The 235,900-nt window shown below is 42.9% G+C and overlaps 4 protein-coding genes and 1 pseudogene across 5 annotated transcripts; 3 read left to right on the plus strand and 2 right to left on the minus strand.

Annotated features, from left to right (window-relative positions):
- Positions 1 to 359: 359 nt before the first annotated feature.
- MLEC (malectin) lies at positions 360 to 15,067 on the plus strand. The gene is made up of 5 exons (XM_046639362.1): positions 360 to 782; positions 7,201 to 7,379; positions 7,966 to 8,142; positions 8,247 to 8,304; positions 9,477 to 15,067. Exons 1-5 carry the CDS (start codon positions 557 to 559, stop codon positions 9,704 to 9,706), a joined length of 870 nt encoding a protein of 289 aa, XP_046495318.1. The 5' UTR covers positions 360 to 556; the 3' UTR covers positions 9,707 to 15,067.
- Positions 15,068 to 21,306: 6,239 nt separating this feature from the next.
- On the plus strand, positions 21,307 to 34,441 carry UNC119B (unc-119 lipid binding chaperone B). Its single transcript, XM_046640087.1, has 5 exons — positions 21,307 to 21,563; positions 25,468 to 25,581; positions 28,390 to 28,501; positions 28,629 to 28,801; positions 30,984 to 34,441. Exons 1-5 carry the CDS (start codon positions 21,323 to 21,325, stop codon positions 31,094 to 31,096), a joined length of 753 nt encoding a protein of 250 aa, XP_046496043.1. The 5' UTR covers positions 21,307 to 21,322; the 3' UTR covers positions 31,097 to 34,441.
- Positions 34,442 to 36,541: 2,100 nt separating this feature from the next.
- On the plus strand, positions 36,542 to 49,169 carry ACADS (acyl-CoA dehydrogenase short chain). The gene is made up of 10 exons (XM_046641307.1): positions 36,542 to 36,694; positions 38,290 to 38,453; positions 45,836 to 45,985; positions 46,239 to 46,350; positions 46,860 to 47,011; positions 47,315 to 47,485; positions 47,556 to 47,693; positions 47,843 to 47,938; positions 48,103 to 48,159; positions 48,315 to 49,169. The coding sequence occupies exons 1-10, from the start codon at positions 36,649 to 36,651 to the stop codon at positions 48,465 to 48,467; spliced, it is 1,239 nt and encodes a 412-aa protein (XP_046497263.1). The 5' UTR covers positions 36,542 to 36,648; the 3' UTR covers positions 48,468 to 49,169.
- Positions 49,170 to 83,775: 34,606 nt separating this feature from the next.
- On the minus strand, positions 83,776 to 205,394 carry SPPL3 (signal peptide peptidase like 3). Of its 2 annotated transcripts, none has more exons than XM_046640028.1 (11): positions 205,271 to 205,394; positions 127,319 to 127,396; positions 107,120 to 107,208; positions 101,024 to 101,143; positions 100,022 to 100,100; positions 99,024 to 99,136; positions 89,289 to 89,395; positions 88,680 to 88,843; positions 87,738 to 87,937; positions 86,538 to 86,647; positions 83,776 to 85,585 (listed from the first exon to the last, which is right to left on the minus strand). In XM_046640028.1, the coding sequence occupies exons 1-11, from the start codon at positions 205,291 to 205,293 to the stop codon at positions 85,514 to 85,516; spliced, it is 1,155 nt and encodes a 384-aa protein (XP_046495984.1). In that variant the 5' UTR covers positions 205,294 to 205,394; the 3' UTR covers positions 83,776 to 85,513. The 2 variants fall into 2 exon arrangements, with proteins under 2 accessions (XP_046495984.1, XP_046495983.1); XM_046640027.1 differs by lacking the exon at positions 205,271 to 205,394 and adding an exon at positions 205,027 to 205,212.
- LOC124227511 (uncharacterized) lies at positions 133,384 to 133,495 on the minus strand (annotated as a pseudogene).
- Positions 205,395 to 235,900: the final 30,506 nt, after the last annotated feature.

Here is a 235,900-nt window from a genome sequence, read left to right on the forward strand (position 1 = left end):
GGGCGGGAAAGTCGGCAACGCCCCCTCTAGAGCCTATTTGGTCCCAAGATCTGGAGCACCGGAAGTGCTGGCGACGTGTCAGTGCGTCCTATCCTAAACCTTCCCCCTATGCCACCTTTCCTATTCAGCTGCGGGATCCCGGGGCCGCCTGGGCGCTGCACCCCGCCACTTCCGTATCGAACCGCCGCTTCAACCGAACTCCCAACCTCTGCGCGCGCTCCCTCTCGTGCTTGATGGTTGGGCCAGCGCCGGGGGGTAGCCACGCCCTTTCCCGCGCCTGGTAGCCAATGGGCCGGCGTCTCCTGGCGGGGTGGTGGGTAATTAATGAGGGCCGGGCGCTGATTGGCTGTAGAGTCGTGGCCGGGGGCTGGGCGGCGGGCTAGGTTGCTCCTGAGGTGGGAGGCGGCACCCGTGGCTGAGAAGGAGGCCTGTGAGCGACATGTCCCCGGCGGCTGAGGCACAGCGGCCCGTGGCGCTGTTTTTCTGAGTCCGGGGCGGCCTGGCGGCCGGCTGAGGACGAGGGTCGGCGGAGGCTGCCCCCGCTGTGGTGGCCGCCATGCTGGGGGCCCGGGCGGTTGAGGGAGCGGCTGTGGCGCTCCTGCGACTGTTACTGCTGCTGCTGCTGCCGGCGCTCCGGGGGCCGGGGCTCGGCGTGGTCGGCTTGGCGGGGGCTGGGCTGCCCGAGAGCGTCATTTGGGCCGTCAACGCGGGCGGCGAGGCGCATGTGGACGTGCACGGGATCCACTTCCGCAAGGACCCTTTGGAAGGCCGGGTGGGCCGAGGTGAGAGCCCCTCAGCCGCGCCGCGGGCTCCCGGGCCTGCCCTGCTGGGCGCAGCCGGCCGAGGGCTGTGGGCCCCGGGGCCACGTCTCTGGAGCGAAGTTTTTCTCTGCAGTCTCCTCTGGGACCTGGTCAGAGCTCAGACCCTGGCGTTGGCTCGAAGCTACCAAGAGCCATCGAGGCAGAGAGTTGGCGAGAAGAGTTGGACCTCGCTCCCTGCATTTTCTTAACCCCTCACCTCCACCCGAGCTGGCAAAGTAAAAACGAGGCGCCCTATTGCCACCTCGAGGCCTCACGGTGGTTCGGTTAGGTTAGGGTGGTTAGGTTAGGGCTGTTAGGTTATCGGTGTCCCTGGCCCGGGTGGTTCTGCTTTCCTATGCAGACAGCTCCTGGTAGATTCCTGCTGACCTAGAAATCGGCCGAGTTCCCTATCCTTTCTGCAGGAGCGGGGCTTGATTGTTAGCCAGAAGAGAAAAGAATCTTCGAAGAGGATGGGCCAGGAAAGTTTGATGGTAGCCTCCTCTCCCGCCCCCTTTCCCTTTGGAGCGAGGAATATGTGAGCTTCAAAGTAGAAGCTGCAGGCCGCCCCTGCGAGGGTGGTTGACATTGAAGCCATCTTGCACGTGAGGCTGCTGGTGTGTCAACTGGGTCAGCCCGAGTCAGCTCTGAATATTCTGAGTGCTTAGAATACCATAAGTGGTTCTGAGAGGGGTGATTCCAGCTTATGGGAGAAATTATTTTGAGTGAGCAACAGTTTTTACAGAGCTGCACGGTTCTCAAAGTAAGTGTAAGAATGGCCTGGGGAGTTGATTAAAAATGCCAATTCCAGACCTCGGAGAGTAAACCCAGGTTTCTGCACCAGGGGCTACTGACGTGGGTCATCCCAAGACCACTCTGGGGAAATATGCTCTAGGCTCTGTTTCTTCTATAAGTAGAGTTGGCGAACGGGTTTGGGAAGGAAGTTGCTTGCTTCATATGTTGGAAGGAGACTTACACTGGATGCTGGGTTCAGAGGCTGCCAAATTGGCAATATGCCATCTCCAGAAAAGTAGGAGACAGACCTTCTCTCACTCGTTTTCCACGATGCCCAGATTTGGCTCTTTCCTTTACCAAAGGGTTTAACTTAGGTCTTCTAAGTTAATTGCAATGTCTTGGAGTTTGTAATGTTAGAGAGTGTATTACTTCCATACACGTGAGGGTGTTGGGACATAACACTGTTTTCTGAAGTTCTGTGTTTGTCTTGGAGTTTATTTAGCCCTGGCATGTAGGTCTTAGTAGCCTGGGTTCAGCTGAGTCAGGGCCCTGGTCTTTAGCAGCTGGAACAGCAGCCAAAGCCAGGCTCAGTAGCAGGAGGTCGTTGCTGTCTCCATCCTGGACCCTTCCTCTTTCTTCATGGATGTGGGCAGGGAGGAAGGAGCCCTTGAGGAAGCTAGAGACGGTTTGTGGACTCTGCCTCTTGAGATAGCTGTGGTGAGGACTGTGCAGATGGTTCCTTTCACTTAGATACTAGGCTTTATATAGGTTACATTATTCTGTTAGGTCCATTGTGCAGAGGAGGAAGCTGACTAAGACCGCACAGGTTTAATCCCCAGCTACTCCCCTTATTCAGAAATCCTGGTTTTAGTTTGCTGGTAGGTGGTGTTTTGTTTTTTTCCTCTCGCCTGGTCAGCAGTCAGCCAGGCTGTGTCCTTGGGTTACGGGCTCATGGTTGTAGTCTGTTTGGAGGAGTTTATCGTAACAGGTAAAATTACATGAGAACACCAAAGCCCGTGTGTACTGGAGTCCTGTCTCAGACCTGGCCTTTGGGGCACTCTATAAACGGAGGTTCCCTGCTGCACTCTGTCAGCTGGGGTGGGAATTGTGGCAGTATTAAGGTGTGGATGGAGAGTGCAGGGCAGTTGTCAGCTTCAGCTTGCAGCAGCCTGTTGCAACACTGCACTTAGCCGAGTTCCTCAGAGTACCATTTTGCTGGCATTAGGTCTGGGGCTGAGATGTGATTAATCTTCCCCTCTCAGGAGGCAGCTTTCTAGTTGCATTCTGTGCTCAGGAGTGGGCACCACCAAGGAAAGTGCAGCTCTTCCCTCTGCCTTCCCTTCTCTGGCACTGTTTGGATAAGGGTGTGCCAGGTGTTTGGAGACCCTTATCTCAGGCAGCTGTTTACCCTCTTTGCAGTAGGAGCTGCATGTCATATTTCTTTTCCCACATGCCTGTGATATTGTTTCCAGCAGGCTGAGGAAAGTTCATTTGCTGTTGAATGAATTCGAGTATTTGTTGCCAAGTTAATTGAGATAAGGGTTTGGCCTGCTTTTGAACTTGCTGTTTCTTTATAGTGTCTTTGTAGTTCAGCATTCTTGTAACTCTGAGTGGCCCAGGGCACCTAGTGGCTTTTGCTGTCAAAGGCACTTCATGATGTTTATTGAATTTCGTTTGTGCCTCGAGGGTAGCTGGTGCTCATAGGAGATATTGACAACCTGGGAAAGGTGTTTTCAACCAATGTGCTTCAACGGAGGGAAGTACCACTACAGAGAGTGCTTCAGAAGCGCTCCACTTGGGAGTTCGGCCTGCCGCACATCCCGGGTCCTTTTTAACTTGAACATTCTGAGTTCCTCTTGACTCTGAGGAGGAAAAGACCTGGTTGTTTGGCCTGAAGAGGCCATTTCCTCTTCATGGAAAGATACCTGCTAATCATTAGTATGACCTTGAAGAACTCGCTTTACCTCTCTGAGCCCTGTTTTCCTTCCTAAGAAAACTTGTCATATTTTAGAAATCAGTGACATGAGTCTGAAAACTCTCCTGTCCAGAGTAGGTTAAAATGTCTCTGTTTTTTTTCTTTGCTCAATGACCTTTTACATGGAATTAAAAGCAGGGCAGAACATGGCTCCAGAGGGGAAAAAGCTGGCTAGAGGCCTGAGCCTATCAGATTACTAATTCTGCAGGCTTAAGGAAGACCCTTTCCTGGGCAGCTTTCCTTTCGGGTGGGAAAGGATTTGGCCTTGGGGAGATACAAGACTGAAAGGTAGGATAAGAGAGTCACTGCTGCCTCTGATTTGCTTAAGTCCGTGGGATTTGTTTAGAATTCTCTCCCTGTACTGTGACCTAGGAGGCAGACTTCATTTGCAGGCCCTCCAGGTAGCAGAAGTTCACAGGTAGAGAATTTAGGTAGGTGATGTTTTTTACATCATTTTACAGGTGAGAAAACACCCAGAGAAAATAACTTCTTCTGCATCACATAGTAGGTGGCAGAGCCAGGATTCAAAGCCAGACCTGCCTTACACTAAAACCTGAGCTGAATTTTTCAAGTAGCCTGGCTACTCCATTGTCTAGAACCAAGAAGCAACAGACATCATGTAGGTCCTTTGGACCCCTTCCTTTTTGGTTACCTGAATCCCCGGGTTCCCTACCTCAGTCGATTCAGAATAATTCTTTACAAACTGGCCTCACCTGAGAAAGAAGGGATTCAGAAGAGTATCTAGTGGACAGGAGGCCTAACGCTGGGCTAGTGATGTTGGAGTGCTGCAGGGAGCTTTACAGTGGTGGTCTCATGTAGAACAGGTTCCTGCTTATTCCAGCTTTCCCACGCCTGTGGTTCCCAGCTTTCCAATTAGTTTTTTTTTTTAAAGATTTTATTTTTTTCCTTTTTCTCCCCAAAGCCCCCCGGTACATAGTTGTATATTCTTCGTTGTGGGTCCTTCTAGTTGTGGCATGTGGGACGCTGCCTCAGCGTGGTTTGATGAGCAGTGCCATGTCCGTGCCCAGGATTCAAACCAACGAAACACGGGGCTGCCTGTAGCGGAGCGCGCGAACTTAACCACTCGGCCACGGGGCCAGCCCCCAATTAGTTTTATTACTTCCATTTCCGCTTGGTCCCTTCCCTGAACTCCCTGGAATGGAGGCGTTATTGAGTGCTTATTGTGTGCATCTGCTTGGCTGGCTGGCATACTTGTGTGTCTCTGTGAGGTACTGTTTTAAGTTTCACTCCTCTCCATGCACAACCCTGTGCGCTAGGTGATATCCCCATTTTAGAGGTGAGAAAACAGTGTGTCCCGTGTCACATAGTAGGTGGCAGAGCCAGGATTCAAATCCAGGCCTGTCTTACTCTAAAACCTGGGCTGAATTTTTCAAGTAGACTGGTTATTCCATTGTGTAAAACTAAGAAGCAGCAGACATAATGGAGGCCCTTTGGCTCCCTTCCGTTTTGGTTAAGTGTCTGAGCTGTATTGTGCCGGCTTCAACAGTGTGCTGACTGTGTACACTTCACTGTTTTTTAGAGAAATTTGTTTAGCTGTGAGTTCGTAAAGGCTAAGGGGGGAAGAAAAAAAATCCTTTTGCTGCTACGTCTCTTAGGATGTGGGCAAATTCAACTTTGAATGTGGCAAATCTCTTAGGAAAGCTACTTGGGCTTTAAAGGGAAATTATTTAAAGGTAATTGCAAGGTTGTTAAGTAGTTTTTGTTCACATGGCTGAGTTGTTTTAGTTGTGGGACTGAGACTGCCACAGATGATGTTACTGTCAGTTTCTCACTTTTTCCACTTAGGAAGGAAAAAAAGATTCCCCACACATGCACAAAATTTCCTGCGTATCTAAAAAGCAAATCTAGTTAATGTTCCAGATTTGTAAGGATCACGGTCCTCATGGAAGAAGGAAATTCTTGGAACTGAGTTGGAAGAGAAATAGCAGTTGTTTAATCTTTATAGGTTTGAGCCCCAGCGTAATGGTTTGAGCCTGGGAAAGAGCTGGGATGTGTTGGGAGTGCACCCTTTGTAGTGCTACTCAGCTACCCTTCTTTGATTTCTTGAAGAGAAATAGGAAGCAGTAGAGTCAGAAGACAAAAGTGCGCTGGGTTTCCTGTTGCATTGTCTCCTCAGTCCCTCTGATCTCGTGGCTCCTGTTCATTTACCGGAATTGTTAACAGTTATGTTTATTTTTTTGAGGGCTTGACCTTAGCCACTGGTGTCTTAGTTATTCTTTTACCTCCCTTGGAGATAAAAGATCCTCTCCTTTGGAGTTTTGGTGATTCAGAAGATAAAGCTCCAGGGATGACTGCTCTTGGACATCTCCCAAAGGATCTAGGTGCCAAATGTCTTCAGAGTCCCTGTGTGAGATTGGAAGGTGGTCTTTAAATCTTAATTCCAGGCTGGAGGAGAAACTAGGCCTGTGTATGAAAATCACTGCTAAGTTTGTAGTTTGGAAAGGAGATGTATGGAGCACTGGGATGCCTCATTGTGTTTACAGGGTAAAAGAGTCAGAGAAGCTACTCTCCTAAGGAGGAAACGTAATTATTCATTCTGGGGCTGGAGTGTGGTATCCAATATTTGAGGAAAACTGATTAGTTTGTTATGTAGGAGAAAGAAAAACATACAGTCTCATCTCCCACCAAATTTGGGGGCGGGGGGGGGGGGGGTTGGCAGCAGTAGTTTTCAGCTCGTCTGATTCTGACGGAAGGTAAGTAACTTTTTACTTTCACCTTGCCTTATTCCTTGCCAGTCTGTAAAATGGGAAAGGTGGCTCCCCCAGCACTTGGGCGTCTTAAGCCAGAGGTGCCAATAGGGCCTTGGTAGATTTTCTTTCTCCTCTAGGATGGCTCTAGCCTCGTGGAGAGAGCAGCATGGCTAAACTGCTTTGCAGGGACCTCCCTTGTTGCCATTTGTTCGGTCTGCAAATCACATTGAGTGCTGACTTACGTGCCAGGACCTGTGTTAGGTGCTGGAGATACAATAGGACCTTTTTTCTTTTGGTTTGACTTGAGGGCATGTTCAAGAGGATAGGTGAGGTTGAGTTTCGTGAGTCTGGGAGAAGTATCACATCCTTCTTTTTACGAGCATGTTTCTCGTTACCAGCTTTAGAACTTTTTGAATGACAATTATAAAAAGCAACTAAAGCTGGTATCTTATTTGTAGTAAAGACAATGAAGAATGACTTTCCTAACAGATATCCTGTTTGTTTAGGCTCTGAGCTTTTCTGAATGAGAAAAAAACATTCTTTGAACTTAATCATCTTGTAGAGTTCCTGACCATCCCCCTTGTTTTATGAGGTTTCTCTGAAGCTCTCCCTCGCAGGGAACCAGGCAGCTGTAGCCTAGTGCTTTGTTCGAATAATGAGTTAGATTTGTTCTCTGCCTTATCACTCTCAATACTGTCAGGGAGTAGTCATTTTAATGTGCTTTCAAAGAGTTTCACTCTGAGGGTTATGGGAGCTGTTGGGGTGATTAGTGTTTGGTTTCTGTCGTTTTACGCTTCTTTGGAATGGCTCCCTGATCCTTGCCTTTGTGTCTGGTCTGTTTGGAGCCAGGTTTAGAGGGGTGGCCCCTTCCACTGGGAGGGTTGTTAGCATTGCCCTGGAAATGCCTCTAGTGGTTCTGGTGTTTCTGCTCTTCTTTTGTGTTTTGCCTCTGATGTAGTTTCTTTTTGTCTTTTGTCACCAGCCTCTGATTATGGCATGAAACTGCCAATCCTGCGTTCCAACCCTGAGGATCAGATCCTGTATCAAACGGAGCGGTACAATGAGGAGACCTTTGGCTACGAAGTGCCCATCAAAGAGGAGGGGGACTATGTGCTGGTGTTAAAATTTGCCGAGGTCTATTTTGCACAGTCCCAACAGAAGGTGAGGACCGGTCAGGCGTCTGCTGGACCAGTGGGACATTGCTACTCTTGGATATTCCTTTACTATGGGCCACAGAATGTAAGAGCTTCCCAAAAGGGAGGAACAGAAAAGCTTTGAGGAAAGGCTGGATTCCTTCTGCCTCCAGAAAAGCTCTGTCCCATTGCTCACAAGGCTGTACTTACCTTGGGAGTTGGTGACAGAAGGCAATGCCAGAATCCTAGTTCTTGGCAACTAACCGATCCTGTTCAGGCCCTCCTGGTTATCTCTCCCTCCTTGGTTGTCAACACCTTCTCGTTGTTAGCCGCCTTCTTTGCCTATCCCTTCCTGTGAATTTCTGTCTTTCCAAGTTGAGCTTTCTGTTTGTATTCTTTGTTCCCTAAGGCCAGTATGAGACCTCCTTGACAGTGAAGGAACAAGGCTTTGATTTGGCTCAGGCAAAGGACTCTAGCCACCCTGGAGTATATCCAACCCTGTCATTTCTTAAATTATTTTTGAACTCGAAGCGCAGGCAGGTACATGATCTCCAACTGCTGAAGGGCTGTGAAGCTGATGGTTTTGACATTGTCTCCTTTTTTCACCCTGGAAGGTATTTGATGTGCGATTGAATGGCCATGTCGTGGTAAAGGACTTGGATATTTTTGATCGTGTTGGGCACAGCACAGCTCATGATGAAATCATCCCTATGAGCATCAGAAAGGGGAAGCTGAGTGTCCAGGGGGAGGTGTCCACCTTCACAGGGAAACTCTACATCGAATTTGTCAAGGTACTGCTCCTGCTCTGCCCTCACAGCTGAGGAGGAGCTCAAAAGAAGGGGTGCAAGGGGAATGTTTGCTTTTGGTAGGTTGACCACTGTTTCCCGTTTCCTAGGGGTACTATGACAATCCCAAAGTCTGTGCTCTCTACATCATGGCTGGGACAGTGGATGGTAAGTTGTGTTTTTGATCTGTTTTTTTGACTTGGGCTGAAGGATATGGTTAAGGAAACCCTTGGGGGCTAATTTAGCTGATCACTATTTTGAAAACACTTAAAGCCAAATTGTGGGGAATCCAGAGTCAGATGGCTAGGATGAAGTATAGCGTGGTGCTAGCCCTAAGGTTTTGAGTAAGATCTGTGTTCAAGTCTGGCTGCTGCCATTTGGTTGCTGCTGTTTGGTTTTGGACAAATTCCTTTAACTTCACTGTAAATTGGGATTGACAGTAGTACCTGTTGGTTTGCCCTGACCCTTGTAGTCATTTGAAATTGCCTAAATTTGTCCTTCCTTTGTTTCTTTGACATCTATTTCCTGGGGGCAAAAAGGGAAAAAGGCAAAGGGAGGAGTCCTTTAGTGTTTGGGTATGCTCTGAGAGATTCCAGCATTGCTGGACTGCACTGAACAAAAGTTCACTTATTAATGTCTCCTTCTCCTTGAGATCTAGCCTCGGGGTATATCTCTTTCTCAGGGTTGAGATTATCCTGGCTGTCAGCTTCCCAGGCTGATTTTTGCAGAGAAAGCTTGTGTCTTAATGACTACTCCCCTATCCCACTTCTGTGCCTTTTCCCAGCTCATCCTGAATGCACCAAGTATCTCATCCTGTTCTCTTGATGTCCTCCCACATGTTGATATTAGGACATCCAGGAGGATGTCTTGCCACCAAACAGATTTGTAGCTCGAATCCCTAAGGAGGAGACAGAGCAGAGGGGTAGTGTGTGCTGAGAACTCAGAACTCTGTGGATCAGCTTTTCTTCAGTTGTTGTGTGCATCAAAAGGGAATGTTGGATTGTGGGAGGGAGGAGGAGGGATTTGAAAAGGTTAAGTTTTGTGTGTTGGGTCATTGTCCCTGTCCAATCTGGTCCTCTCGGGGCTCTGAAGAAGTAGGGCAGGAGGCAGGGGAGATAGTGTCCCTCTGTGCAGGGCTTGTACTGCTTTTTAGTTAAATCTAGAGAAGAGTAGTGTTTGCAGCAATCTACTATTCTCTAGCTGGAGGCTATTTCTGTTACTTTTGCTCCTTCCTGTGGTTAGGTCATAGGGTCTCTTTATTGTGGTTCATTTACTGCTCTTGAAGGTCTCACTTAAATGTTGTGGGTCTTACTTAAAAGGTGTTCTCTTTCTTGTGTCAGATGTACCAAAGCTGCAGCCTCATCCAGGATTGGAGAAGAAAGAAGAGGAAGAAGAAGAAGAAGAATACGATGAAGGATCTAATCTCAAAAGACAGACGAATAAGAACCGGGTGCAGTCGGGCCCCCGCACGCCCAACCCCTATGCCTCGGACAACAGCAGCCTCATGTTTCCCATCCTGGTGGCCTTTGGAGTCTTCATTCCAACCCTCTTCTGTCTCTGCCGGTTGTGAGAACAAATACCATCCTGAACAGGGTGGAGGGTTGTGGGAAAGAAACCAAATTTGTTGGTTTTGGTTTCTGTATTTTTCACAGTGATTAACAGACACACACACACACAAACACACACACACACACACACACACAAATTAAAGGAGGTGAAAAGAGGCAGACTGAATAGAGAGCTGCCTTCAACCACCACCTGGTCCCAGACCTGCTTCAGTCCTAGTCCTCTCTTTGTGGCTGGCCCCCAGCCCTCTCTTTCCTCTCTAGGGTACTTAGGGTAAGCTGGGTCCTACCTGTTCAAGGATCTTCATCTGTATACCTAGTGGAGAGGACTCTGAACTCAGCAGACATGGTTCTATTTTTGAGTTTAGAAATTAACAGCAGGGAAATGTCATCTTATTACTTGAGAAGATCAGCCCTGGGAGTTGGGTATGTTCTGAAGTTGTGTTCAGATAAGTTTTCAGATGTCCTGGGATTGAAAGTGTGTGTGGTGTGTGTGTGTGAAGGTGTATAATTTGTATGATAAAGATGAAAATGGAAGGGGGATTAAAAAAAGAAAGAAAAGTAGATACTTCCTTGCTTGGAAGCCTTTCTGGTTTAAGCCCAATGATGGTTCCACCTTAAGTGTTTGAGCTTTGTCGTTGCTTGTCTTCCTGACATGGGCCAGTTAGAGGACTGTCTGGTATCCAAGACGCTTAGTTTATGTCAGGTCCTCAAGTTGCCTCTGACTTGTTACCACAACAAATCATTTTGATTTCAGTGCCTGTTGGGGACTTGATTTCCTCTCTCTCTCTCTTTTTTTTTTCCCCCTTAATCTGGCTCATTTGAAATCTCTTCTCTCTCTTTCAACCATCCCACTAAGTTATTGCCAAGAAGGGAAGGAGACATGGGGATTTGGGGTTCCCTCTGCTTGAGTGTCTTATCCTCCACCACCTCACCTTGTTGGTACCTCCCTCCCTGGATCTCTGAGCCAGCAGCAAGGAGGGCCTGACCCAGCAGTTCTTATACTGGCCCCTTTGTAGGGTCTTGCTGCCAGGGAACAGGGATGCTTTCCAGCCTGCAGCAACGGAACACTTGACCTTAAAAGTCTCTTCTGGTCTTTGGATTAGAAAAGGCTTGTGTTAGCATAACTTAAGAGCAACCTCAGAGACTTGAGCCCTACTAAGTGACCACTGTTTAGAGTGTCTAGTATCTGGTGTTCATTTATTCCCATGACCTTCTATGTCACAGTTCAACCAGTTTTGGTTTATGCCTAGAATTGCCCCAAGGAACTAGACTGATTGTCCATAACTGGCCCAGTGACACTCCTCAGTGATCTTAATAGTATGTCCCTCTGTCCTTTCATTTCCCCATCCAAGTAGCAGTCAGGTTCTTGGTGTAACAAGGCTGAAAGATTGCCAGTCGGCCATAGTCCTGGCAGCTCTGACGCCAACGGAAACATCTAAGTGTCTGTCTTGAATTCCCTGGAAAAATTTTTGCAGGAATTGAAGCTTCCCTGTTCCCATCCTTTCCGGTCCCTGTCATCTTTTTCCCAGTTAGGGCAGCAGTGAGGGAGGACCCAGGTAAGCTACAAGGAATGTTATGGATGGAAGGCAGCAGGATTAGCTTCTCCTTGGGCTGGAGCAGCACAGAACCTCAGACCAGGCCCATCTTTTTAGGATGTGTTTAATTTTGAGGTGGTCTCTTTGGATCTGTTTTTAAAGAGCTCCATATATTTGAAGTGTTCATTACGTGACAAAGTAAATAGCCCTTGGGCTCGTGTCTTGGGTTTTGGCTCTTAATGAGTTACTCCAGGTCAGTGTTTAGTTCTTTGAGAGTTGTAGCCCTTTATTTTAGCTGTGACTGAGGCCTTGGTATTAGGGTATTGAATCGGGTAGCTGGATGGTGGCAGCCTGAGGCTGCAATCAGAGGAGCACGTACTAGAGTGCTTCACAAAGCTCCGGGCTTTAAAGGAGGATGTCTTGTAGCCTTGGTCCTAGGGACCACCAGCCTGGGGCAGTGGACATCCTGACTATTAATTGGGCTTTTGATAGTGGCTTTGGTTGCCATTCTGTCACAACTCCCCAATGCCATAGGCCAGTGCCAGGGAGTAAACAAGATGAGGAAGGAGGACTTGCTGCCTCTATTTTGCCTTGTTTGTTGGTTTGCCTGGGTCTCTGAGGAAGGAGGGGTCCCCACCTCCTCACCTCAACCCATCCTTTCAGTGACTCAGAGTCTCAGAAGGAAACCCTGGCTCCTGGGGCCATTTCCTAATGGTACTGTAAGCCAAGCATCTTTGCTTCTGCCTCTGTTTCCAAGCCCACTCCTTTCCCCTGAGCTCGGGGATAGGGATGGGCACCTTCCTCTTTGGTTGTGTCTGAAAGGAAGGAACATCTTCCTATAGCTCACAAAAACTAAAGAGGAAATGAGGAAACAAGAAGTAGTGTGGTGGGGGCTAGGATCGTGTGCCCTGGAACCAAGCCTACCCAGCTAACAGAGCTGCCCAGGGCTGGTCACAGCTGGCTAATGATGCTGAACTTGAAAGCTTTTTTTTTTTTTTGGTTCCTCTAGGACGATGTAGGTACGTGAAGTTTAGGTTAAAGGGGTGGGTTGGGGCACTCTTTATTTTTATTTTTGTATTGTGTGTGTTAAGAAGTACTCTGTTCATCTTTTGCTTTTTGCACTGTTGTTCCCATGTCTGTATTTTGAGCTAGTGCCAGGACTGAGAGGCTGCGCTGTAGGGAGTCTGACTGGCGTTGGGGTGTGATGAGTGATACCATTTAGGGGTGGGAAAGGGAAGGCCTGAGCTGTGTCCTAGTTTTTAGATCCCCCTGAGCCCAGCTGACCAAAGCCAGGAGCGGATGGCCAAGGTGAAACTCCTTTTGCCAGCAGTGTGGGCTCAGTTCTGTTTCTGGGGAGACCATGCAGACGTCTGCTGGAGGCAGGCAGAGAGTCTACAGTCTAGCTCCTGTTTGGGTCAGGGGCCAGCCAGCCTCTAATTGGACTTTTTTTGGCTCCACTCATGCTGACTATAACATCGTGCCAGGAAATTATCTGTGGGACCCATGTCCCCTAAACCAAATCCATTTTTCTGAAAAATCTCCACTATTGAGGAGAAGCTGCTCAGTTGAGACCCTGAGTTCTGGTGACTTGAAAGGTGGTTATCTTCAAGTGGTAGTTAGACTCGGTCTAACCAGTTGGTGTTAGACTCCCAGGAGGACCACAGGGCCTGCAGAGTCCCCTGTTAGTTGGAGAGTGTGATCTTGTTTTCTTGTTCCCACTGTTTGCCTGAGAGATACTGGCCTGAAATTGGGGGGATCACATCAGAGGTCACTTAGACTTTAAAGAGGTGGGTGAAGTTCGAGTTAAGTTTACCTCCCCCTTTCTGTGCCTGGGAACTGTTTAATCCAGGTTTAGATTTGTGATTTGACTTCTTTATCTTTGTGGAGAAGCTTCTGTTTTAAGGAATTTCTCTTCTTTCTTATCCTGCCTCTACCCTCTCCTAGGAAGGCCTGGCCATGGCTTCTAGAATCTCAGTTGAACTTTAGAAAACAGCAGGAGTATTTTCCCTTTCCTAGCACTTAATTTTCCTTTCCCTAGAAATCAGCTCACCTTGGGAAATCCAGGGAAAGAATCAGCAGGTTCTCTGCCCTCCCTGGGGATTGGGGAAGGACCCACCCTGGTCAGCACAGTGCCTTTTCCTCTCCTGCTCTGAGCCAGGGTGGGCATTCTCTCTAGATTCAGGTCTGGGCAGGAGTCTTACAGTCCCTGCCATAGGGCTGCTTCCCCATCTCTTCCTCACCCTTCCCTTTGCTAAATGGCTCTTTCCTAATTCAAGTGTCTTCTTGCCTCAAGGAGCCTTAATGGCATCAAGTGGCAGCATGTAATATTGTCCTCCATGCCTCTCCAAAAAAACCTAGGAGAGCAGGTGAGCTTTCCAAAGTGACAGACTAATAGATACTCCTGTTTAAAGACAAAGGGGTGAGGGGATATGCTTTGGGCCTCCTTCTACTCTGGCCCCCGGGAAGGAGCCTGGGGTAAGGCTAAGTGGTAGTGCAGAAACAGAACCAGAAACATCCAGGATCTGTTCAAAAGTCTTAGAAGAAATCTGCTTCTCATCTATGGAAAGATATAATTAGGGATCAAAGAGCTCTAAGAAAATTGCAAAGAAGCCTTAATGTTAAAGCTTCAGAGAGATCAGAGTAATTTTTCCCTTTCAGTCCTAGCTAGGACTCTTTCTGTATTTAGACTTCTCCTGGGGCAGGGGGGCTAGATTTCCTCATTTTGTTACAAGACTAGATTGGCACCAATGGCTCAGCTGCCCAGCGAGGACAGATTTCTTCTTTGTACATGGGTGGCCTGCTGCTGATCTAGTTTGTCCTCCCCCAGCTGCCTTTTGGCTAGCCAGCTTTAGGTTGCCAAATCATTTTGATAAGAGCAGATGATTTGGAGACTGGCTGGGTTGGCAGGAAAAGAGCAGGATGGATCTCTTGGGACGGGTTCCCCCCTCCAGGAGTATAAGAACAAGGAGCCAGGGTTGTGCTGGCAGCCAGGGAAACAGTAATGCCTGTTGGAATTGGCAGAGAGGGCCTTGGCATCTCTCATATCCAGGCAGTCTTGTGAGATGGGGGCACGTAGCACCAGGAAAAGCAGAACTCCATTCTCACCTCTATTTTGAGCTTTAGTGCTTTATTTCAGTATGAGGAAAAACAACAACAAACTGAAGTGCGCTTTCCGTCCTTTCAAAGGATAACTGTCGGGAAAGGAGAGCTGAGTTGCCAGGTGGGAGGGGAGAATTGGCAGGGAGAGATGTTACAGCAAAACCAAGAATGAGACATTCTTGACTCCTCTCTTCCCTGGTATGTCATGATCCAGGGAATGAAAAGAAATTTGACCCTGGATTAGTTCCCTCCTTGGATTTTCCATCCACCAAGTTCTCCCACGCTAGGAGCAGCTGGCCATTCTGAGCTCTGGGCAGTCTCTTCAACCACTGTTGGCCTAACCTGGCTTGTCAGGAAATCAACCTCGCCCCTCCAGATTGGGCCCGGTTGCTCTTTTCTGTACCAAGTACTGGAGGATAGTGTCAAGTTCTTAGTAGCCCTTGTAGCTCCCACTCTAGATTCTCATCCTCTCCCTGCCGAGGCCAAACCAACTCTGTCTGTAGCCACAATGTGCATTTACAGCGGCACAGTGAGATGTGGTTGAGGGGCTTTGAACCTGGCTGGCCCGGGGAAAGCAGTAGGGGTAGATAGAGCTGTCTTTCCTTCTGGGCTATCTCCATCTGTCCCTACCCCTTCCATGCCCCACCCTACTCCCACCAAAAAGTTTAAAAATCAGGATGTTTTTCACTGTCCATTGCTTTGTGTTTTAATAAACAATTTGCAGTGACACTGTGTGTTGCGATTGAGTTTGAACTTAACTGCAAAGACGTGAAGTGATGGGGTTGGAAGAGGGGGACCCAGGGGTTCACTTGGCTGCAAAAGATTCTCCTGTGACGAGGCAAGGAGCTCTTGTCCATTTAGCTGTTTGTCTCTTGCTTCTCTTTTCGCCGGGATGTTTGGTTAAGGGAATGAAGTTCTATAAAACCCTGCCTGGCCATTTCCACCAGCAGCGCATTCAAGGAAAAATAAACAGTTACTTTGTTTTGTTTCCACTTTCACTGGAACGCCAGGCCATGACTCTCACTCCCAAGGCACACTGAGCTTGTGGCCGCCTCTCCTCTCAGCCTTCCCTCAGCCTCCACGATAGCCTCTGGACAGAGTAAGCCACGGGACTGTTTTCTCTGCACTCTCCTTTTCTGCTGTGTTGTCAGTGTGGAGTATGCATTGGGAAGGAGCAGAAAGAGCAGAAAGGATTTAATTTAATTTATCTGCCACATCTTACAGCTGAGGAACATGAAACTCAAAAAACTTCAGTAATTTACTCAAACCTAGTCAGTAAATGGTCAAGCCAGGATTCAAACCCAGTCTATCTGCCTGCAAAGCCCACGTTCTTTTGAAGATTGTAAGAAAAATAATTATAGCCACCATTTATTGAGCCCTTGAATTGGGCTAGGCACAATGCCAAGCACTTTTACTGATGTTATCTCTGTTTAGTCTTCAACAAACCAGTTGGTATTAGCTTTTAAGCGGTGAAATGACTTGTCCAAGGCCACACAGCTAGCACAAGGCAGAGCTGGGATTTTACACCAGGATTCTTGCTCTTCATCATTGCTCTATTGCCTTCCCTTTCCCCATGATGCTGTGTGACGTGGCGTCAGAATCTACCTGCTGTATTTCTCCAAGCAGGAATGGAGGCTTCTGGTTTTGGGAGAGGGAGGGAAGAGTTCGGCCTCCCTCACTCACTTATCGCTTGAAGGGCAGAATTCAGTGCTCAGCTCCAAAAATGAGGTCAGTGTTGATGGAGTCTGTTCTCAGGGCCCAAATAAGCCAGGAGGCCCACATGGCCTCTTTCTTAGCTTGAGCCCACCCGTAACTGGAGTTCTTCTCTAATTTAAACTTAGCTGTTACTATTTCAAGTGGCTTTACATGCACTGCCAAATGGGGAAGAGACCTGAAGAAGCCCTGCTCTAGGGAGTTGCAGGCAGGGAAATTGTCTGACAGAAGATCTGGGGCCAAGTGCTGGGGGGTGGGTTAAAGCACTCCTTGGGTCCAGATCCTAATCTCGCTAAGGAAATCAGGCTCCCGGTTGGCTGGAGCCGGTATGTCGGACCTGGCTCCATTTTTAGTACCCTACCCGCCTCCATCCTCCATAGAGGAAGAGAGATGAGTTTTTCCAACATTTACTGGAAAGCTTGTTGCTGTAGCAGTGGTGAGGGTTCAAGGCAGAAAGGGGTGGAGCCAGGAGTGGCTTGCCTCTGCTTGCTGGCCACCTGAGATGCTAGGCACCTCACTGCGGTACTCTGGCCCAAGGGTCTTAGTTTTGTTTGTTGCCAACTACTTATATTAGTAAAAAAATAACCCCGCCTGCTTTTTGGCTTAGGCCTTATACTGAGCCTTGCTCTCCGGGGGTTTCCTCACTGCCTCCACTTGAATCCATCTGTTGCTTCCTCCAGGCCTGGTCCCCAGCTCGTTTCCTCTCAGCTCTGACTTGAGTGTTCTTTTCAATCACTGTACACTCCCATCTAGCTCCCTGGCTTCTCCTCATCCAGTGTGCCTGCCCTCCTGAAGAAAGAGGCCACTTCAATATGTCACTGTAGTGACCGTTCATGAGACACTCCCTGACACTAGTATAGTGCTATTTTTCTCTGGTTTTTATCTCTTCACAACAACCCTAGGAAAGACGTGTAATTCACCTGACTTAGGAATGAGGAAACAAAGGCCTAGAGGGGATGCGCAGTCTGCCCAAAGTCACGTAGCTAGCAAGTGGCAGAGAGAGGGCTGGCACTGGCCCTGTCTCACCTCAAAGCCTGTGCTCTTAATGCTATGATACGCTATTTTTAAAAAGCAACCTTTGGGGACTGGCCTGGTGCGCAGTGGTTAAGTTCACACGTTCTGCTCCGGCGGCCTGGGGTTCGCCGGTTCGGATCCCGGGTGCAGACATGGCACCGCTTGGCACACCATGCTGTGGCAGGCGTCCCACATATAAAGTAGAGGAAGATGGGCACGGATGTTAGCTCAGGGCCAGTCTTCCTCAGCAAAAAGAGGAGGATTGGCAGCAGATGTCAGCTCAGGGCTAATCTTCCTCAAAAAATAACAGCAACCTTTTGAATGTAAGTAACTGATGAAGCTAGGTGATGGTTACATGGAGGTTTATTACATTATTCTTTCTCTGAAAAAAGAAAGTAACGTTTTAAGACAGTGATATAAGAAATGCAGAAATTTTTTTTTTAAGATTGGCACCTGAGCTAACAACTGTTGCCAATCTTTGTTTTTTTTTTTTTCTTTCTGCTGTTTCTCCCCAAATCCCCCCAGTACATAGTTGTATATGTTTTAGTTGTGGGTCCTTCTAATTGTGGCACGTGGGACGCCGCCTCAATGTGGCCTGATGAGTGGTGCCATGTCCGCGCCCAGGATCCGAACCAGTGAAACCCTGGGCCGCCGTAGCGGAGCGCGAGAACTTAACCACTCAGCCACGGGGCCGGTCCCCAGAAATATTTTTTTTAAAAATTATAGGAGGTGCAAAATGTGAAAACTCATCATTCTTATTCCCACCCCTCTAATCCCTAGAGGACTACAGGTGACAGTTTGGTGTTTTTGTCTTATATGTATTTTTGTATATGTACACATACTCATATTTACATATATTGTGCACGTGTGCAAGTTTTTCTTTAGAATTCCATTATGGATCAAACAGTATATGTGTTTAAAAATTTGAAAGTACTGCCTTCAACAAGGCTACGTAAATTTTCACTCTCCAGTCTTGTGCTACATGAATTTGGAATATGCCAGAAATCTTTATTGGGAACAGGTGGGATATAAATAATGAATTAATTCTTTTTAAAAACAGCCCTCAGCCGGGAAGAGCAGGGACTTGTGTACTAGGGAAATTACTAGCTCTCAGTCCCGGGCTACAAGGCATGCCTACAGTCCCAGCCCCGACTGGCTGATTTGATGCATGCCATCTTTAGGCAGACAGCAGGAAGGCAGACTGAACTTCCCAGTCTGCAGAAAAAAAGCCCTCTGATGTCTTGCTTACCTTGGCTGCACCAGCTCCAGGCCCCACCTGCCTGGCCTGATTTGAGGCAGACTGCCTGGCTACTCTGGGACTGCCCTGGAAAACGGCCACTGTCACACTTCTTACAGGAAGGAAAACAACCAGCTGAAGGAGAGAGACTCGCAGACCACCAAGCTGGGGTGAAAGGGAGGCCAGCCTTTCTACTCTAGTCTTCCCGTGGCTAGCCCAGGGAAACCTTGGGGTTACTGTTTAATGCAGTAAATCTGTTTGCCTTTTTCATTCAAACAGTGTGTTAGTATATGTACTTTCAAAAAATATTTTTAAAAGACCCTTTTGATATACCTTGGGAAGATTTGGTGAGGAGAGGCAGAGGCCGATTAGAGGTTACAGCCCTAATTTTTCCTACTCCTTTTAAAAAAGGAATATCTATCTATCTATCTATATATCTTCTTCTTGTGTGTTTTCTATTCTCCTAAAGATACAGTTTTTCCTTTTAACCACAATTCAATAGGTAGTGACTAGAGAGAGTATAGGCCCCAATTCCCTTATATGACACTATTTATTTATTTATTTAAAAAATTTCTTTGGAGGAAGATTAGCCCTGAGCTAACTGCTGCCAATCCTCCTCTTTTTGCTGAGGAAGCCTGGCCCTGAGCTAACGTCCGTGCCCATCTTCCTCTACTTTATATGTGGGACGCCTACCACAGCATGGTGTGCCAAGCAGTGCCATGTCCGCACCTGGGATCCTAATTGCTGAACCCTGGGCCGCCAAAGTGGAATGTGCGCACTTAACCGCTGCACCACCGGGCCAGCCCTATTTATTTCTTTTGAACTGAAAATAGTGATCAGGTTTGAGGTTGCTTTTAAATTTTAAGAGGACATAAGGCCATTTTGGCTTAGAGTCTGCCTTCCAGACACAGACACTGAGATATTTTCTTTTTGTATACAAACAGCCCATGGTCATATGCTTGTGATAAAATAGTACAGAAGTAGCTCTAAATGGGGTCAAAAGTGAATATATCCCCCTTTAGTCCCTTCCAATACCCTCCTCCCCAGAGGGAACCAAGGTTAACAATTTAGTGTATATCTAGACCTCTTCCTTTGCAGTTACAAGTACCCATCTATATAGTCATATACTTTTTATTTTAAAGAAATGGGATTCTGTGCCTTGTTTTTTCCCCTCACTTAATATATCTTTGAGATCACCCCATACCATTATGCATAGATGGATCTCATTCTTTTTAACAGCTGCATAACATGAGTGGAAAATTTACTGTAAGTTTTCAATGTTAAACAAATGGTCCTCTGGTAAACATCTTTATGCGTTAATGTAGGCTAAATTCCTGGATATGGAATTGCAGGTGAAAGAGTTAATACATTTGTTATCATCCCTAGAGAGACAAAAGCCGGCATCCAGGTAACTCTAGTCCTGGTGCTCTGAGAATAAACGTTCAAAGGGCAAATGAGCGTGGGAAGTGGTTGCATGCTAAGCCCTCCTCTTGGTAATTCACAATCAAGTAGCACATTAAAAGTTCTGGAGGGGGCATCCCCACGGCCGAGTGGTTCATTTTGCGTACTTGGCTTCGGCTGCCCAGGGTTTCACTGGTTCGGCTCCTGGGCCCGGACCTAGCCCCACTCATTAAGCCATGATGAAGCAGCATCCCACATTGCAGAGCCAGAAGGACCTGCAACTAGAATATACAACTATATACTGGGGGGCTTTGGGGAGAAGAAGAAGAAAAAGATTTGCAACAGATGTTAGCTCAGGTGCCAATCTTTAAAAAAAATGTTCTGGAAATTCTTCAGTAACTACTCGCTGCTGAGTGGTTTAAAAAGAGTTGTTTGCAATGGGAAAGACTTCAATTCTTTGTACACATCTGTTAAAATTTCCCTGAACAGTTTGGTAAGTGCCACCCGGTGGCAATCTCTCAAAGACAGGACAGCATTTAGATAAAGCTTGGTCACATACTGTCCCACCAGGCTAGGCAGCTGGGGTGGAGTCGGGTTTGGATTTTGTCCAGGAACCAGGCTAGGCCTATCAGCCCCTCACATCTGGTGAGAAGGACTCACCAAGGCTTGTCATAAATCAAGTCTTGAGGCTGACGGTGGGGAGGTGGGTGGAGTTTCATTCTAGTCCAAGCCTTGCTGAGGGGTGACATCAGACCTAACAGACACACTTTCCATCAGTCAGGCTCAGGCCTCCAGCGCAGAAGAGTGTGGCTCAGAATCCCTAGAGACGGAGCCACTTGGGGTGTAAGAGGGCAGCCTGATCTCCCGGCCTCCCCACTCCAATTGGTGAAATCATGGTTAACTTCCAAGGCTCCGTGCAGATGTCACCCCTGTGAAGCCTCTGCCTGATCCCACAGACCACTCTTGTGTACTCCGGTAGTACTTTTGCTGTACGTGGTAGAGCAGTCAGCAATCTGGTTTGTCTTCTAGTTCATTCACACTGAGCTGGTCAAGAGGAAGGGGCACATAGTGAATTATGTACTTCACAGTCTTCCCCAACAAAGGGGGAGCTCCTCGATAGTGGGACTTTCCTTCACTCATTCATTCAATCATTATTGAGCGCTTACTCTGTGTCAGACATTAGCTGGACCGCCCGAAAACTGTGATGCGTGAGGCAGACCCAATCCCTGCCCTCATTCATATTCTTACGTCCCCTGTAGCCTAGCCCGGTGTCTAGCCCAAAGCCTGGCACAGCAGGGTTTAGAAATGGGAATCTAAGTGGAAAGCTGCCTTTGCATAGCAAGCACTGTTTTACTCCATCTTCTATGCTACAGATTAAAAAACATTTTCTCAAGATGCCCCCTCGACAGTTTATATGACAGGAAGTCATTTGACCATAGGAAATATTTTTAAAACATTTGGGGCGATCTCCGGGCCTGACGGCGAGTCCGGGGCTCACCACCTGGCGGGTCACGGCGCGGCGGCCGCCGCAGGCCCCGCCCCCAGGTGCCGCCCGGCCCCGCCCCCGCTCTCCATAGTTACGGCGCTGCGGAGGCGGCGGCCATCTTGGCGGCGGCGCGATGAGCGGGTCGAACTCGAAGGCTGCGGCCGCGGGCTCGGCGGCGGGGTCCGGGGCGCTGGTGGCTGGCAAGGAGGAGAAGAAGAAGGCGGGCGGCGGCGTCCTGAACCGGCTCAAGGCGCGGCGGCAGGCGCCTCACCACGCCGACGCCGGCCTCGGGGCGGCGGTCACGGAGCAGGAGCTGCTGGCTCTGGACGCCATCCGGCCCGAGCACGTCCTGCGCCTCAGCCGGGTCACCGAGAGTGAGTGCCGGGCCGGCCGCGCCCTCCCCTCGCGCCGGGCCGCGGGCCCCTGGTAGCCTTCGCCGGAGCCGGGCGCTCGACCGGCCCGGGGGTCCACCTGGGCTCCCCTGCCGGCCAGGCCGCGCTGCCCACTGCCCCGCAGGGTCTGGTCTGCGCGCCCCCTCGCCTAGACCTGCCTGGGAAGGGGTCCCCTGAGCTTGACTGCGTTCCCCGCGTCCCGCCGCGCCAGCTGGGCCTCGGGCCCGGCCGCTCCCCTCCTCAGCTGGACCTGCTTAGGTCGGGGCCCCCTGCAGCGTAACCCGATCCTCCTGAGCCGGCCCGGCCGCCGATCCCTAAGCCTGGAAGCCCCCAGCTCTCAGTCAAGTTCCTGCTCGGCCAGGCCCCCTCAACCTGTCTGCTTCCAGCTTCTGCGGCCTCTGCCAGCCCACCCTACCTGTTTTCTCCGCGTGCCCCTCTCCTCCTCCGGGCTCTGTCCAGCCTGCCTTGGCCCTCTACCCCTTTTGGTTTCAAGGGTCCCCCTTTTGTGTACAGGGGCCTCTTCCTTCCTCCAACACATTGCCGTGGCATTTCATGCAAATTTAAAACTGTGCCACATAAAATAAAGTACGTTAATAAAGTTTCAGTTTATGTGCAAAATCCAAAATGTGAATCCTGCTTTTGACACTTGTTCTAGTAAATTAAGAATTGTGTCAGGGTTTCCGAAATGCGTTTCTTGCATAAAATGCAACCATCCTGCACCTTTTCATTGACAGAAGGAAGGGTGGGAAGAAATATATTGCCCACTCCCTGTCCTGGTTCTCCTCGCTTCTTCTGTTCTCTTCCAAGCCAAGCCCTGACCTGATGCACTTTGTCTTGCTGTTTCCCCTCCAGCGTTTACAGTCACCTGGTCAGACCCTGCTTGCCCTGTCCTCCAGGCTTGTAACCCTGCAGCACCAGCGCTGGCTTGATGGATCTCAGGCTACCTCAGTCTTATCTGCTGAAACCATTTAGTAGGCAGCCCGGGGCTGCTCAGGTGTACCTCGGGGCTGGTGGCAGCTGCAGTGATTTGGGGATGGGAGTTTGGGGGGTGGGCCTTGGTCCAGCCTGTACGGAAGGAATTTCCCATCTCCTAAAATAGTTCTTCTTTGATTCTATATATTTTGATGTCTCCATTTTCCATCGCTGTTTGGGTTGGGACTGTCCTTTGCATGCCTGAGTACAGATTTAGAAGGTCTTGCTATTCAGTTTCATTGAAACATTGTGAAAAAGCTCCTTCTGTTCTGACCCACTTTTCATTTGGGGCCTCTGAAGGTACAGAAATGCTCATCACCTGACCTTTCTAACCTCATGCTTTCTCCTGATATCAGAGGGGAATCAGGCCGTTCTAACACCTGAGCCTAAGCAGCATCCTCGGTGGGCACTCGGGTCCTGTGTAGGAGCTTGGGATTGGTGCTATTGCTCAGACCCATCTCAGCAGCTTATTGGAGAAAGTCACAGGTCAGAGCCTGGTGACCTCTGGATTACTTTTCCTAGAGTCTGTCCCATTCAGCAAGTTATTAATTGAGTACCCTCTAAAGATGCAGAACCCATCTCAGCCTTTTGGGGAGTTGCAGAATAATTAGTAGCTCTCAAGTTTGCCATCTTACTGGAGAGACAGCTTGTAAAATATGAAACAGCTGACACAAGCAGGCAAGATAAGATAAAGTGCCAAAATGAGTTGTAGCAGAGATTCTTTCAGGAGTCAGGGTAGAAGAAGTCAGTGAAATTTTCTGTGATCAGTACTCTTTTGATTAGCTGTTCAGATTGTTGTAGGTTATACTTCACTTTGGCGTAATGCCCTCACCAGCAAATCTGTCCTACTGCCTGTGTAGGTATGTCCTGATTTTGTACAGGCCATGAGCTAAGAATGGTTTTTACATTTTTAAATGGTTGGGAAAAAGATCTTGTGACACACGGTTATATACAACTCATATTTCAATGTCCAATAGTTTTATTGGAATACAACCACACTCATTCATTTGTATGTTGTCTGTGGCTGCTTTTGCTGTGACAGAGTGGAGTAGTTGTGACAGAGACTGTGTGGCCACAAAGCCTAAATATGATCTGGCCCTTTACAGAAAAAGTTTGCAGATCTCTACTTTGTGATATGACGAAACAAGCAAGCACTGTATTAGCCATTAGATCAGGATGAATGTTTTATTTCTTATGTTATTTATTTATTTATTTTCTTTGGTGAGGAAGATTGGCCCTGAGCTAACATCTGTGCCAATCTTTATTTTCTATGTGGGTTGCTGCCACAGCATGGCTTGGTGAGCAGTGTGTAGGTCTGTTCCCAGATCCGAACCCGTGAACCCTGGGCCGCTGAAGCAGAGCGCACAAACTTAACCATTATACCACCAGGCTGGCCTCCAGGATAAATGTTTTAAAATGGATTTTTAAGAAAGTTCTGTCCTGTTGTGATATTCAAGTTGATAGATCATGAAAGGTTTATAGGCCATTTTTTAAGTGTTTCCAAAGAAATCACCTTTTACTATCTCTGTTTCTAAAAGTGTTATGATGATCTTTTGTCCAAACTAAGTCCATACTGTTTTTTTCTTTCTTGGATCCCCTAACTCTCTCCATACAACTTTTGCTTATAACATAAGAGGAAGTTTTTGGATGTATTTTAAGTGGATTGTATAAGGAAAAAAACCTGAGTTCACTTCAAAACTTGAGAAATAAAGAAGTGGTAGTTTTGGAGGATTGCTATTTTTTTGGTTCAGTTTTATTGAGATATAATTGGCATACAGCACTGTATAAGTTAATATTCAGTGTGGCATATTTGAAAGCTGCTAAGAGAGTAAATCCTGAAACTTCTCATACCAAGAAAAAAAATTTATTTTTTGGTAATGAGTGTTAACTTATTACGGCAATCCTTATGCAATATATATATATATCAAATTATTGTGCCGTACAGCTTAAAATTACACAGTGCCTGCTGAGCTTCACTTGAGCTAGAGGAGCAGCAAAGACTCATGTAGAGACCTTTCTGGCTGTCCCTCTGCTTCAAACAACTTGCACCTCCTATTACTAGCATTTATCGCCACAATCTGAGTTGGTCAAAAACAGAAGGAAGGGTACAAGATCTTCCCATTTATTCATTCAGCAGTTGTGCACTGAGACCTCACCCTGGGCCAGGTGCCCTGGTGGGCCTAAGTGCAGGGCTGAAAACCACTTCGTGGTCCCTGCCTGCCAAGAGCTCACAGTGTGGAGGGGAGATGGATAAAAGCATGACAGCAAAGACCCAAGAAATGAAAGAGCAAGTGCTGGAGTGAATCACAGCAGGGGGTTGTGAGGGAGAGTTGGGGGGGGTCACTGGGTAGAAAGGTCTGAGAGGCCTCACTTGGGTGACATTTGCTGGAACCAGCATGACAAGAGGGAGCCAGCCGTGGACAAGTCTGGGAGCGATGTGTCAGGGAGAGGTCCCCACTGCTGCAGAGTCTCGCAGGCAGAAGTGAGTTTAGCCAGAGGAGGTCAGACAGGTGGCCAGTGTGCCTGGAGGGAGCCTGGGAAGGGAGAACAGGAGACGGAGGTGGATGCTAGGGCCAGGTCCCGCGGCCTGGTAGGCTGTGTCTGTTAACTTTTCCTCTTTGACTACGTTCCTCAAAAGCTTTGCATTTTAAAATTATAGATACTTAGTATCTCCCAATTTGTGTGAACCAGCAATTGAGTATGGCTCACCTAGGTGCCTCTGCTTCATGGTATGTCACAGCCTGGGACTGTGGCCTCAACTAGTCGCAACGGGGGTTGCGGGGGAGGATTTGCTCCTAAGTTCACTTACTGCTTTCAGGATTCAGCTTGGTCTGAAAGCCTGAGTTTCTTTCTGTCTGTTGGCCTGGGCCCTTGGAGGGTTATTTAATGGCATTGGTCTCTCTCTCATTTTCAGATTATTTATGTAAACCTGAAGACAACGTCTACAGTATTGATTTCACCCGCTTCAAAATTCGAGATTTGGAGACAGGGACAGTGCTTTTTGAGATTGCCAAACCTTGTGTTTCAGGTAGGCCTTAATATTGTAGTGGTCACTTGACAGTTGGAACAAAAAGTCTTTGACACTTGAATTGTTGTGTGCTGTTGCATCCTGTGTCATGGACTCCAGCATGTCCTGCTTCCATGACCTCCTCCCGGAGCCTGGCCTGCAGCCTGATTTGAGGCTGTGTTGCAAGGCTGACGTTTGTTGAGTATCTCCTCTGTGCTGGTCACTGTGTTCTACATCTTTCTGTTTACATAGGCTCATGTAATCCTCACACCTCTGTGAGGAGTCATCCCCATTTTACAGAGAAGGAAACTGAGGCCCAGAATTTCCAAGTAACTTTCCTAAGGTCCTGTGCTCTTTCGTCTTACCATATTGCCTCCAGTTAGGAAAGGAATCCTTGAAACTGAACTCTACTGAAGAAAGCTCACCTGAGCCTTGAGTCCTGGGAACTCTCTGGGAGGATGATACTGAGGATTCCAGTCCAGACTATGAGGCACTTTCACCTGTCGTCTCACTCTCCTTTAAACAGTGTCCCATATTTCCCAGTAAGTCCTAGTTTGGATTTTAATCTGCACCATTTTCTGGATGAACAGAAAGTGCAGACCTCTGAACTCATCTCCTTGGGATTCCTTAAATTAGCCTTGAATAGACATTTCCTGTGCTTGTGATGCAGTTCGAGGGTGATTCATTTCTGGCTAGGGGACCACAGATAAGTCTTTGGAGCACATCATGGAGATTTAGCACCCCCTGGAGTTAGTTATTGGAACACCAGCACAGATAACCCTCGGAGTGTCAGCCGAGGTCTGTATTAATAACACTTTTGGCAAAGTTTTCTTGTCTGATTTGCTACTTAGAAAGAGTATGTAAATTTGATAAGGCAGGTATTAGTATCCCAAGTAAGTTGAAAGACTTTCCTGAGAAAGTCTTAGCTCAGGTTAATTGCCCAGCCAAAGCTAGAGCCCTGGTCTCCTCACCCTACCCAGTATTCTTTGTTTTGGTGAGGAAGATTGTCCCTGAGCTAACATCTGTGCCAGTCTTCCTCTGTATTTTTGTATGTGGGGCACTGCCACAGCTTGGCTTGATGAGCAGTGTGTAAGCCCGTGCCCAGGATCTGGACCTGAGAACCCTGGGCCACCAAAGTAGAGCGCACAAATGTAACCACTACACCACCGGGGTGGACCCCCACCCGGTATTCTTTTGTTTTTGTTTTGTTTTGGGTTTTTTTGAGGAAGATTAGCCCTGCGCTAACATCCGTGCCCATCTTCCTCTACTTTATATGTGGGACGCCTACCACAGCATGGTTGCCAAGTGGTGCCGTATCTGCACCTGGGATCTGAACTGGCAAACCCCAGGCTGCCAAAGTGGAATGTGCACGCTTAACCGCTGCTCCACTGGGCTGGCTCCCCCACCTGGTATTCTTTATGCTACAATAACCTGGTATTGAGCAAGGTGTCTAAAGGCTCAAGCTTGTGGGTACTTAGCTTGTATTGGGAGGGTCAGGGTCAGCTAGCTTCCTGGGTCTGTGGTGTTCTCATCCCTAAGTACATGTCCCAATACTTAGGATGTTTCGAGGACCCCAGGGCTACTTCAGGTGTGTGGATTTGGATTAGACTGGGCCCAGAGTTGTCTTTTCAGTACAAACCTGAACTGTCTCAAGAAGGTCAGCTGCAGATCCTGTAAAAATACCTTGATTTTCAACTTCTCCAGTCTTTACCTTTAAGGATCTTGTTTCACTTAGAATGTGCTCGCACTGAATCGGTCCCCTCCTGTAGCATTTTGATGAGTTCAAATCTGTGAGAAGATTTGCTCAGTCTCTCTGAATCCATTGTTGGAGCCGGTGCTTTAGAGCCTCTGGCTCTGAGCTCCAACTCAATGTGGTTGCCCAGTGTTCTTGGGCTTGTCACAGGCAGAGATGTTTGATGCTGCCAAGGGCTTATGTTGCATCCACATTCAGCCTAGACCTAGAAAAAATATTCCTGTTGAACACTGGATAGCTACTAGAGGAAACTAACTTCTTGTTCACATTAGAATGGTTCTCTGATTCATTTTACAAATCTTTCGTCTCCTGGGTTCAGGAATGGACTAGACCAGAGACCCTCATTAACCTTATAGATGCTCGTTCAGGTCCCACACATTGTTTCATTGCCCATCTGCTTCACCTTTTCCCAGGTGCTCAGAGTGTTGGGCCTGATATTGCCTGGAATAGGTATTAGTCCAAAGCAGTTTAGTACCCCAAAGCTGTAGGTCAGTGACTTCCATTTAAATAACAAAATTATTTCTAGGGGTTTGTATTTGCTGCCTGTCAGAAACTTTTGCATTCTTCGAAGGTGCCTTTTGACTAGTTTCAAGTTTTGTAATCTCATTCTTTTGGTTAGTGGCTAGTATGTCAACTTAGTCAACAGAAGAGCTAGTCTGTATAATATAGACCATGTCAGGGGCCTGGTACCCAGCTTATGTTTCAGGCTTCACCCTTAGGATACAGCCCCCAAGCACCCAAATTATATAAAATGCAAATAGCGTTTAAGAACAGGCTTCAAGTCAGATGGACCTGGATTCAGATCCCTGCTCCCTCTGTTTACTATTTGGGGGACTTTGGACATGTTATTAAACCTCTCTGAACTTGAGCTTCCTGAGCTGTAAAATGGAGACAATTAGAATGCCTCACAGGGTTGTTGTAAGGACTATATGCAGTGTTTAGCACAGGGCCTGGCATAGAGCAAGTGCACAGTCAATATTGGCCATCCTCCTGTTGGTGTTGGTACTGTTAATTGATTGTGCTGTTTGGACTGGTGGTGCAAAGATGGGGCACCAGGATTCTATGTGCTCTTTCAGACCAAGAGGAGGAGGAGGAGGAGGAAGGTGGAGATGTGGATATCAGTGCAGGACGTTTCGTCCGTTATCAGTTCACACCAGCATTTCTCCGCCTCCGGACAGTTGGGGCTACGTGAGTACCAGTATTTCCTGAGGGGAGAACATTCTGCTTGTTCACAGAGAATGTTCTCGGTTGGGTTTTGGGTTGGCTTTAGAGGAGGGAGGAGGCAAAGTCAGGCTCACAGAGATTTATTTTGCAGAGTGGAATTCACAGTGGGAGACAAACCTGTGTCAAACTTCCGGATGATCGAACGGCACTATTTCCGGGAACGCTTGCTGAAAAACTTTGACTTTGATTTCGGCTTCTGCATCCCCAGCAGTAGGAACACTTGTGAACATATCTATGAGTTTCCCCAGCTTTCTGAGGATGTCAGTATGTATCCCTTGACTTTACAGCATTCTAGATTCTTAGGGCTAGAAGGAACAAACCTTGAAATCCATCTGGTCCAACGCCCTTGTTTTGCAGAGGAGGGAAATAGTGACGTGGTACATATCTAGTCATTTGACCCCAGGCTTCTCATTTCCTATTGTTCCTGTCTAAAGTTTCAAACTCTGACTCTGCCTGTCTGGGAGCATCAAAGGTTTTAATAATACAAGCCATCCTTTTTAGATGGCTGCGGTGGGAAAGGGAGTGACCGAGGGAGAGGAGAGGAGGCCCATGACAATCCCTGGGTTTCCAGTTCCATAAAGCACCTCGCTTATCCACTGTCAGTCATGGTTTTCCACTGTGTTCTAGTCATTGGCACTCTTTGTTAGCCCTTCACTTTTCCCTAATCAAAGCTAGGTGTGCAGTTTTGGGCTAAATAGAATCATAGGTCTGAGGACCTCCTCTTTGTCATTCTCTGCAAGCAGAATGTTGATTAGGTAAACCATTAGGATAGATCCAGCAGGAAATATTAGGAGCTGTCACAGGTTTTGGAGCAGAAGGAGTGACATGATGGATGCAGTGTTTTGGGAAGAGTAATCCTGTAGTTGTATGGAGGAAGAACTGGGGAAGGCATCAGAGGGAGAAGGCTAGGCAAGGGAAAAGATGGACTTAATTAGAAAGAACGGGCTTGATCAGTTTCTATGACTTTGGTCTAGCTATCCCAGGTTAGCATCCTCTGTTGGTAATTAGGGAAAATTGCTCAAGAACAATGAGGATGTGAGTGGGATTATGTGACTAGCGATGGAGTTTAGTTGGGTGGTGGGGAACACTGACTAATTTTCTTGGAATCCCAGTTTCTTAAAGTTGTCATGTTCTGAAGACCAGATATTCTTTACTTGTGTGGCAGTGCTGTTCCTGGGTAAAATGAGGATTGCTGAGATGTGGGGCAGGATGTTTATGACAGCATCTGATCCTGGTTTGAACCCCGCTCCACAAGCTGGGCTGGAATACGTAAAGATTATGTATAGCATTTCAAGTTTTTACCCAAGGCAATATAACTTTTATTCATGGAACCAAATAAGCAAAAAGAGCATGGAGGTCGGTATTCTGGCTATAAACCAAATAACTTTGGCCTTGGTGGGTTCAAACAACTGTAAACAATTTCACCTTGTGAGAACTGTGGTGAACAATAGCATTTCCTCCTGAGAACTCAAAATAGCATGTGATCACTCACTCAGAACTGATCAGAGGTAGTGACTTCATTATCCTTTTTTTTTAAAGATTGGCACCCGAGCTAACAACTGTTGCCAATCTTCTTTTTTTTTTTCTTTCTGCTTTTTCTCCCCAAATCCCCCCAGTACGTAGTTGTATATTTTAGTTGTGGGTCCTTTTAGTTGTGGCATGTGGGACACCGTCTCAGCGTGGCCTGATGAGTGGTGCCATGTCCACGCCCAGGATCTGAACCAGCATAACCCTGGGCCGCCAAAGCGGAGCGTGCGAACTTAACCACTTGGCCACCCATGGAGGACTGGCCTGCAGGACTTCATTATCTTGACTCTCGAGTATGGGTAAAGCAGTCTGGGCAGTTCCCTGAACAAACAGAAGGTTTAAATCTGGATCCCAAGATAGGGAGACCTTCTGCTGGATCATTTACAAGTTAATAACCTGAGCCATCTCTAGAGAAGTCTTCTTGCCATTTGTCCCCCTGCACTCCTGCACACCTAGGATTCCTTTGGTTGTCATGCGTGCCCATGGGAAGTGGCAGAGTAAGGCACAGCTTTCTGAATTTGGACCAGAATGTCTAGAGGTGGGGAGCAGACCAGAAGCACAGAGTAAATAAGCCGTTGAGGTCCATGTTGGCAAAAGGTAAGTAAACACATTTCCCTGGGTACTGACTAAGAATCCAGGCTGGAGATGACCGAGGAGGACCATGTCAAGAGAGTCGATTGCATCCTTACGTTGAAGTGGATATCATGTTCAGTTAGGGGGCCTCTGTGGTCTCCAGTTCTCCCCAGCTCTCAAGGGCTGGCTCTCTCTGTTCTGACCTCATTATTCTGGGATAGTGTACTCATGTTCTCTGGCAGAGTTGGCTTATGAATTTTAGAGGGGATACTAAGTTTGTTCCCACCTAGCCCATGTGGCAGGCTCACACATAAATCTTTGCTTTTTTCTGTCCCCTGACTTGCAGTTCGTTTGATGATTGAAAATCCCTATGAGACCCGTTCTGACAGCTTCTACTTTGTTGACAACAAGCTGATAATGCACAACAAGGCTGATTATGCCTATAATGGAGGCCAGTAACTGCTGCAGGAGTGGACAAGGGAGGTGCTTTGCTGCGGCCCAGGGTCCTGGCACACGGAGATGGTTGAAGCTGCAGTTTGTCAACACGCATCTGGAACCTGGCCCCAGGAAGCCAAGGCTGGGGTGGCAGTTTCCTGTGCTCCAAGAGAGGTGCCAAGCAGTACTGTGTTTTCTTCCCTAGTATTTTTTCTTCTCTTTTTTTCCCTGCCCTTTATGTCACAGAGGTACTACAGTAAAGTCAAAGATTAAGATAAGGCTCCTGGAATCAAGATATAAGAGAAAGTTTATTTTCATGTAGTCATAGCTCCCTACTAGTTGTCCTGACAAGTCTGGGTCTCTCCAGGCACTTCTGTGCCCATGTGAGGAGGCTCTGGTGGGCCTCCCTGCAGGTTAGCAGCTCTTCTGTAGGTTCCTGGGTGCTGTGGGAAGCTGAAACGTAGGCCTCTTCCAGGCATCTCCTCTCACTTCTGGGGTGGTGTCAGCACAGTCTGACCTCAGCCTGTGCATAGTCCTGAACCAACTGGAAAGAAACTTGAAAGCAGGGGGAAGGAAGAGGTGGTGCCAAGAGTTGAGGCACTAGGGGTGGGTAAGGCTGCCAAACGGAAAGATTCATTTTATGAGGAGGCCTGCTTATCTGTCTGACTTGCAGGATCCTCAGCCAGCAAGGGTTTCAGCCTGGGGATACAGCAAGGTTTCAGCCTGGGAGTGCCTTCCTGTTCTCATTTTGGAACGAAGATGAGCTTGCTCTGCTTCTCCTGGCTCCTGACTTTTGAGTATCTCCTGAAACAGAATGTGTCTGTTTTGCTCTTGGAACAGTAATATATCTTGAGGCCAGAGCAGGCCTTATTGTGTTTTGTTTTTTATTTCTAGGCTTCTTTCTGGGAGGCTTCATAAAATGTCAGTGGTGCTCCCAGTGTATGTGACGTGCAGTTAGACTTCTGATAGTGTTAATCAGGCTCCCGGGGCTAATCTGGCTCGTGTTGGAGCAGAGTATAGTTACACACCAGCAGCTCATTTAAAGGAGGGATTTGGTTTTCTCTACACAGCAGAGCCTGGAGGATTGGCTTTTGATGGGGATTTGCCTCTGAAACTCTTTGTAGATTTCTTATTTAGGAGGATTTTCAGTAGTATCTGGAACCATCCTGGCAGGTCAGACCTAAGTAACACATAACTCATCCTTCAAACTGCTAGTTGGAATGGTGCCGGCTGTTTGGAAAGGCTGAGATAGGCTGCGATGGCCTGTTGGAGAGATGTGTTCTTAAAAGAGCGTCTTCGCACATCCTGTGGGCTACTTTTGTCCTGGGGCCCTTACTGGATGGACTCTTGCTGCCTTAGCTCCCTGTGGTTGTCTGACTGTGTGGGTGGCTCTAGATGCTCAGCCTAACCTCTCTAAGATGGTTGCTGCGGCCAGGATTTAGCACTGATAGGAAGGAGGCTATAGGAGGAGCCTAGCTATGTGGTAATAGTCACAGTGAGGCATCACAGTAACTGTGACAGGAGAGCTGTCTCCCAAGGTGCTTGGGAGAAAGGCCACGTGGGGCCAGGGAAAGAAGGGCCAGCACTTTGCTGCAGAAGACCCTGTGCATTCACTGACCAGTGTTGCTCCCTGCTGGATTCTAGAGCGTGAGTGGCCTTGAACCTTGGCTTAGTGCTTTGTGCCAGGCCAGGGTCTGGATTGTGTCAGATGCTGGCAGCTTTCTCACTGAGAAAGCCCTAGGTTATCCCTGTCTGCTGGTGCTGGATCCAACCACTGAGGGAGGGAAGAGACCGTGCACCTTGCACAATGGGTTACACGTCACCAGACAGGCTGAATCTCAGAACTGGAGTTGACTACAAATCCAGGTGCCTTAAGTGTGGCTCTGTCCCATATGCTGCTGGGGAAAGCTGCATTGCCCTCATTCCCTCCTCATCTGTGGACAGACATCAGCACTGCCTCCTTACCCTCTGTTTCTCATTGCAGCTCCTCTAACATGTTTGTGTGTTCCTGTCAAGCTTCAGAGTAACCCCTTCTCTGTGACAGAAGCCCAGTCAGGAGAGTTTATATTATTTGATATTGAATTATTATCTAGGATGTGGTTTCTGGAGCCCAGAGCTCTGCTTAATAGAGTGTGTCTTAGAAATGTGCCCTGGGGCAGACCGCCTCTTGAGGACCAGTGGGCTCTCATCTGCAGTGGTAGCTTTTGCTAGGAGGACCAGGAGGCCAGAGGGGGTAGGCACTCTGGCTTGAATAGTGCTGTATTCTGTTCCCCATTAGCTTGCCTTAGTCTCACCGGAGACCATTTTGAGGCCAAGTGCACAATCTGTGCCCAGCAGGACAGGGATTTACCATCTTCTGAAGGTCTGGTGTTCTGTATCTGGGACTCTGGATTCTTGTGTCTAGCTACTCAGGAAATCTTGAGAAGCATTTATGACTCTGGGGTGTTAACCAGGGTGAGTTTGAAATTCAGACTTTTGTACCTGACTTGAGAGAATTGGCAGTCATACTTTCTCTGAAAGTAGCTGAACCACTCAGAAGTTGAATCAGGAGGCCATGTTATTAAGGGGTCTGGACTGTTGGGAGCTCTTATCTTGTGAGTGATATAGTGGGAGGAACGAAACTACCTGCATGGGGAGACCATGCCTCGTTCAGAGCTGGCATCTGAGAGGTAGCTCCTGGAGGAAACACATTCCAGCAGACTGGCAGGCTCATCTGGTGCCCTGGGGCCTGCTGCCTGCACCCCTACCTCTCCTCTTTTGTTCCTTTCCCTCTGCCTTGGAATCTCTTGGGAGAGAGCCTCTCTTTTCCTGTGAAGCCTTTGGGCTAAGATGCCCTTCCACCTTCTCCAAATAAGATCCTGGTTTATTTCATTCTGTGTTCTGAAGAGTAAACAGAGGAAATAAAACTAAAAGTAGTTCTTGGCTAAGTGGGCTGTCCACTCGTTATGTGTTAGCTCAGAGCTATCTGCAGAGAAAGCAGTTTTCAAGGGCCTGTAGGACTTCCTGAAGACACGTACAGTCTTTGGGCCATCTGATTCTCAAATGGGGCAGTGATTGGGGATGTTGGGGCTAACCATAGACTGGAGAGTCTTGAGATGGCAGTGACTGGGGAATCTTCAACTTATTTTTTCAGTTGAAGTGGAACTCATTTCTGGAAGGGATTTAAGAGGCTGTGTCTAATGTACAAATTGGGTGAGTCTTGGCTTAGTGTGTACTGCCAGCCCTGGTCGGCTCCCCGGGTACTCTTTTTTTCTCTGTAAAGTCACTTTCTTCTGGTGGCCGTTGTCACCATGACATCAGTGAGGTTTGGAGAATGGGGACAGTCGTTCTAAAAATCACAGCACAGGCTTCTAGCCAGCGCACGAGGCTTCCTGCCAGCGCACGAGGCTTCCTGATGCAGAGGGTGCTGCTGTCCCCGGGGTAGGAGGCCGTTGTTGGTCATGTTACTCATATTCCAAGTTACAGAACGTCGCAGCCACAAGAAGGCTCTGGTGGAGGTGGATTTACCCCTCGTTTTACAAAGGATCGTGTAAAATCATTGAAGTTGTGAAAGTCTATTTTTTCCTGTAAATCTATTTTTCACAGAGTATAAGAAATATCAATGACCTGATCTTTCCTTCCACTTCTTTCCCCTTCACCTAAGATCCATTCCAGTTTGTATTGTCTTTGTGTCCAAAGTAAACTAGGTGACTTATTTGTATAAAATGTTATTTTGCCACAAGAGACAGTAATAAAAGAAAGATTTTCGCAGTACGTGTACCCTCTCTTGTCTCCTGACTGGGCCCTTTGCATTGGTGGGGGGAACAGGTGTGGGGTGGGGGTGGGCACCGAGTTTCTTTGTGTGGCCTTTCTGTAAGTGGTTAATGAGTACAGCTGGTTTATGGGGTGAGTGGGGACCAGTATTGGGCTTTAGGTTTAATATTTTTGCTTTATGTTGCTGGAGGGCTTTCAGAACTAAACATTTATACACATATTTTAACATTAGGTTTATTGAGGGGTACTTTACAGTAAGATTCACCTTCTTTAAGAGTACAGCTTGATGAGTTTTGACAAATGTATACAGTCTTATAACCCCATCACAGTCCTGGTACAGGGTGTTCACATCACCTCAAAAAGCTCCCTCAAGGTCTTGGTGTTTACGGCCAGTTCCCGCCCTCCCCCCGCCCCTTTCAACCATTGTCTGATTTGTCTCTACTAGAGAACTTACATACCTTTAATATAAAACGTACATCCATGTTTAAGGTGACAAACAGTACAGTTTTAAAATGTCTGGTTTAGATGTTCTGTGGCACCTGAAGCAATGAGTGGCCTCTGCCCACAAACACCACTCACTTATTTCCCCCTCTCTCCTGCTTTTTCCTTTTTTCTTCCACCCAGGGCTGGTGCCCAGGTGAGGTGGTGGAAAGGTGAGGAAGACCTCAGAGCATTTGCCAACAACAGTCATTCCTTTGGCTTTAAAGTACTGTGGATTTAGAGGCTTTCTTTTAAATGTATTTCTTTTTAAATGGAAGGTAACATATTAAGGACTTTGCTGCATCTTTTGATTGATGTCCGGGAGGCAGAGCAAAGTCTTGGAGGAAGCAGAATTTTTGGCATGTGAGTCAGTGCTGGGGACAGATGCCTGGCTGAGTTATGGGGGGAGAAAGGCAGCTGGAGGGATGTGTGGGGGCCTGGGAGGGTGTGGCTGGTGCCCAGGAGCCTGTGGAAGGCTGGCTCACACTTGTGCTAAGGGACGCCCCTTGTCAGGTGGATGAAATCGCCATAGCTGCCTGGGCAGGGTGTAAGTGCCCTGACGAGGACACTGATGACCAAATGCCTCCCTGCTCCCAAGGAAGCTCTGCCCCACTATTGGGAGTGACACACAGGGGACTACAGTGCAACAGGGAAGTAGCAGCGCCACCTCGCCTTCACAACCTCGGGGGAAGGAAATCTTCCCAGGCAGCCCAGTTCCCTGCGCCTAAATACTGAGCACTAGAGCCAGACAAAACCCTTTGCTCCTCCTGGAGCTCGCAGACTAGTGTAGCCTCATTAAGTGCCACGAATAAATAAAACAATGGGATGTAGAGTGTGTCGGGAGAAACACCGGCCTCCCGCGGTCAGGGCAGGCCTCGTGAGACCCGAGTGAAGGGAAGGAGCATTCGGGCCGAGGGAACAGTGATTGAAAGGCCCAGAAGCGGGAACAAGCCAGGGGTAGTAGAGAAAGCGGCCTTGTGCGGCTGGAGTAAAGACAGCAAGGGGGTGGTGGGCGTGAGGCCGGAGAGGTAGGCGGGGAGGGCCACGTAGAGCGTTGAGGCCACGGAACTGGATTTGAAAGATAGACCCACCGTCGAAGGGTCTTAGGCTCGGGGGAGGCCCGACCTCGGAAACCTCGCGAGAGGCCGGCTTCTCTCCTGGGGGAGGCGGGGCTCGGGAGAGCCGCGGCAGGCCCTGCCCCCGCGCGCGAGCGCATGTCGGTCCCGCCCCCGAGGCCTGAGGGGCGGGCTTGTGGGCCGCGCCGGCACCGCCCCCCGCAGTCCGGAGCCCGGGCGTTCGTGCCCCGACACCCCGGTTGAAGCGCAGCGTCGTCTCTGCCCTCCATGGCCGCCGCGATGCTCGCCCGGGCCTGCGGCCCCATCCGCGGAGGTGAGTGCGCTGCGGCCCCGCCCTGCGGAGTAAGTCGCGGCGGCAGGAACTCCCCTGCGGCGGGCGGGCGTGAGGGGCGTCCCCTCTGGCGGCGCCGGCGGCCTTTAACAAGGTTCGGCCGCTCCGCGCGCCTGCGCGGCCCCGGCTCCCGCCCTGACCCCGGCCTGGCCGTGCCCTGACCCCCACTGCCGGCCCGGTTCTCACGGCTGCATCCACACCCGCTGCCCTCATTTCACGCCCCCGGAGATTCAGGGTGCTCCCTTCCTCCGGAGCCAGGCCTGGGATTGAACCCAGACTCTGCATCTGTGACCTTGGGCCAGACGCTCAGCTCCTGTCAGCCTCAGTTGGCCCATGTGTAAGATGGCCACAGTAATGTTACTGTTCTCATCGAGTTGTTGTAAGGATTAAATCACAGGGTATGTAAAACAGTGCAGTGCTTGGCACGTTACGAGTGCCCAGTAAACGTTAGCTCTTGTTGATTATTTCATACAGAACCTTTCCCATCTTATTTCTCTCCAGCTGCAGCAGCAGTGACACCTGTGCCCAGGGCTTCCTTAGCCTGGTCAGGACCCACTCACTCTGAATCATACCAGTAAAGGGGACCCTCACTGAGAGCTGTCTCTGCTATCCCCTGTGCTAAGTGCGACAGTTAGGATCTCTTTAATTCTCCCAGCCCCAGGAGCTGAATGCCCTTGTCTTCCACATTTTATAGAAACGGAAGCTCAGTCAAGTTGAGATCACTGCCTAAGGTCACAGAGCTGTGCTCTTATTATTATTGATGTAATATCAATATTATATAAGTTATATTGATGACTGAGTGGCATGGTTGTATGCAAAGTGTTGAGCGAGCATAGTAAGGGTTGAGTTAGTGTGGGTTTCTCAACAGTGACACTGTTGACATTCTGGGCCGATAATTCTTTGTTGTACGGTCTGTCCTGTACATTGTAGGATGTTTGGCAAGATCCCTGGCCTCTATCCATTCTGTAACCATAGCATTCCACCTGTCAACTTAAAAAGAATATAGGCAGTTACCTTACTGGTACAATGAGTTGGTTCCAGAATAATCAGAAAAGTTGCCATTTGGGAAATGCATGCTATGACTACCATAGGCCAATTCAGAGAAAAAGGAGGAGTAGGGAGGAGCTGTTCTAGACGAAAGTTCATTGGAGTGAGAGTTCAGGGTGGGGACAGCGCCTCACTGGCTGACCTGAGGCCTTTGCCGTTGGCCGTTGGGTGGGTTTGTTGCCCCAAGAAGAAGTTTTTCCTCCTGCTGCGGTGGTAAAGTAGTAGCCAACTCCCCACTGGAGATGCAATTAGGTCTCCTCCTGTTTGGGGTGATTGACCAAGAGTGCTAGGGCCTGAGAGCTCCCTCTGCAGGCCTTCCCGACTCCGATGTCAGTTGAGGTTTCTTTTATTCATTTTCACATACCCTTCAGTTGTGACAACCAGAAATGTCTCCAGACATTGCGAGATATCTCTTGGGGGGTAAACCACTGAGTTAGTGGATCACTATTAGTATTATTATCTTCATCGTTCTCATTATTACGCAAGGCCGCTTGCGTTCTGCTTCCATTGACTGCTGTTCTTGTCGGCAGCTCTCCGTCCTCAGGACTGGCGTCGGTTCCATACTATTTACCAGTCTGTAGACCTGCCCGAGACACACCAGATGCTGCGTCAGACGTGCCGGGACTTTGCCGAGAAGGAGCTGGTTCCCATCGCGGCCCAGGTGGACAGGGAACATCTCTTTCCGGCAGCTCAGGTGAGAGTCTCAACCTCAGCAGCCGGTGATGGTGGTCTGCCCTTGGCTCCTGAGAGTGAGTGGTGACAGTGACAGCCCGAGACGCTGAGACTCCAGTCAAGGAACCCTAAGGCGGGTCCTGGGACCCAGAAATTCTGTGGAGGTTTCCCTTATCCAGCATGAGGCCTATAACCAGGATTTAACTTCTGGAGTAACAGTAAAAATGGTGGGTGGTCAGTATGCTTACTGTGTGCCAGGCCTTGTGCTGTTAATAATAGTCGACACTTATAGAATGCTTACCATGTGCTAGGCACAGTTCTGAGTCCTTGAGACGTGTTATCTTGTCTGTTTCTCACCACAGTCTGATGAGGTGAAGGTATAATTATTGTATACCCTACTTACAGTTGATGAACCTCAGATTGGTGAGAGGGTTAAATAATACGCACAAGGTCTTGGAGCTGATGAACTGCGGGGCTAAGGGCTTGACGCCAAGTCAGTCTTCATCCAGACCTTGAGGTCCCAGTCAGCGTGCTCCCTGCTGTGGCCCTGTGCTCTTGCATTTGCCTTAGCCCATCTGTAATATGTGTTCCTGCTGCACCCCCTGGCCTGGCAAGATATCTCGCACCCGGTATAAATACTCAGTAGATTTTTGTTGAGTAAATAACTTGGGAAAGAGTAAAACTTTCTGGCCTCTTTGCCTGTTTTTTAGGGTGGAATTCACGTGTAGTAGTCACTATTTATGTGTTGTCTTTGTAGTCACCATATGCATGTCTTCTAGGCCCCAAGGCCGCATTTCCAACTTAGTAATTGTTGTGTGTCACAGTGTGTTGGGCACTGTGAATGGACTGTGGGAGTATCCAGGGAGCTCGAAGCGGAGAAGGCGAGTGGCATTCTGGGCACCCAGATTAGTTGGGCAGCTTTTAGGCATTAAGCATTCAACATGTGTCATCTCCTTTAGTCCTGAGGACATCCCCACCTACAAATTTAACCTCCATTTTGCTTCCTAGAATGCTTGCAAGGATTAAGTGAGATAATGTATGTCAAATTCATGGTGCCTAGTACTGGAAAAATGACAGCTATTAATACTGTTTTTGTCATTTTCATTAAAGTTGAGAAAATTGAGGCACAGAGAGATGCCTGATTTTCCAAGGTTTACTGGTCTCTGGAGCTAGAATTCACACTCCAAGGCTGGCTGGCTCCAAAACCCGCCTCTATCCACTATCCCCTTGGTTGTCCTAGCCGCCAAGCTAGCAGGCACGGAATCCCTATTCTAGTTGGGAATATTATTATTCAAGGGCCTAAACTACCCCTCTCCCCTCGGTAGCCACACACACTGCTCTCGGTAACCTCCCCTGCCACATCGTCTCTCAGCACCATTAGTGGAGACATGAAAGGACTCAGGCTCTTTGTGAGTAGAGAACGGGAATGAGCAGACAGGCCAGTGAAAAGCAGGAACAGTTTACAGGCGCTGCCCCCAGAGCACTTGTCCGAGACATGGCTGTGTGTTGGGACTTTTCCTGCCAAACGACAGACGGCTTGATTTATTTTTCCTATATTATTCCTGTATTCCCTCAAGTTATTACTAATATTACAGACGTAGCTTTGCTCTGCGCAAGAAAGCTGGTAGTAGAAGCAGGCTTTTCACCAACCTACTCTTAAAGTCCTCTGGCTTTATAATCTACTTGCTCTCGGGGGCTAGGGAATTTGCAAGGGAATCCTCCTAAATGGTGGCAGAAGTGGCTGCTGGAGGAGGAAGTCATGGCATCAGCCTCCTTCCCTTCTGGCACGTGGGGCCGCTCAGTCAGGATTTGCTGGATGCACGACGGCAGCTCAGAGCGGTGATAGCATCTGTAGTTGGTTTTATCTCGGACAAGGTGTTTTCACCTCTGTCATGTCATTAGATTCTCACGTGTCCCGCTATTACCGTCCCCTCTTATAGGTGAAACAGGAGCAGTTCTATGAATTGCCTGAGGTTGTCGAGCTGGGGAGAAATAGCGCTAAGTCTTCTCATCTTGCCACCGTCACACATGAACTGGACTCTCGTTTTGGTGACTGGTGGCCTACAGAGGTCATTGCTCAAAGTTCGTTTCCCTTCACTAAAGATTGAGGCCTGCTGGCTTTTTACGTTTATCATTCTCTCTCTCACTGTGGATGGTGCTAAGCTCTGAGCTCCGGAAGGGATCGAGGGCTTAGCAGGCAGAAGGATCAAAGAACTGGACGCTGGATAGTATGGCGGGTTGCAGAATTCAAAATAACACCATATAGTGTTTTAAAATAATAGTAATAATAACAGGGATAGCTGACATCTGGGGGTTACTGTATTCCAGGTACTTCTACATTAAATCTTCAACACAACACTCTGAGGTAGTAACTTAAATTATCTCCAGTGTCCAGGTGAGGAAACTGAAGCCAGAGGTTAAGTTTCTTGCTCAGCACTCACACAGCCAGATACAGACTCCTAAGCCACCCTCTGGCCTGTGGTAGGTGCTTGTTAGTGATTTCTGTTATTTTTTCCTGAAGAATTTGCCCCACCAAAAAATGGGTTTTTGAGGGAGGGGACAAGGAGAGAAGAATTGAGAGGAGGGTGGGCCAAGAATCAGGTGGAAGGCTGGCGCCAGTTTCTGTTTATTTGGCTGATTTTGTAACCTCGGTTGGACTTTAGTCTTTCTGGATCCAAACCAAAAAAAACAAAGGGACACATGACTTTACTGTGCTATTTTGTTATAAAAGGCAGCAGGAAATAGAATGATGTTTCCAACCAATTTTGGCCTCCTCAGGCTAGAAGCATACCTGTGTATAATCATATGTCTAAAACTTAACTCAGTTTCTGCTCCTTCACTCAGTGAATATTTATTGAGTGACTTCAGTATACCAGTATACCAATATACCTGAGCTAACATCTGTGCCCATCTTCCTCTGTTTCTTGTGTGTGGGTCGCCACCACAGCGTGACTTGATGAGTGATGTATGTCTGTGCCTGGGATCCGAACCCACAAACCCATGCCACCAAAGTGGAACACGCTGAACTCACTACGCCACAGGGCCGGCCCCTTAAAGCATTGTTTTTATGTGAGGAACCCTTTAAACATTTCCCAGATGTGACAGCAGCAGGAACTGAAGATTTGCTCTTTTGTCGCAGCAGCTAGGAAAGGGGCTTGCTCTTTTTCACATTTTCTCTTGGGAGTTTGGAGACCGCGAGGCTTGGCCTAGTTGGTGGTGCTGCCTCTTCTCAGGATGCCGGTCCAGCTTCCTGGTTCACATACACAAGGGACCGAGAGTCACCACTGTGGGTCTCAGCTCTAAGAAGTCCCCCTTGAGATGGCTCTGAAGGTCAGTTTGCAAAAATATTAGGAGGCCTTGTTGCTGTTCGCCAGTTACTGTCAACATAACTTACCTCAGAAGTGATGTATAGGGGCCGGCCCTGTGGCCTAGTGGTTAAGTTCGCGGGCTCTGCTTCGGCAGCCCAGAGTTTCACCAGTTCAGATCCTGGGCGTGGACCTAGCACCGCTCATCAAGCCATGCTAAGGCGGTGTCCCACATAGCACAACCAGAAGGACCTACAACTAGAATATACAACTATGTACTGAGGCGCTTTGGGGAGAAGAAGGAAAAAAGAAAGAAGATTGGCACAGGTGTTAGCTCAGGTGCCAGTCGTTAAAAAAAAAAAAGTGATTTATACAACTGGACACATACTCTTTTGGGCAGTTTTGCTGCTTTTCATTTCTTTTGGTTTCTTGTTCTTTTTGATTATCTTGTCTCTTCTCTCCACTGCCCCCCCCCCCCTTTTTCTTTCCCTTGCTGCTGGTCACTTTTTCAGGATACACTTGAGTCACTGTACATTGCCACCATTATTGCTTCTGTCTCCAATTTTTTGCTAGAATGTCCCTCCTGCTGGCCCTCTAGAGATATGTTTCAGAGTGAGAAAGGTTGGGAAAAAACAGCTCAAGTCATCACTGATAAAATGGGGCGAGCTTGATGTCTACAGGCATTGGGGATGGGGTGGAGGAGTTCATACTGTGAAGCGTGACGGAGGCAGATGTTTTAAAAGATGACACTGATGGCGAGAAAAAGAGGGAGGAGAGGGACATGGGTCAAAACTGGGGGAGATGACGCCTGCTAGGGTAGTCATTTGGGGGCAGTAACTGTGAACTCCTACAACTCCCGGCACAGTGAGAACTATCAAGACAGCCAGAGGGAAGGGGTGTTACATAGAGAGGAGAGTGCCAAGACTTCTGGCTTCCTGGTGGCCTGACGCCATGTGTCCTGGAAGTGTCACCTCTCCATGTGAGTTCCCCCATGGGTAAAGGGAAGGTGGAGGATCCTTGTTCTGCCTACGCTCTGCCTGGCAGTTTTGGTTCCCTTTTTGTTTCTTGGGATGAAATGGTGTCGTGGGGCGAGTGGTTAAGCTGTCCGTTATTCCAAGATTGTACTGAAGAGCTGTGGGATGAAGAGGAAGGCTGTGTCTTAGTGTCCAGGGAGGTTGGATGGCGTGAGACAAATGGAGCTTTTGCAGCTCAGTCTGTTTTGCTGGGAGGCCAGAGAAAGCCTCCAGCAAGGTTCCTGTTTGGGCCTGAGCATGAATCTTGGAGACCTGTGTCTTTCTAGCGCCTGGTGGGATATGGCCCAGGTTCCTAATCCAGCACCGCCTTCCCTAATAAAACACTGTTTTCACCCTAGAATAGCTTTGTTGGATGCCTTAAGTGTGGGGTCGAAAGGGCTCTGTTCTGAGGCCACGCTTGTGCCGGCACAGGGCTTCGAGAGTCCCCAGGTCCTGTTCTGAGTACACTGTTGCTTAAAGCACTCTCTACTTTCAACTCCCCCACCCCCTGGTTGACTCCCGCCTGCTGAAATGATGCAGCGTTTCTGAGCAGGAGCGCCCCCTCCTCCCCCAGGGGTGTGGTGACCACAAATGTTTGTCTTTTTAGCGACTCTCAAAATGACACATCCCTAGTAGCTCTGAGTCCCATTGATCACTGTGTACTAGTTTCCTATTACCATTGTAACCAATTACCACAGACTCAGTGGCTTAACACAGTACAAATTTATTATCTGACGGTTCCTGGAGGTCCAAAATCCAAAGAGGGTCTCGCTGAGCTAAAATCAAGGTGTCGGTGGGGCTGGTTCCCCTGGAGGCTCTAGGGAAGACCCCACTTTCTTGCCTTTTCCAGCTTCTAGAGGCCGCCTGCATTCCTTGGCTCATGAGCTCCTTCCAGCCAGCATTCACGTCACCCCGACCTCTGCTTCCATGGTCACATCTCCTTCTCTGACCCCCCTGTATCCCTCTTTCCCTTGTGAGGACCTTGTGATGACATTGGGCCCCCCAGTAGTCTGGCATAATCCCCACATCTCAAAGTCCTTAACTTAATTACGTCTCCAGAGTCCCTTTTGCCATGGAAGGTGGCGTAGTCATAGGTCCCAGGGATTAGGACGTGGCCATCTTTGAGGGGCTGTCATTCTGCCTCCCACACACTGGCCGTCCTTCCCCATGTCTCCTCCCCTGTCACTGCAGCCCAGTGTCTGCTTGGGGGGCTGCAGACCCTGATCAGCACTTGCGGGGTCAGTAGCTCAGTGCCACTCAGCAACCAGGTTTCTGCCCCCACTGGTGTCATGCATGGGAGACCCTGAGGGGAGTAAGGCCCACCCCAAGCTTAGAGTCTGTGAGAGAGTTTCCCACGGGAGCAATTCAAGGCAAAATCAAATAAGTGATCTCATAGAGGGACACACAAATTATTATGGAAATGCAGCGGATTCATAGATGTCCCCTTCTCCTGTACATTGTTGTCGAGATGAGATCTTGTCAGCCACTTCCTGACAGTAAGTGCTGTTCACTGATCACTCACCTTGTGCCAGGCACTGGGCTCACATTCCGTGTGTATTGTCTCAGTTAGTCCTTAAAAAATTCGATGAGATAGGTAGTCTTTGGGGAGGGGGTGTAACACTTTTATAATCACAGAAGTAATATTAATTATAGAAAAATGAGAAAATATTGCAAACATTCTTCTGTTTGCTTCTTTTAAGTCAAAATAGTCTAAGAATGTGCTTACAGGAATCAAATGACACAAAGGGGCTGATGAAAAGCAATGGTCCCTCTTCTGCCCCACGTCCCTCCCGCTCCCCAGAGGCAGTTGGTTTTAGCTGTTTCTTCTGGAAGCTGTGTAGCAAAGCAGGCTTCCAGAGGCTAATAGCTGTGTCTTAGGTCAGAAGGGGCAGAGCTGGGCAGGGTGCTGAGCTGGTTAAGATCCTGGAGTCATTGCCCGGGTTCCAGTCCCAGCTGCAGCCCCGAGCAGCTGCATCACTTCTTTGAGCTCCAGGTTCCCGTCCTGTGACGCGAGGTGGACTCACACCATCGTTCTCATCAAGCTTTGGAGAGGCTCAGATGAAAGAGTATCCGTAAAGTACTTATGTGGTGTTTGGCAATCCGTAGGTGCTTGATAATTAATCATTACTATTATTGTTACTCCAAATCAAAAACCCCAAGCTCTTACCATTTATTCATTCTTTCGCTGGCACTGGGAGTATCACAGTGAACAAAAACACAGTCTCTGCCCTCGAGGTCAGGAAGAGAGACCTTAATCAAAACGAGCACAGCAATAGGTGTGAGATTCCAGCTTCCTGAGCACTGTACGGGAGAGGCACAGGTGCTACAAGAGTGTGTGATTAAAGAACTAGACTTAGTGAGGCCTGAAGAAGTGATGCTGGAGCTGAGATCTAAAGGAAAAGAGAAGATAGTAACCTGAGGGGGCTGGCGTGGTGGCGCAGCTGTTAAGTGCGCACATTCCGCTTTGGCGGCCCGGGGTTTGCCGGTTTGGATCCCGAGTGCGGACATGACACTGCTTGGCAAGCCTGCTGTGGTAGGCATCCTACATATAAAGTAGAGGAAGGTGGGCATGGATGTTAGCTCAGGGCCAGTCTTCCTCAGCAAAAAGAGGAGGATTGGCAGCAGATGTTAGCTCAGGGCTAATCTTCCTCAAAAAAAAAAAAGATAATAACTTGATAAAGGGCATTACTGACTGGAAACAGCATGTGCAAAGACCCTGTGGTGAGGAGGGGGATGTGTGTGGTACACTTAAGGGACTGAGAGAAGGTCAGTATGGTGCTATGCTCTCATGTTCCTTACCTCGGAGGCCCCTGAAGCCTTCCTGTGCTTTCCACTTGCTCACTGGTTGTGGCTGTGGACACAGAGGTGAGCCAGTGCAAAGTGTTGGGGCAGGATGGCTTGAATGAATGGTGCTGTCCTGCAGACCTCAGCTGAAGCTAGGTCTTCAGCCTCGGGGATCATGGGGTGGGTGGATGGGGCCTGAGTTTCCGCAGGCACTGGCTCAGGGGCAGGAGGGGTTGGTGTTGGGGAGGGTGGGCCTTGGCCCCCAGCAGCTGCCCTTGCCATGACATCCTTCCCTGGCCCAGGTGAAGAAGATGGGCGAGCTTGGGCTTCTGGCCATGGATGTGCCTGAGGACTTAAGCGGTGCCGGCCTTGATTACCTGGCCTATGCCATCGCCATGGAGGAGATCAGCCGGGGCTGTGCCTCCACCGGAGTCATCATGAGTGTCAACAACGTGAGTGCCCCCTCCTGGGCCCCTGGGACACACAGGTGGAGGGGAGGCTCCTGTGGGCAGGCAGGCACTCTGGCCACGTGTCCCAACATCCCAGGCCCCAAGAGCTAGGCCTTGGTTCCCAGCCCCCGACCTCCTCTGGACTCCATCCTTTCAGGTGGGCCTCTGGAGAGAGCAGGCCTTGGGGTGGGGTCCGCGAGCCTGCAGTTGTGCCTGGGCTCGCAGGCCTCTGACCACCCACCTCTGTCCCCACCAGTCGCTGTACTTGGGGCCTATCCTGAAGTTCGGCTCCAAGGAGCAGAAGCAGCAGTGGATCACTCCTTTCACCAGTGGTGACAAAGTCGGCTGCTTTGCGCTCAGTGAACCAGGTACTGTGGTGGGACAGTGGTCTGCCCCAGTCCCTTCACCTCAGAATCAGGGTGACAGACTGGGACTAGAGCAGGGTGGCCCCCGGGACAGAGGCAGGAGCTCGGGCCTGTGCTGACTTGGGTCAGCTGCTCGTTGCTTCCTGAGGCCGGAGGACAGGCTTTCAATGTGAGCGGCTGGGGCTTGAGCTCTGGCTGCCTGGGATCTGCCAAGGAGCGTATGGTCACCTCACCTGAGCTGGGCCGGCAGGGACGTTTGGCTCTGGGGTCCCTTCGGCCTGAAGATGGCCAGCTGCTACACGCCTCCATTACCCACTTGGATTAGTCTCTAGGAGCGTGGGGAGCTGGTGTGACCCTAGAGCTTTCTCTCAGGAGCCTGATTCTTTGGAGGCCGGGGTGCTGGCTCTTCGTGCTTGCCATCTGGGGCGTGAGGCTGGGCTCCCTGCTGAGCTGTTGGCAGCACCTGTGGGGGGTGGAGGTGCCGCTGGATTTTGAGCCTGTGTGTGGGGCAGGGAATGGCAGCGACGCGGGAGCAGCCTCCACCACTGCCCGGGCAGAGGGTGACTCCTGGGTCCTGAATGGCACCAAAGCCTGGATCACCAATTCCTGGGAGGCCTCAGCCACCGTGGTCTTTGCCAGCACAGACAGATCCTTGCAAAACAAGGTGGGGACCCCAGAGAGAGGGTCAGAGAGACCTCTGGGTTACAGTCATTTCATAGTTTCCAGATCCCAGGCTCCTTGGCTCTATGGAGCTGTTTCTGCTCTGGGGCACCTGGGGCTGTCCCTGTCCCTCCCTCCCTGTTGTTGGCTTGGGGCTGGAGCCTGCACCTTCCGCAGAGGTGCCAGCAGACAGCGTCACAGCCCGAAGTTCTGGGGAGGTGGAAGGGACCGGAGTTTGGTGTGGTTTGCCTAAGGGCGGTGGCCTAGGGTAGCCTCAGAAGGTGACAGGGTTTGTCTGCCGTGTCAGGGCATCAGTGCCTTCCTGGTTCCCATGCCAACACCTGGGCTCACGTTGGGGAAGAAGGAAGACAAGCTGGGCATCCGGGCCTCATCCACGGCCAACCTCATCTTTGAGGACTGTCGCATCCCCAAGGACAACCTGCTGGGGGAGCCGGGGATGGGCTTCAAGATAGCCATGGTGAGCTGGCAGTGGGGGTGGGGCCCCAGGATGAGGCCCTGGCCAGCCACTAACCAGGTGGTCCCCACAGCAAACTCTGGACATGGGCCGCATCGGCATCGCCGCCCAGGCTCTGGGCATTGCACAGGCCGCCCTCGATTGTGCTGTGAACTACGCTGAGAACCGCAGGGCGTTTGGGGCGCCCCTCACCAAGCTTCAGGGCATCCAGGTGAGGAGGTGGAGACTTCAGGAGCCGACACTGGAGGGTGGGACCCTTTCACCTCTTCCTGTATCCTCCTCCCGCTTCCCTCCTGTCCTTGGAGGGAGGGAGGGGCAGCTGACTGACCGGAGGCGGCGGGGTGGGGCTGTTTGTTGCAGTTCAAGCTGGCGGACATGGCCCTGGCCCTGGAGAGTGCCCGGCTGCTGACGTGGCGTGCTGCCATGTTGAAGGATAATAAGAAGCCTTTCACCAAGGTGCCTTTGGGGAAGGGGTCTCCTCAGGCCCAGAGCTCTGATGGACCAAGGGACTGAGGGAGAAGTCGGGGGGGTGGGGGGTTCCTTGGGCCTGTGGGTTTATTGCTCTGAGAGGTGGCTCCCCCCAAAGTACAGTTTCTGACCTCTTTATCCCCTGTGGTTAGGAGGCAGCAATGGCCAAGCTGGCTGCATCAGAAGCTGCAACTGCCATCAGCCACCAGGTGAGTGTCCGTGGTGCTGGTGCCTGGGCCAGGCCCCAAGGGTTGAGTGCCAGCTGCCCCTCCCCCCACCAGTCCTTTTGTGTGGCTGGTCCTGCCCCTGTCTGTCCCCAGAAGTGGGAGTCTTCTCCCTTCTGAGCCCCTGCTTCCCACTGTAGGCCATCCAGATCCTAGGTGGCATGGGCTACGTGACAGAGATGCCGGCCGAGCGGCACTACCGTGATGCCCGCATCACCGAGATTTACGAAGGCACCAGCGAGATCCAGAGGCTAGTGATCGCTGGGCAGCTGCTCAAGAGCTACCGGAGCTGAGCCCCTCCATAGGGGTGACCAGTGGCCCCCCACACACCCCCGGGAGCCAGGCTGGCCTGAGGACCGAGGGAAAGGGGGCGGGAGCCACGTGGCTTTAACCTCAACTCCCAGTTAGAGAGTTTGGGGCGGGCGGGGGCCCTGCCTCCTCTTGCCAGAACCACCCCACGCCAGCCCTTCGGGTGTGGCCTGTCTTGCTGCTGTCACCTCTACCCACCCCAGACCAAACTGCCTGGGGGAAAGTCTCAGGGAGAAAGGAAAGGCGAGGAGGCTGTGACCCACTTCTGAAGACACCTGCCTTCTGCTCAGTTTCTCGGCTTTGCTCCCCCTTCACGTGCCTTATTTTCTTCATCTCAGTGGACCTGGGAGCCATCAGCTCTGTTCCCATGGGCCCTGGTGCTCAGCAGGAGACCCAGGTGGAACAGGCTCTTGGCAGTGTCTGCTCTCTCCCTGAGGCCTGGGGTCAGGAGTGGAGTTGGGTGGGGGCCAGAATGACCAGGCCTCTAAGTAGCAGAGTTGCGTTCTCAGGCCCCAGGGTGGTCTCGGGAAGGCTGTGGGCCGGGGTGATGATGGAAGCCGCCCAGAGCCCCATAACCCATTCTTCTCTTAAAGTGTAAGTGAGTGGGGGGTGGTGATCTGATTCGTGCTTTGGGATAATCAGATCTGGGAATTGGCTGTAAGTAATAAAGCATACCTGTCCCCAGACGGTCGTGTCCTCGCCTGGGTACTCCTGGGAGGGAAGATGGTCCTTTAGTCTGCTCCCTGACATCCCCGCCTTGTGTGAGTGTGAGTGTGTGTGTGCGTGCGCGCATGTGTGAGTGTGTGAGAGTAAGGCCGACTGCGGTGGGAGGGTCCGTCTCTGTCCTGGGGGAGCTCCAGCAGGAGGCAGAGTTGGCCAATACCACAGTTCAGGAAAATAAGGAGCTGGGTCCAGTGGGCCTGGGCGAGTGTCCAGGTGAGTGACCGCTGAGCAGGAGGGCAGGCCATCAGGGCCGCTGAGCCAGGGGGCATGGTCACAGCAGGTGTGTGCTTGGTGGGCCCAGCCTCTAAGCAGGAGCAAGGAGAATGTCAGATGGGCTGGGGCGGGGGGGCGGGGGGGGAGAGCTGTGGAAGGCCTGGGGAGGAAATGGAGACTGTAAAAGCATCCTTTTTTGCTTATTATTTGGATGCTCACAGTGGGCCAGCACTGAGCCTGCTAGTGAGAGGTTCCCAGTGCCACTGGGGCCTAGTGTAGTGAGGGAAGCAGCTGGAAAAGAAAACAAAAAAGAGGGTGGAAAAAAAAGAGCAAAGGCAGATTTCAGGAGAGGAGAGGGGGTGGGGACAGCTCTCTGCAGAGCCACAAGGGCAGGGAAGCTGACCTGTCATTGCTGTGAGGTCTCTGGAGGGGAGGGGGCATGGAGCAATGACCCTGGAGCCACCACTAGGCCTCCAAACAACACCGGCTGTGTGGAGTTTTGTGTTCCACCGTGCTGCACCCCCGAAGGAAGCAGCCTTGAGCCGTAGACTATTCTCACTGGGGTGCCCACTAAAAATGCTCCCATACGGGACACCACCCACTGAGGGCTGCTATTGGGGCGGGGCTCAAGGAGGGGCACCTGGGCTTGGTGGGGGAGTGGACATGGAGGATCCAGGGCCTTAGGAGGAGTGGGCGTCCATGGACAGGGCAGGGCAAACAGGTGAGGTCTTCCTGCTACCAAGACACACCAGCAGCCAGAAACGGCTTCCTTCCTTGCACTTGAGGTCAGGCAGTGGCCAGGGCAGCAGGCCGAAGTTTGGGTGATCTGTGCCTCCTCCTGCTCCAGGTAAGCACCTGGAGGGCCTTGCTCCCAGCTCACACTTTCTGTGGGGCTTCTGGGTCTGCCTCTGTCCCCACCGTGGGCCCGGGCAAGCGGAGGGTGTGAGGAGCAGGGCGGGATTCAGGGCTTCTCCTCAGGAGCAGCCAGGTTTGACCCACCCCACCTGGGAGACACATGAAGGTCTGTCACTCCCTGAGTCACTGACCCCACGAACAGCAGCCAGGGGGGGTTCTGATGGCTCCGTGACCCCTTCAGAGAGGTAGCACTGGCTCCTGGCCCAGATAGGGGGGTGAGGGAACAGGCATGTGGTAGAAGTTGTCTTTGGGCCTTTCCTGTAAGTAGTGTGGAGGGGGAGGGGGCTTTGAGGCTCAGGGGGGAACAGAGGGAACCCAGACTGAGCCTTACTTAGTCCTCGGTGGGAACCCAGCTCACCTCGCTCAGGGCCTGGCCCCTCCTGGCTTGGTGTTCAGGCCCGCCTTCCTTACCTGCTGAAAAGCATGTGGGCCTTGAAGGGCTTATGGGCAGCTGGCTAGAGCCACACTTCTCCTCCTCGGGCAACGAGCTGGGCCAGCAGAGGCAGCCAGGCCGAAAACAGGCCTGTTTTCCAGTGGCAGTCCCACTGGGTTTCTGCTCCTCGGATCTGTCTGGGCCTCTCAGACAGCTGGCCGGGAAGAACCTCACAGCCACAGAGCCAGATTGCCCTCCGTTTCATAGATGAAGGGCCAGAGGCTCTGAGCCAAGGTCCCCTCTGTGCTCCCTAATGCTTCAGGAGCTCTCGGGGTCGGAGGTCTGCCCGGCTTCCCTGGGGCAGAGTCAACTCACAGACCCCTGGCTTTGACAGGGCACAGGCCTGTTAGTTGAAGCTCCTCCCAGCTTGGAACTAAAGGCTGAAGCCTACGCCTGGGTCCGTTTGAACCTGAACTGCAGGAGAGTAGGTTGCAACATCATGTCCCTTGGTGTGTATTTCCTAAGAACGAGGACATTCACTTACACGCAAGGGGACAATCCCGGGAGTTGGGAAGCCTCATGGTGGGGAGCTGGGGTCTGCAGGCCTCATTCACAATTTGCCGGCTGTCTCAACAGCTTTCATAGCGGTTTTTTTCAAGGTCCAGGACCACGCATTGCATTTAGTTGAGAGATCTCCTGTCCCCTTCACTCTAGGACAGTTTCTCAGCCTAAATGTGTTTTTCATGACTGGCATTTTTGAAGTGTCCAGGCTGGTTATTTTGTGCACTGTCCCTCAGTCTAGATGAGTCTGGTAGTTTCTGCATGATTACATTCACAGTATGTATTTTTGGCAGTAATAGTGTAGTGAAATCCCCATTTTATTGCTAATTTTGATTATTAGTATTTTATGTTTTTCTTAGTTAATCTGAAGTTTATCAATTATTTTAGTCTTTCTAAAGAACCAATTTTTGGCTTTATTGACATTCAGCATTGTGTTTTTAAAATTAATTGTATTTGATAGTTTTATTGTTTCCTACCACTTTTTTTGGATTTAATTTGCTGTTCTTTTTCCAGCTTGCTGGGATGAATGTTCATTGATTTTTCAGTCTTTTTTCTAATAAATGAATTTAAAGTCATACATTTCTCTCTAAGCATGGCTTTAGCTTCATTTCCTAAATTTCGATGTATTGGATTTTCGTTTATCACTCAGTTTTCTGAGCTCCATTGTGCTTTCTCCTTTGACCTATCAGTTATTTAGAAGAGTATTATTTTATTAACATGGCGTTTCCTCAGTACTTTTTGTTGTTGATTTTTAAAAAGTTGTGGAAAATACACATAACATAAAATTTATCATTTTAACCATTTTTCTAAGAAAAAGTACAATGGAGACTTTTAGTACATGCACAGTGTTGTGCACCCATCACCTCTATCTAGTTCCAGAATGTTTTCGTCATTCCAAAAGGAAACTGCATATCCATTATTATCAATTTTTACCGTAATTGCATTGTGGTCCCAGAACATTTTCTGCATTATTTAAATTCTTTGAAATTTGTTGAGATTTTCTTCATGTCCCCAAATCACTTTTTGTGAAAACCAAGCATTGTTTTAGAGATTCTTTTTGCCACATTGATACACATAACTCTAGTTCCTTTATTTTGATTGCTGTGTGGTGTCCCATCGTATTAATATACTCTATTTAGGTAGTTTCCAGTTTTTCACTATTATAAACCATGGCACAGTGAACATTCTGGAATGTGTCTCCTTGCTCACGTGTGAGAACTTCTGAGCAATTAAGTAGAAGGGGACCTGCTGGGCCTTCGGCTCTTTGATTCTTCAGCGTTACCAGATATTGCCAGAGTGCCCCCCGACAGCAGTTGGATCCGTCCCCAGCCCTCTCACGGGGTAGGAGAGTGTCCATCCCTTGGCACCATCAACGTCACAGCTTTCCTTCAGCCTGATTGTGACTCTAACTTGCGTTTCCCTGGTTACAGAGGAGCTGCACATCTTGTCTCATGTTTGTTGGCCATTCTGGCTTCTGCTGTGAATGGCCATTCATACCCTTTGTCTGTTTCTTCCATGGTTGTTTATCTTTCCCTTACTGGTTTGTAATTGTCCCATGTGGATATTTTGGATGCTCATCATTTGTCAGCTAATTGCAAAAATGGTTTTACTTTTTAAAATGGTTTTACATTTTAATGTTCACTCTGAAAAAAATGGTTTCAGGGGGCCAGCCTGGTGGCACAGCGAAGTTCACATGTTCTGCTTTGGCGGCCTGGGTTCACCGGTTCGCATCCTCGGTGTGGAATTAACGCACCGCTCATCAAGCCATCCTGTGGCAGGCGTCCCACATATAAAGTAGAGGAAGATGGGCACGGATGTTAGCTCAGGGCCAGTCTTCCTCAGCAAAAAGAGGAGGATTGGCAGCAGATGTTAGCTCAGGGATAATCTTTCTAAAAAAGAAAATTAAAAATTAAATTTAAAAATAAAAACAAAACGCTTTCAGAAGTTTTATCTGTACTCTGCAAATGTTTTAAATATATGTTTCATGGTAAAAAGTAAAGTCCCCTTCTTGGGGGGAGTGGGGTTCAGGTGTATCCTTCCAGACCTTTTCCTCTGCATCTATGAGCATCTTCTTTATGTGTTTTTCCCCCTACAAATGGGATGAATCCTCTCTGTATTATTTGGCTTCCTTTTTCCACTTTACATTTTCCCAGATAGTACATTCGAACAACTCATTCTTTGTAGCCGATGTTGAACATTGAGTTGTATGGTTATAGCTCCAGTCCTGCCAGATTGCTCTCCAATGTCCCCTCCCGCCAGCACACGGAGACACCTGTTTCCCCACATCTTCTCTGACACTAGATGTTGTTAGACATTTAATTTTTGCCAATCTGACAGGTAAAAAATATGACTTGATCTTGTACTTCTCAAGGGAGTTTGAGCATATTTTTAAATGTTTACTGGTCCTTTTCCTGTCGTCTATGAATTTCTTTTTCATATCCTTGATCCGTTTTGTTTCTCCTAAGTGTCTTGTCTTTCTCTTGTTAGCAGAAGATCCTTACGGTTTAGATAGTGATAATCGCTGTTGCTTTAGACATTGCAGGCCTCTTCTGGTCTGTGATCTCTGTTAATTTCACTCCAGGGTAACCCCTCACACACGGAGCACTTTCTCCCCATTCCTTCCTCCCCCCAACTCCTGGCAACCGCCCACCTCTGGATTTGTGTATTCTGGATATTTCATACAAATGGGATCACGTATGTGACCTTTCGTGTGGTTTCTTGCACTTAGCATAATGTTTTGGAGGCTCATGCACATTGTATCCTGTATCACTACCTCATTCCTTTTGTGATGCACGGTGCTCTCTCATTTGTCCATTCTGGGTGGTTTTTTCTTTCTTGGCTCTTATGAATGACGCTGCTGTGAACATTCGTGTGTAAGTTTTCGGGTGGGCTGACTTCTTCACTTCTACATGCCTAGGACTATTGGCTCATATGGTGACTCTATATTTATCTTTTTTTAGGAACCCTTGCTTTTTCTGGTTCATATTTTTCTGATATGTAACATCTCATTCTTTTGTTTTAGTCTTTATCTTTTTGTGATAAGTGTGTCTCTTCGGGAAAACGTGGGTTGGATCTCCTCTTCCCCAAATCGAAGTCTCAGCTTTGATTGGAGTGTTTAACGCCCCCCACCCCCCATTTATATCTATTGTAATTCTTTTCTTTTTCTTGTGATGTTTTTTTAAAGATTGGCACCTGAGCTAACTGTTGCCAATCTTCTTTTTTCTTTCTGCTTTATCTCCCCAAATCCTGCCCGTACATAGTTGCATATCTTAGTTGCAGGTCCTTCTAGTTGTGGCATGTGGGACGCCGCCCCAACGTGGCCTGACGAGCAGTGCCATGTCCGCACCCAGGATCCGAACCAGCGAAACCCTGGGCTGCTGCAGCAGAGCGCACAAACTTAACTACTAGGCCATGGGGCCGACCCCTGTAATTATTTTCTATTTGGACTTATTTCTGCCATCTTGTTTTATATTTTCCACTGTCCATTTTATTTTGCTCTTCTTTTTTTCCCTTTCTGCCTTTGATTGCGTACAGTGAATTTTCTTTTCTTGTTTTTTTGAATTCATGTATTCTAATTTTATTCTTCTGGTGGTTATCTCTAACTTAGACCAGTACTTGTGTTTGATTTTTCGTATCAATTTATTTAACTTATGTCCACATCTTTTCCCAAGATGGGAAAAGAACCTTAGCATTCTCTCCTCTTTTTCTGGTCTCTCCTCCCCTCCTACTCTCCATCTCCCCGTCTCCAGCCATGTTCATATCCAGAGTTTGGTTCAGGGTTATGGATGTGTCCTCCCCCTCCCGTCTTCACTTCGTCTCTCTCAGTCACAGCCAAGTACCAAGGTATCTTCTCATTCTTATTTCCCATGTAGCTCCTGGTTTATTTATATTCTTACTGACGTGCTTTATCCAAGCTTGCTTCATTGAGGTCCTTCGTATGGTAAATGTTCTGAGAGCTCGGAATATCTTTGTCTTCTTGCTTCTCGTGTCACTGTCCAGAAGTCCTGTGTTGATCCTGCTGTTTTCTTTTCCATCGTAGATGATCTCCCCTTCATCTCTAGAAAGCTTCAGATTGTTTTTCTCTCTATCTTTGACATTTTTGAATTTTTCCATAATGTGCCAGAGGTGGGATTTTCATCATTTAGCCTGTTTAGCTCCCAGTGGGCCTTTGTCTTTATCTTTCTTTAATTTTGCAGTGCTCTTGGATGTTATTTCTTGAAATTTTTTTCTCCTTTTCGTTTGTGTATTTTTTCCTTCTGGACACTATTGTATGCATGTTGGCATTCAACTTCCTCCTTCCATGTGTCTTACTTTTTTCTTCTATATTTCCTGTCTCTTTGTTTCCCAGTGCCTTCTGGGAGACTTTCTCAGTCTGAATCTTCTGTTTTACTATTTTTTCCTTCAGTTGTCCTATTGTACTATCTATTCCACCTATTGTGTTCTTTATTTCAGCTATTGTATTTTTCCAAATTAGGTATTTTCACTGAGTTCTTCACTCTGCCTGTCCCAGCTTCACGTGGCCGCTATCCTTTCTTAGCTCTTTGTGGACATTTATGATGCGTATTTTGAGATCTTGATTTGTCTCGTTAATTCCGGGTCATCTTGTGTAGGTCATTCAGCTTGTTGTCTTTCTGTTTGTGGTCACGCTCACACGTCTGGTGATTTTTGCCTGTGACGCCATCTTTCCCAGGGGGCATCAGCGATTGTGACAGACACAGTGTATTGCTCCTGCTGGCTTTAAAGAGGGAGAGAGGTTTGCCTCAAGGGGGAGAAACAAGCTTGGAGGTGACATAACCAGACTTGAGGAGCCTCAGCCACAGTAGGAGGCTGGCCTCAGAGCACGACCTCGGTTTCTGCCTTCTCACCCGGGGACCCTCTGTGTGCTTCTGTTTAGCAGAAAGGTTCCCACTGCACACACATCCCCAAGAGTTGCCCAGCACCAGACAAAGGAGAGATTGCCTGGGACCCTGTCTACACAATTGTGGTAAAATATGCAGAACATAAAATCTACCCTTTTAACCATTTTTAAGTGTACAGTTCAGTGGCAATAGGTACATGTGCAAGAACTTTCTCTTCTTCCCAAACTGAAACTCTGTCCCTATTAAACACTGGCTCCCCATTCCTTGCTCTCCCCAGCCCCTGGCAACACCATTCTACTTTCTGTCTCTGAATTTGACTACTCTGGGAACCTCATATAAATGGATTCAACACTATTTGTCCTTTTGTGACTGGCTTATTTCACTTAGCAATAATGTCCTCATGGTTCATTCATGTTGTAGCAGGTTTCAGAATTGCTATCCTTTTTAGGGCTGAATAATATTCCATTGTATGGATAGACCACATTTTTTTTTTTTTTGAGCTAACTACTGCCAGTCCTCCTCTTTTTGCTGAGGAAGACTGGCCCTGAGCTAACATCCATGCCCATCTTCCTCTGCTTTATATGTGGGACGCCTACCACAGCATGGTTTGCCAAGCGGTGCCATGTCTACACCCAGGATCTGAACTGGCAAACCCTGGGCCACCGAGAAGCAGAACGTGTAAACTTAACTGCTGCGCCACTGGGCCGGCCCCAAGATAGACCACATTTTGTTTATTCATTCATCCATCAGTGGATTTTTGGATTGTCTCTACCTTTTGGCTATTGGGAATAATGCTGCCATGAACATGGGTGTGCAAATATATCTGTTTGAACCCCTGCTTTCAGTTCTTTGGGTGTACACGCAGAAGTGGAATTGCTGGATCATATAGTAGTTCTATTTTTAATTTTTTGAGGAATCACCATACTGTTTTCCATGGTAACTGCACCATTTTACATTCCTACCAACAATGCATAAGGGTTCCAATTTCTCTACATCCTTGCCAACACTTGTTATTTTCTGTTGTTGTTGTTTTGTTTTATGAGAGCCGTCCTAATGGGCGTGAAGTGGTGTCTCATTGTGGTTTTGATTTGCACTTCCTTAATGGCTAAGGATGTTGATCATCTTCTCATGTACTTATTGGTCATTTGTATGTCTCCTTTGGAGAAAGGTCCTTTACTTTTTTTCCCAGTTGGGTTGTTTAGTTTTTTATTCTTAAGTTGAAGGAGTTCTTTATATATTCTGGATATTAATTTCTTACGGAATATGTGATTTGCAAATATTCACTCCCTTTCTGTGGGTTCCATTTTTACTCTGTTAATAGTGTCCTTTGGTGTACAAAAGTTTTTGATTTTGATGGAGTCCAATTCATTTACATTTTTCTTTTGTTGTCTGTGGTTTTGGTGTCATATCCATGAAGTTGGTGCTAAATCCAATGTCTTGAAGCTTTCCCCCATTTTCTTCTAAGAGTTTTATAGTTTTGACTCTTAAGCTGAGGACTTGAGTCCATTTTGAGTTTATTTTTGTATCTAGTGCAAGGTAAGGGTCCAACTTCATTCGTTGGCATGTGGATATTTAGTTTTCCCAGCACCATTGTTGAAAAGTCTGTCTTTTCCCCCCTTGCATGGCCTTGGCACCTTGTTCTACACCTGTTCTTGTCTACTCATCACACAGATGTACCTTAGCTGTGCTGGCTCGGTGCTGGGCTGCCCCTGCCGTTGCTCTGCCCTTCAGTGGTGAAGAGGCTGGAGCAGTGTGGCGGAGAGAGAAGAGCAAAGCCCAAGGTTACCCCGCTCCGTGGTTCTGCTGCGAGCAAAGAGTTCGTGCAGCAGGCCTGGTGTCCTCAGTCTCTGCTGACCCGTAGTAGGACCTGGGCCCGTGGTGCTGACGCTTGGACAAGCTCTGAGAACTTGACTCTAGGAATGTTCTCGTAGTTATTGACTAATGGTGTTACTCTGTAGGCCTGGGGCACTGGGAATGATGTAGCAGATGAGCAGATGTCAGAATGTTTAACGTGAACGTTAGGATTTATGACGTGCGTCTGCTTTTTGTTTTGGAGTCCTGTTTTAGTTACCATGGCTGGTCACACAGCAGGAATGTGCCTATGTGACCGTTAATCTCATAAGAGCTCTGGGTCCCAAGACCTGAGTGGCTTTTCCTGGGCAGAGACATCTCACATCTCTGTGGTTAGAAGGCCCTTGGAAAACTCCGTTCTCCAAGCTGTGGTGAGCAGCGTGGATGACTCTCCTCTCAGTCACAGCCATCTTCCTGTTCCCTCCGCCTAATTGGATCCAGCTTTCCCTCGAGGCGGCCTCGTAGGGAGCTGGCGTGTCGGAGGGGCCTGCTGTGCTTGGTCTCAGTGTCGGCATCAGCTGCCCTCTGCTCTGGCTGTTTGGATCTGCTCTCTGCGGAGACCTCATGCCCTCGGAGCCCACAGAGCGCCTGCGGACAAGGGAAGCAGCAGGGACCCCTAGAACCTTCCCTCCCCCGCCACGCTCCCCACTGTGCCCCATCCCCTTGCTGCTACGTGGATGCTGTTGTGATTATAGTTTGTATATTAAAGGGTTTTTATATTCAATGTGTTTGGCTGGTCTAAAAATAAAAAACACTTCATCTAAAAGAAAAATCCGTGCAACCCTTGCTGAGGGTCTGCTCTTGACCTCTCTGGCCTTTGCCTATGCTTCTCGTCTTCCTGCTGGTCCCGTGTTGTATTCTCTGCTTAATAAACCTTAGCTGTGATGTAACTTGCTGTCAGATTGACTGAGTCTTTCTAGTGAATCACCAAAAATAGAGATGTGTTATCTAGGGAAGATCTGTGGCTGAGCCTCTTCTCTGCTGGCGTGAATCCTTGTGACATACATGGGCGACCCACAAAGTTCTTGAGAATTTTCTACCACTGCCAGTTTGGACTGAAAAGGACAAAGAGAGTACAAAATGAGAGAAGCCTGTCCGACCCCTTTCAAAATTCTACAGGCACGAAACAGACCGATAAAACCCCTCGGCTGCAAACGTGTGACATCTCGTGAACAAGGAAGGATGGCCCAGAGAGCAGAGCCGTTGGCACAGAGGGTGGCACTTCGGGCCACAGGGGGTTAGTCCCAGGCCTCGAAACCTGACGGGGTTCGTCCAAATGGATTGCAGAGTTGCTTGGGACCCTGACTCCTTTTTCCTTCCACTTTCTTCTCTTTTGAGTGTCTATCCTTCTCCCCTGGAGCTTCCAGAAAGGAACACAGCCCTACTGACACCATGATCTTAGCCCAGTGAGACTAGTGTTGCACTTCTGAAGCAGAACTGTAAGATAATACATTTTGTATTGTCTTAAGCCACTAAGTTTGTGGTAATTTGTTGCAGCAGAAACAGAAAAATGATAGAGGCATCCTGTTCTCTTAACTACCTCACAACTCCAAGCTCTCGGGACCGCCTCTCCCACTGGCTGCGCTTACAGGAATGCTGCTCTCCTGGCTTCTTGTAATTAGGTGCCTCCGCTGGACTACGTGACACATGACAAGTCCAGCTCTGTAACCCCTGCTCCTACTGTCAGCCCTGGCCTGCAGAGGAGAACCACCACTGAACTTCTTAGCAACACTCGTCCCTCCCTCCAGTAGGTTCCTGATGGCCTTGGAGCATGGGGTGTCCTCTGGGTCCCCCCAAAGAACATAATCCTCTGGGGGTCTTCTGGCCCCATGTAAAATATCCATTCCAGCATGCCCACTTCACTTAGCCTCTTACTCTTCTACTCAGTCATTTCTAGTTTTTCCAGGATTCTAAGAACTACCCAAGCAGTAAGTTTGCCCCATCTCCTGGGTCCTTCTTACACGTTAAATCCCATGTCCCAAGAAAGTGTCCCCAAGACAATGAATTATTGCATATCCAACCTTATATTCCAGTCTCCTTGATCAAGCACCAGCAAAGTCCACCCCAGGACCACTCCTCTGGCTTCTTCTCGTACATGCCAGCTGATTCTTTACTTGTTGCTGTAGGCATAATTCTAAAATGGTCCCCAAGATTTCTGCCCCCAATGTACATACTCTATATAGCCCTGAGGTCGGGCGGGACATGTGAATACGATAGGATAGCCCTCCACAGTTAGATTATATTACATGTCAAAGGTGAAAGGATTCTGCAGATGCAATTATGGTCCCAAATCAATTTATTTGCGTTAAAAGGGAGTTTATCCTAGGTGGGCCTTACCTAATCAGGCGAGCCCTTTAAAAGAAGCTCAAGTTTACAGATGCTTTCTTGCTGGCTTTGAAGAAGTGAGCAGCCATGTGTGAGAGGAGGGCCTGTGAAAGGGCAAAACATCCAGGAAAAGAGGGGCCCCAGCTGTCAGCCAGGAGGGACCTCAGTTGGATAACCGCAAGGAACTGAATTCTGCCAACAACCACGTGATCTTGGAAGAGAACCCTGAGTCTCAGATGAGACTGCAGCCCTGGCCTATATCTTGACTGCAGCTTTATGAGGCCCTGAGCAGAGGAGCCAGTTAAGACTCCTGACCATGGAAACTGAGATAATAAATGGGGACTTTTTAAAGCCACTAAGTCTGTGGGAATTTGTTACACAGCAATAGAAAACTACTACAAGTGTATAGTCTTTCTCCTTCCAGCCGGTCCAGCCTGACCCCAGTTGGGTTATGCTGGGATTTAACTGTAGTTAGTGGCCTGGCAGCCGGAAGGGGAGGCGAGGGCAGCTCCTGAGGGGCGCCTGTTGCCTGGTTGGGGAAAGGCTCCTGTAGTGTGTTCCAACACAGCAGCAGAGCCCGCTCTCCTGTGGAGGGCAAGCCGCCGCTGCGCCAGGGAGTCTGGGGGTGGAGGCTGTGGAACCCACATCCTTGAGGCATCCGTCCTGCCCTGGGTTTCCTCCCCTTTCCTTCACCTTTGCGTGACAGACCTGCCTTGGCTGAGCATTTGGTCTCTGGAGCTCTGGCTCCCTCAGTTACGTCTTTAGCTTGTTTTAGCTTGTCATTCAACTGTGTGCAGGTGATAAGAGCCTCTTTAGAAATGATGATTATGAAATGAGATAGAGGTGTTAGCTGACGGGTGGTAATCATATTGCAATGTATAAATGGATCAAACAACACAGTGTACACCTTAAACTAACCCAATGTTATATGCCAGTTATATCTCAGTTAAAAAAAAAAGAGCCTCTTTCTACACCAGTCTGTACCAGGGCCCCCTGGTGCTCATACTTAGCCATTACCTGCTCGTTAACAGTGCTCAGTTTCTCACTATCTTTCTGCAGGGCGTCAGTGTAATTATACAATTAATAATATTATTAATGGCCAACTCTGCTGTTTTGTAGACACTGTCCCCCACACTTCCCCTCCTGTATCTTCAAATGCCTGTCTCATCATGCCCACCACAGCATTCCCCTCCCTCGCAGCCTTCCCCAGGTCACCACTGGGGAGATCTTTAGCAGGTGACCCACCACTTGTGCTAGGATCTATCCGTGCCACCTGCCAGACAGGATGGCTCTTCTTCCGCGGCTGCCGGTGGGTGAGACGGTTCCAAATCCTCATCTCACCACCTTGTTTTCTTAGGCCATTCCTGGTCCGTTTGTGTGCCCCCAGGTCCTCTGAGAAGCCAAGGTGGGGTTAAACATGGGAGATTGTATTAAGAGAAACGCCCGGGTGATGGAAAATAGGGAGGGAGCTGCAGAAGGCTGGGCGAGCCATGGGACCCCAAGTGAAGGAGCGAAGTTGGAATGGAAGCATCCTAGACTTCTGTGCAGTCTAAGGAAGGTTCAGCAAAGCCTCAGGGAGTCTTCCAGCCAAACTTGGCCATCAGAGGAGTCCCCTGCCTCCCAGGAATGGGCCAGCCTTAGTGTCCCTGTTGCACTCGGTCACTGATGGGAGTAACTTGTGGGAGATGTGGCCTTGGTGCAAACTCCACCATGGATTTTAAAGGAGAGCAGCTGAGGCCCTTGGTCACTTGTGTTTCCTGTACTTGGAAGTCTGAGAGGTGCATTTTCATGGCTCCACATCTCTGTCTTCATGTCAGTCTGGACCCATTACCCACAGTGTCATTCTGGAACTTTCCTTTATATCTTTCCTGTGTTAGATTTCTTGTTTCTTGGATCCTGGGTCTCTTTCTTTATTTTTTTGAGGAAGATTAGCCCTGAGCTAACTACTGCCAATCCTCCTCTTTTTGCTGAGGAAGACTGGCCCTGAGCTGGCATCATGCCCATCTTCCTCTACTTTATATGTGGGACGCCTACCACAGCATGGCGTGCCAAGTGGTGCCATGTCTGCACCCGGGATCAGAACCGGTGAATCCCGGGCCGTTGAAGCGGAACGTGTGAACTTAACCGTTGCGCCGCTGGGCTGGCCCTCTCTTTTGTTTTATTACCCAGTTTTAGTAGAGTTTTTCCTCCAGTAGCTTCCTTAGAAAAGATGGCAATGTGTAGAATTCTAGTTTGGAATTATATTTCTTCAGAATCTTGAAGGCACTGATTGTCCTTTAGCTTCCAGTGTCACCATGCAGAAGTCCAGAGCCAATCGGATTCTTGAATTCTGTAGGTGATCCATATTTTCTCTCTGAAAGCTGATAGCATCCTCTCCTGTTCTCTACTGCTCTGAGATTTCGAGGCCATATGCCTGGTGTGGGTCATTTTTCACCCGTTTAGCTGGGCATTTGGTACTCTCTTATAATCTGGAGATTCATCTTCTTCACTTTCTGGAAATATTACATTATTTCTTTCATCATTTTATTCTTTTGTTTTCTTTCTAAAATTTCCATGAGTCTGATGTTGGAGCTTCTTGACTGAACCTCTAATTCTCTTCTCTCCTCTTTTCCTGCTTCGTCTCTCTGTCCTACTTTCGGGGAGTCGTCAGTTTCACCTTTCTGTTCTCATTTGTCTATTTGACAAATGCGTATTGAGCACCTGTTCTGGGTGCTGGAGATACAGCAGTGAGCAAGGAAAATTCCTTGCTAGTTGTGGTTTCTAGTTTTCACATTTATTTCTCATCACATTGTACAGTAGGCAGAGAAGGTGGTCAGTTGTTTCTGCTTTTCAGAATGTGAGGTTTTGTGAGGATCACAATCGGCATCACTATTCCATGAGAAATAAAAAGGTTATATTTTGCTGTAACGGTACATGGAGATTAATAAGATTGGTCTGATGACTACTGATAACTTGACTCAGAGTCATTCATATTACTGGTGTTTATTACAGCATCAACTACATTTGAGATACTGTGTACACTGTTGAGGGAAATAGTGGGTGAGAAAAAACAGAATTCTTTTCGCACCATCCTTATAGGCTAGTGTGGGGGGGGGGGGGACAGATATTAATCAAATAATACCCTAAATGGGATAAGTATATGCAGGCAAAGAATAGAATTCTCTGAGAGCATAGAATAGAGGAGTGTGAGCTAGAATGGCGGGTCACAGAAGCTTCCCTGACAAGCTGCCAGTTGAGCTGAGATCTGAGGATGAGTCGGCATTACTGAGACCCGGAGCCTGGAGGTGAACACCAGGTGTAGGAAGTGGCTTGTGCAGATGCCCTGTGGTGGAGAGGAGCGTGGGCTTTGAGGACTGGAAGGACGTCTAGAGGACAGAGCGAGGGAGCATGGCGGGAGGGGAGCTGGAGAGGCAGGGAGGACCATGCGGGCATGGCCCTGTGGGTCCCATTATGGATTTCTGCCTTTTCTTGAGACCAACAGAAAGCCCTTGGCCCACTTGACTCAGAGGGGTGGTATGAGAGTATTTCCATTCTGAAAAGATCTGGCTGTGGTGTGCGAAGCAGGCAATGAGAGCTGGAAGGCACGGCGGGTTAGAGTGAGTGAGGGGCTCCTGTAAGAATTGAGGGGCGAGATGGTGGTATCCTGGATCAGGGTGGGGACAGGGGAGATGGAGAGAAATGCATGGATCCCAGGGGTATTTAGGAGGTTAAATGTACAGGAATCAGTGAGGGATCGACTGGTCGTGGCAGTAGAGGGACTTGTCCAGCCGGACGGATGGTGGTTCCTTCACACAGAAGAGGGACCCCATTGTTAGAGGTGGTGTCGGGAGAGCACGGGATCTGTCTTAGGCATCATGAGCCTCCTCCTTCTATACACATTCTTTTTTGTTTTCTTGTATTCTCAAAGACAGAAAGAGATTGTGTAATTCTCCAACTGTATTTTTATTTCTATCAATTTCTTATGCTGCATTTTTGCTTATGTAGTTTGATGTGTTTGGCAGTGAAAGTTCATAACAAAGTCAGATTTTTAAATTATTTTTAATTATTGAAGCAATAACTGAAAACATTGTCATTTAGCATTCAAAGTCATGGACAGTCCCTACTTATGACCCCCAATCACATTCCCCTCTCCAAAAGTAACCCGGCTTCACAGCTTGGGTTGAATAATGAAATATTCAGTGTGATTATGGTCCTCCTCTTCATGAAACTTTTCTTGTGCTTAGTGTTTTTTACCAAAAGTCCTCCTCGCTGGATGTGAGTATCAATCATATCCTTGCTTTCTTTTCATACGTGTTTGCTTGCTACATCTTGGCTTGAACTTTTACTTTAGAACTTTCCAAGTCATTTATCAGTGGTTGGATTCATCCTTTTGACCAAATTTGAATTGTTTCTTCTAATAAGTGACTTTATCCCACTTACCTTAGTACCAGGTTCTTGATCTCAACTTTCACCTGTTTCATATTACCCCTTTTTTTTCACTTCCTTTTTGTTTTCTTTGCTCTTCATCTTTTGCTGTAACATCTTCCCCTGGGTAATTAGGAAAATTAAGACATTTTTAGTTCTTCTGATGGCTATCTTTAACTTTAAAAATAATATACTTATGTCTGTATTTCTAGATTCTCATCTTTGGAAATGGAACAGGATATTGACTTCTCCCAGAAGAACAAATAACCATGCATTTCTGGTTGCTTCTCTGCCTTTCCCCTCACACTTTTGTTGGTGCAGCTCTGTGTTTTGGTTGATTATTACTGTGTCATGTATCATCTGCTTCAGGAACGACAAGTGACATCTTTTGATGACCTTAATTCCTTCTGTGGGAAAGAGGAGGAGGTGGATGTATCTTGCTCCTCTGCACTGGGAGTGGGACTGGCCTGAGGCACCTTCGCCCCGGAGGAAGGTGTCTGGGACGGGGATGGCGTGGGCAGCCTGGTCCAGCCCCCGGGAAGCACAGGACAAGAGCCTGGCCTGTGCCTGGAGTCTGTGGTCAACGGCCGGGTTCTCTTGGGGAGACGGACCCCACCTGGTGTATACTTGGTGACCCGATGGCTCTTTCCTACCTCCAGGTCTTGCACGGCTGTTCCCGCTGCCTGGCAAAAACTTCTTTTTTTGAAGTTTTTTTTTTCTTAGTTAATACAGGCACACATTTAAAAACTCAAACAGTACAAAAGTGTCTAGGGTGCAGTCAGTCTCCTTCCTATCCCGCTGCCCTGCAGAGCAGTGACTGTTACCCCATCCTGGTAATTTCCTAGGGCCGTTTGGCGTGGACGATGCTATCTGTCCGTATTGCTTTCTTATGAACAGGTGCACACGACGTGCTGCTCTGCACCGTGCTTTTTCCGGTTGACGACGTCCCTTGATGACCCCCTGATGTTGGTACTTGTAGATCTGCCTAGTGCTTTTCCATAGCTGCATGGTATTCGCTTTTATGGATGTGCCCTGATTTCCGTCTACTGATTCGAGCACATTTTGGTCAGTTCTTTACTACAGTGATCACGTCCTTGTCACGTAGTAAACATTAGATGCATTAGCTTTTATCATCATCTTTCTCTTCTAATTCTCAGAACAAACCTTGGTGGCAGACACTGTTATTTCCATCTGGAATTCCCAGTCGATGCCATTCAGACCTTCTCACTCTGTCTTCTATATTTCTTAACCTCTTTTTCATATTTCCGTCTCTGTCTCTCTGTTACATGCTGGATAATTTCCTCAGCTGTCTTCAGGTTTTGTAATTCAGTCTCCATTTACTCAGCCCATCGATTAAATTCTTCTTTTGTTGTTGTTTTAGAATTTGTAAGTTTATTTTCATATCTGAAGGATTTTAAGGATTATTACAAGCACAAGCTTGTCATTAGGTAAAACTTCCAACAGTATCTGTTACACAATTGATTAAAGCAATGCTTTGGGGAATTTTAGCAAAATTTGTCGCTGCACACCCCAAAACATGGATTTCTGAATAACCTTTCTTCTCAGACTCCTATTTTCTGCTGATTTCTTTCAATATTAACTATGATGTTTGTTTCATTTTTCGTAGGTGCTCTTTACCCAATTGAGGAAGTTCTTTTCTATTGCTAGTTTGCTGGAAGTTTTGTGATGAATGAAACTTTGTTAAATGCTTTTTCTGCATCGGTTTGTTTCTTTTTCAGTCTGTTTATATGAATTACATTGATTGATCTTTGAATGTTAAGCTAAATTTGCATTCATGGTATAAACCCCCCTTGGTCATGACATGTTATCCTTTTTATTTGTTGTTGGATTCAGTTTGCTGAAATTTTGGTAAGAAGCTTTTTTTTTTTTTTTAAGATTTTATTTTTCCTTTTTCTCCCCAAAGCCCCCCAGTACATAGTTGTGTATTTTTAGTTGTGGGTCCTTCCAGTTGTGGCATGTGGGATGCCACCTCAGCATGGCTTGATGAGCAGTGCTGTGTCCACACCGAGGATTCGAACCGGCAAAACCCTGGGCCTCCAAAGCAGAGTGCGCAGACTTAACCACTCGGCCACGGGGCCGGCCCCTGGTAAGGACTTTTGTTGTTGGGTTCACAGGGCCTATGGGTCTGCAGTTTTCTTATCTTGTAATGTCTTTCTGGTTTTGCTATCAGGCTATTGCTGCCCCTGTAGAGAAGTATTTCCTTCTCTTAAATTTTCTGGAAGAATTGGTGTAGAATTAGTAATATTTCTTTCTTAAATATTTGGTAGAATTCACCACTGGAGACATCTGGACCTGGGGCTTTCTTAGTGGGAAGGTCTTAAATTCAATTTAATAGGTGGAGGGCTATTCAGGTTGCTATGCCAAATTGATTGGCATAAAGTTGTTAGTAATATTCTACTAATATCCTTTCAATATCTATAGACTCTGGAGGCTGTTCTCCTTCCTGATATTGGTCATTTGTATCCCCCACCCCAAATCAGTTTGGTAAAATGTTTATGAGTTTTATTGATCTCAAAGAATCAGCTTTGGTTTAATTGATTTTTCGCTATTATTTTTCTGTATTTGATTTCATTGATATTTCTGCTTTTATCTCTTGTGCTTATTCTAGGTTTAATTTGGTCTTCCTATTCTAGTTTATTAAGGTGGGAGTGTAGGTAATTTATTTGAGACTTTTCTTCATTTCAAATATGAGCAATTAATGCTATAAGCCCCCTCTAAGCACTGCTGTGGCAGTACCCCACAAGGCTGGCACACATGTTCTCATTTCTTTCGGTTCAAAATGTTTTTTCTAGTTTTTCCTATAATTTTTCCTCCCTTTGATCTATGGATCATTTAGAAGTCGGTTATTTAGTTTCCAAATATTTGATGATTTTCTGGATCTTTGTTATTGATTTGTAATTAATTTTGTTGTGGTAGAAGACATACTTTGTATTATTTCAGTCCTTTTTCATTTATTGACTTATTTTATGGCTCAGAATATGGTCTGTCACAGTAAATGTTACTTGTGCGTTTGAAAGCACTCTGTGTTCTGGTGGTGAGGTGTCCTATAAGTGTTAACTAGGTCAGCGTGGTTCATTGTGTTCTTTACGTCTTCCACACTCTTAGTCATTTTCCATCTACTTGATCTATGAATTAGTGAGAGGGATATTGAAATCTCCAACTATAGTTGTGGATTTGACTATTTCTCCTCTTATTTCTATCAGTTTTTGCTTCATGTATTTTGAAGTTCTATTATTAGCTGCAATAAACATTTAGGATTCGGGCTGGCCCCGTGGCCTAGTGGTTAACTTCAGTGCGCTCCACTTTGGTGGCCTGGGTTTGGTCCCCAGGAGCAGACCTACACCACTCGTTGGTGGCCACGCTGTGGCAGTGATCCACATACAAAATAGAGGAAGATTGGCACAGATGTTAGCTCAAGGCCCATCTTCCTCAGCAGAAAAAAACCCATTTAGGATTGTTATATACTTTTGGTAAATTAACTACTTTATTATTATGGAATGACTTGTTTTATTCTTTGTAATATTCTTTGTTCTGAAATCTATTTTGATATTAATATAGCCACTCCAGCTTTCTTATGATTGGTGTTAGTATGATATATATTTTTCCATCTTACTTTTAGTCTATATATGTCTTTATAGTTAAACTTGGTTTCTGATAGGTTCATATAATTGGGCCTTGCTTTTAAAATCCCATCTGAGAATTTCTGCTTCATAATTGAGGTGTTTAAATCATTTACATTTAATGTGCTTATTGACATGTTTGGTTTCAAATCTAGCATCTTGTAGTTTGTTTTCTATTTGCTTCATCTCTTCTGTTTCCTTTTCTCCTTTCCCTCCTTCTTTTGGATTATTTTTATGACTCCATTTTATCTCCTTTGTTGGCTCATTTTCTTAATTTAGTGATTATTCTAGGATTTATAGTATACTTCTTTAACTTATCACAGTTTACCTTCAAATAATATTATACCACTTCACATATAAGAAGGTTAAAACAGTATATTTCCATTTCCCATCTTTCAACCTTTGTGTGATTGCTGTCATACATTTTACTTATATATTATGAACCTCACAACATATCTTATTACCTTTGCTTGAAATAGTCAATTATTTTTTTTAAAGATTTAAAATAGAGAAATCTTTTCTTTTGTTTTTGTTTTTTTTTTAAAAGATATGCTTTTGTTGTGCGTGTGTGTGAGACTGGCCCTGAGCTAATATCTGTTGCCAATCTTCCCCTTTTTCTTTCCTCCCCAAAGCCCCGGTAGGTAGTTGTACATCCTAGTTCTAAGCCCTTCTAGTTCTTCTATGTGGGGCGCCGCCACAGCATGGCTTGATGAGAAGTGTGTAGGTCTGCGCCCAGGATCTGAACTGGCGAACCCCAGGCCACCAAAGCAGAGCACACAAACTTAACCACTATGCCACTGGGCCAGCCCCCAAAAATACAAAAATCTTTTATATTTGTCCACATGTTTACTATTTCCAGTGCTCCTCATTCCTTGGTGTAGATACAGTTTCCATCTGGTATCACCGTCCTTCTGCCTGAAGAAATTCCTTTAACATTTTTGTAGTATTGGTTTAATAATGATGACTTTCCTTTGTTTTTGCATGTCTGAAAAAGTACTTGACCTCCAATATTTTGTTTTTTTAAAAATTTATTTTCATTGTGGTAAAATGTACATAGCATAAGATTTATCATCTTAATTATTTTTAAGTGTACAATCCAATGGTATTAAATGCGTTCACAATGTTGTGTAGCCATCGCCACTAGCTATGTCCCCAAATTTTCCCAACAAAAACTTTGTGCTCATTAAACAATAACTCCGCCCCTGCCCTTCCTCCAGCCTCTGGTAATGTCTATTCCACTTTCTGTCTTTAGGGATCTGCCTGTTCTAGGTACCTTGTATAAGAGGAATCATACGCTATTTGTCATTTGTGCCCGGCTTATTTCACTTAGCATGTTTTCAAGGTCTATCCACGTTGTAGCATGTATCAGAATTTTGTCCCTTTTTGGGCTGAATAATATTCCATTGATGTATATACCTCATTTGTTTATCCATTCCTCTGTTGATAGACACCTGGGTTGCTTCCACCTTTTGGCTGTTGTGAATAATGCTGCTGTGAGCGTGGGTGTACAAATATCTGTTTGAGTCCAGGCCTTCATTTCTTTTGGATACATACCCAGGAGTGGATTGCTGGATCATATGGCAGTTCTATGTTTAACCTTCTGAGAAACTTCCAAACTGTTTTCCACAGTGGCTTTCCCATTTTACCTTCCTATCTGCAGTGCACAAGGATTCCAGCTCTCCACAACCTCACCAACGCTTGTTATTTTCTGTGTGTGTTTGTGTGTCTTAAGATAATAGCTGTGCTAATGAGGGTGTGTGTACGTGAAGTGATATCTCATTGTAGTATTGATTTATGTTTCTCTAATGACGAGTGATGTTGGGCATCATTTCAAGTGCTTATTGGCCACTTGTACATCTTTTTGTGAGAAATGTCTGTTCAAATCCTTTACCAATTTTTAAAATTGAGTTGTTTGTTGTTGAGTTGTAGGAGTGCCTTATATATTCTGAATATTAATCCCTTATCAGATACATGATTTCAAAATATTTTCTCTCATTCAGTAGGTTTTCTTTTTGCTTTTTTGACAGTATCCTTTGATACACAAAAGTTGTTAACTTTGATGAAGCCCAATTTATCTATTTTTTTCTATTGTTGCCTGAGATTTTGGTGTCGTATCCATGAAGTCGTTCCCAAATCCAGTGTCATGAAGATGTTCTCCAGGGTTTTCTTCTAAAAGTTTTATAGTTTTGGTTTTTAGGTTTAGGACTTTGATCCACTTTCAGTTAATTTCTGTAAATGCTGTAGGGTAAGGGCCCAATTTCATTCTTTTGCATGTGAATATTTAGTTTTCCTGGCATGATTTGTTGAAAAGACTGTCCTTTCCTCATTGACTGGCCTTGGCACCCTTGTTGAAAATCAATTGACCATATATATGAGGGTTTATTTCTGGATTCTCTATGCCATTCCATTGGTCTATATGTTTGTCCTGATGCCAGTATCATACTGTTTTAATTACTGTAGCTTTATAGTAAATTTCGAAGTTGGGAAGTGTGAGTCCTCCAACTTTATTCTTCCTTTTCCAGATTGTTTTGGCTATTTGGGTCCCCCTTGAAATTCCATAGGAATTTGAGGATTGGCTTTTCCATTTCTGCAAAAAAGACTACTGGAATCTTGACAGGGATTGCATTGAATCTGTAGATTGCTTTGGGTAATACTGACGTTTAACAATATTGAGTGTTCTTATCCATGAACTTAAGATGTCTTTCCATTTATTTATGGTTTTAATTTCTCTCAGCAATGTTTCATAGTTTTCAGTGTAAAGTCTTTCATCCCCTTGGTTAAATGAATTCCTAAGTATTTTATTCTTTTTAATGCTATTGTAAATGGAATTGATTTTCTAATTTCCTTTTCAGATTGTTCATTGCTGGTGTATAGAAATACAATGGATTTTTATGTGTTGCTCTTATACCCTGCAACTTTGCTGAATTTGTTTATTAGCTGTAGTGGATTTCTTGTGGATTCTTGGGCATTGTCTATATAGGATCATGTCATCCATGGGTAGAGAGAGTTTTACCTGTTCCTTTCCAATATGGATGCTTTTTTATTTCTTTTTCTTGTCTCATAGCTTTGACAAGAACTTCCAGTACAATGCTGAATAGCAGCAGTGAAAGTGGACATCCTCATCTCATTCCTGATCATAAAGCTTTCAGGTGTTAATTATTGAATATGAGGGTAGCTGTGGGTTTTTCATAAATACCATTTATCATGTTTAGAAATTTCCTCCCTATTCCTAGTTTTCTGAGAGTTTTTATCATGAAAAAGTATTGAAGTCTGTCAGATGCCTTTTCTGGATCAAGGGAGATGATCATGTGGATTTTTTCTTTGGTTCTGTTAATGTGATACATTATGCTGATTTTCTTGTATCGAACCACTCGTGCATTCCTTGGCTGAGTCCCATTTGGTCATGTGAATAATTCTTTTAATATGCCACTGGGCTTGATGTGTTAATATTTTGTTGAGAATGTTTGCATCTATATTCATAAGGGATATTGGTCTGTAATTTTCTTTTCTTGTGATGTCTTTATCTGGCTTTGGTATCAGAGTAATGTTGGCCTCAAAGAAGGAGCTAGGAAGTGTTCCCTCCTCTTCAGTTCTTGGAAGAGTTTGAGAAGGATTGGTGTTAATTCTTTAATCGTTTGGTAGAATTCACTAGTAAAGCCATCTGATCCAGGACTTTTCTTTGTTGGGAGTTTTTTGGATTACTGATTCAATCTCTTTACTTATTATAGGTCTGTTGAGATTTTCTTTCTTTTTTTTTTCAGGTGTACATCACCATATTTTGATTTCTGTGTAGATTACATCATGTTGAACTTTTCTGTTTCTTCTAGAGTCAGTTTAGGTAATTTGTGTGTTTTAAGGAATGTGACCTTTTCTTCTAGGTTATTTAATTTGTTGGCATATAGTTCTTCATGGTATTCTCTTGTAATCCTTTTTATTTCTTTACGGTCATTAGTAATGTCCCTACTTTCATTTTCAATTTTAATTATTTGTGTCTTCTTTTTTTCTTTGTCAGTCTAGCTAAAGGTTTGTCAATTTTGCCGACCTTTCTGAAGAACCAACTTTTGGTTCCATTGATTTTCTGTTTTTTGATTTCCTATTTTGTTTCTCTCTTCTCTAATCTTTATTATTTCCTTCCTTATGCTAGCTTTGGGTTTATCTTGCTCTTCTTTTTCTAGTTTCTTAAGGCATAAAGTTTTGTTATTGATTTGAGATCTGTCTTCTTTTTTAATGTAAGCATTTACAATGATAAATTTCCCCTGAGTACTGCTTTTGTTGCTTCCCATAAGCTTTGTGTATGTGTATTTCATCTTCCTTTTTGAAATATATTCTCTTAGAAGTCTTAGAAAATTTAGAATTCCTTGGAATTCTGGTCCAGGACTTTTCTTTGTTTCTCTCAATACTCTGAAGATCTTGCTCCCCCATCTCCTGGCTTGCATTGTTTCTGATGAGCAGTTTGCTGTCATTCTCATCATTGTTCTGTATTTCCCCCCACCCTCCTACCCCCTGCCTGGCTACTTGTAATTTTTTATCATTTATCAGGAATTTGATTATGATGTACCTTGGTGTGGTTTTCCTCATGTTTATTCCACTTGGAGTTAATTGAACTTCTTGGATTTTGGGGTTTATAGTTTTCTCCAAAATTGAAAAAAAATTTAGACAAAAATTTAGGCGTTATTTCTTTAAATACTTTCTATTTTCTCCTTCCTTCTCCTTCTGACGCTCTAATTACACATACGTTAAGCTACTTAATGTTGTCTGATATCTCACTGATGCTCTATTTTTTCCCTAGTCTTCTTTTCTCTGTGTTTCATTTTGGATAGTTTCTATTCTGTATCTTCAGGTTTACTAATCTTTTCTTCTGCAGTGTCCAATGTGCTCTTCATCCCACCCAGTGTATTTTTCACCTCAGATACAGTATTTTTCATACCTATAATTTTGACTTAGGTCTCCTTTTTGCTTCCATTTTTTTTTCTCTCTTCAACATGCACATGGTTTCCTTTACTTTTTTGAATATCTGGGATATATTTATAATCACTCTTTAAACATCCTTGTCTACTAGTTCTATCATCTAAATCGTCTTTGGGTCTGTTCCTATTGATGGATTTTTCTCTCCTTTATGGGTCATATTTTCTGGCTTCTTTCTATTTATTTTTTTTAAAGATTTTATTTTTTTCCTTTTTCTCCCCAAAGCCCCCGGTACATAGTTGTATATTCTTGGTTGTGGGTCCTTCTAGTTGTGGCATGTGGGACGCTGCCTCAGCGTGGTCTGATGCGCAGTGCCATGTCCGCACCCAGGATTCGAACCAACGAAACACTGGGCTGCCTGCAGCGGAGCACGCGAACTTAACCACTCGGCCACGGGGCCAGCCCCCTGGCTTCTTTATATGCCTGTTAAGTTTTTATTGGATGCCAGACATTGTGAATTTTACATTGTTGGATGTTTTGCATTCCTTTAAATGTTTTTGTACTTTGTTCTGTGACAGTTACTTGGAAATAGTTGGATCTTTCCAGGGATTGCCTTTAAGCTTTATTGGACGGATCCAGAACATCCTTTCATCTATGGCTAATTTGCAACCACTAGTGAAGTAATACCTTTTTGAGAACTTGATGCCTCATGTGTTAGGAGGTGTTTTCATTCTGGTGTTGGGAGTATGGAATATTCCTGACCATGGGTGAGCTCTGTGGACTGTTCTGCCTGCTCCTTTGTGCTGGTTCTTTCCTTGGCTGTGGTAGTTTCTCATATACCACTGCCAAAGTGCAGATGAACCTTTGCAGATCTCCAGTGATCACCTTCACTCTCTGAAATTTTCTTCTTTTACTCTGTCCCACAGTTATAGGCATCTTGGCCTCACTGAACTGTCTTCTCTCCTCAATCCAAGGAAACTTCTGGGTTGTGTTTTAGTTTGTCCTCTCTGCTCCATGATCTGGAGACTCTCTACCCTTAGTAAGTTGGGGCAACTGTATGGCTCACTTCATTACTGTCCCTTCTCTTAAAGATCGCTGTCCTGTGCTGAATATTATGAAATTATTATGAAATTATCTGCTGAATATTATGAAATTATTGCTGAAACCTGTTGTTTCATGTATTTAATTGTTTAACATGGGAGGGTAAATCAGATCCCTTTTACTCCATTTTGGTCATAAATAGGCTATCAATCCATTAATATTTAATGTAATCATTTATGTGGTTAGATTTAGGATTTTGCCAGTTGTCTCCTATTTGTCCATCTGTGTTTTGTTTCTCTGTTTCTCTTTTCCTGCCTTCTTTTAGTTAATCAAATATGTTTTTAGTATTCTCTTTTAATCCCTCTATTGGCTTTTTTAGCTAGACTTTTTACATTTCATTATTTTTAAAGTATTTAGGAATTACAATATAAATCCTTAACTTTTCACAACCTACCTAGAGTTAATGTTTTACCACTTCACAAAAATATAAAAACATTGCAACCGCATAGGTCCATTTACCACCCACCCCCATATCTTATGCACTGGTTTTTATAGGTATTACATCTTCCTACATTACAAATGCCACTATACAATGTTAAACTTTTTGCTCAGTTATACGCATATTAAAGAAACTGTCTTTTATATTTTAATCCACATATTTACCATTGCTAGTTGTGTTATCTATTGCTGTGTAATGAATTACCCCATAACTTGTGACTTAAAACAATAAACATTTATTATCTTCCATCGTTTCTGTGAGTCAGGAATCAGAATTGGCTGAGCTGGGTGATCCTGGGCTGTGGTTTCTTATGAGATTACAGTCAACACATTGTCCAGGACTACAGTCATCTGAAGGCTTGACTCGGGCTGGGGGGGTTGCTTCCAAGATCTCACTCACGTTGCAGCACATTGATACTGGCTGTTGACGAGACACCTCCGTCTCTTACCATGTGGACCCCTCCATAAGCAGCTTGACTGTCTTCATGACGTGGCATCTGACTTCCCCCAGTGTGTGTGATCCAAAAAAATGAGATGGAAGTGGCATTTTTTTTTTTTTTGTAAATTGAGGTATAATTCACATATCATAAAATTCACCCTTTTAAAGTATATAGTTTAGTGGTTTGTAAGAATATTCACAAAGTTGTGGAATCATCACTGTGATCTAATACCAGAATACTTTCATCATCCCCAAAAGAAACCGTGTATTTTAGTTGTCCCTCCCATTGCACCCTTCTCATTGTCCCTGGCAACCACTCATCTCCTTTGTGTCTCTATGGATTTGCCTATCGTTGACCTTTCATATAAATGAACTTGTATTTTATGTGACCCTTCATGTCTGGCTTCTCTTACTTAGCATATTTTCAAGGTTCATCCATGTTGTAGCATGTGTCAGTACTGCATTCCTTTTTATGGCTGAATAATATTCCATTAATGGACACTCACTTTGTTTATCCATTTGTTAGCTGATGGACATCTGGGTCGTTTCCACTTCGGGGCTATTACGGATAATGCTACTATGAACATTTGTGTACAAGTTTTTTGTGGACATATATTTTCAATTCTCTCGTGTATATAACTATGAGGGGAATTGTTGGACCACTCTGCTTTACTTTTTGTGGACTGCCAAACTGTTTTCCAAAGCAGCTGCACCATTTTATAATTCCACTAGAAATGTATGTGTTCCAATTTCTCCACATTCTCACTAGCTCCTCTTACTGTCTGTTTTTTGGTTTTTTTAAAATTAGCCATCCTAGTGGTGTGAAGTGGTATCTCATTGTGGTTTTGTTTTGCGTTTCACTGATAACTAATGGTGTTGAACATCTTTTCATGTGCTTACTGGCCATTTATATATCTTCTTTGGAGAAATGTCTATTCAAATCTTTCACCTATTTAAAGAATTGGATTATTGTTGAGTTGTAAGAGTTCTTTATCTATTCTAGATACGAAGTCCTTATCAGGTATATGATTTACAAATAATTTCTCCCATTCTTTGGGCTCTCTTTTTACTTTCTTGATTGTGTCCTTTAAAGCACAAATGTTTTCAATTGTGATAAAGTCTAATTATTTTTTTCTTTGGTTGCTTGTGCTTTAGGTATGATATCTAAGAAACTTTTGCCTAATTCAAACTTATGAAGATTTACACCTATGACAATGTCTTTTATGACCTAGCATTGGAAATCACACACTATCACTTTATATTCTGGTGGTCACACAGACAGTTCTGATACATTGGGGGAGGGGACCATATATAGAACATAAATACCAAGAGGAAAGGATCACTGAGGGCCATTTTGAAACTACTGTTATTACTTCTTGTATACCTGAATTCCCATCTGGTGTCATTTCCCTTGAGCCTGAAGAACTTCTTTTAGTAATTCTTGTCATGCAGATCTGCTGGTGATACATTCTTTTAATTATAGTTTATCTGGAAATATCAAAATGTCAAAATTTGAAGACTATTTTCACTAAAGAATTCTGGGTTGATTTATGTTACTCATACCTTTAAAGATGTCATTCTGTTGTCTTCTAGTCTCTATAATTTCTGATGAGAAGTTCACAGTGTTTCATATAATTGTATTGTTGTTCTCCTATGTAATGTGTCATTTTTATCTTACTGCTCGCAAGATTTTCTCTTTTTAGTCTCCAGCCGTTTGACTATGGAGTCCCTGGGTGTGGTTTTCTTTGTATTTATTCTGCTTGGGCTTTGCTATGATTCTTGAACTTTTCCCAAATTTGGAAAAATTTGGTTATTATTTTCAAAAAAATTTTTTCTGCCTAATTCTTTGTCTCCCCTCATTCTGGTACTATGATCACGTATATGTTAGACTGTTTGATGTTCTCCACAAATCAATGAGACTCGGATAGTTTTTTCAATCATTTTTTCCTCTTTGTTCTTCAGATTGGATGTTTATTGCTCTCTTTCAGGGCTTGAGAAACTATAGAGTGCCCCAGGCCGAGTCTGTTTATCCCCATTCATTTACTATAGCTGCTTTCACACTACAACGGCAGAGACAGGAGTTGTAATGGAGACCTTTGACTCACAAAGCCAAAAGTATTTACTTTCTGATTACTTTACAGAAAAGGTTCCCTAATCCTCTCCAAGCTTAATCATTCTTTAATCTGTCATCTTCAATATGCTATTAATCCCATCTATTGAGTTTACTTCAGGTATCATATTTTTCAGTTCTAGAATTTTTAGTTGGTTCTTTTTGTTACTGTTTCTTTACTGACAATTCCTATTTGTGCATTCATTATAAGCATATTTTCCTTTACATTCTTGGGCATGATTATAAGTTGCTTTAAAAATCTTGAGTGTTAATTCTAACATCTGGGTCATCTCAAAATCAGTTTCCATTAATTGCCTTTTCTCTTGAGCATGGATCACATTTTCTTGCTTTTCCCTATGTGTAGTAGTGAATAGGAATTCCTCCACCATTAGCAGAAGTAGAACCTTCTCTACTGCTTTTCAAAAGATATTTTCTATGTTTCATCTATATTTTAAAAGTTATGTTTAGCAGGAGGATTGGTTTGAATTACAGCTCACCGTTACTGAAGACCAGAACAGCAGTTGACAACTGTTTTCATGGTTCATTGTTTTAATGCCAGCGATGGGGGATTCATAATTTTCACATTGAAATCTGGTTGCTTCAAATGCCTCAGAAAGATCGTTTGCTTGCTCCTGGCTTGCTAGGAGGCATGTGTCCTGACCTCTCCTTCCTAGGGACTCCTGATTTGTGTGAGGCAGTACTCTCTAGTAGTCAGTTGCAGTCCACATTGCTACAGCATTACTGGGAGGAGGGTCTCCGCATGGCCCCCTGGGCAGCAGCTGAGTCAGCACAGGGCCCAGGCAGCCAAAACTCCAGCTCCTCCCTGCCTTCTAATAGGGCTGTTGGTTCCTCACCTCCAACAGGATGCTGTTTGCATAGTCCTCCTGTGTTTACAGACACTCCCTGGCTTTTGTTTAAGCAAAGAAACGATGTTTACAAAACCTGGGTGTGGTTACCTTCTGATAACCTGAGCAGTGAGGCTCTGGAGCGGGAAGACGACCTGGGGCAAATTAACTGAGCTTGAAACTCCTATTTTCTGGTCTATAAAATACATAATAAAATCTGCCCTGCCTATATCCTATCATGAGGTTTATTAAAAATCTGAGATGACTGACCACCATTTTGGCCCACAATGTGGACTATACACTGGATTTGGGAGGACCAGGGCAGAGGCTGTTGTAACAATCTTTATCTGCCACAGGTGGGGGATGGTTATGTTCTTTTCTCCTTGTCATATCCTTCTCAGATTTGCTAAGCCTGGCAGTTATGTCCTCAAATTATCAAGAGAAAAGTTGAACAGGGCAGGGCTGAGGACAAAGGCCAGGGCCATCCCTCTCTGTTACATTAGGCCATTTCTCTGCTCATTTGGGATAGGGTTGTTCAACCAGTTATTTATCCACTTCGTCAATGATACCTCAGCGCTGATCTCCCCACTTGGTCCCAGAGGATAGGACTCTTCCAAACGCCTTGTTGAGTCTACTCTTACCCTCTACCTAGTGTGGCTACTGTCCCTTTCCTGTCTTGTGGACTGACTTGAGCCATGTGGCTTAGAATGACACTGCTGTTTATTTTAAACTAGGCTGAGGGCTTGCCCCACTGAGTCTTCGAGCACTAACACAGGTCCTCCTGGGACAGACGGGCCAGCAGTTAGTGCCTCTTCCCTCCAAACAAGCAGCAGGGCTCTGAGTACATGAACGTCAGAGGGCACAGGGAGCATTATAACAGAAAAGAAAGAAGTACGGGAAAATTAGAATGTCCACATTGGTTTGTTTGCAGAATCTGGCTAGAGGTTGATACTCTTGGCCTTGAGCAGCCAAAATGTTAAGGATCCGTTAGGCAGAACCTATGAAAATCGAGTTAGGGCAAGAGCAAGTTCAGGGCCTCTTGCAGGCCCCTCTCCGTTCTGTACTGGGGACACCTCATGCTTCTGCTGTGAGCATTTGCTCAGATTGGGCTGCAACAGTTAAGCCTAAGCTGACCTCTTAAGGAATGGCCCAAGGAAGGGTTCCAGGGCGAGGCACACCGGCTGGGTCATTCTCCAGAGGAGCTGTGGCAGTGGAGGGGCTGCCCTGACATCCCAGGACACTCAGACATGGGAAACCTGTACAAGGGCTCACCCATCATCCCCGCATTGTGCCAAGTCCTTCAGCGTGTAGAGGAAAATGTCAAGACCCTGGACTGGCCTAGGCTTATGGTAAAGTTCCCATTATCCACAGGAGCAGAATCTGCTCACTTTGGAAGCCTGGACTAGGATTCAAGTGGCAGCCCTCCCTTCAGCCCTCAGCAGTGGAAAGATAACTAGTTTCTTCAGTGATGCACTGGAAATATTACAGAAGCGTGCTCATTTGAATAATGAAGCTGTATGTATCTGTTTAAGGCTGATTTTAATTGTATTCTAACTGCACGAAGACTGGTAAATTGTGCAGGGAGTACATGAAAACTCAGTGAGCCTGAATAGTGCCTAATACTCACTTAATACTTTAAAAAGGCACCTTTACCCCCATTCCAGATTAAGCAACTAATGCTCAGAGGGGCTGTCACTAACCCAAGGTCAGACGTGGCTGTATGGGGGATAAATGCTGACAGCTGCCTCAACACACAGAGCATCGGGGGAGCAATTCTCCTCCCTCTCACTGTTGAGATCATCCTGTATATTCCCCAAGGCTTTAAACACCATTTCTATGCTTCAGACATAACAAATTTTTCAGCTTTAGCTGCTCTACTGGCTAAAATAGAACTCTCCTCCTCCTCAATTTTTTATCTCAGTTTTGCCAATTAATTGTTCAGGTCAAAAGCCATGGCCTCATCTTTGAGTCCCCACCCTCTGCATCCAATGTGGCAGCAGGTTCTGTCAGTTCTTCCCATCCCCCTAGCCCAGGGCGTCACTCACCAGGCCCCCATTAGCAACGGAGGGTCTCTTGGCTAAACAACTCAGAGAAGACCATGGTGACAGTTGGATGGCAGCAGGGAGACCACTAGGTAGTGTCCAATGGCGCAGGCCCTGACTGCACCGGGGCAGCTGAAAGGGCCAAGGCAGTGGAAGGTGGGGTGAGGGTGTTTCTCTATTCGCAGAGCTTCTGCGTGGGGCCAGGGCTCCTGGCCACATGGAGTGGCCCCATCAGCTCTGGCCCGACCTGCTGACAGCCTGGGGGAGCGCAGTACTACTTCCACACCGTCAAGCTGGCAAGACTGTGACTCATCTGTAGAATGCTTCATTATCTTAGAGGCCAGGGTGGCTCCTTCCTGTACCAGCAAGTCCTCACCTCCTTTTGAAACAGGTTTCTGTCCTCTCCAGGAAGCCCGCACAGTTGGGCACAGCTGCCACAGGATGTGCCACTATATACCTGGGGAAACAACCCCAATCAATCAAGCCACACCACCAACTGGAAGGGAGGAACTCCACTGTCTCCAACGGGAAAGGTTCAACTACAAAGGCTGGAAGTTAGACGCATGAGCTCGCTGCACCCCAGAGGCAGGCGGAGGGAACTCTCTCGTTACAAGGCTGATGGGCGGCCTGCCTGGAACACGTCTGTCGGCAAGGCTGAGCAACTGGCACTCAGAATGCAGAGGCCAGAATGCTGGCAAGTGGCGACCTTGCTGTCCTCTCTACATCTTTGTCCTCTGGCCACCCACTTCCTGTCTTTCATTCCTCACAAGGCAAAAGTCGATGGCCCACTGCTTGGCAGATGTCCCAATTCTCAGCCTCAAGTCTTGTTTCCTCTCCCTAACTGGTTCCTATTGCTCTGTCTTCTTGGGAGCTAGTGAGAACTCAAGACTCAGGGGGCTGGAGCAAGCCTACAAACTCCTCTATTTTGGGACCCTCAGGGCCTCTGCTCCCCTGTGAACCAGTGGCAAGTTTTACATGTTCTACTCAACAGCGGACAGACTTCTTGGAACTGAAGTAATTGACCAGGCAGAATTCAAATTAAAGGAACCATAAACCAAGCCTGAATTGGCCACACAAATTTTTGATAACTCAAATATCTAAGAGCTCTATAGCACACTGAAGTGCACATTGCTAAAAAGTACTGCACGAAGTTAGCATTTCCACAGCCAACCTGCAGGACGCTGAGAGAAAGAGCCTGCTAACTGCTGGCTCGAAGTACTAAGACTTCCAAACTGTGCTGTGTAGAGACCAGTGTGCTTGGTGCTGTTCTCACTGTCACTTGTACACGTGGTCAGATGCTGGCCTGGCTCCATCAGGAGCACCGGTGTGTCCTGCACCAAAGGCACAGGACAAAGGAGCGTTGCTAACCCTGCTTTCACCGTTCCCTTGTCAGGTGGATCCAGTCCTGCGGGCAGTGTTCCCAGCTACGCCTGTGCTTTACAGCGCGGCCGAGTCACAGACAGAAAGCTCTGGACTGCGCTCTCGAGCTCAATGCTGCATGGTGGAGTCACCTCGTGTGGGGATGACTGCCAGCCCACTTTCCCGACACGTCAACGTGCTAAAGCAGCCTCTGCATTAGCACACGACGGGAGGGAGCAGGGAGCAGGGTGCCTGGTTTGTTCACTGCAGCACCCAGGGCCTGACGCAGCCTAAGGTGACAGGTGACGGAGGTGGATCAAGTGGATGGCAGTGGGCTTTGAGTTCCAAGGGAAAGGGTGAGGAGGAAACAAATTAGCTGACAGTCAAGAGGAGGAGTGGGGAAAGTATTGTTCTGGGAGAGGCTCCACACACACGCGAAGTTGGAATCTGAACCTGAACAAGAGTTGAGAGTCTTGCAAATAGAAAGCAGCCTATAAATTGCCTAAGAATAGAAATAATTTATGGATTAAAAAAATTCTTACCTGGCTTATCCCTCCCAGAAGAGGGAAGAGGCCCAAGTTTATTACTAGATTTGCAGCACTTCAGTACAAACTCCTGTAACAAGGCTGATACCTGTGTTAGGAGCCATTGTTCTTGAAGTGATTTCACTGTTAGAAAATGCCGAAGAAATGTGACTTCATGAAGGGCAGAGGTTCTGTCAGGCCAGTATGCACTGGAAGACCAGATGTAGAACGGGCTGGTTCCCTCCCGAGCCTGTCCTGTCTGGCCGGCTTCTATGGAGAGCTGCACAGCTGACATTCTCGATGAGCGCACTTCATGTATATACAAAACTGCCACATTCCGAGGCTCTGATGTAAATGTTTGGCTGTACAAAACACAAACGTTTATGTACAACACTGGATCTGGTTAGCAGTAATGTGAGAGCTGCTATGCACACGTGGCAGAGTCTATTTTTAACACTTTATTGGCAAAACAGAACTCCCTTCCCTCCACCCTTACAGAGAACTAGTCCTTTCGTTTTTCTTGTGGGTGACATAACTTACCTGTTAAACAAGGCCTGTGCTGGCATGCTACAAAGGTAACTCAGACACCAGCTACCCTGGCCCCCCCGCAAAGTCTCCCCAGTTCCTGTTTGAACTGTTCCTACATAGGGAACTGTGTCTTATTCAGAAAAGGCATAAGCTATAACAGTAATGGAACATGCTAGGCTTTGGATAAACTTTGTTCATATCTTCATTTGCTCACTTAGAAGAAAGTTACTATGAATAAGTGACAGTTCCAACATGCAGTCTCTCTGGAGGAAGAACCTCAGACCAGCGAGGAAGGAAGCGGATTGTGCTGGAAATTTGTAAACATGCCTTGCCTAATGCAAAAGCCTTCTTAGAAAAACCCAAAACTCGGAGTATCTGAGAAACCAGAAAAAATAAGATGAGGACATCAGTACATGAGCAGCGGGGAGAGGTGGGGAGACTGTAAGGAGAAATTGAAAGCACTGTGCCTTGGCTGCAATCCTCTCTCCTCCACCGTCAAGAGGGCACCACACTCCTGGAGCCTGGGAAATTCCAGTGTGCCTGCTGTGGTTAATTTAAACCAAAAGGGGTATTTGCAGTTCCTTTGCCAAAGTTTTAAGGGCTTTGAAGACTCGCAACTGGAATTGAAATTACATTCAGGAGTCTCGTGTGGGTATTTTTCCCCCTTAACCTTACACAGAAGTGAGGATGACAAAAAATTACATTCCATCTGTCTGGAATTTAGATTTTTTATGAAAAGAAAGCTAGGAAAATTAAACTGACCAACTGCCAGGATAACATTTCTAACCATTACTGGCACTTGCCCTTAACTGGAGTCATTTTGGAAGATTCCAACCCCCCGCCCCATCCCCTAATTAGCCATCAGCATCCTCGAGGGCTAAGAAAGCTGGACAGCTGATGAGCAGTGGGTACATGAGTGTGCTTTTGGTTTGTGCCCAATGCAGAGGCTGTCTGGAGTTCTGTGGACAACAGAAGCTTCAGGTCCCTGATGTCCACAGGACGGAACCAGAGCTGCCGCTGCCCTGGCTGCAGACAGACGGTCTTCCCACCATCCTCTGGACAGGCAGAGCAGGAGCGAGGTGACAGGAGCTCTGTTTGGTACCAACAACCAAAAGTGAAGATGAGGTAACAAGGGCTAGAAAGGAGTCATTTATTTAAAAAAACCCAACAAAACAACAAGAAACAAAACAGCCCTCAGCAAGATTTGAAGACACAACAGAGGAACGTACCACCCTGATCGCTTCACGCTCCCTGGACAACGCGCTGCACACCGCCTGTGAGCTTTATCCGCCGTGGCTCCAAGCAGCGGGACCACAGCACACCAGTTTGTTACACAGGTCAGGACAGAGGCAGGTCACCTGCTTCAGGGAGAAACCAGACGCGTGGGCCCGTCTCCACCCTCTGGTGTCAGGCACGCAGGCCACTTCCAGGCTCTTGTCGGCCTCTGAACAATGGGCAACTTCTTATCAGGCTGGGGCTGCTTAGACAAAGGCAAGCGGACATTACTCACACTAGTTACCACCAGATGCTGGCTCTCCAGCAGAGCCTACAGCACGCAGTCAGATCCTAAGGGGATGGAGCAGCCTGTTCCATCTGCAATTCCTGGAATGTAGGGCCCGCCTCAGAGGGACATTTGACATTTGTCCCCAATACCCAGTTATCACCACAGGTAAACCAAGACTATAATCACAACAGCAAGGACAGGATTGTGTTGCTTTTTTCCTTTTTTTTTTCTTAAAGGAGTGAGGGCATGGAAAATACAGCACACCAATGAAACAAAATGCCAAAAAAAAAAAAAATACAAAAAAATAGAAAATAGAAAAATGTATTTACAAGTAGTACATTACTATGATCAGAAAGCACAAAGACACCTGCTGCTATAATACATGCATTGGTTCAAGAAGAAACTACTAAAAGTCCTGCAAGGGAGAAGCCTGTGAGAACAAAAAAGGGGCAAAAGTGTTAACTTTTCATCCCTAATTTGCTACACGGATCAAAACCAAACGAGAGTCCCCTAAAGTCCATGAGTATATCAGTACAAATACTATACTGGTTTTTAACTGCACGTTCAGTTGTGGGGGAAAGACAGCAGCTTATCCACATACAAGAAGCCAGAGTAGACTGCTCTACATGCTAAATTACAGCAAGCCCCTGTCTGCTACACAGCAGGACCTTAGCAGGTTTTAATTTTTGTTTATTCTTATATATCTATGTGCGTGTGTGCGCGTGTGTGTGTATGTATAAAAACCGTGCCCTCGTTCACTGCCAACACAACATCTGGGTGGACATGAACTCATTACAACAAATTCTGATGTGTATGTTGTAAGAAGTCACTCAATGTCTGTGGATTTAATAAGTCACTTCACACCACAGAAAATATTTAATAAATCCAAAAAAAGGAAAGAAGAATATAACGACAGAAGAGCTTCTGTCTCAGTTCTCTGAAACTGAGTCCCCCACAGGAAACTGGTCCCAAAGTTCTTGAGGGTTCGTTGAAGAAACTTCGGTTTGCTAATGTTTTTTATCCTTTTAGTGTTCAAAAGGTATAGAACAACTCCTTGCCGTTGTCAGTTTTAGACAGTCACATCTCCATCCCCCAGTCTGTGCAGATCCATACAACGGGAGGAAGGAGTGCTGGGGAGGGCCTGTCGCTTCGGGAGGGCTCCACCTCTACAACGGCAGGAAGAGACGGAACCAAGCAGGCTCCAGCACCTCGCTCCTGCAAACACACTTGCCGCAAATGTAAAATCCAGTCACACGTCAGTTCCTTAAACAGGTACGTCTCCGAGTACCAGGCCAGCTCTAAGAGGAAACAAAACCACGCGTTGACAGAAAAGGACTAAGATGGCCATTCTGGTCACTCTCTGTGATCCATCATACTTCCAGGAATCGGGAGCTGCTGGACTTGGAGTGGAATGGCTCAGACCACATCCGCCGCAGGTCACCCTGGGAAAGAGGGAACTATACTCAGTTACAGACTTAAACAAGAGGCACACGGGTCTATAAATCCTCTTTGATTCTTGATCTCAGATCAGATTGCTTCTGTGGAGAATCAAAGAACATTAAAATTTTACTCACTGAAAAGTAACCCATCATTCTTCACGGAACTCACTAGAAGAACTCTTAGGCTCCTTGAGCAGCAAAGGACTTTTACCACCTCTATCCTGGTGTAAATTCTATCACTTAGGAGTCAGATGATCTAGGCAAGTGAAATAACCTCTCTGTGCTTTCCTCATCCATAAAATGGGGATGATAATATAAGTCTTGTAAGGAAGATAATGCTCTAAGTCTAGTTTCTATCATAGATTTTTTTTAAAAAAAGATTTTATTTTTTTCCTTTTTCTCTCCAAAGCCCCCCTGTACATAGTTGTATATTCTTCGTTGTGGGTCCTTCTAGTTGTGGCATGTGGGACGCTGCCTCAGCGTGGTTTGATGAGCAGTGCCATGTCCGTGCCCAGGATTCAAACCAACGAAACACTGGGCCGCCTGCAGCGGAGCGCGTGAACTTAACCACTCGGCCACGGGGCCAGCCCCTCTATCATTTCTCAATTATTCACAAACTTTAATGCAAAGTATTAAAGGAGCTGTTAGGTGGCAACAGAGTGCCGCTTTTAAGAGAAACAGAAGTCTCTGCAGCTGGGCTCTAGGGATTTCAATTACCCACGACCAGGCGGTGTAGTAGTCTACTGCATGAGCATTTTCTGCCAGTGGCTGCAAGAATCTGGAAGACGTTGCTAGTATCAGGTTAGCAAAAACAAAAACCAACAAAAAAACCCCACTGTCAAGACGAGGCGCTCCAGTGCTTAAGCAGAACCACCTCCAGCAAGGAGAATACATACCCAAGTCCAGGGTCAATGCCAAGTTATTGCTTTCACAGCTTTATAACTGCTTCTCTCACCTTTAAATAGGCCATCGTGAGGAGTGGCAATAAGGTAAATGGCACCAAATAGAGAAGGGCGGGCTGGGCTGCTCGGTGAATGCGAGATGCCACAGTAGCAGTGAGCAGACCTATGAGGAGAGGGACATTCGTGAATAACCGAGGGCCAGCTCCGAGAGAGGAAGACCTCTGTTACCTGCTGCTGCTTGGCAGAGTGCTGAGATGGTCTAGGTCTAATGTGATCTAGACCATCCAGTGGTTAGGGTGTGAAATGCCCAGCTTGAGCAGTTAAAGAAACGCGAAACAGCACAGCTTTAAAAAACCTAGCATTCCAAGGACGCATGACTGGCCCACGTGCCACTGCGTGCTCAGGTTCCTGGTTCAAGCCCACACTCCAGCCTGGAGCATGCCTGGTGTCTGTCTCCCGTGGTATGCGATACTAGACTTGGAGGCAAAGACCTGGGTCCACGTTCCAACTCTGCTACTTACAAGAGCTGCATAACCTTGGTTCAGGCATTCACCTCCTGAGCCTTGGCCTCCTCTTCTGTCTAATGGGAATAAGGCCAATTGCCCTGCCCGTCTCAGAGTTTCTGGACTGAAATGAACTGGGTCCATGAGAGAGCTATGGAATCAGGTGCTGAGGTTCAGCAGGTGGCGCGGCCATGAGAGGTGCTCCTCCCACTCCCTGTGCAGCAGCGTCACAGGAGCAGACGGGTTACCACTGTTCCTAGCCCAGCCATAGCGGTCTTTCCCTGTCTGCCTGCCAGGGGGCCGGCTAGAAAAAAAACAGCCCAGGGAGTCCGAGGGCAGAGGGGATGGAAATGTCAGAACAAAGGAAGGGAAATATCGGTTTAATAAAGTAGAAAATAAACATGACATTCATTAAAGTCAAGCTGCAGATTTAATTAAGCACACACACTGATTCATGATCATTGTGTGGTAGGTGTGCTTGACTTTGAGGTGACCATACTCTCCTACAATGTTCTTCAGACATACTCTTGGACTGGGAACTGGACTGGCTAGTATCTATCTAGATGGATGGAGAGCATCTGTCATCTCACAGGCCAGTGGGCTTTCCTCCGTTGTGGTTGTCTGTAACAGCAACCAGAGCTCCTGCTCTCCTTCCATCCAGCATCTGCAGCTGGAAGACCTGATTTAATTGCATGGGTTGGGGGACAGCCAGAGAGGGGATCACACACAGCCTCTCTGGTTCTCTCTTACCTACAAAGTATCCAATGAGGGTGCAGTGAAAGTAGGAGACCTTCTGCATGCGTCCAGAGATGTTGGCGGGTCCAGAGGCACTGCAGGAGTCACCGCTGGCTTGTTTTTTGTAGTTGTCATAACGAAGGACAAAGCACAACAGGAGCCCAGGCATCACAATGTCTCCAATACCCAACATAGAGAAGTGACTGCCGGTGGAGCTGCAAGGGAGTGTCCCAGGTCAGGGAAGCCACACTCTGCAGTCCCATTTCTCCTCCTCCTGGCAAAGTCTGTCAGCTTTTTAAGAAGTTAAAGAACTCATCTGAATGGTAGATGGAAATCTCTACTGGCCGAATGATGCTAGTTTTTTAAGAGTGTACAGAGCCGCAAGAGTAGTGGCAACAGGGGTCTTCAACCAGGCCCCTCAGCGCTTCAGGAGAGCACCTCGTGAGCAACTGCTGAGGAGATCTGCTTAAGCACTGCCTCCCCTAGAAATGTCACTATTTGTCACACATTCACTGCTGAGACTGCAAAGAAGCACCTGACTATTACCAGACACAGGGAGATTAAAGCAGCATATTAATTTTTCCAAAATTATATTACTAGGAACTGTATAATTTTAAGCATTAGGACATATTTTTTTGCAAATGTCTTAGAAGTAAAAAAAGATCCAGATTCTCCAGTTAATTCTCTCCGGCCAACTTTAAAATATGGTAACAGTAGTAACATATGGTTGCTTGATAACATTAATCAACAATAAAAAGCAGCACCTGTATCACTTAGTGATAAATCTTCACAAGTCAATATTCCCTTCCTCATTTGTAAGATGGAGATGAAGACTCCAACTCTTTTCCAGTCTAGGATTAGATGCTGATGACCAAGACAGACTAATCAAGGAACAGAGAGGCACAGGAAGGCAGTCTGTTCGCTGTCACAGGATGAGGCCCAACACGCCAGTCCTACCTGGGGAAGACGAGTTTTCCAGGTAGAGACAGGCGAGGAACATCACGCCCGACACTGGGCCCCAGGTGGAGCTTCCGGGACAGAACATCAAGGGGATTGTCAGCCGGCTGCGTGGCCACCTTCACCATGACGTTGCTGTTGAAGATGTAGGCGGAAAAAAACACCTGCCGAGTGGAGAGTCACATTTAACAGAAGGAGCTGGAAGCAACCCGATCTTAGCATCAGTCCTCTTTGCTCCTAAGAGCAGTCTCAGAATACTGCAATATCGAGCTTTTCTGACTGCATGCTTTGAGGATAAAGAAAACCTTTGCTCTTGGTGTGTACTTGCAGATTTCTTCTCTCCACACCCAGAGATTAATCCCTCACAGTGTGGCTGGCAGTGCTCCCAGGGCAGAGAGCCTTGCCTGCCTGCTCCCTCTTCCACTCTAAGAGGCACCTGTGTGCTACCTACTGGAACACATCTCAACAGACAGAGGCTCAGACAGTGGCCGAGGACAGGAGGTCCTCAGGCCAGCCAGACTTTAGATACTTACAGTTAACAATTTTCAGGAGTGAACGCTCCAATTAAACACAAAGGAGAGCAGTGGCTTTGGGGAAAGAGACACTTACCCAAAAGACGTCGTAGATTAGAAGCCCTGAGAGAAGCAGGCAGGAGACCTTGAGGCTGGGCAGGCGGACGAAGGCGATCATGGCAACACAGAGACCCATGGCCAGGGCTGGGGAGGAGACAGCAGTCAGTGCAGGGTAAAGACTCATCCTCTTTCCACAAGCTATTCAGCTTATAAACTTAACAGAGTTTGTTAAGTCACTAAAAAAAATCAGGCTGCCCTAAGCTCCAGTCTGAGACATTTACACCCCACGTGCAAAATGCCCACAATTAGCCCTTTTTTTGACCTGCCAGTATTTGGGGAAATCCCTTTTCTCAAGCTAGATAGTGCTCAACTGTGTAAAACCCAGGAGATTCTCTATTTTGAATGACAAAACTCTAAGGCAGGCTCAGTGCGGGACCTGTTCTTGTTTCCTGCCTCCCCACATTACTGCAAGGACATCATCCTTGCTCCTTGCTTTGAAGTCAACTCACATCCTAGACTGCAGCCCTTTCATTTACTCAAGGACACTGTTCCAGCATCCATTCTTCTCTATCCTTGTATTTCCTCCCTCCTTATCCTTGCCTTTTCCCCTCTGCACCTCTCAAAATCTGACATACCACACATCCTTTTCTTAAATTCTCTCTCCTCTCAACTAAAACGTAAGGTCCTTGAGGGCGTGGTGCCCTGCCACATCCCTGGAGTCTAGAGAAGGCTTAGCAGATGAATGGTCTCTCCCTGTCTTCAGCCCTCCGTTCTTCTGAAAACACAGGTCTGATTAGGCCACACAGCTCCTTACGAACTTTCCGTGGGTTCTTGTCCTAGTGGGATGCACAGGAGGGTACTCTCCACGGTGCAGCCCCTCACCCTCAGCAGGCACTTGCTGCTGCTCTCTTCTCTAGCCACTCAAATACGATCACAGGTCTTAACACATACTATGTTCTTTCATGCTTTACACAGAAGGCCCTGTCCTGGGCTTCCTTACCTGGGAAATTCATCCTCATTCTCCAAGAGCCACGGCAGAAGGCCCTTCCTTAGGGAGGCCTTCCTGACCTGACCAGATAAAGTTGTTTTTTCTTTGTGATGCTACAGAACTTTGAATCTCTCTCAACTAATGCATCTATTCTATAATAGTGTCATTATTTATATAGAAGTGACTTTATTCCCTCTGGGCAGACAGAAACACAGCTTATTCTTTCTGTGATATGCAGCACTTGACAGAGTAGACATTCAATAAACATTTGCTGAATGAATTAAAAGTTATGTTCTATTAACTTTAAATTTCAAATTAATCTAAGGAAAGTAAGAAAAGTAAAATCCTATTACAGATGTGTATCATTTTAATAGAATTTGTGGTAAATTGTCAATATATGTAACAAAGTGGGCAAATACAGCAGTTTGGCAGACCCTGGACACATCAAGACAACCAATATTTAATGAGTTCCTACTGTGGGTATGGTGTTGCATAAACAAAGGTGGGGAAAAATCATGCCATTCCCTACAACAGAGAAGGGTAGGAAAGACAGTAGTAAAATGAGAAGAACAACAAACTACCTCTATCCCCCATCATTACTGCCATCGGGCACTCACTGAGCTCCACACTGTGTGCTGCAGTGTGCATTTTGGAGGTGTGGTCAAGACATAATTCCTGACTTTATAACAATCTAGGATGCTCATTTTACTATGGTCTCCTTTAATTTTTTATAAATGTCTAAAAACAGAATCAAATTAGTAAAATGTATGCAAATTCGTGTCATTTGAAATAAACATAATGAACATAGTTAGGGTCAATCAGGCTTTGGAAAGGGCTGAAGCATTCAAAGGTGCAAAGGGACAACTGAGGTACCAGGTTAAAGCATTCAGAGATGTCCCTAAGGCCTGTGATGTCATCAACCCACGCCCATTGTTCAATAACAAGATTTCCCATTATAATTATCTCAGGAAACAAATGTTTTGCTGTGCTGTGAATCAATAAACAGGCAACAGACAGGACATTGAAAGAGAGAAGCTCAGCGGGCTGGAGGAACAGCAGTGGTCAGCGGTGGGTGGGAAGCCCCTGGGGTAGAGGCGGAGAAGTGATGACCAGAGAACAGATCACACACATTTGGGACGAAATGCTGGTGGGGGTGATGGTGGTAGGGTAACAAGAGGTGGTCTGTTCAGGAGCTTACAAGTGAATACGTGCAGTGTAAAGCATCAAGGGAGCAAAGGAAGAAAAGAAGGCCTATGAAGGACAGACAAGAGACAGGATCGTGTGGGCAGCGATGGTCAGAGGACTGACTGATGATAACCCAAAGATGGGGACAGAAACCAACTGGACAGACAAGCAGGAGGGCCGGCTCCTGAGGTTAAATGCATACGCCTCTGTAACGCACGCAGGTGACTGGTCTGTTCTAGAACTTTTCTATTCGATTGACCATACAATCACTTAATCCTAAACTGGCAGGAGCCTTTACAGGTCATCTGGTCTAAGCATCCACTTGTTGCTTTGTCACTCATCTTATCCTAATCCTACCCAACCGGGGTGGAAACCAAATATGGACAAGACAGAATTGCTCCGTTTCAGAATTTTCCATGACTCTAGACAATGTCATTCTACCCCTAATCTTCCAAACAAGAAACTCGGGGTTCATTTTCAATTTATCAGTCTTTCATCCTGTACACTCAATCTGCAGCCATTAGTGTTACTTGTTACTGTTAATGCATACCTGTGTCATGCTTCCCCACACTTCCTAATTTGATGTGTGTCCTTTCCCACTTTCTCTCTCTCTGTCTCTTTCCACTTACTCTTCACTGCCATTGTCAAAAAATCAGTTCAATCATTTTCTGCCTTAAGGTTGCTAGGTTCCCTACTCTGATGGATCCAGTCCAATTATAAAGTCGCACAGCCTGGGGCACAACTCACACACAATGGCCCTGTGCCACATGGGCTCGGCCTTAGACTCTGTCTTCCTTTGTTCCTAATCCTCAACCTACTCCTTCTTTCCATCTAAGCTGAGCAAGTCTCCCCACTGTACTCTAAGTTCCATGTTTGAAGAGGCAGAATGCATCCCTTTCAACTATTTCCGAGAGGTTCTTAATAATGTTTGTTGAATGAGTATCACTCCCACCCCCAAATGAGTACTGCCATAAGCTATTCATATCCCTGAAACACATTCTCAACTGTTCATCTAGTTTGTCTCTTTTTCTTCATTCTTTCATTCAAGTAACCCTTAAATATCTTACCTCCTCCTTAGGGCGTTTCCAAGTGAAAATGCAGAGAGGTGAAACCTTCCCTCGCTGCAAGCTGCCTGAGAAACTCCCAGGCCTCCCCTAATAGCTTTACCAATACACTTAACTTTGGGTTAAATGTAAACTAACCAAAAGTGTTAGGGAAGTAAATTATAAACCTTAGCCATTCAGCTATAATCTCCTTCAATCTATTATTGATAGAATCTCTGTATCACCTCGTCTTCCACAACCAGCAGAGCCAGGGATAAAGCCATGACACCACACTGAGCTAAAATCTTCCTGAAAAAGATTCTGTAACCTGTAAGGTCTTAAGCAGGCTCATGTCTAAGATAAAAGGATCTCTAGATACCTAAGCCCTATGTGGACTAAGCACCAGAGTCTAGCACTTTAAAACAAGAAAAAAAAATCCATCGCTGGATTTCTGGCACTGAACATTTTCTCATCACTGGCAGTAGCAAGTGCTGTAAGATGAGGGGCTGGAGCCGAGCGGGGACCCAGACTGTAAGCCTGACTCAACAAGCCTGGAACGCGGGGTACGCACAGGACTCACCAGCTCTTAGCCAACATCGCCACACCACTCATGGCCCACAGTCTTTCAAGCCTTCCCAAATTTAAAAGCTTAATTTGCCAGATCAAACAGAGTAGATAAAAGATCTCTAGATTTAAGAAAACTCTGAAGTCTCCTCTTAATATTAATGCTTCTTAGCATAACCCTGAAAATATATTCCATGACTTGCCCTAAAACAACCACATTTATCATCTGTTTCACTCTAAATTAACTTCAAAGAACAGGCTTTAATTAAGAAACACTCACTTAAAAACTCTACTACCAAATTATCACTGCCGACAAGATGATTTCTGATTCTGCAGAGAAGTGTGGAAAGACAATTTCCATGCCAGAGAAGAACATATTTCAGAACCACGGCTAGAAAGCGACATTTTCTCTAATAACAGAAAACAAATTAAACACACATCAAACACTAATCTGAAAAACCAACTAAAAAGCTCAAAAGTTCTCCTTTTTTTTTTTTTAAAGAAAAACTCTATACTTGGTCACAAGGGCAGTTCAACCAGCACAAACTGGTAGGAAGAAGAGATTCTTGGGCAAGTAGATATTGAGAAATAGCAATAATGAGAAAATGGTGTAAAAGTCTACTAGTTAGGGCCAGTTATGGTTTAGGGGTGTCTCACTGAACACTCAGAAAAAAATATCAACTATTAGGTGAATTTCACAACAAAAATGTATTTCTTTCATTCTTTTTTTTGTATACTTTTTGGTGAGGAAGATTGGCCCAGAGCTAACATCTGTTGCCAATCTACCTCTCCTTTTGTTTCTCCCCAAAGCCCCAGTACATAGTTGTATATCCTAGTTGTATGTCATTCCAGTTCTTCTATGTGGGACGCTGCCTCAGCATGGCTTGATGAGCAGTGCGTAGGTCCACACCCAGGATCTGACCTGGCAAAACCTGGGCCTCCAAAGCAGAGCACATGAACTTCACCACTGGGTCAAGGGGCTGGCTCCCAGAAATGTATTTGTGAATTGTGGTCTCTGGGAAAATAAAGTTTGTCCTTTATGGCCAATGTTCTCCTGACTCTATAGTCTAGAAATAATTCTGAGGTAAACAGAAGAGCTGCTTACCTCATTCTTCTGGCTTCAGGGAGTCTAGTAAGCCTGTCGCTGCCCCTGCTGCAGAAGTACAACGAAGAACATTCAGCTGACTTGCTCTAAAACATGTGTTTCACAGGGCTGTGCAACTCAGTTTATCTCGAAAAGAATGTCACCTTCCATCATGCCAATTTTTGCTTTTTTAGTGACGTACTACTGGTAAATAGGTATTTTTCTGTTCTATGCAGCGCTCGGGTAGGGTAGAGATGAGAGTATAAAGAACACATTGCTTGCTGTTTTGAGAGACATCTAATCTTTTTTGGGTCAGCAGCTTGTAAGCTTAAAAACTTTAGCAAAACCTGTAAATAGTGTCATGTGTGTCTGGACACATGAATAAAGAGTTCCATGAAAGGAGAGCCACCAAAGTTAGCAGTGGGATTACAGAGAACCTCAGACCACCCAGCGGGCTGAGAGACTTCAAGGCAGCTTCAATACTATTTGTCATCACATGGACTTTGAGTCTGCTAGTGCCGAGACTAATCGGTCCTGGTTAGGTGCTTATTGCTTTATACTACTCTAGTTCAAACAGCAGCACCTGGAGCTTTCATTGTCTCCTTTCGCGTAACACATACCACAGGTGGAGTTACACGTTTCATTTACGGGAGTGGCCTGTCATTTAAGGACATCATGATCAGAGTTTCTCTTAAGACTACATAGCTGACAGTCGTCCACACAGTCAATGCATAGGGACTGAAACAATCTGCCTTAGATATTAACCAACTAACCAGCATTTCTAAAGAGTTTCTGTTCAGAAGAAGCGGAGGAGAAATGTCTGTGCTGCTTGCTTCCTCATCAGAAAGCTCCGGACTAGACGAGATGGGATGGACGTACTCATAAAAGCAGCTACGGGAACGATGTGGACTAATATTTACTCTCTCTGCTCCAGTCATTATTATCAAGACTCCTTAACTTTTCTGTAATACATATTTTTAAAAACGATTAGGCTCTATTAAAGTCTTTCAAAGTCACCTACATGCTCAATTTATACAGTACTTTTAGCAGGTAACAAACGATTCTTCTGCAGACACCAAGAGTTAATCCCAGGAAAGGTCAAATCCACATACCTGCACTTCATCACTCTTCATACCTAGTATATATAAAATACGCATTTACCCTTCTACTCTACGCAAGTCAAGAAACTCGTGTGACTTTGGATGTAATTTCTTTTCCTCCACTTATTCTTTATCAACCTCCAGAAGCAGTGAGGTACCAAGCACGAATCCATAAGAACACTGAAAGTACTGATATCGATTTGGGGAATTTAGCAGTTCTGATAAACACTTGAAAATTCTAAACATTGCACTTCAGAACGTTTATATGCACAGTGGACACTCGAGTACTGAAGCAGATCATCACAGTAAATGTCTCCTATGAGGTAATGTATGGTGCTAAAACAAGATGCCAAATCTGTCAGAAATCAGCAAAGGGGAATTATCGCACAGACCAGGCACTAGTGATTTTGACCCCTGGCTTCCCACTCTGAGTCTGTATGAAAGTCTAAAGGGCAACTTGACCTCCAGCCTCAAGGAAGTGCTTTTGAGTTTCAATGCCTGGTATATTGCAGGCACTCAAAAAAGGCACTGAACAACAACTGTGATAAATTATATTCACAAAGTTATGAATATATATGTTTAATATTTTTAAGATTATCAAACAGTAAAATTGAGTTTTTCTTTAGAGGTAGTTTTATGACTTTTAACACACGCATAGATCTGGAGAGCCGCCACCACCCCACTCGGTGTAGAGAGCAGCTGTGATGCCCCAATAAAGCCCCTGTGCTGCTCCTTTGCGGTCACGCCTCCATCCCACATAACCGCCGGCAACACCACTGATCCATCCTGTAATGTTGTCTTAAGCAAAAAATATACTTTTAAAATAAGTATATTGTATGTTTCACAAGTTAAAAGTGCTTTTTCTGTAGTTATCACCTTTGATTAAAATAACATGTCATTTATACATAATTTCACAGAGCTTGCAATCCACTCCATAGTTTGTTCCCTCATAACATTCAGTTTCTCAGAGTTTTTCGCTAATTAACTCGGCACAAATTTTAAATCCTTGTACTGGTCAAAGTAACTTATGAGGGAAAAAAAAATCCCAGAAACAGAAGGATAAGTTTTCCTTAAGGTTTAAAAAATTTCCTATTAAGATTATATCACTAATTCTGGATCACAGAAGACAATACAGTTTAAAATCCTTTTTGTCAAATTCTATCCTATTTGACCATGAGCAGAACATCCTTTGTTTTGAGGTAGTTCACATTTTTGATGCAAATGTTTTAGAAAAATTGTAAACATAAAAATACCACTAAAAAAACTCCAAACTGTGTACCAAATACTACTGAGCAACCTTAACATGAGTCTTAGAAAGCATATATACCCTACTGCCATGCTACTTAAAAATTGCGTGAATAAGTCAGCTACTCCTGACTTGAGGCATGGACATAAGCATCCCTCTGGGTGGCTCTGTGCTTAGACAACACTGAATGACAGCTCCACCGTAGCCGAGCCAGCCTCTGACCTGCAGGGACGCAGTGCCTGGCAGAATGGAGTGGAGACCTGGCAGTTGCTTCTAAAAAGCTGTTTCCAAGTCTTGATTAACCTCGTGGTTGCTTGGAATGGATAACAGGAATAAGTGCAATCCATACCTATCATCTCCAATTTTCAAATTCCTCCCTTAAAAATTCTTTAGATAGTATTACAAATAGTATGAAATAGACTCTTTTTTGGGGGGGGGGGGGAGATTAGCCCTGAGCTAACATCTGGGGCCAATCCTCCTCTTTTTGCTGAGGAAGACTGGCCCTGAGCTAACATCGTGCCCATCTTCCTCTACTTTATATGTGGGATGCCTACCATAGCATGGCTTGCCAAGTGGTGCCATGTCTGCACCCGGGATCCGAACCGGCGAACCCCAGGCCGCCAAAGTGGAATGTGCGCACTTAGCCGCTGTGCCACCAGGCTGGCCCCTAAAATTGACTTTTGTATTTTAACTTCCCTCCCTTCTGAAACACCAAAAGAAAGGAAAAGCTGAATAGACTTTCTGGGGCAGAGCAGTTAGATGAAGTAAACTACGAAAATGAGAGTAAGGACTGAATGAAAAAGGAGGTAGAGATGGTTATGGGTCTTAAATAAAGAAAAGTTAAAAAAAATGTCTTAAGGGAGAGAACAGAAGAATAATGGGGGACTTTTGGAAATGTCCCTCTAAGGTGTTCTGATAATCAGTATGAAATATACAGGAGTTCTGACTTTGAGTCAGTTACTTCTCTGAACCTGTTTCCTCTTCTGTAAAATGGGAACAATAATAGTACCTACTTCAAAGAGTTGTTTTCAGGATTAAATGAGATAATCTATGTAAAACACCCAGCACAGTACCCAATGCATAAAAAGCACCCAATAAATGTTAGCTATTATTGTTATTATTTCATCATTATCATCATCAATGAAGGGAAGTTCTCATATGGTGTAAGTAGGAGCATAAACTGCTATAACCTCTCTGAAAGGCAGTACAGTAATAGATATAAAATTTTTTAAATACAAAACTCTTTGTTCCAGGAATTTCATATGTAGGAATTCATCTTAGAAATACTCTTAGTAAATAATCTGACATGCATACCAAGAAATGAAACAAGAGGTGAGGTAGTATGGCCGAGCAGTCCAAGAGATGGAACAAGAATGTTTACCTCAGGGTTACTTATAATAGAAAAAGATTAAAAACAATCTAAGGATCCAGCAGCAGTTAAATAACATACACATAATGGAATACTCTGGAACTATTAAAAAAGGCTATGATACACTTTTATGTAATGATATACACATGTATTTATATCATTACATAAAAGGAGTCTGTTGCATATCATATAACACATATTATACATGACATATTATAATATATTCCACATATATTTATATATAACGTGTATTGTATTACAGTATTATCCAATTTATGCAAGAAAGTACAGTCTACATAAGAACTTGCACACAAATGTTCATGGCAGCATTATTCATAATAGCAAAAAAAGTGGAAAATGATGAATGGATAAAGTTGATATACCTATACAAGTGAACAGGATTTGGCCATAAAAAGAAACGAAGTACTGATACAGGTTACAACACAGATGAACCTTGAAAACATTACACTAAGTGAAAGAATGCAGACCCAAAAGGTCATATATAGTTTTATTTATGTGAAATGTCCAGAAGAGGAAAATCCATAGAAACAGAAAGTAAATTAGTGGATGTCTGAGGCTGGGGTTGGGGGGAATGGGGAAGCGACTGCTAATGGGTGTAGGTTTTGGAGGGGGGCTAATGAAAATACTCTAAAATTGATTGTAACGATGGTTGCACAGCTCTGTGACTATACTAAAAACCACTGAATTGTAAACTTAAATAGGTAAATCATATGGTATGTGAATTATATCTCAAAAAAGCTTTTATTGAAAAATCTTGAGGGGCTTGGCCCCGTGGCCGAGTGGTTAAGTTTGCGCGCTCCGCTGCAGGTGGCCCAGTGTTTCGTTGGTTCGAATCCTGAGTGCGGACATGGCACTGCTCATCAAACCACGCTGAGGCAGCGTCCCACATGCCACAACTAGAAGGACCCACAACGAAGAATAGACAACTATGTAGTGGGGGGCTTTGGGGAGAAAAAGGAGAAAAATAAATAAATAAATAAATAAAATAAAAAAATCTTGAGAATGTGGATAAAAATAATAAAAAACTCAGTGATACATAACACCATCTTTGGATACCTAATATTCATGGTAATCAGAAGTCATATTACTAAAACAGAGAAGCAGAGGAAAGGAAGACAAATTTAACTATAAACTATATTAAAATTTCAACTTGCCACATATTAGTTACTCACCATCCATGAGAAGCCAATGGCCAGTGAGAACCCAGATGAGGACGAGCATGACAGACAGAGAGAACGATAGTAACTCAGCAGCAGTGAAACGCCCACAGCAACCAAAGGAAATCCTAGAAAACACACAACATTCATTGGACTAATGGGCAGTCAATTATATTCAATAACCAAACTTGCCTTTGGTTCTTCATGATCAGAGCTCATGGTGGCTAGCTGAGAATAGTAGGCAACACTCAGATACCTAGAATTCCAAAATATCCAAACCTCTTTGGAGTAAGCTGTAGAAAGCTCAGAGGAAGTATACTTCTGCATCCATTTGATAATGTACTTTTTATCCCAAATTATCAACATGGGTGTTTGTAAGTTTAAAGTGACAATATCAATCTTCGGAGAATCTAAGTATAGGGGAAATTTTATTCTTATGAGGAAAACAAAATGAAGAAAGTCAACAATTCAATTCATTTAGCAAAGATGAGTAAATATTTGTACAATGGTAAATCTATTTGGTTTATCACTAGTTCCTGGGAAAATCAGCTGCCCCAAGTGACCGGCTTCCTAAGTGCACACAGCATCTCCACTAACAAAGCATTTTGTTTCTATGGAGCAATGGCTTGGGGGGTTACGGTGTGAACAGTGGGATTAAATCTAAGTGGCTAATACATATTCTAGGTCACCAAAGATGAAAGGCAAAGAATGTTTGAGTCAACCATTATTGTAAAGAAATGAAAACGATGCTTCAAAATAAAACTGGTCATCTTTTAATAACCTAAGCAGTCAATGACTCTGACTGCCTAAGATTTGTTTATATCTCCTCTGCTATGAAAAGATACAAAAGGAAGTACTACCTCCCAGTATTAAAGATCAAACATCTCACTTGCCAGTCTTCTGGCATTTGTGTGCTCCAGTCAATATCAGAAATTCAGACTCCTAATAATACTATTAAGTATAAGAAAAACATACACAAGTTTATGATTTAGAGGAAAATCCTCAGTCCTTACTTGTTCTGAGGTGAACAGGGTCTTGTTAAATACTGGCACATCGGGAGAAGAAGAAAAGCAAAAGCTATCGTTGCAAGAACTAGAGAAAGAAAACGTATGGTTAAATTTTGTTGTTTATTTTTCACCAGTTATAAGAAAAATGGCATGACTTACAGAAACAATCATTGCCTAGAATGCTTTTCTAGACAAAGTGAGTACAATTAATTTAACTAGGGAAGAAAGTATCTCCCTTTAGCATTGTACAGATAACCTCTTTAAAAAAAGGGACCTGGGGCCGGCCCCGTGGCCAAGTGGTTAAGTTCGTGTGCTCCGCTGCAGTGGCCCAGGGTTTGGATCCTGGGCATGGACATGGCACTGCTCGTCAGGCCACGTTGAGGCGGTGTCCCATATGCCACAACTAGAAGGACCTGCAACTAAGATATACAACTATGTACCAGGGGGGATTTGGGGAGATAAAGCAGAAAAAAAAAAAAGAAAGAAAGAAAGGGACCTGATTTGAAATAGGAGGAAACATAGGTAGGTTTTCTCATTCTCTTCTGTCTCAACAAGAAAAGATAAACAGTGGACCAGGGCGTGATGTCCTAACAAGTCTAGCATTTCGCTGATATTTTATACACTTCCATCATCATTTAGCTTGAAAACTGAGCAGAGAGCTGACCGTTAAATTACTTTGATCAGCTATCAATGTTTCTATCTACAGAAACATTGGTAGGGGTGCCATTGACCACTCTGGCAAACTGGACCTTCTGGTAACCTACCAGACAAGGAGTCACAGCCAAAGAGATCTTGCTTTAGTGTCATAAAGCTCAGGAGTTTTCAAACCCCTGGCTCTTCGTTCAGAATGTGTTGGCAGGTCTGAACTGATGATATATGTTATCAAGCGGTTCAAAGAGGAGTAGGGGGGAGAAAAAGCCAGACTCAAATTTTGAATAATGATTAAAAAAAAGGTGAAGAAACTTCCTTTTAGGTTACTGTTAAGTATAGACAGAGAAACTCATTTACCTGCTGTACATATTGTAAAAACTACTTGAACTGAGTCAAAGAAGAAGAACATTACTAGGAGAGAGACAGATGCTCCAATTGGGAGGAACAGGGCCTGGGTAGAGTCAATGGTTTGGATACCTGAAAGAGAGACAATGGGACAGATTAACAATTTATGTAACAGGCACTGTGCCCATGTGCTTTAGATATATTAACTCATTAAATGCAGACAGTTCCAGGAATTAGCATGTAAGATACAGATTATGCAGGCCCTCTGATTCCTTCCCAATGAAATTATGAGCTCCTTGCTCTCTTCACAGTGCCTTCACTATAGTAGTTGCTCAAGAAATATTTGTTGATTTGACCTCTACTACCTCCTGGTGCTAACCATCTGGATGACAGGGTGTGCCCCACCACCCCCAACCACCACCTACTAAAAAAAATCAAGAACATTAAAAGGTAGTACAAATTCAGATCAGTCAATTTGAATACATTTGTAGTGTTATGTATAGGTTTGGTAAAAGGTGGTATAAACTCACTGACTAAAATAATTTCTCATCATCTGTGGATTTAATGTACTCAGTTCACTCTTCCCCATTGTTGCTAACAGCTGAGGAGAGACTGGGCGGGCAGGGGAGAAAACAAGACATATCTGAAAACAGTAAATCAGAAAAATTATTTTATGGGAACACTTTTAAGGCACAAATAGGAAATATATGGAGGAAAACACTCTCTTGGAATAGAACAGGTTTTAGCACAGTGGTTCTCAATTCTTGGCTACTCAGTAGAATCACCTGGAGAACTTAAAAAAATTGCAATGCCTAAGCCCAACTCCAGATCAATTAAACTGAAACCTCTGGGGGTTACAGCAGGCTCAGCTAAAAACTCCCCACAAAATTTTATTTTGCATCCAGGGTTGGGAAACATTAATAGATTATTTAGTAGAGAAGGAAAACATGTCAAAATCTGATAACCACTGAATGAAAGGAAAAAATTACTAATTTTATCTTGTGTGCTACCTACTTTCAAATTAACCCTGCTGAGATATCATAAGGTGTGTGAGAGGAACCAAAGAAGAAATTTTCATACAACCTATCATAAAGAAATATTAGAAGTAAGTCTCTCTTCATTAAATTAAGGCTATGAATAAAATATATTCATGACCGTGACCAAGACGAACATAACTAGACACAAAGGGTTGCAATCATCAACCAACATGTAAAATTGCTGCTCGGTATTGAAATTCTCTCCCCAAGAGAATTACTTAGGGATTTTGGTGAAATAAACTATTAAACATTTCTACAAAACAATTTGCTTCTTATTGGCTGGGCAGATGAGTCAAATAATTCACTTAGGAATAGGGTAATTCAGTTTAGGAAGAGTGATCTATTTGTCAAGATAAACAGAAATGATCTGGTGAAGAGCTCGGTCTGAACTACAGTCAGACCCATCAGCCTGGCCCATGGACCATTTTAGGGGGAGGTAAATGTTAAAGCGTCTTATGAACATTTTTAAGACAAAACTCTATGGAATCTTTTATTTCACCTAAATAATCTGTGTGCTCTACAATAGTTCAAATAGAGGAAACTTCACTTCAGGTGTTTTTCACAACAGAAAATGATGGTTTCTCAAATAAATGATTGTTATACGGTAAGAAACAAATCTTTAAAAAAGTCTATAAATCTTAAAACACACACCCACGCTCCCCCTCTGTAAAACAAAGTATCATATAGTCTACAGATTAATTACACCGGTTTAAAAAATGGACAGAAAAATTTAATAGCTGGCTAGAATGACAACTGTTTATAGCAAGTTGGGTATATGAGAAGTATTTATAATAAATCTAAATTTTAGAAGGAGAGCCTGCAATTAAAATGCAAAACTGAATACAAAGAATCTTTCTAGAATATTAGATAGAATGTCTGGATTTTCGGTTTTTGAAAGCACAGGTTTTAAGCCAGAAGGTATGCTCCCATCAGTTCTACAGGAGGCCCCAGAGAGCTCACCCAACAGCAGTGGCACAGGGCAAGTGAAGCTCCTTTAGCTGATGACACTATGCTTCCTAAAATAACACGCACGACTTCAATACTGCACTTCCTAAAGGTCTGGAGATAATGGTCCCAAAGGGGAAGGGGCCAACTAATTAGAAATTTTAGCCAGACTCCAGTGACTTAAAAACAAAACAAAACAGAGCAGCCAAAATTGGGGGGACTTAAGTGCAGTTGCATTATCTTTAAAGCCAAAATCAACATAAGAAATAGGCATGGTGATGGAATTAAAAATTATGTACAGAGATGATATTTTTAGCATTCAGTGAACAAAGCTGCAGGCTAAAAATATGTCTGGCCATGAAAGAGACATTGAGCAATACACCATTGTATTACTGGTAACTGTTAAGAAAGTTACTGATTTTGCACCTCCTTGAGAGAAGCATGTTTTTGACTAACTATTACCGAACACCTGTTATACACACACTAGTTAACCTGGAGGGCTTACAAAAAAGTCATTTCCAGATTTGTGGAGTTTACAGTCTAGGTGGGGAGATTAAGATGTCTATCTCTTTTAATGAAGAGAATTCCAAGAGTACACCTCCAGTAATCTTCAGAGTTCAAATAAATTACATGGGCAGGCTAGTAAAGGACTTGAAGATGTCAGATACTGGGCGTGGGGTGGCTTTTTTTTTTTCAAAACCCACTTAATACTAATTAAAAGAAGGACTGATGTGCTAGGGGGAAAAACACCCCTATGTAGGTTTCTTGGGGCAGATGTAGGGGTAAGACAGGAGCTAGAACAAGGTTAGAGAAAACTGAGAGGACTTGGAGGGAACTCCCTCCCATCCACTTTCTTTCTGACTCTTTTTATTGAAAAACATAACACACATACAGAAAAGTATATGAAACAAAAATGTCAAGTTCAATGAATCATCATGTGGCTAATACCATCCAGGTCAAGAAACAGAATCGTGCCCAGCCCGGAAGTCTTCTTGTGCTCCTCCCAATCACTCTTTCTCTTTCCCCCAAAGGGAACTACTATGCTGGCTTTTACGATACTTTCATCTTTGTTTTACTTTCTATTTTTCTACCCAAGCATGCATCCCAAAATACTAATATTTATTTTTCCTGGTTTTTGAACTTATATACACTGAATTATATAGTATGTATTTCTTTGTGTCTGGCTTCTTTTGCTCAACACTGTGAGAAACATCCGTGCTGTTAATGTAGCTGTACTTCACCCATTCTTCAATCTTTTTCACAAGTCCCTTGATTGTTATTTATTTTGGGAGTAGGCAACTGCATCCTTTAAAAATTCTCTCTCTACTCGCTTTCTCCTTCAATCAGTTTAGAACACTCTTGTCAAAACCTTAACACTAAATTCACACCTTCCTTTTCTTAGAACTTTCCCCCTAATTATTCTACACTGTTGATAGTTCAGGACTTCAATCTCTTCAGCACCTACACAATCTCTTGTGTTTCTCTGTTCACCTTTCTGGCTATTACTATTTCTTTGATTTTTGATAAACGTATCCCATTTTCCATGCCATCCCTTTTCTCTGGAATGGTGTCATACTCCATAATCAGCTACTGGCCTTCTCTGCAACGACTATTTCTTTCATTATGTTGTTCCTAATTATGTGGACGTGGGCTGCATTCTATCCAATCTGTGCTATCCCTTTTGGTATCCATGGTCCAGATGAGGCACCGCGAAATATATTTGCTGAGGTTAATTTAGCACAACACAGGAGGTGGATTTAAGAAAATGATCATTTAAACAACCATCTATCACTCTTTAGATGCTAGTTAGAAATGAGAAGCAAAAAACTGATGTTACCAGGTAACTTCCTTCCACTGTATGGACTGACCTAACCATTTACTTATTTGAGGATAAAATGGTACTTAGACACAAAGTATCAATTTCTCTTAGTTTTCTGTGATGTGCAATGTATATCAGATTTGTAATCTGGTTTAAGTACATCATTCATATATATGCTGTATAACACAGGACTTCTAAAGAGTTTCAAGAGTATAAAATGATTTGGACGAAAACGCTGACAGAAGGTAAGCTGCTATGTAATAATTTAACTTGAAAATCGGATATTGACACTAGGTTTTACCTAGTTCCTGGTAAGTTACTGGTATGGTATTTTACCTCATACAAGGATCTGTGACATAAGTTTAAGAAAAGACTCATTATACTTAAACGATTCTACCTACTGTATTTACTATACCCACGTTACTCTGCTGGGGACAATAAAACACAATAAACTGGGCAAGCATAATTTAGTTGAAGGGGGATTATAATAACTAGAGAAACTGAAATAGATACTAAGTGATCTCTTTTTAATTTAACTTCTCAGACCCTCCCTCCATCAGTATTCTCTCTAACTCTGTATTAGACTCCCAGCACTTCCTCCCTATTAGGTGGTGACGTTAACCTGTCCTATAAGTCGTGCTCATTCTCTCCTCTGTGCCTGCTCTTACATGCTCCTCCCACCTGGAATGACTTCTCCACCAATCCAAGTTCACTGTTTCAAGCTTCAAGTCAAACTCTCCTTCTCTAGCAAAGAGTCTCCTACTAACTTGACTCACTGTTGCTCACCCCAACTTGCCTTTCTCTTCACTCTCTTGGTACACATGTCAAAATGATTTCATCTCTAGTGCTTACTGTATCTACTGATAGCAGATGCTTGTTCAGGACTCTGAGGCTGTGGTAAGGGTCTGTGAGAAAAGCTACCTGCTCTAGGTTTAGGATGGGAAGTGGTATTTGCTGTCTCTGTCTCAGCACTTTATTAACACCTTGGAAAGTATTTTGGCCACACTGCCTACATGACAGCTTCAGTACCAGCTCTCGTACCTTTGCATCTTTCAAAATACCTAATAGAATGTGGAATGCATGGAAGATACCCAACATCAATCTCTTAATATTATCAAATTAAGTCTCCTTTATTCTATTCAATCCTCTTTTTACACTAAGCATTACCAATTTTCTAACTCTACTGAGATACAATTTGCATACCATAAAGTTCACTCGTCTTAAGGGTATAATTCAGTAACTTTTTTGGGGGGTCATAAATTTACCCAGTGTGAAACCATCATCATACTCTAGTTTTAGAACATCTTCAACACCTCAAGGAGATCCCTTGTGGCGGTTTACAGTTAATTTCTCCTTCCCATCCCTTGCCCCAGGCAACCACTCATCTGCTTTCTGTCTCTATATATTTGCCTTTTTGAAAATTTCATATAAATGGACTCATACAACATGGAGTCTTCCCTGTCTGGCTTCTTTTATTTAACATAATGTTTTGAGGTTCATCCACATTGTAGCATGTATCAGTATTTTATTTTTTTGCTGAGGAAGATTAGCCCTGAGCTAACACCTGTTGCCAATGTTCCTCCACTTTATATGTGGACTGCCACTACAGCATGGCTGACGAGTGGTATAGGTCCACGCCTGGGATCTGAACCCATGAACCCGGGCTGCCAAAGTGGAGCATGCCGAAAAACCACTACACCAGGGGGCTGGCCCCAGTACTTTATTCTTTATAATGCTGAATAGTATCCCATTGTATGGATATACCATATTTTGTTTAGCCATTAACTAGCAGTTTATGTATCTTTGAGTTGTTTCTACTTTTTAGCTATTATCAATAATGCTGCTGAACACTGGCCATGCAGCACACTTCTATTTTTTTTAAAGCAAATATTTTTATAAAATCTTAAATATCAGAGGAGATACAATATTCAGTTTTACAAGTACTTCAAGTAGCTATCTTTAAGAGTCACTGAATGAATTTATGATCAACACCTACAAAATTTATCAACCTCACCAAGGGATTTACATGAAGTTACAAGCAGGCAGATACTTATCTATCCTGCTTATCTTTAAGAAAATAGAGAGTCTCAGCAGCAAGCTTCCAGGCATGAGTTAAAAGCAGTATACAAGAAATCAGTAGCTCAGTTTCAGAACATAAGAATTTAACAAATTATATCATACAAATTAAATTTTATTATTATATCAAACACAAATCCTTAAACCCAGTAAATTATTAACTGGTGTTACAGAAAGACTCAAATTAAGAAAACGACATGTATGAATGTTAACTGACATAAAAAGCCTTACTATTATTGGTGCTGTTGCCATTGAAAGACCCAGAAGAACTGTTATTGTCTTTCTCCTTATCTTGATTTTCAAAGTCCATATTAAGGGACCTGTGGAAAAAATTGTACAGGTAAGTTTTAGTTTCACTTAAGAAAGAAGTAGGTCAGAAAAGTAACGACACGATATTTTAAAATGCTAGGCATTAGGAAAGAAAGGAAGATCTCTTTTAAATAATTTTGCAAAAGAGTTCTCTTTGACACATTCTAAAAAACAATTTACATTCCTTCCAACATGTCAGTTAAAGAGTTTTCCTGACTGCAGGTAAAAGCATTCCATTGTGACTGACTCTTCCAGCAGTATCCCTGTGCACGTCCTTACTCCCTTCCTTATGACAAATACCTACAAGGACAAATGCTGGGTCAGAGGGCAAGCACAATCTTGAGACTTTCACATACCACACAACCGCTTCCAAAAAGGGCAAAAAATTTACCCTCCAATAGCAGTTTATGAGAGCACCTGTTTCTCCACATCTCGTCAGCCTCCATTCAGCAATGACAAATACCTGAGTTTCTGCTAATTTGCAACTGTTCTAGGTACCGGACGGACAATAAACAGTGAGTAAAACAGGCTCTCGTGGGTTTTACAGTCAAAGAGGGGGGAGGCCGAAAATAAACAATAAAAATAAGTTAAATATATAGCATACTAATGGTCAGAGTTAAGGAGAAAAAGTAGGAAACGAAGAGGTTAGGTCTGAAATTTTAAGCAGGCCCCCCGGGCATGACTTCCCAGTCAAGATCTGAAGGGTGTGGTCATTGTCAATCTGGGGGACCAAAACGTTCTCTCTGTCCTAATTTAGAATTCTTTAACTATTAAACAACTTTGTGCATGTGACCTTGCCCATTTCTTTCTTTCTTTGTGAACTACCTGTTCAAGTCCTTAACTCATTTTCTACTACTGTGTTCTTTTAAAGAAGGGGTTTATGTGTCCAAAAGAACTTCCTGCGATGAAGGAAATGTTCTGTATCTGTACCGAACAACATGGTAGACATTAGCTACACGAATGCTTGAAGTGTGCAAGTGTGACTGAGGAAGTGAATTCGGTATTTTAATTAATTTACATTTAAATAATTTGAGAGCTTAAACTTTAAAACTCTTAGACGAAAACACAGGGGTAAATCTTCGTGACCTTGGATTTGTTGGTGGACTCATGGAGAAAATAAGTGCTAATCATACATCTGAAGGGCCTTGTATTTAGAATATATAAAGGAATCTTACAATTCAATAATAAAAAGACAACCCAATTAAAAAATGGGCAAAGCATCTGATCAGTCTGGCAATTTTCAATTTCTTTAATAAATACAGGGCTATTCAGGTTATCTACTTCTTCTTGAGTGAGCTCTGGCAGATTGTGTTTTTCAAAGAATTTGTCCATTTCATCCTAGTCATCAAATTTATTGGCATAAAGTTGTTCATAGTAGCCCCTTATTATCCCTGTAGTAAAATCACCTCTCTTATTCCAGATACTAATTTTGTCTTTTTTTGCTGATTAGTCTGGCTAGAGGTTTACCAATTTTATTGATCTTAAAAAATCAGCTTTTGGTTTCACAGATTTTTCTCTAACAACAGAGAAAATCTATTTCATTTATTTTGGCTCTGACTTTTATGCTTACCTTTTGTCTGCTTACTTTGGGTTTAATTTGCTCTTTTTTCTAGTTTAAGGTAGAAGCTTAGATAGATCACTGACACCTTTTAATTCTATTTTAATATAGGTATTTAGAACTGTAATTTCACTCCTAAGTACTACATTTGCAGCATCCTATAAATTTGGGGTGTTGTTTTTTCATTTTCTTTTAATTCCAAATATTTTCCAATTTTCTTCTTGATTTCTTTTTTGACCCATGGAAGTGTGTTAGTTTTGTTTCAAATATCTGGGGATTTTCCAGAGATCTTTCTGCTGTTGATTTTTTATTTGATTCAATTGTGATCTGTTATGGACTGAAGGTATGTATCCCTTAGAAAGTTCATCTGTTGAAGCACTAACTCCCCAATGTGATGGTATTTGGTGATGCGACCCTTGGGAGGTAATTAGAGTTAGGAGGTCATGAGGGTAGGATCCTCATGGTGGGATTAGTACCTGTCTAAGAAGAGGTATCGGAGAGTTTGCTTTTTCTCTCCATGTGTATGTACTGAGGAAAGAGCACATAAAGACACAAAAAATCAGCTATCTAAGAGCCAGGAAGAGTCCTTACTAGAACCCAACCATGCTGGCACCCTGACTTTGGAATTCTAGCCTCCAGAACTGTGAGAAAATAAATTTCTGCATTTAAGCCATTCAGTTTGTGGTATTTTGTTATGGCATTTCAAGCTAACTAATAAAGATTAGAGATCATACTTTGTATGCCTTGAATTCTTTTATTGAGACTTGTTTTATGTCCCAAAACATGTTCTATCTTGGTAAACGTTGCATGTTCACATGAGATGAATGAGTTTTCTGTTGTTGGATAGAGTATTCTATAAATGTTGGTCAGGTGGTTGAGAATACCGTTCAAGCCACTATATCCTTGATTTTCTAACTACTTGTTCTATCAATTACTGAGAGAGGGGTACTGAAATCTTCAGTTATGCTTGTGGATTTATTTTATTTCTCTTTGAAGTTCTCTATCCGTTTTTGCTTCATGTATTTTGAAGATCTTTTATTAGATGCATAAACCTTTAGGACTACAGTCATGCATTGCTTAACGATGGGGACACGTTCTGAGAAACGTGTTGTTGGGTGATTTCGTCATTGTGTGAACATGATAGAATGTACTTACACAAACCTAGATGGTATAGCCTACTAGAGACCTAGGCTATATACTACTAATCTTATGGGACCACCATCGTATATGTGGTCTGTTGTTGATCGAAATGTCATTATGCAGCGCATGACTGTACTGTATCTTGTTGCTTAACTGACACCTTTATCATTATGCAATGTTTGTCTTCTTTGTGGTAATATTCCTTGCTCTGAAAGCTGCTCCGTCTGATATTAATTTAGCCACTCCAGCTCTCTTTTGATGAGTGTAAGCAAGGTGTATCTTTTCCCTTTTATTTTAAATCTTTTTTCTGGCTTTATATCTATAGTGTGCTTCTTTGTCAGCAGCATGTAACTGGATCGTGCTTTTTAATTCAATCCAACAAATGCTACCTTTTAATTGGGGCATTTAGCCCAATTTTATTTAATGTGATTATTGCTGTGATTATATTTGAGACTATCATGTTGCTACTTGTTTTCTATTTGTCCTATCTTTTTTTTTGGTGCCCCTTTACTTTCCTTCTTTTGGATAATACAGTATTTTTTATGGTCTGTTTTATCTTTGTTTTCTTATTAGCTGTAACTCTTTGTTCTTTTATTTTAGTGGTTGCTGTAAAGTTTATATATTTTTAACCAATATAATCTACCTTCAAGTTATATTATATTTCCTCCTGTATAGTATAAAAACCTTACACCAGATTACATTTACTTTTTCCACCCTCAATCTCTGTACTATTATTGCCATGCATTTTACTTTTACATGTTATGCTATAAACTCCACAATATACTGTTACTATTTTTGTTTGTACAGTGAATTATCTTTTAAACAGTTTTAAATAGTAAGAAAAAAACCTTTTTATATTTAAGTTGTTACCATTTCTGGTGATATTCATTCCTTTGTGTAGATCCAGACTGTACCATTTTTAATCTGCTTGAAGTATTTCCTTTAACATTTTTTGTACTGCAAGTTGGTTGGTAACGAATTCTTCCAGGTTTTCGGGGTCTGAAAACGTCTTTATTTTGCTGCCTCCTTCTTCTTCCTTTTTTTTTGGTGAGGAAGACTGGCCCTGAGCTAACATCTGTTGCCAATCTTCCTCTTTTTCTTCCCCCTCCCCAAAGCCCCAGTATATAGTTGTATATCATAGTTATAAGTCCTAGTTCTTCTATGTGGGATGCCACCACAGCATGGCTTGATGAGTGGTGTGTAGGTCCATGCCCAGGATCTGAACCAGCAAACCCTCGGCCGCCAAAGTGGAGTGAACTTAACCAATATGCCACCAGGCCAGCCCCATCTTCATTTTTGAAAGATATTTTTGCTATAGAGTTCTTATGTTGACAGTTTTTTCCTTTCATATTTTAAAGCTGTTGTTCCACTGTCTTCTCACTTGTACTGTTTTCAATGAGAAATCAGATGTCCATCCTTACCTTTGTTCCTCTGTATGTAACATTTCTGCCCCAACCGGTGGCTTTTTGGATTTTTTCCTTTATCAATGGCTTTGAGCAATTTGATTATGATGTGTCTTGGTGTAGTTTTCTTCATGTTTCTTGTGATTGGGGTATATTGAGCTTCTTGGATCTGTGGGTTATAGTTTTCTTCAAGTTTGGAAAAATTTTGGCCATTATTTCTTCAAGGGTTTTTCTGTGCCTCCCTTTCTTCTCTCTTTCAGAGACTCCAATTACTCAAGTCTTAGGCCGTTGGAGGTTGCTCTTTGATACCCAATGATAGCTCAACGATACTCTTTTCATCAAAAATTCTTTTTTTTCTTTTCTCTCCTTCATTTTGCATAGTTTCCATTGCTTGCCTTCAAGTTCACTAATCTTTTCTTTTGCAATGTCTAATTGCTATCAATCCTATCCAGTGTGTTTTTGGTTTCAGACATTGTTCTCATCTCTAGAAGTTTGATTTGGGTACTTTAAAATATCTTCCATGTATCTACCTAACTTTTTGTACATATAAAATACAGTTATAATTATATCTGTTTTGATGTACTTCTCTGCTAATTCTAACATCTGTGTCAGTTCTGGGTTGGTTTTGATGATTATTGTCATCACTGCTCCTGTTTTCCTGCCTCTTTGCTACCCGGTAACCTCTGCTTGTATCCCAGACGTTGTGAATTTTACCTTGTCTCAATATTTTTATATTCCTATCAGCTGCTTGATATTTTTATATTCCTCTACATCTTCTTGAACTTTGTTCTGGGATGCTGTTAGTTACTTGGAAACAGTTTAATTTGTTCAGGTCTTGCTTTTACGATTTATTAGGCAGGTCCAAAGAAGTGCTCAGTCTAGAGTAATTATTCTTTACTACTGATGTAAGGCCTTTCTAAGTACTCTACTCAATGCCACAGGAATCATAAATTTTTCCAATATGGCTGGTGGGAACAGGTACTCTGCCCTCTAATCCTTCTACATTATTCTTTCTTCAGCCTTATGTAATTTCCTCATATGCATGCACTGACCAATCTTCTGATGAATGCTCAAAGGGTCCATCTGCGCATCTCTGGGGTTTTCTCTCTGTAGCTCTCTTCTCTTTTGTACTCTGTCCTATTAATTCTAGCTGCCTCAGTGTCTCTGGACACACAGCTCTGTCTCTTTGACTTATAGAATCTTTCTTCCTGTACCACCACCTGCAAATTGTTTTCAATGGTTTTTTTATTTGTTTTTGACAAATAAAAATTGTATATATTTGAGGTATACTACAAGATGTTTTGATATATATATATACCTTGTGAAATGACTACCACTATCAAACTAATTAACATATCCACCACCTCCCATAGTTACCTTTTTTTGTGTATGGTCAGAACACCTGAGATCTACTGTCTTAGCAAATTTCAAGCATACAATAAATTATTATTAATTATAGTCACCATGATGTACATTAGGTCTCCAGAACTTATTCATCTTGTAACTGAAAATTTGTACCCTTTGATCTATAGCTCTCCTTTTCCCCCACCCACCAGCTTCTGTAACTACCATTCTACTGTCTGTTAGTGGGAATTTGGCTTTTTTGGGTGGTGGTCAGGGGAACGGTGCTATATTAAGACAGCTGGAAAAATGATCATCTCTCAGAATCACTGTCCTTTGTTGTCTGATAAACAGTGTCCTGAAAGTCACTGTTTCAGGTGGGATGGTAAATCCAGTTCCTGTTACTCTATCTTGGAAGTAGAAGTTGCTCCAGGTAGTTCTTTTAAATATTCAGGTCCCGAAGTGAGCAGATTTTGAAGTGAAGGAGAGGCCTCTTTTCATGTCTTGTTCACGTTATTAAGTACCTAGGGGTACTAGAACATTATTGAGTTTTATTCCTCTCTTTAGGAGAGTAGAGGATGCTATCCTGGAGAGGTCAGAATTCTTCCTGGAAGAGACTCTTAACCAAACTACTATGCTCAGGTCCTACTGATAATGCTTTTCTTCACTTCATGGTTTCCTATCCATATGACTCAAAATCTCTTGCCAGATTCAAGAAACTTGCCCCTCTACTATAATAGCTTGACTCCATCTGCCATTTAGTTTCATGCGCTTTCAGTTACTGTCTGAAACTCCCTTATCTGTTACTGGTGCTGGAGATGCTTCAATTGGTTATGTCTTCAGTTAGAATGGGTGACCTGACTAGGAAAGCCTGTGGAGTAAACACTGGTTAGGTACACTTCACCCTGGGGTCCCCTTTAAATTTGGCTAAGTAGTTCTTTAGCAAACTGCTCCATTAGAAGGGCAGCCCTAATACATGACAAATTCCCCAATAAGACCAAAGGGATGGATATTTTTACATGTGGCAGAGTTCCCAAAACACGGTTAAGACTCCTCTTCTGAATATGGTTAGGATTCTGATGTGTTGGCTTTCCTGGGAGTTTTTAATTTAAAATATCCTGGATTTTAGAATACGCATCTTCTCATATCTAATATTTGGGGCCTTAAATTTTCCAGCCATTAGAGGAAGACACTTAAACAGAGATTAAAAAGTACACTAGCTGCTCCTACCTCAAGTCAACACTAGAGAAACTGTTAGGAAGTCTGGCTCCCAAGATAAACTTTTCCGTCAATTTTGATTAGTTCCACAACCAAGTAGATACAATGTTTTGCATATATTTCCCTTCCCAAGATACCTGTCCTAGTTTCCAGTACATTGTTTCACTTCTATGGTCTTTTAAACTTTAATTCATGTTTCTCATGGAAGAGCTTATCATTTGTAGAGAGCTAAACTCCACAACTGTGATGTAATTCACAGGAACCTGTCTGGAGTCACCGGAACATGACTGCTTCTTCCCTGTGGGCATGCTTTGGAAAAGACATGTACTCATTTGAATTTTTCAAAGTCACTTATGAACGGACTATAATAATAATAATAACGCCACTTGTTATGCCTACTCTTCTTCTCAGAGTCTGGAGACAGCAGACTTTACAGGAACTGTTAGCTACATCTCTACCCTGGGGGCTGGCTATTACAGATGGTTAGCTTCTCTTATGCTTTCTGTTGGCATTATACTGACAACCTGGGCTGGAAAGTTGCCAGTCACTTCCTAGGCACAGGTGTTATCGAGCATCTCTCCTCAGATTGGGTACACGAGACTGGGTGCTGAGAGTAGAATAGGGTAGGCTTAAGGGTTATCGAACTCCATTTCAATTTGTTGTTAGCTGAGGACTATTTAAAACTCTATCCTGGCTGTTTCAAGGCAAGAATTCTCCCTGTTTTCAAATACCAGTAGGTTGTGGTTAACTTAAACCAGTTTAGCTGTTCCTTCTTCTTTGAACCTAGTCTGGTAAGAAGTGCTGCAGGGACGTGAAAGCTTCAGGAGGCTAATGACGTACTATGGGGGGCGGGGAGAACAAGCAAGCACTGTATATAACTTAAAGCTTGCTTTGAATTTCTCATTGCCTCAAATAAGCCTAGCTAAAATCAAGCCTGATCATTAGAGGCTGACCATGGGTCACTAGTGCATAAAATAGAAATCTGGTTAAATGAGGTTGTGGGGCCCCACATATTTGCTCAAACAGAGAAGATTCCTATATTCCAGCTTTACAAAACGAAACGAATGGACCTAGGGTTAGCAAACCCCAGGCCATTGTGACTGGGGTCCTGCAACAGTTTCCACACTGCACAGCTGCAGCAAACTTAAGTTATTTAAATAAAGTCTTTGCAGAAGACTCTGTTTCCTCAGCTATCCAGGGGCCATTCTGAATTACGGGGCTTTTGTCCTGACTTACATGGCAATGTTTATTAACTCTACAGACATGAAATTGCTTGGCTGGACCTCGAATAGTTTGTTCCATCACCACAGAAAACTACCCTTTACTCCTCTCTACTCCCCCCTGCCATCACAATCTTACTACTATACAATAACATACAATATGATATTAATACATCATAATGTTGCTACTAGACATTCCATCCAAATTCTACCCTGGCTATTTGCTTAATAAACACCAAGTTTGGGTTTAAACTTGAAATCAGTGTTTAAATACTATCAGAAAGACTTGAGCTACAGTTGTTTCATCATAGACAATGATTTACCATTGCAGAAAAATCCATCTAAATTATAGCATATTATTTGCTATTTTTGTCTTTTCATCAACTATAACTGAATAGGAAGTAGTTATGGGTCAAGTTGTAGAGGGGAGACAAAATTCCAATTATTGATGCTCACACAGAACCTACATCAAGAACCTACTACTAAGAACCCAGGCAGGAGAGGCGGTCTTCTGACTAAGCAGCTGAAAACGTCCTGAGGGGGAAAATAATGATAACAGCTAACCCTTATTAAGCTCATACTGTCAGGCACTAGGCTGGGTGCTTTGCAGCCAAGATTTCTTTTGATTCACAGAATAACTTCATGAGTAGGGTGACCACAAATCAAACTCAACACTGTCTTGGTTTGGACATTAAGTTATATGATCACCCTACCTTCTGGAGATTTTTTTTTTCTCCTGAGGAAGATTAGCCCTGAGCTAACATTCGCCTCCAATCCTCCTCTTTTTGCTGAGGAAGAGTGGCCCTCAGCTAACATCTGTGCCCATCTTCCTCTATTTTATACCTGGGACACCTGCAACAGCATGGCTTGATAAGCAGTGCACAGGTCCGCACCTGGGATCCAAACTGGCAAACCAGGGGCTGCCAAAGCAGGGTGCGCAAACTTGACTGCTGGGCCACTGGGCGGGCCCCCTTTTAGAAATTTTTTTATGGACTGAATTATACTCTCCCAAATTCTTATGTTGAAGTCCTAATCCCACCAGTACCTGAGAATGTGTATTTGGAGACAGAGCCTTTAGAGAGGTAAATAAACCAAAATGAGGTCATTAGGATGATGCGTGTTTTTTATAAGAGATTAGGACAGAGAGAAAGAGACAGACAGACACACACACCACACACATGCGCACACAGAGAGCAGACCACGTGAAGGGCACTATCCACACGTGAAGATGGCCATCTATAAGCCACTTCAGAATGAAACCAACTCTGCCAAGATCTTGATCGTGGACTTCTAGTTTCCAGAGCTGTGAGGAAATAAATTTCTGTTGTTTAAGTCACTCAGTCTGTGGTACTTTGTTATGGCCGCCCCAGCAAACTAATACAGATGCTCTATCATTATCCATATATGGCAAGGAAATCAAAGTTCCTATTATACTACCCTGCCTTGGTTCTATCATCTCCCCTTCCAAAACGAACAAACTTCTATTTTTTTTCTGCAAAGAGTAATATATGTGATTATTAAAAAACTCAAATAATAGAGAATGGTACAAAAACAACAGACTCCCATAGTCCTCCTCTCCAAAGATATATACATTTGGTATATATTTGCCTTTCTTTCTTTGTTTTTGGTGAGGAAGATTGGCCCCAATCTAATATCTGTTACCAATCTTCCTCTTTTTGCTAGAGGAAGATTGTCACTAAGCTAACATGTGTGCAAATCTTCCTCCATTTCTTGTATGTGGGATTGCCACCACAGCATGGCTTGATGAGCAGTGTGTAGGTCCGTGCCCAGGATCCGAACCTGCGAACCCCAGGCCACTGAAATGGAGCACGTGAACTCAACCACTATGCCACCAGGCTAGTCCCTATATTTGCCTTTTTTAAAATGAGGATTAATACACATCACTTCACAAATTAATTTTTTATTCGACAGTTTGCCAAGGACATCTTCCCACATCAGTACATACTGCTTTTTCTCATTAAAAAAAAAAAAAAGCTGCACAGTATTTCTCCTTGAGTTAACTTGATCTGATAACATTTGTGAATGAGTTGCATATATCCTGCCTCATTACAGAGAAATATTAAGACAAGCAACCTTTTACAAGCAGATGATATAGTTTTATCTTGAATTGGGTGGGGTCCAAGTGACAACTAAGCTTGCTAGCTAATTACTGTCAGAAAGAATGACAACTGATTGACATTCTTCAAACTCAAATTGGTATATAGGTATAAATCCCGTGTGCCTTTTTTGGTGACTTTGATGTACACTTCACAAGCAGTTTATCACAGACACTCCATCAGGAAGTAGTTTAACATTCTTTCAGCGCTTTAATAAGATTTCATTTTGGCTGAGGTGGAGATCTGGTCGTATTCGCTCTGAATTTTTTCAGGATAAAACTAATTCAGCTGTAAGGAACAGAACTTTGGGAAATCAACTACTCACGTCTTTATACACTAGACTGCATTATAAACGATTCTCTGAGGAAAGCCCCAGGCCTGGGAGAACTTCCACTGCTTGCCCAGGACAAGGGGAAATGTGGGCTTACAGTCAGGCCTTTTTAGATTCCTTGGTTCTGATAAAAATACAAATGTGCTGTGAGTACTGTTAAGACAAAGAGGTCTGTATTCAGGTGGCAAAAGAGTACATGTCTGGCTGCCAACATTTATCAAGAGATCAATATTCAGGAATAATCAGTTGCAGAACTAACAACCCATTCATTTCTCCAGGTATTCTAACATATAACCTTTAGACCACAGTAGGCTAGTAATCTGAACCACAACTTTCTGCTGCTGACTTGTGCACTCCCAATTTTGGCAAAATTGCTTTTGCTGTAATGTATTTTCATGAAATGCCACCAGCTTATATTGAAGAGTATTAATTCATTCAACAAACATTTGAATGCCCGTAATTAAATGCTATGAAACTCAATGTTGTATCCTCTTTACGAGGGTTTTTGGGATAAATGTCTGTCTGCTGTTAAGACCAAGAACAGTGGGCAAGTCACCTGAACAACTGGGTTCTTTTTATCCAAAGGCACTGTAAAGTTTTTAATTTCTTTCTTTCTTTTTAAAGTTGGCTGCTAGAAAGCTTACTCTCGTGTTTGTGGACCACCAGCAGTGAGGGGGTTGGCCATTACGGTATGCACTTTTAAAAAAGACTTATTTTTGGCTTTACTTTCTCTCCACCCATACTTTTTCTTTTCTTTGGCCCCATTTTAATTTACCTTATCTCATCACAACTTGCAAAACTTAGTGAATGGCCTGAAATCCTTTTGAACAGGGCAGAGCAAAAGTAAACAACTGCAGGAAGCAAAATGGAGCTGAGAACATGTTTACTGAAAGTTATTCATCCATTTAAATTCTGATAGACTACACTGTGAATACTGGAGGAGAAAAGCAAATTGGGATTTTTTATCTAAATATTTTAAGTACCATGTTTTTTGATCATCCTAATATTGGAAGCAGGCACAATGAAGGAGAATTCACTTGGTCAAGGAAACGCTATATAGTTGAACTTGGCTTTAAGCTAAACATGTGTTCCTAGGAAACTTACAGTGATTTTAAAAAATGGAACATTTAAAAATGAACTGTTGAAACCGTTAAATATATCAAGGAACTTGTCTATACACATTACAATGTACATAAGCATTCCCTATGTTATCTAGTAAGTTCAGATTTCTGTATATGATGTTTTCTCAAAGTAAGACAGATTATGAGACAGCAAAAGAGCAGCTCAAAAGATAAACACCTCATATGCCGTTGGAACATCATAACATCTGTAAGACTGGTCTAACTTTACAATTACATGCATTTAGTATGAAGAGGAACACAGTCATATAAGTGCACTGATTATTATCTCTGCAGTCTTATTAACCCATTGTCTTCCTGGAGTAGGTTTGGGTATAAGCAAACAAATTGCCCTCACCATTGAAGAAAGCACAGGCAGGTGCTTGCTTTGCCTTAAAAAAGGTAGTAGTTACTCTACAGTTACGAAAGTTCCATTATTCCTTTATACAGCAGTTTTACATTTATAGTATTATATAAATATAATGTATGTGTTCTTATCTATAAGAGAGAGAGAAAATAAAGTGTAGCTTCCTTTTGGTTTCCTTTCAGATCTATGTCAAACCAGTTATTTTCTGACTATGACTCCTTATGGGACAGAAATCAAGTGTCATGTCAGTACAGGCATGAGTTGCTTAACGACGGGGGGAAGTTTTGAGAAAGGCATTGTTAGGCGATTTTGCTGTTGTGCGAACATCACAGAGTGCACTTACACAAACCTAGGTGGTTTAGCCCACTACACACCTAGGCTATATGGTACTAACCTTACGGGACCACCGCCATACGTGCAGTCTGTTGTTGACCAAAATGTCGTTACACAGCACATGACTATAATAAGACGCCTAAGAAATGTTAAGTCAACTTCACGTTGTAATTCCTGGGTCTATCTGTTCATCAGAATAGTTCCTTTCTATTGCTTTCATTTTTCCCTCCAGTTAGTTTTTTGTTTCTCTCTCTCTCTCTCATTCTCTCTGTTAAATGCTCTCCTCTAGGTCTGTCAAACTCTTTGGGGACATACTGATTAGATGAGTAACTATGTTCTTTTTTTCTGAGCAGCTGGAAAGATTAAGGAGAGACAGGTGTTAGCTTTAAGTAATATAGGAAATCTAGCAAGGCTCAGCCAAGGGATGGCAAACACAAGAGTTCCTTAACTGAAGATTTGTTTTGGCCTTCAGAATCTAGTTTTATTTGGTATAGTTTTTCCCTCTGTACTTAGAAATGTGAAAGCCCGGTGGGAAATAACCAGTACAATCCACAAATCTTTTATCCTATATTTTATAATCCTTCTCATGTCTTTGCAGCTGTAAATAAATAAAATGTGATAATTTAAATGAGTAAATAATATATTTTTATGGTCCCAAATCAGAGGAGATAAGAACATACTTGGGTGGGGAGCTGGGGGGCAGGAGCAATAAGGATAATGCTATTCAAATTCAAGAAACATTTTTTGTGCATGTCCTTCACGGAAAGAAGCATGACAGTCAATCAGGGAAGGCAGAAGAGAAAATTTCAATGGTAAGTGGCAGTGACCCATCAAGGACAGATCAAGGATGAAGACTGAGGGGAACTTTGTTTGAGTCAGCACAAGGGAAAACTCTGGGAGTATCAGAGGAGAGTCAACAGAACTGTGAAGGGTAACTAACATATTAGTAAATGTCCTTAGAATGCTACCAGAAATTAAGAATGAACAACTCAGAAAGTCAAGAAAAGAGTTATCGAAGTGGGTGTGTAGGTCACTTGAATGAGGCTAGGGGTGCTGGGCGCCCATCCCGAGCTTACTGAGTCAATCTTCCCCAGATGATTTTTACACACAGTAAGGTCTGAGAACCACTCCTGAAGAAAATAAAATTCCCCAAAAAGACATTTTTAAGAAAGCTCCTCAATCCTTCCGACTTTACTGCCAGGTCAATTTAGTTTCTTCAGATTTAAAAGTTTATTATTGTTCTCAATAGCCAGCAGCAGTAAAGTTCTACTGGAGTTTGAATCCCAGCTCTGTCACTTGGATAAGCTACTTAAGACATATCTGGGCCCCAGTTTCCTCATTTGTAAAATGGGAATAACAATATCTATCTTGTATAATTGATGTGAGGATTAAATGAGACCTTATGTAAGGCACTTTGCACTGTACCTAGCACATAAATGCTCAGTAAAATATTAGCTATTTTCATTATCATCATCATCATCATCATCTTGGTTTCTTTAATACAGTTAATGTCTAAGTAAAAAAAATTTATAATAGCTAACAAAAATCATACATCTCCATCAACCCCCTCACAGCAGGCAACGGAAGTCACTTACAACATTTAAGAAGCCTCTAAACCGTAGAAAGCCCAAATGGTAGAAGTCAGGCTGGGAAGCATCATTCAGCACTTGCAGGGCACCCACCTGGCTGTGCTTTAACGAAGAATTCCCTGTAAGTCACAGGTCGGTTCTTCATCCAGCTATCTGCTGTTTATGTCAAAGCAAGAATCAAGGAAATTACTTTGCTACTAGTTTTATCTCACTGACTATTGCAATTTTCGTTTCTGCTACGGCAAAGAGGTATTTTTGAGAAGAGGCATACATAAAATCCCTCATGGCCCTAGGTCAATGAGTAAAAAGAATCTGTCAGGTTGAACTACGTGAAACTGCCAATATTTGACAAGTTGTGACCTACTAAAGCAGTAATTTCGGTATGGTTTGTTTGTTAAATACCTAGAAAGTGAAGTGAAAATTTGTTGTAAAAATATGTTTGATTAGCGCCATTAAAACAATACATTTACAACTCACTCTGGAAAGCTTAAAGAGAGATAACATTACAAGTCAGAATATAATTAATACTATACCACTATTGTTATAAATTATAGTGATATTTGTAATTAATGAAACAACTTTCAAGATAAGGGTCTACAGAGGTTGCTACTTGCCCAAAATTTAACAGTGGGAAGAGCCAGATCAGAACCACTATGTGTCTCCCGACAAGCTGTATCTGCTTTGTACCCATGAAAAATCTACTTCTCTTACAGAGCTTCCCATTTCAAAAACGGCACCACCACTGGATCCCGTCGTTCAGACCATAAACCTTGACTCCTCTCTCTCACACACACTATATTCACTCCATCAGTAATCTTGTCCTAAATCCGCCCAATATTAGCCTAGTTAAAGCCAGCATCATTTCCTGCCTGTACTAGGTCTCCCAGGTTTCCCTTACTCCATTTTGCCCTCTTACCCAACAATCTATTTCCTATACAGAACCCAGAACAACCCGTCTGAAACACAAACCAGATTATGTGACTCTCTGCTCTCAACCCTCTGTTAAAGGTTGATTTCTCCAACTGCACATGGAACATTCTCCACGATAGATCATTTTTGTTAGGCCATAAAACAAGTCTCAATATATTTAAAAGGACTGAAATCATAAAAAAGTATGTCTCTGCGCATAATGGAATTTAATTATGCTGCTGAAATTCCTTTCAACAACAGAGAATTCTGAAATATCTCCGAGTATTAGGAAAGTAAGCAACACCTTAAAAGAACCCATGGGTCAAAGAAAAACATCACCAGGGAAGGTAGGAAATATCTTGAATTGAGTGAGATGAAAATGAAAACATAACAAAATTTATGGGATGCAGTTAAAGCAGTGCTCAGAGGGAAATCTGCAGCTTTAAATGCCTGTGTTAAAAAGGAAGAAAGGTTTCAAGTCAATAATTTGAGCTTCCACCTTAAGAAATTAGAAAAAGAGGCACAAACTAAACCTGAAGCAAGCAGAAGGAAGGAAATAATAAATATTAGAGAGGAGGGGCCGGCCCAGTGGCGCAGCAGTTAAGTTTGCAAGTTCCACTTCTCGGTGGCCCGGGGTTCGCCGGTTCAGATCCCGGGTGCGGACATGGCACCGCTTGGTAAGCCATGCTGTGGTAGGCGTCCCACATATAAAGTAGAGGAAGATGGGCACGGATGTTAGCTCAGGGCCAGGCTTCCTCAGCAAAAAGAGGAGGACTGGCAGTAGTTAGCTCAGGGCTAATCTTTTTTAAAAAAAATTAGAGTGGAAATCAATGAAAACAGAAATCAAAAATTAAAAAAAATTGGGGCCAGCGTGGTGGCACAGTGGTTAAGTTTGCACATTCTGCTTCGGTGGCCCAGGGTTGCTGGTTAAGATCCCAGGTGTGGACCTATGCACTGTGTATCAAGCCATGCTGTGGAAGGCATCCCACATATAAAATAGAGGAAGATGGGCACAGATGTTAGCTCAGGGCCAATCTTCCTCAGCTAAAAAGAGGAGGAGGAGGACTGGTGGTGGATGTTAGCTCAGTGCTAATCTTCCTCAAAAAAAAAAAAAGTTGTTTCTTTGGAAAGATCAACAAAATTGATAAACTTTTGGCTAGACCAACCAGAAAAAAAAGAAAGAAGAGACAAATGACTAAAAACTTAGAGAGAGAACACTACTGACCAACAGAAATTAAAGAGGTTAGAAAGGAACAGTATGAACAAACTGATGCCATGAAATGAGGCAATGTAAAGGAAAGGGACAAATCTTAGAAAGACATAAATTACCAAAAGTGACTGACGAAGAAAGAGAAAATCCAAGTAGACTTACAAGAAGTAAAGAAAGAGAATTAGTAACTAAAAATCTTCCCACATGCAACCATAAGAGAGCTGGAATAGCTATACTATCATCAGACAAAATAAGACTTTTAAGACAAAAGTTGTTACTAAAGATAAAGAGGGACGCTTTATCTCAGTCAGTGCATCTGGAAAACATAACAGTTATAAACACACATAAAGTGAAAAGACAAACCAACAGGTGAGGAGAAACGCTTTGCAAGCATTTATCTGGTAAAGGACTTGTATCCACAATATATAAAGAATCCTCAAAACTCAACAATAAGAAGACAACCTAATTTTAAAATGAGCAAAAGATCTGAACAGACACTTTACGAAAGAAGACACACAGATGGTAAATAAACACACAAAAAGATGTTCAAGATTATTAGTCATTAAGGAAATGCAAACCAAAACCACAATGAGATACCACTTCATATCCACCAGAACAGAACATCTACAATCAAAAAGACAGATAATGAGAGAAATAGGAGCCCTCATACACTGCTGGTAGGAATGTAAAACAATGCAACTGTTCTGAAAACACTGGCAGTTCTTCAAAATGTTAAACATAGAGTTACCATATTATCCAGCAATTCCATCATCCTAGGTATCTACCCAAGAGAAACGAAAATATACCTCCACACAAAAACTTGTACATTAATGTTAACAGCAGCCAAAATGTGGAAACAACTTAAATGTCTACCAAGTGATTCATGGATAAACAAAAAGGAGTAATATTTGGAGTATTATTATAAAAAGGAACAAAATACTGATCCATGCTACAACATAGATGAATTTTAAAAATAGTATGCTCAGTGAAAGAAGCCAGTCACAAAAGGCCACATATTGTATGATTACACCATATGAGATGTCCAGAATAGGTCAATCTACAGAAACAGAAAGTCGATTAGCGGTTGCCCAGGACAGGGGAGAGAAGGAGGGGAATGACAGCTAAGGGGTATAAGATTTCTTTCAGGATGATGAAACTGCTATAAAATTGGATTATGGTGATGGTTGCACAACTTTGTGAATATACTAAAGCCACTGAATTATACACTTCACATTGGAGAATTTTATGGTATGTACATTATATCTCAATAAAGCTATTTTAAAAAAAAGGAAAGGAATAAAATGGTGAACCAAGCAGGAAAAGGCAAAACCCAAAAAATCATCCCACAAAGAAAAGCCTGGCTTAGGCAGTCCCACTGGTGAATTCTAACAAATATTTAAAGATAGATCCGCAATATAGATGCACAATACCTATCAAAATTCCAGCAGAATTTTTTTTGGTAGAAACTGATCAGCTGAACCTAAATTTGTGGAAATGCAAAGGATCCAAAGTAGTCAGATAATTTTGAAAAAGAACAAAGTTGTAGTACTTTCACTACTGGATTTCAACACTTACTATAAAAGCTACAGCAATCAAGACACAGTGGTACTGGCATAAGAAGAGACATATGGACCAACAGAACCGAAATGGGAGTCCAATGACAAATCCTTATATTTATGGTCAACTGATTTTTGACAACAGTGCCAACGCAATTCAATGGGCTGAAGGATAATCTTTTCAACAAATGGTGTTGGGACAATTGGATAGCTACGTTCATAAAGATGAGTTTAAGATTTGTACTTCATACCATACACAAAAAATAACTCAAAATGAATTACAGACTTAAATCTAAGAAGTTAAACTGTAAAACTTCTTAAAGAAAACAGGGAGAAAATCTCTGTGCCCATAGATTAGGCAAAGAGTTCTTTGGGACAACACCAAAAGCATGATCCACAAAACAAAAAATTGGTAAGTTGGACTTTATCAAAATTCAAGGTGTTTATACTTCGAAAGACCCTACTAAGAAGAAAATGAAAAGGCAAGCCAGAGACTGTGAGAAAATATGTGCAAATCATACGACTGAGACAGAACTTGTATCTAGAATATTAAAACAACTGTTACAACTCAGTATAAGACAAACAACCCAATTTAAAAATGGGCAAAGATTTTAATAGACGTTTCACCAAAAAAGAAATACAAATGGGCAATAAGCACATGAAAAGATGCTCAATATCCTTTCAACATCCTAATCTCAGTTATTAGGGAACTGTGACCAAAGCCACAATGAGATATCATTTCACATTCTTGTACTAGAATGGCTATAATAAAAAGACAGACAATAACAACGTGTGCTTAAAAAAGCCCTTACTTGCTACTGAACTGTATACTTAAAAATGGTTAAAATGGTGAATTGTATGTGTATTTTACCACAATTTAAAAAATTATTTTTAAAAAGCCCTCACCAATGCTTAAAAAAAAAAAAGGAAGTGAACAAAGCAGGAAAAAAACGAAAACAAAACCATCTTCCCACAAAGAAAAGCCCAACTTGAGATGGCTTCACTGGTGAGTTCTATCAAATATTTAAAGAAGAAATAATATAATTTTACATAATCTTTTCCTGAAAATAGAAGAAGAGGAAAAACTTCCAAACGTACTCAATGAGGTCAATTTAAATGTATAATTAAAGGCCATCATGATTTACTTTTTGTAGAAAATGCATTATTAAAGTATAAAAGACATAAAGAATTGGCCCAGAAGTCTTGAGAACTGGGTTACATTCCAGACTTTGCTACCAGCTAGCTGTGTATCTTTATCAAGTTACCTCATCCTGCTGGGCTTCGGTTTCCTCATATGTAAAATAAGAAGGTTCACCAGAGAAACCCTCCCCTCTATATGATCTAATCCTATGGTACATTTATTACATAAGATTTTGTTTAAAACATGCCTAATCCTAAATTGGTATAACTCTCCTGGAAAACAATACAGCAATATGTAGTAAGAGCTGGTTCACACTCTCTGGTGAAGTATTTCAACTTTTGGACATGCATTTTAAGAATACAATTCAACCAAAGCAAACGAACACATAAAAAGATGGTCACCTTAACAATCCACCTGTCCAACAAGAGTGGAATAAGACAGTAACACAAGCAAATATCAAATTACTAAAAATGAGTATGAAGATGATTGTGGAAAATATTTTTGTTAGGTAAAAATAATCAGAAGATAAATGACGTAAACTATGAAAACATACACAGTAGTTTAGTACAATTGACCTTTTGTTTGGCATATACTTATGACTAAGGCTGCTGGTCTAGAGATTTTTTTTTTTTAATTACAAAGTCTTTTGAAATGTTGATACATTATAATACTCAAAGAGAAAAAATAAGAAACTTGTCCAAAAGATAGAGACAAAAATTATCAAGATTATGCTGATAAGGTTCTAAGCTGCTCTGGCTTGATTAACGCCCCCTAAGAATGGTTATGAATCTAGGGAGAACCAGGAGAAGTCTCAATGATTAAAACTTTTATCAGCTGATATTGGAATTATCAACAGTATTTTACTTCTTGTGTTCAGTGTTGAGGTAAAGCCTGGAAGTCTATGATTTTACCAAGTACTCATTAAAATCCAAATATAATATTGGCTAGTTCAAAATTCCTATGCCTGATTATTACATTTATCACCATCACTTCCTTTCAAGTTCTCAATTTAAAATCTCTCAGGCAGCCTTCATTTGTAAGTGTATCAGCCACACAGTTATTTGAGTTACATAACCACTAGAATTCCTCTTAAGTAAAGATAGTAGAAAGAAGATGGGAGTGTCTATCTTCCTGATTTTCCTTTGTATTCCTATGGCTGCCTGCCAGGACAGGTATTTCAAGGGGATCCAGGCACAGCATTCCCAAAGCCAGCAGAGAGAATACTTGGTAAATGCTACTGTGCACAATCCTAATAACAGTAGATTGAACCATATGAAATCATTTCTGTAGGTCAAAAAAAGTTGACTATTGGCAACCTCCTAAGGCTCAACCTATGTTTGAGCAATTAGTTTTTGCATGTTTGCATTAAAATGCCAAAGTCATAAGCAAAACCAGGAAGTATTTTAACAGCTGCCAACCAAGAATCAATATTAGAATTATCCCTTTCTAACTTAATTCCTGTTAAAGTCATGTTTCTCCTCACAGAGCAGTAAGTTTTGGTGCCAACACTTTCAGAGAAATGCTTCTTCCACTTCCAATTGAAATCAATCCCATTTTGAGAGCATCTTACCTGAAACTACCGTAGACTATAAGTAGAATGGAAATCAGAAATGTAGACACTTGACTGGAATCCACCAAGGAATAGGCCCTAGAGAAATAAGAGGAAAATAAATTTAAGTCACATGGCAGCAAGTCCTCACGGAGTTCACAATCTAACGCAATTCCACAAACCCCACTAAGTTTTATTTTTGTCTTTAAGACAAAAAAAAGATGTAAATTAGCATTAACAAAATAACATAATTAAAACAAGATCTGCTCATTTAACATAAAGAATAAATGCTTAGGTTCACAGCTATTATTAGTTAACATTCACAGGATGTCAAATGATAATGTAAAAATCCCATTTCTTTATAATACACAATATATGTTTATAACATCCATCCCCAATTTAAAAAGTACCAAAATATCTACCAACTCTGTACCAATGATAAAAAGTCTCAGTGATTAAACCGTTCTCAGTTCACACTTGAATTATCAATGGGTACTGTACTGGCTCTACTCAGCGATGAGGTAAAGCCTGTATCTCTCTCCTGAATCCCATTTCCATTTTTATAACTGCCTATTGGTTCTCTCTCTCTGGGTGTCCTACAGGAGGTTCTTCAAAGTCAACAGGTCCAAAACTAAAGTCATTATTCTTCCTTTCATCCCTGATACTTTCAGGGAATGGTAGCATGAGTCTCTCAGTGGTCCAAGCTAGAAACCCGCTGCAGACCTGACACCCCCTTCTCTCACTTCCCACGTATAGTCAGAGTCAGTTGAGTCCTGCAACTTCCACATCCCCAACCACCCTACTTCTCCCACTCGTGTGCCAATTCCTCAGCTCCTTTCTATGGCTTGACTATCAGAAATCTTGACTGCAACTCTGTCTCCAGGAGTTCACCCTTCACGCTACTTATTCTTGTTAGAGATTTTCCTAAAACAAATTTCATTTTTTCATTCAGCAAATATTTAGTGACACCTCTGCGCCAGGCACTCTGCTAGCCGCTAGGGATGTAATAACAAACAAGACTGTCTTGGTCCCTCCTTGAATGTCTTTTCTAAAGGAATAAAAAGTTAAATTTCATCCTAAAGGAATGAAAGCAAAAAGGTAACATAAGCAAGTGAATATTATTACAAAAAATGTTATAAAGGGGAGGAAGACAAGTACAGGGTACTCGGAATTTATAATAGGTGGATCCTGTCTAAGAATGGGGTGGGGGAGGGTGCTTTCCTTAGGGAGATAGATGAATGAGCGAGATAACAAGAGACAATAAATAGGACTTGGTGATTATTTATAGGAGCTAAGAGAAGATTCCCAGGTTTTTGCTGAGCAGCTGGTGGATGGCTGTACCAATTTAGCAAAAAAGGCAACACAGAAGGTGCAGACTCAAAGCTAGGTTTTGGATGTTCGAGGAGACAGTGGGATATCTGGGTCTACAGCTCAGAAGCTGCTCTAAGCTAAAGATATATACTGGGAGCTCATCACCTTCCACATGGTAATTGAAGCCATAGGTGTGGGTGAGACTGCCTAGCGGCAGTGAGAAGAGGACCCAGGATGAAAGCCTGAGAGACTTCCAAAATGTAAAGATCAGGAAGAAGGAGAAGCTGCAAAGAAAACCTAAATGGAACAGAGAAAGAGGAAGAAAACCCAGGATAGCAGGGTAAGCGATGAGAGTGTTTCAAAGGCAGCAGGATCAGATGGTGCCTGAATTTAAACCCTTGCTCTACCCCTTACTAGCGGTTGGACTAGTTACTTAACCTAAGCTTTAGCTTCTTCATCTATAAAATGGAGATAAAGACAACACCTACCTCAAAGAACTGCTAAAGAATTAAATAACTCATGTAAAGAGCTGAGGACAGTGAGTACTCAATTAACATTCATTGTTAGCATTAGGGGCTGAGAGGTCTAGCAAGATGAAAACTAAGTGTCCACTGGATTTATTCAACGTCTAAGTCACTGGTGACATCAACAAGAACAGTGTTAGTGGAATGGTGGGGATGGGAGTCAGAGTGGACTTGACTGAGAAGTTAAACTTAAGCAAATGAAGAGAGATTTTTGAAAAGTACAGGAAAGAGAATAGCAATTGGAGGGGAATGAAAGGTAAGGGAGGCCTTAATTTTTTTTTTTTTAAGACAGGAGATAGCCTTTTTTTGTATGCTGACTGGAAACTACCCCAGTGAAGACGGAAAGACTGATGAATACAGAGGAGGAGAAGTTTCCTTTAATCTTTCTAAAAAACAGGATACATAATGAAATTTCAGGATAAGAAGTTGTAGTCTGTAATGTCATTTTTTGACCTTCAGTTATTAGAGATACATACTGAAGTATTTATGGGTGAAATGATAAGATTTAAGGTTTGCTTTAAAATATTTCAGGAAAAAAAGGGGGACAGACTTTTTTAAAAAGGCAAAATTGTTTTAATTATTGAAGCTGGAATGATAGGTTCATGGGAATTCATTACACTCTTCTCTCTGCTTTTGTATATTCTGAAAACTTCCACAATAAAAACTAAAAAAAAAAAAACAAACAAAACCTTTTTGCACACCAAAGTCTCTGAGATGGTGAGAGAATTAAAAGCATGAGAGGCAGATAAATAGAAGAATGTATGTTGTGGGTCATGAGTTCTGTTCCACAGCACCCCAGGGTGGGCAGCCACCTTTTCCTAAAATTTTAGTCAGCAAAGGGAATGGGAATGCAGGAGATGGGATGGTCTCTCTAGCTTCTCTGCTAGCCTCTGTCCAGTAATGCAGCTGTGGCTGGCCAGTGTGCCTCTTTCAGACAAGCAGATGATGTAGACAGGGCTTACCCACCAGAGATGCCTGAGACAGTACATCTCATATATTAGGAACACTGACTCAATCATTTCTCTTTATTCTAAAATTATGTTTCTTGCTCTGACATAATCTTTGCACGTATCTTTCAAAATTCTGAAAACAAATGACCTCTGTTTAGAAGGAACATTTTCTTCCCCCGCCTCACCATTCATTCATTCATTCATTCATTTATTTGCTGAGGAAGATTCTCCCTGAGCTAACATCTGTGCTAATCTTCCTCCATTTTGTATGTGGGATGCCTCCACAGCATGGTTGATGAGTGGAGTAGGTCCATGCCTTGGATCCGAACCCAGCCTGCTGAAGTGCTGAAGTGGAGTGTGTGGAATTTTAACCACTCATCCACAGGGACGGCCCCCTGAAGGAACATTTTCTTAAAATTAAAAAAAAAAAATTACTTTTTGGAATAGGTCACATATTCACATGGTAAAAAATCAAAATTATGTATATATAAAAAAGTACACACTGAGAAGTCGCACTCCCATCTAGTTCCCCCCTGGGTCCTCTTTAGATAACCATTTTTATTAGGAACAAATATATTATATAAACATATATTATTTGTCATCATTTCTTATATAAAAGGTAGATTATTAAATACATTGCTCTGTACTCCTCTACCCTCACCCCGCTTTTTACAATATAGCCTAGAGATCTTCTTATATGAGTACGTGAAGATCTTTCTCTTTATTTTCTTTAAACAGCTGCATAGTATTTCATTTGTGTGGATACACCACGGTTTTTGTTTTTAAAAAACAAATCCTTTTTAGACGAATACTGTGGTTGTTCCTAAAAATTCTGTTGCAAACACTTCTGTAATAAAGAGCCTTGTAAATTATAACTGCATTGCACACACATGAAATGACATATCTGTGTAGAACAAAGTTCTTAAAAGTGAGATTACTGGATTGAAGAGGAAATGCACTTGCAATTTGATAGCTGCTGCCAAGCTGCCCTCCAGAGAGGTTATGTCATTTTGCACTCTCACCAGTAATGGATTAGGGCACCTGTTTTCCAAAGCCTTGTCAACAGTGAGTTTTGTCTAATTTTTACCAAACCGACAGATGAAAATTGGTATCTCAATGTGGTTTTCACTTGCACTAATTAGTTTTCTGATATAATTAAAAACTTAAAATTAATAAAAAGTGAGGTTGTGCAGTTTTTCATATGATTAAGGGCTAGCAGGCATTTTAAAAAACAATTTAAATTTTTTCCAGACTCCAGAGCTATAAAAAACAAAGGCAGCTTTTTTTTGAGGAATTTTTCTTTTTGACAGTGTTTACTTGGATGACTTGGCCTTTCTGTACCCTTTATATTCTGAAGCATACTGTCACTACCTAAAAGGTAGATTAAATGCCTAAACTTCCCAACTCCGTGTCTTAAGGTCTGATACTATTGTTTATTCTTTTTGCTGCATCTCTCAAATCAGTGGAGACTCCAGAGACTCATCACTTAAGACTTCTGGAAGTCTAGGTTGAATTGTCCTTAAACCCGTTCCTCCTCCTCCACAGATCCTCTGTGCTGTGCTCTAGTCTGCGTGGTCAACCATCCTGTAAGTCACTGACTTTCTTCATAGTCTTTTTCAAGTGAGGGCCTGACCATGTGTAAAATATCTTATGAAGAGGATGATTAGGGCTACCAGTTCTCATCTCCACATCCTGGCAATAAGCACGTTAACCACTGCAGAACTAAATGTATGGTTTCAGAAAAAATGTTCCGATGTTTAATGGTTTCTTCTAGACTGAACAGTTTTATTCTTCAAATAAGTCTATATAATAAAATCTGCTTAAAGCTGACTCCTAATATAGTTCATGGTATTTTATAATTTATAATAAAACTTTTAATAGAAGTTATAACATTGCAAACTGTAACAAATATCACCTAATTAGAAGTTATAAGTTATTTCATGGTGTTATTTGAAATTTCATATATTTTCAATTCAAACTATCATTATGAAGGTTTTACAAAAAGTCTTTTAACAAAAATAATTCATTATAAAATACAGAACATGGATTAAAATTAATTTTAGCCAACTTGCATTTTTGAAACACTATGAATTTTCTTTTTTTTTTTTTAAGATTTTATTTTATTTTTTTCCTTTTTTCTCCCCAAAGCCCCCCAGTACATAGTTGGTTTGATGAGCAGTGCCATGTCTGCGCCCAGGATTTGAACCAACGAAACACTGGGCCGCCTGCAGCGGAGTGCACGAATTTAACCACTCGGCCATGGGGCCAGCCCCTGAATTTTCTTTTTTAATAATTACAAAAATAATTCATGTTCACTGTAAAAATTCAAGTAATAGCTAAGTATATAAAGCAAAAAGTACAAGTGCCTCCTCCCTCCTGCTCACTCTCCATTCCCTAGGAGTGCACACCATTTACAATTTAGTGTATGTATTCTTCCACATAAACTGTGTGTACAGAATGTATGCACACCATAAATAGGGAAACACATATGTTCTTCTGTTATTTCCTCTTTTTTAAAACTCAACTATGTATCGGGAGCTATTCTTTCTATTGCCTTGCCTTACTGGCCTTTTGCTATAAAATTAAGACCTGGAAAACTTGACAATATAGAAAGCGCTCTTCTTTTTCTTTTTTATGAGGAGAAATCTTCTAGGTTCAATGAACTCAACTTGTAATCACATGAACACTGTCTAGAAATTCTCACGTCTGAGATATTAACAACAAGAGTATCTCCCAATGTTTCAACTTTTTCATCTTACTTAACTTTCTGAATTAGGAGGGTAGACTGTTGAAAGAAAAACAAACGAACAACAGAAACAAATGGATGCCTCTGCCTGTGCCTGTCTTTTTAGTCAATTTAAGATTTAGTGAAGACAGACACATTTCAATTGCCCCTTTACCATGGAATCCCACATCATGGTACTGCACACTCAAATCTCGCGTGAAAACAGCATTAAGAAGAAGAACTGTGTCTTGTACTTTGGCAGTTGTACTTTAACACCTCCTATACAGCCTACAGGAATTATAAACACATTGGTATCACACATTATATTACATTTAAAATGTGTATAGAAATCATTTTTGGAAAATAACATCTGCTTAACAAATGTGAACATATTAGCACATTTTATTACTAACATTGAGCATGTTAGAACATTTTGCTCTCCTAAAACAACTTTACCATGAAGTTTTTCTTTCAGAAAATTTACCAGGGAACTTTTTGCCACTTAAATTCTCTAAGTTTAGGGACTCCTTGGCATAGACGCATTATATTTTATGACTCATTTAAGCTGATTTCATTAACGATTGCCTGTGTCAAGTTCAAGCAGAAATATGTACATGTTACTATTAAGTCTTTAAACTGATAAAAACAGATACTATACTTGATCTTAGTCAAAAGGCCCAGAAGCGATTATTAAGTCTTTAAAAACCCTGGAGACAGAAGGAACTACTAGCTGATGATAAGCCTAGGATGTACTTTGAAACACAAGTTCTCCCTCTCACACTAGCTGTCTTAGCCAATACACAATTTGCTGGGGCATGCTGTATCTTAATCAATACAAAGACATAATTACAAAAAAGGGAAAAGTAAAGCTTGAATGGAACATGAATTCAAATGAATTATACAGAGCTGTGCTGTCCAGCCACTAGCCACATCTGGCCATTTTAATTAAATCGAAAATTCAGTTCCTCGGTTGCACTTGTTGAATTTCAAGTGTTCAATAGCTGGTGGCTACTGTATTGGATGGCCGGATAAAGACTATTTCCATCACTGCAGGAAGTTTTCGTGACCGCACTGACATATGCCTGTATAGAAAGATACCCATGTTATATTTCGAAACTGGGGTTCTCCGGTTTTACTGGTGCTAAGAGCAACAACACCAACATTTTACTGAGCATTTAATTCTCACAACCATTCCATGAGGTAAGTCCTACATGTTCACAACCCTTTATCGAAAAAAGTACCTTAAGAAGAGATCTGTTTCAGAATTCAGAATTTTTTGGAGTTTACAAAGAAAACACCCTCACTGGAATCTGAAGCAATACTCTATAATCAAATATTACTATTTCTGTAGCAAAACATATGAATAGTCACACTACTTAAGCAGGATAAAGAAAGATTGCAAATAGCCTCACATCAGTTTAGATCAAGTTCTTCTTCCAGATGAATTGCAGAAAAACCCTGGGTTTTCCGAGTTTGGGGTTTGGGGAATTGTAGACCTGTGTGATTATCACCATTTTTCAGATGAAGAGTCAGGTGCCGTTCTGAACATAAACAGCCTAACAGCTTAACTCCAGTCTCCCAAATTGACTTCATCATCTACCCCAAATTGATGACAACTTTGGAGTCAGGAGGTTCCAGTTGCTATCTTTAATTATACCATAACTAGCCATTTGATCTTCCCTGGGCAAGCCTTTACCTCTTTCTGGTCTCTATAAAATCCTCTGTTGGCCCACACGAACTTGAAGGCCCAACTAATTTTTATTTTCAAGATTCTAGGTTTCACATTGTTTTTCCTCAAAGATACAGACATATTACCAGAAATATCTTCCCATAGACAACTGTCTTTCATTTGGCTGGTCACTGACATATTATAGGTAAACTGGCACAAAGACAACACTGTTTCCAGGCTGCTATAAACTGGAAATATTAATTTTCTTCCTTATCATCCAACATTTATAGATTTAAAAGGGGTTTATGTTAAGTCCTACATTATACCAGTAGAGACAGATGAAGGTAAGCCATTATGAGGATAGAATCTCTGGCTGGTTTAATCAACCCAGTGGAAACTCTTCTCTTGGGTCACTTTTTAAAATGTTTAGCCAGCTCTAGGATCTAACTCACAAGCTCTTTTTTTTTCTTTGCCAAATAGATTGCTTTGTCCAATGTTTGTAACATGCCCTTGGTCTCCTGAAGTAGGCTCACTTTTTACCGACTCTACAAGCTAATAAAAATAAGCATACAGCTGTTTCAAAAATGTCTGAAGGTTTCCACTGCTGATAACGCTGGGCAGGAAGAAGGCCTTGCCCACAGCTCTCTCTATCCTCTTTGCCCACAACAAGAACTGGAATAAGATTCATCAGCATTTCAGAAGTACACAGAGATCCTAAGATTTTACTACAGGAATTGAGATTGGGATTGGGGCTCTGGGGTAAGACTAGGATCGGGGAGGCAAGGAGGGAAAGGTGTTCCAAGGAAAAGGGTGGGTAGTCTGGCCACGTCTATGAAATCAAAGCCCAGAGATCTTATTTCAGACTCTCCCAAAAAATCAATAGAAATGTGTCGGCCCTCAGACTCTCCTACTGAAGTGTCTGTTTCCAGAGACTCTGGACGCACACGAAAGACAAGAACTACTCTACACTCCGAAATAAAGGAATTCTTACTGAAATGCAAAAAGAAACTAAATACATGCATTTGAGACATGCCAAAATCACGTTAGTCAAATGTACAGAAAACTTGAAGACTTTGCCAAGTGATACATTAGTATAGATCAGCTGTTGAGTTGAAATATTTTATATGGTCATTACGAAAACCACTGATTCTTTAACTACACTCCCTCAAGCCTTAACAGATGAAGACAGAGAGCTACCAGAAAGTTCTCTCATATATAAGACTATATCTATCCCCTAAGATTTTTAGAATCATGCAGGATTTTAGTAACTGCTCTATAGTCAAACATCTATTTCTAGCTGCTTTACCAGCAAGTGCTTATAACACATATCCTGCTAAAAATCATGCCAAACAGAGACACAGAGAGTACTGTTCTATAACGTGTTCTATGTGTCAGCCTTCCAGCTATACAATGAAAGCATTCTTGTCCACCCAACAAACCAAGCAACTACTATTCCAACCCTGCACAGAAATCGCTCTATACCAGCACTTCGCAAACTTTTTGGTCTTGAGATCATTTATACTCTTAAAATTGAGGACCCCCTAAGAGCTTTTGTTCCTGTGGGTTATAGCTATTGATCCTTACCACATTAGAAATTAAAACTGAGAAAAGTTACCATTCTTTTACATTTTTGCAAAACTCTTTAACATCTGGCTTAAATAAAAAAATTCTCCTATCTGCTTCTGCACTCAATCTGTTGCCATACATTGCTCTGCTTGAACTCTATGGGGAAAAAAATCTGGCCTTACACAGATACGTAGTTGGAAAAGGGTGAGATATTTTAATAATCTTTTCAGATTTTTGAAGATATTCTTCTTTGATACTACCCTAAAATTCAACAAGTGGTAATTTCTTAAAGGTTAGTTGCAGGGTGGAATCTGAAAGCATATCAATAATCTTTTTAAAAATTATTTACATTAAAATCCAATGGACTATGTTGTACTTTGAAGGGATTTTTTTACCCGTGAAAGATTCTGTAACATCATGCTTTGGTCATGTGGAAGGTAGTGGTTCACTGAGTTATTCAGCTCTTCTAGAAGTTGGCACATTTAATTATATAATTTCTGAAAACATTTGTTAATATCAGTTCTGAGGCTAATGATAATGGATACAAATTTTCCAAAATTCTAATTTTCACTTAAAGGGTTAAATTTTATCACTGGCAAAAACTCTTTTTTTCCCTTCAAGTGACAGGCTCACTTTATTCATTTTTGAGAATCTATCTGTCTGCCAAATACCCAAATGCGAATAACTCTAGTTTGTCCACTAGTCATTCTTCAAGCAAAGCTGGTGTTTCAAGAAAAAACTAGCTAGTTCAACTAGCATCTCAAATGACTGCACAAGTGTTTTTCTCAAGAAAACCAATGGTACTTTAAACTTAATCTTTATATGCAAGATACAAAAAGTGAATTAAGTCAGTGACTTAAGAAGGTTACAATCTACCATGCAAGGAGGCAGAACATAATATTTTAATAGAGAAAGTGCTTTGGGAAGTGCTATGGGTTGCCACACACCAGGAGTAGGCAACCTATGGCCTACTGCTATTGCAATAAACTCAGCCGAACTCATTCATTCAGGTATTGCTTATGTCTGTTCTAGCAGTTCACTGGCAGAGCTGAGTAGTTGTGACAGAGACCGTATGGTTCACAAAGCCCAAACTATTTACTATCTGGCCCTCTACAGAAAAAGCTGGCTGACCTTTGCTGTATACTGTTGTAAGTGCACAAGGGCACCTGGCCCAGAGGGTCATCGAGTGTTAAAACACAGTCCAGCCTTTCCTCCTGGGGGATGCATCTCCACACTGTGGGCAACAGGTTGGTAAACAGAACCTTGAGTCCTAGTGGGTTGATGCAGCCATCTGATGGGAGAGGCATCTTTTCCTTTCACAAATGTGATATTTATGAGCCCGAGCCTATCTGGCTAGGGAGACACTATTTTCTATCTTGCACAAAAGGGAGCGTGTGTGTGTGTACAGGCTAGCAATAATCATGAATATCTCCGAGTCACACCATGAAGATAGGGTGGATTTCCATTATTAAAATATCTTTGAATTAGAAACAAAGAATCTTCATTCTTCATATCCCTTCATTAGCACCAAACAGTTTACGGAAAGAACATATATGAGAAGTACTATTAATATTTTACATTTTACCAAGCTAGTACAGTGAAAAAGTAATTACTTCCATCAGAAATACAAAATCTCATGACTGAGCAAATTCCTATGAAAGAAAGGCAGTGAAGATGATCTGGAGTCATTTTGTGTTTTCAGACACATTTTATTTCCTGGAGGATAAGAAAGGATTTGCAGGGATTTCAGTCAAACAGAAAGAAGACTCCACATTGAAGACTTCCATGGCAATACGCTTCAATTCTCTCTTGAGTTACTCTCTTAGGTCCTCATACTACAATTTCAAAACATGTGCATTTTTTTTTTTGTGATGTGAGCATACATCCAGCAACATAATTGCGATTCCTGAGTTAAAACACCAGCAGCCAAAAATAGCTCTAGATTGGCTGTAACAGACATATTTATAAGGCAAGGGAAAAACTAGGCAATTAGTTTCCTCAAAGTACAAAGGTACAGCTGGAATAAAGTGTTTTATGCATTTTCATTTGACCGAGGGACTCATTTTCAGAAAAGAAAATTATAATGAAGTTTTTGAAGACATTTTTGTATCACTATCCAAGACTGTTTTAGAACTTAAACTAAATAAATTTCCTTAAAAATGTGCAAAAATTTATGTTAACATGCTGGTCAGGATTAATATTTCATAAAGGAACTGTTCCTGAATACTAAATACTCTCTCAGGATATGTGGCCAGAAAACTTAGTGAGGCCTAGGTATACACTCAAAACAAGAGAAAGCAGTTAACTGGAACAGACACTTGTATACTCATGTTCATAGCAGCATTATTCACAACAGCCTAAAGATGGAAGCAACCAAAGTGTCCATCAATGGATGATGGGATAAACAAAAAGTGGTACATATACAAGGAAATATTATGCAGCCTTAAAAAGGAAGGAAATGGTAATATATGCTACCACATGGACGAACTCTGAAAACATCACTGCTAAGTGAAATAAGCTACACACAAAAGAACAAATAGTGAATGAATCCACTTATATATGAGTGACTTAGAATAGGACAACTCATAGAGACAGAAAGTAGAATAGAGGCTGCCAGGGGCTGGGAGGGGGTGGAATGGAGAATTATTATTTAATGGGTACAGAGTTTCTGTTTGGGATGATGAAAAAGGTCTGGAAATGGATAGTAGTGATGGTATGGTTGCCTAACAACATAAGTGGATGTGCTTTATGGCACCAAATTGTATACTTACAAATGGTTAAACTGGTATATTTTATGCTATGTTTATTTTACCACAATAAATTTTTTTTTTTAAAAAAGGGATTTTTTTAACATTGCTCTTCAAAACCTGATTGTTATAGCAAACTGATTTTCACCATATCAGTCTCATTAAAAGATTATTCTCTGCCATTTAGTGCTGATAATAGCTTTAGAAATAATTCTAGAAACAAAGTCTTGAAAGCATCCATAAGACTCCCGAATCTGAACTTTAAGAAGAAAATTTCCAATGACTTATAAAAATGGAAGCGACGGGCTGACATTTAGTTATTTCCTAGTAGCTGACCTCTCCCAGTGACACATCTATTTTTGTGGACAAGCAAAAAGGAACCTAACAATTTAAGTCACAGTGCTTCCATTACTTTTATCAAGATAAACCAGAGAAGTTCAAAAGGGATGTTCCAGAACAAGGGGAGTTTCTAAGACTGACCGAATTTCAGTAACAAATCTCCAATGCCTGTGGGGTACTTCTACCGGCATATACTACGGTCACCTCAAACTCAACACATCTAAAACCAAACAGATCTCCCCATCATCTTGCAATGACTCTATTTAAATTAGCACTCTGCTAGGTCCTGGCACTCCAAGATAAAGATCTACCCCTACCACCCACCAAGAATTGTCTAACAGGGAGACAGAGAAGTAAACAGGCTATCACACGCCATGATTGGAGAAGGTGTAGCGCAGGTGTAGGTGTTCAGCTTGGAGGCCTATGTAAAAGTATGGCCTACTGAGAGATTACACATAGTCAAGTAGTTCACTTGGGCTAGATACAAGAGAGCAAGAGCTAGAATATATTCCCACAAAAGCATCTAGGTGTGTGTTGGGGGATGAGGGGTAGTGAAAAGAAGAAAGGCCAGAAAGGTTAATAAGGCCAGTTCCTAAAAGGCTGTCCAAACTTCCAGGGATTCAGGCTGTATTTGCCGTCTCCCCTGGTGTCCTCGTGACACAATCTGGCTTCTGCCCGCAATACTCTATGGAATGTGCTCTCCCCAAGATCAGCAACAATCTTGGTCCTTCATCTAATCAACACTTCAGTCAATATTTTACTTGACACACCCCCTCTGACCCTTTGCAGGATCTGACAACAGTGACCACTTAAATTTTCTTGAAACAATTTTATCCCAACTTCCAAGATATTCTCCTGGATTTCTTCCTATCCCTCTGGCTCCAAACTTTCTTAGTCTCCTTTTCCTCTGCCCATCAGGGCTGTGTCACCAGTTCTCCTCACTTTTTACTCCACACATTTTCTCTAGGTGATACCGTCCACTGTCAAGTCTTCAGTTACCATCCAGATAGGCTGATGATTCCCTCCTCAAGTAATAACAACAATCTTTTATTGAGTAGTGTGGTAAGTGCTGTTTTAAATGCTTTACATTATTATCCCTCTTTTACAGATGAAGTTACTGAAACATAGTGAGGTGAATCAACCTTTTTCTTTTTACTACAGTCATTGTGTTTGGTATAATTCACTCTACCATGAGGAAATTTAAAAGAATAGCATGGAAAACTGTTATAAGAAGCAGCAGGCTGAAGTCCAATATATATGTAATCCCACTTCTATTAAAAATGGGACTCACTATTTCACATTTCTGCATTATTTGCATTTTCAAATAACATAAAAAATTTTTTAAATTGTGTTTAGGATCATCATGGACATGTTAAGAAAAAGATAAAGAATTGTTTGTGATTTCTCATTTGGCTATGTTTTTCATTTATTTTTAACTAAATGCTACAAGCTTATGTTCTACAGTTAAATGTAACATCCCATCTAGTAGAATTTATTTTCAAAGAGCCAAATTTAAAGATTTTCTTAAACTTTTAAAAGCACCAACATTACAATTACACATATATTTCAAGATTTATTTAGTCACATAATCAGGTCAATTGAGATCTTGATTCAGCACTAAATGCTACTTGCAAGTAAATGTTAGTTATCTCGTTACTGACACTGCTTTTCACATAGGAAACAGGAGCAAACTTCCACACCTTAACTCATTTGAAAAGACAGCTTAAAAAAACTTAAGCGGCTACTGTAATGCATTTTTAGAAAGTTTAGTTTATTCAATCCAAAATAATCAAGTTTTATTAAAGTAACAAGTGAAAAGTTATATATCAAGCCAGTTAATTATTTAGGTTGAAAAAAACAATTGTAATACACTGAAAAAAAAGTTGTAACAAAAGCAGTCCCCAATTCAGCGAACTGAATTTGCAGATGAAATATTCAGGAGTAATATTTTCTGTGGGTTATAAAATATTAAATAGCATCTATTTATTGAGCACCTTAAAGAATTTGGTTTGGGAGAGGGAAAAGAGAATAGAGGAGGAGAGAGAAATCGAAAAGGAGTAAAAGTCACTATAATCCTCTGGGAAGAGGGTATATAGGGAGAATAATATCAATAAGAGCAAGTTTCTCTGGTCTCACAGGAGAGTGAAATTCCAGAGAGACTAAGTGAAAGATGAGCTCTGTTTAGTGAATAGGCTAAAATATGGTGTACTAGGATTCTAAGTTTGTCAGTAGGATTTTTTTTTTTTTGAGGAAGATTAGCCCTGAGCTAACATCTGCCGCCAATCCTCCTTTTTTTGCCGAGGAAGACTGGCCCTGAGCTAACATCTGTGCCTATCTTCCTCTACTTTAAATGCAGGCCACCAGCCACAGCATGGCTTGACAAGTGATGCGTAGGTCCACACCCGGGATCAGAACCAGCAAGCTCTGGGCCACTGAAACAGAATGTGCCAACTTAACCGCTGTACCACCGGCCAGCCCCTGTCAGTAGGATTTCATCTGCTGGAGTTTTTTTTTTTTTTCTTTTGAGGAAGATTAGCCCTGAGCTAACATCTGCTGCCAATCCTCTTTTCTGCTGAGCAAGACTGGCCCTGAGCTAACATCTGTGCCTATCTTCCTCTATTTTTTTATATGTGGGACGCCTACCACAGCATGGCTTGCCAAGTGGTGCCATGTCCACACCCGGGATCTGAACCAGCGAACCCTGGGCTGCGGAAGCGGAACATGCACACTTAACTGCTGCACCACTGGGCTGGTCCCCTAAGTGGACTAAAATCATAAAAATGATACAGTAATATTTTTGGAAAATCAATCAAGTAGAAATCTTCAATGTAGATGGAGGTACAGAAGAGACTGCAATCAAGGAGATCAAGTAGGACTCTAACAATAATCTAGGCATGAGGTGATAAAGCCTAGATTAGTAAGAAGTGGAAAAAGAGGACGAATACAGTTACAAACTATATTTTGAACGAAGAACCAATGAGATCTGGTGACACACCAGGCAAAGGGAATGAAAGAAGGACAAGAGTCAAAATTTCTCTAAGTACGACAAACACTGACCTGAGTACCTAGCCTGCTGACAGTGGTGGACACCTGACTGGGCACCAAAATCCTGTCGGGCACCTCTTATATGTAGCAGAGGCGGTTGCCAAGTCACAACCCAAGGTAGAACCCTCTGGACACAGACCATCTCCACCTGGCCCAATGCTTACCTAATCAACAAGCCCCAACAGCACCAGCACCAGCCAGCAGAATACCCACCCACTTGACCTTCCTAATAAGGAGTTGAGATGTTCTGCTGTCTTTTGACTTTAAAAGCCCCATCCCATTTCCCCTCCTTCAACCTCATCTCTCAGAGCCTAGACTCCATGCTGGACTGGGTTCACTCTTTGACAGTAAGACCACTCCACTCAGCATTTAATCTTTGGTTTCATTTGTCCTAAATAGCTAGCAAAATGGAAATTAGGAGTTACTACAGGGAGAGCTTAGAGCTGAGAAAAATGATCATTTTGCGACGTAACAAAGAAGAGTTAAATGCTGAGTACACGTGCTGAGCAAACTGGGGCAGTAAGATGCTAAGAAATTTGCCCGAAGTTATACAGATAGAAACAGAATGCTAACATGGTCAGTATGGCTCCAAAGGTCCACAATTCTAACCATCACACCATATTACCTCTCAATATATGCAGAAGAGCATGAAGGTTGAGATTAGCCATTTGGTTTGATTAAGAGATAGAGCAGTTTCAATAGAATGGCGGGCAGAGAGACAACAGAAGAAGTGGGTCCCCCTCATTGCCTGAGGAAATCTAGGAGTAGAAGACAGAAATGAAACTGAATAGTAATGTGGAAGATAAACAGGGGGACTTGGTTTATTCTTTTTTTTAAGATAGGGGAGGTCTATGCCACTCAGAATACAGGAAAAATAGAAGTTCATAAGAGAAGGTAAGATTAAGGATAATCAGAGGAGGGAAATGATTATGTGGGCAAGATTCTAGAGAAGACATGAAAGAAGGGGTAGCTTTAGGGAGGAGAAACAACACCTTCTCTACTGAGACCAGAAAGGTCAGAGAAACAATAATGGGCTGAAATAGAGATGAGGTTTTGTCAAAGCACTTACACCAGAAGGTCTCAGTCTTCTCCATATGATAGGATGTAGGCTTAGTTATTCAGTATGAAGTGAAGAAGGTATGATGGGTTCAAAGACAAGAGCGGGTTTGGAAGTATCTCAAGCTGAAAGTTCCTTAAATTCAAAGCTTGGTTTTGTAAGATAAATTAATCACCTACTTTTATAAAACTCATGTTAGAAATTCTTTATGTTAAGTGAATATATAAAAAGGGACACTTGAATTCTCTTCAAAGAATAATGAATATCTAAGTACTGTGGAAGTCAGCAAGGTAAAGATGCCAAAGAAAGACATCAAGAGTTGAGTGAGGTGAACTGTGGAAGGTTTCCCAGAAGCCTGGTTGAAAAAAGGGAGGTATTTTAAGCAGAAGAGATGGCATATATAATGGTAAGAAGATGGCAATGCACCAAATTAGCTGGACTTGAGGAGGATAAAGACCTAATAAAATAATGGGAACTGGGTTAATGAAAACGTGGAGTGGAGAGACAAGTGCCTTGTGAGGTGGTACAGAGCATTTAAGAGGACAGGCTCTGCAGTCAGACATCCGGGGTTCAAGTCTCGACTCTGTCCTTCACCAACTGTGTGACCTTGGGCAAGTTAGTTAATCTTCCCAGTCTTCAATGTTGTCATTTGGAAAATGAGGGTGATGATACTATCATTCATCTCACAGAGTTAAGCGCCCAATGAAGTTATCTGGTAGATGGAGTGTTAACATAAGTTACTGCTCAGGAGAATCACTACAAATTCTTCAGCTAAGGGATGATGAAACGAGAAGAGTCAGGAAAATTATTTTACTAATTCTACAGGAGGTAAGAGCTAACATTTCCTAAAGGTCTAGCTTATTCTGAATAACTTTGTTCTCTAACCCTCTTTACCAACCTAAGAAATAGTTAACTTTTATTATCTCTAATTTACCTATGAGTAAACTAAGGAATAGAGAAGTGAAATATCTTGCTCAAGGTTACAAAGTCAGTAAGTGATAGAGTTGGATTCAAATCCAGACAGTTTGAGTCCAGAAGCTCTAAAGTACTCTGTTTATTCTGAATACCTGTCACTTTGGATTTCCCAAATAAAGGCTTCCCTCTATTAGTGCAAATAATCAAGGACTGACTGCAGATACAATTATTTGTCATCTTCTAGCAGACAAATCAAGGTCAGCCCCAGGGCCCTGTTCTTTCCCCAGAGACCCCAAGCTATGCAGAGTCACTGTAGTGACTTAGGGATGCTTACATTAGAGAGGTGGGGGAAGAAATGTGAACTCCCATTGAGGTTAAACTCTTCTTATCTCGCACTGGGATATGTGCTCCCATTTGCCTACTCAGTCCTCCACCCTCCTTCACTTCTACCTGTACTACTACACTTTCAAGTGCTAACGTTTTTGTTTCAATTTGATTACCCCAATTTATTTAACTGGATTTTATCTGAATTCAACATTACTACAGAGAATGAGGAAAAGGCATACCTACACTTAGTGTAAGTCCACAATGGAAAAACACAGACAGTTTGTCTTAAAACTAAATTGGAGTTAATTCATTAATTTGCCTCCAAATTATTAGTAAAGTGCAAGGTTTCCAAATAATATATTCAAAAGCAAAAGCTTACAGCGTTCTGAAAGTTTTGACATTACCTTTTATTCTATTTCCAATCTATTTTTATAGTGAATCTAAGACTAGGGGTGCTGAGACTGACTTCAGAATTTGAGTAAGGTTCTAGTAACAGCATGTTAAAAATGGCCAACATTTATCAACTCATTGTAAAAGGCAATTTATGGTGTAGCATTCACTCGATAAAAGTCAAGTCCCCCAACTCCCATAAAAAGCTTTGTTGCTGTTCTCCTGATATTATAAACACATGTTTACTCTAAGGTGATATTTGACTTGGACTTTCCTAACCCCTTCCCACCCTCATCTGGAAAGCAGCCCAACTTCTACTCCTGAGCTCGCATAGCACAACCCCTTGTAGAGAAAAATGCAGTGTCTACTTCACAACTGCCTTGATTACACTGAGGATTTAGTGACTCAGAGGGAACAGAAATGGTAAGACAGAACTTTAATAAAATCAGTCACAGCTGGGCTAATGTCTGAAGACAAAAATCAGGGTAATAACAGGAAAATATTTGGCAAACTTCAATATCTTTCCAAAAAAACCCCTTTTAAATAGTGTTTTCCAAATCAGATTCTATACGACAAAAGTTTCCTACGTAATTTAATTGATCTGAATGACTAAAAGCAGTGATGGACAAGAAGGTTTTGACTACTGGGTTTTTTTTGTTTTTGTTTTTGTTTTAAGAACTTCCTAAAGCTCATAACACAAAACTTATCCTCTGCTCCTTTTTTCCTTAAAGCACCCAACGGGTTTTATGTTCCATAGCACGCTCTTTGGGAAGCTCTGCTCTAAAAGAAGGAATCTTTTTTCCAACACAAAGCCAGGTAAAAACCTGGTCACTAACTCTTGATTCAGAAACTAAACACAAATAATAACTACGATAATAACAGCAAATAACATTTGTTAAGCATTTATTATGTGCTAAGTATCATTATATGATACTTTGATTTCATTATTTAATTCTCATTACCACTCTGAGATAGGTAACTTTTATTATCCCTAATTTAAAATGATGAAACTGATAAGCAGACAGGTGTTCAATAATTTGTTCAATGTTATAAAGCTAGTAGGTGACAGAGTCTGGATTCATATCCAGACAGCATGAGCTCAGAGCTCTAAAGTACTCTGTGCTAAATATCTCCAAAAAGCAGACACTCGGCTGTCTGGAGAGGACTCTGCCATCCTTAGCAATAACAAGAATATTTAATATCTTGTTTTCTCAGAGATGTACACAAAGAATCAAGGACTGAGGTCTTCAGCTGGAATTAATCTACTTTCACTCCTCTAAAAAAGACTCAGATCAAACAACTACTGCCCAGGACTCCAGGAGTGGGGAAAAAAACCCCAATATAAAAGATACTATTAGAAACTGAAACAAGAATGAGAAGCCTTGGTTGATTTTACTTATGAATTTTCTAATGAATTTTTTAATATTGACAAAAAGTAAGACATTCATAAGATGAATGTCAAAATTTGAAAGTCACACTAAGAAAAGACTATTTTTAGTTGGTAGCTATAAAGGGTGCTGGACTCTATTCTATAGTTGGAGACTTCTGCCACTTGTGAGAATATTTTCAAAGGAAACTTGGTTTAGTAAGAGTCAAATTCTTCTTTAGAGTTTAAATTACAGTGTTTTAAAAGCTTGAGTTACGCAGCTTTTTCCAAACTTTCAGTTTTCCTCTACACACGGGTGCCACAAACACTCAAACAAATGTTACCTGGCTGCCCATAAATAATAAACATGACAAAAACCTATAAAAGGGGGGTAATTCTTTAAAAAGTATCTAAACAAAACCCTATCCGAAAGGCCTGCGAGACCAAGAAATAAAGCTGCTGTTATAATAACAATAACAATAGCTAATACTTTTGGGGCTCTTACTATGGTTAGACACTGTTCTAGCTGTTTACATCTAACTCATTTCACTTTCACAACACCCCTATGAGGAAGGCACTATTATTATCAGCTCTAGAGATGAAGATACGGAAGCTCAGAGAGATGAACTAATTTGCCCAAGGAAGAAGCAGAGCTAGCATGCCAATCCAGGCAGTCTGGCTCCAGATCCAGAAGTCATACTCTAAACCATTCCACTGTACTCCTCCTCAACTTTGCTTGTTCCCCCAACCTCAGACCAGATCATTAAGTTGCATCACGGATCAAAATGTGCCTTCTAAGAGCTAAGAGTAAATGAAGTACACATGGATCATTTTCTAGGATAGGCCATATCCTAGACCATAAAAACAACTTAAAAGGACTGAAATCATACAAAATATGTTCTCGAACTACAATGGAATTCAATTAGAAATCACCTACAGAAAGAAATCTGTGAAATCCCCAAATATTTGGAACTTAACATACTTTTAAATAATCCATGGATCAAAATAAGAGATCACATGGGATATTAAAAAATATCATGAACTGAATGAAGATGAAAACATAACATATTAGAATATGTGAAATTCAGCTAAAACAGCATTTGGAAGGGAATCTACAGCATTAAATTATTAATGGGAAAAGAAAAAAAAATTTAAATCAATGATATAAGCTTCCACCTTAAGAAACTAGAAAAAGAAGGGAAATTAAACTCAAAGCAGGTAGAAGGAAATAATATAGAACAGAAATCAATAAAACTGAAAACTACAAAATTTCTTTCTGTAGAAATCAACAAGCTAATCCTAAATTTTTTTTTTTTAAAGACTTTATTTTTTTCTTGTTTTCTCCCCAAAGACCCCCGGTACATTGCTGTATATTCTTCATTGTGGGTCCTTCTAGCTGTGGCATGTGGGACGCTGCCCCAGCGTGGCCTGATGAGCAGTGTCATGTCCGCGCCCAGGACTCGAACCAACAAAACACTGGGCCGCCTGCAGCGGAGCGCGTGAACTTAACCACTCGGCCACGGGGCCAGCCCCTAATCCTAAAATTTTTATGGGAGCAAAGGAACTAGAATGGCCAAAACAATTTTGGGAAAAAAGTTGGAGAATTTTATGAATAGATATCACTATTTACTATAAAAGTACAGTATTCACAGTGTGGTACTGGTGAAGAATATACATACTATTCTATGGAACAGAACAAAGATTCCAGAAATCCATGAGTTCGTGATCAATTGATTTTTGGCAGATGCCAAGTGGAAAGGAACACTCTTTTTAATTAATAGTGTTTGAACAACTGGACATCCATATGCATAACAAAGAAAAACTTCATACCATATACAAAAATTAACTCAAAATAGACCATAGACTTAAATGGAAAACTGAAGTCCATAAAGCTTCTGGAAGAGAAAAGAGGAGAAAAAACTTTATGAAAATGGGTTATATGAAACTGCCAAACTGTGGCTAAAGTGACCGTACCATTTTGCATTCCCACTGGCACTGTTTGAAATTTCCAGCAGCTCAACTTCTTTATCAGCACTTGTTACAGTCATTTTTAAAAAAAATTTGAACCATTATAATAGGTATGTAGTTGTATCTCAATGTAAGTTTCAGTTTTCTTTTCCTTAATGACTAATGATGGTTGAGCATCTCTTTGTGTATTTATTTGCCATCTGTATCTCTTCTTTGGTGAAGTGTCTGTTCACATATTTTGCAATTTTTTATATTGGGTTGTCTGTTTTCTTACTGAGTTGGGAAGAGTCATTTATATATTCTGGTTAGCAGTCCTTTATATGATACATATTTTGCAGAATTTTCTCCTAGTCCATGGCTTGTCTTTTCATTTTCTTGACAATGTCTTTTAAAGAGCAGAGGTTTTTATTTTTTTAATTATTATTTTTTAAGATTTTATTTTTTCCTTTTTCTCCCCAAAGCCCCCTGGTACATAGTTGTATATTCTTGGTTGTGGGTCCTTCTAGTTGTGGCATGTGGGACGCTGCCTCAGCGTGGTTTGATGAGCAGTGCCATGTCCGCGCCCAGGATTCGAACCAACGAAACAATGGGCCGCCTGCAGCGGAGCACGCGAACTTAACTGCTCGGCCACAGGGCCAGCCCCCTGGAGGTTTTTATTTTGATGAAGTTTGATTTACCAATTTTTCTTTTATGATTTGTGTTTTGTATCTTAACCCATTTTTATAAAGATTTTTCTCCTCTTTTCTCTACTGGCTCTCACCCCCAAGGTAAGCATGCTCCTCTTTTACAAAACGGAATAATGTGGCCACTGTCTATGGCTCCTTTAATCAGGTCCCACTTACACCCCTCTAGAAGAAATTCCTCCATGATACTATTTCTATATTTCACTCATTATGTCCACTGTTTACCACATTCTTTATGTGAGGGAGAGGTTAGATACTTTGGGAATTCATGTCTCAGCCACCTGTATCTCTGATATAGCTTTCCTTTCCTATTAAGAAGTTTATCACTTTCACTAATAAGCATGTACTTAATACACAAAAACAAAACAAAAACTGCTTTTCATTCCTCCCATCTCCTCACACAGTCAGTTCCTCTAACGTTCTGCAGCTCCTGATCCTTTGTGCAGAGGCTCTCTATTCTCTCCTTCACATTGGCTATCATTTTAATCTGAGAGTTCGGAAGAAGGAATCTGATAACAAAACAAAAAAGCTACTATGGATTCCCACTGAAAGCTTTTTCTCTGAAGGGAGAGCCAGTCCTGTTTCCTACTGCAGCACTGTCACCTAGAAACCAAAATTCTCAGCTGACATAACATTTCAGGGCTAATCTAATTCCTAGGAAACTACTTGGCACAGTTCAAAACAGAAAAACCAGCAGCAGTATTTGCCTTTATACCACCAAGAATCTGAAATCTCAAACTGTAATTCCTAATAATAAGTACAGCTACTTAGTTTTACTGACCATTTAATATGCATGGGGTGCTGTGCTAAATGCTTTGAATGAATTAGCCTATTTAATACTCAAAATAACCCTGTGACAAAGTTACCATCATTATTCCTATTTTATACACGTAAAGTTAGCATTTAACATTTCTAAAAACAGAAGATATGTCAAACACCAAGTACCTAAAATTTGGTTTGAATGACCAAAATTTAGGCAGTATACTAAGGAATATGACAATTAATCCCCAGAGGATTATGAAAGATTGGTTTTTGCCTTATACTATTATTTTCTGGCTCTAACATTAAAAAAAAAAAATACAGGTGTGTGTCCCCTCTTGAAGAAAACAGGTTATTTGAAAAAGTCACATTTACGTAAATAAAAATGAAAATTATTTTACTTGGAAATCCTCACAATCAAGGAGAGAACTCAAGCTTACCCTCACAATAGTTCAGAGTTCACTTATAATACAGGGAGCTTGTTTCCACACTGTGGTTTCATATCAGAGATCTGAACTTCACAGGAAGCCTCTTTAAAAACGGTGTATTAGAGAGATGTTTTACTGAGCCCTTCCAAAGCATGAGAGCCTACTTTAGATACTACATCAGCACTATGGGGATAGGGTGATAACTCACGGCTCCTAACCTCAAGATTATAATCTAAGCAAGGAGACAAAATGCACATAAATAACTTTGAATGAACCAGAGAGATCTAAATTTCAAAAAAAAGGAACAGACAGCTACAGGAGAGGAGGAAGAGACTACTTCCAATCACACAGGTCAAAATGGCCTCTTCTGAGGAGGTGATATTTGAATTATTCTCGAAGGATAAGCAGGATCTGAATACGTGGAATCCAGTAAGAAGACAACCTTTCAGAAACAAAGGGTAGAATAAGAATGATGGCAATAATGACAGGGAAGTGTGGGGTGTGTTAAGTACTTGGAGCTTACTTGGAGCATGGGACCAGAAAGAAAATAGAGGAAAACAAAGTTGGCCAGATGGCTGGGCAGTGACAGGCCTTAAAAAAGGGAGAGAGACCAGGAGAAAGCCTAGATGGAAAGCTACTGTAATACTCTAGGAAGAATACCTGAATCAAGGCTGATACCAGAAACATTTTAAGAGGGAGAACAAGAGCATTTGGCAGCCGACCTGGTATAGGGAAGCAAGAGAGAAACAGGAATGAAGCTGAGTAAATGAGAGGATGGTATTACAGAACAAAAATATGGAGCAGAGGAGGAGAAACAGATAGACGCATGAGAGTAGGGACAGGGAAAGGAGGGGTTTTTTTCAATGTTGAGTTTCAAGTGACAGAGGACTATTTAAGTGAGATTCACTTTTTTATGTAACTAAACTGGGCTGCAAATGTGGGGCCAGAGCTCAGGACTGAGAGTTCATCTTAACACATACATATGGAAAATGACAGTAAATCTGCATAGCACTGATCTGTGAAGATTCAATAAACATGTGTCAAGGATTAGAAACTTGCATATACATTCTCCTTTAATCCCAATGAGATAAACAGTATTTATCTCACAAGATTACTTATCACCACTTCCTGAAATTATAGTATTTGGCCTATAAATTCTTCTTAGCTAATGAGTTCAGTTAGAACCAGTTTTACGTTAACCACAATCTGGAATGCAGAAACAAAGGAGATCTCACCAAAGATGGAGTTTTAAAAGTCTTGGGTTCATAACAGGCAGCCGAGCTAATTAATATGAGAATCTTTCAGTTCATTTTTACTCCTCGTAGCTCCCTGATCTCTTCAGCACAATTATGTGTGCCAACCAGTTTCAAGCCAACTGTGCTGCGGTTAACAAGAGGGCAGTGGAGTGGTGAGAGGGGCTGAATGGTCTATGAAGTCAGCTCCGTTGTCTCCAACAGGGGTTGAGGGGGGCTGTGAGTGGGGGTGGTCGGAGGGGATTTTGCCCTGTGAAGTACTCTTTGAGAGACTGCCAAGATGACAGATGGGCCACAAACAGCTTCCACATGAACACCTAACATTCAAGAGGTGGGAAGTAAAGAGGAGCATGGACGCTGCCAAAGAAGTTAGAAATGTCTACTAAAACAGAGGGAGATATTTCTTCCCCACTGTCTAGGTAGCAACTTCTTTCTGTAATTTTAAATTCATTCTCCTTTTCTATCAGTGAACAGGGACCAGCTGTATTATTCTTAGTATTAATAGGAAAAGCACTAAATGAAGGTCTTGAACTACTTTGGTTTAACCAAAGACAAAAACCGCTTGTTTTTCCCTTTCTGTAATTCTGTTTCATTAATGAATAATAAAACAAGTGTCCACAACTGTGTACACGCAGTGGGTAAAACGTGTTAAAAATACACAGTAATAAATCTTTCCGATCTTCATATGGAATATGATACATCTTATAAAGTAAGTATAAGCCTCTAACTAATAAGTGAAACATACATTTCGGAATTACAGTATTTTAGAGATGGAAGAGAAACAGTCCACATTTTACAGGGGGGGAAATGAGGTTCAGGTAGCTTAGCTTGTTGTCTGTAATGTTCTCTCCTTGTTTTGAACTTCGAGGTTATCACCTTGGTATTATATATCAGCTATCTGTGTACATCTTATTTGCCCCGTTAGATCACAATCTCCTGGAAAACAGGGACCCTATTCTTTCTTTTAATGATGTCTAACAAATTGTGTCACACAGAGTGAACAGTAAAAGTCTGAAATCGGTTATCACTCAGAAAGGAAGGAAACTCTCAGCCAAATAACATATTGTTCTAAAACAGTGAAAAAGTTCATTTCTATATTAGAAACCACAACTATACTTAATCATCCTCATGATTTACTAAAGGCTCTTTAAGCACACAGCCCTCAGTAGCAATAGCTCTTTAGCTCTCTCTCATTCCAAAAATTCTAAGAAAGCTTATTCCTTACAGTGTAACAGATGATCAAGAATTCTTCCAACCAGGGGCCGGCCGGATGGCGTAGCAGTTAAGTTCGCACGTTCTGCTTCTTGGCGGCGCGGGGTTCGCCGGTTTGGATCCCGGGTGTGGACATGGCACCGCTTGGCAAAAGCCATGCTGTGGTAGGTGTCCCACATATAAAGTAGAGGAAGATGGGCATGGATGTTAGCTCAGAGCCAGTCTTCGTTGGCAAAAAGAGGAGGATTGGCAGTAGTTAGCTCAGGGCTAATCTTCCTCAAAAAAAAAAAAAAAAAAAAAGAATTCTTCCAACCAAGTCCAAGAACTAACCTTTGACCCACCCTACTACCACTCTCACAACAAAATGAAGGAAATGTAACATATCATAGTCAAAAAAAAATCTTGAGAGAATTGTTTAGTGGTTACCAGGGGGCAAGGGGTGAGGGGTGGGCACAAAGGGTGAATGGGCGCACCTATATGGTAACTGACAAATAATAACATACAACTGAAATTTCACAATGTCGTAAACTATCATAACCTCAGTTTTTAAAAAATAAATAAAAATACCATTATATTACAAAATTAAAAGATGGGAATTGGTTCATCCCTCAAAAATAAATAAATAAATAATGAATCTTAAGAGAAAAGGCTCTTTTGGTTTCAAATTCTTGGCTGAAACGAGTCTCTTTCCTTCTACAACCTTATTTCCTCTTAAAAGAGCTTTTTTATGAAGTTAAAAATATCTTGAAAAACAATATCCTACCTAAAAGGCTTAATGAAAAGAGGAAAATCTGTACAGTCTCTCAAAGTTAGCATTATAGAAATCTGGAACTACGTATACAAGCCCCTGCTGTTTTAAGATCACAAGAAAACAGCTGGCCTGGGAAGCTAAAAGAGAGGTGAACCATTCCCAACATCTTTTAACAGCCACTTCAAGCAACCACTTGTTCTGCAAATACCACAGACCCCTTGGGAATCCTCAGTTCTGGTCGATAACTTCAACTCTGGCAACTTGCCTTGCAAAGGAACTGTTCTACCTGAAAGAGGCATTAATAGGAGAAAACTATATAATCTTATCATATTCTTTGTAGTTTTTATGGAATTCAAACTAATTCACATTTCAAAATGAAGTATGGTAATACTTACAACACACACTAGATCCAAGCACACACATGAGCCATCATTCCTATATCCCAACTATCTAATCTGGAGCATGCACACTGTCCACAAAGCTGGCCACCAACAATGCCTCCTATCTCTGCACGCACCTGCTGCTCCTCCCAACAAGAGGCAGAGTCTATTTCCCCTCCCCTTGAATCTGGGCTACCTTGGGATTGCTCCAGCCAACAGACTGCTACAGAAGTCAGGCTGTGCCGGTTTTGGGCCTAGGTCTCAAGAGACCTAGCACTTTCCATTTTTGCGTTCTTGGAGCCCTGAGCTGGCATGCAAGCAAGTCCAGGCTCCACTGCTGGAAACTAGAAGCCACGTGGAGAGACAGACCCTGTAGAAGAGACCACATGAGAGAGGCCACGGAAAACAAGCACTCAGACATCCTAATCAAAAGCCAGCATCAAGGCTCCAAACATGTAACAGATCATCTTGGAATTTCCAGTCTAAACAGAGTCCAGCAGCTAACAAGTGGAGCAAAGACAAACCATCCCAGCTGAGCCCCGCCTCAACTGCAGATGCACACAAATCGTGAGCAAATATAGTATTTCTGAAAGGATAAAATTTGGAAATAGCAAACAGTAGTTGCCAGAGGTTAGGGAATGGAGTGAGGATGGCAGGGCAGCACCAAGAGGGAGGTGGGCATGTAGTATCCTTATGAAAGGGCAATATGAGGGTACTTTTGTTGTTAGTCCTGTTTGCTACCTTGTCTATGGTGGTGGATATACAGACAGACATAAGTGATAAAACCATATAGACCTTAACACACACACACGAGTACAAGTTAAAACTGGTATCAACGCCAATATCCTGGCTGTGATATGACACTACAGATTTGCAAAACTTACCATTGGGAGAAACTGGGCAAAGGGTACATGGGATCTCTCTGTATTTTTTTTTACAACTGAATGTGACTCTACAACATCAATCAAAAATGCCTACTTTAAGCTACTAGGTTTTGAAGTAGGCTGTTATACGGCAAAAAATAACTGATACAGAGTAGTAATATTTTAAAACTTGCTAGCTCAGCTTTATAACAAAATATTAACTGGGTATATAATGGATGTTAACAAGTGCTACTGTTAATAGTATGGTGCATTATTTTTGCCTAGTTTATTTGCATTTCACCAAACAGTTCTCAATTACATGCAATAATTATCCCTTCAACTGGCTAGATAGAAATGGGAGGAGACAAAAGCTAGACATGAAAAAGGTTAACACTGTCAAACACGCTTTTCCCATATTTTAACATCTTTGAAATTGGAGAGTATTTTACAATTGGCAGCAATTTCTTTCTTTCTTAGTGGCACAAAAATAATGGTCCATTTTAAATCAATAGTCTTAGATTTGCTGAAATATATTAAAATCTGAGCTCTTTTTAATTCCAAATATGTATTTAGGTGCATTTCAAAACACAAGAGGTTTTTGTTTTCTATAGTTCTTTCCTGTATAAGCCACTATTATCTCGCATTTTTCTTATTACATATAGTTAAACCTAATCTTAACTAATAAATATGGCCTACAACAATGTTATCCAAAATGTACCCCATGGAATCTTAGTTTTTCAAAATATTCTTTTCTTGTGGAAAAGAGTTCCATAGTTAAATTAGTAGGGAAAATACTGTCCTATCCATTAAAACCTAGATTCCTCAAATTCTACAAAATCACTTCTCTACCAGCATTGGAAACTCAAAAAGACAAAACAAACTTACAATTCTTTCTATGGAACTGCATACATTATTTCTGAAATGTTCCTCAGATGACCTAGAAGTTTTTAAATGTAATTTTAAATGCCCTATGTTTTTGCTAATTCTATATTCTAGCTGTTATGAAATTCTTTTAACAGCTAAGTTGACTAATTAGTAGTTCGCTAAATTTTAGAACAAGAAGAGTTGGTTAATAATTTAAGACTGACCACACGCAAGGTTTTCAGCCCTTTTTACAATTTACACAAGAGGCAAGTGTTAAAAATCACTAAGCAATTTAGCAAATGTCTTCAGACACTGAGATGAGGAGTTGAACATAGCACCACCATGGCTGTTTTCTCAGCAGTAGTAGTAAATAAAATACCATTTATTAATTTAACTTGAACATTATTAGTGGTTTTAATCAGATTATTAAAATGTACCTGATTATACTCTTATGTAATCCTAATTTACTCACTCTAAGGAGAAATCTGCCTTTGTCAACACACAGTTTTATGCACCTTTATTCCTGGGGTAACACCTATGGCTAAGTAGATTATCATTCCCAGTTCTTCACTCCATCCTTTATTGGAATTATACACCCCACAGGAAGGGAGGGAGGAGGGAAGAATTATATACTCATGTTCACTGCTGTATGACTTTGCAATGCCTCCCACTGTGGGAGCTGTGTATTCCCCAGCACCACTGATACTGTGCTTGGCCATATAATTTACCTAACTGGTAGGAAGAATCAGTGTGCCAGTTCCCAGATGAAGCCTTAAGAGACACTGCATGTTTCTACTCACCCTTCTCATACTTCTGTGATCCTATATGAGAAGAACATGGAGCCACATGCCCAGGTGGCCAGTGCTTCTCAGCCTAGGCATGAGAATAAAAATGTACGAAATAGACCTGAACCTGGCCAGAAGTTTAAAGCCCAGCCTGGCCTAGATGATGAGCAAAGCTTAGATCAGCGGACCTGCACCAACCTGAACACACATAAGAACAAAAGTATATGTTGTTGGTTGTAATTCACTGAGGTTTTGAAGTTGTTATGCAGCAGCAGCAGCAAAAAAAAAACCAAACCAAAACAAAACAACTAACAATAGCTATACAAGGAAAGCTACTAAACTGGATAAAATTCATATGATAGGTAGAAACTCACTTAATGCTTATCTGCATTCTTCTCTTTGATGCCCAGAGGAGGATGTTTAGGCTATCCTATTTACTCCTTTGCCTTGTTACTTATTAGAATTAGCTGCAAGAATGATATAGAGATGCTGCTTCAGCCAAAATACTCAAATTGTACTGGTCACTAGAAATCCAACCCTTGTATCAAGCAAGACTACTACCGAGCAAAAACAAAATATTCTTCACTGTGACAGGTGTCTCTTTAGCATTAAAACTTAGACACAGTGATTATGAATATAGCTCACACTTACCACTTAAAACAAAGGAATCATTTTTGTTTAACAAAGCTATAAAATACTCTACCAAAACAAATACTTAAGAATAAAAGGCACAGATTTATAGAGGATATGCATGAAAGGCTGGAAAAAGAAAAGGGTTGGTCTCTTGAGGAAAGATGGACTTTGTGAATTTATCAGGTTATCAGGCGCAGACTCAAGTGCTGTGAATACGCATTTATTTTTTCCTTATCAGCTCTACAGAAAGGTGTTACTCTATAGTAGACCCTTGTTGGATCTCTCTCCAGCATACATTCTGCCTTCCTCTCCTAACAGAAGCTGATTTGGATTGTACCTATTCCCAGCTCTAGCTTATCCCAAATCCTGACCAAAGATAAGCACATAACACAAGGCAGATCAATCAGGGCCAATAAGATTCGATTGGGACTTCTGTTTAAGCCATCAGGAAACTCCTTCTTAGAACAGAGGAACAAGTCTTGCCTGAAGTCAGTGCTACCTGGACTTCTCAGTTACTGTACTAGAAAATCCTCATTTATTGCTTAAGCCATTGGGCTTTTCAGTTCTATTATTTGCATCCAAACATTCAACAGATACAATTTTTAGAGTAATCAAGGAGCAAATGTGAAATTAGAATCAGAGGTATTACCAACGTACACAGCCATGATTCCATGAAAGTGGGCAGACTCAAAAAATCTGATGAGCCTTCCTCAATTCATCTTAAATCCAAGAGTCTTTCTCTTTAAATAACCAAAGGTGGAAAACAGCATAATAATATCCCTAGCTCTGTGGCTAAATTATTTTTTCAGTAGGTAGATACATCTGACACATTCCATTCACTGGAATAGTCAACAACTATATTATTTAAGAAACAATATGACAGACTGTAAAATGGAGCAATTCTATTCCTACATATATACTCAAGAGAATTGAAAACACATGTTTACACACACAAAAGACATATACATAGATGTTTATAGCAGGATTATCCATAATAACCCAAAAGTGAAACAATCCAATGCCCACCACAGGAATGGATACACCAATTGTGGTATATCCGTGTAACGGATTATTTTGGGCCATAGAAAGGAATGAAGTACTATGTATGCTACAACATGGAAGAACCCTGAAAACATCAGGCTAAACGAAAGAAATCAGACACATAAGGCCACATATTGTATGATTCAATTTATATGACATATCAGAAGAGGCAAATCAATAGAAACAAAGTAGATGAGCGGTTGCTTAGGGCTGGGTACGGAGTGACGGACAGGGAATGGAGAGTGACTGCTAGTACATCCAGGTTTCTTTTGAGAGGAATGAAAGACACTGATGCTGGTTGCACAACTAAAACCCATGGAACTGTATACTATGAAAGGATGAATTTTATGGTATGTAAATTATATCTCAATAAAGCTGTTATTTAAAAATATAAAAGCACTGAATTGCTCAAATGTTTATTATTCACTGGTTTTTTCTGCTATGCACTTTTAAGTGAAAAGAATAGATTACTTATATGCAAAACATTTGGGTTGTCTCCTCCCCTCAACTCAGTTTTTCATATAGATTCCTGAAACCTTCATGTTGTTAAGAGGATAAGAAATAAAGGGCCAAGTTACATATCGTCCTTAAAAGAATAAAAAGAGAAATTGCCTCAGTATGTTCATTCTTAAATTACTTGACTGTATAATTAGGTTAAATTACTTGACTGTTTAAGTCAAAAGTTCTGGAATATGCAACAAAATGTGTTAATTGGGCAAGTCCAGTCTGTGCTTTATACAATTAGCCCAATGTTACAAAAACAAGCATCCCTTGTTATCCAAAGCTATTCAGTTTCTGAGTCTGGAAAGTGAAAGGTCAGTCACAGAATGATAACTCAATTTTCCTTTGGTCAGAGTCTCAGTATCTGGCTACCTAGCAATATAACTCCTTTCTTCACAGCAAAATAACCATCAACATAATACACATTTTTGCTTTCACTACTGGATCACAGAACTATTGACTTGCACATTTAAACACACACCAGTGCTATTAGGCATTTAAGGCAAAATATGACAATAACTATTATAAGCTTTTATCATGCCCCAGTACTATCTTACTATCTGGAATAGTAAATTCAAGGATCTGCAGGTTGAATTAATTCTGATCACCCACAAAGACTGTTTGCATCTCTTCTGCTGGACTATCAGTACTGACAGAAAATAAAGTACAGCTACAAACAGTGATGGCAAAAAGAAAAGAAAGGCTTAATTTTTGAAATGATGGGTCAGAAGCACACACAGGAAGTTGATATGTTTTAGACAGAGTAAGAAGAGAAAAAATAGTCATGAAAGTTCCCTGATGGTCTACTTGATTGATAAAAGTAATAATGCCAACAGGTTCCATAAAGTTAAAGACATCTGCAAACAAATACCAGAAACTCTTGTTCCTCAACCTAAGACAGTAGCAGAACATTATACTCCATACCAAGAAGCTACAGGGGGTGAGAAGGACGGACACCTTACACATAGCTTATAAAATGTTCCTATAAAAAATGTCCCTGGGGCTGACCCCGTGGCCAAGTGGTTAAATTTGCGCGCTCCGCTTCAGCAGCCCAGGGTTTCGCTGGTTCAGATCCTCGGGCGGACATGGCACCGCTCATCAGGCCATGCTGAGGCGGCGTCCCACATGCCACAACTAGAAGGATCCACAACTAAAAATATACAACTATGTACGGGGGGCTTTGGGGAGAAAAAGGAAAAAAATAAATTCTTTAAAATCCTCCGATGACATCCAACTATACTGATAAAATCCAAGCTCTGACCTCAATCTTACCCTTATTCCCTGACTCACCCCCTCCTCAGCACCTCCCACCCCATGCCACACCAACACAAACTATGATTCAGCCTCACTGGCTACCTTTCTGTTTCTGAAAACCCAACTCATTCCCACTTTAGAACTATTCCCTCTGCTTAGAATATGCTTCCTTCAATCTTTGCATGGCTGGATTTTGTTATTCAGACACTAGCTTAAAATGCTACCTTCTCAGACAGGAATTTCCTGCCTAGCCAATTTCAGAGTCATCCCAATTACTGTATCAATCTATATTAATTTCTGGCTTAGAATTCATTACTGGTATTTTCCTTTATTTATTTATTGCTCCTCATGAGAAGGTAAGCTCCATGAGAGCAGGGGCCTTGACAACTTGTTCACTGCTGTATCCCCAGCACCTAGAACAGCGCCTGGCACCTAACCAGAGCTCAGTAAATATTTTGAATGACTGAATAACTGAAAAGTAGGGACACTCTAAGGGGATTGATAAAATAATTTTCTAATTTCATAAATTCATTTCAAATGCATGCACAGGATGGCACAATTGTTTAGTGTGTCAATTTTGTCAAAGATATACACTGAGCTCTTCAAATAGATTTTTAATTCTATTAAAAGCAATGGAATTTTACTGTTTTAAATTGATGAAATAACCTACAGTCTCTGGTTTACTTACACAGCTGCTATTTCCATTTAAAATAGTTGTCTTGGAATTCTAAAGCCTGAACATGTTTTATCCTCTAAAGGCTTTGCAGAATAAAATACTGAGCCAGGGATGTTTTGTTTATTTAGTGTATATTACTTAAGAATAGAAAGAGAAACAAGTCTTAAAATTGGAGTTTTAAAAACTTGCAACAAATTAGGTAAAATGTGTTAAGAATATAATAACAGTTATTAAAAATAACTAATTTTTGTTTCTAAAAAAATGGCTTGGAGAAAGCTGGCAAAACAGAATGGAAGTAGAAGAGTTTTGAGCACTTAGTTGAAGCATTTATAAAGTTTCTAAACCAGTTCCACAGAGGCTCTTGGAACAGATTCCGTATTTTTGTTTGCCAGATGAAGGGCAGGAATAGAAAACCCAAGAGAGTTAGTTCATGTGAGTGTTAAGTGCGGAGGTTTCTTTCAGGCCCTCATCTGAGTATTTATATTGTGACAGCAAACTCTGTGGTTAAGCTTGTGCAGTAATTAAGTAGTGTGTTTACAATCTAAATCTCAATAGACTTTCTATGATTTCCCTTCAGGCTCAGGAAGAAGTGAAATAGGATTCTGACTTATAAACACAAATAAATGAAGTTTTATGTAACTGAATACCTGCACCAATAGCCTCAAGCTTCACTACGCACAGAACCAACGAAAGGAAAATGGAGAAAAGGAGATTCAAGCAAACAAAATTAACCTAAAGAAAAGAAGATATAGCCTTGATTTCAACATTAACTAGAGAGAAAGAAAAAAACCAATTTTGTTAGTCCCTCTCGGGAGGCTGCAAATACGGATTAGGTTTATTTTTAAGGTATTTAGCCATTTGGACTGGCTTTTAATCTAATAAAAAAAATAGTGCCAATATTCATAATTAATGTTGCACAGCAGAGCACTGGTCTTCCTGTTCTCCTGTACTTACATATGATAATCACCTTGAGTGTGTACCCTTACTTTTAAAATGCCACAATGAATATGAACTGTGTTCATCTTAACTGCCGAGATAAAGGGGATAATTTCTAGTTTGGGTAGAGAGTGAGTTTTTTGTTTGTTTCTTTTGTTTTTGCTGAGGAAGATGCGCCCTGAGCTAAATCTGTTGCCAATCTTCTTCTTTTTGCCTGAGGAAGATTTGGCCCATAGCTAACATCTGTGCCAAACTTCCTCTATTTGGTATGTGGATCACTGTCCCAGCATGGCTGCTGCTGAGTGGTGTAGGTCCGTACCAGGGAACCAAATCCAGGCAGCAGAAGTGGAGTGCACTGAATTTAACTACTAGGCCACGGGGCTGGCCCCATAGAGAGCGATTTTTATAAGCAGTTGAATGTCTGGTGACAGCAAAGGAGAAGAAAGGCATTATGCAAACCATACCAACTCAACCCAAACCAAACCAGTCTTGTTCCTGTTCATCAACACTGGAATGGCATTAGGTGGTGCATGTGTACAAGAGTAGATTCTGACATAGCTTACTGAGCATCTCCTGATGAACAGTGCAGCCAGAATCTATTAAAGGGAAAGAACATTACTAGCACTGCCTTGACAGAGAATCTCAAGGCTGCTCCAGTTGGCACTGTAAGCAATGTTCTACTTGCAGTGTCTAACCTCATTTTCTCCAGTGGCCACTTTCAAATACACCAGGATCTGGATATATAAATCTCAAGGAGAGAGTCAGAGAAAACAGGCCAAATCACAGCCACTGGACCCTAAAGCCCTGGAGTGGGCTGAGGACTACAGGGAGGCATGAATCCACAACTATTCTCATACTCACAGAACTAAGGCCTCATATTAAAGTCTTTCAACACGGGAGAGTGGGATCAGAGAGGTGGAGTGGGACATGAACACTATTTTTTGTACAGTCTGAATGACTGAGAATTGTGGTACCATTAAGAGAATGGCAAGAGTTTATTTTAAATAATTTACTTGCCCCCTACCAAAGTGAGGTAGCTTATAAACAAGTATTATTTTAGAATTGCTATACTACTTTAATCATCTACATATTTTACACAGACTTGTGGAATTAGTCTATATATCTGATTAAAGGAAGCCAAATTTATAATTTTCATAACTAATTTTTGATTGTCTCATTTTCAAAGGTCACAATTAAACCCAGAAGGTTACCAAAGGAAAGGCGCTAAGTTTCTCACAAGTGCTTTAAATTACTGCTCTTTTAGTGCATCTCATTATATCTGAAGTTTTTATAAAAGGAAATAGTAAAGAAAGTAAGCTAATAGTAAGAAAAAAATCTTTAAAAAATTGTGCACAAACTACTCTGTATCACTTCTATGTGTAATAATACTGATGTCCAAAAAAACGAGCAAGCTAGGGACGATTTATATAACACTCAATTTTTCTCTCTCTTTTTTTAACCATCTTTCAGGGCCCAGGATGCAATACAAACTTGATTACTATGTAAATGTCCTTACATTAGTAAAAGTAAAACTAAAGCTAAACTTACAATATACTCCTGATCCTCTCCTCTTCCCTCTAACAATGTTGGCAGAGATGGGATCATCAACTCTAAAAAGCTGGATTGTTCATCAAACCATCTAAATCAGTCTTCTAAAGGCAAAAAATGATTTCATGCAATTTGTACCAACTTCTACAAAGTTGTAGCCAACTGGCAGGAGAGTTTCCTCAGCTACTGTTTAAGTAGCTACTAATGGATTAACGAGCCACCAGAGAGGCAGTTGAAATGGGTGATCGCTTACCCGAGTAACTGCTGAAAAGATCTGGGGCAGTTAGGTTACCAATTTATAGCAAACACAGGTAAAATGATGAATTTGACTTAGCAAATCCAAATTGCTCTAAAAGACAGAGACCAACATATGCCATATGATTTTTGCATGTGGCATGTGAGAATATGGCCAAAAAAATGTCTGGCTTATACACTCTAGTCAGCTGTGAACTGGTTTAACTAGTGAATAATACATGTGGTCTATATCTTTTGGGACTAGGAAAATCCTATTTAGGTGAGACTCCTCAAAACAATTCTGGGTTACAGGCTCTAAAACTCACACATACTCTCCTCCTAAAGTTTTCATGTCCTCAAGCCTTACCACTTCTTTGTGACAGCTGCTGCTTTATCAATCCATACTTCTAATGTGAAATATTTTTATTTGAAAATCTAGGACTGAAAGGATGTTGATAAGGTCTCAATAAAAACAGCATTCCTAACAGTATAACAGATACATACAGGTAGACACTGGTCAGATGCTTCCCTCAGCTGGATCACCTGGCCACAGAAAACTTGAAGATTGCAGTTCAGAGTGCTTCTGAAATACTACCCTTTGGCGTGCAAATTTAAAATATATTAGGCTTGGAGAAACTGTTCTAAAGTAACTTGCTGGACTAAGTTAGCTTCAGAAATATGATGGATGATTGGTAAAGGACAACTCCAGGAGCTGCCAAGGGAACTCAGTTCCTGGAACCCTTTCCATTAAATTAAGCCCTCTGGAGACACTCTTATCTTATAGGTTTCAGAGGTTTATGAGTCCTCCCCACTGACCCTTTCAAATCTAATTACTTACTCAGTCTCTAGAGCAACCTGAGTGGTAAGGCCAAAGGAAATCTCAACACATCCACACATGAAAGTGTATGCCACAGTGCAGGGAAGTCTAAAAAGCCAACTCCTACTATTCCAGACTTCACATTATGAAAAAGAACTTCGAGTCTTTTCACAAAGGATTAATGGTTTCTTAAAGAAACGTCCCCCTTTTCAACTTGAGCTAACACACTATATTAGTTTTCTATTGCTACTGTAACAAATTACCACTAACTTAGTGATTTAAAACAAGACACATTTACTCTCTTGTCAGTCTGGAGGTCATAAATCTACAGTCTCACGGGGCTAAAAATCAAGGTGTTGGCAGGGCTGGTTCCTTCCAGAGGCTCTGAGGGGAAAATTAGTTTTCTTGCCTTTTTTGGCTTCTAGAGGCCTGCCTGTACTCTTTGGCTCATGTTCCCTTCATCACGTCACTCCAACCTCTTGCTTCCATCATGAAATCTCCTACTATTATTCATTCTGATCTCTTGCCTCCCTCTTCTAAGGACCTTTGTGATTATATTAGGTCCAGATGGATAAATAATTCAGGGTAATTTCCCCATCTCAAGTTCTTTAATCAAACCTGCAAAGTCTCTTCTACCATATTCATGGTAACAGGAAGTAGGATATGAACATATTTGAGGAGCCACTATTCAGCCCAACCACACCTAGACAGAGATTTTAAATTCTATAAAGCACATTTACCTATAATATCTCATTTAATCCTTATGAGGTCTTATCATTCCTATTTTATGAATGATAAAGTAGGTCTAGAAAAGTTAATTTCCTGGCCACAATCATAGTTAGCCAAAGAACTAGGACTCGAAACCAAAGCCTATGGCCCTAGAGACTTTATACCATAACCACACACTGCCTTCTCCTCCACTGTGATGTTTATAATTCCCTGGCCTTTTTCCTTTCCATTTCTGGTACAACTTTTTACCATTCCTAAAGTCCAAACTGCAAGTTACCAAAAAAATTTAGCCTACCCCAGAGGTTCCTAACTTTCTCAGGTCATGACTCCCTTATAACCTCGGTCATTTTTTCACGGTATGCGCTAGGCCAAAAGAAATGCCTGACAGTTCTGTTAGATCCAAACTCAGTATTTATGTCTTAACAACTTAACTGAGCACCCTTTGGGTACTCTACAACTTCTCAACTTCTGATTCTTAGAATCAAATTGGATACCGCCACCCTTAATTTCTGTTTCACATTGATTTTCATACAGTGCTTGCTTTATTCATGACAATGGCCAAAATTCTAGCTTTACAAAAATATGACATCATATCAAAAGGAATGTAGTGATTTAATGCTGACTTGTGAACTACCTTGAGCTAACAGTGTGCGTGAAGTCTGACAGATGTCACTATATTTCCCTGGAAAATTAAAAATATCCTGTGTGGGGCTGGCCCAGTGGCGCAGCGGTTAAGTTCACACATTCCACTTCGGGGCCCCAGGGTTCACCGGTTCGGATCCCGGGTGCAGACATGGTACCGCTTTGGCAAGCCAGGCTGTGGTAGGCGTCCCACATATAAAGTAGAGGAGGATGGGCATGGATGTTAGCTCAGGGCTGATCTTCCTCAAAAAAAAAAAAATCCTGTGATGTCCATGTGAGTTTGTTGGGGTACCCCACAGTGCCTGGGCAAACTGTTTGGACCTGTGGTCCTATGCACTCTGGTATGCAAAGTGCATAGCTGTATTTCTGGATAAAGAGCTAAGACAAACAACACAGGGAACTCCCAGTTTATCACAAATATTTGCATGCCAATTTGACATTTTCTATTAAAGACATATTCTTTATCACTACCAGATTTGCTCATCCAGTGTTCTCCTGAGAGAGAATGAGGAGATGAAGGAAAGTGTCTGTGTATAGTAAGGATTTTTTATTCATAAGTCTCCAGGAGTATATCACATCTAAAGGCAGAGAACTCCTGTGTCGGAAATAAAATTCTTTTTTTTTTTTTTGAGGAAGATTAGCCCTGAGCTAACATCTGCCGCCAATCCTCCTCTTTTTGCTGAGGAAGCCTGGCCCTGAGCTAACATTCGTGCCCATCTTCCTCTACTTTCTATGTGGGACGCCTGCCACAGCATGGCTTGACAAGCAGTGTGAAGGTCCACACCCGGGATCTGAAGCAGCGAACCCCAGGCCACCAAAGCAGAATGTGCGAACTTAACCACTATGCCACCGGGCTGGCCCCTACAATGACATTTTTATCTGCCCAAAGGAATTGCATTTACTCATTAAAATATCACAGGAACAGGTTCTTGCCCCATGGCCTAGTGGTTAAGTTCAGTGTGCTCCACTTCAGCAGCCTAGGTTTGGTTCCTAGGCCATGCTGTGGTGGTGACTCACATACAAAATAGAGGAAGACTGGCACAGATGTTAGCTCAGGGCGAATCTTCCTCAGCAAAAAAGAAAGAAACAAAGAAATCATAAGAACAAATACCTGACACCAAACATTAAAAAATATTTTAACTTTAAAAATGTACACAATAGTAGCAAAGTAAAAAACTGTAATACAAATTGTCATATTTCCTGATGCTTTTGATATCATTTTAAGACTAATGTAGGAAAGAAGATGCAAATCAAAGCACATGGAAAGAAAGTTTCAGAGTTTGTCCTAAGTGATGAAATTCACGGATCTTCCAGATCCGTCAAAGTTGAGGGTGCATCCCAATCACCTGGAGGATTTGTTAAAACACAGACTGCTGGGCTTCACCCCAGAGTTTCTGGTTGAGTAGATCTGGGGCACAGCCAAGAGTCTGCATTTCTAAAAAGTTCCCAAGCAATGTAGATGCTGATAGTACAGGGACTACACTTCAAAAACCACTGTTTTAGATGAAAATCACATTTACACGGCTTTTCAGAAAAACTACTGAAGGCATTATGAAAGCTGGTGAGGAGATGAATTTGTATCTGAAAGAACAGAACAATAACAACAACAAAAAACCCCGCCACCACCGCCAACAAAAAACACCCAGAAAAAAATAAAACACAATGACAGTTTTCCTCAAACAGATGAAAACTGAGCTACCCAAATGAGCTCCTCATGGTTTGTGCAAGCTACCAATTTACCCTTCATTGACAGCTCTGTGAGGATTAAAGGTGATAATACGTGTAAGAGCCTCCTGTGAGGGGAGCAGAGGAAACCAAAGCTCAGATAAAGCCAATGTTTCACCATCTAGCGCCAGAATAATTCTCAGCATTCAGTGGGAGGGTATTAATTTTGTAAACATGGTCCATCCACCCCTAAACTGCTTTAGAATGCTGAAGAAACTAGTAAGTTTTGGTGGTGCTTGTAAAATTACACTCCAATAGTCAGATTTAAGTAAATCTAGTCCTGCTAACATAAACTGGAGAAGTATGCAAGCAGACAGCACAGATTTTTTTTTTAACCAGGGGTGGTGTGCTGTGTGGTCACCTCTCTTACAGCCTCTACACCTGTCAATCAGTAAAACAGTAACTGATGGGCAAGAGTCAGAGGTGCTACCAAAGCCTTAACAGTCAAATAAATGTTAAATTGCATTCAGTAGGTTTTATCAAGGCAAGAAAGTACCCTACTAATACTAAAACGATTTTCTAAAAGACTCAAACAAAAATGGCTGTTAATTAAGTCAATCTAAAATTCAGTCAGCCTGAATGCCCCAAAGTCTAAGCATCATTAAACTATAGAACTCTGCAAAGGTTACTGACAATGAAAAGCTAAACTTTCTGTTATTCCTATTCCTTTTAAATAATAGCGATTGTCAAACTGTTTCCAAAATATGGCATTTTGTTTTCAGTATAAGCAAAACCTGCTCAACTGAGAGAAACAGAGCGATAATAAGAACACTGTCACACTTATGATATTCAAGCTGCTTATTTGGATGAAATGTCAAGTCAGGATTATCAGTATACATGCATGTTAACTGTTTGGTGATGACCCTCCACAAGGGGAGAGAAAGGGAGAGAGAAGCATGCAGGGCTTCCCTGACCCTACCTCTAGCATGTAGGAAAGAGGAGAGGGAATCAGTATCCTTCCAGCCACTGTTCCTCCTCTTTGTGTAAAATGATCACAAGACCCCAGAAAGTGCAAGAGCAACTAGGAAAGTAAAGGAGACCATCAATGATTATATCCTTTCTGCCACCATGATGAGCAACAGCAGAGTAAAAAATGATATTTATGTGATGGAAAGCACGAAAACACCTCAACCCACATCCACATTCACAGCTCTAATAACTTATGAAGTAGATCTCCATTATAAGAGCTCCTGGATAGCACATAAATTAACAGAAATAACGTGGTTTACTGGCATTTTTCAACTACCCAATTAGAAAGTGACAAATGTATATAAACCAATTTTTGTTAGGTAAGTCAAAGGCTTCTGCCATTTCTTAATTTTAAGCTTCATCTTCAAATAAAATTATCGGTCTCAAGTAAAACAGTATTTGCTCCAGAAACGTGTTCAGTCCTCTTTCAAGCAGCAAAACAACCTTACTCTTTTTCATACATGAAGGAAATATGTCACTCATGCCAAGGAGTGTAGGTGTGCCTGAAGCCCAAGACCCACACCAGAGTGGAGCCACTTCAGAGATTGTGCCTATTCACCACGTAGATGTCCTGGGAGAGCTGGAAGGCAGCCAAGAGAAGTCCAGGCTTAATACTGAGTGTAATTCTGAAAGGCCCAGAGGGTGAATCATGATCAATGTACGCCAACGCTATCCAACAGAACTTTCTGTGATGATGAAAACATTCTGTATCTGCACTGGCCAATAAGGTAGCACTTGAAATGCTGTGCGACTGAGGAACTGAATCTGTAATTTTATTTAATTTTAATGAATTTAAATTTAAACAGCCACATGGGGTTAGTGACTATCCAACTGGACAGCACATATCTAAGCAAATCCTGGAGATTCCAGTCCCCTTGGTAGCGATCTGGCTTAGGTTTATGATGCAATTCTGGGCAATGAGACGGGAGGAAAAAGTTTCCCTTGATCTTAAAAAAAAAAAAAAAAAGACATATATAGGAAGAGAAGGTTCTTTTTTCTGTCTCTGGATGTGGTCTCGAGGATGTGATGTCTAGAAAATGTTGCAGCCATCTTGCAAAGAATAGAGCAGCAAGCCTACAGATGAGTCAGATATGCTGAAGAGAGTAGAGCAGAATGGAAGGAACATGGGCCCTTGATCCTATCACTGAGCTGCCCAATCACTGCTGCGGAGATAACCTTTTCATCTATTTACTTACTGAAATATTTCAGATATTTTCATTTATTCAAATGTTTCCTAAGTATGGACTAGAGATACAGCAATGAACACAACAGATAAAAATCCCTGTCCTGGGGCCAGCAGGTGGCGCAGCAGTTAAGTTCGCATGTTCCGCTTCTCGGCAGCCTGGGGTTCACCGGTTCGGATCCCAGGTGCGGCCATGGCACCACCTGGCACGCCATGCTGTGGTAGGCGTCCCACATATAAAGTAGAGGAAGATGGGCACGATGTTAGCTCAGGGCCAGGCTTCCTCAGCAAAAAGAGGAGGACTGGCAGTAGTTAGCTCAGGGCTAATCTTACTCAAAAAAAAAATCCCTGTCCTTATGAATTAATCCAGTCAATTCAGGATTTTTTTTTTTGTTAACTGTAGCTGAAGATATACTAATTAAGTAAAAGTGGATGAAGTAAACTGTTTTCCTTGGAACAGTACTGAGATAAACCTAGGTATTTAAAGATCAGATATTGACGTCAATTCCAAAGGAAGTCCTTCTAGAACAAATGTATCCTAAATAATGGATCAAAAGTACTTTGCTAAAAATCATTTTGTTAGGATGTATTAAGACCAGACTACTAAGAAACATAAATAAATATGGTTAATAGTAAACTAATCACTTGTATTCTACCATCCAAGGACTCATTTGAAGTTATCATTATTAAGGTGTAGCTACAAAGAGAAAATTTTTCTAACTTAATTTCTCTTCCATTTACCTCCCTTTCTACCGTTATAAATAATTACAAAATACATATTTAAATTATCTAATTGTTCTCAAACTAGAATAGTCCAGGAGCATATTATGAAGTTTGCTGATCATATAAACACAGACTAAACATGTTTTCAAAGTGAAATAATGACTGTTTGGTACTTCTAATGGATCAAGACAGTATATCACAGCAGAGCTTTTCCACTATATTGTGTTAGACTACATGCGCATTTGAAATTAAAAAACAAAAACATTATCATTCTCAATTTTTGCCACTTTGCTCCTCAAAAAGAAATATTTAAGAAAATAATTATGGGACAGAACTCTAGAATGATGGCAACAGTCAAGGCACAGTTGGTTTTGAATTCTCCCACAAAAACAGATTGAGCAATCTGCATAGCAAAACCAAAAATCTGCACCTGCAACAAAACTAACTGATAAAGTATCCCCAAGAAATTCAAATACAGGCAAGTGGGGACAAAGTAGTGACTGCTAAAGACTCAGGTGGAATTACTATTTGTGTGAGAAGAAGCAGAGGGAAGCAACAGGGTATTTAACAAATCTGAAACTAGGAAAACCCCAAAAGAGACAACAGGTACTCACTGGAAAGTGCAGTAGGCCAAACTGAGAACAGCTGTTGAAACTACAAGGCGTTCTGCACATTCCAACTTGTGGATGAGTGCAAGGGGACTTTAGCCGTTGGCAGGAGAGTACTCTGGGCCCTACGAACTCGAAGCTAACCATCTGAAGCTCCCTTCCAGGACAAAGCCTTGTACTGAGGAGAAAATACTGGGAACAGAATCCAAATTAAGCAGAACAGAGACAAGAGAGGTAAAGGAAGAAGGCGGCCCAGATACAGAACTGGGAGGAGTAAGGGCCAGATGTGTCAAAGTACAAGGCTTCTCTCTGCTCCTTCTGACCAGAAAATTCAGAAGAGGGAGCTCTAGAACCATGAAGCAAGAAGAGCTTTTATGACTCACCCTTTTTTTCTAACAGTTCAGGAAAATTAATTTCACTTAAAAATAAGCAAGGAAAAGCATTCTGGTAACATCTCAAAGTCATTATAAGAAAAAGGGGGAGAAGGCAGATAGCATCTCTAAAGACAGCTAAAGCCTACCAGAAAAACGTGCCTCTAAAACAGATGAAAACTACATTTCAAAATCAGCTTAAAATTTTTAAGAAAATGACAATACCACAAAGAAGAAAATCAAAGCAATGGAATACATAAGAAAAACCATAATTTATGAAAACTCTGATGAAATTTTTAAAAAACTGAAACTCTAGGAAGTGACATCAGTGACATGGCAGGGTGAGCTCACCTGGGACTCTCTCCCCTCCAAACTACAACCAAAACGGAACAACTGAATTTCAACTAATACAGAGATTGTCAGAGACCCACAGCAGCCAAATGACGATGGAGGGCGGAGGCTGGAGCCCCCCTGGGAGGAGCTGGAACGGGGTAAGAGAGAACTTTGCTCCCTCCCCTAGAGACTCGGATCGCTGTCGCAGGTGGGGGAAGGAACGAAGGAGGGGCTGTGTGTCTGTGGGATCATCCAGGACTCCCACCACCCGTGCAGTGGAAATCTGCTAACAGAGGAAAGCTTTTGTATGCAGGGACCCCATTAAGCCAGGGCCCCGGGGAAACCAGAGAGAGAGAGCTGATTGGAATCCAGTTTGGCACAGGAGAGAAAGTGCCCCTCCTCTCCCAACCCACGCTGTGCGGTGCCATTGTGGCTGAAGGTGGAGGGCTCAGAATGCATGGCTCTTGACCCCCATGTAGTGGCAACAGGCTGTAATTGCAACCAAATAATACCATCATGTGCAAAAACCGCTCCTCTATCATTCAGCAATTTATAAAAGCTCCAGACCAGAAGGAAAACAATAAAAACACAGAATTAAGTCCTGAGGACTTGGAAATAGGTAAACTAAGTGAAAATGAGTTCAGAGTAGATATCATCAAAAAACTCAATGAGGTAAAGAGAAATATAGAGAAACAAGTCAACGAGTTCTGGAGTTACTTCACAAAAGAGATTGAAAGTATAAAGAAGAATCAATCAGAAATACTAGAGATGAAAAATACAATGGATCAGATAAAACAGAATACGGATTCCCTGAATGCATGTATAGACACCACAGAGGAGCAAATTGGCATAATCGTAGACAGGCTGAATGGCTCCACACAAAGGAAGAAAGAGAACTAAGAATTTAAAAGAATGAAGAATATCTCAGACAAATAGCGGATTCAATGAGGAAATCCAATTTAAGAATTATCAGAATCCCTGAGGGCATGAAAAAGGAACATGGAGCAGAAAGTGTGCTTAATGAAATTATAGAAGAGAACTTCCCAAATCTAGGGATTGAGGGAGAAATGTGTGTGGAGGAAGTTTTTGGATCTCCTAGATCTGTCAATGTAAAAAGACCTACTGCAAGGCATATAGTAGTAAAAATGGCAAAAATGAATGACAAAGAAAGAATACTCAGGGCAGCAAGAGAGAAGAAAATAACCTACAAAGGAACTCCTATCAGACTTTCAGTGGATTTATCTACAGAAACCTTACAAGCTAGGAGAGAATGAAATGACATATTCAAAACTTTAAGAGATAAAAATCTTCAGCCAAGAATACTCTATCCAGCAAAAATATCCTTCACATATGAGGAAGAACTTAAATCTTTTCCAGAAAAACAAAAGTTAAGGGAATTTGTAACCAAAAGACCTCCACTACAAGAAATCCTCAAGAAGGCTCAAAGGGAGAAAGGGGTCACAAACCACAGAGTAGGGAGACAAATAGGGAGAATCAGAATAGGATAGCAAATACTCAACTATAGCATTAGGATAAAGGGAAGCAAAGACGATCATATCACTCTAACCACAAACTCATAACACGAGTTGGAATAAGAGATGAAAATAATAATTTAGGAGGGGAAGAGGAAAGGGACTAAATCAGTTTAGGCCAAGTAAGTAAGAGACCACCAGAAAATGGACTATATTATACACGAGATTCTAAATACAAACTTCAGTGTAGGCACTAAACTAAAAAACAGAACAGAGACACAAAACATAAATAAGGAAAAATCGAAGAAACCCAGCATAAGAAATTCAGCAGAAGTCAATGGGTAGGCTAAAACACACAGGACGAGAAACAAAGGTAACACAGGAAAATCGGATAACGAGCGACAGAATGACAGCATTAAGCCCTCATGCATCAATAATCACCTTCAATGTAAACGGATTGAACTCTCCAATAAAAAGACACAGAGTGGCAAGATGGATTAGAGAACAAGATCCAACAATCTGTTGCCTCCAGGAAACACACCTCAGCCCCAAGGACAAACACAGGCTCAGAGTGAAGGGGTAGAAGACAATAGATCAAGCTAATAGCAAGCAAAAGAAAGCAGGTGTCACAATACTTATATCAGACAAAACGGATTTCAAGATAAGGCAGGTAAAGAGAGACATAGAGGGCCAATATATAATGATCAAAGGGACACTTCATCAAGGAGAAATAACGCTTATAAATAGCTATGCACCCAACACAGGAGCACCAAAGTTCATAAAGCAACTATTAACAGACCTAAAGGAAGATGTTAAAAATAATACAATAATAGTAGGGGACCTCAACACCCCACTCACATCAATGGACAGATCATCCAGATAGAAAATCAACAAGGAAATAGAGGAGCTAAATGAAAAGCTAAAACAATTGGACTTAACAGACACATACAGAACACTTCATCCAAAAACAGCAGAATATACATTCTTCTCAAGTGCGCATGGAACATTCTCAAGGATAGACCATATGCTGGGAAACAAGACAGGCCTCTACAAATTTAAAAGAATTGAAATAATAACAAGCATCTTCTCTGATCATGATGCTATAAAGCTAGAAATTAATTACAAGAAAAAATCTGAGAAAGGCACAAGGATGTGGATACTAAATATGCTATTGAACAAGCAATGGATCATTGAAGAAATTAAAGAAGAAATAAAAAAATACCTGGAGACAAATGAAAATGATAACATGCCCTACCAACTCATATAGTATACAGCAAAAGCTGTATTAAGAGGAAAATTCATTGCAATACAGACACATCTTAACAAACAAGAAAAATCCCAAACAAGCAATCTTAAACTACACCTAACTGAATTAGAGAAAGAAGAACAAACAAAGCCCAAAGTCAGCAGAAGGAGAGAATAAAAATCAGAGCAGAAATAGATGCTACTGAAATGAAAAAGGCAGTAGAAAGGATCAATGAAACAAAGAGCTGGTTCTTTGAGAAGATAAATAAAATTGACAAACCCCTAGCCAGACTTACAAAGAAAAAAAGGGAGAAAGCTCAAATAAACAAAATCAGAAATGAAAGAGGAGAAATAACAGACTCTGCAGAAGTACAACGGATTATAAGAGAATACTATGAAAAACCATATGCCAGCAAAATGGATAACCTAGAGGAAATGGATAAATTCTTGGACTCCTACAATCTCCCAAAGCTCACTCAAGAAGAAGCAGACAATTTAAACAGACCAATCACAAGGAAAGAGATTGAAACAGCAATCAAAAACATCCCAAAGAATAAAACCCCAGGACCAGATGGCTTTCCTGGGGAATTCTACCAAACTTTCAGAGAGGATTTAATACCTATCCTTTTCAAGCTATTCCAAAAAATTAGGGAAGATGGAACACTTCCTAACACATTCTGCGAGGCCAACATCATGCTGATACCAAAGCCTGACGAGGACAGCAAGAAAAAAGAGAACTACAGGCCAATATCACTGATGAACATAGATGCAAAAATTCTAAACAAAATTTTGGCAACCAGAATTCAGCAATTCATCAAAAGGATCATACATACATCATGATCAGGTGGGATTCATACCAGGGACACAGGGATGGTTCAACATCTGCAAATCAATCAACGTGATACACCACATCAATAAACTGAGGAATAAAAACCACACGATCATCTCAATAGATGCAGAGAAGGCATTTGACAAGATCCAACAGCCATTTATGATAAAAACTCTGAACAAAATGGGCATAGAAGGGAACTACCTCAACATAATAAAGGCCATATATGACAAATCCACAGGCAACATCATACTCAATGGGCAAAAACTGAGCACCATCCCCCTGAGAACAGGAACGAGACAAGGATGGCCTCTATCACCACTCTTATTTAACATAGTACTAGAGGTCCTGGCCAGAGCAATCAGGCAAGAAAAAGGAATAAAAGGAATCCAAAGGGAAGGAAGAAGTGAAACTCCCGTTGTTTGCAGACGACATGATCTTATATATAGAAACCCCCAAAGAATCCATTGGAAAACTTTTAGAAGTAATCAACAACTACAGCAAAGTTCCAGGGTATAAAATCAATTTACATAAATCAGTAGCATGTCTATACTCTAATAACGAACTAACAGAAAAAGAACTCAAGAACACAATACCATTCACAATTGCTACAAAAAGAGTAAAATACCTCGGGGTGACTTTAACTAAGGAAGTGAAAGACCTATACAATGAAAATCACAAGGCCTTTCTGAAAGAAATGGATGATGACATAAAAAGATGGAAAGACATTCCATGTACATGGATTGGAAGAATAAACATAGTTAAAATGTCCATTCTACTTAAAGCAATCTACAGATTCAACGCCATCCCAATCAGAATCCCAATGACATTCTTTACAGAATTAGAACAAAGAATCCTAAAATTCATATGGGGCAACAAAAGATCCCGAATTGCTAAAGCAATCCTGAGAAAAAAGAACAAAACGGGAGGCATCACAATCCCTGACTTCAAAACATACTACAAAGCGACAGTAATCAAAAACAGCATGGTACTGGTACAAAAACAGGTGCACAGATCAATGGAATGGAACTGAAAGCCCAGAAATAAAACCACACATCTATGGACAGCTAATCTTTGACAAAGGAGCTGCGGGCATACAATGGAGAAAACAAAGTCTTTTCAACAAATGGTGCTGGGAAAACTGGAAAGCCACTGTAAAAGAATGAAAATTGACCATTCTTTCTCACCATTCACCAAACTAAACTCAAAATGGATCAAAGACCTAAAGGTGAGACCTGAAACCATAAGGCTTCTAGAAGAAAATGTAGGCAGTACACTCTTTGACATCAGTATTGAAAAGATCTTTTCAGGCCTTGTCTTCTCAGAGAAGGGAAACAATAGAAAGAATAAACAAATGGGACTTCATCAGACTAAAGAGCTTCTTCAAGGCAAATGAAAACAGGATTGAAACAAAAAAACAACCCACTAACTGGGAAAAAATATTTGCAAGTCATATATCTGACAAAGGCTTAATATCCATAATATATAAAGAATTCACACAACTCAACAACAAAAAATCAAACAACCTGATCAAAAAATGGGCAGGACACATGAACAGACATTTCTCCACAGAAGATATACGGATGGCCAATAGGCACATGAAAAGATGTTCATCATCGCTGATCACCAGGGAAACGCAAATCAAAACTACACTAAGACATCACCTTACACCCATTAGAATGATAAAAATATCTAAAACTAATAGTAACAAATGTTGGAGAGGTTGTGGAGAAAAAGGAACCCTCATACACTGCTGGTGGGAATGCAAACTGGTGCAGCCACCATGGAAAACAGTATGGAGATTCTTCAAAAAATTAAAAATAGAACTACCATACGACCCAGCTATCCCACTACTGGGTATCTATCCAAAGAGCTTGAAGTCAGCAATTCCAAAAGTCCTGTGCACCCCAATGTTTACTGCAGCATTATTTACAATAGCCAAGATGTGGAAGCAACCTAAGTGCCCATCAATAGATGATTGGATAAAGAAGATGTGGTATACATATACAATGGAATACTACTCAGCCGTACAACAGAACAAAATCGTCCCATTTGCAACAACATGGATGGACCTTGAGGGAATTTTAATTATGTTAAGTGAAATAAGCCAGACAGAGAAGGACAATCTCTGTATGACTCCACTCATATGAGGAATTTAAACATGTGGACAAAGAGAACAGATTAGTGGCTACCAGGGGAAAGGTGGGGTGGGGGGTGGGCACAAAGGGTGAAGGAGTGCACCTACAACACAACTGACAGACAGTAATGTACAACTGAAATTTCACAAGATTGTAACCTATCATTAACTCAATAAAAATTTTTTTAAAAAAACCTCTATATTGAATCAATCAACCCCTACGGACCAACTCTGACCAACACATCCTAGCAAAATTACTGGATTTTTAAAAAAGCAAAAGTCCTGGCATCCAGGCAAAAAGATCACATCACTTGTAATGGAAAGACTATCAGAATATCATCAGACATTGACAGCAACGCTACACAGCAGAAGACAATAGAGGAAACCAAATGTGAGCCAAGAATTTACAGGCAGCCAAACAAGAAGGAGTGAAACTGAAGGATCATATAGTAAATTTAACTTTTTAAGAACGAGTTTCTTTTTATAATCTATTAGTGTTTCCTTTAAAACTGACAGTGTGCTATAAGCAAAATATGAAAATAAGTGCTAACATATCTTCCTAAATAAGATAAAGATTACGGAATCTAAATGCTTTTTTCAAGCAATAACTGAGACTAAAATTATGATATATACTATATATACACAGAGAGAGAGAGTAGTGTGTGTCTACAGTGTATTTTGACCAAAAGGAAAAACCAAAAAAACCCCAACAGTACCCGAAACAGAAATCCTATAGGAACCACTGATTTAAACGAATTCTTTCTGAACACATATCCACAGCCATATTGTCCCAATTAATAAGGAAGCTAAGTTAAGTCTAAACACAATGGAAAACAGAGTCAAAAAGTCTGCTCAGTCATTGAGCAGGGTCTTTAAGGTGATAAAGAACCCATCAAACTATCCATGAAGGACGCGGCTCACCAGTGGAAGATACACATCACTTTCAGGATATCTCTTCAGAATATTCTGGCATACTCAACAAGATATATACAAATATATAGTATATTTGGGCTACAAAAATACTCGAGGAAAGGGATCAATAAATTGTATAAATGCATTTTCTAGTCACAGACAGACTACTAGAACAGGGCTATTTCAAATATGGTTCAGCACTGACGCTGTTTCACAAACTATCGGTAACTGATCCACTTCAGGGTAAGTAAAAACAGAATAAATGTTTCAAAACCTTTACAGCAATTTGGTAATTTTGTGTCTGCTGACTCTAACCATGAAAATTTGGGGCATGCGTTTTGTACGGTTTTATTTCATTTTTTTTCCTTGTAATTTATTTTTAGTACATTTTACCAAAAAATCTGTTCAGGACAAACTGAGGGGAGGAAGGAAGGAGGAACTGGTACTTTACCACAAATAGTTTGAGGAGCAGAAGCCAGTAAACTTTTGTAAAGGGCCAGACAGCAAATATTTTAGGCTTTGCAAGCCATATGGTCTCTGTCGCAACTACTCAACTCTGCCATTATAGCATGAAAGCAACGATAGATGACATGTAAACAAATGGGCATGGCTGTGTAAATATGTTACAATAAAACTATATTTACAGAAACAAATCTGCAGGATTTCGCCTGCAGGCCATAGTTTGCTGATTCCTGTACAATAACATTCAAGAAAAAGGAAGGAGACAAAGCACAAAATTTTTCAAAAGGGAGAACTTTGGGAAGGGTTTTGGCAATAAAAGGAAGGAGAAAAGAGTAATATTTTTGGAGTCCAATCCTGAAGAGACTGTTACCTATGTAGGCTAGATTTCATTTAGCTGTGTCAGCAGCCACATTTCTGGTCATATTAACCAGGCTGTGGTGGATCCTTGCCTTCTTATAGTAAACTACAGTGCCCTATGGTGATACTACACAGGTAAGATGTCTTCATTTATATGCATCATAGCAAAGAACTGATTCCTGGTTTATCCAGCAGAGGAAGACACTAATATTACACTTAATACATAATCAAATCTCTGGTAGATTAAAAAAAAAGCACATCATTGAAATCATAACATAAAAAATCATCCAATCTCCTAACAAGTTAGTCCTGTCCCTCATTATCTGTTAAGAAATAGTTCCTCTGCCTAACAGATGCAAAGCTCTGCCGATAGTATGCATTATTAAGCGTATAAAAATAACATTTTGCCTTAAAGTTAAATTCTAATGATTAAAATAAGATATATCCATAAATAACCAAAACACAAGACAAAAATGACACTACTTCTCCTACTAGACCCTAAGTTATTTGAGAGCAGGAATCACGCCCGACTCCTCTTTGCATGTCCTCTACCAAGCACATGAAAAAAAAAAAATTAACTATTTGCTGAATGAGTAAGGTGTGAGTAGGGGTGGGTAATTATTACCTGCCTTTCAAAGGTGAGGAAACCAAGGGAACAAAAAACGTCACAGCCGGTTAAAAGTAGATTCAAGACTACAATCCAGAGTTCCTTATCCCTAATATTCAGGCTTTCCCACCAGACCATGGATTGCCTCGATATAAATAATGAATAAAATCTCACCAGCAGTCAGACTTCCAACCATCTGAAATAAACTATGAAACTTAAAAGATACCTAAAACATCTGTGAAGAACAATCTCTCAATTTTAAACTGAGGGCCAATAACTACACTACAGGAGCAGCAAGGATAACAGACATGGTAGAGAAGAGGGAAGAGCAGAAAGCACCCTCCAAAATATGCTCTGGATCCCTAATACCTGAGAGTTCTGAGCTACAAAAAAGAAGAACAGAAGGGCTGTACAACAGTTACGGGTAAGAGGGAACTCCAAGGACTGGGAACACGGCTTTGGGTGGTGGTTCCCAACATTTTCATGTTTTCCAAATGGTTTCAATTCTAGAATTGTGGGCAAGAGACCTGAAGGGATAAGGACTCAAAACAGTAAATAAGTCAAGAATAATTACAATGCAACCAGTACTACTGTAAAATAATGTACATAGTGTTTATAGAAGCTGTTCTCAAACTTTTTGGTTTCAGGACTCCTATTTAGAACCCCAAAAAGCTTTTGTTTATGTACATTCTATCTACTGATATTTATCATATTAGAATTAAAACTGAGAACATTAAAATATTTATTTTAAAATAATAAGTTCATACATACATCATGTTTTAATGAAACATAACCTTCTCAAAACAAACAAAAAAAAACAGTGAGAAGAGCGGCACCATTTTAACACTTTTGCAAATATCTTTAATATCTGGTTTAACAGAAGTCAGCTGCATTCTCACATCTAATATGATAATTTGTTCTGGTTGACGTATACAAAGAAAATCCAGCCTCACACAAATCTGTAGTTTAAAAAGGGAGTTATATAGCCTTTCAGATAATTGTGGATATTCTTCTTCAGCACTGCAACAAAACTCAACACGTGGTAGCTTCTTAAAGGTTACATGCAATATGGGATCTGAAACCATATCCATGAGCTTTTTATACTCTGTTACATTAAAATCTATTGGTCTATCTTAAACTTTGAATAGATTTTTTACTCAGCAAACATTAGTTCACTGAGTTATGCAGCTCTTCAAAATGCTGATACATTTCATTATTCAATATCAAAAATTCATATTTGTTAACATTACCACTGATCTTATCAGAGAGGTCTTTAAATAGTGGGAAGGTGCAAAGCTTAAATTTTATCACTGGCAACAAATACTATCAGCTCTTTCATTTTTGAGAAAATGTCTGCCAAACCCAAATCAGAAAAACCATAGTTTTTCTGTCAATTATTCTTTCGAGTAAAAATGGTGTCCCAGGAGAAAGGCTGCCAGGTCAGCATGCAACTCAAAACAATCCTCCAAGTGCTTCTCCTTGAAACAACCACGGTACTTCAGTATGCAGACGTGCCTTATACGTACTTCCCATTACATCACAGGGACTATTTTAAAAAGATGTGTGCTTGAGTATCAAGATTTAATAAAAGGAAAACTTTTTATTATTTCAACAAGGGCATTCTTAAGTAAAACTGCCTTTTTTTGTTTTTTAACTGTGGTGTGTGTGGCAGTGAAGAACACAATGGCTATCTTTGGTGCCACCGCCTTGTTTCATGCTTAGGCACCAGTACTTTACCCACAGTTGTACCTGCAGTACGAATGTTCACATACAGAAGGTACAACTTCTCAGTAATGTTATAAAAATAGCTTGAGCTTGATGACCCCATAAAAGGGTTTCAGGGTTCCCAGTAAAGTATAGGGACTGGCTCATTAGAGATTAGAGAACTGCTAATCTAGAGAAGCATCAATAGTTATCTAAGTGATCACTTTGTGGCCCTTCAGGATTGGTTACTGTTGGAAAAGAGCTGTTTTCTGCTCTGACTCTAACTCTCCCTCGTACTTAGGAGGCAATATTCTGTTAGGTATTCAACCTTTTACTGTGCCTATTTCATGTTTTACCATGTTTCTTACTTCACACACACAGTGAACCGTACATGGCTCTACAACGTACTGCACAACCAGCTCAGCTCTCAGCCTTTGACCTGCGACAGCGAGTTAAGTGTGATGCCTGGGTTCCAATCCTGGGTCCACCACTTCCTAGCTTCAAGACCTTACACAAATTATTTATCCTCATTTACCAAATGAGGATAACAGTACCCACACCTCCAAGAGTTGTGAGAATTCAACTCATTTAATGTTTGGCATGGGGACTACAGGCCAAACTGCTGTCCTGTCCTTCTATCTTGTACACAGGAAGTACTTACAAGATGTCAGCAATATTCTAAATAGTACTGTAAGTAGGACAGTAGATGTATCCTAAATTGTAGCAAAGAAATTGTGTACAGTTGTCAAAATTAGGCAGCACCCCAGGAACAGGCCCCGCTCTACAGCAGTATTTCCCAAGCTAGCCTGGAAGAATCACTAGGTGCCTACAAATCTAGATTCCTGGGCTCCGCTCTAGACTTAGTAGATCAGAAACTCCCGGGAAGGAGCCTAGGAACCCTGTGTAACAACACATGAGGGAATTCCTATTATTCCCATGGGTGGGAAACATACCTCTAGGGGGAACAGTGTAACTGAGAAACTCAGATCACGTCTATCACCACGAAATCTATACATTTTATTTTATTCTGTGAATAATATGAAGCTCATTACAAACATAACTATTAAAAGGTTGATACGTAAAGTCATTTTCTGAATAAACCAAAATGGTAAGGCATAATCTACCTTGAAAAAGGCATATTTGAAAAGAAGAAAGAATTTAAAAGGCAGAAATAACTCATTTCTTCCATTTTAAGATGCCATCCATTGTAAAATGATGGTATAGTATACACTTCTCAAAACAATTACATACTATTTTCCTCTTCAAAATCTGATCAAAGTTTGAATTGAAACTTTCTTCAAATTCAGAGTTTAACAATTTTCCTGAACTTGTGGCAGTCAGCAGTTGTGCATATCAGGGTAACATGTCACTTTTCAAAAACCATAAATTTTGTTCTCTTTAGAACTAAACAGCATAATTCTGAGGCAAACAGAGGCATACCTGGGAATCCTCTGAATTTTGTATGGTTTTACTCGTTTCATTTTTTCTTAACTAGATAGCACCAAAAGTTAAGCAATTTCTTTTAAAAATCAGAAAGAATTTTTTTTTTAAATTCTTCTCCCCAAAGTCCCCGAGTACACAGCTGTACATTCTAGTTGTGACTGCCTCTGGTTGTGCTATGTGGGACGCCGCCTCAGCATGGCCTGATGAGTGGTGCCATGTCCACGCCCAGGATCCGAACCGGCGAAACTCTGGGCCGCCGAAGCAGAGCAGGAGAACTCAACCACTCGGCCACGGGGCCGGTCCCCACGAAGAATTTTTTTTAAGGTGTTACCAATTGAGTGATAATCCATCACAAGTCACGAATCAGTTACACTCAACTCTCTTCTCTCTCAAACACTACGATGTGTTCCAAGGATTTAGCTATTTCTATTGCTTTTAATTATATTACCCGTCTTAGTACAGGCTATTTCCTACACATAAAATAATCCTTGTATCATATTCCTTCTGAAGAAGTATAACACAAATTATATATCTACATTTAACTTAAAATTCAGCCACACGTAGAGGGCTGGCCCCGTGGCCGAGTGGTTAAGTTCGTGCGCTCCACTGCAGGGGGCCCACTGTTTTGTCAGTTCGAGTCCTGGCACGGACCTGGCACAGCTCATCGAGCCACACTGAGGCAGCGTCCCACGTGCCACAGCTGGAAGGACCCACAGCTGAGAATGTACAGCTATGTACCGGGGGGCTTTGGGGAGAAAAAGGAAAAAAATTAAATCTTTAAAAAAAAAAAAATCAGCCACATGTAATGTTGTCAGTGCGAATAAATTTATAGAGGTGACAAATGGGTGAAAAGACGCCTCTACACATGGCTAAATGTATAGCTACGCAGGCAATGACATCTGCAGTACAAAGTAATCCTCCAGTACGTGGCGAATTTCTTTTGCCATTAAGGACTGCAAAGGCACATCAACAATGTTTAAAAGTATTGAAAAAAGTTCATCCTACAGTTGAGAAATTATGATATTAGATAATTCACATGTAAAAAATTATAGTAATACATGCAAATGATCAGATATCCTTATAAAAAGTCATTTCAGAACGAATTAAAATCTAAATTTAACAACACACTGTTTGCAAAAGGTAAACTAAAGGTGAGGGCAGACTTTAGCAGTGAACTAAAATAGAGTGTCTCGGAGTACACCTGAAACTAACACAATGTTGTATGTCAATTATATCCCTTAATAATTTTTTTTTTAATTTTAAAACAAAAAACAGTCTTGGGAGTGAAAATTATATCTGACAAAGCAGAGGACAGAGCAAAAACAGTAATAAGGTCAATATATAAAAGCAAAATAAGAAATATAGCATTGTTTCTCAAAGTGTAGTCCATGGACCATTAGGATTGCCCAATCATTCATCAAGTGGCCAAGAGACAGATGGTGTGGTTAATTTTCAAGCAAAATTTATAAAATAATATTTTCACACATATCTGAAAGGTAATATTATATGAATACTGAAGCGATATTTAAGGCTGCGTGTGTGCCACAGGGACTGTGCAGCTCAGTTCCCTCTGCTGTAATTCAACCAACTCAGTGGCTCCAAGCTTATCAGACTCAAAACCTCCTGATTAGAATAAACTCTTTTAACAGTCCCTTTTATTACCTTGAAATTATATTAATTGACAACTTACCTATCCACATAATGTTAACGCCCTAACTATAATATGAAGGAGAAAGAAAAGGAAATTAATTCATAATAAAACACTATTCAATACGTAACACTTGAGCATGAATACACTAGAAGATATCATGATACAGTAAGATGCCTGCACCAATATACAGAATCACCCTGAACGTGACAGACCAAATCAGGTATGTGAAATGGTGACTAAAATGCTATGAGGGGTAGAGCTGTGACGCATTTTTCAAAAATGGTAAACAACTCTTGGTAAAGCTCTAAATGAAAGGACATTACTCACCCCTTGACATACAGGGCAGCTGCATTCACAGAATGAAATGTATATTAACATCACGTAAAAATGCTTTGTGTTTATATTAAAATATTTTAGACTTAGGTAATTACAGGAGCTTCAAATATCATACAAGACAGAACAGTTATTCATTTTACAGCATGGTCCTGCATAACGTAAGACATCTAGCAAACCTAGCCCCTGCCCACAAAATGCCTGCAATAAGCTCCAGTATGGTGACAATCAAAAATGCCCCCCTACCCCCACCCCAGAGAAGATAGCACTATCCTAGCTGAGAACTGCTGAGCTAAGGAACCAGGCTAGGATATTTAAAAATTATTTGCATGTTACTATTTACTTCTTAAATTAGCATTTTTGCTACTACACAGTATTATTTTGTAGCTACAATTCACTATAACGGATCAACTTAAAAGTAGTTATAAAAATAGAAACAAATACTACATCTAAGCATATCACAAACATATATAATTAAATGTGGTTTGCGTACAAACCAGAATGGGTATATATGTTCTGGAACAAAAGAATTTTGAATGTGATTTCAGATATACAGCTCAGAATCCAAAAACAGAATTATCTGAAAATTGGATTTTATTGGAGCAGCAAACTACTCACTATGAGCACATTGTCCAAAGTGAAAATTTGTCAAATAGTCAGATAAAGCCATTGAAGGTTTCATACTGTTTTCAAACAAATGTAACCAAAAATGTTTAGCTGGTTTACTCTGAAAATCTTTAAAAACTCTAAAAAGTAGGCAATAAATGAAAATGTTTTACAACTTTAAAAGAACTATACCTCTCAACTTTTAGGACATACATTGTAAAAGAAATGTTTTGTTTTATTATATTGGCAAAGAAGAAGGAAAGAATATATCTGCAGATTCAAAATAAAAGCAAAATAACAATATAAAGAAAAACAGAAGCAAAAACAAACAAAAATAAGGCTGGGAAAAATCAAAAACAGAAACTCAAGCAGATATTTGTACAGCCATGTTCACAGCCATATTTGCAATAGCCAAAATGGGGAAACCCATGTCCATTAATGGACAAATGAATAAACAAAACGTGGTACATCCATACAATGGAATATTATTCAGCCTTAAAAAGAAAGGGAGGGGCCAACCCAGTGGTGTAGTGGTTAAGTTTGCATGCTCTGCTTTGGCAGCCCAGGGTTCACAGGTTCAGACCCTGGGCGTGGAGCTACACACTGCTCATCAAGCCAAGCTGTGGCAGCATCCCATATACAAAGTAGAGGAAGACTGGCATGGATGTTAGCTCAGGGACCATCTATCTCAAGCAAAAAGAGGAAGATAGGCAAGAGATGTTAGCTCAGGGCCAATTTCCTCACCCAAAAGAAAGAAAGAAAGAAAGAAAGAAAGGGAATTCTGACGCATGCTACAACATGGACGAATCTTGAAAACACTATACTAAACGAAATAAGCCAGTCACAAAAGGACAAATATTGTATGATTTCATTTATATGAGGTACTTAGAGTAGTTAAATTCATAGAGACAGAAAGTAGAATGGTGGTTTTCAAGGCCTAAGGAGAGGGTGGATGGAACATGAGTTAGGTGTTTAATGGGTATGTAGTTCCTGTTTGAGAAGATGAAAAGTTCAGGAGAGGGATGGTGGTGATGGTTGCACAACAATGTGAATGTACTTAATGCCACAGAACTGTACACTTACAAATGGCTAAAATGGTAAATCTCCACAATTTTAAAAGAAGATTAGATATGGGAAAAAATAAAGCTGGAAAATTAGAAAGTAAAATTGACAGAACTGATGGCAAACAAAATTGATAAATCATTGAAAGTATTAATAGAATGTAAACAGGAAAACTTCCAATTCTGAACATGAAGTTGTAATTTCTACAGGAATTGCCCTCCTATTGTAAACAACTAGGAAACCAAACAAAATACATAAAATAGCAGTTTTTAGACATTGAGATGAGAGAGAGCGAGACAGAGCGAGAGAGAGCGAGAGAGAGAGAGAGAGAGAGAGAGAGAGAGAGAGAAAGGAAACAGAGGGTAAATTCTATGAAATTTACTGCCTGGAGGCAACGTCCAGGCCTCACTGCAGGGACAGACCAGTGAATCAGAAGGCAGGGGTCTGACTGCACTGAGGAGACTACAGGGTTGGGGGAAGGTGATGCAGCTAGAATTTGCAGGACAAAGTCCTGCAAGGAGCTGCAAGCACAGAGAGCTCTGGAGATCTGCAAGGTGGTTCCCTAGAATCTCAAATTTGCAAGTGAAACCTTCTCCCCAAGGGCAGGGAACAAACTACCAAAAAGTCACAGCCCAACAATTCCCAGAGCTCACACACAGCCAAGAACAGCCATAAAAACCTTAAAAGCAAGCTTCACAAGGATCAAACCTATCCAAAAGTTACTTAGCTGTATGACAATGTGTAAAGGAATATAGCAAACTTCAGTGTCCAAAAACATAAAATGTAAAATTCGCAATGTCCAGTCATACAAAGAAGCAGGAAAAGATGACCCATATCCAGAAGAAAAGTTAATTCATCAAAACAGAACCATAAAAAATACACATAATGGAATTAGAAGACAAAGATGCTGCAACAGACATTATAAATACAGTTCATAGGAACACGATGCGGAAAGAAGAGAAATACACTTTTTTTAAAAGACCAATGGAACTTACAGAGATTAAAAACTATACTACCTGAAATGAGAAATATACTGAATGGGAATAATAGATAAGACATCATAGAAGAAAATATCAGTGAACTTGAGGATACAGGAATAGAAACTATCCACACAGAGAAAGACTGAAAGAAAACAAAAAAAACAAGAACAGAGCCTCAGTAACCTGGGGGACACTATCCAGTGATCTAACACGGATGAACTAGAGTCCAGAAAGGGTGAAAGAAGAGCAGGAAAAAATATTTGAAGAAATAATGGCTGAAAATTTGACATACTTGATGAAAACTATAAACCCAAGATCCAAGAAACTCAACAAGCCCCACACAAAGAAACTTAAAGGAGAAAACACCAAAGCACATCATAATCAAATTGCTAAAAACCAGTGGTAAAAACAGAAACTTGAAGCATCCAGTGGGAAAAGGCCACACTACTCAAAAGGGAACAAAGATAAAAATGAAAGCAGACTTCTCATTAGAAATTGTGCAGGGAAGAAAAAATGGAGGATCCTAAAATCCTGAAGAAAAAAAAATCAACATAAAATCTATACTATTAAAAAAGAGACAACAGGCCCAAAATGGAGTCACTTGTGCTAAGCCTCACGTCAGCAAACCAAGACTTAATACCTAAACTAAAACTGCAGTTTCAGCCGCTCTCAGGAATGCAAACTTTAACCAGTCAATCTGGAATTATCCGGTCAGCACTAGTGAGGTAATCCGGCTGACAGACCCCTGCCTTCCCCCAAAGGAAGGTGGCCTTGCCGGAAACAATCCACTCTTTGCTAGAATAACTTCCTTGCTCTCCTTTCTTCTGCTTATAAAAGCCTTTCGTTTTGTACAGCTCCTTAGAGATTCTATTTGCTGGATAAGATGCTGCCTGATTCATGAATTGTTGAGTAAAGCCAACTAGATCTTCAAATTTACTAAAATCAATTTTGTTTTTTAACGATATGCAGTGAAATCATTTTCAAATATGAAGACAAAGACTTTTTTGGACAAATAAAAGCTGAGAGAATTCACCATGAGCAGACTCCTACTACAAGAAATGTTAATGGAAGTTCTTCACACAAAAGAAAAATAATACCAGATGGAAATGTGGATCTACAAAAAGAAACAGAGTGTGGAAAAAATGGTAACTATAAGACATATGCTTAAAACAAAATAATATACTGTCATGTTTACAACATACAAAGAATTAAAACATCTTATAAACATAACACAGACATGCAAAAGCATGGTAGACTATATTTTCCAAAGGCTGCCTCCCAACTCAACCCACATGCTACACTTTCAATGTACCACTGATATTCCTCCACCAAGATGTGTGGGTGGGGGAGTGGGGGTCCCACTGTCCCTCTCCTTGAATCTGGGCAGACCCTTGTAACTGTATCCACCTAGAGGATATAGCAGAAGTAACAGTGCATAACTCAAGATCAAGGCTAAATCATAAAATGCAAAATATTTCTACTTGGCTCTTTTCTGTTAGGATACTTGCCTTTGGAACCCAGCTACCAGACTGTAAGAAAACTTAGGCCATATAAAGAGGTCATGTGTATGAGTTCTGGCCAATAGGCTAAGCTAAGGAATCAGCCAGCATCAACTGCTTGACATGTGAGTGAGCAAAGCTTCAGATAATCCCAGTCTGCAGCTTTGTGCTGCCTCAGCAGAGGCCACAGACACAGGGAACAGAGGCAAACTGTCCCTACTGTGCCCCATTCAAACGCCTGACCCACAGAATAGGTTAGCAAAATGAATAGTTTTAAGGCACTAAGTTACTAGTGGCTTCTTATGCCATGAAAGTAACTGGAGTGGGAAAAATTAGAGTACACCATTATAAATTCCTTAAGTTATAGGTGAAGTAGTATAACACTTTCAACATAGATGGTGATAAATTAAAGATATATACAGTAAACCCTATATCAACCACAAAAAATATAAAACAACATAAAGCTAGTAAACCAAAAAAGAAGATAAAATGGAATCATAAAAACACTCACCAAATGTAAAAAAAAGACAAGAAAAATGGGAAAGGGGGAAGAAACAACGGCACGAATAGCAAGAAAGAAAATACATTTAATACCAGCATATCAATAATTATAGTAAATGTAAATGGCCTAACTACTTCAATTAAAAGGCAAAGGTTGCCAAATTGGATAAAAAAGTAAGCCCTAACCACAGGCTATCAACAAGAAACACAGTTTAAATATAAAGACACAAATAGATCAACAGTAAAAGGATGGAAAAATATACATATACCATGCAGACAATAAGTTGGAATGGTATAAATACCAGGAGAGTAGACTTTGGAATATGGAATATTAGTAGGGATATTACACAGTGATAGAGGAGTTGATTCATCAAAAGGATGTAACAGTCCTAAATATGTACACAATTAATAATAGAGCTTCAATACTCACAGAACTGAAGGGAGAAATAGAAAAAGTAATTAAAGTTGGAAACTTCAACACACCTTTCTCAGTAACTGACAGAATAAAAACATAACCAGCAGGGCTGGCCCCGTGGCCAAGTGGTTAAGTTCGTTTGCTCTGCTTCGGCAGCCCAGAGTTTGCCGCTTCAGATCCTGGGCGCAGACCTAGTGCTACTCATCAAGCCATGCTGAGGTGGCGTTCCACACAGCAGAACTGGAAGGACCTACAACTAGAGTATACAACTATGTACTGAGGGGCTTTGGGGAGAAGGAGGAGGAAAAAAAAAAAAAAAAGAAGAAGATTGGCAACAGATGTTAGCTCAGGTGCCAACCTTTCAAAAAAAGAAAACAACACACACCCAGCAAGGATTTGAACATTACTAAGCAACTTGACCTAACAGATATTATATAGTATTTCACTCAACAACAGCAAAATACACGTTATTTTCAAGTGTACCTAAAACATTCACCAACATGGACCATACTCTGGACCACTGAAAAAAAAACCACCAAAACCAATCAAACAAAAACTCCTTCAAATTTAAAAGGACTGAAATAATACAAAGCATGTTCTGTAACTATAAGAGAGTTAAACTAGTTAATAGAAAGATACACTTCTAAATATATAAGCCATGAATCAAAGGAGACTATAAGAGAAATTTTAAAATATTTTGACTTGAATGAAAATTAAAAAGATCAAAATTTATGGGATGAATAAATTCAGCTATAAGAAGTGCTTAGGAGTAAATTTATAGCTTTAACTGCTTATCTTGGAAAAAGAAGAAAGGTTTCAAATCAATGATCTAAGCTTCCACCTTGAGAAACTGAAAAAAGAAAAGCAAATAAAATGCAAGAAGGAAGGAAATAATGTAAGAGCAGACATCAATACGACAGAAAGAAAAACACAAGAGAAAAAGCAATAAAAACCAAAAGTGATTCTTTGAAAACAGATAAAATTAATAAACCTCAGTATCTGGTAACAAAATTTAATTAATAGCTAACAATCTTTCTATAAAGAAAATTCCAGGCCCAGATCCTTCACTGGTGATCTATCAACCATTTAAAGGAAGAAATATTACCAATTCTACACAAACTCTTCTAGAAGAGGAGGAAACACTTCCCAACTCATTTAACGAGACCAGCATTACCCTGATATCAAAGCCAAAGACATTACAAGAGAATCACAGGTCAATATACCTCGTGAAAATAGATGCAAAAATCTGGAACAAAACTTGAGCAAAGCACATCTTGCCACACAGAAAGAGCATATTACATCATGCTCCCAGGAATGCTGGATTGGTTTAACATTCAAAAATCAATCAGTGTATTTTACCATATCAAGATAAAAAACCATATGATCATCTCAATGGATGCAAAAAAGCTATGAGTAAAGACACTCAAATATTAAGACACTTTTGACCAAATTCAGTCCCTCTAGTAATCAAACGATTAATTGGGACACACAGTCTTTACTATGGCCTACTCTGAAATTTCTCTCCAAGATGTCTTAATTACATTTGCCGGCATTTGACCCAGCAAATACCAGCAGTCTCTAACACAAGTGTAAACTCAGGGAAGAGAGAGGAGCATGTTTGTTCTGCTTTAGTCACCGTAGTGGGGCCCCAGCAGGCACAAAGTCATTCATTAATTACAGAGATAAAATCTACAACCTTAGTCTGTCTAACCAAGTGAGCTATGTGGTCAAACAGTACAAGCAGTATATAACTGATAAAGAACAGGCCAGGGGCTGGCCCCGTGGCCAAGTGGTTAAGTTCGCGCGCTCCGCTACAGGCAGCCCCGTGTTTCGTTGGTTTGAATCCTGGGCACGGACATGGCACTGCTCATCAAACCACGCTGAGGCAGCATCCCACATGCCACAACTAGAAGGACCCACAACAAAGAATATACAACTATGTACAGGGGGGCTTTGGGGAGAAAAAGCAAAAAATTAAATCTTTAAAAAAAAAAAAAACAGGCCAAAGCAGACCCTGAACACAGAGAACAATTAGAATAATGACCAAACAGTAGCAGTTACAACAGATTTCTTTCATTTGTTAAGAACTATAGAACCTAGTACCATCCTTAATGATAAGAGAAACCAATTTTTTCCTTCCTCCTGCTAACTAATCTCTACTCACAACCAAAAATGGACTTGTAAGGAGCTTACCTCTCTACATCCCTCTAAAGACCCTCTTCCATGCAGTAACAACATAAAATCAAAGAACCAGAAATATGGGCCGATCAAGTCCTCATTTGGTTTTCCTAAAGATACACAGATCATCGTATATGCAACCAGAAATCTAGATCATAAGCTCTTAAACCTCCAGGATTGTGTTGTTCGATACAATAGCTGCTAGCCACATGTAGCCACTGAGCTCTTGAAATGTGGCTAGTCTGAATTGAGAAGACTTTGTACCAAAAGAAATGTAAAATATCTTGTTAATTTTTGTAATGATTACATACAATGATAGGATAAATATTTTTAACATACTGGGTTAAACTACATTATTAAAATTAATTTCACTTGTTCCTTTTTACTTTTTAATGTGGCTACTAGAAAACTTTAAATTACAGATGTGCCTCACATATTTTATTGAACAGTACTTCCCCAGAAAATGTCCTATTTTACAACTAATTCCTCTGGTGATTACCTTCCCGACAAAGAAGAGATAAGGAGAACTTCCCTCCTCCCGCCCCCGTGCTGCCCCCCAAAAAACAACCCTTCAGTCATGAAACCAGGACTCGGATGCTGCAGCAGGTTGCCAGAGTAATTTGGTCATTCACTTACCCAAAGGGAAGAAACTAGTTTAACAATCATCTGACGCTAATTTCTTCCTAAATGATTCTAGCATGTAAAAGAAATAAGGAGTAACCTGAAGAAAAATCTGTGAGCCAAAAGATTCTATTTTTTTTCTCAATGCTAGATTTTTAAGTGACTAAAACTGAGGTTCAACTTTGGTTCTACACTGTTAAGAACAAACAGATCTAACATTTTAAACCACTGGTTTTTCCCTCTATAAACCCTTAAGTATAGACATTACACAAATAAAAAACACTTCACACCCACTAGGATGGCTATAATAAAAAAGATGAACAAGGACAAATGCTGCTGAGGATGTAGAGCAATCAGAACCCTGACACACTGCTGGTGCGAAGGAAAAATGGTGCAGCCGTTTTGGAAAACAGTTTGGCAGTTCCTTAAAATGTTAAACATAGAGAAATCCTATGAGCCAGCAATTCCACTCTTAGGTATTTACCCAAGAAAAATGTAAACATTCATCTGCACAAGACCTTCTACAAGAATGTTCATAGCAGCATTATTCATAATAGACAAAAAGTTGAAAGCAACCCAAACAACCATCAAATGATGAATGGATAAGTAGAATGTGGTACATACATACAGTAGAATATTACTCAGCAATAAAAAGGAACGAAACACTAATACATGCTACAAGGATGAACCTTGAAGACATTATGCTAAATGAAAGAATTCAAAAGACACTGTATTGTATTATTCCACTTACATGAAATAGGCAAATCCACAGAAACCAAAAGGACATTAGTGGCTGCCAGGGGCTGGGACAGGAAGAGAGTAATTGCTAATGAGTACACAGTTTCTTTTGAGATTAAAAAACATGTTCTAAAATTGATTGTGGTGATAGCTGCACAACTCTGTGAACGTACCAACAACCACTGGATTGTATACTTTAAATGAGTGAATTGTATGGTACGTGAATTCTATCTCACAAAAGCTCTTTAAAAAATTTACAACATTAGAATGAAAACCACAGTGCTATAGAAAGAGACCTATATGAACTCTGATGATATAAAATGCTTCATTTTAGAATAGAATGAAAAAGTGATAACTAGCCATACGAAAGGGGAGAGGGAACCTCAACTGTGGCTGATGACATTACGGGCCCTGATTCTTCACCCCTCCCTGAATCTACTACTTAGCCATGTGATTTTGCAGCAGCTCTCACAAAAGGGGCGGGATACAGTTTTGTGGCTCCTTGTCTTTGGTTTCCACCATATGACTTGCTTTGGCCAAAAGAATGAAGCAGAGATGGTAGTGTGCCAGTTCTGAGCCTGAGCCTCAAGGTGTCTTGCAGGTTTCCACTTGCCCTCTTGTGCTTCTCCCACTGTCATGAGAACTTCCCTGGGTAGCTGCTGCCCATTCAGTCTGGGCCCCAAAACGAACATAAATGAAGCAGAGCCACTAGATGACTCACAGATACGAGGCAAGAAGCAAAGCTGCCTCTAGCCAATCTGGAGACTGATTGCTATTTTAAGCCACTGAGTTTTGGGGTAACTTGTTATGTAGTATTATCATGGCAATAGCTAACCAATACAGTAACCAATTCTCCCACTGCATTTTGAAGAGGTTTCATAGATTAAACAGTGATTATCAAGGTAGGTCCAGCCTAACACCTTGAATAATATAGTTTCATTTACTCAGCATAAGGGAGTCATCTACATACCTCACACCATATTTGACGCATGTCCCTTCAAGCTCTTTAAGTGAGGGTTCAGAGCAATTTAAGACATCACATACTCTTCTAGCTTCCTAATATTACTTTTTTAGGGTTATTATTATTTTTAATCCAATACAGAATAAGACATTTAAATAAACTATGTGCCAAAAAACTGACAATAAAGACATGAACAAAATATAATTCATGTCCTCAAAACTTTACAAGCAGGGGCCAGCCCCGTGGCCGAGTGGTTAAGTTCCTGTGCTCCGCTTCGGTGGCCCAGGGTTTCACTGGTTCGGGTCCTGGGCACGGACATGGCACCACTTGTCAGGCCAGGGTGAGGCGGCATCCCATATGCCACAACTACAAGGACTCACAACTAAAATATACAACTATGAACTGAGGGGATTTGGGGAGAAGCAGCAGAAAAACAAAAAAAGATTGGCAACAGTTGTTAGCTCAGGTGCCAATCTTAAAAACAAAACAAAACAAAAAACTTGACAAGCAGATGAAAAAGGAAATCAACAACTGAAAGAAGCAAGTGCAGTGTACTAAGTGCACACAAAGAAGGTCATCCAGGAACAAAGATGGGAATGAAGAGGCGGCAAATCTTTTAAAAATTTGTTATTGGTCTCACTCCCTGAAGCTTCCTGATGTCTGAGTCTCTAACCGTCGCCTTTGCTTCACATCTGCTGTTACACTGTTCTCTCCTACTTCTACTAAGTCCCTTTTTTTCTAAGTTGGTTGATAACCTTTAGTCTCGGCTTTTAGAACCTTTGCTATCCATGAATACCAGCTTACTACATCATCCTTAGATTTAGGTTATTTTCTCCATGCACAGCATGCAAAGGTTCAAAAACAAAAATAAACTCCTAAGCCCCCAAACTTCTGGTTAATGCCTATTTCAGATGACTAGGTTATTTAATTCTGACCTTAGACCGAGGCACTGCTGTATCTACAAAATTTAAAATATGCACACGCCAGGCCAAGAGATTTTTTAAAATAGCCCTTTCTGATTAATAATTATTAAACAAGAGACAAGAAGTGAGTTAAAAGAGAAAACAGTCTTTTAGAAACAGAAAAGATGAAGGCAAGCTTAAGTTACTATTTTAAAAAACATTTTCAGCTTTTTAAACAAAAGCTTAAATACAAAAAATATGAATTTCTGATATAATAACAACAGAGAGAGAAAACATTAAACTGCTCAGAAACTAGCTTCCATATAGCCTATAGCTCCTCATACCTCAAGGGACGTTTCCTGCAAAGTATTTTAATCTGAGCATGTTACTGATTTTTTTCCCCTAAACTGTTGCTATTTGCAAAACAAAAACAAAAAACAAAGCAAAGCTTCTCCACTTTAAAAAAATAATATATGTCACGTATTTAACAAGTGTCTGCTTGGGAGATAAAAGTATAAATTAATTGGTAGCAGTCAGTCTGTGGTCAAGTTGAAGACGACGACTGGGGATAAATGATAAATACCCTGCTGGTATCTGAAATACCACTGGTATAGTTTTCAGCACCACAGCAACACATAGCCATCACAGTATGACAACCAACAGACGAGTGACATGGTTCCCTGACTGGGAAATAAACCCAGCTGTGGTGGTGAGAGTACCGAATCTTAATCAATAGACCACCAGGGCTGGCTGAAAGATGGGTAGGAATTATACATTTAGAGACTTGGGAGAAAGGGTAACCAGGTATAACCAGGTATTCGAGTCAATTTAAATAAAAGGGGAAACAGTGAGTAATCCAGTTTGGCTGAAATAACAAGTATTTTAGAGAAAATATAGGCAAGTAGGGTTACAAAGCCAGACTGTTTTGAAAGTCAGACTGAAGAGGTTGGATTTTACACTGTAGCCAATTAAAAAAAAACAAACCCTAGGACATCCAATGCAATACAATGTGAACTACAGACAGTGTAAAGACAAAAGAAACAGACTAAATGTGCACACCAAGCATTCATTCCCCATTACGTTCTCTGTGCAACTTCTAACTGAACTCCAAGATTAAAAAAAAAAAAAAAAAAGTAGAAAGCTCTAAACTTAAACTACAGTAAAAAACCATCTCTTTCCAAGATCAATTTCTCCTTCTCCCTGGCTTCAAATCCACAATTCTCTCCCTTATTTAAAAAATAAAACAAAAACAAAAGACCTTTATGACCCTGCCGTCTGTATCAGCCATCCTTCCTTAGGTCTTTTACATCTTATCTCTCAACAAACGGCTAGCCCCCAAAGGATGCCTGTATTTCTTCACTGCCCATCGCCAAGTTGGCTTTCACCCTCACTACTCTGATCTTTATTTATTAGTGCACTTTCAGTAATGACTTCCTTTTGCAAATTCAATGGCCTGTTTTCTTCTTCATTCTCTTTGAAGCCTGTAGATTTTTACACTCCTGCCCCTAAACATCCTCTGGGCCCTCTCTTTCATCCCCATTGCACTTTCCTAATTATCCGACCTTTGATAAAGCTTCTTTTGACTCCTCTTCCTCTCACTTCTCAATTCTGAGTTTCCCAAGCCTCAGCTTCTGGTCTTCCATTCTGTTCTCTCTACACTCTCCCTCTTGCTTAACTGACCTTATCTCCAATCTTTAAGTAAATCTAGCTAGCCCAGCTGTGGTCCCAGGAGGCATTTCCATAATAAGACTAGACTGGGCCCCTATGAACGCTATGTTTGAAGACATTTTTAAGGTAGTAGACCTTAATATCTTTAAGGTATTAGTGCTTACACTAATCAATGGCATAAGTAAGAGAATTCATCCTCTAAAACTAACTTTTACTTCTAACAGCAGTATGTCTGCAAGCATTTTTGAGAAACGAATGTAAATTTCTGAGCGGTTACTGAGTCAGAGCATACAGTCAAAGGTTTTAAAGTTAAACCTTGTCAGGCAAGGCCTGAAGATTTAGTCCAGTTTGCAAGGTCAAGCAAGACTCGGGGCAAAAATTAAGATATAAGACCAAGAAACAAGAAAACAAAGTCAAGCAAGGTACTTAGGTCAAAACGTCTGTATAACCAGGTAGAAGAAACAACTGACAAAACTTTGCTACACATGTCCTATTTAGGTGAACAGTGAAGCCCATCTGAGGCCTTCAGATGAAGGGAAATGGGCGTGCCTGGCTGATTTGGTGTGGAGTAAGGAAGTAGATAAGAAACTGCTAACAGCCCCTCCTCAGGCGTTTTAGAGTAGAAAAGTTTCCTGTGCATTCCAAAGAAAACCAGAGAAAGACTAGGATTATCCACACCACGGCTCTTCCCTCCTTTGAGCAGACTGTGAGGGAAACTGCCTTCAAAAGACCAAAATAAAACCACCTTACGAAAAAAACTTAGCCTTTATTCAATTCATGATTTTTCTTCCTTGTTTTGTGTAATGTAGCAATGGACTATGAGACTTGTGACTAAGGAGGTGACCTTATAACACACTTCAAAGGCAACAATATAAACCAATGACATTTTGCAAACTATTATTTCTATTTCTTTTTATATGGTACTATTTGGACATCTCAAGAGAATTCTCACTAGAATGGACATCTTAAAGCTTAAATGACAGTTAAATTGTGAAACGAGAAAAGTCATTTCTGTAGTAAGGAACTCTATCTGGAACCTATCTGGGTCTAACAATGCAGAAAACAAATAACTTGCTTTTATATTGCACTGAGCAATCTACAAAGCATTTTCACATACATTATCTCACTGAATCCTCACAACAAGCCTGTGGAGTAGGATAAGCATAACCATTATACAAAATACAACACTGGGTCTAAGACAAGACTAGGTCACAGCTAATCAGAGATGAAAATCACCCTCAAACTAAAGATCTCCTGATTCAAAGAAACCAGAACAGAATTAAATCTTCATCTTAGGATTTCAAATGAAAATTTAATGAGTGGCAATGACAGAATTGAATATTTTTTGAGTGACCATTTATACTCAATATAATTCACAAACAGGTAAAAAAAACAACTGGGGGGGGGGGGGCTGGCCCCGTGGCCGAGTGGTTAAGTTCGCGCGCTCCGCTGCAGGCGGCCCAGTGTTTCGTTGGTTCGAATCCTGGGCGCAGACATGGCACTGCTCATCAGACCACGCTGAGGCAGCGTCCCACATGCCACAACTAGATGGACCCACAACGAAGAATATACAACTATGTACCGGGGGGTTTTGGGGAGAAAAAGGAAAAAAATAAAATCTTAAAAAAAAAAAAAAAACAACTAGGGGGCCGGTCCAGTGGCATAGCGGTTAAGTTCACGCACTCTGGTTTAGCAGCCTAGAGTTCGCTGGTTCAGATCCTGGTTACGGATCTACACACCAGTTATCAAGCCATGCTATGCCTGGCATCCCACACAGAATAGAGGAAGACTGGCAAAGATGTTAGCTCAGGAACAATCTTGCTCAGCAAAAAGAGGAGCATTGGTGGTGGATGTTAGCTCAGGGCTAATCTTCCTCAAAAAAAAAAAACCAAACCAGGGCATACCTCTACTTTCATGCACTTTTTAAAAATTCTTTAGTGTGGTTCTTCATTATCAATACTGGAACTCCAAAGTAGAGATCAAGTTATCAAGTTTACCTACCGGGTTAGGGTGAACCCTATAAACCAAGAAATAGGATTGCCTATTAGGTCTCTATTAGGTTTAGGCATATACATTGGTCTAATATCTTAAAAATATTTTCAAATCTAACTTTTTCTTAGGGGCTCAATCTGGTCTTATCACAGTAAATGAGTGGGTCTGTTTTATTTTAAGCTGTGGCTCTTGTGACATCCATCAGCAAAATGTGAAAGCTAACGATTCACTGTGAGGACCATGGAGATTAACTGTAGATTTTTCCCTGAAAAATTGAATTTGATCACCTGGAGCCCCTCTAGACACCCTCTAACTCTTAGCGATGATTAGAAAATACGCAATAGAAACTCAAAGTTGCAAATGTTTCTTGACTTATACACACAACTAAAACCAATATTTTCCTTTAACTCCTAAGAAGGAACCATTAAATCCAGAAATTATAGAATTTTAAAAATCCAATTATACTTATGGATCTACTGCCAGGGACAGCAATCACATAAAGCTTCCAATGTCAAATATAGTGAACTAAAACAGCCCTTGGTTAGATTCTCTCTTCTCAGGACGCCCCTTGATTTTTCATGAGCTGGTTTGATGAAACAGAGTAAGAATGATGAAAACTAAATAAATTATTAATGTTGAAATAAAATACCATTTTATAGAACTATATAACACCTCAATTCAACGGCATTTGTCATCCCTAAAATAAATGATCACACAGAAATCTATTTTGAGAAATGCATGAATATTAGGCATTTTAATTCATAGTACTACTTGATGAATTACAAGCTGATAAGGTTATAAACTCCCCAGCTTTTTTTTTTTTACCCTCAAAGGCTTTATAAGAAACATTGAGAAAAACGATCTTAGCTTTGGTTAATTTGGTTTGAATCACATATCACCAAAACATTATTATAGCACTTTACAGGCAAAACCTATTTCAAAAATGAGCAAATCTAAAGTCTATAATGCTAGACGCAGATTTTCAACTAAACAGTTTCTCTGAAAAACTTTCAGCAGATGCAATGATTACAAAATACAACCAGATATGATCACAACAGATACAAGGATAGACAACAGTAATCCAAAAGTAGAAGTGCCTTCCTTTAGTTCCAGAGATCTGCATTTTCATTCTCAGGTTTAGTACTATTTACAAATACCTGACAGGATAATGTCCATTATCACAACAATGTATCACCTCAGTATAATGCAGGCCTTACATTACATCTTAAGATAGGTAGCCCAGGAGGAAGCATTCTCATCCATTTGTTCAGTAAGTATTTACCAACAACTTATTATACGCCAGGCAGTGGACACAGTACCAAAATATAAAGACTCTTACCCCTGTGTAATTTTTAGTTTGTTTATTGTATGTTATCCCTAAGAAACACAATGAGACCACGAAGAGCCATACTAAAGAATTTGGATTTTATTCTAAGTGTGGCCAAAAGCCACTGAAGAGTTCAAAGCAGAGGACTGACATGATCTGAGTTAAGATTGTTAGAAGGTCACTCAGGGGACCAGCCCTGTGGCCGAATGGTTAAGTTCGGGTGCTTGGCTTCAGCGGCCCAGGGTTTCACCGGTTCAGATCCTGAGCCCAGACCTAGCACCACTCACTAAGCCATGCTAAGGCAGCGTCCCACATAGCAAAACTATAAGGACCTACAACTAGAATACACAGCTATGTACTGGGGGGCTTTGGGGAGAAGAAGAAAAAGAGATGATGATGACTGGCAAGCAATGTTAGCTCAGGTTCCAATCTTTCAAAAAAAAAAAGGTCACTCAGAAGAATAGCCATTCTGTGGAGAATGGAGGGAACCCACTGAGGAGGCTAATAGGGAACTCATGCAAAACAGGGTTGGCTTGTAGTAGTGACTGTGAAAATGGAAATAGACAGATTCAACGTCAGAATCTTGGTGTCCAACAGTCTTGATTTTGAACCCTTTACCACTTATATCTTTGGGCAAGTTACATAAACTTTTCGAGCTTCAGTTTCCTTACTCAGCAGTGCTTATAAAGCCCTAGCACACAGAAAACACACAATAAATTATGATGATACTACTTTGGTAACAAAATTCATCTGAATGAGGTTCACACAGACTGACTTTCTTTTCCCTCTACACCAACATCAACCCTAACACACAGGTAATTTTTACCAAGATTCACGTTCAGTTATATACAATTACTCACTGACTCCATTAAAAGACAAGTTCCTGTTGCTCAAAGAACTTACACTAAATCTGCTCATAAATATACAGTGAACGGGTGTTTTTCTCAAATAAATAAAAGTCTAGCACCTTCAATTTGTGTTGTCACATGCGTTCTTTTACCTCCTCAGTGTTTATGAATAAAAAGGATACAAGCAGAAACTTGTGGTTAAATTGTGATAAAGTTTATGGTGTTACTACCAATTATTTTAATTTCTTCTGTCAAGAGCTTTTATTTAAAACTTTATCAAGGGATAGCATTCCTCATTCTTCCAGGCACTGAGACACCAGAAAACTAAGTTACCCAAAGATCTCTTTTATAAGTATATGGATTACAAACACTCATCTATCTGTAGTTTCCCCTTACATTTAATGTTCTTTCAACAAAGGATGAACCACCCTGCAAATGTGTCATATTCAATCACTCAGTATTTACTAAGCAGGAGCTATGGGCAAGACAACGAGCTAGGCACTATGAGAGGACACAGGGCAGTGTAATAGCATCCTTAACCTCAAGGAGCTTACAATAATCTAGTGAGATGAGGTATTCACACATGAAAAGTGAAGGAGAGGGACGCAAACAGAACTACAAGTATCAGAAATAAAGAGATCACTTTCAACTGGGGTGGTCAGAAAACGCTTCACAGCTAGGTGGAATGTGAGCTGGACCCTTGGGTAACAGGATTTTGACATACTTTGCTAGGAAGAAAGCAAGCACAAGAAACCAGAGAAGAGCATGAACTTACGTATAAGGGTTTTTTATTAGGAAAAAATTAAAGATGTAGAAGTATACAGAGGGGCCAGCCTGGTGGCGCAGCAGTTGGGTTCACATGTTCCGCTTTGGCGGCCCGGGGTTCACCAGTTCAGATCCCAGGTGCAGACATGGCACCACTTGGCAAGCCGTGCTGTGGCAGGCGTCCCACATATAAAGAAGAGGAAGATGGGCACAGACGTTAGCTCAGGGCCAGTCTTCCTCAGAAAAGAGAGGAGGATTGGCGGAAGATGTTAGCTCAGGGCTAATCTTCCTCAAAAAAAAAAAAAAGTTCGAAAAGATAAAAGTATACAGAATAAAATAATAAACCTCCATGTACTCATCAGAGCTTCCATAATTATCAACTCATAGCCAATCTTGTTTTATAATTTACACATATTCTATGAAAATCCTAAAGGGACCTATTTTCATATGCTTCTACATTCTTCACTGACTCCATCCTCAGACAAATCTATACTGCCACAGTAGTCTCTACAACGTTGATGTTCCTAAAGGCCACATACAAATAAAGCGCAAGTCTATTTAAAAAAAAACAAATCAAATCTTGATTGTTTGCACAAACCAAGGGAACGGTGACAAAGACACTGCAAAATGATAGATAACCCAAAACTCAGTTGACATGTACTTTTGGAACACCTCTTCCATATTTATACTTCAATGAGAGTGAATAAAATGATAGGAGAATTCAGGTCAAACAAAATAAAGCATCACCACAGATGAAGTATCTTGGACAAATCACTTGGCCGCCTGAGCCAGTTTCCTCCTCCATAAAACAGGGGAAGATAACCTACCTCAGACACTTGTGAGGATTAAATGAGCGTATATGATATGCCACACGGATAGTTCTTTATGTTATTATCCAGTTGACTCAGGAAGAACTAGAAAGCTGCCTGGTTTCTCAATCCTCTCCCCTCATATGTCACTCTCTCAAGATGATGTAAAAGCTTTCTCTATCTCAAAACATGCTAAACTGAGGGGCTAAGCAGTCGACTTCAAGAAGCTTCTTTGCCTGTAAAGCAAATACAGTCGTCCCTCATTATCTGTGGGGGACTGGTTCCCGCCCTCCCCTCCAAAATTCATACCAAAATTCACGGACGCTCAAATCCCTTACATATACTGGTGTAGTACTTGCACATAACCTGGGCATGTCTTCCCATAGACTTTAAATCACCTCTAGATTACTTATAATACCTGATACGATGTAAACGCTACGTAAGTAGTTGTTTACTGTATTGTTCAGGGAATAATGACCCAAAAAAGTCGGTACATGTTCAGTATAGATGCAACCACCGTAGGCCTTTCAATCCATGGGTGAATCCATGGATGAAGAACCTGCGGATACAGAGGGCAGCCTGAAAATGGAGCTGAGACCGAAGGAGGTATTTTAGTAGAGTAAATCTTGTAAACTGTTGGAACTTGACAAAATGATCCCCCCTTAACTAGTAGAGCCATCCAGTATCACACAGCTGTGTGGCCAACCTACCTGGTAAAACACTCTCATTTACCCCATTTCTTGGCCACTGTGTTTACTCTTTCAATCATCCATGGCCTCTATACAGGACAGTAAAAACAGCAGAGCAGCTATCAGGCCTCTCAGCTGGGCCAGCGTTAAGATGAGTTAGCACAAGGTAGGACAACAGCGCCTCTACCTTCACTTCTTACTCTGTCCATGAGAAACCTCTGTCAGCTTTGTTCCATATCACCTGCCAGTAAGAGGCAGTTCACTGTTGCTCAGAACTATCAAACGAGTTTTAACCTTTTTAAAAATACACATATATGGGCCAGCCCCACGGCCAAGTGGTTAAGGTCACGTGCTCCGCTCAGGCGGCCCAGGGTTTTGCCGGTTCGGATCCTGGGTGCAGACACAGCACTGCTCATCAGGCCACACTGAGGCGGCATCCCACATGCCACAACTAGAAGGACCCACAACTATGTACCGGGCGGCTCTGGGGAGAAAAAGGAAAAATAAAATCTTTAAAAAAAAAAAAAAAGAACACATGCAGTCACAACTGTTCACCAAGATTTTAATTCTTCCTTTAGCATTACTTTCCTTTAATCTCTCGCTTTTCTTTTTGAGATTGTATATACATCACTGAAGCTCCCTTCTGAATTATCATCTTCAATCACCAATCCTCTATCCCTATGAGAAGACACAGTGAATTCCTGACTTATCATAACCCCAACCACCACCAATCATCCACTCAGTGAAAGCTTTCTACTTAAAATCATTCATTTTCAGGGGCCGGCCCGGTGGCGCATCGGTTAAGTTCGCACATTCTGCTTCGGTGGCCTGGGGTTCACCAGCCGGATCCCAGGTGCGGACATGGCATCGCTTGACAAGCCATGCTGTGGTAGGTGTCCCGCACAGAAAGTAGAGGAAGATGGGCATGGATGTTAGCTCAGGGCCAGTCTTCCTCAGCAAAAAGAGAAGGATTGGCAGCAGATGTTAGCTCAGGACTAATCTTCCTCAAAAAATAAATAAATAAAATTATTCATTTTCAGATATTACCCACTGCTTTGCTGGGTCCCTAAGATAATTATAATATAACAAAATACAGCTCTTTAGTGTTTGCCACAGGCTTTGTGAAGTTATTCATTTAATCATTATAGCCTATGAAAAAGGTTAATTCCCCTATTTCCTAGGTAAGGAAAAAAGAATGGAGAACTTACTATCTTGTCTAGTTATAAAGCAAGTTAGTGGTGAACCAGACCTCCGAACTAAGTCCTCCAACTCCAAATGCCATGCTTTTCCCACTCCATTACGCTCTTTTCTTAGAGAAAGCCTACAGTTCTGTCCCAAACCACATCTGCTTCAACGAGTAAACCATCTTCGAACAATTGTCTAGATTGCAACCAGACTTCCCATGCCCACACCTACAATCCATTTCTTGCTTCCTCACCCTCCAGCTCTTACTTCCTCCCCACAATCCCATTTCCACTCTTCGCGGATATTATCATCACGCTTTCAACTCCTCCTGCAAATACTCCACCTATGCACGCACGCTAAAGGGAGGCCTCTCATCCCCCTTTCCCCAAACCTCGGCCCTCCTTCTCAGGATAGCTATGCTCTCACTCCATAAACTACACAGTACGCTTTTCAGTCCTTAACAAGCTATTTAATAACTTTAAAAGTCCTATAAAAGTGGATCTAACTTGCAGATCCCACATCTCCATATTTGCCCCAAGGCACCACGCCACTTAAAATTCTGAAGAACAGAGCATCACCCCTTACAAAGATTCTGCCCATGCCCCACTGTCACCAACGACTTCCTTTCCGGAATTTGGTTCTCCAAACAGGCTCCCCCTCCAACCTCTTCACCAGGGACTCCCCGCCGTGGTTCCCCAGACCCTCTCCTTCCGCGGTTCTCCTCCCCTCCCAGCTGGGCCTCTGCTCACCTTAACAACTCTCCCTCACTCCCCATGCCAGTGCTATGCAGCAGCCCCAGTGGAGACGGCTCCTCCTCTCAAACAACTTGCAAGTTCGGCCTCTTATCACCTGTTCTCACCACCTTCCTCTCGGCCCAGTGGCCCACCTTTGCCCCGGCCCGCCTCTCTCCACCCTTTCAATTCCTCCTGCCCAGGAGCCACCCTCTCAAGTCAGTTCCGGGGTGCCCGTGGGATTCAACTTCCCATCGGCGGGCTTCCCACCGCCGGGGTCATGCTCCCCTTCTCCATCACCTGCTCCGCCCAAGACCAGATGACATCCGCCGCGGCCGCCGCCGCCTCCGCCAGCCCCCTTCTCGGACGCCGGGTCCCCGCCGTCCACCGCCTTCCCCGAGCGCCAGCCGCCCCCTCTGGCGGGGACCAGGGGGGCGTGCACCCCCAACCCGCCGCCCCCCCGCCGCGCACCTGTTCCTCCTCCTCCTCTGCTCCCCCGGCCCCCACCCTCGCCGCGCCCCGGCCTCCGGAGCCCCGCACTCACCACGAGTAGGTCTGCTCCGCCATGGCGCTGGCTCCGCGGGCTCCGCTGCAGGCTCCGGCCGGGCCCGGCGGCGGCGGCGGCGGGGAACGCACGGGCGGCGGGCTCGCTCGGGCCGGGAGCGGAAGGCGCGGCCGGGGCCCGGCGCTCGCTCGCTGGCTCGCTCGCTCGCACGCACGGCGGGCGGGCGGCCGGGGAGGGGGCTGGCGGGGAGAGGCCGGGCTCCGAGGCGGCCCCGCTCCCTGGGCCCCGGGGCGGGGCGGGCTCCGCTCTCGGCCTCCCTCACCGGCGGCGGCGGCGGCGGCTCCGCTGCGGCTCTAAACCCAACATGGCGGCGGCGGCGGCGGCGCGGAGAACAAGGGGGCCCCGGGGCGGGCGAACGGCGAGAGGGCCCCGCGCTCACTGCGCGCTGGGCCGCGGGAGCGCGGCGCTCGGGCGGCGGCGGCGGCGGCCGGGGGACATGGCTGGCGGGTGGAGGCGGCGGCGGCGGCGGCAGCGGCGGTAGCTGAGGGGGGCGCTAGGCGGTGAGGTGAGGCCGCTCGGCTCACACCCGCCGAGGGGAGGCAGGAGGGGGCGGGGGCGAGCCTTGGCCCGGTGCGGGTCACGTGCACAAAACACGCTCACGTGACGCGCGCGCCCCGCCCCTCGCGCCGGGCACATGCGCGGAGCTGTGGGTTCGTCGGTTCGAGGCGGCTGTTGCTCGCTGGGCTTCTGGCGGTTGGGCCGCCTCCCGCCGCCTGGGGCCGCCCCCTTCCCACGCGGAGCGGTCGCCTCGGGTTCCCTCCCCTACCTCTTTTGCAAGGGCTGCTGCAGCCAGCCAATCGGGAACCCCGATGAGCGTCTGTTGGCTGCCACTCACCTGTCAACCGTCAATCAACAGCGTGTGGCCACGGGTCCCCAACTGTCAGTCATCCTGTGGGTCCGTAGGCAGAGCGCTGCATCCCTGCATTCGTACGTTCCTTGGTTCATTCATTCATTCATTTAGCACGTAGTCCACGCAACTAACATTTATTGCGCCCAGGCTCGCTGCCAAGTCCAGGGGTGCAAAGTCAAACATCCCATACTTGCCTGCCTTTGGTCAATCAACAGATATCTATGGGGTGCCAACTATGTATCAACTCATCAGCTGCATCTCTGCCCTCCGAGAGCTTACATTCCAGTGGAAGAGACGTGGTCCAAACCGACAAATAAGATAATTTCAGATGCTGCTAAGTTTTAGGAAGATGATAACACAAGGTAAATGGGACAGAGGGTGTGTAGGAGTGTGGGCTACTTTAGATAGGGTGGTCAAGGAAGGCCGCGCTGAGGAGGATGAGGAAGAGCTGGCAATGCAAGAGCAGAAGGCTCAGGGAACAGCTCATCTGGAATACTGGAGGCGCCAAAGTAACGATGATAGAATTAGACCAGAGGCCAACAGAGTGAATCTGGAGCTTAGGGGAGAGAAGAGGGGGAGATGAATTGAACCCCAGGGCTTTGGGGAATGCTTCTCCACGAGTGGATGAGGTGGTCTGAAACAGTGAGGGGCTTACCAGGACAAAAGGTGTTCTAGCAAGAGAGAATGACAGGGAGTGAGGCCCAAAGAGGTGACGGTTCGGAGTGAGCTTGGATCCAGGGGTGGGATGGATGGTTTGTGCTGAATGTTGAAAGAAGAGACGGAAAAGGTGCACTGAGGCCAGACTTCCAAGGGCCTAGCTAAACCTCCTTGCCTGGTACTATGTTTATGAATGAAAGTGATCAGTGCAGTTCCAAGTTTTAGAAACATGCCTGGGCAGCTGACATACTACCCCTTGGATCCCCAAACTCCTCAGGGAGCAGAGCTCACACACCTGAAACCAGCATACTCAAGCTCTTCTGCAGGTTGCCCAATTTCAGGCCGGGATCTAGCTCTGCTCCAGTTTCCCAGGGCCTGCCCAGGCTTACCGGAAACACCACACCCTGAATCTATCTCCAAATGCATCAGTTGGCCATTGCCCATACATCTGCCACTTGCCTGTTCCCCAAGGGGAACCCTTTAATGAGAAAGCCAAGTACATTTTTCCGTCAGAAGCAAGCTCGCCTTCTTCCTCCTTCCCTCACTGCCAGGTGCCAGGACCAGTCAGGTTCAACGTGTTTCCTGAAGCTTCACCAGAGAGCCCTGGGAAAGGGCCAGGTGATAAGATCAAGGTCCAAGAGAGGATTTGAGGCAGGGCCCCTAGAAATAAATTACCAAAGCACTGGGGACCCTCATCTGACCATTCAGAGAGAGATACCAGCCTGCGAATATCTGCCCAGTCATAAATTGCACTGGATGTGGGGATATCATGGGGAGATGGGAAGGCAAAGAGCCTTAACATCCATCTCTTACAACTTTGCCAGGTGCTTTTACAGAATACCAACAGTGCCCTTGAACATGACACAAAGTCATTCTGAGTCTCGAAAGGGCATGAGTGAGGTTTCAGGCCCCATGGGAAAGGCCAGAAGCCATTGGCAACAAGTGGCTTTGGGAAATGCAGAAGCTCCCTCTCTGGAAAGCTAAGAACAAAACAGACCAGACATGTCGCTAGTGAAACAAAAAGACACACTGAGCCCCTGGGCAAGTCACTTGGGCTTTAGTTCCCAGTGAATCATAGAAGGCAAAGCCACGTGAAAAGTGGTGTTGGGTGGATGAAACAGGCCAAGGCCTTCCCAGAAGGAAGAGGACCATTCTTTGCACCAAGAAAAATCTGGCGGACAAAAGGAGAGAGAAGGGGTCTGGTTGAAAGTATGGGGTCAGAAATGAGAAGACAGGTTTTCTTTTCTCCATCTAAACCGGAGGCCCTCAAAGTGTCTCTTGAGAAAACATGTGAATGCAGACTATGGAAGAAGCCAAAGAGCCTCTGACAGGGCTGGGAGGGTGTGCAGGCCAGGGAAACCCTGTGTACGTGGTCCCAGGAAGATAAAGCGTGACCCAGGGACTGGTGGCTTGAGCATCTCAGGTTAAGATTGCCCAAAAGTAGAAGGCACCTCCAGGTCCTGGTCAGGAGTTCTGCAGGCTTGAGGTCCCCTGAGAAGGCTGGACTGAAATAAATCTGAAGCCTGTGAGTTGGCTGGAGGCTGCCCAGCCTGGGTCACTCAGGGAGTGACTTTCAGTCCCTCTGCCAGCAGTACTCAGCTCCAAGCTGGAGCAGTCCCAGGTGTATCTATGGCACCTCTGGGCCTCAGCCGGGGAGTCAGGTGTGCTTGGCAGGAGATGCAGGCATTGGCTCCCCCCAGGAGCGGTGCCTGGCTCCCCTCCACCCCCACAGGTGAGACGGCCGCAGCTTGTGCAATGTTTGTTGAAAGAGGCAATGGAAGTTCCTCTAATTATCACCATGGTAATTATAGGATCACTCCTTCTACCAAGTGTGTTCAAAGGGGACTTGGTGAGTCTCCCCAGGACGCGTCATCTGCCTTAGGCACAGACTCCGGAGAGCAAGCATTGCCAGGTCTGGCTGGGTTGCGTAGGCACTGCTGCTGAGAGGGTCAAAGGCTCAGGTCTGACCAGTCCTCGCCTGCCTCTCCAGCCCATTTCTCACCTCTATCCTCCACTCCCCCAATACACACACACACACACACACACACACACACACACGCATTTTATTTACATTCCACAGTGAACTACTTGCAGCTTCCTAATGGGCTATGTTCTCTTTTGCTTCCAGATCTCTGACCTAGCCCAGGAGGCATTCCCATTGCTTCTTAACTGCTGGTTCTTAATTTTGAGACTTGGCTTCTATGTCACCTCTTCCAGGAAGTCTGCACCAAACCTAGGCTGGGTTAAATACTCCTCCCCCATACTCCCACAGACCCTTGAATTTACCCGTGTCTTTAATGCTTAGCACAGTGAACTGTCACTGCCTGTACTCTTGTCATTCTGCACGGTGAACGCCTTGTGGGAAGGGACTGTGGCTTGTTGCCAGTTACCTCTTCAGCGCCCAGTGCAGCCCTTAGCTCAGAGTAGAAGCTCAAAGGTTGTGGAATGAATGGTTGAGTGAGTGAGAAGGCGAAACAGGTTTCAGAACAACTGGTTTCGCCTGCTATTCCCATGATCCTTTCTATGATCATATTCAGCATCCCCTCCATCCCCCACAACCCTCTCCCCACCAAGAAAGAGAATCATTAAGGGCAGAGAAATCTCTGTTAGAGACATTAAGGGAAGACAGAGGTCAGAAGTAAGGTATATGCTGAGCTTGTTAGGCATCAGGTCACTTACAGTGTTTGATCATGGATTTTTAAAAACATATCTTTTTTTTTAGAGCAGTTTTAGGTTTACAGAAAAATTGATGGGAAAGTACAGAGGAGAGGTCCCATATACTTCCTCTCCCCCAGACAGTTTCCCTTGTTATTCACATTTCGCATGAGTGTGGTACATTTTTTACAATTGGTGAGCCAATGGTACCTTTATTAACTGAAGTCCATAGTTTATGTTAGGTTTCACTCTTTGTGTTTTACAGTTCTATGGGTTTTGACAAGTGTATGCTATGTACGCACCATTACAGTGTCATACAGAATAGTTTCTCTGCTCTAAAAATCCCCAGTGCTCGCACCTACTCATCCCTCCTTCCCTGAAAACCCCTGGCAACCACTGATCCTTTTGCTGTCTCCATAGGTTTGCCTTTTCCAGAATATCATATAGTTGGAATCATACAGTATGTAGCCTTTTCAGATTGGCCTTTTTCACTTCACAATGTGCTTGTAAGATTTCTCCATGTCTTTTCGTAGCTTGATAGCTCATTTCTTTGTATCACTGAATAATATTCCATTGTATGAATGTACTAGAGTTTGTTTGTCCATTCACCTATTGAAGAATGTCTTGGATGCTTCCAGGCTTTGGCAAGCATGAATAAAGCAACTATTAACATTCGTTTGCAGGTTTTTGTGTGGACATAAGTTTTCAACTTATTTACGTCTCCTATGTTTTTTTTAGAAGTGTGTTATTTAATTTCCAAGCATTTGGGGCTTTCCAAGATGTCTTACTGTTTTTGATTTCTAATTTAATTCTGCTGTGGTTGGAGAATATATTCTGTAAGAGTTCAATCTTCTGAAAATTTTTAAAGCCTGCTTATGGCACAGCATATGGCTTATTTTGGTGAATACGCTATGTGCATTTGAAAAGAATTTGCATTCTATTACTTTGGAGTATCATTTTCTGTAAATGTCACTTTAGTCAAGGTGGTTGATAATGTTGTTCAAATATTCTATGTCCTTACTGATTTTTTTGTCTAGTAGTTGATTTTTTGTGTTAACTATTGAGAGAGGTGTTAAAATCTCTGGTTATGATTGTGGGTTTGTCTACTTCTCCCTTTAATGCTATCCGTTTTTGCTTCACGTATTTGAAGCTCTGTGATTAGGTTAACACAGACTTAAAATTGTTATATCTTCACGATGAATTGCCCTTCTATCATTGTGAAATATCTCTGTTAGGGTCTTTGTTTTGAAGTCTACTTTATCTGCTATTAATATAGTCACTCCAGCTTTCTTATGATTTCTGTTCTTGTTTTATATCTTTTTCCATGCTTTTTCTTTCAACCTATATGTGGCATTGCATCTAAGGTATGTGTCTTGTAGAGAGCATGCATGTAGATCTTGTTTCTCTACCCTGTCTGACAATTTCTGTTTTAATTAGAGTGTTTAGTCCATTTACATTTGATATAATTATTGGTGTATTTAGGATTAGTTCTACCATTTTGCTATTTGTTTTCTACTTTTTCTATCTTTTTGTTTGATATAATTATTGGCGTATTTAGGATTAGTTCTACCATTTTGCTATTTGTTTCTACTTTTTCCATCTTTTTGTTGCTGTTCCTCTGTTTCTCCTTTCCTGCCTTCTTTTGGGTTAATTGAATAATTTTTTGTATTGCATTTTAATTCCTGTATTGTCTTTTTTAGCTATACCGCTTTGAGTTGTATTTGTGGTAGTTGCTTTAGTGATTACAACACAAAACTTTAACTTATCACAATCTACTTAAAATAAATATTTTACTACTTTACGTAAAATATAGGAATTTCACAGAAATACACCTTCACTTATCTCTACTCTCACCATGTGCTATTGTTATTATATAAATTACATCTGTTATAAATTCCACAAAAATTCATAATTTTAGCTTTTAAACAGTCATATGTCTCTTAAAGAAATCAAGAGAAGAAAAGAAAAAATAGGAAGTTTTTATATTTGCTCACATGTTTACCATTTCAAGTGCTTTTCATTCCTTCCTCTAGATCTGAGATCTGGTGTAATTTCCCTTCAGCCAGATGAACTTCCTTTGGCATTTCTTAGAATACAGGTTTGTTGGTGACAAATTCAGTTTTTGTTTATCCGAAAATGTGTCTATTTTGCCTTCACCTTTGAAGCATGTCTTCATTGGATGTAGAAATCTTCTTTGAGAGGTTTTTCTGACTTTCAGCCCTTTAAAGATAGTGATCTGTTTGGTTCTAGCCTCCATTTTTTGCAATGAGAAGTCGGCTGCCATTTGTATCATGGTTCTCCTGTTTATAATGTGTCATTTTTCTCTGGCTGTTTTCAAGATTTTTCTCTTTATCTTTGAATTTCAGCAGTTTGACTAGGCTGTGCCAGGCATAGTTTTATTTGTATGTATCTTGCTTGGGCTTCACTCAGCTATTTGAACCTGTAAATTTATCTTTGATTAAATTTGAGAAGTCATCAGCAAATATTGCTTCAAATATTTTTATGCCCCATTCTTCTTCTTCTCTTTTTCTAAAATTTGAATTACGTGCGTCATATAAATCTTTTAGTGTTGTCCCACATTAAAAACTCTTTAACTTTTTTTTTCCTGCTTTATCTCCCCAAATCCCCCTGGCACATAGTTGTATATCTTAGTTGCAAGTCCTTCTAGTCGTGCTATGTGGGATGCTGCCTCAATGTGGCCTGATGAGCGGTGCCATGTCCGCACCCAGGATCCGAACTGGCAAAACCCTAGGCCGCTGCAGCGGAGTGTGCGAACTTAACCACTTGGCCATGGGGCCAGCCCCTAATTTGGGGGGTTATTTTTTTCCTCTCTGGTCTTCAGAATGGGTAATGTCTATTGATCTGTCTTCAAATTGACTGACTCCTTGGTCATCTTCATTCTGCTATTAAACCTATCAAGCTAATTTTTCATTTCAGTTATTATAGTTTTTAATTCTTGAATTTTCATTTGGTTCTTTTTTATACTTTCAATTTCTCTGCTAGGTTCCCCATCTATTATTTCATTATGCCTATATTTTCCTTTAAGGCCTTGAGAATATTTATAAGAGTTGCTTTCAAACCCTTGAGGCTAATTCCAATATCTGGGTCATCACTTTTTCTCTTTAAGAATGAGTTTGGAGTGTGAGTCAGTTTTCTGTGTCTTCATATGTCTAGCACTTGGTTTTTATGTGCTGGACTTTGTCAGTGATACATTGTAGAGACCCTGGATTCCATTATGTTCCTCACAAGAGTGTTAATTTTGTTCTAGCTGGCAATTAACTTGGCTGGACTCAAACTCCAAACTGTCTGACTCTAGAGGGCAGCACCTGAAATTTCCACTCAGTTCTTTCAGCTTCCAGCTGATGACTTCAGCAGGACCCCTGGGGCCTCCTCTGCATGTGCATAGTTCAGTGGACAGCCAAGGATTTGGACAGAGTTTATACATAGATTTTAGGACTCATTTTCTTTACAGCTCATTTTTTCCTGGGATTTCTCCCCTTGATTTTCTAGCAATTTGCATAGAGTTCCACACTCTTGATACCTCAAACCAGTAAGATCACAGCTTTCTACACATCTCCACTCCCACACAGATTAGGTAATGCCTCAGACCAAAGGTCACAAAAATGCAAATCTCATACAGTGCAGCTCCTTCCTTCCTTCCTTCCTTCCTTCCTTCCTTCCTTTCTTTCTTTTTTTCTTTTGGTGAAGATTAGCCCTGAGCTAAAATCTGTTGCCAATCTTCCTCTTTTTGCTGAGGAAGATTGGCCCTGAGCTAACATCTGTGCTTATCTTCTTCTGTTTTGTATACGCCACAGCATGGCTTGAATAGTGGTGGGTAGGTCTGCACCTGGGATCCGCAGCCTACAAACCTCAGGCTGCCAAAGCAGAGCGCATAAACTCAACGCTATGCCACTGGGCCGGCCCCCAGCTTCTGTCTTTCGAATGTTGACTTCGCTCACATTTCTGCCTGCTGTTAGATGCTTTCCAGTGCCTCCAAATAATTGGGTGTTTTTAGGTATATATTTTGTTCAGATTTTATAATCATTATCTGAGAGAAAGTTATTCTGACCAAACTAGTCTGCTATTACGCCCCTTATATTCCTTAATCCTTTTATTTCTCAGAGCACCTCCTTAAGGTCAGTATAATTAGCCCCCATTTTTAAGCTGAGGAAACAGAGGCTTTGAAAAGTAAAGCCATTAACCCAAGGTCACACAGCTAGTTCATGGCTAAGCCAAGATTTGAAACCGGCTTGATGACGTAACTCTATCCTTGCTCTACTTCATAACCATACCCAAACATCTTCAAGGTGGTTTGGATTCCAGCCTAGAGCCCACTGGTAAATATTCGAGGATGGAAAGGGGTGAGATCCCTCAAAACCCCTATTCAGAGTAGGGCAGTAGTTTTCAACCCACATCATCAGAAATCATTTGAGAAACTATGAAAAATAGATGTACCAGGTCTACCAAATTAGTATCCTAGCGATAGGGACGAGGAGTCTACATTTTATACTGTTTCTTCAGGATTCTAATGCCCAGTCAGGGTTAAAAACCCCTCTGATGAAGGCAAAGTACCTCCCACCGGTATTCCTCTGTCTGTTATAGCTCAGGATTCTCACTTTTCTATCATGCTTCACCTGGTTAGTGACACTGGCGCTGAGGTTAAGGCTGTGGGCTCTGGAGTCACTCCACATAGATTCACATGCTGGCTGTGTCATTTGTTAGCTGTGTGACCTTGGGCAGGTTGCCCCACCTCTCTGAGCCTCCTGTTTTCTCCTTTCTTAAATGGAGATAATAATCTAATCGCACCAACCTCACAGGGCTGTCGGAAGAATTTTATGAGATAGTGCATGTGACATCTTTAACACAGTGCCTAACACCTGGTAAGCCCTCGATAGATAGTAGCTATTATTATGAACACATCCTCCATCAGCTTTTCTGCTTTCATAAACTTTGTTATATCTCTTATCTAAATCCAGCTTCTAGAGTTAAACTATACCTATGTCTTCTCAGGTGTTTCAACACCCCCTTCTCCCAAAAGTTAACACAACCTCGATCTTTGCGACTGATCCAGCCCCACCTGAGTCCCTCTGTCCTAGTGCAGGAAGCATTTTAAGTTGAGCCCAAAGCCTGGAAGAACTTCCTAGAAGTGACTAAGAAGCCCTCAGCATCAGGTTGTGCCCCTTCATGCCTGAGTTGGACCTTTTAGGCCACACTTTCAGTAAAGCCTTGAGTGGCAACTTTGAATACCAGAATGGGGTGTGAAAATTGCAAAACCAGACTTAAATCGTTGAAACTAATCACCTTTGTTCCTGAGAGTTAGGCGTGAGGCACAGTGTCCTTAGGGGAACCCGGGCCTGACCAAGAGGACCCAGGAAAGGCAAGCTCATTTCTAGAGGCCAGCTGGGCAGCCTGGGGGAGATGAGAGAAGCCACCCTGGAAGCTTGTCCCCTGTGTGGCAGACTACTCTTCAGGACTCTTCCCCAGGAAGCCTTTCCTAGGTGGCCCATAGCACACCCCAAGGTGACTAGTGCTGGCACACTCCTGGGCTCTTCTCCAAGCCAGAGGATTCACTCAGCCTCCATCCTGTGTCAGGTCTGTAGGTCTCCATGAAAACTGAGGACCAGAGGAGTTCTCAGAGCTGGGACATGCTCCATGTGTTGGGGACCCTCTCTGTGCCAGGTGCACATCCTTTATCTTACCTCATCCACTGTAATGTGTCTGTTTTCCTCACCACCGAATCCCCAGTGCCTGGCAGAATAGACTCTTGGTAAATATTTAATCATGATAATAGTAAAATAGCTACCATTTATTGAGCGCTTATTACGTGCCAGGCACTGTTCAAAGTGCTTTATATCTCTTAACTCATGCAATATTTGCTGGATGAAAAATTTGATGACAACCCTATGAGGCTAGCCTCTTTATTTCTGTTTTACATAAGAGGAAACTGAAAAGCACAGAAGGGAAGGAAGGGGTCGAAGGGCAGACAGGTACTAAATAAACAGCAGGGCCAGGCTTTGAATCCAAGGAAATACGGGGCCCCAGGAAGTGGAAGGGAAGGTCTGGGTTTGAGTGAATGCGATGGGGGTTCAAAGGGAGGAACAGAGTGGACTTTGAAGGAGGCATTTCTGAGGGAGAAGGAACAAAGGCTAGTGACGGTTTGGTGCTGGCCGCTGCTGGCTGGCCGGCTCTTAGAGCAAGCGTTTCAGATGCTGCAAGACAGCCCCAGGCCACTCCCCTAAGAAATGCTGACATCATGTCCTCAAGGACCACACCCACTGCCCACAGGAAGAAGCAAAATGAACCTTAAATTTCACCAGGGCCACTGTGGGGTATGCAGGGAGGAGGGGATGGCAGCTTGCGCCAGTGACTATAAGCTCCTGTTTCCATGAGTGTCTCTGGTCACATCCTCTCTGGGAGGCCTACAGCTGAGACAGGTTGGGGATGGCAGGTGGCTCCCCAGCAATGAGTCACAGGTGACACCCCCACCCAGGAGCCTGGGCCTACCTGGGCAGATAGGAGCACATTGCAATCCCCGCCAGTGGTTCAGAGGACACCCACATGCTTGGCCTTCTTCCTAGGGCAAGGCCGCTGGGGTTGGCTTGCTGACGGGGCTACAGAGCTGATCTGCCCTCCTGGGCAAGCCATTCGGTGGACCTGATTTCTCAGATGGGACAGGGGCCCCAGTGAGGCAAGGCCTGGGGGCGGTGTGCAAGAAAAGGAAACCTTCGTGACCCCTCTGCCTCACTCATCCCATGGTGACTCAAATGATCAGGTCAGCCCTGCTCCCTGACATCACCTGTTTTCTTCACGATACATGTCACTATTGAATTCACTTTGAGTCATCTGATCACTTGCTTGTCCTTATCTCCCCTGTTGCCTGGAAGCTCTTGGTTGTTGCTTCTCACTTACGCCCAGAACAGAGCTGGTCACAGAACAGGCGTTGGATAGGTGCGAATGAGCCACGCCTGCAGTCTTCGAGCTCCAAACCCACCCCTCAAGCCCCCACCAACGGGGCCAGCAGGAAGTCCTATCTTGTACCTGGGTCCCCTTCACCAAGTATTTCAGTGCTACTCTGGGTTCTGAAGGGGGCTGTGATTTTCTCTGAGGTTCGGGGCGGGAGGAGGTGCCTCAGATGTGGCTGGTGCTGCTACTTGCAGGCTGGAGGCCTCCGCCACTGTCTGTGGGTCTCGGGCACTGCCCCACTGCCGGCCTCCCTCCGGGGCCTGCCTACCTGGGAGGCTTTTTCTTGCCCCCTCTCTCTGGCCAGCCCCCTGCAGTGTTTCCTGTTGAGCTCCTTCAGAGAGGGGGGTCCCTTGGCAGAGCTGTTTGAGCCCCACATGAGCCCCTTCTTGCCTTCCCACCCCAGCCTTCTCCATCCCAGAGCAAAGGAGGACTATGTGGGGATGAAGAAGGGCCCACACAGCCTCAGACTGTTCCTCAAGCCCTTTTTCTCTCCAATCCAAAGGCCCAGCCCGCTGTCAGGCCCTCTCTGCCTGGTGTCTTCCTCCTGCGATTTTCTCTCAGGCGCCTTTCCTCCCTTCACCCAGCTTCTGTCTGCCCCCACTAAGCCTGTTGGGCTGGTTTGAACCTGTTGGAATCCCAGGATCAGATGCCTGGACAGTGTGTCAGTTCTTTTCCGAGAGGCCCATGAGTACCCTGCAAATCAAGGGGTGTGGCTGGCCTCGTTTCATGAGGTGTCATGCCCACCCTCTCATACCTAATGCTCCATAGCTATTCGGGGACCAGTGTATTTCTAGCCTGCTCTGGAGGACAACGTGGCCTGATTGCTCAGCCCGGTTCAGCCACAACATCCTTGCCCAGGAGTTTGGCCCAGCAGTCAAGAAGCTGGGGGAAGAGAGAACACATTTTCTAAGTACCCACTATGAGCCGAGCATCCTGCTGGGCACTTCCAAATTGAAGACCTCAGGAGCCCCTAACTCTTTAGTAAACTTTTAGCGAACACCTACTCTGTCTTTCGCTTTATCAACCTTATCTTTTTTACAATATTCTTGTGAACTGTTATTTCCATTTCAGAGTCGAGGAGACTGAGGGTCAGAGAGGTTAAGGGACTTTCCCAGGGTTATACAGCTAGTAAATAACTCCAAAGTCACTCTGCCACATCCTATCCCCAGTTGTGGCCTTATAAGACACGTTCAAGGAAAACAAGGCATGAACTACAAGACTCTACTCACCCAAACAAGGGGTGCAAACTCAAGTGCCTCCTGGACACAAATAGATCATTTAAATGAGTGAACCAGTCCAGGTGTAAAACAGTAGGGATGAGTGGAGACTGTGGATAATTGGAGAAGTCACATCCCATCTAAAGCGGGTAGGTGCTACTCAGCTCTAACTAAATGTTGCCAAGTGGAACTCTGGGTCAGTGTGACCAGATCTTCCAATTTTTCAGGAAAAGCTGGAAATCTGAGACTTTTATGTGAAGTTTACAAATAGAGCACATCCACATGCAGATTATATCAGGCTGACAATTGGGCCCCCTGAACCAGAAGATGCTCCAGGATCTTTGGAAGGACTCCACGTCTGGGAACCAGCTGTTTTTGAGTTTTGCACTCTGTTTAGGCCCTCAGGATAGGCCCCTATCTGGGAAGGGGAGTTTGGGGGTGAAGAGACACAGGACATACATGTCCAAAAGCAAAGGAAAAGCCACATGGTTATATCACAGGGCCACTTGGAGGTCCGAGCCCGTCAGTTGCCAACAACAGAATCTAATTCTAGGTAACTTACGCAGAAAGGAATTTGTGCAAAGGAGTTCTAGAAGCTTAGAGAATTGGCAAGAGAAATAGGATCAGAAAATTGGCAGAAGACCAGGGGAACTGGATGGCTGGAACCACAGCTAAGGATTTTGCCGCAAACAGCCTGCTGCCACCACTGGACACTGGAAGCCACAGGAAGCCTGGACCATTTCTCCCCCTAGGTAGCCCTCAGCCTACCCATCAAGAGGTTCCATCCAAATGAGACAGCGTGGTGAGCACAAGTATTTGATATTTTTGTTCCCCACAAAATCTGGTATTTGATCCGCAAGGTAGATCCTCCCAACACAGGAATGGGGTTTAGATGCTGAGAAGAGAAACACACGCTCAACACGCACACACAGTCCAATTCATAGTCTAAGCTGGAAGGGTCTGAAGAACCTCTTGTCTTTCATTTTCAGAATGGAGAAACTGAGGCACAGAGCAGGCCAATGACTTGCTGAAGGCTGCAGAGAGAGCTTGCGGTCAAGCTAGACGTCGAACGCAGACCTCCTGACTCAGGTTTCCTAACTGAGCTACAAAGTGCTTCAGAACTCACGAGAAAGGAGGGAAATGTGAGGCTGGCAGGCAAGAAGGCATCTTGACAGAGGTGGAGAGAAGAAGGAGGAATATCTTAAGATGGCTACAGCTGGGGTGGGCCATGAGAGAGACATGAAAACCATCGTATGAAAGCCATAGCTTTGTTGTCGGAAATGCAGAACCTCAGGCCTGGTCTGCATTTTAACCAGATCCCCAGATGATGCCAGTGCACAGTTTGAGGAGTTTGAGAAGCAACACTCTATTCAGTGGGGAGAAAGCAGTGCAAAACCTTTTTTCAAAAATCATGGCTTTAGGAGGGATAATGTTCTAGCTCATAAATTAGGTGCTGGGTTCATGGATGATGTTTATTTTGTGATTAAGCTTTATAACCTATTTCAGGGTTTTGAGCAAAAGTCAGCTCCTCAATGAAGCTTTTTATGGTCCCATTATTTAAAATTATACCCCCATCACCCGCTCTGTCCTCCTTTCCTGCTTTATATTTTTCTGGAATGCTTGTTACCATCTGAGAGATGAAAAACTGTCAGTTTTTATTTGTATATTGTCTATCTCTCTCTCCCTATAAGGTGAGCTCTACAAAAGCAGCAATTAGTTCTGGTTTAGTCCTTGCGCTATCCCCAGCATCTACAACAGGGCCTGGTACCCAGTAGGTCTTCAATAAATGCTTTTGGAATGAATGTGTTCTATGGTACATATTAAATATTACATAATAAAATGGCTTTTAAAGTTAAAAAACCATACCCAACAATTATTGGGAGCTGCTATGTGCCAAGTCCTGGGTTGAACACTTTATGTGCCATAAGATCTCATTAAATCCTTACAGATCCTCAACATGCAGATGACAAAACTGAGGTTAGGAGAGCACATCACTTGCCCAAGGTCATAGGTAGGACACAGCAGAAGCACGATTTGAACTTAGCAAAGACAAGAGACTGGGGTTATCCTGAAGATGGACCGGGGACAATGCTGGGCTCCGGAAGCAGTGGAACTGAGGTCCTGGAGCGGAAAACGCTCTCCCGAGGCAGGGCCGTGTTGCTTAAGAGCTGGGGCTGGCCAGGCAGGTCGGGTTTTTACCTGGGGACTCTGAAGCCACACGGAGAAGGCAGCAGCCTGGGGCTTGTCCTGATGTGCTCAGATTACAACAATGTGCTGAGAAGGCAGCTCAGCGCCTCACAGACTCACCTCCATCCAGAGGCCCAGAGAGGGCAAGCTACTTGCAGAAGGACAACAGCCAGCAAGCCGCTGAATGGAGGTCTCAAAATCTGAGCCTTTTTGAAGCCTAGTGCTGCGTGTTCTCTCCATTCTCTGAGCACCTCAGACTGGGGAGCTGGCAACTCTCTGATAGGGGCTCCACAGCTGCTGCTGCTTCTGCTTTTCTCCCAGTAAAATGTCTGAGGGAAGGAGAGACTCCTACTGGGCCATTCCCTGCCCCTCTCTCTCCCTCTAAGTCACCCACCTTCAAAAATACCTCCCAAAGTCAGCCATTTCCCTCCATTGGGTGCGTCACCCTTCTCCTCCCCCCACCCTCCTTCTGTTGACTGAGATCTAATTCATATACATGTTAATCAAGGTCCTCCAGAGAAACAGAACCTGCAGGATACAGATATATAGATAAGAGGAGACAGTGTAGTAAGTGACTCACGTGTTTACAGAGGCCGAGAAGCCCCACAATCTGCCGTCTGCAAGCTGGAGGCCCAGGAAAGCCTAGGGTGTGCTTCAGTCTGACTCTGAAGACCTGATCAAGGGTGCTGATGGTGTAAACGCCGATGTGAGCGCAAAAGTCCAAGAACCAGGAGCGCCGACGTCCGAGGGCAGAAGATTGCTGTCCCAGCTCAAGCAGAGACAGAAAACATGCCCTTTCTCCGCCTTTCTGCTCCTTTTGGACCTCAAGGAATTGGATGAGGCCCACCCACATTGGGGAGGGCCATCTGCCTCACTCAGTCTACTGATTCAAATGCTAACCTCTTCTGGAAACGCCTTCACAGACACACCCAGAAGCGATGTTTTACCAGCTATCTGGACATCCCGCAGCCCAGTCAATTTTTTTTTTTTTTTTTGAGGAAGATTAGCCCTGAGCTAACATCTGCTGCCAATCCTCCTCTTTTTGCTGAGGAAGACTGGCCCTGAGCTAACATCCGTGCCCATTTTCCTCTACTTTCTATGTGGGACGCCTTCCACAGCATGGCTTGCCAAGCCGTGCTATGTCTGCACCTGGGATCCAAACCAGTGAACCCCAGGCCGCTGAAGTGGAACGTGCGCATGTAACCGCTGCGCCACCGGGCCGGCCCCTATATGGTCTTTCTGTGTCTGGCTTCCTTCACTGAGCATAATGTTTTCAAGGTTCATCCACGTTGTAGCGTATATCATTACTTCATTGTTTTTTATGGCTGAATAATATTCCATTGTATGGTTAGACCACATTTTGTTTATCCACTCCTCAGTGGATGGACATTTGGGTTGTTTCCAGTTTTAGGCCATTATGAGCAATGCTGCTGTGAATATTCATATGGTTTTTGTGTAAATACCATTATTTCCTGCCTGGACCAGACCACTAAGCCCCTCACTGGAGTCCAAGCTTTTGCCCTTGGCCCCCAGGCGTCCGTTCTTCTCACGGCAGCCAGAGGGGTCCTTTGAAAATGGAAGTCAGCTCACGTCATGCGGCTGTTCTAAACCTCCAGTGGCTCCCCTTTACCCTGAGGATGAAGTTAAAGAGCCAGCACAATCTCCACCCGGCCTCCAGCCCTGCGGTTGCCCACAGTTATCTGCACTTCCGCCTCACTGGCTGTCTCTCAGTTCCTCAAACGAGCTACGCTCCTCCCTACCCCCATGCCTTTGCAAGTGCTGGCCCTTTGCTTGGAAGGCTCTCCCCACTCCTTCCTCCATTTTGTCTGCTAGCTCGTCTTCATCCCCCCAGGTCTTGGGGGAATCACTTTCTGTTGGAGAAGGGAAGCCTTCTTTAACCTTCCCAGTAGGGAAGCTGTGGAAGATGCTAGGTGCCCCGCTCAGATCCCTTTTTCCAGCAGGGACATCCATTGTCTATCCGCTAGGAGTGTCAGCTGCTCCCTTCAGCAGAAAATTGCCCTCCCCCAAGGGGCCCTGCCTCACCTAGGAGGTTATGACACCGGCTTCTATCTCCCCTGCCCAGCAGCTTCAGTCCATGACTGGCATAGGGACACAAAAGGCTGGCCCTCTTGCCTCAAGGTGGGACGCATCTATGGTGCAATTTAGACTCCAGAGCTCCTCGCCCTCTGCCCCTGCCATGGTAGATCGGGTCAGACTGGACTTTATCTAGCCTCCCCTGTCCTGTCCTGCTTCCCTCGCTCCTTCAGTGAATCTCGGCACCTGTGTCAGACTCAGCCTAAGATAATATTTTACATGAGATTGAAATATCATCCACGTCAATATCTAATTTGTCCTCTCTCGACTTCTGCTGATGGAAATGATGGGGAGGAAGGCTAGGCACTCCCCCAAGTCCCCTTTGGCACTGCGCATGTGTCTGGGCACCCCGTTAGTGCCCCCAAGGCACAATGCCCTTTGTGGCTCCGCATACTTCACCTGTTTGTTGACTGTCTATTTCCCACTTGATCTTAAGTTCTCTAAGGTCATGGACCACATCTGTCTCTGCTAGCTTATCTTCGTTATCCACCCAGGTCTTGGGGGAATCACTTTCTGTTGGAGAAGGGAGTCTAATAAATATTCGGTGAAGGATGTTCCTTGCTACTGTATTTACAACACCAAAAGACTGGAAACAACCTAAATGTCCAAGAACGGGAAATCATAAAAAAATAATGAAATGTCTCTACAATGGAATACTATAGATCCATTTAATAAGAACCACGTAGAATTATGTGGACTGATATAGAACAATCCTAAGTGTATAGTTAAGAGAAAAAAAAAATCCATTTGCCAAACTATGTATATAGTATGCTGTTTTTTTCTGTTAAAAAATGTATGTACTTTCAAAGAACGAAGCTCACGAATACTGATAAGAATACAAAATACTGATAAGAATACAAAAATATCAGCACCCAACAAGCTAAAATTCACAATTCCCACATCCAATCAAGTAATGTATACGTACCTTTTAGCTTGCTTATCCACAGAACAGGGGGGACCTGGATGCATATAAGATGGGGTGGGAAGGAAACTTTCTGCTCTATACCCTTTGTCTTTCAAATTTTGTGCCATGTTCACACCTTATCTATTCAAGAAATACATAAAATTTAATAAATTTTGGGGCTTGAAAAATAAGCCCTATTCATGGCACGTGTATGGGGACCACTGGTAGGCTGGGCCCCCTTACCCAGCGGGCTTCTTCCTTGCCTGATGCCCTAGATTCGTATGGAGCCAGCAGCGCTGGGCCCTGCGTTCCCGACGCCTTACACTGAAGCCAGAGAAGTCAGAGAAACCTGGAGGCACCGCCCCATCCTCAGCCAACCACCTGGGAGCCAGCACGGGGCAGAAGGAAGAGTGTGAGATTTGTTTGGCTATCTGTATTTCCGAAGCCTAATAAAACTTGCAAACACTTTGACCTAGAAATTCCATCGCTAAGAATTTACCCTAAAGGAACCATCAAGGATTATGCATAAAGGTTTAGCTATAAGGATATTCACTGAAGGATTATGACGTCAAGGACTTATGACAGTAGGGGAAAAAAATGGAAACAGCCCTCAGTAATGGACTGACTAAATGAATTAGGCTGCATTCACACAAAACACTGTATGCATTCCTCATGCAGTTTTAAAAAAGTTGTTTGAAGAAAGAAAGAGAAGAGCAAACGAAAGGGATGTCTAGTGTCAGGTGGAGCTTGGTTCAAATTCTTGCTGTACTCCTTATGAGCGGTGTGACCATCATCTACTTAACTAACTTCTCTGGGCCACTTGTTTCCTGGTCTGTAAAATGGTCATACTATAGGGGCCGGCCTCATGGCTGAGTGGTTAAGTTTGCGTGCTCCGCTTCGGCGGGCTGGTGTTTCGTGGGTTTGGATCCTGGGCGCAGACATGGCACGGCTCATCAGGCCATGCTGAGGCGGCACCCCACATCCACAACTAGAAGGACTCACAACTAAAAATACACAACTATGTACCAGGGGACTTTGGGGAGAAAAAGGAAAAATAAAATCTTAAAAAAAAATGGGTATACTATCAAATATGTTGTGTTAATCAGGATGGCTTACTGCTGTGACAAATAACCACAAAATCTCACTGGCTTAATGCAACAAAGGTGTATTTCTCTCTCATGCCATGTCTGATGCAGATGTTCCTGGGCAGGTGTCTTCCAACTGATGGACTCGAGGATTGGGTCCCTTTTCATCACAAGCCTCCATCCTCTTAAACTTCTTTGCTCCCTTCCACGAGGACAGGAGAGAGAGCATAATAGATTGGACAGGATGCTTTATGGCCAGGCCTGGTAGAGGGGGTACGTCACTTCTGCTCATGGCCTATTGCTCACGTCCTAGCTGCAAGGGGTCTGGGAAATGTAGTGCCAGCACTCAGGAAGAGGAAATGGGTTCCGTGAGCCCCTGGCTTTGTCTCTGACACACACCTCATGGGGCTCCCCTGAATGAATGAATGAATGAATGGAATAAATGAAGTAGCACATGGTAGGTACTCAGATGTCCCTGCTGCCTTTTCCTCCTTCCCTTCTGTCTATGATTGCCTCTAGAGGCGACTGCCCTAACTCTTCGAAAATTGATGTCCTCCTGAAAAGTTTTGTGTGAATTGAGCCAAGATGTTTATGCGTCGTGGGGGAAGAGGGTGGGGCAGACTGGAGGGCAGGGTGCCCACTGAAAGGAGCCCTGGAGAAGAGATCTTCCCTCCCACCACTCCGCCCTCATCTCACCCAGATTCCCCTCCAAAGAGGTGTAAGTCTGACCATGGTATCCTCCCCTTAAAGCCTTCAGTGGCTCCCCATTGCCTTAGGGACCAAGTCGAACCTCTCACTCCTGTGGGGTCTGGGGTCTGACTCCAGCTCGTCTCCCCAGCCCCCTCTGTCACCATCCCCTTGTGGCTTGCTGCATGATATCCACACTTCTTCAGTTTCTAGAATGTACCTTGCTTCTGTCTGCCTCCGGGTTTTCCACTCTACACCCCTCTCTGCTCGCCCCGCGCTTCCTGAGGAAAGTCCCTCTCTCTGACTCCTTAATCTAGACTGGATTCCACTGCTCTACCCTTGCTGAACTCTCTCTGCTTTTTCTCCACGGTGATGATCAAATTTTGTAATTTAATATCAGTCTCTCCTGCCAGACTGTAAGCTCAGAAGGGTGGAGGTGGCTTCTATTTTGTTTGCCAATGTGTGTGTCCAGGGCTCTATTTTCCTCGTCTGTAAGACGGAGACGATAACTGCGATGGACTGAACGTTTGTGGTCCCCCCCTCCACCCCCAATCCATAGGTGAAGCTCTAACCCCCATTGTATGGTATTTGGAGATAGGGCCTTTACAGAAGTAATTAAGGTTAAATGAGGCTGTGAAGGTAAGAATCTGACCTGATAGCATTAGCGTCCTTATGAGAAGAGATCCCAGAGAGCTTGCTCTCTCTCTTCCAGAGCACAGAGAGGTCATGTGAGCACACAGCGAGAAGGTGGTCACCTAAAAGGTGAGAAAAGAGGTCTGAGAATGAAATCGACCTTGCTGGCACCTTGATCCTGGACTTCTAGCCTCCAGGACCATGAGAAATAAAATTTCTGTGGTTTAAGCCACTCAGCCTTTGGTATTTTGTTATGGCAGCTGGAACGGACTAAAATGTAACAGAACCCACCTCAATAATTGTTTTTTCAGGACTAACTGTTAATACCTGTAAAGCACTGAAAAGTGGGCCTGGCGTGGAGTTAGCCCTGTTAACTGTTAAGATTGTCACACACCAGATGTAAGCATTTGTGGAATGAATAAACAAGGCCATTTTGCAAGTTTAAGTTCTTACATAATGGTTTGCTTAAAGTGAACTTACCCGCTTTACTATCCCAGGATATCCAGACACGGATGAACTCCTTAAAAAGGGAATTTATAAAAATAAAAATAGGGAGTTGTAACAGCCAGTTCGTGTCTCCAACTCTTTTTTTCCTAGAATGTCCACCAGAGGGCTCCTTGAGCGCTTTCTTCCAAAACATCCCTGTCCCCTGGAAGTGACTGCTGCGGGAAGGAAGAGAAAATTGCATGGAAAAACGTGGTTTATTCCATGGAAGTAAACAAAGGCAATACAATCATAGGCATAGCTGGGTGGGGAAAAAACTCAGGCCAGAGTGAGAAGAAGCAAGTTGGAATCTTAACTTCACTGACCCTGGACTGGGGTCTTGGTGACATCTCCGAACCTCGGTTTCCTCATCTAGAAAATGGAGATAATCCTGTCAAGCATAGAGAGTTGTTGGGAGGACCGAATAAAAGTATTTTGTAAAACGTTAGCTGTTGTCATCCAATGACCGAGTTGCATGGACCTACTTTACACGCAGGATCCAACCATGAGGCTAGGCAGCGACTCCCCACCCCCAGACTTACCGGATTCAGCCCACCAACGTCTGTTGTTCAGCACCCAGAATTTGCATGCATTTAGAGTGGACATCAATTATTTTTGCCATAGTCTCTGCCATTACCTATTCTATATGCTCGTCTCTCTTTGCTCGCTTTATTTCGCCTGCCTGGCCCCTAAAGTTTGCAACTTCTGGTCTAAATAGAGAGTTCTGTGCCAGTCAGATGAGATCTGGGATGCTGCATTAATAATCCCAATCAGAGCTATTTATGAAGCCAGGCATGAACTGTATGCCTAATGTATGCAAGCCAAATATAACCAGCACTTCTGGTTGCCTAGTCTCCGTGCAGTGACTTATCTGGTGGAAAAATGTAATTGGAAGTAATTAAAATCTCTTCCCAATCTCTCAAAAAATGCAAAGGAGTGAGTACATTTTTAAAAAGAGCTTTGTTGAAGTATAATTGACATATAATCAACTACACATATTTAAAGCGTAATTTGATAAGTTTTGACATAAGTATACACCTGTAATAGCAACACGATGCTCAAGCTAAAGAATATACCTGTAACGAGGCTAGCCTGGTGGTGTAATGGGTAAGTTCGCTTGCTCCACTTCAGTGATCTGGGGTTCACGGTTCAGATCCCAGCCGGGCGTGGACCTCTGCACTGCTCATCAAGCCATGCTGCAGAGGCGTCCCACATACAAAATAGAGGAAGACTGGCACAGATGTTATCTCAGGGCCAATCTTCCTCACCAAAAATAAAAGAAGATACCTGTAACTCCTAAAAGTTTACTCGTGCACTTTGCAATCCTATCCTCCCACCTACCCTGCCCTCCTCGCATTCCCAAATAACCACTCGTTTGTTTTCTCTCACTGCAGATTTGTTTGCATTTTCTAGAATTTTATATAAGTGAAATCATACAGTATGTTTTCCTTTTTGTCTGGCTTCTTTCACTCAGCATAATTATTTTGAGATTCACGCACGTTGTTGTGTGCATGAATAATTCATCCCTTTTTTTTCGGCTGGCTAGTATTCAATTGTATGGATAGACCACATTTTGTTTATCCATTCACTGGCTGATAGTCATTTGGTTTGCTTCCAACTTTTGGTTATTACAAATAAAGCTGCTACGAACGTTTGTGGTCCAAGCCTACTTGGAGACATATGTTTTCATTTCTCATAGGTAAATACCTACAAGTGGAACAGCCAGATCATATGATTATTATATATTTAACTTTTTAAGACACGGCAAACTATTTTCCAAAGTAGCTGTGCCACTTTTCCTTTCCTTTCTAACAGCAGTGGACGAGAGTTCCAGTTGCTCCATATCCTTGCCAGCACTTGCTAAGGTCAGTCTTTTTAATTTTAGCCATTCTAATAAGTGTGGTTTTGGAGTAAATACATGTCCATTGTAGCGTAAGACTTCTTTAAAACATTCCCTCTTCCATCACAGAGGTCTCCTTACAGGAAGCAGTTCCTTAGAAGTATGCTCGGGTCTCAAACTCTCTGACCACTTTTCTCCCAAGATGTAACCCACCGCTGGGACCCTGCGTAATCAAGCAGTATGAGCTGAGTCAGTGAGAATCCTCTTCCCTTGGAAGGTGGAGAGGGAAAGAGTGTGACTAATCACACCTAAATAGTTATAAATTAGCTCATCTCATCCTCATATTAACCCCAGGAGATTACAAAGATTCTTAACCAAATTGTAGACATGAGGAAAGAGGCTTAGAGAGAAAATTACTTGTCCAAGGTCACACAGTCAGCTCCAGGATTTGAATCCAGATCCACTTGGTTCTAAAACTTGTGCTTGCTCTTCTCTCGTACAGAATCCATCGTTCTGGGTGCCACAACCTTAGAAGGTCTCCATCAGGCTCCAGAGGTAACAGAAGTGGCAAGTGGACTGTCTGAAATGTGTCAGCTGAGGAGCGGACGAAGGAATTAGGGCCATCTAGCCAGAAGAGAGAGCTCACAGCTGTGGTGTGAAAATGGTCTTCAGACACTTGAAGGCCCGTGTCTGACCCAGAACATATCATTCTTTAACGCTCCCTCTAGATGATAAAAACATTTTCAGTATTAATCACGTAATGATCAATAAGGATCATCATTGTCTTGATTGATTGTTCCATTTTAAAACAATTAACAATTAGGAAGTAGGAACACATTTCAATTTTACATATATTGTTGAAATTCAGTAAAATAGTTCATGCATGAACTAAAATTAGCCCTGAGCACACAGAAGTATTACACCTTGTTGCTCACACACTGTTGCCCTGTTTTAAATTTTAAACACAAAAACTCCAAGTGGCCACATAGAGTGACACAATCGAAGTAGGTTAAGTTCTGTTTCTTGATCTTTACAATCACTGTACTATTTTCTTTTTAATCTACTGTTTAAATGACGAATCTGTTACACCGTAGACTCTGGAGTCATAAACTATGCCCAATGATTTCATATCTTTATAAACTTACATTGAAACCAAGATAGCTGAGACCAGCCGTGTCAGGGACCAGCTGAGCAACTGGAATTCTCTGAATCAACATCCTACAGGCAGACCGCAGTGTTTATTAAAAGGTGAGTTATTAGGGGCTGGCCCCGTGGCCGAGTGGTTAAGTCCGCGCGCTCCGCTGCAGGTGGCTCAGTGTTTCGTTGGTTCGAATCCTGGGCGCGGACATGGCACTGCTCATCAAATCATACTGAGGCAGCGTCCCACATGCCACAACTAGAAGGACCCACAACAAAGAATATAATACAACTATGCACTGGGGGGCTTTGGGGAGAAAAAGGAAAAAAATAAAATCTTTAAAAAAAAAAGGTGAGTTATTAAAAAGTGCTAGTTTTAAATTTATGCTTTGGGTTCTATTTGAATTCATATTATATATTTATAATATATAACCATTTATATTTATTGAAACTCAACAGGAACTGTAGCAATTGTTCAGAACCTAAACCAACTCCGGGGAGAATATTTTGTCACAGACATTGTTTAGAATTGCTATTGTATTTTGATAATAAAAATCGCTGTTGTACTTTGATAATGACTGACTGTTAGCCTGTTTGATTATTGTTTTAAAGTTCTCTACTCAAAACGTTCCCCCTTGCTGCTGACCGCTCCGCTCCCACTGCCCCGCCATCGGTACCTCTCTGGTCACGTAGACGAGAGATTGGACAGCTCACATGGCAGTGAGTGCGGGACCCAGACAGGTGGCTGTGTATAGCTGGGTAGCAGCGACTTCTCTGAACCCCAGTTTCTTCGTCGCTAACCTGGGAATTTATTAACATCTATTCTAAAGGACCGCTGTGAGATCAAATGGCACAGTGTCTGGGGAGGCGCTTTCTCTTTCTGTCCTTTTATCCCTTTCCTCTGGGGGTCCTCTAGGGGTGGAAACTCCAATCTTATTGTCTCCTTACTGCAGATGGGGACGCCTGGATACACATCGTCCCTGTCATCTCATTGTCCACAGTGTGAGCTGCAGGGCCCCCTCCCCGCCCACACGCTGCCTCACCTACCTTCCTCCAAAGTCATCCTCACCCTGGGCCTTGATGGTGGTTTAAGAAGGTCTTTCCATCAGGCAGTGGTCCTCCAATTTAAGCGTGCGCCAGCATCCCCTGCAGGGCTTGTGAAACTCCAGCCCACCAGGCCCCCCGCCCTCAGAGTGTATGATTCGGCAGATATGAGACGACGCTCGAGGATGTGCATTTCTAACAAGTTCCAAGGTGAGGCTGATGCTGCTGGTCCTGGGACCACACCTTGAGAAGCTCTGGCCGACATCAATTATGGCAACTCCATCCCCCTTTGCCAGTGATTGATTCAGAGTTGAGACTGAGCCAGTGAACCAAGGAGATGCAAGAAGGGGCTTGCTCTGGGCTGATGGGTGTGAGAAGCTCCTCCCTCTCCTTCTTCCATGAGAAGGCGGAGATGCCTCAGCGAGTGGTGGCAGCCACTTTGGAACCATGAGGGGAATCGGTCTTCAGTGAAGCTGATGCTGTGGACTGCTGAGAGGGAAGAGCAAGAGAACCTGGGATCCTAATGATATCATCAAGCCCACTCAACTTTGGGATTTTTTTTGGATTTGGGAGAAATTTTAATTTTGATTTCCAGACCACTTGACTATGGTATATGAGAGAAAGCGAGTAGTCAAGAATAAGGCCAAAGTGTTTGGCCCAATCAACTTGGAGGATGGAGTTGTCGTCAGCTGCCCTGGGGAAGGCTGTGGGGGGTCGAAGATGGAGAATTCTGATCAAGGCTTAAAATCTCCCCTTCTTTGCAAATTTAACTGTTCCAGTTGTTTCAAGAGCTACCACTTTTGATGACAGTCAGCCTTTTCATTTTTCCATTTCCCACTTGTTTCTATACTATAAAAGGGCAAAAGCGAGGGGGGCCTGGGGACCTCCAAACTTGCAGCTGGAGTCTGAAGTGACGGCAGCCTTGTGGAAGACCATGCCCTTCACCTTGGGTTTGGCAGGCTCTTTGCAGAAGGCTCTGGTCACCTGCCTCTTACATAACATCCATTTCCTTGCAATTTGGGACAGGTATGAATTTCCACCGCAGGAGCCAGGGACATCACTTAATTTTTTCTGAAATCCAATTATTCCTGACCCAAGACCCCGACCTGTTCAGGTAGTTGGAATGCAAACTCGGCCATAACTCAGGGCTTCCTAGTTCCGGTCTTGGACGAAGGATGTGGGATTCCTCTATAGGCAAATATGTTTGAGGGGGGCCGTCTGGCTTTTGATCTACTCTGGTTGCCCCGATATGCCATCTGTTCAAGCCCGCAGAACCCCTGAGGTTGGCAAGACCACTATTTCCGTGCCGGGGTCTCTGTTCAGACTGGCTACTCCAGACCCAGGAGCCAGTCTCCCAGGTTGTACCTGGGCCTCCGATCCTCAGGAGCCCCAAACCGTGTCTCCAGTCTTGGGGCATCTCCCACTTCTCAGAGGAGGAGCCCTGCTTCAGCCTCCACCCCTCCGAGCTCCCCGCTCCCCCTCCGGCAGGATCTCCTTCCAATGGGTCTATGGAACAGGGCTGGCCTCTCTGTGGGTGGACGTGACCCTGGAGTTGTGCAAAACGGCAGCCCCGGGATTCTCCCTTCCTCTCTGAACCGCCTACTTCTCTCTTGCCTTTTCACAGCTCGGGTCCTCTCTTCCTGCCGCCTCCCAGCCCTCGTGTGCAGCATCACTCATCTCCGTAAAAATGCCAAAGTTCCCGCCGAAGCCCCTTTTCGTAAATTGCAAAGTACACAGTTCCCGGAGTCTGCTGACCGTCAAAAGTCTTTCTTCTCCGAGTTTCTGCTGACTCGCAGAGGGGAACAGAGGGACTTTGGTCTCATCATTTGTTGACTCCTCTGGGTCAGGAAGGGGGAGGAGAGGGTTGGCTGGAGCAGTGGGGGTTTCCATGCCAGGTAGTGGCTGTTTTTCTCTCAATGTATTTAAAATCAAACAGGTCTCAAACCACAAAGATTCATTTCCTTCTGAAAACGTTGCCCCCTATCTTCTGCATGGGAAATTCATATTCCTCCTAGTTAGAGCATTTCGATTTAATTTCATGAGAACCAGGAATCCTGACCTTATTATGCTGAGGGACACTACCCCTCCCTGCTGGGGGTCACATTACAAAGACTTCACACATCTGCGGCTCACAGGGAAGGGGCCAGGCCCCAAAGGCCCCACTGTCTTTGTGCGTGTGTGTGTGTGTGTGTGTGCGCGCGCACGCCTGCAGGCCTGTGTTTCCCTGGCTACAGAAGGGGCAGAGCAGCCTTGTCTGACCAGGCCACACTAAGTGCTTGGCACTGTGTCTGGCCCATAGTAGGTGCTCAATAAATGGAGATGTTAGCGTCATTAGTTGTAGCTGGTTCCATACCTAACATACATCCTTCCCATTTTTTCCTTCCTAACAGAATCCCGATCTTCTTGCCTAGAATAAAGACCTTCCCCAGCCTGTCTTGCCCCTTGCTGTGGCCATGTGACTGCACTTTATTCGGTGAATTGTAGGTAGGATTCTAGGAGACTTCCAGGAGTCTCAGCCTTCAATTCAATTCTCTTCTGACACCAGCGACCCAGGATTAGCACAGACCCCATAGGTTAAGGGCTTAGTCCCACAAGACTGCCCCCACCTCAGATGCCAGTCACAGGTATTGGGTTCCCAGGGTCCCCACACTTCTGTCTGACTTGACTGCAAATCAGGGGCTCCCACAACCCCCTCCTCAGAATCAATAATCTACTATAACAGCTCACAGAACTCAGAGAGACACGTCACTTACCATCACTGGTTTATTATAAAGGATGTGACAGAGGATACAAATGACCAGCCAGAGGAAGAGGTAGATAGGGCGAGATCCAGAAGGGTCCCTGAGTGCACGAGCTTTTGTCCCTGTGGAGTTGGGGTGCACCACCCTCCTGGCACATGGATGTGTTCCCCAGACCACAAGCTCTCTGAACCCTTTCATTTCCGGTTTTTATGGAGGTTTCATGATGTAGGCACGATTGATTAAATCATTGGCCACTGGGGATGAACTCAATCTCCAGCCCCTCTCCCCTCCCCAGGAGTCAGGGGTGTGGAGGGGTGGGTGCGACTGAAATTTCTAACTCTGTACAGTGATCACACCTTCGACATCCTGGTGAGGAGCCCCCAGAGCTCCCAGCCATCAGTCATCTCCTTAATATACAAAAAGACACGCTTATCACGCTGGAGATTCCAAAGGTCTCAGAAGCTCTTCCTGTCAGGAACTGGGGACCCAGAGCAAATAGTCTAACAAAAGCGGCTCCTATCACCCCTAACATCCAACTTTACAGCGGTTTAGGAGCCCTGTGCCCGGAACTGGGAAAAGACCAAATATCTCTCTGATCGCCACATCACTCAGCCTGTCGACTGTGTGGTGGGCTGGTCTGCCCTGCGGAGGCACTGCGGGCTGCCTGTCTCCACCCTGCTCTGTGATCCGGGGTCTTCCTGTCTCTGCCCTGAGGCTGGATTTGTCAAGTGGAGGGGCCAGCAGGAGACGGGGGGCCGGGGGTGGGGAGGGGTGGGAGGGTGGGGTGTGGGGGGTGTGGGGGGTGTGGGGAGTGGGGCAGGCCAGCAGCAGGGGGAGGCAGGGGATTTACTGTCCCCCCTCCTGGGTTTGAGTCATCTGGCTCCGTCCTCTCAGGACAGCCCCTTCCAAGGCACTGGTGGCCACTCCCACCTCTCGTCCATCCAGGCCCAGGCCTGCCAACAGCTCCCCGCCGTTACCAGCCCCAGCCCCCCACTCCCCTGGGACTTCATCCCTCGTGTCTCCCTCCATCTGCCCTCACTTTGGGAAAGAGCCCCTTTATGAAAGCCTTGTGCATCATCTGATTTGAGAGTGCCGGCTGGACCCTGCCAGGACCCTGACCAAGCCGCTCAGGGTGTAAAAAACGAAGTCTCACAGAAGGGAAGCTGCCGTCCCACCCTGTCCTCCAGTCTCCCGGTTCCCGTCCCCAGAAACGACCAGTGTGCCCAGGATCCTTTGTATCAGTCCATCCAGAAACACGATAGCAAGGTTTTTGTTTGTTTGTTTTGGGTTGGCAATAACTTGGAATTCCAGGGGCCGGCCTGGCGGCATAGCAGTTAGGATCGCACGTTCACTTTGGCGGCCCAAGGTTCGTGGGTTGGGATCCAGGGTGCAGACATGGCACTGCATGGCATGCCATGCTGTGGTAGGCATCCCACAGAGAAAGTAGAGGAAGATGGGCACGGATGTTAGCTCAGGGCCAGTCTTCCTCAGCAAAAAGATGAGGATCAGCAGCAGATGTTAACTCAGGGCCAATCTTCCTCAAAAAAAAATAAATAAATAAATAAAATAACTTGGGAGTCGAGAGGCTCCGAGTCAGGCATGAGAATGGACATGACCTGAACGCCAGGACTCAAGGAGGCTCAGTTCATCTTGAGCTCCCTCTTGCCCCTTTGTATCCTCACAAAGGCCTTGTTTCCAGCGGGCAGAGTCCAGAAACCGGGGCTTTCTGGAATTGCTGATGTTTTATGTTGAGGCTGTGACTCACTGACACCTGTCCACCAGAGGGACGTCTGAACTGATAACCGCCTTCTGCCAGACCAACGCATCGGCACTTCCTGGTCCCACGAATTCAGGTGTATAAGCCGACCCGGGAAAACCCGCAGGGCTGGGAGCCCCGCTGGCGGCCTGTGCCTACATCTGGCCCCTTGGCTACTTTGTGGACTCGCTCAGCTTGGGGTGGGTGGGGTCTACTTTTCCCTAAAGAAGCCGAGGAGCAATGTTCATGATTCCTAAATGATGCTGTAATTTTGTTCCCCTGGGGCTACTTCATCCTGGGGCTTGGAGCCAGACTCCCTGGGTTCAAATCCCAATTCTGCCATCTCCTAGCTGGGAGACCTTGGGCAAGTTGCTTAACCTCTCTGTGCATCAGTTTCCTCATCTGTGAAATGGGGAGAGTAGTAGAACCTACCTCATAGTGTTGTGAAGGTTAAAGGAGCAAATAAATGTAAAGCTCTGAGCATGGGGTTTGGCACATATTAAGTCTCAAAAACATTAGCTTTTTTTGTTGTTTTTTTGCTGAGGAAGATTCCCCCTGAGCTAACATCTGCACCAATCTTCCTCTATTTTGTGTGTGGGTAGCTGTCATAGCATGGCCCCCAACCAGTGGTGTAGGTCTGTGCCGGGGAACCGAATCTTGGCTGCCAAAGTAGAGTGTGCTGAACTTAACCACTAGGCAATGGGGCCAGTACCCCAGTAACTGTTTTTATTAGGATGAAAACTAACATTTAATCAAATGCCTGCTTGCTGTACAGATACAACTGTGGTTTATCTCATTGAATTCTCACAACAACCCTATTAGGCCCACATTGTGCCTACTTTACAGATGAGGAAACAGCTTCAGAGTGGTTGTGGGACTTGTTCAGAGTCACACAGCAGGGACACGGCAGTTTGTAACAGTCTGCTCCTTGGGCAGCGCCCTCAACTCGCCCCAGGGTCTGAAGTCCCCACTAACGTATCTGTGGCTCACTTTGATTCACATGCTTGTGTTACAGGACGTCCCTCCGGCCTTTTCCTGGTTGGAACCAGGTTACTTGTCTTGTAAACACCCTGACCGGAGAAGCCACGTCTGAGAAACCCAAGGGCCTGAGACAGAATTTCTGCAACTTGCTGGATCCTGAGAAAACTGCCTGAGGTGTTTGTTTAAAGAAGAGATTCTGTGGCATTTCTGCCAGAAAGTGATTCAGGAGCAATGGGGGCGGGGCCTCGGAATCGGATTTTTTTCCTGCTCCTCGGCGGCTGGGAATTCTTAGGAAGAGGCGGGTTTGGGAACTTTGGCTGCGTGGACTTAGGGCGCCCTCTGCCGTCGACGAGGAGGGTGACAATAAAACAGACGCAGGCGCCCCGGGCGCGGGCGCCTTCCTCTTAGAGGTGTTTTCCTGCCTCCAGTTTTTGCTCTTGTCTTGAGGGCTACGATGTGCCCAGATCAGAGCTGGGCTGTCCCAGAGTTTACACTCTAATTGGATTAACAAGGTACCTTCAGGATATCATGAGAAACGCGTTCAAATGAGCGGCTTGGGCTCCCCCCTCGCAGGTATTTCCTGGGCATGCGCAGTGTACGGAGCTCCAGGAGCGCAGGTGTCCGCCCTTAATGATCCCTGGGCGCCCCGGGAGAGACAGAGCGTGGTTCTCGCCGTCTGTGGCCCATAGCCAGGT

The sequence above is a fragment of the Equus quagga genome, chromosome 15, assembly GCF_021613505.1.
Source record: "Equus quagga isolate Etosha38 chromosome 15, UCLA_HA_Equagga_1.0, whole genome shotgun sequence".
Classification (NCBI taxonomy): domain Eukaryota; kingdom Metazoa; phylum Chordata; class Mammalia; order Perissodactyla; family Equidae; genus Equus; species Equus quagga.

What these genes read in the sequence shown, in the direction of transcription:
- MLEC (XM_046639362.1), top strand. Translation starts at nt 557, where the DNA reads ATGCTGGGGGCCCGGGCGGTTGAGGGAGCGGCTGTGGCGCTCCTGCGA. An exon ending in TTGCACAGTCCCAACAGAAG is followed by an intron (nt 7,380 to 7,965) that starts GTGAGGACCGGT and finishes TCACCCTGGAAG; the next exon opens with GTATTTGATGTGCGATTGAA. An exon ending in TCTACATCGAATTTGTCAAG is followed by an intron (nt 8,143 to 8,246) that starts GTACTGCTCCTG and finishes CCCGTTTCCTAG; the next exon opens with GGGTACTATGACAATCCCAA.
- UNC119B (XM_046640087.1), top strand. Translation starts at nt 21,323, where the DNA reads ATGAGCGGGTCGAACTCGAAGGCTGCGGCCGCGGGCTCGGCGGCGGGG. An exon ending in TGCCAAACCTTGTGTTTCAG is followed by an intron (nt 25,582 to 28,389) that starts GTAGGCCTTAAT and finishes GTGCTCTTTCAG; the next exon opens with ACCAAGAGGAGGAGGAGGAG. An exon ending in CTCCGGACAGTTGGGGCTAC is followed by an intron (nt 28,502 to 28,628) that starts GTGAGTACCAGT and finishes TTTATTTTGCAG; the next exon opens with AGTGGAATTCACAGTGGGAG.
- ACADS (XM_046641307.1), top strand. Translation starts at nt 36,649, where the DNA reads ATGGCCGCCGCGATGCTCGCCCGGGCCTGCGGCCCCATCCGCGGAG. An exon ending in ACAGATCCTTGCAAAACAAG is followed by an intron (nt 47,012 to 47,314) that starts GTGGGGACCCCA and finishes CTGCCGTGTCAG; the next exon opens with GGCATCAGTGCCTTCCTGGT. An exon ending in CAACTGCCATCAGCCACCAG is followed by an intron (nt 48,160 to 48,314) that starts GTGAGTGTCCGT and finishes TTCCCACTGTAG; the next exon opens with GCCATCCAGATCCTAGGTGG.
- SPPL3 (XM_046640027.1), bottom strand. Translation starts at nt 205,052, where the DNA reads ATGTCATCTGGTCTTGGGCGGAGCAG. An exon ending in TCTGGTCTTGGGCGGAGCAG is followed by an intron (nt 127,397 to 205,026) that starts GTGATGGAGAAG and finishes TTATTTCTCTAG; the next exon opens with GGCCTATTCCTTGGTGGATT. An exon ending in CCCTGTTCACCTCAGAACAA is followed by an intron (nt 99,137 to 100,021) that starts GTAAGGACTGAG and finishes TGTGTTTTCTAG; the next exon opens with GATTTCCTTTGGTTGCTGTG.